Raw genomic sequence first — 288,358 nt, forward strand, 5'->3', positions numbered from 1 at the left:
CTCTTACTTCAATGTACTCATTAACTATAGCGCTGTGTGTGAAAAAATATTATATTGTACAGCTTTTCTTAAGAAGATTTGAAATATGTACATTTTGTTTGATTGGGGAAAGCAAGTATAAAACAAAATAATGCTATTAATAATAGTAAATAAGTAAATATTGGTCCTATTTTCTAAAGTATTGGAGTTCAAAATACAACTTCATCTTACTGCTCATAGGGGTAAATTTACTAAAGTGCAGGATGCCCATAGCAACTAATCAGATTCTATTTAGCATTTATCTAGCACCTTCTAGAAGTTTATAGCTAGAATCTGAATGGTTGCTATGGGCAACATCTCCACTTCTAAAAACCCACGCTATAGTAAATATTACCCATAGATTCCAAAAGGTCTGAATCACCAACAATCATAAGCTTTGTAAAGCCACTGCTTAGTAAATAAAGATATTGATCTGTGTTTGGAATTTAACTGTATAATGGGCTGTTGACCTAAAGCATGAATACAGCCCAAGGATCCAGAGTGTCTTAATTCACTAATGTTTAGGATATAATTTAGGAAATGGAATTCTGCTAAAATAAAGTTCAAAGTCCTCTTGAATTATGTCATGTACCTTGATTTAACTGGTAAAACTCGTTTTCATGTGTAGTGCACTCTTATGTTATAGTAATATTAAAATATAACTTTTATTAATGTCTTATTTAAAAATGAACTGTACTACAACACCACAAAGCTCATCTATAAAAAAGTTAAAAGTTGTTCTTTAAAGGATATAATTATCTTGAACAATGGTATGTACTATTCGTGAAAACTACAAATTATAGATATGTTAGCTCTTTTATCCAGACATGCCATAATGATATAGTTTCAAGGAGTAACTTGTGTTTCAAATGCAAATTTACAATAAATTGTGGTCAGAATACTGACCTATCCTGAAAGTACAAGGTAGTAAAAGGTACTGAATGAAAACAATCTATATATTTAAATATAGAATAAAACAAGAAATCTAAAAGTCTTACAGTAATTGCAAATAATATAGCAAATAATCATGAGTTGGAGCTTATTATGCTTATGAAAAAGGTATTCGGGAGCTGTATAAACCACAAGTGATCACTTGTATGAATAGTTCTCATAAGCATATGTAAAAGTATATATATTCAAATAGTATCCGAAAAAGGGAGAAAAATACACTTTTTTTGTTATCCTAACTGGTACAATATAACAATGACCAGACAATACACATGTTTATATGGATTCACTCATTTAAGAAACTCCATTGCACTGAGTTGAACATTTAATATATGAATATATGTACAGTACATACTTTTAAGTATCAGCATTCGTCAAAGTATTTATCTCTTATATATGGCTGATTAATTGCTGCTTCCTTACTAAAGATCCTTTAATGTCTCAATAATAGAGACATACATATCTCACTATGATTGGTAGTTTTCACAAATACTTCATACTAAAGTTCAGAAAAATTATATCCTATTTAATAACAAATGTTACCTTTTTTATATAGATGTATTGTGTTTTGTATGCTGTAGTACATTTACTTTTTAAATAAAACATTAATAATAGTTATTTTTAATATTTCAATTACATGATTACCCCAAAAGGAGTTTTGTCTGTTGTCCTGTTTTGCATTACACAATTTCTACTGACTGTCCTTATAAGACCACTATCTAAAGTTAAAACCTGTGCAGAATAATCTTTTGACCCTTAAAACTAGTTTTCTAACCAACCATGCAGGGCAAGAATGGTTGTGTTGAATGTAAACTTTTTTTTTTCATTATAATTAAAAAAAATGGTTTAAGGTTAGCCTTATACCCTTACAGTAGAACTAAAACTGGACAAATAAAACAGTTGACAGATTCAAAGTGTATAAAATACAACAAGGAAATACAAAATGATTAATAAATTCTGAACACACTGTTCAAATTGATCAGTGGTTTCATATATGCACAAAATCCAATAGAACAAGTTTTATTTGAAAATATTTTGTGTTCTTTACTATTTCTTACAAATAGAGCTTTAAAGCAAAACATAGTTTATTTATTCACTGTGTAAATCCTATTTCCGTATGCTAGAATCAAACAATATCACAGTGTTTTGTTATCTAATCACATACCTGATTACTTATTTTCAGCATTCGTCGATTTATGTAATGACTCAATCTCTTGGTTATGGGTGAATAACTGCTGCTCTCTTATTACAGATCCATTAATATACCAGAACAATTATCTAAGGTCTCTTTCCAACCAATATTAAAGTCTACATGTTTTTAATTATTTTTAATCGTTTAGTGCTCTATAAATGTTACAATGACAATGTCATTATTGTGTAGGAAAGTACTAAAGTATGTCTACTGTCCTTTTTTTAGCATATGTTCATTTCATATAATTTAGAGAAGATATATCAGTGACTTCATGTATAAAATTCAAAGATGTGAAATGCATCAACTAGAACTATTGTAATGGCATTGGCTATTAAAGAAGGTGGTTCATTTATAACAGTTTAGACAGACAAGGAGAAACTGCAGTGAAAATGACTTATTGGAAGAATATTCTGTGAAAGACATACTGTGCAAAGATTTCCATCACCTAATCCTTAAAATAATATACATTTGTAAAGTATATACATTTGTTGTAATTACATTTACTGAAGATTTTTACTATTCAAATTCTAAATTAAAAATTAATTATTTATAATGGGTCAAGTAGGTATTCATAGCAAAAATTGTTACCAGGCATAATCTTTATAAATAGCAAAACATCAGTTAAGTAATAGTAACCAAAATTATATTTCAAAACTATAGTTAATGGTTTAGATATCAGTAGATTCATTTTTATTTATATTTCTATGAGAAAGTTCAAGCAATCTGCTTATGTTATTATTATCATCATTATTATTATTATTATTATTATTATTATTATTATTATTATTATTATTATTATTATTATCCTTTATTTATATGGTGCCACAAGGGTACTGCAGCAACTTACAAAGTACAGAAACAAATGAGCACACAAAACAACAGCTATTAACAGTACAGACAATGCAGGACAAGTACATGATTTATAAACAATGCTGCATAACACCTAAATAAGCAGCAAGGTGTCAGTAACCATATTTTAGGTGCCATTGTAAATGAAAGTAAAAATAAGGTGAGAAGAAGCATGTGACAGAAGAGGGTCCTGCTCGCGAGAGCTTACATTCTAAAGGGGAGGGTCAGACAAACAGGAGTGACACAGATTGGTTAGATAGTGAGGAAGGAGCATAGAGTAGTGGGTCAGGATGAGCACTGGAAAGCATTGAGGAAGAAATGGGTCTTGAGAGCCCATTTGAAGATTAAGAGCCAGGAAGCCAAGTGATGGAGGAATTTTGAAAGAAGGCCAGGGATACAAAAAAAGGCAGCTACTCGAAGAAGTTGAAAGAGGCAAATGTCATGAGTGTCAAATGGAAAGAATGAGATGGAGGGTTCCGAAGGTAAGACTTGGTAGGAGTGACCCAAGGATAGCAGGACCCCAAGACCACCACCCTGGAAACCTCCAGGCCAGGGTGTGTGAGAGAATGTGAGGCCCCCAAAGAAGATAGCAGCAGGAGCAGTGGTGTCAGATAGGTAAATCTATGGTTTGGTGATGGCAAGGAGAATCAAGGCATTGCAGATGAAGTGCTCATGAATGGGGGCAAGTTTATTATAGACAAAACTGGCTTTCCAGTGGGAACAGGAGAGAGGGACAGAGTTAAGAGGCAAGAGGAGAATGAGATTATTAGGGTTGATGTAGTGTGGAGGTGATATTGATCTAGAGCAGGGAGATAAGGAGTGTGGGGGTATGTGGCTGGCTTCTGAATGAGGAAGGGTTGACAGCAGGTGGTGGGTAAGGTGGAGCTTTAGTGTAGTGTGTGGGGGGGAAGAGGACAGATAACTTGGAGAAAAGAGAGGGTGCATTATTAGTGGTGATGCAGCAGAACCATGGTGGAAGAGAAGTTAATAACACTGAAGTTATGGGAGATGCAATGGAGAGACTTATATGTGATGAAGAGAGACAGAGGAGGGGGAGAACATAGAGGGGACTATGGATGGAGAAAAGAGGTGAAAACTGGTGGTAGAGGAGAAAATAAAGTAGCAGCTGAGTGAAGGAGGAGTAGAAGAAAAGAGACAGTGTAGATGAGGCAGTTGGGGGGATGTCAGTAGTAGTAATGAGTGTGAGATACAGGAGCAGTACAGTTCAAATGTCAAGATCAGATAAAAGGAAGAACAGTGCTGGAAGATGTAATGGCACAACTACAAAAGTATATTATAAAACAAAAAAGGAGTTTAAAGCTGTTAAAGTTGCAAGACTTTAGAATTAGTATAAAGTATAATTATAATTTAAAAAAAGGTATAGGTGTGAAACAATGGTAGATACTACAGTGGTACAAAGATAAATAGACAGTGGTATTATGATGTTATTGAATCAGAATAGTTGCTACAATAAAAATGGACACAGGAAAAATTTTAGAAAATCAAACAAAATATTGTAATTTGCCTGGACCCATCTTACTTAACATCTACCGACATTTATTCAGAGTAGACAACTTTTGTGGTAAAATACCAAGTTAGAGCAAATCATTTAAGTGGACCAGTTAAGTCAATCTTGAACACCAATGTTTTTCAAAATGTACAGTACATTCCCTTTCAAAATGTTATTTTAGAGGTAGTTGTACAAAACAATAATATACAAAATAATTAATCCAGTGTTGTTGGAGATTTAAAAAAAAAGTCATTTTAGCAAAGCTGGACCAATTTGCTTGAGTTTGACATTTATCAGTTCTGAATACATTTCTGTGATTACATCATATGCATAAATATAGTTTTGGCAGCTTATCACTTAAATTAGCTATCTTATGGTTTTTGGGCGTGATTCAGAGTTGGGAAAAGAGTGAGATATCTCTCTTAACTGATCATCTTGGTGAAACCATGCTGCACTGCAGGTGGGCAGATTTAAAATGTGCAGAGAGATTTACATTTGGGAGGGAGGTGTCCAAACTGACAACTAAATTGTAGAGCAATAATAAAGCTTTGCAGTATTTGTGGGCTACATGCAAAAGCAGCCAGTATTTACACTACATGCAAAAAAAAATATGTATTTACACCCCTTGCATTGCAAAATGGTTTGTCCAGATTCACAGTTAAGTGCTATCTCTCTCTCTATTCCCAACTCTGAATCAGGCCCTTTGTCCAATATTTTCAACAAATTAAGTTGTTAGATCAAGAATGTATTATGGACTGTCCTCAGTATGTTAATAAAACATGTGTAAATGTCCCAAAATATGCACCAATATATTAGAAGGTGAAGCACTTGTCTCTACAATGAAAAAAATAATTGTTAACTTCTCTTTGGGGAATTCTTCCTCCATCCTTATTTCTTAATTATTGAGGTGAGTGTAAGGGTCTGGTATGTGTAAATAAAGTTCATCCACCACTGGACCCTGTAACTCCCTCTGCAGGATGGTAGGGGGTAGGGGAGAACATTGTATGTATCATTGAGTTTAAAGCAAACCCACTGTTACCGTGCAATGTTTGATTGTATTTTATATGGCTTTGTTATAGTCTCTACATGGGCTCTACAGTTATGGAGATAGTTCAGTCACATGTCCTGCAAATCAACTGGTAGACAGATTATTTGATTAAATAATGGAACAGCTTAAACTTGGAGTTGCTAAATTTCTTTCAGATCCAGCTTCTTATTTAACCTACGCTGGGTCTCATTGTTCCAGGTTGTGTGCAGGAAGACATTCCAGAGTAGTGACAACAATAGGCCTGGGGCTACAACCCTTTTTAACAGTTGGCAATCCATATTAGGCCCCTTATCTATGTCCAGTCTGGTCTGGCTCCATTAGCAAACAGGTGATAAAATATGCTGAGATGATAGAGGGGCCTGTTGGGAATAGTCTATTCTTTGAATATGAGGTTCTGCTGTTCTGGGTATCCTAATATTGCTAAATGAGCTCACTGAAACCATGCAAGGCCTCCCCAAATCCTGAGGTTCAGACAATGATCGAACAAGTATACAAAATATAGATTGTGAACCACATCTCCTACAGGTGTTAGTCATTTGAAGTTATAAAAATAACTTGTTAATGTTCCACACTTTAGCACACAGCAGGATGGAAACCAACTTCTGTTCACAGCATCTGGAGCTGGTACAATGTCACCACTGTGAGAGGCGAATAGATAAATGGGTATCCACACTTCAATAACCCAGTATCATTAAAAGATACACCCACCATCACTATCACAACTTTGCTGCCTCGGTCACAGAAAAAATTCTAGTTGCCTTGCTTATGGTGCACAAGTATAGAAAATGTCCTTGCTCTAGGCAAAGACAGAGGGAAAGACAAATTTTGTCTATACAGGGGCACTCTAAATGAAATATCGTAAATGTGATAATAAGAGAATAAAAATTAACTTTTATTAATGAACCTTAAAAATTGACGTACAACAAATAAATGACGTACACATATAACAACTAAACATACAAGACATCCAACCCGGAAGAGCATCCAAACCGGATTAATATGAGTCAGAAAATGGTGAAACCTGGCATGAACAGAGCTCCTTAATAAATATTATTTATAGCAAGTTTTAGTCACAGAAAAACATCTGTTATGACATACATATTGACTCTGTCACACAACATATATCAATGTACATCATATGGCGAAAATATCTATTACATGTGGCCCTCAAATAAATAGCACACACAAAACAAAAATACAGTGCAATAAATGCAAAATACAAATGTCATCCACTTAATATACAATAAATGACAATACCAGGTAAGAACGTGTCTTTCAAGAAGGCAATGAAACCCATACACAACATATAATTCTATGGATGCGTTATATTGACGATATCTTGCTGATTTGGGATGGCTCGCAGAAAGAACTGGATGATTTCAATTTACATCTCAACCATAACAATGTTAATCTTAAATTAACATACAACTGCAGCCTTAATAGCATTGCCTTCCTAGATCTCTGAATTTTTAGAGGGGCAAATAATGAAATTTTCACTGAGATATTAAGGAAAGAAACGTCAATAAATAGTTGATTATATAGGAACAGCTTCCATTTTCCCCCAACTCTGAAAAACATCCCCAAAGGAGAATTCATGAGATTAAGGCTTAACTGCTCAGGGGAAGAATCATTTGAAGTCCAGAGCAAAGAGCTAAATCTGAGATTGCAAGAACGAGGATATAGCAAGCACCTGATCAAAACAGCTAAGAATCAGGTTGTGAGAACTGATAGAGAGTCTCTCATTTTTGGTCAGAAACTTAAGACAACGATTACCAATAACATCAGATTTATTGGAGACTTCTATAACAACTGGAAGAACACTAGAGATATAAGTCAAAAACATTGGCATATCCTGCGGTCTGATGATGATCTGGCCAGAAGTCTGGAAGATAAAGTTAATATGAGCTGGAGTAGGGCACCCAATCTCAAAGATCAGCTAACTAAGAGCCACTTCATCCAGACTCTGAGAAAAGCCCCCTTCATCATTGGCACCCACCCTTGTGTGAAATGCAAAATATGTTCACATATACTCAATATCATGACTATTAAAGACAAGTTCGGTCAAGACATTTTAATTAAGGAGTTTTTCAACTGTAAAACCACAAATGTAATTTACTGTATTACCTGTCCCTGCAATATTAAATATATTGGGATGACCTTGAGAATGATGAAAATCCGATTTCTCGAACTTCTAGGCAATATATGTAATCCAGAAGCAGATTTACAACGAATGAAACAATTTATGACGGTGGCGAGACATTTCCATTAAAAATATTCCGGATGGGAAAAAGATCTCAAAGTGTCCTGCTTGGAAAGAATTAAACTCGGCCTAAGAGGGGGTGATCTTAATAGGGACCTCCAAAAGAAGGAAAGTGAGTGGATCTTTAAGATGGGTACACTCGTACCTGCAGGTCTGAATGAGAACATTAGCTACAGTGTTTTTATTACAGAGTGACTATAACTTTTCTGGATTATATTATAATATGTCCCCTATATACATACTTTTCTCATTTTTGCAATAATTTCTTTATTTTTATTTTTAACACATTTTTTTTAATATCTGTCCTCCTTATCATCCCTAGCTTTTTCATATATTTACTTCTTACTTCATTTTCTTTCTTTGTCATCGAACCCGGTAGATCACACTTCACATCTACCTCACGTCACCATACAGCACTCATGTTCCTATTAGGACTTATTTCACTCATCCAACAATGCTTCTGTTATTTTCCTTTAGATCACTTTGCAGTTTTTCTTAGCTTCACTATCTTCTCTTGATTTTCTCAATATTATTAATGTTTTTATTCCCTCTTTTTCTATTTTTCATTTATATTTATCTCACTCACATTTATTCTGTATTTATTACCATATTTAATAGTTATTTTTTATCATAACTCTTTGTTTTTCTTACACTTTTCTCAAATGTTCCCCTATTTTCTTTCCCTAAATTTTCCCTATTTTACCTTTTTCCCATGAATCTATCCCATTTTCTTTGTCTCCTTTTATTCATATATTTTTTTTTGGTCTATGTGCTTCTATTATATCATATTTACCACTCTTGACATTTATTAAAACATTTTTTGATTGATTTTATCTTATTTTTCATTATTGATATTTTTTTTAATATCAGTATTTCTAGTTATTAGCTATCTCATGGTCTATAGAATATACCATTAACTTTTTTACAATATATGGAATATAAATATATCTATTCTTTGTTTAAACATTTATCCTCTCTCACTGCCTATTTAATATACTTATTTTTCTTAAAGGAATATTAATATATTTATTTCTTTGCTTATACCTTTATCCTCCTGGCTCTCTATACAATCGTTTATTTAATAATGCCCCTTTTTTTTCCCCTGTTCAAAAGTGCAATTGTCCTTTATCCTAGCAGCTGTTTTAAAACAGCCCAATACAGGAAGTGCCTCTGTTTGTTTACATAAGGTAATTTCCCCACGCTGTTTAATTCCCCTCTTGCATCATCCCTACAGGATGACTAATCCACTCCTCTATGATTGGTTGCATGCGCTGTCACTCCCAACCAATCGCTAGCCGATTGGATACATGGGAGCTTAAGAATAGGAGACAGCAGAGTTCAGCGATCAGGTGACCAAGCCCAGCGGTGAAACGCATGTCCCCTCCTTGCTACTCCAGTAGCCTGCTTGCTGCCCTCCACACACATCCACCACGTGCTGTTCCTTTGGACCTCAGGTACTGCTCTCTCTCTCCACCATGCTCCTGCGCTGAGCACATCAGCAGGTGACTCTCCCTGCAATGCCATTTGGCAACAGTGCTGAGATACAGCTGACCTCTCAGCTTCCATCAGCATTACTTTCTTTTTTCCCCTGTGAACCACGCTGCCATTCCCCCCTGCATACCCAGTTTGATTTAGATGGGGTAGATTAGAGGGGAGATTCTGGTTTCTGTGGATTACAGGAATTAATTATTTCTCTCTTAATTTTACACCATTGACATTAAAGGTTTATTAATAATCTCTCTATACACCTGTGTACATTTATTTTACTAATAGTTTTGACTCCTACTCATATGTCATTATACATAGTTAATGTCTGAGCGCACTCAATCTTACATTATTTTGTATTCCTCTATCAAGCTCTCTCATCTGGGTCCCCTCTTTTCATCTCCACTGCAATATAATACATACCAGAGGGGAGTTATATTGGATATCGCAGAAAGCAGAAGTGTTGCCTTTCTCTTCACCTAGGACTAATGTATCACATACTCTCTCAGATCCTGAGGTACTCCTCTGGCGTAATATTTAGCAATTTATCATCCTTCCAATGGGTGTGGAAATGTTAGTCAAGAGTACTAGAGATGTTTAACCATAAATTAGGTAGAACAAAATAAGAATATGGTTTGCAATGCTCTGCCAGTCGTCATTGGGGTCCCATATATTCCTCTTGGCCTATGGCACCTGGTATTCCCTGGGGGTCTCCCGTCCAAGTACTAACCAGGCCTATCACCATTTGGCTTCCAAGATCAGACGAGATTGGGCATTTTAGTGATGTATGGCTCAAGTAGTAATTCTGTGAGGAAAGGTAGATTACCCCCACCTAGGTCAGAGCAAGAGCACAACCAATTAATAAATGTATGACTGTCACAATGAGAAGTCCATTTATTTAATATAAAAGATAGTGTTCCAAAGAAAGTTTATGCATGAGCATACTTTAATTGTTACACATATATTTTGTACACCAACGCTGCCAAAGAAAATTGTTCCAGCTAAAAAGTGAACTTATTACAGAGTTTATGTATGAACCAGTTCAGATGTAGAAAAATGGATTACAGTATATCTTATAGAAACCAAAGCATCTTCATGAACTTAAAAAATTAGCAATAGAGATGTTAATTGCTGTGTCATTCCATAAATAATATGTTCATATGTGTATAAATATCTGAAATTCCTGCTCCAGAATGTATTAGTAACCAGAGCAGCTTCCAATGATTATCAGCATAAAATAAGATATGCACACACTGCCTTCTAATTTATCCACAGTATTAGTGTTCATAGTAGCTAAAGTCTAGGTGTCTATTATTATATTGCAAAATTATAGACACTGTATCCACAGCTGTCCACTGTTATGCTCACCCTGCTTGATCACTGCTGGGGGTTACCACATCTGGAATGTGCCCCTTTCAATTGGGGTCCCTCAGTAACAGGTGGATAGAGTGGTGGCTGAAAGGAGTTCCTGGTGTTAGGAATGCTTAAAGGCTTTACTGCTTCCGGGTTGTATGCCAGCTTGTTCACTGTTGGGGCTGCTGTGTCTAGATTGTGATTGGACTGGGTATGATCCCTCAGTTAGTGGGTGGATAAGTATTGGCCAATTGGGCTCCTATTGTCTTGAACGTATGTAGACTGTGCTGTTGGTGGTCCTTTTGCTTCAGTAAAAGGGAAGATGGCAGATCCTGTGCTGACAGCCAGATAAATGGAAAATGCAGCTCCGTGCTGTAAAAGGGATATTGTCCCTCTGTTTTGGCATAATATGAATAGCTCAATCCACTTCTGTGTATTTAAACACCTTCCTCTGGAGCAATTAAAAATAAAATTGATAATTTTGCTATTTGCTTTGCTTTCTCTGGTTCTACATATGTCCAAAATCATGGTAGGGAGAAATTTAAGGAAATTAGTTAAGTAAGTTAGAGATAGATTGCAGTTTGAGGTATTTAGCCTTTATATCTAGTCATGACATTGTGGGGGGTGAGGCAAAGAAGGTTGTAATTTGGCTGAAGTGGACCACTGAGCATTATGGTTGACATTTGGGAAGCCTCTGCCTCTTTTGGTGTTAGTTTCTTAAACAGCATTAGGGAGTTTATATGTAGTTTGCCATTTCAAACAAACCTGTTGAATCATTTTTGGATGTTTATAAATTATGCGAAGGAAACATTATATAGTCTGAAAGAGCAAAGTGAGTTTTGGGAGGAAGTTCATTATTACTGTAATGATCCTGCCTACATAAGATTATTAAGAGCCTCCAGAAGATTTAAGATTTAGTCTTGAAGAACCTGGGGAAGCTTTCAGAGTACTGAGAGTCACAGGAGTATGTAATATAAATCTGAAGATATTTATGTATATTTTCTGCCAATCAAAGTCAGGGAAATTGATGTTTAGGAACATTGCCTCTAACTTTGAATAGTTAATTTTATAATCCAACATTTATTGAAAATGTTATAGTTTAATCTCCAGATCTCCTAACCTCAAACTTCACAACTTGTAAGTCTAGTGACTGCCACAAGTTCAATTATTAGGGCAATAACAAGCAATGCCTAAAAAAAGTAGTAATGTTGATCCATAGGTTCTGAGGGCATGACATTAATCTTGAATCTGGGAAAAGAGCAAGTATTGAGGGCTTTGATATTTGTTAAAAGACTAGGATAGATGAATAGGATTCTTAAGTCCTTTCCCAGGCAAACAACTAGGGCAGTCATTTTAGGATTAGTTTTTATTGTGACTATTATAATGTATTCAGATATGTATCCTTGGGAAATGCAAATAGAGATAAATGGTGGTGGTAATAAACTGGGGATACAAGGAAAGGATGATATTCTAAATACAAAGATATATAGAAACATCACTAAGAAAGTCATCAAAAATGCAGTATCAATAAAATCTATGAAAACTGATACAATGGACAAATGTTCATAACAATAATTTAAGAAAAAAACACAGATTCAAAATATACATATACAAATCTTACCAAACATTAAGTTCCTGAAGAAAACTAAACAAAAGCACAGGCCATCCACCTATGTGGCATTATCTGTATAGGATTTTCTTGGTGAGTGCATGATGTGTTAAAGGTACCCAAATGAGACAGGGAATGAGGAGGGTTAGACCCTATCCAAACAAATAACATAAAACTTTGAAGCTCAACACATGAAAAACAGTATAGAATATTGGAACAATTATTGTGTCTAATAGGTAAGAAGGTTAAAGAATTAGGGGTACATTTACCAAGATTCGAGTTTGTTCGAGAACAAACTCACTGAACATCGCTGGAACTTGGATGAGATTTCTAATCTTAAACTCTCAAATTTACTAACAGTCAAATATGACCAAATCGAGTTGTTCGATGGTGAACAAATTCAAAATTACTCAGGTGAGTTTGGTGCAAACTACAGTGAGAAATCTCTCTTTCGAGTGAGATTTTTCCTGCCCACCTGAGTCTTATTTCTCCCGCCTGCATGTGATAAAGTGTAATTAATCACCCGAGAACACAGTAATCATTGCACACACACCTTTCAAGGTGATTTTGATTGGCTGAAGAGGTGACGTGATGGAATGGCATGTAAATATGCCCTGAAACGGATGAACTTCGAGGTTTTGTGGCAGGAGTTTGGAGAGACAGGGTCAGTCAGGAGTTTGTTGGTAGTGGATAGAGATTATTTTGCGATTGTTGCTTAGTGTGTAAATTAAGTCTTGTGCATATTTGTAGTCTTGTCGGTTTTTGGTGAGTGTCTATTTTTTCTGTTTCTGGTGTAGTTTATTTGGCAATTTCAGTGTTTACTTGTGTGTTGTGTGTGTGTGTTGTGTGTCTTGCTAGTGGTGGGAGAGGAGGTTTGTGTTTGTCTTTATTTTTTTTGTTTTTTGTATTAGTGGGGAGAGGAGGATGTCTGGGGTAAAGGAGAGACAAGTACAGATTGAGGGAGAGGAGGTGGCTATAACTCAATCCCATGTCACTTCAAATGAGGAGAGTGAGGTGGAGGTCCCCAGTGGGGGAAAACCAAAACTGTCCAATTTACATACAGTATGGCCAGAACCTTGCACTGGTGAGGGGAAAACCAAAACTGTCCAATTTACATACAGTATGGCCAGAACGTTGCACTGGTGATTGAGGTCATGAAGCACCAGGACCTTTTTTTTATGAGGAAGGCTGCCACCACCATGGCTCGGTGCAAAAGTGCCATTTGGGCAGATGTTGTTGCTGCAGTTCATGTGGTGGGTCCTAACAATAGGACAGAGGATAACTGCAAAATAAATGTTTTGCATATCTCAAGAGGTGGGACAAACAGAAAATGGTGAATGATATGAAGGCAGCAGAGGTTACTGGTGCTGGTTCACAATATGAAGCCAGTTACCTGGAGTACGTGGAGCCATTCAAGCACATCCAGAAGTGGTGCGCCGCTGTTACGTGTGGGGCACAGATGCCCCCAGGCAGACTTGTAAGTATTTATATTTAGCCCAAATTAAACTTGCACTATATGTTTTCACTTGTTAGTTCCTGTATAATATTTAGGTAATAACTAATAAATGCTCTACCATGTTTTTTGTTAGTTCTAAATCTAGTCATATATTTCTATTAATTTTAATATTACCATGGTGGAACAGGTTTCACATTATTCCATATGTTTGCCTGTGTAGTCTGCACCATTGTTGTGTAAGCACATTGACCTTTTTTGGTTAAATGTTAAATTTTTCATTACCCATTATTTGATATCAGATTGTGGTTGCAATACTGTATATAGCTGTCTTATTGAATAGTTAGTAGATATGATGTGTGACAATATTTAGCATTGATGGTTTAGCATTGATGGTTTGCATTGATTTTTAAATGCAAACCATGGTTGGTCACTAAACTGATTGTCACATTCTAGGCTAGGGCCTAACACATGTCAGCATGGTTTGCTGTAGTGGTGATCTGACAGGCTGCACAAACGGTGTGTTGGTATGCATGGAGGTGTATCTAGACAAGCACATGGAGCGATGGAGGGACATTTACTCCATAATTCTTTTGCAAAATGTACTTTTACGTTTTATATTATATTCTGTTTTATTCTAATTGACCAAACACATTTAAATGGAGCATGTGTGCTACTGCAGGAACACATTGTTAGGCCCAGACTTAGTCAGGTAACAGTGCTTAAAAGTCCTAATTTTTTATATATTAATCTTAAAAATTGTACTAATTACTAAAAGTTTAATTAGCACCTTCTTGAAGATAAAAAGTTTTTTGGGGTCCTTTGCTATGGGTAACATATAAATCTTGAAAATATTTTTTTGTTTTATTATAGATACCCAATAGATATAATTACATACCTATGGCCACCTTAAGAATTATCCAGACAGATATTATAATAACAATTTTAATTTAGCTTCATTGTGATAAATAAAGGAAATACTTTTAATTTGCACATAAACAATGCTTCCCCAAATAACATATGTTTTCATACATTTTTGGTGATAATATTTACATGTGTAATATTTTCTCATTTTTGCACAGCAAAACACACAACAGTTTTCAGAAGCCAACAAAGGGAGCACCATGATGATGACTCTGAGGAGGCCGGTAAGTGAATGCACATAGTCTTTTTCATCAACACAATAATGTGAGTTTCCTAAGGACACTGTCAATATTTATTAGTAGGTCCATCCAACTTTCCTCCAAAATAATGGTGAATCACATCTCTGCCACCACCACCACAACAAACCACAACAAGAAGGGAGACTCTGGCTTCCAAAGCTGGACTGTCATCACCCCATCTGGATGGTGAGTCTGGGAAATAAAGACATAAACATTACTAAGAAACAAACATAAATTATTACATATAAAAGCAGAGTCACAAACTAACATTAAAATACACTGCCATAGCAATGCAGAAAGTGGTCGCTGTGTCACCCTGGGGTTGCTCAGGCAACTTGCAGCAATGTATTCGCTATTTTTTTCAGGTAACAATGTAATCAGTTCTGTTTTCATTCTGTATTTAAGACAGGCTTGTTTGCAGGAAAATTCATATGTGTACACAGAAGTGTAATGTTTACTTTTTATTCACGCCTACAACCAATTTTCTTCAAACATTTATAAAAAACATCATAATAATAAGCTGTGCTGAATCTGTAAGTCCCAACATGGGCTGCACAAGTTTTTTATTTGTCAAATGTTGTAAGTGTAGCAGTCCATGTTGGGACCACAGAAGAACATGCCTGGAGTACATTATCTTATGTAACAACTGCAGAGGTGAATCAGCTTAATGTTTAAATAAAAAGTATTTAGTTAAACGGCCCTACCAAAAAAATATAGTAGCGTGGTGTAGTTTAAAAATCTGAGTCTAATGTACTAAAATATTACATCATTGCCGAGTTTACCTCTGGTGTAATCAGACCTTGCTGGGATGTATAGTTCCACAAAGATAGATTGGGTTTTTTTTGTCCATACTTGCAGTTATCTAATGTATTTTGGGCTTCTAGTATCACTCAAATTACACCAAGATATTATACTTAAAAAATGTTTTTTGGAGTCGAAATGTTGCCCATAGCAACCAATCAGAATCTATGTAACATTTAACTAGCACCTTCTAAAAGATAATAGCTAGAATCAGATTGGTTGCTATGGGCAACATATCCACTTTTAAAAGCTCACACTTTAGTAAATATACCCCATAGTACATTTGTAATGTCCTAAAAATAGTAAAATAAAGGCTATAAATGGGAAACTTTAAATTCACAAAGTGTACAAAGGAAATGTATTTCAGACTGCACACTCTGTACATATATATATATATATATATAATTATATATATATATATATATATATATATATCATTGGAGGTGCTACCTGTAGCGACCATTGATATATACACAAAGAAGAAATACAGGTGCACAACTCCAAATTAACTGATTATATATAAATAAATAAATTTTGGAATAAATACAGTAGAGGTTTTTGGCATAACCTCTTGTCGGGCAGGTCCCTAACATACTAAGGATGCTCTTAACACTTCACTTTTCTTATTAGAGCGGTGCCTTGGGGTGGTTTAGCTGAGCTAGTTTGGTGGTGTCCTGCACTCTGGATTTGAGCCTTAGTATGTTAGGGACCTGCCCGACAAGAGGTTACCCGGATATGGTGGGCAGGCCCATAAACTTGACCAAGATTATGCCAAAAACCTCTACTGTATTTATTGCAAAATGTATTTATTTATATATAATCAGTTAATTTGGAGTTGTGCACCTGTATTTCTTCTTTGTGTATAATTCACAAAGTGTGTTAGTTTTTAAAAGAAAATACACAGAACAATACTTACCCACTTTCATCTTCTAGATTCTAAAGATCACCCTCATGATACACAGGCTGCATTCTCGGATGAGGAAGGACTAAAGGAAGTCGAGCATATGGTTACTCTAACTCTTATCCCGAAAACTCTGACTATGCCAACCACACCCACTGTGCCATCTTTTAGCACCTACCCCTCCACCACAACAGCCAGACACTTCCTACTGGCAAGAAATGGTAGCCTTGCAACAGCGACAAATAGAATTGCTAACCACACACAAAATAATACCATAAATAAAATAGGTCACAGGCACAATAAAAATTTGATATGTCAGATGGTGGAGCTAACACTTATTGCAAACACCAGTCACAGTTACACCAACAAGAATCTCAAAATAGGTACAATGACTATTTCCTAAGTTTATTAGACCAGCACATCCCAGGCCCCAATGCCAGTCGGTATACCACCCCGACAAACACCCCGTACGAGAGATGACACATAAGCAGGCCAGGGTGGCAGGGGTTGATCTAAATAACCTCTGAAACACAAAATAAGGATAAAAAGTTAATTCTAGATATTGTTAGACATGGTACTATGTACATTCCATGTTGATATTAACCTTTTTGGGAGTGTTCCCCAATATTTGTGTGTTAAAATATCACTTGAAACCAGCAACATAAACATTGCACTACTTTATTTTAGGCTAATGTGTTAATGCATTGTGCATTCTGTTTTTTCCTTTTCAAAGGATTATTCTGTTATATTGTTAGACATGGTACGGTACTATGTACATTTCATGTTGTTATTGACCTTTTTGGGAGTGTTCCCCAATATAGAGTATGTTTGAAAATATGACACTTGAATCCAGCAAATTAAAACATTGCACTACTTCTTTATACAATGTTACTGTGTTAATGCATTAAAATAGTTTTTAAAAAAAAATATGTATTGTCCAATTATTGCTGCAACATACGTTGGTTGACTTTTGTTTAGGCACTATACAGTAGGTATTCCTATCTAACAACAGAAAAATCACAATGTGTTTCTAAAGTTTATGGTGCTACTGGGTTTGGTGAGGTATCCCATGTGTACATAATACTTAAAGATAATATATTTTTATGTAGACAGAACACACTTTGCCATTTAATTATAAAAATATGAGTTATTAGTAATGTTAATGTCGTCCATACCAAACAATCATTGTACTTTACACATTTACTGCACATCTTATAGAAGATAATACCTAGGGGTAAATTTACTAAAGTGAGAATTTTAGAAGAATAGCAACCAATTAGATTCTACTTAACATTTAACTAGCACCTTCTAGAAGATAATAGCTAGAATCTGATTGGTTGCTATGGGCAACTTAACTTTTAAAAGTCACTTCTAAAAACTCTCACTTTAGCAAATTTACCCCCTACAATTTGCCTGGTTGCTATGGGCAACAGCTCCACTTTGTCAAAATGTCACTTTAAATAATAAACACCTTTGGCAATTACAGTCGTAGATCTTAATGTAATAACTGACAAGTCTGATCTTACAGATGTGTTATGGACATACAGCAACCCCTCCTCCCCCCAAAAATAGGCAAAAGATGGCAACGTAAGGGGTTGGGTGTAATTTATCCACATGTCTACTACATTTGGAACACTGAGAAACCAATTTGTGTGGATACAGGTTTAAAAATTAGGAAAAAGGGCAAAAAAAATACATTTTAAAGAGTGTTTCAGCAAATAAAAAACAACATTAATTCAGCATGCTTTTAACAACTTAATTAATTCTACTATGAACAATGTTAAACTTAAGAACATTTTTGAAGAAAAAAACATGGATAATGACAAATAAGGGTACACATATTTACATGCCACTTTGAACCTGTTTGATACTTGCACATTATTGAAATGATTAAGAGCTAAAGGACAGGCTAATATTGTGAAATATGACAAATGCTATATACTTACCCAGCAGCAAACCCTCCAGCATTTGTCCAGCCTCAAATTTATCATGTAGGATGGACAAAGGCAATGTGACATGAGCCAGGGTAGCCAACTACCACACTCATGATTTTGTGTTTTGCATCACAAACAATTTTCAAGTTTATGAAATAGGCATGATGCCGATTTAAATAGACATGAGCCCTCAGCCCAATGTGTGTGCAGTCTACAGCACCAAGGAATTTTTCACATGCCTGCATTGCCATAAAAAGCTACATTGACTGCATGCCAGTGTGATTACTGGCTAGGGAAGCAGGTTGAGGTGTTTAGCAGAGGCTCAAATGCAGCCATAACCTCAGCCAGGTATCTCAAAAAAGTTGATGGGGATATACCAACTACTATAACAGTAATAGACTGGAAGTTTCCAGTGGCAAAAAAGTGCAACAAACTCAAAAGCTTATGCACGTGAGTGTCCTGTCTCAGGGTCTAAGTCCAGTTTGACACGGTCATACATATGGAATATGTTGGAAATATTGATCCAGAACATCCGTATGACCTCACAATCGACCAATGCATACAGGTTCAAATGCCCTCTAAAAAAAGTGGCCTACGCAGCCTCTGCAGTACCTGCAAAAAGTTTCTTGCTCCTGGTAGCTTCCAGCCTGGTGGTAGAGCCTCTGGTATCCCAGCCATATGCAAGACACAGCAATACTCATCTGCCCTTATTGCTCTCACAACATAATGCATGTGAATTACGGCCTTTTATAGGCTTCCTGAGAGTGTGCTAATTATCCTTAATGTAAAATACATGCAAACTCGCAGAAAACACAAGTGTAATTTGAAGAGCGTTTTTGTTCTCTCCCCAGTTTTTTCTAGCTTCTGCAGAACATGCAGCTTCCAGGTAGGTCTATTTGTTTTGAGGATTCACATCAGAATTTGGTATTTCTCAGGAGAGTTTACAAAATCAATCTTGGTATATTTCCGAGTTGTATTTATTCCATGGAAAGTACTTACGAATTGGGTCAATGGTGTATTCAAACGAGTTTGCTTTCTCTCCCGAGATTTTGCAACCCGATCAAGGAATCTCCCTTGGGTTTGCCTTTAGTAAATTTGCGAGTTGGTGAAAATGCCTAAACTCACCCGAGATTGCAATCTCGACCACACTCGAAACTCGAGTCATACATAAATGGGCATGTGAGAAATCCATATATTCTACAATGAGACCTGTATTACAGAAAAAAGCTAATTCCTGGCTTCCTGTATAAATTAAGAAACATGCTTCCTTAGGATCCAAGCTGTGGTTATAAGGTAATTGTCTATGTTTACTGAAAACATTCATAGACACAGGAGGTCACACAGTAGTTATTTAAAGTTAGATCAGAATGAAAGTTATGTTCCTTGTTCCTTCAGGTGAGATTAATAAAAGTACTGTATGCAGAAATATTCAGACATTTTAGATGAGATCTTGAAAAAAGGGAAGTTGATATAAGGTTCATAAAAGGCCAGAAAGTAACTCTTTAAAATTTCATTAAACTTCATGTTAAAAACTTGAACAGGAGTGTTTAACCTTCTGTACTGTACATCTCAGGTCAAAAAGATGAAATAGAGAATCATATGGTAGAAGATGATAAATTACATGAGAGGCTAGGAAAATACTATATGAGAGCACAATGTTTTAGAATTGCTTAATCTATCAAAATGGTATACAGGTATTTATGGCTGGTTCTCAGGTTTACTAATATGATTCATAAATATTTTGATCACAGTGGGAATCATTTTGCTGAGTTCAATATAGTGTTATAGTAAGATGCTTGCCTTGCATTTGGTAAACGTTTTAAAAGTATATGCCAAGACACAGGATTAGGGTGAAAAGGTATTTATTATTATAACAGTATATGTACTAAGGAATTGTAAAGCCTAAGGATTTGCTTCTATGGGAAAACACACCAAAAAGGTATAGCTGACATACTCAATGAAGTGGTAGCCATAGAATACCCTGGGGTGTTTAACACTGTATGCAGGGCCATTGAGAGCCTGGCCAGGCACGTGTAATGGAGGGGCGTGTCCTAATTGCAGGAGGCTTGGCCATGCCCTCTTAAAAACCACATCACGTTTGCAGTGCCACGTAGCGGTGCTGCGCGCTGGGGAGGGGGATGCTGTAAGACCCCCAGCCCGGCACTAAGCAGGGGGGGGGGATTGCTCCCCCCACAGCCATAGGAGACTGCTTTGGCTGCTGCAGCAGCCATGAGCAGTTTCACACAGCAGCCCAGCACAAGCTGTGTGCTGAGCTGCTGTGAGGGAGGGGGGGTGGACACCAGGTCCCTCTAGCAAGCCCGGACTATTCCGTGCTAGGGGGAAATTATCTGTTGGGGAGGAGGGGGGGTTCTTCTGTACTAGAGAGAGATAATATGTATGATGGGGGGTTATTTAGTGCTAAGGGAGATGATGATCTATCTTGGGAGGGGGATATTTTCTGCTTGGGCAGGAGGATGGTACTGGGGAGATGCAGGATGATGGTGCTGGGGAGACACCAGATAATGGTTTCGGGGACAAGCAGGATGATAGCGCTTAGGAGATGCTGGATGATAGCACTGGGGAGACACAGAAGGATTATGCTGTAGAGAAGCATGTGGATGTTGCAGGATAGAAGCAAGAGGATGATGCTATAGAGAAGCAGATGAATAGCATTGGAGATGCACATGGGGGAATGGGCTGGAGACACACCGAGGTGACGGTGCTGGAGACACACAAATAGGATGGTTGGACCACTGGTATAATTAGAAGAAAAGACTGGGGGACATTATTCTTCAGTAAGACAACAGTTTTAATGATTCTAAATTACTGTTGCAAATGGTACCAAATTAGCAAATAAATTTTATTAATATAAATTTGTTTGAAAAGGGAAACTCACATTTTGTTCTGCCTCAAAACTGTTACTATGCATTATATGCTTGAACCTCTTTTGCATGATGATAACATTGGCTTTATTCTTGCGGAAAAAGCCAGCTTCCAGACCATGTGATTTTCTACATGAATAGTGAATACCGACTCTGAAACTGCCTGTCCGAGGAGGAGCAATTTCTTCAGAGCTTCCCCATTACAGAGAAATCATATAGGTAAGAGAATACTCTTTCACATGCTTGCTGTGCTTACTCACTGAAGAGAGGGACTGGGGGCATGCCCATCAGCTCCTGGAATAAATTGGGAAAGTTGCTTGTGGACATGGCATTTCACATGAGGCCACACCCCTTGTCACAAGGTCATGACCACTTTTTTGGGTGCGCATCTGCATTGCACACACATAGGGCCACTTTATAAATGTTTCCAGGGCCACTTTAAATTACCAATCCACCCCTGAACAAGATACATGTATGTGCTGGCACTGTAGGAACAGCACAAAGCATGCAATTAGAGGCACATATATTTTGTCACTTTGGTAACAGTGCATAGCATGCAATGAGAGACATGAATGTGTTTTGTCACTGTGGGAATGACATGTAGTGCGCAATGATATACATGGAGTATAGTGCAATAACCCAGGAGCTCAATTCAGATAACAAGTGTATCAGAGTACACATACCCACACAGATTATAAATACAAGCAGGTGGAATTGACACAACCAAATAACCTGGAGTCTTAGACCCTAACTGCACTCCACCGGGAATCTCCGCAAGAGGATATAAACTTTACTCAGTGAAGGTCCAGGTCATGGCCCAGTGTAGTTGGTTCCCACCGTAAAGGCAGCAAATTACTTAGCTGGCTGGGAACAGCACAGATGGAGGTGCACAAATGGATAAAAACAATAGTTTTCAGAGTATTCAGTGGTAACTTCTGTTACTTATCTGCAAAGAATATAACAGGATATATGGAAGGTTTGCTTAACTTCCTGAAGAATATATCTGCATTTGCACCTGTATTCATTATTTTATACAAATTGTTTAATAACTTGATTAAAGCTCTTTTGCTTATGTGCAAAGCTTAAAAACATAGCACACGAGTAAAGCATTCTCATTTTACTTATAACCTTGGACATCATATAATTACATAATCCATTTAGATTTATGCAAAATGCTTAAAAATCTAATAGAGCATGGAGGTAAATTACAAACAATACCAATGTAAAACAAGAAAAACTTAAAAACAATACTGCAAAATACCCTTCTTACTGTAGCTACTTTTCACATTAGTAACACCAGAACCAAGATGGTTATAGAGAAGGGTTGGACATTGACCATTGATGGTAAGCAACCAACAATTGTTTAAAACAATCAGTCAAAGGTTTTGCCATTCAGGTTAGAGCTATCAATGGTAACCTGGTGGTTCACAGTTAATTTTTATTGTGTGCTTCTGTCCACTGAACATGTGCTGTCAATAACCATCAATAGTTAAAAAAAACATTAACCATCAGTGAATGGAGTGTGCTTTGATGGACAACCCTAATTTAGAGATTAAGAGAAGCTTCCTCTAGCAATTCATATTTAACCATACAGTGACCTTTTCAAGTATGACGTTTGAAATGTTATGACTGAACTTAGTAATAACAGTTGATAAATTGTCTGATTTGCTCATCTGTTTATGCTAAAGCTGTGTATGGGATATGGTTTAGGTGGCAAGCTAGTTATGCAATGTGTGAGTAGTAATTTGTGACCAGGCTTGTTTGAGATGCATTGTAAATGGTGGCACTTGATTTGTGGGAATTCTAGCATAATAATTTATTAAATACTTTTGACATAAAACCTGAAATACACTGGTACTACAAGGATAGGTTAAAAGTGACTGTGTTCATAATGTTTTTGAACATAAGTATTATAGGTTTAATTAAAATGTGTGGCCACTGATTGATTGATTGATTGATTGATTGATTGATTGATTGATTGATTGATAAATCAATGTGTTGAAGACTGTTTTTTTAATATCTAAGAGGTAATAAAGGCATAGGGGGGTATCCAATTAGCCCCAAAGTCAGCCCGATGCCAGCACTTATTGGGGGGGAGGTTTCACAAAAAAAAAAGAGTGAAAACACATAGGTCTGCAAGCTTATCGTGACTCCTATGTGTTTTCAGGAGAACTATCCTATTATTTTAACCAAAATATTAGGATAGGGTAAAAAAAAACATTAGCGAAAATTGGGGATAATCGGTGAAAAATCCCCATTTTTCGCTGATCGTGGGAATCAATTAGAGCCTGAACAATATTCGGGGCTAATTGGATACTGCTCATAATATTTTAAAAACACTTGTGTACAGGTAACAGGAGGCTAATTCTTGTATGATAATTGTTTCATTTGTGTGATGAATAGACATGTAGCACTAGTGCTTACAGTGGAATAGCCAATGCCATTTTCAGTGACAGTCAATCTCCAAAATAAAAAAGATAGAAAATTATACCATGTTGACTTGACAAATACTAAATACAAACACTGATTTATTTATTTTTACCACGGAACAGCTAGACATAAAAATAGAGTAGTATTGTAAGACATTGTTATATAGTAAGGAATTTTAAATGTACAATTATTTTTAAACCATATAAACATTTCTAACAATGGTATAAATATAAAATATGCATTTAATTTATACATATATTCAATGCCCCTCTAAAATATGAAAAGGGTTTCTAGATTTGACAGATTACTAAGATTTTTGAATTCTACACAAAGAACCTAGAAGCCCAAACATAGCCAAACATAGAAATAGGGAGGAGGGAAAAATATAATAAAAGCACCTTTACCATTGCTAAAATATCAAAAACTGCCAGAAATTGTAAAGTTTGGAAACCACCATTAGACACATTACCCTCCCAAAATTATCATTAGTATAGAAGCCAGAAAGACAATTGTTGCATTACAACTGCAAATCTGTATTTTATCAAAGCATTTAAGCTTGCAGTCCAAATTCAGTCCATACACTAACGTATAACACTCCATTAAATTGCAGATAAAAGCATTTAACTTCCAGATACAGAGGCTGACATCCCAAAAATCAGCTGGTTTGCAAACCACACACAAATAGGCCTTATATACTGAAGTCTTAATTGACAACAGCCATGGCAATTCTTGAGATACGTGTGGATCCCATGTTTTTGTTTTGTTCTAAATCTTCATCGTGTTTTGGTTTTGGCAAAAACACCTTCAAATATTTTGGTTATAGATTTATTTAAAAATACTTAAAAACTGCTGAAATCATGTAATTTGGACCTATATTTGTTCCTACAATATTATTAACAAAAATAAATTAATGTTCAGTCATCTCCAGTCAATTGTGACCACCTTGCAGCTCACTATGTTGTTTCATCAATATTGGCTGAAGGCTGCAGTGAGCTGGAAGACTGAACTATGCATCAGAGCTGTGGCACAAACATATGGCAGTTTAAAAGTATATAATATCTATGAAAAATAGTGGCAAGCTGAAATGGCAGTATAATAAACTATATCACTCCATAGACCAGCACAGCAAAATGGAGGTGAAGTATTTGGTGGTAGCCAGGTAAAGCATTGATTCATTGATTACTAACAGTAATAACGATAAAGTAAAATAATCGAAGACTTGACAAACTATTAAAATACATGCATCAAAAATCCCAATGAGATTTTTAAAATGAAAACTGTAACCAAACAACAAATCACAGGCCTGAGGACAATACAAGACATTCAAAGCAGAGTAACTGTGATAATTATTAATGATATGATATTGTGAATTGATAATACTACTATTTATCAGTGGAGAAGCTACATAAAATATGGCATATATGCCTAGATGAGAAGCCGGTGATGGATGTGTTTTCAAGATACAGTAGAACATGAACACCCCAGTAAAGTACAGTAATATACACTGTCTGCCAAACACACACAATCTTGGCAAAGCCCATAATGAAAAAGTAATGCACAATGGAATTGTCCTAGGGCTTCCCCACCCACCCTTATATTATTGTACATGCACAGTTCAACAAACCACTTCAACGATAGGGACTGATCCTTTTGTGGCTGAAGAGCTTGGTTTGTCTGGGCCCCAACAAACCAAGCTACCAATGGGATTAAGGTGGCTAAGGTGTTAATCATTCTCATAGTTGAAATATATCATTACCAGCATCTTCAATACCCTCATCACTGCTGTTATTATCATCATCACACATTATTTGTTCATCCCCACTAAAACCATTACTAAAGTTTCTACTTTGTTGTAATTGGCAAAAGAGGTCTTCCTAATAGAAGTTGAAATTCATTTTATTGTCCATCATTTTTTCCATATTTTTTTTGTAATTTGCCTCCTATGCCCATCTCTCACAAGGTTCCTGGCTGTGCTAAATATTGTTTCTGAGTAGAAACTGGAAGGTAGACAGCTTAAGTAAACTAATTTTAGTTTTTTTTACAAGGGGCTCCAAATTGCTTTTTTTTCTCCCATTATTCAAAAAGACTGTGTGACAAGAAATTTTGTACATCATCATTAAATAAATTCTCTACTATTCAATTGTTGCTTACTGTATCATATTGAGTCATGATAGAGGAGTCAATAATTTGGGGGAATTCAATTAAGTCTGACCAGATGTCATAATGTTTCACTCTGGAGGGCTAGGTTGACTCATCTTCATCACATATAATGGGTTTGATTAAACTGGGTTACTACCTCTTGCTTCAGTTGGTGTCATGGCAAAAGGAATTATCGCAGCTGCTGCAATTTTCTACATACAGTTGTTGAATTCTGAAAAAGCCCAGAATTTTTAGGTGACAAACAGTATCTCCTGCATTCACTTTTCATTTTTTAAAGAAAATTGAATCATTAAGTTTTTTTGTGTGCAAAACATGGTATGTGTTGAAATTCACCCAATAATAATGCTTGCACAATGTTACTAGTGTTATCAGAAATGTCAAATCCTAAGGTGAGTCTTAGTTGGGTAAAACATTTTTGCTATCACATCCCTGAGTTTTTCCAGTAGATTGTCACGGTATGCCTCAAGTAGCCTGCCTGTGAATGAGCTGATGTTGTGTTAGATACTGCTGCTGCATAAGGTGATACACCACCCAGTGTGCTTTCACAGTCATGTAATTAGTTTGAATAGAACTACTAGTCCAATTATCTGTAGTTAAGTGGATAGTCAGCACAATGGCATTTTCTAGTCAAAGAATAACTTTTTAGTTTAATTTGCCAGTACAGGTGATGAATTGCTGTTCTGGTAAATGGAATCAAGTCTACTTGGTCTCATTCTGTGATGAAGATTCACCCCCAGCAGCAGCAACCTTAGAGTGCATGAATTCTTATAGGGAACCCTAGATAGGAGGAGTCAGTCTTTACAAATTGTGTGCAGGACTTCCTCCAATCATTAATAAGTAGGTTGATGATGAAGGTGTTGCCCTTGGTGATTGCATGTGCTGAGATCTTATCCATGCTGCGGGTAGCCGATTCTGGTCTGTGTTATTAGTTTACATGGTTTTCCAGATCTTGATAAATAACTTGCATGCACTTGTTGCGAATGATGGAACAGGAAGGAGGTGCCTAGATGATTAACTTTACTACTTTTTACTTTGGAATCACAAATGTAACATATGCCTTGAAACTGTTTTAAGGATTTGGTTAAAATGTGTCTGTAGGAAAGTGGTGGCAATTTTGGTCTTATGGCCAGGCATGACATTGTTATTTCTTCTCATCACTGGTAAGACAAAAGGTGGCTGACTTACTGCACTTTGACACAAACAACATTTCCTTATGACATTTATCATCTTATTCTTGACCAACACATTAAACAATGACACCCTCATTAGCATCATATACACAAATATCCCCCTTATCCTGGACCACTTCCACAGTGGCATCCTCAAATTTTGTCATCATCATTACTTTTAGTACACGATCATGCTCACATTTGCAGAGGGTTCGGAAATGTTGGAAGGAGGATTCTTTAGGATTAATGTGTTAGAAATGTCTGGCTCTTACATAGCACTTCTGGACACTCTTAGACTCTCCTGAGGGATCTGTGAAGTGTGTGAACCCACAGTTTGTTCTTCAGCCTTAGTGTTATTTTTCTTTTTGTGGACAGGTTTGCCAGTTTTAAAAGACACACATCCAATCTCAGAGCGAGATGGTGTTGCATGAGGGTTTATAGAAGATGCCTGACAGTGTTTTGCCCTGACTTTAGCAGTAGACATTCTAGTGCTTGAAAGAGCAGAAGCAGGATCACCACTCACATAGAAAGGACATGGTCTGAGCCTATCCTTACCACTGCGACTGATGTATGGCATTTTGCCAGATATTCATTTTTGGACAGTAACATTTCCCTTTATAGGTAGAAGTGATGTTTTCTTTAACATTTTTAAATCCTCTTTTGATTTGAGGTGCCCTTCCTTAAACCTTCTTTCCCTTTTACTTCCATTAGTAGCTCTTAAATAAGTGGTATCACTGCCAGCACTAGTATTTGGTTGCTCCTGATCTTCTATCAACTGACCCATGATGGATTTTAATTTTTACACTGCTTAACCACTACCACAACAAGTGAATGCACAATGAGATAAGGAAAGGAAGCACTGTTACCTTTACCATACAGTTTTATTAAAAAACTGGATATATTTGTTGACACCAAAAAATACACATCTAGACAGCCATAAAGTACAGAAATAATAAATGCAGCCTCTATGAAACTCACTCTTTAGCACTTTCATTTATTTATAATAAAAGACATAAAGGGGGCAAATTTACTAAAGTGAGAGTTTTTAGAAGTGAGTTTTAGAAGAGATGTTGCCCATAGCAACCAATCAGATTCTAGCTATTATCTTCTAGAAGGTGCTAGTTAAATGTTAAGTAGAATTCCTGCAATTTTAGGGAGAGTAAGCATGTATGATCGTAGCCAGTTTGTACTGCAATGCACTAGATTGCAGTTATTGAGAGCAAGTTTGTCTGACAAACACACATACACAATGACAAAGATCACCCTCCCTACCTAATCCCCATCTACCAACCCTATAACTCTCTCTGTCCTCCTAATGGCATTTTTTTTAAAGACCAACTAAAGTCCACGCCTTCTCCTTACACTCACTCAGGTGAAATAGTACCTTATCATGAAGGAAGGATTGCTATATGAAATCCAAAACATTTGACATCTGAGATTTAAGTGGAAATTATATTTTGCCTTGTTCTGAGAGTGTGGATGTGAGAAACAGATATTAAACAGAGCAGAAGGGCTCTCTCTCTCTCATTACTAGAAATGACAAAAAACTTCATTACAATAAATGTTAGACAAACATACAAAACATCAATAATAATATTATTAACAACACACACAAATGCAAACCTAGATAATTGTACCAAATTGATTAGATTTTTCTATGCAGCAGGTAATTATCTCACTATTGACTCATCATTTTCAAAAATTCCAAAAAGATCACCTCACCAATACAGTATATGCAGGTCAATACCAATAATCATAGACTTCAAGAATATAGAACAATCACACTATTAGGAAGGAACAGAATATCATATAAAACATCGATAATTTATGTTTTCATTCAACAATTTTGGGGCAATAGTGCTCAAATTAAAAATCCATGTTGCCTATCTTTGCAACAAAACCTTTGCACGGTCACCACCCCTCTCGAGCATTGGTACATGGTCAATTAGCATACTTTTTAACATAGATGTCTGATGTCCCATCTGCATAAAATGGTGGGCCACCAAGTTATCACTTCTACCATCTCTGATGGCCTGCCAGATCGATGTATGGTGATTGGCCATGTGCTCATGAAAACTTCTCACAGTTTTGCTCACATAGTATAGGCCGCATTGGCACATCAATATATAGATCACGAAGGTGGATGTACATGATAATCAATATTTAATACCAATCTTGACCCCTGTGTGGGGGTGGATAACTCCTTACCAGGGATCATACCACTGGAGGTTGTACAACCACGACACCAAAAAACATCCTAATTTATTTCTTTGCAGCCATGTATTATTCATCTTCTTATGGAAGTTTTTTGCTGGTTTCATTAAGAGTTGTTTCAGATTTGGACCCCTTCTAAATGCACTATTGGCTGGTTTGCTACACTCTTTAATGCTACATCGGTCCCAACAATTGGCCAATGTTTTTTCACTGCCTTAGCAAAGCTTGCGGCTCTGGTGTTATACTGGGGGGGTCACTATCATTCTTCCACTTGAGGTTTTCTCTCTCTATATATCTCTCTCCTGATAGATATGGCAGGCTCTCCTCAAACAACTCTTGATGACTTTCTTTGAATAACCCTGCACCAAAAATCTTTGTAGCATGTCACTTATCTGCATCTCTGCCAATTCCTTCTCTTTGTTATTGCGCAAGACTCTGACAAATTGTGAATCTGGAATGCCTTCCTTTAGGGCCTTGGGGTGGTGACTCGTTGCATATAAGATAGAAAAAGTGTGGTTCCCAATTTTTCATCATTCTTGAATTGAGAGATATCCAAATACTCTATTTTATCTGCCTGCATATTACTGGTAAATCTAATTTAGCCCTGAAGCAGATTCAGCTCCCTAACCATCTGATAAAAATGGTCATTAGTGCCATGCCAGAGAATCAATATGTCATCAATAAAATGAAAATAGTGCAGAATGCTTGGACCATATTTTGGGTATTTATATTAACACTCATATTGTGTCATATACAAATTAGCATACACAGGAGCTGAGTTAAAACTCATGGCAATCCCAGCATTCTGTACAAAAAAAGAACCACCATATGGGGGGGAAGGTGAGCCATATCTGTGAGCCATGCTGTGATGTTGGTGACATGTTAAATGGCCCTTTGAGGACCAAGGTCAATAGACAAATGAGAGTATTATGATGAATGCATGAACTGTCTTTATTTAACTTGATGGCTGAAATATACACAGCAGTGGTGTTTTATACTGGGTGGTGAATATTAAAAGGAATATCGCAAGAGAAATCAGAGTTAAGGAATAGTACTTTCATTTTATCTGGATATATTGATAGGAGTGCAATGCATCGGTACTCCAATTGAAGTGCACCCCTAGGATGATGATGAAAAAAGTACATGTTCAAGCTCAGGACTATATATATATTCCTTATGGCTTTCGAGTCAAAAACACTCCAACAATTGGCCAATTTAACCCTGAATTATGCCATAGGTGGATCGGTATCTTAAACAAGTGTGGCATGGACCTGATGCTTCTCGTCATAGAGGAGGCAGGCAGAGAGCTCAAAACTATTAGAGAGAAGTTAGTTTGAAACCATTAATAAACATATTTTTGAGCAGGAACCATCTAGTGATTTACAACAGAAAGTTAAGACACAATGTGAAACATACCGGAGAGAGCTATTTAGGTTCAAACAGTACAAATATCAAATGGTAAAAACTGACTATGAGGAGAATAAGGTCTATTGTTGGACCATGGGTAATGAACAGACGAGACAACCATTCTTTAGATCTAGACAATGCAACAGAAAAAGAGATAACATAACTAGTGATCCGTCAACATCTAACAGTGACAGTGAGTTTGCTGCACCAGATTCAGATAACCCTACTATGGAAGCATCTGTCCCTTTAGGGGTACTACCAACAAGCGCAGGCGAGCCAACAGGTCGGCCACCCGTAGGGGTGGGCAAACCGAAAGGATCCAGAGGCAGAGTAAGCAGAAAGAGAACCTAGTGGTTAACCTATCATCCAGAACATTCAGCGATACTGAAATGAGGGTGCTTAACAAAGGACTGTCATTTGTACCCACGACAAAACATAATGAATTCGCTTGGCACATGGATCTGCATAAATGCTCACGCAAACTGCTGCTGCATGAATATTACCAACACAGTGTCACAAACCATGCTAGAGACCTCCGGCTGAGACCCCTGCATCTCTCCACATGCTTATGTCATCGCCCCTTGCTGAGTAAATGCTTCACCCAATGCACCACACTCCATCCCGGAGCCCTATTCAAGTGCTCATCCCATCCAGTGAACTCTGTCTCAGAGTCTGACTCAAGTTCATATATCAATTCTGCATACTCCATCCAGAAGTTATATTCAACTACCCTCCAGTATTGGTATCATTATTCAAGTTCTACAGTATTCAATTCTACAGTTTCTCGCCACAGTACCCCCTGAACCTCAGAGACTTTTATCTTAGTTTACAGTGTCTTCAGTTAAGCATCTCTGCACCAAGGACTATAATTACCATCTTACGTTTAGTTCTCATTTTACTGTATGCAAAGGAATTACATTAAACCATCTAAATTCCAACTCTCTCCTGGTCCTGGTGTCTCTGTATCTCAACCCAGTTTCGGTCCACCCCTTCCAATATCTCAAGCCATGACAGTTTGTACTGGCCACATGGATTCATCTGGTACCCAGAGCCCTGGACCAGGATCTGTCCAGGATCTACTGAATCGCCTGGGTAGACAAGAGTCGGCTCAAGTGCAGTTGATGCAATATGTTCAGGATATATCTACTTGTCTGGATAATGTTCAAACTCTCCTCTCAGGAATATATAGAGCAGATCTCCAGTCCAGTAATCCTACTTCTGTAACCACTCCCGCTGTAGCCTCTGCTCCAGTGCCTCATCTTCAGCTACCTCTTCCCAATAAATTCGATGGGAATCTAAAGCTCTGTCATAGATTTTTAAATCAATGCGAGATTCATTTCGAGTTACAGGCAGCAAGCTTCCCTACTTCCACAATTCGAGTAGCATATGCCATATCACTACTGACCGGTCAAGCCTTGGACTGGGTCTCTCCTGTCTGGGAGAAAGCAGACCCAATTCTTTCCAACTATACTGAGTTCGTAACCACCTTCTGAAGAATCTTTGATGAACCAGGTAGAACAACCTCAGCCACAAATGATGTGTTGTGTCTCCATCAAGGAAGCAGGACTGTCAGCCAATATGTGAATCAGTTTCGCACCACAGCCTCAGAGCTGACCTGGAAAGAGGATGCCTTACCTGCAGCCTTTTGGAATGGGTTGTCATAGAGAATTAAGGATGACCTAGCTTCCCGTGAGCTGCCTTCATCTTTGGACGCCTTGATTTCTTTATGTAATAAAGTCGACCTGCGTCACAGAGAGCCAGCCATGGAAAGAAGTCAGTTTGACCGCCCTAAAAATCATTCTGTTCCTCAAGTTGCTTCGCCCTCTACTCCTCCTGATGAGCCTATGCAAGTGAATCATTCTCGACTCTCTGCTGAAGAACGTTAAAGGAGATGTCTAGAAAATCTTTGCCTGTACTGTGCTTCTTCACACCACTACCTCAAGTCTTGTCCTTGCTGTCCGGGAAATGCCCCCTCCTAACCTATGACAGGGGGGTTAGGTTAGGAGTATCCATGGAATCGCACAAGGAAACTGACCCAACTCTCATTGCCTTGTTGGAAGTGAACCAAGTCTTCCTAAGTGTTCTCGCCTTGCTTAACTCAGAGGCTGCCAGGAATTTCCTCACTTTGGACTTCGTTCACAGACATCGCATATCCACCAAGTGGCTACCACAACCAGTCTCTTTAACTGCTATAGATGTTAGTCGAATCATCGGTGGGAGCATTACAAATCACAACCAACCTTTGAAGCTCAAAGTTGGGGCACTTCACGTGGAAACCATGTCCTTCCTTTCATTCCTAAAGCCTCTCATGAAATGATTTTGGGCCTCCCATGGCTTCAAAGACATAACCCTAGTATCATTTGAATGTCCTTGCAAATTGTCTCCTGGAGTCCATTCTGTTTTCAGAACAGTCTTCCTCAAATTGTTACTATCCAAAATTCCTGTATGAAATTCTAGAAGGTCTTCCTGAAACCTATCAGGACTTCTCCAACATCTTCAGTAAACAAGGAGCTGACACTCTCCCTCCACATCATGAATGGTACTAACCCATTGACTTGGTGAATGGGAAAACTCCGCCGCGTGGACGAGTCTATCCCCTCTCGTTACCAGAGACTCAATCCATGTCGGAGTATATTACAGAGAACTTGGAGAAAGGGTTCATCCGTCCCTCCAGCTCGCCCGCGGGAGCAGGTTTCTTTTTCGTGAAGAAAAAAAGACTGTGGCCTTCATCCCTGCATCGACTATCGTGGACTCAACGATATAACCATCAAGAATCGTTATCCACTCCCACTCATTACAGAACTGTTCAGTAGAGTGAAGGGTGCTTCTGTATTTACCAAACTTGACCTAAGGGGTGCGTAAAATCTGATCAGTATACACGAAGGAGATGAATGGAAGACTGCGTTCAACACCAGGGATGGGCATTATGAATATCTAGTGATGCCCTTCAGCCTCAACAATGCAGTATTCCAACATTTAATTAATGATATTTTCTGAGACCTTTTGTACAAGTCAGTCGTAGTTTACTTGGATGATATTTTAGACTTCTCCTGCACCTTCGAGACCTCAACCATTCCCTTCCTAGGATATATTATATCTGGGACCGGTCTACAAATGGATCCACAGAAGTTGCAAGCCGTTCTCGACTGGTCTTTACCTACCACCTTGAAATCTATTCAGCGGTTCTTGGGATTCGCCAACTACTACCGCAAGTTCATGAAGGGCTTCTCTTTGATGGTGGCTCCTACTTCAGTTCTCACCCGGAAAGGTTCTAACCCCGATGTATGGTCTCCTGAGGCTATTTCGGCTTTCCACCAGCTGAAGCAAGCTTTCATCTCAGCGCCAGTTTTGAAACAGCCTGATGTGACCCATCCCTTCATCCTTGAAGTAGATGCCTCTTTGGAGAGGGTGGTTGCTGTTCTCTCACAATGATCCGATGATAAGTTACACCCCTGCTGCTTCTTCTCTTGAAGATTCCTACCTGCAGAGAGGAATTACCCCATTGGAGACCAAGAACTCCTGGCAATTAAGCTGGCGCTAGAGGAATGGCATTATTTGCTAGAAGGAGCCTCGTACCCCATTTCAGTCTTTACAGACCAAAAGAACCTTCTTTACCTACAGACAGCCTGGTGTCTAAATTCCAGAAAGGCCAGATGGGTGCTGTTTTTCTCCTGTTTTTATTTCAAGCTCTCCTACCATCCAGGTCCTCAGAATACTAAGGCCGATGCCTTATCTTGCTCCCTGGATTCTGAACAAGAGAAAATGTCGGAACCTCCTCCTCCAATTCTGGTTGCCACATCCTTTGCCTCTACCAGACTTATGTCTGATCGTCCACAGGAAAAGACCTTCGTGGCTCCAGATCTTCGTAAGAAGCTACTTCACTGGGCTCACACTTCCCGATTTTCTGGACATATAGCGGTAGAGAAGACTGTCAAGTTCATTCAATGCTCTTATTGGTGGCCTACGCTAAAAATCCGATGTCAAATATGTTGTTGCTTCCTGCACCAAGTGTGCTCAACACAAAATTTCTAGAAGAAAATCGCCTGGTCTTTTGCATCCATTGACTGTCCCTCGACAGCCCTGGTCCCATTTATCCATGGACTTTATTATGGACTTGTCTCCATCACAGGGCCACAATAACATATGGGTAGTCATCGACAGGTTCTCATTTTGTGCCTTTAACAGGTCTGCCTTCAGTGTCCCAGCTTGCACAGCTCTTCATTAAGGAGCTTTTCCATTTGCATGGCTTACCTCAAGATATTATCTCCGACAGAGGAGCCCAGTTCGTGGCCATGTACTGCAGATCCCTGTGTACAGCCCCACAAGTGAATCTTAAATTCTCCATGGCCCATCACCCTCAGACCAACGGGCAGACAGAGAGGGTGAACAAAGACCTTGAACAGTTCCTGCGTCTCTTCATTTCATCTTCACAAGATGACTGGTTGGAGCTACTTCCTTGGGCTGAGTTTGCTCATAATGATCGCTATCACTCCTCCACTGAGAACACACCCTTTTATACTGTGTATGGTCAACACACATTTAAATTACACATTCGGAACCTCTCACAGTCCTGTCGTTTCCATCTCAAGAATATTTCCAAGATCAGACCCTTTCTCACCCAGGATGCTACCAAAACCCTTGTACATTCACTGGTCATGTACAGACTGGACTACTGTAACCTTCTCCTAGCTGGCCTCCCCAAATCCCATCTCTCTCCTCTCCAGTCTGTGCTCAATGCTGCTGCTCGGCTCATCTTCCTATCCAAACGCTCTACATCTGCCTCCCCTCTTTTGCAAGCCCTCCACTGGCTCCCATTCCCTTTCAGAACCCAATTCAAGGCTCTTACACTCACTTACAAAGCCCTCACCCATTCCTCTCCCATTTACATCTCTGATCTAATTTCCCTTCACTCTTCTGTCCGCCCTCTTCGTTCACTTAATACACACCGCCTTTCATGCCAATTGATTACTTCCTCCCACTCCCGCCTCCAAGACTTTGCCCATGCTGCTCCTCACCTTTGGAACTCCCTCCCTCTCCCTATCAGACTCTGCACCTCTCTACCATCTTTCAAACGAGCTCTTAAGACCCACTACTTCATTAAAGCCTTCCAGCTCTCATCCTAACTTGCTGCTACATCTTCCTTTCTCCCGGCCCACCCCATTCTGTGTCACTCCTGTTTGTCTTCCCCTCCCTTAAAGAATGTAAGCTCTTTCGAGCAGGGCCCTCTACTCTCTTGTGCTTCTCCCTACTGTAATTTAATTTATCTCTTACTAGCCACTAGGGCAACTAACACTTGGCTGCTTATGCGGGCGTTAATGTCACTAAAATAGTAATGTTTATCCATGTCCTGTCCTGTATTGTATTGTAAGTCAATGGTTACTTTTTTGTCTATGTACTTTGTAAGGCACTGCGGAACACTTGTGGCGCCATATAAATAAATGATAATAATAATAACATCCTCACTTCCCTGAGTTTCCACTGGTTCCAACTATTGATGTACCATCTGTTAAAGACACCCTCCAGCATCTGACGTTGATGTTGATGGGTGTTTAGGCACAATGTACACTCGTCTTGTAATTATACTGATGATGTTTGGTTGCCTAGGTTACAGAGATGGGTGCACAGCAACCATGCCATCAGAATTGGATGCCACCTGCAATGTGCAGAAGTGTGCGCTACCCTTGGACGACATGATCACACCTGGGTGTCTATTTAAGGTAAGAAGTTAGTTTTATTCTTTGTATATGACCTTGACAAAAGAGCTGAAGCCCTGAAACATTGGCAACAACCAATTAAAACTTGAGAATTAACTCGTCCAGTGCCGCCTGTACTTGATGTTGCTATCACATTTTAAGGAGGGCACGGAGGACTGAGGAGTGCCGGACCTCTGCAGATATACAGTCAGGTCCATAAATATTGGGACATTGACATAATTTTCATATTTTGGCCTCTATTCACCACGACAATGGTTTTGAAATGAAACAAACAAGATGTGATTTACCTGCAGACTTTCAGATTTAATTTGAGGGTAATTACATCCAAATCGGGTGAGCGGTGTAGGAATTACAACAGTTTCTATATGTGCCTCCCACTTTTTAAGGGGCCAAAAGTAATAGGACAAATGAAACAATCCTAAATCTAACTTTCACTTTTTAATACTTTGTTGCAAATCCTTTGCAGGCAATTACAGCCTGAAGTCTGGAATGCATAGACATCACCAGACGCTGGGTTTCATCCCTGGTGATGCTCTGCCAGGCCTCTACTGCAAATGTCTTCAGTTCCTGCTTGTTCTTGGGGCATTTTCCCTTCAGTTTTGTCTTCATCAAGTGAAATGCATGCTCAATCGGATTCAGGTCAGGGGATTGACTTGGCCATTGCATAACATTCCACTTTTTAGCCTTAAAAAACTCTTTGGTTGCTTTTGCAGTATGCTTTGGGTCATTGTCCATCTGCACTGTGAAGCGCCGTCCAATGAGTTCTGAAGCATTTGACTGAATATGAGCATATAATATTGCCCGAAACACTTCAGAATTCATTCTGCTGCTTTTGTCAGCAGTCACATCATCAATAAATACAAGGGAACCAGTTCCATTGGCAGACAATACATGCCCATGCTTCACTGATGAGGTGGTATGTTTTGGATCATGAGCAATTCCTTTCCTTCCCTGTACTCTTCTCTTCCGATCACTCTGGTACAAGTTGATCTTTGTGTCATCTGTCCATAGGATGTTGTTCCAGAACTTTAATGGCTTTTTTAGATTTTATTTGGCAAACTCTAATCTGGTCTTCCTGTTTTTGTGGCTCACCAATGGTTTGCATCTTGTGGTGAACCCTCTATATTCACTCTTGTGAAGTCTTCTCTTGATTGTTGACTTTGACACATATACATCTACCTCCTGGAGAGTGTTCTTGATTTGGCCAACTGTTGTGAAGGGGTTTTTCTTCACCAGGGAAATAATTCTTCTTTCATCCACCACAGTTGTTTTCCATGGTCTTCTGGATCTTTTGGTGTTGCTGAGCTCTCCGGTGCATTCTTTCTTTTTAAGAATGTTCCAAAAAGTTGATTTGGCCACACCTAATGTTTTTGCTATCTCTCTGATTGGTTTGTTTTGATTTTTTAGCCTAATGATGGCTTGCTTCACTGACAGTGACAGCTCTTTGGATCTCATATTGAGAGTCAACATCAACTGATTCCAAATGCAAATGTCACACCTAGAATCAACTCCAGACCTTTTACCTTCTTAATTGATAATGAAATAATGAGGGATTAGCCCACACCAGTCCAGGAAATAGCTTTTGAGTTGATAGTCCCATTACTTTTGGCCCCTTAAAAAGTGGGAGGCACATATTGAAACCGTTGTAATTCCTACACCGTTCACCCGATTTGGATGTAATTACCCTCAGATTAAATCTGAAAGTCTGCAGTTAAAGCACATCTTGTTTGTTTCATTACAAAACCATTGTGGTGGTGAATAGAGGCCAAAATATGAAAATTCTGTCAATGTCCCAATATTGATGGACCTGACTGTATAAAAAATGAAGTCCCTGGTTTAGGGATCTGTCTGTTTGTTTGGACTAAACTCTTGAATATTTGGATGGATTTCACTATTCTATATAGCATAGTTCAAGGAAAGTTTGGGTGTATGAATCATTCATCTGTGACAAAATGGAGCTGAGCAGTGATGATTTTACTGCAGCAAGCCATAGCAAAAAAGTTGTGTTGTGTGGGTAAGTGGTGGCTGCTGTTGCAGTGGAGAGGGATATGCTCTGATTGGCTCTCAGAGATAGCAGTGTGCACTGCAGTTAGCAGCAGCGTAGAGAGGGCAGGTAGTCAGGGAATGAGCAGGGTTACATCTGAGTCAGACAGAGAGTGAGAGACAGCCTCCAATTAACCCATGTAGATGCCCTGATGCAGACAATGTAGCCAGGAAGTAACCAGGGGAGGCATTCCTATAAGAAATTAAAAAAACAAACATCCATTTAGACATTATCAAATGTGTTTTTTTATTCGATGGTGGCAAACATCAGGCTGCCACCGTCAAATGGTAAAAACACCACTACTATCAGAACAAAAACATTGATGGTTAGTAATTCTTGGATTCTGATATCCATCCCTATGCTGAACATGCAGGTGGAGTATGGACACAACTCCTCCACCGTGAATTGCTTCCTCTCCATTCTGATGTTTTTGTTCAGCCACATTCCCTTGGTGAACAAGAGGCACATCCTATGGAAGTCAGTGCTGTTCTTGGACAGGGGCACCACAGCAATGAAGCTCAACAGGAAGACTAGGAAACACAGGAGACATTGTGCAAAGGGAACATTGTCAACATGTTTGGCAGCCAGGGAATGGTGCACATGGAAGCTGCCAAAAATATGCACAGGTGCCTCAGCTATGGAGACATACTACTGATAATGCTTACAGAAGCTCCAAAATAAATCTCTCATTTATGTTCTTCCTGCCCCTCCCAGCACATCCCAGTGGCCAGGTCTCAGTCTGCTGCAGGGGGAAGGAGGTTTGGTGATACTGGTGAGATGCATGGGGCAGGAGTGAGAAGCAGGGGGTTGTGGTGAGATGCACAGGCCTGTGGTGAGATGCAGGGGGCTGTGTAAGAACCAGTGGCAGGAATGAGAAGTAGAGGCCTGTGGTAATGCAAGGGGCTGTGGTAATTTATACAATGCTGTGATGAAATGCAGGGGGCAGACTTGAGAAGCAGGAGGCTGGTGTGTGATGCAGGAGGCTGTGGTAAGGTGCAGGAGGTTGTGGTGACATGGCATAGGTTGTTATGAGATGCAGGGGGCTATGGTAAGATGAAAATGCTCCTGTGTGAAGTTGTGGCTGGTTGCTAGTTTGACAAACACAGAGATGTATGCTGGTGTAGTTTGGTTGATTTTTCTGTGCAAGCAGAAATATTATTAATTGAACTCAGTAAAATACTGGCAACCAATGTAAGTACTAACAGCAGAGCAGCAGTAGCAAAATATTTTTAGGGGAAGATCAGTCTAATGATGAAAATCTGTTTTAGGGGAAGACCAGTAAGGACTGTTTACAACTGTTAAAATAACACAGCCCAACAAAAAAGATTTTAGTTTCCAAGGATATGTGAATGAATTTAAGGTATTTTGCGGTTGCTGACTTCTAAAAAGTGGCTCTAGTTAAATTAATGTACCCTCAAGTAATAGAGAAGTTAGCCATAATGCATGCATACTTGGCCATAGCAAGCTAGGTTGTATACTTCATCAGATCAGATGGAGTGCCACTTGTTGTATGTCTCTATAGTATATTAATATCTTTTGAAATGGCCAATAATGTTCTTATTGCTGACTTTAGCTTTTCTTTAAATGTGGTACATTTAATTTCAATGCAATTCTTTGGAGAGCGGTAAAAAAAAAAGATTGTGTTTGTATTCTCTTCTAACTTTTCTTTTTCACCAGAGCAAACATCATCTTTGTGTTTAACACACAACGTGAAACATAAAATGTAAACTAATTAACAGTAACAAAATTATGATTTTCTTTTTCTTAATGCAACATGAATGCTTTCTAAACTAACCCCACCATGCTCTACATACCTACCTCGTGTATGTGCACCATGCCTACTGTAGGTGGGCTTAATAAGCCAGAAGTTGATGCTGAAGTTCAAGTACTTGGATGTCTCAGATAGAATGGGAATCCTTGCAAAAATTTGTGAGGCAACCAAAATTACATAAGAGATGAGATCATGGACAGACTTGTTCATCTTATCTATTGATGTGACCATGTGTACAAACTTGTTTAAATCCATTGCTGCAACGATCCTATTTTAGACAGCATTACTTCTGGCCTGAGTTTGATTATTGCACCTTATAAGGTGTATAGGACTTCAAATTGGCACATTTGGAATGCCATAAATTGAGCTAGTATCAAATGAAGTCCGATTATGAGGGATCAGTGGTGGTTGGGGCTTCCATGGGCATATTTGTCTCTTCAGGCTGCTATGTGGGACCTTGGGGAACATCAATTAAAGGTAGTGTAAACTAATTTCCCTCCCTTCCTCTGCAGATGGAGTGTCATCTTAAATTGCAGGAGGCTAGGACTGTGCTGCGTAAAAACATGCTATGATTTAACAAGGAAAAACTCGATGCTTATTAACTTATAGGGGTGATTCAACATGTTTTCAGGCAGCAATAGGTAATGAGCACCCAACAGAGAAATTCTGATCAGACAAAACTGCATTATTTATCATGCTTGTCGTGCCCAAATACACTGGGTTTAACCACATAAAGTGGTTAAACCCATGCAAAGTCCTGGTTAGCACACCCAAATTGGGATTTGGGCATCCAAAAAACAATTTTTTCATGGATTTCTACTTGCCATCTCAGGAGGGTGTGAGCAGAAATATTGGCACCTGTGAAACTTACGACCTATCAGAGCAACAATTGAATTGTTACGTTACGCGCTCATGATTAATAGGCCAGCAAAAAATAATTTATTTGCCCTCATAAATGTTATCTGAACATTTATTTTAATAGATAATTTTTAAAAAAATGCAGGTTATTTATGGCAAGCTATGTATTATTGACAAATTAATACAAGTTTAAATACAGTTATGTCAAAATACAATAATTTACTTGTGAAATCCAAAAGCTGTTTAAAGATCAAAGAATAAATTATTATTTTTTTACAAGTGGCGTTATCATAATTAATAGATTATGGATTATTACTTTCCTATGCTGTATGGATACATGGTCACACAGGCCTTATTATTACATAGAATTATATTCTCAAACATTTTGTGCTATGTGTGGCGTGTGAATGATTTTATTAATTTTAGCAACCACAACACTTGTGGTTCTTTTTAAATATAGAGGGGGGAAAAGCCCATGCTATTCCAATTATGTGTGCAACCTTATAATGTAGTTTGTCTTAATTTGGTAACAATGCCTTTTAACTATACTGTTTTGGAAATCTATTTATTGCAAAATTCCTTCAATATCAGAGTTTCATTTATCAGCTAATTCTGCTTGGTCTGCTGTGCTAGTAGAAAACTAAAAATTATTGTTTTGCTATAATTTTTTAAAAATATCTACAGTATAAATTGTTATTACATTTGCTAAAATAAACATAAGCATTATGTTATATTAAATGTAAAAGTTTAATATAACTTATCATCATGTGGCTGTGGGGAGGTACATCTCATGGAGTCATGACATGTCTGTAAGCTACGGAGTCACAATTACATGTTGCTCTGTTCAGTCCACATTGTTGTTTTGTGTTTTCTGACATTTTTTCTTTCACTCTGGACTTTATATATGAAAAGCTTTTACAAAATATAGTAATGCTGCCCACAGCTGTTGCATACTGCACAATTGTGTCATTAATGATTGGGAACCAAATACTAGGGCTAATTGAAAAGTAATGGGGCTCCCTCTATATTTCTGTCCCATAGGTAGATGTGGCAATGCTATGCTGTTTATTGTGAAGTTCATACATCGATGTGTCTAAACATGCGGTTGGACTGCCATAGTCGTCTTTGTTTGGTCACAGTGAGTGGAAGATATTCGTACATTTCATCATGGCAGATGAGGAAGATGTATCTGTGAGATTACATCAGAGATGTGTTATTGAATTTTGAGTTAAACTTGGAAAAAGCAGAAATGAAACTCATGAAATGTTCAGGCTAGCATACAGTGGAGAAACAATTGGCCATGTTGCAGTATTTCAGTGATGGAAGCACTTCAAAGAGTAAGACATGAGTGAGTGATGAAGCACATTCTGAGAGACCATCCAACACAGTTACAAATGTTAACATTGCAAAAGCTGTGGAGATGTTGCAAAATTACAGAAGGTTAACTTTACGGAAAGTTGCAACTTCACTTGGCATCTCATTCAAAAAAGAACAGCATATTGTGACAAAGGAACTGAGAATGCATCATCTGTGTGCCAGGTGGGTACCCAGAAATCGCACAGAAGAGCTGATGTGACGACGAATTGAATCGAGCAAAAACACTGTTTGAATGTCAGAGAGGATGACCAATTTCCTGACATTGATTGTGATATGTGACGAATTGTGGATTTGTTGATATGATCCAGAATCCAAACAACAGTCTAGTGTATGGAAACATTTCTGGTTTTTCCAAGTTTAACACAAAACTCAATCACACATCTCTGACACAATCTCACAGACAAGTCTTCCTCATCTGCTATGACAAAATGTATGAAGGTGTACCACTTGCTGTATTCAAACAAAGAAGACTAAGGCAGTCGAACTGCAGGTTCAGAAAAAGCAATGTATGAACTTCACAATTACCAGCTTAGCATTGCCACATCTACCTATGGGACAGAAAAATAGAGCCATTATCATTACTTTTCAATCAGCCTTAGTAAAACTTCATTGTAAGGCGTAGTTGCTTGCATACTGTAAGTGCACAGTTTTCTTCAAAGTTAAAGTGCACATTGCACCCAGATTTAGTCTTCTGAACCTGGGCATTCCTCCTTTACTCTCTATTGTCCCTTATTCTGCACATTCTCCTAATCTCTCCTCTTAGGAGACATCAAACAAATTTAATTTAAATTAAAGACACAAAAAAAATAACATTTATTAATAAAACAAAAATGCTAGGCCTGCAAGTGGTAGGCAACCTGAACAAGGGCCAGTGTGAAGATGGTATGTGATCTGTCCCAAAAACATGGATTCCAGAGAGACTGTGTTTAAGTTGTTGAACAGAGTAGCTGACTATAATAGAGAGTGACAACTAGTGTGGTAGTGTATTGAATAATGGCTAGGCCATACACACATGGGGGGATGTTAGTACCCAGAAATACCTGTAATGGACCAAGTTTGTTTTTCAGAGACAACCTTGGCTTCTTCTATGCACTGGCCATGGGCCACTTGTTGGCATGGAGGAACTGCCACAACACAGACAGAGAACTCTAATTGGCAACTGTGTCTGTGTGTAAGATGTGTATGCTGAGCATAGGTATGTTTATAAGTTATGAGTGTGTATGCTGTTTCTAAACATGCTTATGTGTTATATGTATATGTATTGTGTGTGTACTGTAAATATATAAGTATGGACCCTCCCCCTTAAAAATCTCATGGGAGGCTGTTTCTTTTCTACTTTTGCATTTAAAGTATCATTTGTTTTTAACATTATAATATATATATATATATATATATATATATATATATATATATCTCTGTGGATCGAAAATGTTTATTTCTAAATGACAAAATACTAATATTACATAAAATCAGCAAGTTAAATGTATGAATATGATTCACTTACAATGACAGCTAAGTATCTAAATTACACAAATAAGATTTTTTTTGTTTTACCACCTTAAGTTTCATTTGACCTCTTTTTACTTGACTGTTCCCTAAGCATCTTGAATCAGTCTGATTTTATTATTTACTGTGTTGCTTATGTATGAGGAGAATACAAACCTACTGATTCCAACACCAATATCCTCTACATCAATATCAAACTTTAAGAACAAGAACCTAATAATAATGCATATTATCACTGAGGTACAAATTTTGATTCTCAGCAAAGGATTGTCCTTTTCAACAACCCAGGATTTTAACAATTTAGATTGGTAAAAAGATCTTTGCCTATTGGTAGGACATTATTATTAACCAAAATGTATGCCAACAAAGCTAATTCCTTGGTAGACAGTGACAAATCTGTACCATAATCCTGAGATACAAATCCTCTTGAACTAGATATCTCAGAATATCCATCAAATAATACTCCTACTTTGACAGAGTTGGAAGCTGTGAATGCCCTTCATTATCTAAAATTGCAAGCGGAACACAAATACCATCTATAGGAGTTCCAACTTAAGTGTAAGAAAAAGTCTACATTCTTTCAACAGGATAACATTTGTCTGGAAGTAAAATATTTCTTGCAGATGATCTCCATAGAATTTGAAGACATTTAAAAAAGAGCTCAAGACCCTGATATCAAACCAACTTAACCTATCAGTACCATGCAGCCCTAAAGAAAATCCAAGAATGGCTGGATACTCTTATAAAGCCATCTGACAAAAGAGGCAATGTGGTGATCTGGCCAAGAGAGATCTATACTACAGAGACCAACAGACAATTAGAAGCAATTTGAAATGCTAATGGAGGATTCTTCTCAACCTAATCAACAATTATAAAACTTCTATCATGGCATTACTGATTGAGCCTATAACAACCAAGTCATTTCCTTAGAAGAATATGAGTATTTAAAAACTAAACATCCAAAATATTATACATTCCAACATATAGGTTACCAAAGTACATAAAAACAACGGCACTCCACTGGGGAGGTCAATAGTATCTGGGAAGGGACATTTTATGGAACAAGCAAGTATTTTCCTAGTTTTACACTTGAGGCACCATGTGCCTTGCTTGGATAAAGTTCTGTACTTGGTGACACTGAATGTGGAAGCTCTATATACAGTACAAGCACTTCCCATGACAAGGGAATTAAAGCAGTGAAGTATTTTATGATGATGGAAGCCTTAGGAGGTTTCCATAATTTTCTCTATGATTTACTACAGTGTGAGTTACATTAGAATCTCATAACCTTCAGTAACAAGTTTTACTTGCAAACCAGAGGCCCTTTGATGGGGTCTGCACATGTATGAAAATCTCTTTTTAGGGTATTTAAAGAGAGAAGAAGTCTTCCATGAAAGCAATGACATATTGTAAAATAGTTTAGGTATATTGATGATATACTCATGATCGTACAAATGCTGTTAATATGAAAAACTCAACAACAATGATCTTAATATTATACTCACCTATGAGATCAGCCAAGAGAAACTCCTGTTCCTGGACCTGATGATATATGCAAATAAGGAAAAAATGACTGCCACAGATATACAGAAAGAAACATCCACTAATAGCCTGCTTCATCAAACAACCTCCAACTTACCACCCATGGTTGAGAATATATCTAAGGGGGAAGTTCTTATGTCTATGAAGAAATTGCTTGGACATTACTCACTTTAAATAATAGAGCCTGGATCTCTCGCAGAGATTATGAGAATGAGGGTGCAGTACTACATTCATAAAAACACTAAAAGGAGTGCAACACATTGAGAAAAACAGCCTGATTTTTGGTGTTAAAATGAGTAATGTAAAAAAAAAGAAAATCAGATTTGTAGCTAACTATTGCAGAGAGTGGAGGTAACTCCAAAGTACAAAACAGAATCATTGGCCCATATAATTGGCAGATACAGATCTGTCTGCAGAACTTGATCAAAATAACTTCATGAGATGTAAGAATCTCAAATAGCAATTAGTATGTAGCCATTACCTAAGACCCTCATCTAAGAAGATCATTGCATCAGGAACCTTCCCCAGTGGCATGTGTAGGGCATGCAATCATCTTATCAAAACTAATACCATTAAAGACAGATTTGGCAACAACATCAAGATTAGAGATTACATCAACTGCAAAACAGAAGGGGTTGTTTATTGTATCATGTGCAGTTCTAACAAAAGATATGTTGGAATTACCACCAGATCACTAAAGCAATGCATATTAGAGCATACATGGACAGTAAGCAATGCAGCTACTAACTTGCAGAGAATTAAAAACTCACTAAAGTGACCAGACACTTCTACTGCAACTACCAAAATTCCTATAAAGATCTCAAAGCATGTGGGCTTGAAAAGATGAATCTAGGAATATGTGGTGTGGACATTACTAACAGATTGCTGAGAAGGGAAAGATAATGGTTGTTTAAATTAGGGACATTAGCACCTGATGTTATGATTGAATACATCAACTTCTGTGCTTTCTTTACACTTAATCAGACAATATGTGTTTTGGAATATACAGTCAGGTGCATAAATATTGGGACATTGACAGAATTTTCATATATTAGCCTCTATTCACCACCACAATGACTTTGAAATGAAACAAACAAGATGTGCTTTAACTGCAGACTTTCAGATTTAATTTGAGGGTAATTACATCCAAATCAGGTGAAGGGTGTAGGAATTACAACGGTTTCTATATGTGCCTCCCACTTTTTAAGGGGCCAAAAGTAATGGGACTATCAACTCAAAAGCTATTTCATGGACAGGTGTGGGCTATTCCCACATTATTTCATTATCAATTAAGCAGGTAAAAGGTCTGGAGTTGATTCTAGCTGTGACATTTGGAATCAATTAGTGTCGACTCTCAATATGAGATCCAAAGAGATGTCACTATCAGTGAAGCAAGCCATCATTAGGCTGAAAAATGAAAACAAACCCATCAGAGAGATAGCAAAAACATTAGGTGTGGCCAAATCAACTGTTTGGAATATTCTTAATAAGAAAGAATGCACCGGAGAGCTCAGCAACACCAAAAGACCCAGAAGACCACAGAAAACAACTATGTTGGATGACATAAGAATTATTTCCCTGGTGAAGAAAAACCCCTTCACAACAGTTGGCCAAATCAAGAACACTCTCCAGGAGGTAGGTGTATATGTGCCAAAGTCAACAATCAAGAGAAGACTTCACAAGAGTGAATATAGAGGGTTCACCACAAGATGTAAACCGTTGGTGAGCCACAAAAACAGGAAGACCAGATTAGAGTTTGCCAAACAACATCTAAAAAAGCCATTACAGTTCTGGAACAACATCCTATGGATAGATGAGACAAAGATCAACTTGTACCAGAGTGGTGAGAAGAGAAGAGTATGGAGAAGGAAAGGAACTGCTCATGATCCAAAACATACCACCTCATCAGTGAAGCATGGTGGTGGTAGTGTCATGGCATGGGCATGTATCGCTGCCAATTGAACTAGTTCCCTTGTATTTATTGATGATGTGACTGCTGACAAAAGCAAAAGCTTCACAGTGCAGATGGACAATGACCCGAAGCATACTGCAAAAGCAACCAAACAGTTTTTTAAGGCTAAAAAGTGAAATGTTATGCAATGGCCATGTCAATCCCCTGATCTGAATCCGATTGAGCATGCATTTCACTTGATAAAGACAAAACTGAAGGGAAAATGCCCCAAGATCAATCAGGAACTGAAGAAATTTGCAGTAGAGGCCTGGCAGAGCATTACCAGGGATGAAACCCAGCGTCTGGTGACGTCTATGCGTTCCAGACTTCAGGCTGTAATTGCCTGCAAAGGATTTGCAACAAAGTATTAAAAAGTGAAAATTAGATTTAGGATTGTTTAGTTTGTCCCATTACTTTTGGCCCCTTAAAAAGTGGGAGGCACATATAGAAACCGTAGTAATTCCTACACCGTTCACCTGATTTTTATGTAATTACCCTCAAATGAAATCTGAAAGTCTGCAGTTAAAGCACAGCTTGTTTGTTTCATTTCAAAGCCATTGTGGTGGTGAATAGAGAAATAAAATATGAAAATTCTGTCAATGTCCCAATATTTATGCACCTGACTGTATAAATGTAATGAAACTCCAAATGTTTAATACAAACCTTTCCTTTTTAGTCCCCCCTCTTACTTCTGCAACTCCTTTGTTTTTGTTCTGTGGATCTCCCATGTAGCTCTGCACAATTTATCAAAACTTTATACTACCAACATCCCAGCTGAATTGCATACAACTAAATAATTTTCTTTATAGTGTACAGTTTTATGTCAACATATTACATTTTATTATTATCATCACATTTTTGCTGTCATCATACTATAATTGACAAGCATTTCACATGTTCTTGCCTACACTCATTCACTGCATGTTTTCAAACACAGTATTTTGTATATATATCACGGTGTTGCAATTTTGTCAAGGTTGTCACTTTCTGCTTTTAATTGGTCATTCACACATGTCAATCATTGTTTGCACCTTGATAACAAATAGTTTACAAATAACACTCTAATAGAGAGTATAAAACACTCTATCATGGTTTCCCACTTTTTTGTTCACCTGCAATGCACTAGGAACATGACAGCTTCTTCTCACACATGAATGCATATACTGTAATTTGATAGGGAATCATTAACACTTGACTGCTTACTTGATTCTGTCTGGATCATACCATGTCATTTAAATTATCTGCTAATCTAACAGGTAGCTAATGGCTCTAAAAAAATCAATAATTTGTGTTTAATATTCTAGGTACAATTGTTTAGTACCTTATACCTTATGTTTTTAAAATGTATTTGGTATTTATATTTATAACACTATACACATCAACATCTTTATTCAGCACTAATGCATCGCAAATGCCAATAACTTTTTTATGACAAGAACATTAGAATTGAACAAGTTACAAACACTAATAAATTATGTTACTATAAATTCAACCTTTACAGCAGCCAATTTTGTAGCCCTCCTATTGGATATCAATATGTCTCTCCCACTATGGTAGAATCCCAATTGGTACTAGTATAAGCAGGTGTTAAAACAGACACCAAAACACTATCTTTATCTGTGCATTCTGACTTTACTACCTTCCTATTGGGCTACTATTAAGTCAATCTTGCTATGCAAGATTATCATTGGCTGTATATGCTAGAGAACTCTATTTGTGGAGAAAAATGCTTATCACTAATGAGAGATCTGATTGGTCTTCTACAGGTACAAGGGTACTACCATACAGACAAAGGCTGGAATGGTGACCAAGCCCCCTACAGCGAAATGCGTGTCAATGACACTTCCAGGTCATGTGGTGTGCACACTTAACCCTATCTCTCCAACTTCCTGCACCAGCTCATGTCTGACTACATAGACCTCATATCCTATTTCTTTCTCTGGACTGTATTAATGGACGAGGTGAGTAGCACTCACAATCTACACTACCTTGCGCATCAGGGCAGATGGCCACAAACACATACAGTTAGATACTTTCCTTTTTCTATCACATCCATCCACTACTGCCCCTCTGCTCTCTCATTTACAGTTTAAAAGCCACAAGCTTAACTGTGGAAAGCAGAAGTGGGGAAGCCATCAAGCTGTGGATACTTTATTCTTTCACTCTGCTACTATTTATTAATACATAAATGGTTATATGCTATGCTGGAGCCCTACAACAAGTACAATATATATTATGTATCATTTTTTTCTGAGGATTTTTGATCAGTTGGAATGAGATACAGTACTATGGATAACAGGCATCATGAGGTCTAATGACAATACATTATTTTGTTTTTTATGCAATTCCTCAATTTTCAGAGCATGTTACTGATTGTATAACAAGCACCAATTGTAGCAACTGGTTTATCTATGCTGAACTTTGCCTATCATTTGATTCTACCAATGTTTTTTGCATGCTGCAGATTTTGTATGTGTTCATAGTATCAAGACATAGGTAATTTTTCACCTTAAATTGGGTCTTATCTAGTGTAAGTTGTATGTCTATGTAAGGTTCAAACATTCTCAGAGGCAAACTGTGATCTCTTATTTTCCAGCAGGTGTATGGAACATAACATTATAGTTAAGTCGTTTGCTTACTTTTCCCATGATATTTTTTATTTCAGTGTTGCCATATTTTACTTTTTGGCTATATTATTGAACTAGATGTTTAATACCTAGGGCAATTATCTGTTTTCTTTTTAGAGCTGATATTAGACCAACCAATTTTGTGTTACAAAAACTACTTTATTCAACACTTACTGTCTCTTGCCCCAACTGTAATACACAAAGTGCATAGCACTTAGTACATTAGCCAGCACATTTTTGCATTATTTTTCTTAGCAACATGCTTACTAATTTATTTTAGTTATGTTGGAAATATTTTGCTGGCATTGCTAATAGACATTTGTGCAAACACACAAATGTCTTTGGATTTTATAAAATAAAAGCTATGTTTTCATTATTTATATTATGTAAAATCTCTATTTCTTTAGTGTGCCCCCAAAAAGAGTCTTTTTTTCTTTCATTTTGCTAGTGACTTATGTACAGTGCTCAAGAATGGATGATGTACAAGTCAACTCAGGCAAGTTGTAGATTTCAGGGACTTTGAATAAACAACACTGATTCAACTGGCTAATTTGTAAGTATATAAACAATTTTGGGAGCCAACAAACTAATATTACCAGTGAGCCCACAAAGTACTGTCAAGTTATACAAATTATACTGGTGACAGAGGAATCAAATAAAAAATTATACAGCTTGGCTTCAATCTTGAAAATGTTTTATTTCATCAGAAGGTGGTTTTCTTTTTCTTCTTTATAAAACTCATAGAAAGTGGAGGAGGATCTTAGCAAAAATTATTTAGCCGTCATACTGTTCAAAGAAAATTGCAAAAATTATTAATCTAAATCACTTTTCAGCCATCAGCAAATAATAAACTCAGAAGAAAAAAGCCATCTTTCTATAGACACATGCTTAGTTATTTTAACTGAAGAATAATGTCAAACATTGCTGCAGTAAATCTCTCCATTAAAACGTGTTGTGACAATTAGAATTTTGAGATCTAAGGCAAATTCATTTTCAAGTGTAGTGAAAATGTGAAATCTTGTATTTAAGAACTTAAAACTAGTAACAAAAGATTGTAAAAGAAAATCAATAAACGTCCAATGGTCTACTTCAAACAGTGCTAAATCATCTTGGTGTTAAGTTGCTTGCAACTAAACTTAGGAGTGAATGCAGTCCAGTTTAACAATAAGCTTTTCAAAGAAAATTAGAAGTTGCTACTGAAATGAATTACATTATTATCTCTTGAGTGCCAGGGGGCAGCCACTTAAATATATATTTTTTAATATAAAATGTGTTATATGTTGAGTTTAACTTGTAATACTAAACTCCAATATTTTTTACAATTCTGAATAAGTTTGCTATGTTAAAAAAGGACTTTATTTGTCAAAGGGTGAAAAGCTTTAATGTCAACAAAGACAGGAGTTATGAATAAATAGCCTATTTGTCAGGTACTGTATGGTGATGAAATCTGAAAATGGTTTTAACAAGTATAGAAGCTAAAAAAAATATTACTGCAATTTATTTTTTTTCACCTAAAACTTTGTAAAATAAATGGGACCTTTGCACACGTTCCAGAGGGATTGGATGGGAGATACAATTTTTTTTAATAACTTTTTAGTTTTACATCATAACAGAGGAAATAGAAGCTCAAACCAAGCTTACAATTGCATGCAGGCTCAGTGTAGCTGAATGGGTACCTACAAAGCTATAACTTAATCTAGTACCCTTGATATGTTTCCCATGACAGCAATTCATCACTAGAATAATGGTAAACTGCAAATATAAGCAAGCTTTTATTATTGTGGTAAATGGCAAAAAATTACACTTTTTCTACAATAAATGTTATGATAATAAACATTGCTTAAACTTTCATGTAGTAAAATTAGTCACATAGTAAAATAGTTATTATAGGTAGTTGACTAAGTATGTGTAATTTATTAAATAGAAAAATAGTTGATATAATAAACCACAAAATTATGTAATTTTCAAGAGACATATATATAAGTTTCCCACCTGATGTCACTGCTGGTTGAGACTGAGAGAGGAGGTGTGGCTTGATTATGAAATGATGGCGATGAGTGACTAATTTTTCAAGCCCCTACTACTCACAGTCACTACACAGATAACATTTTGAAGAGCATGCCCTCGCTACTAGCAAGTCAGGGATACTCTAGTTTGAGGGGATTTTTATCTATTTCATACTATATGCCCCCTTAGTAGTTAATCATTGCTGCTGGGTGTGATCACCATACAATAACCACCTACTGTACACTACTGAAATCTTCATGAAGTACAAGAATGGGGGAGTATCTCACAAATCTTGGCTTCACTAAAAACAAAGGCATCCTTATTTGAATGATTATAGTATGTACTGTTTTTAAGAGCAGATTTTATGTTGAAAAACTAGTTGTAGGATTCTGTTTTTTGCTATTTTGAGAAGTGGATTAATACAGAAGCATAATATTTCTTGGTGATGGTTAAAAAATACACACATCTGCTTTTAATTTACTTTCCTGCAGTTTAAAAAATAAATAACTTTTGGGTATATTTTATTAGGAGTGTCAGGTGTAATTTCTGAAATTTTAAAGTCCTCTGTAGATAGATAGATAAATAGATAGATTGCAGTTACACATCTCAGTACAGCTCAATTTTTTATTTAGAGAATAAATCAAAAACATAACAAACTTTCCCTTACTATAAGATGATATTTATTACATAAACAGTGCCATCCAGTGGTGAACAAAATATATATATATATATATATATATATATATATATATTCCAAAGAGGAGAGAGCACTCACCATTTACAGAGAAAATACAGCTATTTATTGCTCACATACCACCAGTGTAATAAGCTAAGTGTGACATTTTGGTCCCAATGTGGGGCCTTTGTCAAGGTAAATGCAATATCACGCACTGCTCAAGCCATCAAACAAAGTGCTTGAGCAGTGCGTGATATTGCATTTACCTTGACAAACGCCCCACATGGGAACCAAAATGTCGGACTTAGCCTTTTAAACTGGTGGTATGTTATCAATAAATAGCTGTTTTTTTCTGCAAATGGTGAGTGTCCTCTCCTCTTTGGAATTTTTTATATACATATGGACCTCAAGTTTTTGTGGGTCACATTGAGGTTGCACCCCAGAAGGATGGAATTGTTGCTGTGAGTGCAGACTTTATTGCAAAATTATATATATATATATATATATATATATAAAGTGCCTTGCAAAACTATTCAGATGCACATCATTTCATTCACAGAACATGCCTACAACTGTGAAGTTGTGTTTTTTTATATTGAGAATCAAACAACATTTAGGACAACATAACAGAAAACTTCAGCGTGCATAACTATTCACCACCCTAAAGTCAGTACTTTGTCTAGCCACCCTTTGCAGCACTTACAACTGCAAGTCACTTTGAAAAAGTCTCTATGAGCTTGCCACATCTTGCCCCTGATATTTTTGCCCATTCCTCTAGGCAAAACTGCTCCAGCTCCTTCATGTTGGATGGTTTCCACTTGTGAACAGCAATCTTCTAGTCTGACCACAGATTCTCAATCAGATTGAGATCTTGACTTTGACTAGGCCATTCCAACACATTTAAATGAGTATACAAATGGGAAGCCGGCTACCTTAATACCGGCAGCCAGCTTCCCGACTGTCATTTCCCGGCAAGGGTGAAATGCCGGGCGTCTATATCTAGACACCTGTTATTTCCCCAACACCGGGAGACAGGCGCCACCCATCCTGATTGAAGAGATGCTGGGCACCGTGAATGGACAGCCACGGGGGGAGGGTTAGGTTTAGGGCTCCTGGGGGGGACTTTGGGTTAGGCACCCCCAGGGGGACTTAGGTGTAAGAAGCGGGGAAGGGGGGTGGTTAGGGTTATGCACTTAGAGGGGGGATTAGGGTTAGGCACAAGGAGGGAGGTTAGGGTTAGGCACCCCTAAGGAGGGCTAGGGGGTTAGGTTAGGTTAGCAGATACTTACCTTAGGATGATCGGGACTTCCAGCACTGTCGGGCTTTGGCTGCCGGGCTCTGCTGGTTTGTCGGGCTGCCGCTGCTGGGATTCGGACTCCCAGCCATGCGGAAGCCGGGATATCATACTGATTCCTTTAAATGTTTCCCCTTAAACCACTTGAGTGTTGCTTTAGCAGTATGCTTTGGGTCATTGTCCTGCTGGAAGGTGAACCTCCATCCAAGTCTCAAATCACAGGCAGACTGAAACAGGATTTGCTCAAGAATATCCCTGTAATTAGCACCATCCATCTTTCCCTCAACTCAAATCAGTTTCCCAGTCCCTGCTGCTGAAAAACATCCCCACAGCATGATGCTGCCACCACCATATTTCACTGTGGGGATGGTGTTCTTGGGGTGATGGGATGTGTTTGGTTTGAGCCAGACATAGTGTTTTCCTTGGTGGATGAAAAGTTAAATTCTAGTCTCAACTGACCAGAGCACCTTCCTCCATACACTTGGGGAGTCTCCCACATGCCTTTTGGCAAACTCAAATCGTGTCTTCTTATTTTTATCACTAAGTAATGGCTTCTTTCTGGCCAGTCTTCCATAAAGCCCAGCTCTATGGAGTGTACGGCTTATTGTGGTAACATGCACAGATACACCAGTCTCTGCTGTGGAACTCTGCAGCACCTTCAGGGTTAACTTTGGTCTCTGTGCTGCCTCTCTGATTAATGCCCTCCTTGCCTGGTCTGTGAGTTTTTTGGTGGGTGGCCCTCTCTTGGCAGGTTGGTTGTGGTACCATGTTCTTTCCATTTAATGATGATGGATTGGATGGTGCTCCGGGGGATCATCAAAGATTTAGATATTTTTTTATAACCTATCCCAGAATTGCACTTCTCAACAACTTTGTACCTGACTTGTTTGGACAGCACCTTGGTCTTCATGGTGTGATGCCTCTTGCTTAGTGGTGTTACAGCCTCTGGGGTCTTTCAGAAAAGGTGTATTTATACTGACAAATCATGTGACACTTAGATTTCACACAGGTGGACTTCATTTCACTAATTATGGTAATGATTACATATACACATGCCAATTTTCAGAATTTTATTTATAAAGATTCTTTTTTATATATATTTTTTCTCATTTCACTTCACCAAATAAGACTATTTTGTGCAGATCCATCACATAAAACTCAGTTTATAAAAAATAAAATAAATTACAGGTTGTAATGTAACAAAAAAGGTAAAAATCCAAGGGGGTGAAAACTTTTGCAAGGCATTGATTATATATATATATATATATATATATATATATATATACACATGCACACACATACACACAAACAGTAATATAGACAAAATAAAAATAAATAAAAAGCTAATAAGAAAATACATAAGAATAAAGCTATATGTATATGAAAAACAACATATTATGTTGCACTCATTGATTAATTTTATAACTTTTTATAACTTTTATAACTTTTTATGTAAGATTCATGGGTGACATGTTCTTAAGTTGAACTGGAGGCCAGGCTAATGTACTAACTTTTTTGGATGATCTTAACAAAATAAGCTAGTAGATCAAGTTTACATTAAACTTCAGCGACAAGATGATAAAATACTTGAATGTTTCAATATGTGACCAAGTTATACCCCAAGCTAATTGATAAGAATGCCAAGTTGGCAGCAGACAGTTTCATCCAAGTACGCAAATGGGTTGCCATACTCAAAAATGATCCAGGTCACTAGTATAACATTTGATAAGAAATTTTTGCCACAATACCTTATGGTGATGGGCAAGAACATTTTATAACATGGATATGATGAAAGAGAAGTTAAAGATGCAATGGATAAATGCTTGGATTTGGTCTGCTCTGAGTTTTTAAGCAAAATGCCAAAAACTGATCCAGAACATACGATCTTCTCTAACACATTTTCAATAAGGTCACATATAGTCAAAAATGCATTTGATTCACACTGCCATACCTTACATGCAGACCCTATTCTGGGTAAATGGTGCAAAGATCTGCCACTCTTTGGTTTTAAATATAGACGCAAAATCAAGAATTAATATTATTTTTGTCAAATAACATAAAAATGATGGTTATTTCTAAAACCAGGAGACTTTTGCTGCAAGGGCTGTACAATTTGTCAATTTATACTTACTGGGGACAAATTTGAAAATCCTTTGTCTAAAATAATTTTAAACATCAATTTTTTTATTATATTTATTAATATATATATTAATATATATATTAATATGTTATATATGTTATATGTCCCTGGCTTTACACAGCTCATCCATCAAAAAAGCCTTGAACCCCAATACAATGAGCATTTTGTCGCAATGAAGTACAATAAACTTTATTTTTAGGTCATTCTCATTGACCCCATTCCACTCATTTGGAGAGATGGTAACCATGATAAAGAGATACCCCAACTTGAAACCACATGTATACATAATTTACGTACAGTATCACTGGCTGGGTTAAATGGAAACATTTTTTTTTTTGCTTTTTATAGAAATTTATCATTTGGATTCTTAATTCCCTATTGTGTCTACCTTTGCTCCATTGTTATACTGCTGTTAGTATAGTTTGATATGTTTTATTAATTTTTTATATTTATTTTTCTATAATATTGATTGTGTAAATATATATATTTTTCTTTTGTTATTATGTTAAACACATGGGTGGACGAATTAGCATTTATTTGCACATCCTTCATGAAGGATCTAATGATGAATGTTATAAGTTGCTTTTTGTAGTGAACTACTGTAGTTAATATGCTAAATGCCCCATGATGAAGATACAACCAAAAAATACTTAAATTTCACATTTAAAAGATAATCAGTACTACAGGAGGAACTTCTGTTAGAAGGAACCAATACAACATAAACACATAAAAGATTCCTAAGTACACTATATGCAATCAAATTAAGACAGTTTGAGTTAGCAAACTGCTTGAAACTGAAAGTCCATCCTCTAAACGTTTAAATAAGGTGTTCTCCTTTTGAACTGTTTGACATGTTTCTTACTTTGCTTATGTGAACCAGGACTTTTAAATGTTGAATTTTTTTATCAAAAATAAACATTTGGTATATTTCTTAATTGGCCTTTTTGGCCTTCTGTTGGGTGAATTTCTGGTGGAGGGTATACTCACAGGATCCCTTATGGTCTATTGTCAAACAGTTCAAAAGGAGAACACCTTATTTAAACATTTAGAGGACAAACTTTCACATTCAAGCAACCTGCTAACTCAAATTTTCTTAATTTGTGTTTATATATATATAATATATATATATATATATATATATATATATATCTTTATCCATCTGCCGTTGGTCCATTTAATTTGTTCTTACCTTTTATTTTGATTCATATGTTCCACGATTTCTCCAGTGTGACATTATGTTGTTGCATTATGATTATATAGGCTCATAATGAGGTTTATTTATCCTTATTTACATTGTTATTTACATTGACTGCCGGAGATATACTTTGGGCAACCAGCATACTATAGTGTGCCACATGTCAGGAGTTTTATTAGTTAGTCGGTGTTCGTCTATGTTTGTTTACTATGTGAAGTTGGTGATGGGTTAATCACCTTGGTTACATGATGCCGCCCGGTGTGTGAGAGCGTCATACGTGTCGTAAGTGAGACGCGGTCTGATGACATCATCTCCCCCGGAGTCGGCTTCAATTGGTGCTGCACATGGGTGAGTGTTTGTCTTATGTTATATAAATGTATTTTTTGTGACTTTGTTCTTGATCCCTGAGGAAAATCTCGAATAAATGAGATTGAAACATTGGAAAATTACTTAGAGAGTCCTGTGTATTAATTGAATTGGAAGACCTGTGAGTGCCACCATTTTTGTTCATATGTATCTGGTACGGAGGACATCAACCCCCCAGGGAGGGCACCCAGGCAAGGTATATAGCCAGTTTACACGGAGTGCCGGTTTCTTTCTATTGCATATATATATATATATATTGTCCAGCTCTCTCTTGTAGACATCTGTTGGATCACTGTGCAGAGACATATATACCAGGTCGTCCGATAGTTGGCATGTAATTTCAGCCTTGTAATCTGTAAGGCCTTGTATCATTATAGTACAACCTTTGTCGGCCGATCGGATGATGAGATCCTTATAATTACTCAGATCCTTGGGTGCCATTCTTTCTACTTTTGACAAAATTTAGTGTAACACTGGTTCTGCTTCACTGTATCTTCTGACCGCATCATCCATTAGACTTACAAATGTTTTGATGGAGGAATTGTTAGATTGCAGATTGAGCCTAGAGGTGGATTTTTTCTGAAGGAAATTGCAAAATTTGATCTGCGTCAATTGATTATCTGGTATGTTATAAAATAATTATTTAATTGTAGTTTATGTGAGAAGTGATGTCATTCCATTTTCCACTGGATCTCTTTATGTGGGTTCATTGGTACAAAAGACCGTCCTTTAATCAAGACTTATATCTTGTTCTCGCTAAAGTTTCTGGAGGAAAGATTGTAAATCAATTCTTCTTTTTGCCTCCTCGCCCTCTGGAGCCTCTGGTGTTGGCCACCCCTGTGGGAGGGCATTCCTTTGGTTCTGCTAAGGTGCTTGTGGTTTGCCTAAAGAGAGTGTGGATATCTGGACTATCTGGTTCAGGGGCTGTGAATTCATTGTCACTGTTGGAAGTTAAATAGTCACTTTTGCTTGCATCCCTTCTTCTCCAGTTTTGTTTGTATCCAAAAAACGGTTGTTTTCATTGTTCTCCACCGATTAGCCACTGATAGACTCTGTTTTCATCATAAACTGCTTTCACTATATTGTATTTATTTTGTTTGAATTTAGCAAGATCCTTGCGGTAATTTTCACATTGATTTTTAAGTTTTTGATAGAGTTCTTGGGCTGTTGTATGGCCAATGGTTTGCTTGTTTGTGTCCTCAAAGGTGACTTTTTCTTTCGTTAACTTAAGTTCCCTTCCAGCCTCCTCTATCATGAGGAGCATCAGGTCCATTCCACACTTATTGAGAATCCCTATCCAATATCGACAGAATTCTGGATTATATTATCCTATTGTTGGAGTATTTTTAACCCTAAAGCCCCGAGGTATAAGTTTCTCCCGATAGTAGTTGGATAATGAGATCCCATATAACTGGAAGTCTATTTCTCTTTTTGCAACTTTAATAACTGTCTAAATACATCTTCATTTGCACTTGATAAAGCTCCAAGTGAAGGTTGTTCTTTAAATAATATGTTCTCAGCCTCATCATCTGTAAAGCTAAAAAATTAATGCCTCTACACCTCCCTGTTTCACTGCAAGTGGAAGCCATACTATGTTGTTCCATAGCAGTGTTAGTACTGCACTTAACCTTGTTTGCTGCAATGCTGCTGGTATATAGAAAATGTAACATCAATAATGTAGTGTCCCCCAGTACACAGAAAATCCTAATGGTCCAGCACTACTCCTGTATAGACAGAAATGATGCCTTCATGCCCTCTTTAAAAGTGAAAGCTATACCCGGTAGTCAGTGGCACTGGAGGTCTTAATCAGTCAATCAGTAGTATATATATATATATATATATATATATATATATATATAATATTTATGTGTTTTTCATGTGCATTTTTTTGTGACTGGTCTGCACAGAGATGTTACCTCAACCCATTGAACACATTTGTTGAAAATTTAAATGCTGACTGCAAGCCTGTCCTAATCATCCATTGCCAATGATCAATTAATAATATTCTTGTAAGTTAATGGAGGCAGCTCCTCACTGACATTTTCCAATATCTAGTAGAAAGTCTTTCCAGAAGAATTGAAGCTGTTTTAGAAGCAAAGAGGGTCTAAACCCATGGTTTTGGAATGATGTTCATTAAACACATATGGATGTGAGGTTCAGGCGTCAACATACTTTGACCATCCTATTTGCAAATGAAATAAGTTTTTTGTATTTTGGACTACCTGCCCTTTACCACAACAGGCAGCTTCACTCGTAGACCATGATTATCCTAGCTATAGTGACCAACTTGGTAAATGGTGACTGATACATCACATAAAGTACCAAGATTTAGGGTCTGTATAAAACACTAAGTGACATAATATCACTCATTCAGTGTTATTATTTTGTAATTTGTAGAATGCATTGTTTGCATTATAACATATAAATGTTATATTTGAGGCTATTGGAGCACGTTGTTTTCTTTTGTATATAGCAATGATACAAGAAGTAAACTGTATACTATAATTTCAAAATTAAAAAAGGCACTTTTAAATATTTGCTGCAAAATTTCTTTTTGTTATAAAATACATATCGAAATTATAAAGCACACATACTACAATATTTATGTAAGGAAATAGGGAAAAGATATACAATTAAAAAGCAAAAAATGTTTAGCTATATCTATATGTACAGTATCTATTTTGATGTGCAATCATAACAAGAGTAATTAACTCTAAGCCAACATTTTAAAGTATCCTCACATTTTTGTCAGGATTTCAATAAAAAAATTGGCAAACACTAATCTTATATGTGCTCTCCATCACCATGCGTTCTCTGCAGCACCCAACGTGCACATGCTGCCATCACACAATCATGACACAATATTAACAATTTGCTGCTATTATAATCAGAAAATAGGCAGTATACTAGCACAAGGAAAATTAAAAAAATACAAGATACTGTACCAACAAAACTGATAATTAGGGAAAGAAAAACAGCACCTTAGTTATATGAAACTTTGTAAACCACAGGTTTCATTTAGTCCTTAAGGGCCACTGAATCCAGCCTGAAGAGCCACCTTGATTCATGTTGTAATAATAATTATTTAAATTTATCATCCCACATGTAAAAGATTGGATATGACCAATGATTTGATATCTGACCTCTACATGTGTATAAGAGAAGTTAAGGAAATCACAGGTCACCGTATGACCATGGAGACCAGAGAGTACAATAGAGGTTTAAAGGGAAAGGAGGTTTGCTTGCTCTTTTGGGACCCAACCTGACGACTCATTACAGATCTACAAGGGATGCTGACGGTGAACCTTTTCCTGATATCGTATACAGGACTTCGGTGTTTGAGATGCACGAAAAAGACCTGTTTCCTGCTATTTTTCTTCTATGATCTGGTAATTGTTGTCCTCCAGCTGTTTGGGGATCCTAAATAGTCTCATTTGTAGACCATTTTTGCACTCATCATCATTTTAATATTGTGTTTTTTATGTGAATTTTTTCTTTTGTGATTAAATGGTATTGCACTATATATCTTTCTCTTTTTTACATGAAATTTTGGCCTGTTGAAAAAGGACAAACGTTTAAAACTGTTGGATACTGCAGGACACAGCTCTTATTAATTACCATAAGTTTTTCATAGCGCTGGAACTGGGGTGTTTGTCTTTTCTTTACATGGTGACCAGAGAGGTTGCTAGCATGGATAGGAGATCTATGCATTCCAAATCTCTCTTTAAACTGACAACTCAGTTTTCCCAACATAGTATTTTCCACAAGGGCATATAAATACATTAATTACAAACTTGCTAGTGCAAGTGAGATGATGGGAGAGTTTATGGGCAGAATGTGGATGTTTAACCACTACACCAGTCAGCAAATAGCTGCAAATGACACCAACCAAAAACTGGAACGAACATATTTTGGTTGTACCCATAAAATGAGTAATATGGGATTTGTCTCAATTTGTTATATTTTAACCTCTCCGAAAACACAGCATTAATCGGTTACCAGTTGCATGGGTATGCATACATTAGCCAGTGCAATAGCATAAGCAGCTTGAGTACTTACTGCATGCAACAAGGTTAACAATTTCTAAGTAGGGTCAGGGCTGCTGTAATTCTGGCGTGAGGGGCTGATGGTACTCAATGTTACCAATGTTTATGGAGGTGTGCAAGGTATTACAGATGTGAGAAAACGGTAGTGGGAGACAGTGGGCGACTCTATGCTGGCAGTGCAAAGGCATTGTGACAGTATCCGTTAGCATATTTTCACAGAAGTCCTGCATGCGATTATGGAGCTGCGATCACAATAGTGATCCATAAATGAATCAGGCCCTAAATCTTTTAAACAGGACACTTAGCTATGGTTGGCCTAATCAGTAGATTAAATATTTAATACTACTTCATAGGCAATGGGGGGTTTATTTTTGTATATTTGTCTTAGGGTCTACAGCCTATGCCCCTGTGTGCGCTCCTAAAAGGATGGATGGTCTAGTGCTTGGGCTTCTTTTGTGAAAAGTTTCACTATCACTGGTTGAACTACCAGACTCAATTAATGTGTAGGTGAATGTTGTTTTTTTATGGTGACATCTGGGGTAAAAGTTTTTAGAAGTGAGCTTAAAAGTGATGTTGCCCATAACAACCAATCAGATTCTAGCTATTATATTTCAGAAGGTGCTAGTTACATGTTAAGTAGAAATTGATTTGTTTCTATGGGCAACATCACTTTTTAAACTCACTTCTAAAAACTCTCAATTTAGTAAATTTACCCCCTAGTGTTTTTAGGTCTAGTGCTTTGTCCACCAATAAAGCCAGGTATATACCTTGTAAGTCAAGGTATATACAAGTCAGTTTGTTTACTTTGTCCTCAAAAATGGTGCTTTTATGAGCTATCTCAAACTCTGCAATTTTTTTTGTGACAAGAATTCCCAGTGAACATTTATTTAATATTGCAACAAATTTCTTACAGAATTGCATATTGTGGCAGCCTTTGCTTGGTATATTTTTTATTCAAAATCCACAATTTTTTTTTTTTTAGAGAGTATAATATTCTGAAAGACTTAATGGAATTCCATGGAGATGGAAGTCTATATTTTGTTGTTTTACCCTGATCCAATAATGCTATAAATCCTCTTTAGATACAGTATAGAATCTGTATCAAAAGTGTTTTAATTGAAAAGGATATTGTCTGCTTCAGAGTCAGAATAACTGAATACTAACTGAATATATCCCTTATATAAAGGGTGATTCTGCTAGTTGCATCTACTGTATTATCAGAAGAACTTCTTGACATAATATAGGCAGGAAACAATGTACTATGATGGGAAAAGTGATGGAAAAAGTGAGCATCAGTTTAAAGAGAGCATGGCATTACATAGATCTTCTGTCTGTGAAGCCATCCCCTCTGGCCACAGTAACCAACCAGTGGCACATAAGTTCAAATATTATAATCATTTATAGATTTACAGTATATTGACATGTATATATTCACAGTGGTTTGCTTGATTATAGTTGCTGGATCCATGATGTCAGTACTACTGGACAATGGATGCCCAGCCCATGATGTCATGATTGAGGAACAGTGGATTGTGCATGTCAGATGCCACAGAGAATGCATGGTGTTAGGGAGTACATGTAAATTGTGTGTTTGCCATTTTTGTATTAAAATCCTGACACAAATGTGATAATTCATTGAAACATTTGTTCAAACTTACTTGTTTGTATTACGATTCCCTGATTGCTACTGCCTACTTTGTATTAAATATTATTTTAATTTAGTTTTTGTGTGTTTTGCTCTATGGTCAGAGGCTTGTGTTGCTTATTTTTGATCTATATGGACATTTTCTGCATGTGACACATGGATAAAATTGTAAACAATGAGCTATCACAAAATGATGATGATTATTCAAATTAATGGATTTTAAGAGGATTCTTCATTAGAGTACATTAGATCTATACCATAATATTTAATGTACTGTTCATATAATGAGCAGATTTTGAAACAATTGTCTGACCGAGGGACTTCAAGACTCTTGGACAGCGATCCAGTATAAATATTTAAGAGCAAACTTGATAAGTCTTTGGATTAAGCATCATCTAGTAACTAGATAACTAAACATGAGTATGGCTATTTAAACACATATTTTCTAAAATGTCCTATTTTATATACAGTAGCTTGCCAAAAGGCCATAAAGCACTGGCAATCACCCAGGCAAACCCATCATATAAACCCAGGGTTCATTGTTTCAACCTGTAACATTCTGTCAGACACATTCAAAGTTATATCAAAGATACAGGTGACATTATACAAAGTGTATGTAATCTTGATGTTACTCTTGATACACATCACGTAGTGACCTCATTAGATCCTGTTATCCCTCATAAGGCTGGTATGGATTTTGATAGAATTGCTCTTATAAAACATTATACAAGGAATCTACTGATTGACTTCCTTATAGATGTGCTTGAAATTACTCTAATGTGTAATTATTTTGTTTGGAGGTTGGTACAATTTCCAGACCTCTGGGACAGCTATGGGGAGCATTATTATCCTTACATATGCCAACATCTACATGGACACCTATGAACAAGAGTTTGCTATTCCAAAGTTTTGTTGATAGTATTGCCAACTAAAGTTGTTTTACTGATGACATTTTTATTCTTTGGTCTGGATCTTTGAATTTGCTTGGTAAGTTGCCTTTGAGTCACCTATCAGATTTATGATGAAATATGATCATAATCAAATTAAATTTTTAGACTGTATAGAAACATAATGGATAGGAACACTTTATTGAAATATGACAGCTATCACTCCAAACCCTTTAAATAGAGTCTTCTGGTCTCATAGTTTGTGAAAGTTACAGTATAAGAAATAATTTATGTGAGATAAATCAAGAAACACAGATCACAGTGATGTGATAGAGATTCCTAAGGCAATACAGTTTAGCAATTATTGATGAATTTTAAAAATGCTTAACACCTCCAAATGACTAACTACCATACTAAAACACATATGTCAGAGAATAATTTTGTTTTCTTGACCACATAAGACAGCAGCAGTTTTACCACTAGGAAAACCATCAAGGAGTCCTGGAGTATAGATTCTACAGATCTGATATTGAAAATATTTCTCTCCAAACACTAATTGTTTATAGAAGAAGTTTGAACATATGTGACATGTTGATGTGCACTGAGTGAAACATGATAAAACATGCAGTGCAGTAGTGAAACATAAGAGCTGGTTGGCACCTACTAAATTAAGGTGCTTTTATTTACTTAACTGCACTACATGCAGCATGATGTCAGTAGGTAGTATTTTCACCATCCACAATGACAAAAAAAATACTGACTCTTTGGTAGACACATTATCTTGTCCATGTTCACTGGTATACATTTGAAAGACAATCATACCATTTAGAGATCAGAAGGCTAACCATTATTCATATGACTTTAAACACTTAACTGATGAATTCTCTCTCCAAAAACCGCTCCAAAATTGTCAGGTTTTTTCTATGATTGAATTAGGTCAGGAATAGCTTTTTAAAACTTATCCAACACGATTTTCTAAAAAAAAAAAAAATTTAAGCGCTGTATACCATAAAAATGGCAATTTTTATCCTATATAGTACAGTTGGCCATCGATAGAAACATCAATTGTGACCACAGCTACCGATGTTTCCTTAACATCGGTTGGGGCTGCCATCTATATAATTGTATATATATATATATATATATATATACACATACATACACCCATGCATATATATATATATATATATATATATATATAGATATATACACACACAGATATATTATATATATATATATATATATATATATAATATAACAAGTGATCTTGGCAGGTGCTTACACTATATAATAGTGAAACTGGAACAAGCAATCCAGCTCACCCACAAAGTGCAACAAGTGCAGCGTGTGGAAGCACAAATGTCCAGAAATGAAGACTGCAGCTCCCTCTTGTATAGAATCTCGGATCCCTTGGAGTAAATTTCTAGTGGAAAAAACAAAACAAGGAGGGGTGCTCCATAGTGCTTAAAAGTATTTATTAAATTGCTAGCAGAGATAGAATAAAAGCGCAGTAAGAGATATACTCATACCAAGTGCAAAGACACTGTGGACTGATTACCACATGGCAGTATTGCGAGATAACCAGGCAAGCACCAACCATCAGCCAGAGGAATTCCAAGGACACACATCCCACGCTCCAAGCCGCTGAAAGAAGCAAGAATGTGCCGGTGCCACGGAGACCAAGGAGGCAGGAGGACATGCCGGGCAGTCTGTAAGTTGCATCACTAAGGCCACGCCCTAACGCGTTTCGTCAAATGACTTTGTCAGAGGGCTGGCCTTAGTGACACTAGGTATCTGTTTTAACTTGGCATGCAGCCAATCAAGCCGATAGTTGGGCGGTATTACTAATGTAAACAATACATGCCCCCAACAGCGCATACATTTACATGGTACACTCGTGTATATAAATCTCAGCCCATTAATAAACTCCATGATGCAGCACTATTGGATCACTTGGTCCAGTAGATTAGCACATCTAAGGAATAATGGTACAATAATAACAATGGCACAATAATAACCCATTTACAATGACTATAAATTTTACATATTCATATCAATTCAATATCATCCAATTCAATATACAGCAGGCTTGATAGAACATTCCAATCAGATAGTATGAAAATATACAACAGGATTACAATAATGTATACACATAGATACATAAGTACAAATGATATCATAAAAAATACATAAAATACATAATATAGGACATCTAATAGACCAAACATGAAGGAACAACAGAATGTATACAGCATATCTACGTAAATGAAAAGAATGAAAGTTTTACATATAAATATCATCCTATTCCATATACAGCAGGCTTGATGGTATATTCCAATCAAATGATATTTAGATTACATGAAAATACTCAACAGAATTACAATAGTGTATATAAATACATAAATAATAAATACATAAAATGCATAATATAGGACATCTAGTAAACCAAAAATGAAGGAACAACAGAATGTATACAGCATATCTATTTAGATGAAAGGAGTGATCTCATAGCCCTCATTGAGACCAACCGGTGCCAGAGAATTTAATGTTAAGATCCAAAAAGTTTCTCTTTTTAGTAATGTCTTCTCTCTATCACCCCCTCTCCTATTCGGGGGAACTAATTTGATACCCTTGATTTTCATACCGTGAGGATTACAGGCATGACACATTTTAAAATGTTTAGAAACACTATGATTAGTCACACCATTTTTAATATTACGCGTGGGTTGTGTGTCCTTGGAATTCCTCTGGCTGACGGTTGGTGCTTGCCTGGTTATCTCACAATACTGCCATGTGGTAATCAGTCCACAGTGCCTTTGCACTTGGTGCGAGTATATCTCTTACTGCATTTTTATTCTATCTCTGCTAGCAATTTAATAAATACTTTTAAGCACTATGGAGCGCCCCTCCTTGTTTTGTTTTTTCCACTAGAAATTTACTCTGAGGGATCCGGGATTCTATACAAGAGGGAGCTGCAGTCTTCATTTCTGGACATTTGTGCTTCCACATGCTTCACTTGTTGCACTTTGTGGGTGAGCTGGATTGCTTGTTCCAGTTTCACTATTATATAGTGTGAGCCTGCCAAAATCACTTGTTTTATTTGTGTGTTATTTGGATCCCAATTTGGTGTTGTGCTGCTGATACACTTTGTTTATATATATATATATATATATATATATATTATTTATATGATTTTAAGTTTGTTAAGTCCATGATGTTTAGAAATCCTGATTTCAAAATTAAAAGATCTCAGGAATGTTCTGGGATATTTAATTAGGACAATTGTCCTAATACTAATGTATCCCAAGTAAGGACAGATAATGAGAAATTGTTGTCATTTCAGAGACTTCTAATTAAAGAGACCAAGACCTGGTGGGATATTAAGGGTTTGGATAATTATATCAAATGTGGCTGCATTCCCAGGGGCCTTAGATTAAATAAAATTCCCACTTTAGGTCATGATAACGCTAAATTCATGAAGGAATGGAACAGAATATTAGATGAATGTTCAATGGAACTTATGCAATTATTGATTTATGAAAAAAAGAAAATTCTAAAGGATGTAGAGAAATAACTTATACAGTTGGAACTAGATATTGTGTCTGGACATAATTTAGAAAATCTAGATAATCTGAAAAAAGATATTGATATCAAAGTGTCCAAAATTATTGAAATAAAATAGAAAAATTTTTACAGGGATAAAATGGATTATATGAATGACCAAGTTAGAACATGGCATCTGCAGCATGGAGCATCATCTTCTAATAATAATAATTTTAAGAAAAATAATGCTATAAATAAAGAGGTATTTACTTTTGATAAACATATAGTAGATAAACAGCCTAATAGATGGAGATCTCCTCTTGTCAAAAAAACAGCATTTACTACTAAAAATGAATATGAATGGCATACTCAAAATAAACACCCAATACGACGGTTTAAATATCCAGAACCACGAGGTTTTGTCCATAATAACAGATTTGAGAGATTACGCTCAGATAATGGGGATGATTTTCCATCTGGTGTTTGTTTAGATCAAAGAAAGTCTGGCCTCGGTCAGAAGTCTGCCCCTTCCATCTACAGAACCCCGGTCAGTATAAAGAGATGACGGGGAGAAAAAGAAAGAGAGGAAAGAGGGCTACCAAGAAAACCCCCAAAAATAAGACATCTATGATAAAGACAGAGGCTAACGGAATTTTTTACATCTCTAAAGTTGATCTAAAATCCATAGAAATACAGGTTCTTAAGAAATGCCTTTCATTTGCTCCATCACGAGGACCGAATAAATTTGACCTCTATATTGATCTTAATCTTTTTGTTAGGAAACTTACCTTGAAGTGTCATTTTCTTAAAAAAGGTGATGCACCCTTTAGGAATTGGGAAAGTGAAAAAATTAATTCTCTTTCTGGGCTTAAACCAAAATCCACTTTCTTTCCAATAGAATCAAAGGGCCAATATGTGGAAATGTTTTCACAACTGGTAAAAACGGAAATTGAAAAAATGTCCTACTAATAATAATAAAAAATATAATAATTTAACAAAAAAAGAATTTGATGCCCTAAAAGGTTTAGCGGCTAATATGAATATAGTTATTAAAAATGCCGATAAAGGGGGTGGCATAGTAGTCATGGATCGGGACTACTATGAAAAAGAGGCATATAATTTGTTGTCTGATGAAAAATCTTATATTAAACTTGAGAAAGACCCCACAGGACTTTTTGTAGAAGAATTATATAAACTTCTTTAAAAAGGACTTGATAATAAGATATTAACAACGGAGGAATTTAAATATCTGTATAATACTACCCCCAACATTGCCACATTTTATCATCTGCTGAAATTACACAAACATCTCACCCAACCACCAGGCTGCCCTATAGTAGCTGGGATTGGGTCACTGACTTCTGGAGTATCAGAGTATGTGGAAGTCTTTATTAAGAAATATGTACCCAATATACCAACATATGTCAGAGACTCTACCCATATGCTTCAAATAATCAATAATGTAAAATGGGAACAAGAGTTTAAATGGGGTACCATCAACGTCCAATCTTTATATACGGCCATCCCCCATGCTCAAGGGATTAGTGCTATTCGGAAAACTCTTTCTAAGGACGTGAATATTTCAGATGATCTGATTAATTTTATATGTGACTGTTTGAATTTTGTACTCAAATTTAATTATTTTGAGTTTTTAGGGGAGTAGTTAAAACTTTAGGGGAGTTGTTCCTCCAAGTGGGGCAATGGGGATGATTTGTGCGCCAAGTCTGACAAACATATATATGGGGGAATGGGAAAATTGTACCCTGGTGGACGATATGATGGAACACATTGTAGTATTCAAACACTACATTGACAATATTATAATAATCTGGAAGGGGATTTAGGATGAGTTTAATGTATTTGTCGATAATCTAAACATTAACTCGTTTAATCTTAAATATACTCCCCATTTTAATCCAAGAAAAATTGAATTTCTCAATTTAGTGTTGGATGTTGAGAATTTTCCAAAAATAAAAACTGTTGAGTCTTATACTCACTTTCAAAAGGTAGATAGCAACAGCTATTTGGAATATTCTAGCTGTCATTTACCTAGATGGAAAGATAATATTCCTTTTTCTCAGTTCTCTCGGTTAAGAAGGAATTGTTCAGATCTAGACAAATTTGAAGAACAAGCTCAAGTATTTAAAATGAGATTTGAAGAAAGAGGGTACCCAGAGAAAGTGATTAGCTCATCTATTAAGAGAGCAAGGGCTATCACTAGAGATCAACTTTTAGAGAATAAACCATCAAATAAAGAAAGGGAAGAATAAGAATAGGGATTGTTGCTTTGTTACTCAATATCAGAATTCTGACAAAATTCTTAAGAAAATTTTGAATAACAATTGGCACATCCTGAAATTGGACCCTATTCTAGCTGATCATCTCCCAAGACATCCTAATATAATCTTTAAGAAGGCGAAAAATATAAAATCTATTATATCTAAGTTAGAACCACTAAAAATATCTAGTAATCAGACTTCTAAAAGTTTTTTGGAAATTTTAGGCTGCTTTCCCTGCAGCAAATGTAAAGTTTGTACTTTATAGAAAAATGCCCTCAAATTGTGGATAAAGTTGAGGGTTATCCAAACAGATTTGTTAAGAGTTTTATAAATTGTAATTTGACCTTTGTGATTTATCTTATCACCTGCCCTTGCGGGAAGAGGTATATTGGTAAAACCAAGCATATGCTCAAAATACGTATACTTGAGCATATGCGTAATATTAAGAATGGTGTGACTAATCATAGTGTTTCTAAACATTTTAAAATGTGTCATGCCTGTAATCCTCATGGTATGAAAATCAAGGGTATCGAATTAGTTCCCCCGAATAGGAGAGGGGGTGATAGAGAGAAGACATTACTAAAAAGAGAAACTTTTTGGATCTTAACATTAAATACTCTGGCACCGGTTGGTCTCAATGAGGGCTATGAGATCACTCCTTTCATCTAAATAGATATGCTGTATACATTCTGTTGTTCCTTCATTTTTGGTTTACTAGATGTCCTATATTATGCATTTTATGTATGTATTTATTTATGTATTTATAATATATACACTATTGTAATTCTGTTGAGTATTTGCATGTAATCTAAATACTATTTGAATGGAATATGCCATCAAGCCAGCTGTATATGGAATAGGATGATATCTATATGTAAAACTTTCATTCTTTTCATTTAAGTTGATATGCTGTATACATTCTGTTGTTCCTTCATGTTTGGTCTATTAGATGTCCTAAATTATGTATTTTATGTATTTTTTATGATATCATTTGTACTTATGTATCTATGTGTATACATTATTGTAATCCTGTTGTATATTTTCATGTAATCCAGTGATCGGCCCACGGGGAGGGGCAAAGTGTGCAGAGGGACCAGGAGGTCCCTCTGGAGGTTCCTCTGTGATTGGCGGCTGCTTGAAAATGATTTTCCAGCAGCCACCCATAGAGCTTTTCTGACTGGTCGTATCAGATACGACCATGTCAGGGAAAGCCCTGTCTGGTATGGTCGTATCTGATACAACCATGCCAGGCAAGTGGTTAAACACAGGGTTTTCACGTAAACCTGTTGCCCATCATTTATTGAATTTAAGACACCAACTCTTCAAATTATGGTGAATGCTTTTAGACTAGGTGGTACAACACAAAAGAGGGGGATACTGGGTCTAGCTTCTCCTGCAAAGGGAAGTGACATGGAATTGCAATTTTGGCAGAATCTTTCTGAGAGGTCTAAATGAACTGACACACCAGGTTATCTTTCAATAAGAGGTGAACTCAAAGAATATCTGTTCCTGAATGGCTAATTTGTGAATTTTTCATTTTATTCTTTTTTTTAGACTTTTTATATTTTGATGTTTATTATTTATTTTTTCCTGGTCCTACTCTATATGGTCTGTATCCAGTTAAGTATTAATTATTAGTAATTCATAATAATTATTAAAGTTGTCTATTTTACATATGTAATAATACTACATGGGATTCATGTGAGTAATACAGTCAGCTTTGTGGTCATAAATTTGTCCTTTCACACAGCACTAATATCAATTTTCAACCTATGACTTTGTTTTGTGCAATATTAATTGTATTGTTCATATTCGTATTGATGTTTAATATCTGTAATCTTTATGTGTATGTATAAACATTTTCTACAGTGTGTTTCCTACACACTGAGTGAGCGATCAAGTGACCTTTGTTTGCATTCTACTGCTGGAATGCATACTTCAGTGGCTACACCAATATTGTAAGGAGACTTTTGTAAATATTGGTTTGTGGGAGGTCACATTACGTGCACTTTCAGTGGTGTGCATTCCATATGTGTTTCAACTAGTAGTGTGCACCAATTCATGATGTCAGATTCAGTGTGTTTGATTCCTGGATATCTGTAAGGTATGGAAATTATAATCACTAATATTTAACTATCATTTTAATATATGTTAATGTGATATTATGAACCTATAAGTTAGGTCTCAGAGATAAAGTGATCCACTAAAGGTTTCGGGATAGGTGTGTTTATTGGTGGGTGAGCTATGGGTATTTAAGGCCTGTCATTGGTGTACATAAGTATGCCTTTATAATGGTCCCATAAGAGGAATTCAAATAGTGTAAACTGTCAGGGGTTGACTCACAATAACAAAAAACACTGATTCTGCATAAACAGCAGTAACAATGTGTTTCCCAGTGTGTTAAGCCCTCATGGTGCCTTTTTCTTGCAGACTTTTTCTTGCAAGAAAATAACGTGAAATAACGTGTGGCGTTAACCCCGCTAATTGAATTAGCAGCTGCAGGTAATTGAATTCACCCTCATAGAGGACTGGAAGTCTGGACCTTAATATATCCTCATGCTGACCTAATTAAGAGAAATACTGTATGTTGAAAATATTGTGAGTGCATCCTGATTTTCATTAGAAAATTTTCTTCTTAGCAAATTCTCCTCTACATCTATATTGTGCCACACCCCTGTAAGATGTTTATATACATTTTCGAAACAGAAGGGTTGGGACCCGCTATTAAAAAAAAATCTAAGTTGGCCAATCCCAAAAAGTGGTTGGCACTACATACTCAATATGAAAAATATTACAGTAGAGTATATTATATTATTATGTGTAGGAAAAACTTAACAAGATTCAAAGCAATAATGGTTTCTTCCTAATTTTTGGTTGGTGGTGCTCCCCTGAGTAAGAACAATAATCACTTAGGAGAAGGAAGAGAAAAGAAGACTCTTTGTTGGAGGCACTCTTAAAGTATCATGAATAAATTAAAACAAATTTTATTTTATAAGATTTTAGAATATAAGGGGAAAGAGGTTATTTTTCAACCTCCAATAATATTTACATACAGCCAATAATTACAAGCAAACATAGAAATCAATATAGTTCACTGGCAATTTTTGTTAATACAGGCAAAAGGCAATTATTGTAAGTGGTTAGATTCAACACATTATATTTATCTATTATTGATCATTCAAAAAACATCCCTTGTTATTGAAAAAAATATAACAAAGAAACCTTCTTTCTAATCTTGAAAAAATAACAGATAAATATATCTACATTGATTCTAGTATACTTGATTGAGTATTTTGTCAGATGGTTTATCCTGCATATATATTGTTATAGGAAAAATCATTGTATCCATTTTGTATCAATAGGTTACAACATGTTGCAGTGCAGTTGCTAGCAGAAAGACAATTAGTATCAATATGTTGCAATGCAGCAGCTCAAGAGCTGGCAGAGAGACAATTGTTGTTCATGTAACAAAAAACAGAAAAACAAATCCCTATAGTTTTTTTCACTCAGTGGATAGAACACAGTCTTGCTGAAAAAAACATATTGCATGAAATTAATCAGCAGTAGAGAGATATTTTAGTCTCAAAAACTGGTAATGCAGAGTGCATTGTAGTAACTACATTTAAAAGGTATGTACTAATTGCTCACGGTGGAGCTTCACCCTGCTTAGTGAGCAGGATGGTCAATATGTTTTACCCTTAGTAAATGTGTTGTAGAGCATACACATCAAGCACAATTGACACAAATTTGGGTTAATAGAGATTTGACTCACTGCAATGGATACACTATTTAAACTTTTAGTAGGTTGATAGAATCCAGGCAGGTGAATCCCCTTTCACTTCTGCTGTCTGATCAGCATACATGTAGTAGATGGTTATAGATGAGAGAGTGAAGAGGCCCTGCCTGGGGTGAAAGATAGTTGGAAATGCACTACTGCTGTCGTGACAGTAATTACCGTCTGTGCTGATGTCAGATGACAGTGCAGCACTAGATGGGGGAGGTCCCGATGAGAGAGCAAGAACAACGGGGTGTCTAGGAGTATGTGCATTGGTCTGTTTGTTTGTAATTATTGGCTGTATTTAAAGATTATTGGAGGTTGAAAAATAACCTATTCCCCTTATATTCTAAAATCTTATAAAATAAAAGTTGTTTTAATTTATCCATACTAATTTAAGAGTGCCTCCAACAAAGAGTCTTCTTTTCTCCTCCTTCTTCTAAATATATATATATATTTTGATAAGGTTATTTATATGAAGTTTGGTGCTTTTTCTCAACTTTTGGTGTTTTCATCATGAGTCCTATTCTGCACTTTTACTCTATCCAGCTTTGTATTTTTATCGCTATTTATATTTACTTCTGTTTTTCTCTTTTATGTGTGGGTTAGTCTTTCATATAACTTTGTTGCTTTATGCAGCATATTTACCTTTGGTTGCTTCTGATGTAATTTCTAGTTTGGACCACTTCTGGTAATGGGGGACGCTGGTGGGATACAGACATTTCTTCATTACATAAGGTGAGTGATGCTTTTTAGTTTTTAAGTCTTTTGTACCTTGCGAAAAGAGGAACTCTGAAGCATTGGTTTTATAATATACTGCACTTATTTATATAATCTCTTTGTATGAATAAAATTGCATCTACAATGTGGACAAATATGTGTAATGTGTAAACTGAGCCATGTGCAGTGCCATTAGAGTGTAGCAGTGACACTGTTTCAATGTGTAGTTGAGATGCAATATGGATGTTACTCAACTCAGATAATCTTATTATCTTTGGGAGATTTTTAATCCTTGAATCAGAAAGGAAATGGGGAATTCAACTAGCAGACCTCAAACTAGCACTCATGCCTGCTAGCAGTTTGAAAATAATTTTAGGGCCCAATTTATCAACAAGTTTTATCATTCAAAATGAGTGATAAAACTCATTGCGTATAATAAATGGTTCTCCATCTAGTCAGCTCCCAACTGTAATTTTTCAAACAAATGACAGACAGGAGCTGATTGGCTGGAGCACCATTATCATATGCAACAAGTTTTATCACTCTTTGTCAATGATAAAACTCTTTAATAAATGAGGCCCTCAGTCTCTTACAAAATGTTTTAGGTCTCAGTGCTTTTACATTTTTATATTTATTTACTTTTTAAAAAAGGGCATATACACACTGTTTGCTAAAGTAAATGCCTTTTTGTCCCCAGAAGCATTTACCATATAGTTTTAATAATACATATTTACCATCTAGTTTTAATAATAAATATTTTATTACATTATTATTATTATTATTATTATTATTATTATTATTACTATTACAATGCAGACAATTTTTGTAGCATATTACAGATAATATTTCAGTCATTCATGTCAGTCTCTGCCCCAATGAACCTTAAAATGTATATTCTCTATCATATGAACACACATACAAATTTTGTTTGATTAAGCCAATTAGGCTACTTGTATGTTTTTTTTCAAATGTTGGAGAAGACCAAAGCACCAGAAGAATTCCCAAGGAAATTTATTGAGAATATACCAACTCTACACAGATTAGGCCATATTCAATTGCCTGCTGGAGTTTTCGCCATCATCACTTGTTTTGCCTCTGGAAAAGTATCCACGATTTACCCTATTCAATTTCAAATGAAGCGAAAATGGATCCCGGCGAAACTCAAATCGGTGAAAAGTTCTGGCAGATTTGGGGAAATCACCTTGACACCCCCCAAAATAAGCACTTACATGGGGATCACTATTGATACCCCCAAATAGCCCTGGTGAAGGTATTTGGGGTGTTTAAATGGTCTCAATTGTTGCTATTTTGCATCTTTGCACAAATGGTGCAGAATAGCATTTTGAAGGGTTTTTTTGGCATAAATAAGTATTCCCAGCAAATTTGGGGTACATGAAAATGTATGTAAGCATGGTTAAAAATCGCTAAAGTGCATTTTAAAAATCTTAAAAACTGCACCTTCAGCAAGCACGGCAATCCAAAAAATAGGTTGGGCATACTTGGGGGAACACCTGGAGTTGATTTCGCTAGTTTTTAAGTTTGTCCTCCAACTTTGTTTTTTTTTTACCCCCAAATTGAAAGTAAGTTTTTGGGGTATTTTATTAACTTTTTTTGACACAGTTTACCTTTGGGGGACTGTACCAAGGTTTCAGCAGTGTTCCCGCAATGTTGCACCAAAAAAAAACAATTCTGCACTCTTTTCCACCTCCATTCACAGGCGTATCTTTACCTTTGGTTACAGGGCACAGACTTTTTTCACTGGCGGAAAGTCTTTGCAATTGAATACGGGGAAAAGTTCTCAACTGGCAAAATGACATCACCAGCGAGAACTTTACGCTGATTTTGGCTTTTCACCGGCAATTGAATATGGCCCGTTGTGTCTTGGTGAGGAATTAATATTTTATATAATTTAAAGTTGAGAATCATTGTATTGTTTCTGAAAAAAAAAAGTTAGAATTAAACAAGTCCAAGATCTAGATAAGAGCCAGCACCCCCTCCATAGCATTTGGTATCTTTTATGCTGTCCACTGGAAATTTAGCAACTCCACTTTGCACAATCACTGTTGCATTTTATTCCTCATGCTACCTTTCATCATGATGAATGGGGACATATTTCTCTACCTCCTGGGAACTGGGACAACTGTGATAACTTACAGTTCAGTCACCTCAAATCATATAACATTGTACAGTTTTGAGGTAAGACATTGTTCTAGCTCAGTGGTCAGGGAACAGGGGTAAATGATCCCATTTGGTGTAACACTGAAATTCCTGGAGGTAATGGATGGACAGCCGAGCATGCATATGAATCATTGCATGCCCGGCTGTCTGTCCATTTCCCCCAGGAATAGAGATCACTGGCACCGGGTGAAGCAGTGCACCAGCTACACCGGGCATCAGTGACCTCCAGCCCGGCACCGCAGGGAGGCTCTAAGCCAGACGCCCACTGAGATGTTATTACCAGAGGACACCCGGATCCTTCCCTGCAGCGCTGCGTTAGCCAGACGCTGGAGTTCTCTTCTGAACTCCAGCTTCTGGCTCTCTCCATGCGCACTATGGGAGAGACATCATGACATCTCTCCCATAGTTCAGAGGAGCAGCCTGTTGGACAGGATGGTGGTGCATGCAGGAGCAGGGATTAAGGTAAGTTTTTTTGTAGAAATGGCATTACAGGAGCATAACTATGGGGGCACTGCTACAGGGGCATAACTATGGGGTTACTGCTACAGGGGCATAACTATGAGGGCACTGCTACAGGGGCATAACTATGAGGGCACTGCTACAAGGGCATAACTATGAGGACACTACTACAGGGGCATAACTATGGCACTGCTACATGGGCATAACTATGGGGGCACTGCTACATGGGCATAACTATGAGGGCACTACTACATGGGCATAACTATGGGGGCACTGTTACAGGGGCATAGCTATGGGGGCACTGTTACAGGGGCATAGCTATGGGGGCACTACTACTGGAGAATTATATGGGGACACTACTATAGGATTTCCTTCCTTTCAATTAAAGGAGGTAATGTCGGCGTATCTAAATATATTTTTGGGGTAAAAGGTAAAATAGTTCCCTGACCCCTGTTCTAGTACATCAATATCTAAAATTTTACTGTGGTGGATTTCTGCTAAATAAAAAAATTAACTACAGTTTCTAATAGCAAATATTCATTTCATAGTATATAATGCCGATGTGTAAACAAACAATTATCATAAAATACATATTATGCAAAGCTCCTTACAAAGAGAAAATAAATATATTGAATTACATTAAGTCTATAAATTTATATTTACCATCCTGTTGCAATATACCAAAAACAAAGAGTGTCTTCTTCCTCTTATCACAAGACCCACAAGAGTCCATCTCTGCTCACAGATTTATCATGCCATCAGTCTCAAGAAAGTAAATAGCTGGAAAAGAAGAAAATGGATCATTAATATTCAAGTGCCCTGGAAGACTGAAAGCCCTCTTTTTCTAAAGAAAACCAGCAAAGCAGATAAACTTCATTCAAGCCACCTGTACACATTAAGCTTTCATCTCTCAGTATTTGACTATTATTATAGCAATGTAAGATAAGGTTTCATTTGGGTATTGCATGAAAAACAGCTAACATACCTGCCAATTTCTATTAGCTAGTTAAGTCTCAGCAGGGAATGAAAATGATATTCTTTAGTACAGCTGAAAGTAATTTTGTAATTGTTTTAAAGACAAACACAATAATTATTAGCTTCTATAATGCGTAAATCAGTTTTTACAGTGGAAAGTAATATTTTGCAGTAACGGAAAGTTCCTGCAATTAAATTCCTGCAAATAAGAAGCTAATTAATCAATAAATACACTTTGGCCATGCTAATTTTGTTATCAACTCACTGCCATTTACCTAAATAATTGACAGTATATGCTGTGACAGTGCTTCTAAAAAGTAGCTGTCACTGTGAAGCCTAACATGTACACTACATGCTGTCAAGTTCCATCCGACTAGGGTGACTGTGCATGTGCGACCTTAGGACTTGATTCAGAAATGTACTGTACCTAAACCTGATGGCTTAAGAACATTTCTAACGATGGAGTGCAGGTGCATCCGCAGGACCCATTCTGTGCATGTGCGGAATGAGTCCTGCGTGATCACATGCAGAGCGCCCAAATTTTCTGGGAGTACAGAGACCAGGGTCTGCGTTGGAGGCACAGATTTCCTGCTCTCACAAGTAATCAGGAGATGGCCAGTCTTATGGCGCATACACATGGTCAGATTTGCTAGGATATCGTTGAACAATAATGATGAACACTGAACGATTGAACAATTTTAACATCGATTTGAATGATTTATCAAAGATGAACGATGAACGATTTCTGACATTAATTAAAATTAATTAAATCATCCAAATCTTACTGCAAACACAGTCAATGTCAGATATCGTTATATGACATGCGGGAATGCATATCGTTGGTCGATGCATGCCCAACATGTCAGAGATATGAATGATTGAATGATTTTTACAATTGTTATTGTTCATTTATTTAAGAAAATCTGACCGTGTGCATGCAGCATTAGTAAGCTTCAGCTTACTGAGATTGCCAATGCTTGAAATATCATGACCAATGGTCCTGATGTTGATTAGATGCTACATATTTCAATGCAGCACTCAGATCAGTAATGCTGGCTGGAGGCATCTTTCTCCCACAGATGCCTCTTGCAGGTAATATTATTCTAGAATACGGTATTGCACAGCATCTTCATTGTGGCTGTGCAATACCATACATATCTGAGTCAGACCCTTAGCTCACACATATACACTTTGAGGCCTGGAAGAATTGGAAGGGTCCAAATGGATACCTCCTCACACTCCATATTCTATTTCTATAGGTAAGTGCACGCTAAAGCCATCTGAAAACGGTGTCTGTTATCACAATCAAGCTCTAAAAATCTCAAAACTCAAATTAACTTATTAACTCTATCACTGGGCACTCTTCTAATTAAAATAAAGGCAATCATAATAATGTACATGCATGTATAGTAAAAAATACTGCTCCCCAATGGATACTTCTGCAATGACCCAAATTGTAAATAGATTAAAGAAAATTAATGGAGTGAAAAGACACTCTGCTCAAGTGTACGCATTATTGTTGGTAAACCAGGACACAGATATAAACCAATTAATTATTTTATTCACACTAAAACAGAAGGAAGAATAACCTTCATTAAAATTGTATATGCATAAATACATTTAATATAAAACCATAATTTTGTAATCCTCTTCCTAAATTGCGGTATAAAAAAACAGGAATAAATATATAATGAATACTGTCATACATCTGTATTGTTTACTTAGTAGTATGTTTCACCATGTATTCATGTGTTTATACATAGCTCATCAGTAAGTCCTCCTTTCAATCAGAGATCTTATTCCATATTACTGTATAACTTGACACACTTGTAGCTAATGATATAAGCAGTCTTTAAATTGAAATAATGTATCAGCTACTTTATTCCCAAACAGAACCACCTTACCTTCTGAAACCATTATTATATTTAACGGAGAAACGCATCAAGGATAAGAATACTGGGACTTTTTTGGATTATCCCTAATCCTATATTCAGATATTGGATTGATGCAGACTAAAGCTTTACAGCCACCCCAAGCAATCTCCTTGTAGGACTGAGTGAGATCGAGACCGCTTGGATATACAGCAGTATTTTCACTCAGTTAATTTTCTTGAAGATCCAAAAATTTTGTTTTTAGTTCTTGATATATAGTACAACAGCCATGTCCCCATACAGAGTATGGGGAGTGCAGTGCCATTCTTTAGTTTGGGAATGCAGATGACATCTGAGATACTGTATCCCTTGCATTAGAGGTTTAATAATTACCCTTGGTGCTTAAATTAGTGGTTAACATGTGAAAACTATTACAGATAATTGTATGGTAACTGTTGTCAAAAAATACCATCATCAGGTGGGACTCACATGGCAGTGTCTACAGAGATTTTATGACCTGCATTAGGTTAATTTCAGGTTTAACTGCAGTAGCTAGATCAGAGATTCCTCAAGGCTCCCCAACAGTTCAGGTTTTAGAGCTATCCATGGTTAAGCACAGCTGATTAAATCAAATTGACTGAGGCACTTATTACAGTAAGTCACCTTTGCTCAACAATTGATATCTCTAAAACCTTAACTGTTCGGGAGCAGTGCAGGAATTAATACCAGTAGCTAGAAATCAATTGGAAAACAGACATGTAACCAAGGATAACACTAAAAAGTCTAAGCAAAATTACTTGTACACTCTAGGGAAATAAGGATAAGGATTGCTTTTTTTCAAAGCCATATGACTTGTTACACAAGTTGACCATCATAGAGAAAAACAGGAAAGCATGATAAAAGCATAAAAGGTACAATAAATAGTCAGTTTTCAGGAGATTGGTTATGGACAAGAAGTGGGTGGCTGACTGAATTGAGTATGCTCATGCATAGTGCCTAATTCAGAGATGCACTCTATTCCAATGTTCATGCAGTTGAGGAATTATTGTCCATCTGCATATACAGTTGTACTGTGCATGCATCAAGGTAAATTACTGAATTTGCAGTGACTTTTCATTTGCAAAGTGTTTGACAGTTAGGAGTCATTTGTTGGAGGTTATTGGGAGTGTTGGCAAAAAACTCAGGTGTGTCCCAAGTATTTTCAGTGCATATTATAGCCTGCAAATGCAGCCTCAAATGCAGATAAAGAGGTTTAGATGAACTTAGATTCAGTGGTGGCTTAACAAACAGCACCACATTCTAAGTTCAAACAATAAAGGATCAAGTCTAGCAAAGTCTAGCTGCTTTTTCTTTCCAGTGTTCATGTTACTCTGGTAAATGTCAATTAATTATGTTTCTTGCAATGCAGAATTATATACTGGTGTTAATAGCATAAAAAAATAACAGGTGCTTTAGAAACAGAGATCCAGGTTGTATGGTGGCAGCAGATTGAAACAGGTATCTAATTGGAAGATATAGTTTTGATTCCAGATATGAAAATTATTATTTGGGTAAGCAAAGGAGATGGGATGGGAGAAGAATGGGATTGACCAAATAAGTAGTTCATTGTTTAGACCTGTGTATTTAAAATTGTTAATTGTAATTATCCTTGACTATAGAGTAGAATAATGAAATGATAAATTAATGGGGTAGAATTAATAAAGCTTCTAAAAATGAATAATGGTGGTGTTGCCCATAGCAACCAATCATATTCTATCATTTTATAGGATGCAAAAGAAAAATGATAGCTAGAATCTGATTGGTTGCTATGAGGAACAGCACCCCTTTTAATTTTTAGAAACTTAAGTAAATCTATGGAATGGATATGAAGTCCTGGCAGCTGAATAGCCGCAGGTTCATATCCCAATGCCGGCAGCCCAAAGGGAGAAGATCCTGACAGGGCAGGTAAGTACCCTATCCCTACCCCTCTCCACCCACTAACCTTAACCCTCCCTTAGTGGTGCCTAACCCTAACCTCTCCCCTAGTGCCTAACCCTAATTTTCCCCATGGGTGCCTAGCCCCCCCTAACCACAGCCTAAACCTAACCATCCCGAGGGGTACCTAACCCTAACCTCACCCCGGGGGTGCCTAAACCTATCCTTCCCACCTAGGGGTGCCTAACCTCCCCCCCAAAAAACCTAACTCTAACCCCGCTACACTCCCTAAATCTAACCCTCCCCCCATGCGACTAACCTCATTTGGGCTAGTGACCTTTGGCATTTCGGCATCAGTATTTCGATGCCTATCTTAAATGCCTTGTCAGGATGTCCTTGTCAGTATTAAGACCAGTGGCATCATGGCCACTGCTGTCATAACCACATCCCAAATCTACCCCTATGAGTCAATGCTTTATAACTTTGAACAATCTAGTATCATCTGTATGTAGAAGACACTCAAATCTATCTATCCTCCCCAGAGTTTTCACAATCTGTACTGAGCCATGTAACTGAAAGTCTTCCTGTCATTTTATCTTGGATGTCATCTCACCAACTCAAACTTAATCTTTCCAATACAGAATTCAAATTTCCAACAGTCAATAGTACAGTAGGTATTATATACAAGAAACTGCACAAACAAGCTGTTTCTTATAAAGAATTACCCCTCCATTTCATGCACCTGAGTGAAATTACTCAAGTGTTTGAGCAGCTACCAACATGTAGTAAAGGTAGTTATCAAACTGTTATCTTTATCATTGTTGATAACCTAATAATCAACCCTACAAGCTCACTGCTTAGGTGTCATTCTTGACTCTGAACTCTACTTTGTTCCTCGCATTCAATCTTTTTCTAAATCCTGTTACGTGTATCTAAAAAACATATCAAGAATATATCCATATCTTACACCAGACACTACAAAACCTCTTAATCATGCACTCATTATCTCTCGCTTTGACTAATGCAATAGCCTCCTTGCCGGTCTTCCCCAAACAAACTTTCACCATTACAATCCATATAGAATGCAGCCGTGAGACTGATCTTTTTGCTAAATGTTCATCATATGCTACTTCACTCTGTCAGTTTCTTCATTGGTTACCTGTATTCTACCAAATGCAATTTAAAATACTTACTTATAAGGCTATAAACAAAACTACACCAACATCTGTATGCTTATCTCAAAATATCTACCAGCTCAACCTTTCTGATCAGCACAAGATCTATATTTCTTATCCTCAAACATTACCTGCTCATGTTAATGACATGCCTTCCTATGTACAATAAGACTTTCATCTAGTCTCCAAACCTTCAAAAGTTTCTTGAGCTTAGGCAAACCTATCAAATTCCAGAACTACCCACTTAACATCCATAAACTATACTATACAATCACATCCCCTCTATATGGTCCACACAAAACTATACATATTCTCTCTTTCTTTATTTTCACATCATGCCAAATGTATGGCAGGGCACTGAGAGGGAACAAGGAGCAGGAAAAAATTACCCGGGTCCAGGACCACTCCCCCCCTTTTACATCACAGCAGCTGCACTTGAAGACTGCTTGCGGCTGCTAAAAAGCAGCCACAGCAGTCTCCTATGCCTATGCCTGTGCCTAAGCCTGTGGGAGGAGCGATCAAGCTGATTGCACCCCCCCCACTGGTTATGTGCTGAGTTGAGGGGGATCACTGCGTCCCCCTTGCCAGCATGCAGCACCACAAAACTTTTTTTTTTTACCAGGGCCTGGCGGGTCTCTCGATGGGCCTGAATGTTGCCAACATTGCTGTGTGACTGGTTTATATCTGCAAACAGATTGGACCAATTTGCAAAATGTAGTACTTATCTTTGTGGATCAATGCTTATTTTTCTATAGATTGTAAGCTTATCTCTTTGTCTGTCTGTCTGTCTGTTATTACTCTTTTTTGGTACTATTAATAGTATTAGATTATGATAATTAATTTATTTTCTAAATTATATTTTGTTATTTGTTTTTTTTGTTCAGTGTAATGGTTTTCAATTTCTAGTAGTTTTACTGTATTTATTCAATGTGTAATCATGTTGTTCTGATTTAGTCATTTTAATGTATTCTCCAGTTCAAGAGAAGTGTTTCTACAGGTAAAATACAATTTTATTCTAAAATGGTTTATATTTGTTTTTGAATTTCCATCCAGAAATTTACAGAATAAATGTAATTATACAGTAATTTATAAAACTTTGCTTATTCATTTTTTGCACCATCAACCAATTATGTTCCGGGAACTGTTGGAGAAAGATTGTAAAAAAAAATCTGTAATTTATTGCTATCATTGATAACATTTGGGTGGGGTTTATTAACATTAATAATTGTTTATATATTTTACCAATTATGTTACTGTGCATACAGTATGTTGTATACCAATCAATTTCCATAAAGATCTTGTTATAATATGCTTTCTTTTATTGTGTTTCTTTTTTATAAAGACTTCAACTGGGCCTATTTGTCAAAATATGGTAATAAGTGTATGTGGACATATCTATTTTTTCAAACTAAAATTATATCACTATTTTTGGGTCAATTTTGTAAAATTTTGTAGCATACAGTTTACTATGGAAAAACTTAGAGTTTTAAATTCGGCTATCAAAAATCTTATTATTTCTAATAGAATTTATCCTAAATGAAATTAAAAAAACAAGCACTAAAGGAAATATAGTTAAAATATTTTGATCTTTACTGTATACAAATGAACTTCCAATATTTCATTAATTACAGTCTACTTTGTTTGTTTGCAATATGATTTCTTGAATATCTTGCATTGTGCAGACAGACCCGGTTTCCAAATTTCCAAAAAAGGTTAATTTGCTGTTTTTCTAACATGGTTGTTCACTCCTGGTTATTAGGGTACAGCAAATAGCTGTTCTTTAAAAAAGGTCATTAGGTGACCCTAAATAGATTATTGCTCTGTTTAGTGTGATGGTTAAGACAAATTGATATAACTATCTGTATGGAATATTTATTTTTGTGAGATCATTTATTAGTCATTATAGTCCATACATTTTCTCCAAATACAAATACCCTGAAATGTTTATATCTACCAATTTTACATTCAACATGACTGGTAGAAACAATGTAGTGTGCATAAAATATATTTAGGTTGTCTGCTGAAACCTCTCTTTAAATATCCAGTGGGTTGCCTATTTCAACATGTGTACCTTTTATGCATAATATGCTGTTATATAGAGTATATGAGTACTGATGCTTTACTCATTGACAACTTATCAAGGGATTATTTTCTCCTCCAATTGTATATTATCCATTTTTTCCACAACTTGTCCATATCAATACAACTTTATTGTTAGTAAACAAGACAGAACAAATTGTTAAATTAAATTACATTGTAAAATATCTCAATACATGAAATAAACAGCTAGCAAACAAAAAACAATTAATTTCTCTTGTAAACATAATTATATCTGTGCAACATTACAATTCAACATATTGACAGCAGAGGGCATTCAGTTTGTGCATGTCATCAATGTTCTAAACCATTTGTTTGATAATCATTTTTTTAATAAACTATGATAGGGATGGCTATGGGTAAAATACCCTGAGCTCTTTTAAACCCTTTTCTCATACAGCTCCTGGATACTAGGCAACTGCACACTAATAATTGTTCCTGCCGCCCCTAACCAGACATTCAAGACACTTCTCTTAGCTACAGTACAGTTGCCAAACCAAGTAATAATACCATAGGTCAGGACACTCTCAGTTTTACTTCCATAAATATAATTGGTTCTGTGTCTCTTCCTTCTTTTCTGCAATTTGCCTGATATCCACGCTGACTTGTGGCTTCTTTCTCTAAAGTACTGGTAAAAATACACACATTTGTTAGAACATTTTAATGGGTAATTTTTTATTTTACTCCATTGTCCTTTCTCTGAATGAATAAATATTATAGCAAATGCCTCTAGTTTTGTACGTACTTAGACAATGGCAACAACTTACTTTGCCCTGCTTAATTACCAGGAACAGTTTTACAATTTATTTTTTATTTGTATTTTTGTTAGCTTACCTTTAAGGATTGTCTTATAACCTGAAGGTTTGCTGCTTTTGTCTATTCCTCCTGGGTTGTCTATTCCTCCTGATTTACCAAAGCCATATATTCAATATGGCTTTGGTAAATCATTGGGCTTCAAGCAATACAGTGTTGAAAGATAACACACAACCTTTGTGGTACCCCAAATAAATGTATGGATTTGTTTGAATATAGTTACTACAGAACTGATGTTGCCGGGTTGCAGCAGGAGATGATAATTCAGTTCTTGCTCTGAAACAAACTGTCAACAATGCCCTTATAAATCCCTTCACCACACCACATCAGAGAGGCAATTAATCCCAGCCCAAATACAATAAAGACACATAGATTCATGTGCAGCACATTTATGGATGATAGAAAAAATACATATGAATAAGCTTTCAGTATAAATACAGTAGAAGTTTGACATAGTACATTGTATAGATAAATGCAATTCAAATAAATAAGCTTCTGCCACATGCACATAGAGGAACACTGAGTGGAACTCAACAAAGTTAGCAAAATCAAGTTTACAATTTTTGGCTTAATACTTAAAGATGCTAACTGAATGCAATGGTACAATAATTTTAATTATAATAGATTGCAGTAATTTTGGCAATCATAAGATGATAATAATATTGATATTAAAAAAAAAACAATAATTTTGATGATCAGTACACTTATTTGGATCTTACTAAACATGACTAGGATCCAACCATTCCCAACTAATCTTGCAGAGGCTATTCTTATCCTACAGAATAGCATACTGTGATTTACTGTACTTAGGAGTAGCAAATGTCCCAACTAATGATTAATATTAGCAACAGTAAACTACAGCCCTATCACACTGTCCATATAGTTAATGAGCACACTGTAACCTGTCTCTATGTTGCAGCAATGTTAATTAAGAAAAAGAGGCTATTAATTGATTGATACTTCCATATAGATTCATACTTCCGCCTCTTGAAAAAGCCCCCGATGTGTGGAGAAATTAGTTGAGGACACGGACCACATATGAGAGCTGAACACAATTGCTACCGCAGACTCATCCCTTGGGACTACTTCTATATATCTCTCCTGCTCACACATTATACACACAGCTGAAGCCCCGCATGAGCCACGCAGCCTCCTGTGAGAGAGACACTCGGATGATTGCAGACGGATTTCTCCAACAGGATAGACGGTGGTTTTGTGTGCAATATATATATTTTTTATGCTGCTGTAGTTGGAGCTACCATCATCTGCAAGCCACTGGGACTGCCAAGAGGGGAGTGAATACAGCAGAGAACCGATGGACTGATTCAGAGCCAAACGCTCTGACCAGAGCGCTCGCTCTGAATCAGGGCCCTCCTCCATGAAAATGGAGCGGCTTCTCGGACGCTCGCATAGCTGTGGGTGACCACCCACAGCTATAGCGAGTGTCCATGATGTCAGTGGCACTGGCTTCAGATGGTAGGCGTTCCCATGGGAATGCCTCCGTCTGGCAGCCATGCCCCCGGCACGCCCACCAAAGGGGGCATGCTGTCAATCAACATTGACAGCATGCCCCCTTTGGTGCGAGACCCGGAGCAACAGAGAGCCAGTCGCTATCTGGGTCTCACGCATGCGCACGACGGAGCTCCCTCTGTCGTGCGCATGCGCAGTGGGGCAACAAAGACCCGTTTGCGTGCATCCTGCACTTGCGAGTGGGTCTGAATGACCCCCTGAGTTCTCTCATTTCGCATTATTACATTGGAAGTGCATACTCACAGCGCATTGTGGAACATTGTCAGCTATTTAGTTTTATTGGGCCACTCACCTCTCAATTTACTGCTGTTTAGCAGCTTTTTTCTCAGTCATTGGACACACTGGCCCTGATTCAGAGCCGGATGCTCTGACAGAGCACTTGCTCTGAATCACGGCCATCCTTCTTGTTTTCCAGAGTGGCCTCCTGGTCGCTCGCATTGCTGTGGGTGACCACCCACAGCTATAGCGAGCAGCCAGGAAGATGGTCACGATGGTCAAGACCATCATGACCATCAGGCTTGTGATGAGACCCTTGTGGTAGGGTCTTGATGCCGCAAGCCCCAGAGTGCTTTTGGCTCTAACAGAGCCGAAAGCACTCCCACTGACATCACTTGTGATGTCAGTGGGGGCCGGCCCCAGACGGCAGGTGTTCCCATGTGAACGCCTCCGTCTGGGCAGCCAAACCCCTGGCCCACCCACCAAAAGGGGCATGCTGTTACTCAACATCGACAGCACACCCCCTTTGGTACGAGACCCAGAGCGATGGCTTGCCAATCGCTATCCGGGTCTTGCGCATGCGCACAACAGAGCCAGCTCCATCGTGCGCATGCGCACTGGGCCACCATCATCCCGCTTGCGAGCGCATAGCGCTCGCGAGCGGGTCTGAATCAGGCCCACTGTTTCTAATTGCTGTGGAACACTGGGCCTGATTCAGAGCCGAACGCTATTTGCGATCGTTCGTTCTGAAAAAAGGGGTGGCTATTCAAATGAACAGCTCGCTCTTTGCGGTCTGTTCATGCCTCTATGTCTGAATGAGCGAACAAAACTTGCAGTCGTTTTTTTGGAAACTACGCCCCCTGGCCGCTCGCATCCTACGTCATGTCCGCTATTTATTAGATTAATCGAGTACATTGACCAGCGTATGAACTGCTCGCTATTTTTGTGGTTGGTTTTTCCTACCGCAATCTTGCGAGCAGGTCTGACTATAAAATAACCCAGTGACGTGGTCAATGACGCTGCTGTATTAATTATGCACACCCATAAAACGTTTTGACCTTTAAGCACGCCTGCGTTCTGATCTCCACTCCCCGTTGGGTATTTTTGGATTGAGGGATACAGTTTTTATCTTGCAGCTTCACTGATATCTTTAGTGTTTTTATAGCAGTCTCTATAGTGGCTTGACAACTTTTCACCTAAACCTAGCTCTAATAAGCTTCCAACTCCAGCAGATCCCTCTGTGCAGACAGAAAAATTGCTCCACTTCCAGCAATCCACACTACTGCAAAGTCTCATCAGCCTCATACCAATAATGAAAGGCACACAGTAAAGGAAATGTGATGAGAAAATACCATTAAATATAGTACATATTTATATTTTCATGTGATCCTGGGACACAGATCCTACAGATATTCTTTGCACCATTCTACAACCAAAATCAGATTAAACAATGGGACAAGATGAAAAATTAATCGACAAATGATTTTCTTTGTAATGTTGTTCAGACATAAAAGGTAAAGTTAGGACAGAAATATGTTTTTTCTACTGAATTTAGTGATGCACCTAAATCATTTTAAACTTCTGCTGGGCAAACACTGTCCATATATTGCCCCAAAAAGCCAATAATCATCTGATCAAGCCAATAATTGAACAGTATATTGCCACAACCAATCAGTAATTATATTTGTCTGTAGACATGCAACCAGCATGTCCAATAAATCCAATAATTGCTTGGCTGCACCTGGCAGTGTATGCACTACTCAATTTGTAAACAAGAGAGAACAGAGGGCTTTTTGTCAGGGCATGCTTCAATGAGGGTAATGTATTTATTATAACAAAACATAACCTTTATTCAGTAATGTTATTTTTAAATTCATAAGTATCCTAATCCACATAAAGACATACAACATATATGCATAAAAATAACAAATCAATGAAAATATTATAGAATGTATCTTAATCCTCAACTCCTAAATTCATATAAATATATTATCTGTATACAATTAATACCCAATCTCATTTAGGAGGAATCAATACCATTCTACTCTTGGTATAATCATTATGGGGCCATATTCAATATAGGGCGAAAAGTCCATTGAAAGTCCATTTTTGCCTATTTCCAATATCCCTGTAATCTATTTAATTGACTTTTCGCCAGTGCAAAAAGTCAATGTAAAAAAATGTGGATAATTTTTCGCTTGCCTTTAGAAGGCGAAAAAAAGTGCAGAATTGGGGTTTAGGAGTGCAGGCTTAAAAAAATAGCCTGCACCCCTGGGAATGGTCCCAAAAAATAATCTGTGTAAGAAAAAAAAATAGGGACACTCCAAAAGATTAATTTTAATTTTTGGGTTTAAAAAAACAACAACAGGGAACACACTTCTAAATTAGGGGAATGGAGTCCAGAGGGGTTCCCTTATACGTGGCAAGTGTTTTCTTCATTGTAGGAGTAGTGGCAGGTGCAATTTTGCAGAATTTTTAAAAATCATTTAAGGGACTTAAAAATATGTTTGCTCCCATTTTCAAGTACCCCAAATTTGATGGGCATAGTTATTTTTCCAAAAAAACTTCTAAATGCTCTTCTGCTTCTCCTTCTTCAAAGCCGCATTTATGCACCTGCAGCGGATATTTAAAAACCTGACTTTCTTCTGCAGGCAAAAACGGGGTTACCCATAGTAATCCCTCATGTCTGGACATCTTTAGGGGGGTCCTAGGATGATTTCCCAAAAATTTTTCTTTTGCCGATCCAAGTTTCACCGGTTCCTGATTTCACCTACTTTGAAATTGAATACAGGGATTAGCAGGCATGCATGCAATACTTTTCCATCTGAAAAACACACGAAGTAGGCGAAAAGTCCAGCAGGCAAAAAGTCTGGACTTTTCGCCTCAAATTGAATACTGGCTATAGTCTGATATTCAACAACATACAAAAATGTAATTGCTATAACTTGAATGAAAAAAAGAGATAGAGTAATTATAGATGATCAAAGCTATATAATTACATCTCACTGCTTCTACTTCTCCCATGTGTGCATGACACAGTGAACAAGGGAGTGAGAGCACAGTGAAGTATAAATAGCTTGATGAAAATAAATAAGTGGTTGGATCTGCTGTTGCAGTGGTTCAATTTCCCTTCTTCTCTGTTAGATAACCAGTGCAAGGTTGGGTGTAGTCCCCCACTATGGGAATCAAATGGAAGATAAAGACACATTGCAAAATGATAGAAGGTGCTATAACATACTAGTAACACATATTCCTCTTATGCATATGTATCTGCAGGGGTCCCATCCGTAGAGGGCGCACCCCTCCCCAACATCCCGATTTCAGTGGGACATTAGTGTCCCACTGTTCCACCCATGGGCCAAAGTGGCCGCAGGTGGTAAAATTGGGAGGATGGCAGTGCTGGACCCCGGGGACTCTGAATAGATGCTGCGCACATGCACACGGCATCCATTCAGTGATGGGAGTGGGCTGGGGAAGCCCAGCTATTGAGGCTCCCTCCAGCCTGATGTTATTTGGAGACATACACGCCTCCTAATAACATCATGCAGGGGGTGTTGCCTAATTACCATAGACCATGCCCCCTGCATGACGTTATTAGGAGGCATGCTGGAGGGAGCCGGCACAGGGTGCTCCGACTCCTGGAGCCAGCCCTGCAGCAAATAAAGGGCCTGATTCAGCAGTGCATGTAAGTGCACTGCTGATCATAGATTCCTGATTATCGGGAATTTGCGTGTGCACAGAATCCATTCTACGAGTGTGCAGAATGGGTCCTGCATAGTCACACGCAGACCCTTGAATGTATCTGCCTGATTGACAGGCAGAGGCATTTAACGGGAGGTGCGGCTGGCATTCCCAGAAAGTGGTGTGTGCCTACCCTGTCTTCTGGGAGTGGCCAGCCCAGGATTGTCAGTGTCCTGGGCTCCCAAGCCAGCCAGTCTGAGTATTCTGAGGCTTACTCACCTATCCGGCAGCCTGGTGCCATCCAACTTCGTGACCTTCGACCACCGATGGATGGTGATCCCAGCATGTGACCACCGTTACAGTGCTGGAATAACATATGCACCTCCTGCTGAATTTTCATAACAACAAGGATTGCAATTGCAAAGTTGCCTCTGTGCTGCTTGCAATTGCGATCCTTGCTGAATCAAGCCCAAAGAGCAGTATAATCAGGATAATACTGGTATATAACTTGTGATTTACATATACCCTATTCAGTTTTTTCATTAGCACATAACATAAATTAACTGTTTACGCATTAGAACTGCTAGCAAGGCCTCTCCTTCACATAGACACACACTTGCACATTTTGTACTTGTTCACCAAATTGTGATTTTCTTCATGAGTTTACATTTTTTTAACACAATTACCTATTTTAAGCTTGGCTTTCTTTTCCTATCTAACACTGCACTTTCCCTTCTTTTTACACAAATCTCTGCACAAATATTATCTATTATCTCCTCCTTACCACTATAGTAAGATTGATTTAGGCTGTGGGAGCACCACCAACATAAACTTGTGATGTATAAATTATTCATGGATATAGGTGGTTGGTTATAGCAATTCTAGTAATGGTTCTGTGCGGAATCTTCCCTGTTCACTGTAGTAAGATATAATATTAATTACTAATAATAGTTCTGAGATTTATAGATCCTGGTAAAATAGACAAGGCAATACTTATAAAGTTCAACTAGAATGGATGTTTGTCCTAGTAGATTCATATGATTGTCCTTTCTTATTTGTGTGACTAATAAGTAATTGATGTTCCTAGCAATAGATCCTAGTAATTGATTGATACTAGATACTGGAGTAACAAATTTTGAATATATTAACCCCACACTGATGCAGATGGGTGGCAATCGATCTGTATACAGAGTGATGTGGTTTTGATCGACTGCCCAGTGTTAGGCTGTTGACAACCACTGATATACAATTGCAAACCATTCATTATCCATTGGATTCCATTTAATTCTACAATTGCTGATCCCAGATTGGTGTATCTTCTCAACAATGACCCATTTATAAATGTTACGGGTGATTGACTTGCTGCGGCTTTGCCGATTTATAAATTTTGTGTGTTATTGACATGTTGCGGCTCTGCCAATTCAGCCATGATAGTACTTATGGGGAATATAAGTGAAAATGCCTTGTCCGCAGTGAAGGGCTTTCATTAATACCAATAGGTGGTTTATCAGTTGTTCTGTCTAATAAGTGGATGGCAGATGCTGATGTGAATGACAAAATCTATATTGTGATGCCTGCGGTGACTATTTTGATGAAGTCTGTAAAGTATGACATCTACAATTTATGCTATGTATGTTGCCTGCACTTTGCTTTGCCCATTGTAGTAGACTGGAAAGAAAGACATTATGGGGCAAATTTACTAAAGTGAGAGTTTTTTAGAAGTGAGTTTTAGAAGAGATGTTGCCCATAGCAACCAAACTGATTCTTCTGAACATTTAACTTGAACCATCTAGAAGATACTAGCTAGAATCTGATTCATTGCTATTGGCAACATCTCTTCTAAAACTCACTTCTAAAAACTGTCACTTTAGTAAATTTACCCCTATGTATGACTTAAACGAAGTATGGTTGTCACAATGAAGTGATCTAGTTTCAGGATGTTGCAAACCCTCAAGTCCTGGTGAATCTAATAAAGAACTAGATCTACAAGTCCAACATACCTAGCAGAATTGCAACATTTCATCTCCTCCTCCAACTTCTCTAGGTACTTTTCTGAACTCACTTCATTTGTTATAATTTAAAATGGATTTAGTATTTTACATAATGCAGAGTTATTCTGTAGTGTGCTGGACTAAGGTACATTCCCCTATGTCATGGCTAGTTTTGTACATTTGGATGGCTTTGATGCTGTTCCTCCAGTTGCTAAAACATATAAGGGGTGGAACCCCACCTGGTTACTACCTCTTGCTTCATTTGGTGGCATGGCAAATTAAACTTGCAGCTGCTGCAATCTTCTTAATGCAGTTGCTGATTGCCAATAATGTCCAGAAATTTTGGAAATTTTTGTAAAGCTCATTCAAAGGGCCTGATTCAGAGTTGTACAGTATTTCACATCCACAGGGAAGCAGCTGTGCAATACAATACAACTCATATGCAAATACAACTGTAAAGAGACGACTCCTGACTGCATCACAGATCTGAGTGCTGCATCCTAAGATGCAGCTTTGGATCTTCTGTGATACCACTGGCAATCTGAAAAAACCCTGAGATTGGTCAGATTGTCTCTTGCAGCGCCGGTGCAGAAGCCAATAAGTCTGCATTGGAAGATGCAAACTGTGGCCTCGGCACTCCAAGAAAATGGTGGTGAAACATCTCAGTTTCTGGTAACAGAAACCAGCTCTGCCCACTCACCACCCACAAATGGCTGCAGTCTGTCTGTCAGGATGTTTGGAGAAATGTTTTGGGTTACCACCGCAAACGGGGCCTGATTCAGACCCGCTCGCGAGCACTAACCACTCGCAGGCGGGTTGATGGTGGCCCAGTGCGCATGTGCACAATGGAGCCGGCTCCGTCGTGTGCATGCTCGAGACCCGGATAGCGATATTGAGTACCACAAAGGCCTCATCGCAAGCCCGATGGTTGCAATGGTTTTGACCATCATGACCATCTTCCTGGCCGCTCGCTATAGCTGTGGGTGGTCACCCACAACTATACGAGTGGCCAGGAGGCCGCTCTAAAAATCAAGAAGGACGGCTCTGATCCAGAGCAAGCGCTCTGTCAGAGCATCCAGCTCTGAATCAGGGACACAGTAACTAACTTCTTTATACAAACACTGACAATATTTTTATGTACCAGCAACAAATCAGGTCTCCTTTGTGAAATTATCTGGGGTGCAGATGATGTGCGTCATGAACCTGTCTAGTTTTCACCCTTTGCCTGTTGACTTACTACTGCCAGCTGTCTCCATGGATCTGTATGTGTAGTTTGCCTGGAGGACCTGTTCTGATCATGCTGCTGCAGCACTTCTCTATGCATACCTTCCACAGTGATTATTTCACCTGGGTCCTTTTCTGTCTGTGAACACTGCTAACCCTGATTGGAATCTCAGGTGTAGTTCTGACTCAGTGCTGCAGAGATGAATACTCCCTCTGCATGTTGTGCCTTTCACCACTCAGAATGCTACTGCCAGACCACCTGTCCATATCCACCAATTGCAGCCAGACCCAGAGTATATATATCCTCCGCTGATAGCATTCTTTGCCTGAACATCTTGTTACTTCCGTGGTGTATGGTTCATGATGTTTCTGCATACAAATGTATCCCTAACTCCTGCTGACAGCAACCCTTGGCGCATCCAGAAAACCAGTTACAGCTATACCTGGCAATCCAGTAAACCTGCTGACAGCAACCCTTGGTGCATCCCGAAAACCTGCTACAGCAATACCTGGCATCCAGGTGCCATGTTACAGCAAAACCTGGCCTGTGCTCTGCTGCTAGCCTTACTCCTGGTTGGTCCCTGGCACCCTGTAAACCTGCATCATGTCACCCTGCCTTGCTTCCTGCTGTGGATCAACTCCTGCTCCTTTAACCTACCTACGCCTTCCCTGAACCTAAAATTCCCAAACCTACCCATTCCTTCCTGAACCCAATCCAGCCTGCACGTGAGTTCCAGCCTTGGTCACAGCATTTCTGGATTACCCTGTTTAGCCCTCAAAATCCCAAACCTACCCATTCCTTCCTGAACCTGTTATTCCCAATTACCCAATCCAGGCTGCACCTGAGTTCCAGCCTTTGTCACAGCATTTCCAGATTACCCTGTTTAGCCCTCATCTCATCATTACCTGATTTCCCTTCAGCCATTGTCATGTTATTCCAGTCCAGAGTCAAGTTCCAAGTTCATCAGTTGAATCCACGTTCTGAAAGTCCAGAGTCAAGTTGCAAGTTCACCAGTTCAACTCAACAAGTTTTCCTGCCGGTCCCAGTCCGGTTCCTCCAAGTTCCTGTCATTCATCATCAAAGGCAGTTCTCACTGCTACATAAATCTTGCAATAGAGCTATCTATTTAATCTGTGGTTCCAGTTATGCCAGTCTTCGTTGAATCCCACTCATCACCTGAGACAGGTAACTCACAGACACCATTTGTGACAATGTGGGATACCACCTCACACACAACAGTAATATATGCTGTGTCATCTCAACACACACTTCTTTAAATACACAATATTTTTCAATTGAATTAGAAAAGTCTGCATAGTATATTTTTAGACAACAGGGAAAGAATATTATTTTTGCAATTATTTTTTAAAAAAATCTCAAAATAAAGAGGCTTCTTGGGGTGTAGCTCAGACACAGCCAAGCATTTTTTTTGACAAATAATCAATATACTGCAGTGATTACTTTCCTTGAGAAAAAAGTGCAGGTTCACTTTATCAAACAATCAAGAGCACCACACAATAGCCTGTTTGTTGGCAGCATGTGAGTGTGCAGTGTGTATCATAAACAAACACACATACACTTCCCACACCCACTGCATCTACCTACTCCAACAACTACAACTCTTTCTGGCCTTATGTCCTCCTAATGATGTTTTGCACTTAGCCCACTGTCCCACACTCTCTCCCTCCACTTTCCTGTGTGAAATGGTGCCTGAGCATGAGGAAGGTGCTTTCATATGCAATTGAAAACATGTGAGATCCAATGCCATGAAATTTAAATTTTGCATCATTTTGGGATCCAAACTTGGCAGGAAGACCTGAACCGAGACCCGGATACACTTGGATTTCCTAATATCAGGTGTGTTTAGTTTCTGAGAAAGTTGAACCACTCATATCTATATTCCAAGCATACAAAAAAAAATATACACTGAATAAGAAACCCACCATACTGTACAGAAAGTGCTGGAAAGGCTACATAGGGCTTACAGTATGCATAGTCTAAGTTCTAATTTGTCAATACTATATTTATTAAAACCTATTTAAACCAGTCCACACAAACTATATAAAAGAAAACAAATAATTTAAATGGAACACTAAAAACAGTCCAATATCTTGTATATGGACCCATGTACAATTATTTGAATTAAAGGGACTATTGATTAATTGCATGCAAGCAGTACGTGACTAAAAACTCAACAGCATTCACATAAAAACACACAATTATACCTACAGTATATACAGAGTAAAATCACTTTTAGATCCCCTTTGAAAGATACAAGCGTAAATGGAGTAATTGCACAGAACATGAAGATACAATTGTAAAGTGCAATGGATATATGTAAATGTTAATAAATAATAAATGGTAAACTATCATTCTTCTGGCACATTAGTTTAAGTTTCTTTTTAATTTTCTACAAGGACGAACAATAAAAAATGTGAAATTTAATTTTATGTTTCTCATACTTTTTCATTTAATGGTATCCACTATCTTTACATTGTACAGCACCATACTTTTCCCTTTTGACATATTTTGGAACTAGAAATTTTTCCACAGAATCCTTGTTTTCATGCCTTGAATAGTATACTTACTAAAATTGGTGTCATTCTGCCTACTAATTACAGATGCAGACAGCTCTTAATAGGGAAACTTTAAGTGTTACACTTTGTATTACTTTAGTAAAAGTTAAAAAAAAATCTTACTTGAAATTTGGATCCCATTCAGCAGGTGGCCAAAGGCAATTGCCAGAAACACAAATTAATACCGCATTTATACCTAAATTCCGGGTCTGACCAATAGGTTGGAACAGGGTAGCAAATCGAATCAGACCTGGAATTTAGCCAGCGCCGACCCACGATGTTCCCAAGTCAGACCCGTTCACACCGGAGCCAGGTCTTCAGTGGCCCGGCTCTTCTGGCATGGAAGTGCACACTTAGAGATGATGTAATCTCCAAGTACCACTGAAGCCGTCCAAACGGTCGGCATGTGGCATGATCCAGGTTATTGTGACCCGGATCACGCCGTTTACACTGCAGGGTTTCATGGGTCATTCCCATGTTAATCCCTGCAAGTTACCTGGGTTGGATTTCCGGGTCACTCGACCTGGGAATCCAACCCTGTCTTTTTTTACACCAAGGAGATACCCAGGTTAACCCTGCAATAACCTGTATTTTAGCTCTGGTGTAAACGGGGTATTATTTTCATTGACAAGAATTGCAATAGTTTTTCCCCCTTCTGTGTGGTAACCAATAGCAACACTCCAACTTAACCTCCCATATCAATATACATGTATATTTATTAGATTGCAAATTTAACTGCAAAGTCAAACACTGTATTTTTATGAAATTAAAGATTTGTTTTGTTACTGTATGATTTAGACTGTTGGATTTTTTCCATTTTTACTGTCTCTTGCAAAGCAAACAAATGGACGTTTACTTGTAATGGGTAATTCAGTTGCATTGCTAAATATATATTAAACATTTATACTGTTAATTGTGTATACCGGAATGCATTGTTTAAAAGTAAAATTGCAAATTGGACAATACTTAAATTGACAAATGTGTACTTTCAAAAAAGACTTGAATATGTGTTATGCTACAATTATGTTATCCCTGGGGAGAATTAGATTATCTGCCTTAATCTAGTAATTAAAAATGCTAATTTAAATGTGAAGGACTTTTTTCAATGAGGTTATTCTTTTTAAATCATTGTGAATTATCTGCATGCTGTGATTTAAAATGAAATAGGCTATATTGGGGGTGTGATTTCTTGAATACAAGACATGCTCTCCAACAACATGCATGCAAGAAAACAAAGAGTGCATCTGCGATCTTCTAAGCCAAGTAATGTTAAATGCAATTTGTCAATTTTAGAGACAATGAACAATTGACTGTTGTGCCCAAAGCTCCAGCTGTTCCAAACTCCGAAGCAAAGGTTGCAGTTTGTGATTTCCATTTTAGGCCATCTTTGTGTAGAAAACTGCCCTGTAGCAATATGCGTTTCACACCTTGATGCTCCTTTTGTCAAACTGTCATATCTGATTAACCCCGCTGGTGCTGTTGTATACAGACAAAACTACAGGCCTCTAGCAGACAACATATTAAAGATGATTACATTATCATTTCAAGGTCAAATTTACTATAAGCAGAATAAATTATCTATTTACTGTTTATTGCATTTGTATGTACATTGAGTTTCTGACCATGTTTATATATATATATATATATATATATATATATAAATCCAATTAATTATATTTGGAAAACAATATTTTCAACTATATACCTAACAAGAGACTAAAGCAATAATAGTGCCACTAACAGAAAAGCAACCAATAATACTGTTAGATATATATGTGTGTGTACCTATGTTGCAATGGCATCCAATTTTTTGTTACTTGAAACCTGTAACTTGAAATAATTATTTTTTTTCAAAATTCACTCATGTTGTACAGTTTAACAGTAATAGAAGAAAATCTTGCCATTTTTTACTGTAAGTAGTGGTGGATGAGTGGTGCAAAGCCCTGGACACATGGCTTAAGGTACAGCAGAGATAGCAACAAATCTTGGGGCCCAGCAAACTCATTTTTGGGGGGCCCCCTATCCCCTCCCAGTAGGTACATGCAGATCAGCCATTGGTTCATCCCCAATTGGCACTTTTGCCTTATTCCCAACTGTCTCTTTCAACTTCATCCCCACATGTCTCTCCAGCCACATTTTTGCCTGTGTTGCACCACCCTCAACCCTAGTCTTTCCAGCATCATCCATGTGTCTCTAGCCTCTTCCCCTATGCCTCTACATCTCCAGCCATTCACTTATCTCCTCTGCCCCCACCTGTGTCTCTTAGCTTCATTTTCCTCCACTGTGTCTCTCAGCTTCATTCCCCAGCCACTGTGTCTCTCAGATTCAAACCCAGCCCATATCTCAGCCTCAAACCCAGCCTTTGTGTCTCTCAGTCTAAAATCCTCCCTGTATCTCAGCCCCAAACCCAACCCGTGTCTCACAACCACAAACCGAGCCAGTGTTTCACAATGCCAGCCCCTTTTTCTCACAACCCAAGCCCCTGTGTCTCAAAACCCAACCCACTGTGTCTCACAACCCTAGCCCTTGTGTCTCACAACCCCAGTCCCTGTGTCTCACAGCCACAAACTATGTCTCACAGCCCCTGACCATTTATCACAGCCCCAGCATCTTCCCAGCCTGTCTTCATCACCACCCCCTGCCACTTAATATCCAGCCCACCCAGCCACTGCCCACAATAAACATTTACTATCTTCATCAGATCTAGACTTTTAATTTTGAAATGGTTACATTTTCAGTTTCTCTTTATTTTACATTATTATACTCTTATTAATTGCTTACTTTCCTAGTGCCAGTTTAATTGTGTGTTCATATAGACTTGCACGAGTGAGATTTTCATGTGTCTTCTGCAAGTCCTTCTCTATAATTAAGACAGTTCTTTGTTCATTTTTAATGTCTGAAATCCTTTAATATATTGCAAAAAATTATTGGTCCACACTTGAAGACTTTGGATACTGTGACTATAATAATTATGCCAAACATAATATATAGTATTATTCCAGTTAAAAGGTTAGCAACACTTGATCCTAACCATCTAAAAGGGACTCACTTTTCTCCAGCACCTTTTTTCACATTTTTCTGTAATTCCTAAACCTTATTAAAATGTCCAATAATTTCTGAATTATTATAGTCTATATAATTACAACATTCTTGACCTAATACAGAACATGTACCACCATCAGCTGCCAACAACTTGCCCTGTGCCTTTCTTTTCTGTAAAATCAACTTATTCCACTGTCTGATTAATAGAGGCAACCAATCCTCCTATTATTTGATCCATTAGAGACAATATTTCTGAAATCACCTTTTCTACCATGAATATAGTGGATAATAGAAAATATCATCCAGCAATATGCTCACCATATTAGATTCTAAAGGATACGTCCCTTTTTTTCACTTCCCTCTTGCTATGATATTTTAGGTCAGCAGAAACCAAATAATTTTCTAAAGTAATATATCTTAGTTATTGATCTAAGCCAGGGGTGGGCAATAAGTGGCCCCCCAGCTATTAAACTACAAATCCCAGCATGCCTTGCAACAGTTTTAGCATGGCCAAATAAAAAAACTGGCAGGGCATGCTGGGATGTATAGTTCTACAACAGCTGGGGGGCCCTAATCAGTCAATAACTATCACAAATAGAAATACATAGCAGAGTACACATTATCCATTAGCTCTTGAGAGAATCCATGACACAGCCAAATATTCACTTACCCAATAAGTAATGGCATGCCTGCTACTTTAGTATAGACAAGTCCCATATATGCCATAAAAAACTGTATTGTTTCCTGCTGCATCTGTAAAAGTAGCATTGCTAAAAGTGCAACTATCCTTTTGAAGTTGAAACAAGGTATTATTCACAAACAAGAGCCTACAATAACTGTTGAATACCAATAGGAGCTCAGATAAGTAAATGAACAGGTACTAGACACCTTAGTTACAAAAGTTGCCCTTTACAAATAGTATAACCCAACTTTTATCCTTTATCATGTAATGTGCTAACTGTACCTTCTTTATCATTAGAATTAATTTCCTGTCCTATTCATTATTTATAATCTATATGCATTCCTCCATGTAGCAACTATCACTTGCAAAGCCAGGACATAAATTAAACTAGCTGCTGATACATAAAGGTAGCCGGAATCCATTTCAGACTGCATTTTAGCTGGCAATTGGCAAAGTTTTATTATGACTGGTCCAACCACTCACTTTGTTGGTAAGTGGCCCAGGAGGTGCCTGTAAGAACTGCTTACTCAATGTTTTTACTGGTGATACATCTATATCTTGATTAATGTTCTCTGATTGAGCTATCTCAATCAATAATTACACAGACTAGCAGCAGCGGCAGCTGTGGGGGTGGCTGGGATGGACACAGGCAGCCACAGTGAGGATATCCTTATGGATACCTTAGCTGTAGGGGGAAGTATCATCTTTTTCAACAAGCTGACTGCAAAAACAGAAGCTTTTTGGAATTGATACTTTTGTTAATGAGGCAGGATGAATGCCTCCAAACAGTTTTTTTAAACGTACAGCGAGTTTAAAGCATAATTATCACTAATAATAATAATAATAATAATAATAATAATAATGTGATAATGAATATGCCCCCATTTCCTTTCCTGTAAATACTAAGCATTTTTCATTTCAATTAATGTTGTTTACTAGGTGTACATATTTCATTAGTATACATTTTATATTATAATTGCTTTTCATACTGCTGCCTCTTCAACAATATCCACTCTACAATTCACATTAGTATCCTCATTATGTCTAAGCATATGGGCTTGGCATTGAATGGCAACAATCTTTGATGGTAATTGTATAGCTGCTAGCAACTCCATTACTGCTTCTGCATATGCATATTAGTTGTCCTATTGTAACATTTGACTTTTTCACTGAATTGTGGATGATATGTTGTATGTAGCTATTGTTTATTCTGAGAAGATAACATATCTTTTTAAAAACTAATCCATTAAAATGTGCACCTTTGTTAGATGTTATTACATAAGGTATACCATACCTACAAACAAATTCCTGTGTGAGTTTCTTAGCAGTAATTTATGCAGTTGCACTAGGCACAGCATATTTATTGACCCACACTGAAAACAGGTCTACACCTATCAAAACATACTGAAGCATTCTAACCTTTAAAAATGAAATTAAATAAAAAATTTTGATTTGAAAAGGAACTGATGTTTAGGGAGATATAAAGGTATTGTTTGCACAATATTCCTACATTTTCTGCCAATAGATAATACAGGAAGAACAGTATCTGGCTGATACTCATTAAAAGCTTGGAGCATACCAATAAGTCTGAATCAAACTAATCATTGCAATCTTACCTACATGAGTCAGTCCATGGGACATTAGTGCCAAGTCAGAAATAGGGAATTTGGGGTGACAGGCTTACCTTCAGTGCTTCACCATAAACATTAATTGTCTTATGAACACTGTGCATTTTCTCACTAAGTAGTCAATGGACTAATGGTAGATAAGGGGGCGAACAAAAAAGACAGAAAACCCCTGTACATATAGCTTCTTGATATGTACTAAAGGGTTTTCTGTGTCTTTTTCCTTCTAGTGCTAAGAGCAGGCTAGATGATATTTCTGCCATTGGCAGCTACATCAGCACTAAATGAACCAGGTGTTACTATAGAAAGAGTTCACTTTCCATAAGTTATATTTTCTAGATCTTCCTTTGTCACCTCTGACTGACATTATCTGCCTTTTCTCACTATTGAAGCAGGAAGTGACCTCTCTATCACTTTGGCTGCTTGTCAAAAAAGATTATTAAGAAATATCAAGGCTCATACATTCTAGGTGATATGCTGTATAAACAATATTGGTGAAAGATTTCCCTTGAACTTTCTGTAGTGCAGGAAAACAATATTGGGTGTACACACTAAAAGATATCTTTAAAGATATTTTTCAGAGAAGTCATCTTGCCACATCTATGAATAGACAACTCTTGACAATATCATCAGATTGGACTGCATGTTCCAGTGACAAAATACATTGTTAATGATGCACAGGGCCACGCATCAATGGTCGTTCACTGCATACACACTGAATGATATGAACAATATATCACTGAACAATATCTATATCATCCATACAAATCATCTAATGTGTATGTGGCTTCAGTTGCAGTCACTGCTGCAGTTTCACATAAAAGTGGGTGAGTCCACATACTCTGCTGCTTGCTTACATGGCAGAGGGGGTGACTTAATGTTCATTCTCCTTTTTGTTACTATTTTTAGTAAACAGAAGGTTAGCCAGATGTTGCTTCACAATAATAGCAGGAACAGCTTTTTTCCATGGTAAGTGGAGTCTTAAGAAATTAAGCCCTTAGTCCTTTCCTGTAAATCACAATCCTTTTGCATTTCTATTAATGTTTGTTCACTATGAATACATATATTATTAGTAATCATGTAAATATTTATTTTTACAATTTCTTTGTGCGGCTGTATTTGCAGCAATATTGACTCTATGGTTTCCAATTTAATCTCATCATGTCTAATCATATTGACTTGGTATTTAATGACTGCAATCTAGGATAGTAGTTAACTAACTTCTAGCAACTTATTTACTGATTCTGTATTTGCAATTTAAAACAAGACCTATATAAAAAAACTTGTTTCTCAAAGAGTTGTATTTTGTGTAATGAATCTCCACTGTATTTGTATAAATCCCCTAAAGTCACTTTAGGGGGTGCTTCTGTATACAACAATTGCCCATTTTTCTCAGCGTATGACAGTCACCAGTAGGATGCCACCAGGTCTTAACCACCACACAGTATGGGCTTATACTGTACAAACAGCAGTAGTTCACAAGTTAAAACTGGAGTAGTAGTACAAAAGTAATATTAACCATGGAGCAGCCTGCAGCCAAGGACAACAGCAAGATGGAATGCACACAAATAAACAGGTAGCGTGAACATCAGCAATACTAAGTAATAATATTGCAGGGTAAGTGCCACAGAGCAGTGTGCACTGAGGACAATAACAGAATATGACTGCATATAAACACAACTACCTAAAATAATGGCAGTCACAAACAAGTTGCTAGATCATTTGGGCATCTTGTACCATATAGGGGATCATTAGTAGGCAACCAAGTTTTGTTTTGAATAAAGTTTATTGATTTTCACAAAATAAAGTACAATGAAAAGAGAAAGTACCACCATAATGTAAGGAGGGACACAATAAAGGTGATCACATACAGTAATCAACAGTAAAAAAACTAGAGGATTGATTCATATCCCAGAGTCTACAACAAGAAAAACTACATCAATCAAACTCTTGCTAAAGTGTAGTAGTACTACACACATACAAAAAAATAACTGTTATACCTAGTATATCAAATGAAAAAAAGTTGTAGAAAGTGGGAAATGAAAAAGAAAACAGCATAGGTGGGACAACACAAGGGGAATGACACAAGAGGTAAGGAGAGGTAAGGGACATTGGAGAGGAACAAATTATCTTATCCTAGACCAGAACAACAACAGATTTATGGACAGCATAGATGTAAGAATACAGTAGGCATATATAAATGAATATAAAAAGACTGTAATCTCAGTTACTTATTTAGAAGATGAAAGTCATCTAAGGAGATACCAATCAGTATTTCAAAATGTTTAATTATGTGCTCTTGAGATGATAATTCTAAGGTGTTGATTAAGAGATCTCATTTCTGATAAAAGTTTTCCTCTCCTTTATTAATATCAGGCATGGTTGAGCGCCATTCATAGTAAAGGAGTTGTAACATTTTTTAACTTCAGAAAGGAATGGGGAGGATTTACTGGTCCAATGTAGAAGAATAACTTTCTTAGCAATAGTAATAAGAGCAGTGAGAAGACCGTAGTTTAGTTATTTTATCCAAGCCCAAGTCCCAACTTTTAAAGTTACCACAAATACTTGCTAATGGGTTAGGCATTAATTGAATGGAGAACATAGTGTTAACAAATTGAACTGCCTTACATCAAAATTTACCTTTTTGGAATATATATGAAGTTTTTATTCTACTGATTACCTCTTGGAGAGTGATTTGTCAGGTTTGATGTTAATTGGACAGAACTAGACAAATGATAAATTGTGTATTTCATTTACTTATGATTCAAGTTCTGTGTTTTTTTTTCATTTATGGGCATTAATGTAACATAAAGCAGCTTTGATTCTGATGTGTCAAAAATGATTTTAGTAAATTTATGAATATATTCATGTATGATACATCAAAATTAGGTGGGTATCCACTCTATTTCCCCATTAATAATGTATCCAATAGGAATTTACAATTCACTTAGTGGAACTAGTTTCAGAGAGAAATTTTTGCCAAAACTACAATTGATTCATTTTTTTATGTATTTTTATGAATGTGTGTCCTTTCTTTGATCCCATTAAGAAGTGTACCTATCATATACTTTTTCTAAAAAAATATTAAAGGTTAAGTATTCTTTTTTCTTAATTATTGTTTTCTGATTATTTTCTATATTTGACTAAGAGTGCACCAGTAAGACTATATTTGGCTTCCTGCTCTTTTGCAAACAAGTTGTAATTGTGATTTTCACAAATACTATCTGGTAGCACCACTAACAATAGTGTCTACAGTTGATTGTTCTAGTTAAGACCAGGATGTTGGTTTAGATTAATACTTATGTTTATTCTGTATAAATCTAACTGATTGACTAGTGTGGACTGTAGAAAAGTTATTTTTTACAGTAATTGTGATCTGGTCTAAGAGATGGATTGACCATTACTTGTTTTCATTATTAGTTTCCACTCTAAGGAGAGCTTGAAAACATGTAGTTTGATGTGCTTTCCTACTTCATATACTACTAGTTCAATGGATGATGTCTGTGTTAATCTTTGCATAATTTAGTCCCATTTTAGTACTATTCTCCTCTTTATGTGGTACTAATTAAATGTCCTCATTTCTTTGTAAGTGATGTTAAACTAAATTTTCATTATCATTATATGTGTCACATAAGTGTGGGTGAGAGTATTATAAGTATATGTTTTTTCATCTCTCTTCATGCCATACAGCAAAGAGTTCTAAGATCTGAAATGTAATTATAAATTCACATTTTGGTCTTATATGTGTTTATATAATTGGGTTTTAGGATTAACTAGTAATTCTCTTTTCCATATTCTGTTTTCTCTAGGTGTAGTTGGTTTCATTGTATTAGTTATTGTCATTATTGCTGGAAGAATAGGTTCCAATGCATCTGGGATCTCTGGGTCTATTTTCTTAACAGGTTTGGTCTGTGCTACCTGAACTTGAGGGAACATAGAGTAAATTGGAGCTTCTAACCATAATATATATGCCTTCCACTCATCTGGCTTTTTCCCTAATGCTTCTCTTAATTGTTTCCATTTATCTATATCAAAAGTGTCAATGGTATATCAGGATATTTGACATGCCAGTTCCTAAAATATTCACAGTCATACTTCCATTCTTTTTGTAACCCGCTCTTGCTGGACTGCCATGCAGGATCTCTAACATTGCATTCTTTTGCCACTTAGTATTTACCTTGTCTGTTAAACTAATCTTTATTTTATAGACCAGCCTTTAGTATTAAATGTAATTCTAATATGGTATCTCCCATATCCAATATCCTTCACAACACAAGTGTTGCATGCTCTGCTAAACTTGGCCTTATAGTGTCAAAAGTGGTTTGTCATAGTAGGAGGTATCCCTGACACTATCCAGTAAATGTGAGTTTAACTGTAACCTCTCCCATACCCAGTCCAGTCATTCACACACACAAGTTCTCACAGAAACACTCTCAATTTAGCAAGATTTGGCAGATAAAATATTAATAATAATAGAACATAAATCTTTAAGAAGACCTCAAAAAGTAATGAATGACACACATAGGCAGATAACCAGATACAAAGTAAGAAAGTTAAGCACTTACCATGTGGTTACAGTTAACCTAAGCACTCCGGCTCTAAGTCCTCCTTCCTTAACCATGTGTTAATTGTTGGTTGATCTCAGTGAGTCCTCCATAAAATTGTTACAGAAGAACAATGGTATACAATGAAGTCTCTCAAGATTTATTATTCAAGTTTGTACAGAGCAAGCAAAATCAGATAATCAAGTCATCAGACTTACAGTATGTAGCCGATTTGTTAAAAAAAATGCTAATCAAAGTTCATTATTTTCAAGCCTATTGGCAATTTCTTGATCTCATGATTGGAACTAAAATATAAAATATATTCCATAAGTGATAACTTCTCTATTTCTTTTAAAAATTCCAAACCACAAGCTGTCATATGACTTTTGATTCACCAGCACCTGAAAAAAATCTATTGATTTTTTTTTACATAACTGTATATTTATTATTATTTTTTTATTTTCAAGTACTTAAGATGGCCATGGGCATGAAGAATGAACCACATTTTGTGAACCTATAAATGGGGGCTTTGAGGGACATCCAGGTGTTTGGGAGTAATCTTTGCAGCAGACTTGTGCTTTATGATAATTACATCATTTATCTGTCTTTTATTTGGGATGGGGATGAACACTCTGTAGCACAAAGTATAGCACAACTTCATTCAAACACATTTATTTTATCTTTCACTAGTTTATTTGATAGGAATACTATTTATTTCCATGATATCACTCTGGCAGTTGAAGAAAATAGGATAGTTACCAGAACCTTTAGGCAAGAAGTGGATACCTATAATTTCTTGCATTTTGAGAGTTCACATTTTAAACCTTGGATCCATAATATTCCATATTCACAATAGTAATGTATTAAGCACAATTGTTCTAAAGTGCTTAGTTTTAATCATAAGCACATACATTAATAGAAGCAATAAAATATAGAAATTATCCTGAATCTCTGCTATCTGAAGCTCTGGATATATCTAAGTCGCTAAGGTGAGAGGCTCTTCTAATCCCTAAAGATCCTTATAAAGAGACATCTAACAGTATTGCTGATTGCCCTAAATTTATTTCCAAGTTAATCAAGTGTTCAAATAAGATTAAACACTTCAACAATTAAAATTTCCCCACCATTTTAATAGATGCTGATCTAAGGAAAAATATTTAATCAGCTCAATGCATAGTTTTTTTTCCTATTTTGAAAAAGCAGACAATCTGAAGAATCGTTTAGCCCCTAGTTTCTTACAAATTGAAAAGAAATTATTTTGTTCTTAACAAGTTTTGGATTCCATTAGGTGCATCTCCACAGTAATGGCTGCTTCAAATGTGTATGCACTGCCTGTATCACTTGTACCTATATAACTGAGAAAAGTAAAAATGTATCATTAGTAAGCACAGGATAAATTGCAACTCCTCTTATATGTATTATATATTTATTAGAATGTACATTCAAAAAAACAATATATTGGTAGTACTATGTCCATTAAGATATAGATTTATGGGGCATTGCAGGAACATTATTAAAGGGAATGTTTTACATTCCATTCCTATACAATTTTCTTTAGTGCAGCATACTGATACTAAAGAGATCAAATTAACTTTGATATAATTTTTCCCAAGAACAGTCACAGGAGATCATTTGCAGAGGCTCTGCATAAGAGAAAACAGTTAAATTTATATATTGAGAACACTCAGTCCTGAGGGACTATATGAATATATTGAAATTAATCTTTAAGTTTTAATTATTCTCTGGGTCTCTTTTATATGACCACCTTGAACCTACTCTTCTGATAGGTGTATCAATCTAAGTTGATTATGCTAACTGGAGATTTTCAGTTTAGCTAAACAAGATTTAGCATGACCAGTCTATGGAAAAAGATCATTGGATTGATTATGCCCCACTTTCTGAATCTCTATGATATCACCACAATGAGAGTCTTTTCGTGATAGTGTGATCAACATAGGCTGATACATTTATATGGAGACTTTTAGTATAGCTAATTGAGCACAGTCAACCTCTAGATGGGAGAGCTTTGGTTAATGCATACCCATCTAAATTCTCTGGAGCTTCATATATTTATGCTTTGTTATTTTGTATATACCAATTTTTTTTTATTATTTTTCAATTATTATTTAATATTATTACCACTATAATTATTAACAGTTATCATTTTGAAGGTTTTTAATACATTATAGTTCTAAAATAAAGTCAAATTTTTTGTGTGTTCCCTAAATTGGCTGATTCCAATTGTATGAATGTATGTATTTATGAATGTAATATATGGTAGCTTGTATTATATTGTATATATGTCCTTATTTTCAAATTATTAAAATCACACACATTTATTTATAATTTATATATACATCTTATATCCAGGAGTCACATAGTTTGTTAATGATTTCAATTGATTCATTTGACACTCATGTGATATCACTGAATAAAGCATTTTATGTGGTTACAGACTATGCCTTTGATAAGTGGCAAGTACTCATTCCTATAGCAGGGCCGAACCACCCATCTAGCACCTCTGGCAACTGCCAGAATGGCCAATGGCCAAATGGGCCAGTCCAGCATTAAACCTTGGCTGAGCACCTCCACCTCTCGGCACTCTGCATGCCAGGATACTGTGTTCCACAAGGCCAGGCCCCTGTGATTTGCAACATGCCCCCATGAGGCATAACCATATTCCTTTGAGGTGAAACCATATACCCCTTCTGCAGGCGCATGCAGGGAAGGACCTATAAGTGTAGTATCTCATATTTGTGAAGCTTCATCACTATTTGTGTGCAGCTTCTGTGTAGTACATTTAGAGACATTTGGAGACCTCAACCTTCTCCTTCAGCAGCACTCAGTCATAGCACCACTGACTTGGTAAAATAGTTATATTAAATACTACTTACAGGATTATTACATTAACCATTTAAGTTGTGTGCTCAACAGTGTCATTACTACAACTGAAAAGTTGGGATTGCCAACTGAAAAGCAGGTTGCCTGCATTTTATCTACAGCCCCTCATTATTCAATTGCAATTCCCTTAGTGCTCTTTATGTAATTCACTTAGGCTTACACTTTGCCCTCCAAATGAATAAATGAATTAAAACTAAACCAGTAATGTTCAGATTCAAAATTAAACACCATATTAAAGTTCAAAGATCCAGATTTTAGTTAACTGTCACTAACAACATTCAGAATTGGATTCTTATGTATGGCCTGCCAGTTCATTATGATGGCAACTGATCAGTTCTAAAATGTAAACTATGCACTTAGACAGCTTCTAGTTTCAATGAAAACAAATATTTTTCGAAAGAATAATGTCAATATAGAACACATTAAACAGGATTAATTCTACCATGCCTGGCCATTTATTCTATATAATTCTACTTTATAAAATATGTTACATAAGCATTTATTTATCCCCATAGTATTTACAGCACAGGGACAGCTCAGGGTATCATGCCTGGAGGTATTCAATTATTATGCATTTTCCTCTCATGGTAAATCTGCGGGTAAAGCATGGTAAACCATAGATACCACATTAAGTGCTGGAATCTATGGGTTTTCTTTCTCATTAAATTCCATAGATTTTGCCTTGAAGCTCTTGAGACTGCAAGGACAATTCCTTGTTATGCATGACAATACAGGATCTAATTGAATAGGTACAGGCTGACAAGGTTAAACCTCTTGGCTAATTAAATATGCTCCATGAGTCCTGATTCTGAGTTACATATACAGTATAGGGGTCATAATTTCAGCCATTACACCCATTAGAAATCAATGAAAACTGTGTATTCTGTGTTGGCCACATCTATGCAACTTCACCACCCCCAGCCTTCTATTTGCCAGAGCAGCTTTTATCACTACTATCTGCATTTGGACCAGCCCCAATTTAGGCTCAGGAGATCACACTCAATTCTGATTGATCCCTGCATACACTTATCTCTGAATAGCCTGCTAATCTGTCATCATACCCATGAAAAACCCATGATCTGATTTTTAAAAATGTATGAAAATGTGTTGGCCATCCAGTAACACCTATTAAGCCAAAAATCAAAGCAGTCAATTTGGAATTGAAGGTAAATGCTTTATGTGGCTTATGCATATACACATGCATAGTTTCCTAAATTGAGTGATCTGTCCACATTTGGAATAGTGTGCTTCTCTAAATCAAGGCCTTCAGAGTTGGGACTAAAGCAAAAAGAAAGCAGCACATTTTCACCTTGGAAAAACCATGTTGCACTGGCAGTGAGGCAGATTTAGTGATGGGAGGGGTAGTACAGCATTTGTGAGTTACATGCAAAACCAGGCAGTGTTTAACCTGCATAAAAAAATAAATGTAACTGTACCTCTTACATGTTTGTCAAGATGCAAAGGTGTTACATTTGCATCTGCTTTGGTTCCAAATACAGAATAGAGGTAAATGTACTAAATGTTGATTTTGATCAATGGTTTTTTCACTCAATTTTCTGTTAACTTTTGGAAGTCTGAGATTTTCTATAATTGGACCGAAAAAACTGATTAACTACAATTAAACATCAATGAAACATCAATAAATTTACATAGATGACTATAGAATGCCCAGATATACTAACAGTGGGTTTTAACCCTGCTTTTCTGTTGGTGTCTACAATACTGATGCGCTGTTTGGGTCAATATAACCCATATCATAACACTACTATTTTCATTAAATCAAGGAGCTATTCTGTAAACTTTTATTGGGTTAGATAAAGATATTATTCTTTAAAAAATATAAAACAAGATTAAAAATATGGTAGCACTTCTTATAATGTTTAAAAATAGGGTGTGCAGTCCAAGCCCACCCCCCAGATATATGCTTGATACTGTACATGTAATGTTTTTTTATTATAATTTTTTGATGGCCAAAATTTGCATCTGACATGTTTGCCTGCTCCAACTCTCCCTGCAGAAGTTCTTGGTTGAGGATTGTGAGAAGTTGAATGTATATTATCTACAATTAAACATGACCCTTCTGTCCATGATATATATTGTCTTGAGGATCTATGGAACTTACTGAGTGCTTTTCCAAGCTCTTCCAAAAATATTCTCCTCTTGGGAAAGTTCTTATAATTACAGTTGGGGTTTATAGAAGTCCACAGGACAAAGGCATTGTATGCAGTTACATCAATTATATTATACAATATTATCATTGGCTATCAGTTAATTTTTCATTTGCAAGTTGATCTAGGGTGTCCACTGTGCCTTTTGTAATGTTATAGTCCAAGTTATATTTGTCATTTATTAAGGTGTTCAAAGAATTACATTCTTTTTTTTTTTCAGAACACAAATTTACTATTATTGTTTTTTCAGTTAAATAAAAAGATAAACTATGCACCTTATTTGTGATTTGCTGGGTTATTTTTTCCTATATTGTAGTACCAAATAGGGTTATGTCTCATTTCAGCTGAAGTTGTGCCAGATTATGAGGTGAAAAAGGTGTCACACATAACATTGTGCCAGTTCAATTGTGAGGTCTCCCAGAACTCTAATCCCTTTGTTTTTTTCCCAGTCTTGCTTCTGGTTCTTTTTCCCTTTTTAAACATGCAACTTCAGAACATATGCTGTTTTAATATCACACAATGTCCAGATTTCCACACCACCCTTTGCTGACTTAGAAGGAATGCATTGTTTGAAAGGGCAGCACCATTGAAATCCAACTAATTATTAATCTATAGTATGGTCACATTTTCAAAACAGTTATATAATTTAAGAAGAACTTTGACCCATTTTTCAAGAATTTGTATAACAGCAACAAGTTTGTCTGTGGGCCTTCTTTTATGATGGCTAGATTTGTCTTAAAAACATATTACTCGCAAAATTTTACAAGTGTCAATTGACATGATCGCTCTAAAAATATTGATATCAGTTTCAATGTTCCACAATCTTTTTGTTGATACACCATAAAATGTATATACTACAGGCAATACTATTAGTCCAATGTGAACTCAAAATGTAACACTTTCCAAATGTTGCCACTTTTCGACATAAACATTATCTCCTTTACTATTTGTGTATTTTATTATATCATTTTCAATTAAACTAAAATAACATTAAATGCACTTTCCATATCATTTATTTGTGCTATTGAATATTTTTATTACACCAGGAGTATTCTAGATAACATTCACTTTAGAGATCCTGCCATGAGGATGTCAAGGATGATCAAGTTTGCATTTTATTTGAACATCCTTGGAAAGAATATATGGAGTAGTTGTAGCAACAGGTTGATCTACAATATCATCCATATTGTCAGAATTATCACCTTCACTTTCATCACCTGTATGATTTTTCTCCTTAGATACAACTTTGCTATCAGATGCTTCCACAGGCACAAAAATCTCTGCTTTGGTAAATGGATTTTGATTAGCCAAGTGAATATTGATTTTACACAGATCAATCTCAATCTAAATATATTAGTGAAAGAAGACCTGCATACCTCCCAACATTGGTTCACGTAGAGTTGTGGCCATGTGTACATGGCTTCTATTCACCAACTGCTCTGCTATGCTGAACAGTGGTTACAGTTCACCCTCAAACTCCCTCCCTGCAGGACACTGTGGTCTATAAGTGGTCTATATGTGAGAAAGCAGAATAGTTCCAGAAAACCAGGACTGTCCCATAGAAAGTTGGGACAGTTAGGAGGTCTTGAAGAGACTTGTAGAAACTTGCAGTTCAGTATAAATATCTGGCTCCAACATGTGGACTTGTTTAAAAATATGAATATGAGACATACAGTACTTTAACTGACATTGTATTCATAATTTTGGGATTTTTTTCCTACAGACAATTATTGCTTCCTTAAAATATTACTTGGACAGTATTACACAGTTGCAATACTTTCAATTTCTGAATCAGGCCCATAGTTCATGCCCAAGAAATGTATTTACATCAATATGTAGACTTGTCTACATCGCAATATACATCTAGCTCAGCAACATGTGCCAGGTTTGCATAAAGCATAAAAAAATGGCATACAGTATTTAAAACATTTCATATGGTCTTGTATTACCATTTGCCATTAGGTGTTAACATAAAAAAAAATCTCCACAATGCAATAGGTACAATTTTACTTTCCACGTACTAAAAAATAATGCAAACAAAACACTTAACAGCTTCAGCAGTAAAACCATATTTAGCCTATCATAAGAACTTAGTGCTGGCTACACCAGTATCTTAGCCTTGTAGATCCATCTACCTTCAAGCCCCACATTAAAAGTAGAGATGAGTAGTTTGGACTTGGAGAAATCTGCCAGAAACAAATTTATGGGTACTGAGTAGTACCAAATCATGACTCGAATCTTTGCACCAAAATCAGACCATTTTCCCAGAATTCCCAGATCACATGTGTTTTTGATCACATAGTCCAAACCCTAGGTGAAGCAGATTAAATGTCATTTTAACATAATTCTCAGTGCTCAAGTTTTTTTAATCACATTTAACCTTATAAGAACTTTGTGAGGATGCTCATCTGCCATTTGACACTTGTGCATGTAGGCAAAGCATCACTGTCAGTAATTGCAGACATCCGTAGGCTGGCTGCTCTGCAACTCTGACACTTGTGTCGGAATTAACATTATTTTAAACACTGCAGTGATTTTATTTTGTTTCCTCTTCAAGGTCATTACTCAAAAACAAAAGCAAATCCATCATATATGGTCTGTGTGTTGTCCCAACATTCTATATAGCATTGCCTGCAGCTATAGTATAGTAACTTGCTAGCCACTTCAACCAAATCTGTATTTAAATTATACTAGAGACTGAAGGGTAAATTTACTAAATTGAATGTTTTTAGAATTTGAGATGTTGCCCATAGCAATCAATCAGATTCTAGCTATTATCTTCTAGAAGGTGCTAGTTAAATGTCAAGTAGAATCTGATTGGTCGCTATGGGCAACATTTCCACTTCTGAAAACTCTCACTTTAGTAAACATACCCCTGAGAGTGACCTACAGAGTGAAAGGCAGGCTGAGAGTCTGGTAGATTCTAAGATTTTCCATCCTGCTGAAAAAAAGGGAAAGGGGAAGCAAGTACAGTATGACAGCTATCATCCTGTTGCACAGCGGATCACCAAAGCTATGACAGTCATGTTGGCATTTAATCTGCCTCCAATGTCTGCAATAAATGCAACAGGTTGCAGCCTACTAGTAAAGGTCTTGTGCCCACACTACCATATTGATTAAATTTCTCTCAAACAGCAATCCCACAGCTATACATTGAGGGTGGAACAGGCCATGAGATTTACAGTAAGCATCCAGCAGACAAACTTTATCCATGGAGTTTCATTATTTGTGTTATAGGATTGGTGGTCAGGATCAATAAAGTACATATGTTCAACCACCAGCAGCCCAGATGATATGAAGCAAACCAATTTAGCAGGCAACCATTCTAAGACATAAGGTTCTTCTGCTTAACTGATTCCAGAAGAACAAATAGCCTTAGCTTATTACACTGGTTGCAGTTTCTTTTCTTGCATGGTCAACAGTGGATTTGTGCATGCAGATTAAAGCTTGAGACTCAGCCAAATCATCTTTAAAATTAGAAATGCTCAGCTTTTGGTAAATGACTTACATGATCTTTAAGTTGCACCATAGCAGAGTTTATGGCTTCCTTTAACACTAGTTTTTAATCCAATAAAGGGGAAAGAAGTTCAGATATCTCTTGTGCCTTAAATTTGACAATGAACTGTATGTACAAGGATCAGAATAAACCCATTTTAGCAAATGAAGTGGAGCAGCTTACTTGTTCCTGTTCTTGGCAGAGGTCCCACTTCTAGGGCCATGTTGCTGCTTGGTAACACATTTTTCCATATCTGTCAATATACTCTAGAATAGCTAATAATCAGGTTATTTCCTTTACTATATGGTCCTTGGTTTATTGGAACATGCCAGGTTCCAATGGTCTTAGGGCCTGATTCAGAGCCGCTCGTTAGCGGCAGTACGCTCGTTCCCCGAACGAGCAAGAAAATGTTAATTCCTGTGCTCGCTCGAAAGTTCACTCGTAGCTATTCTTCCACCCCAAAGTCTTCAAACCCCTCCTCTAGCTAACGAGCGAGCAAAATTGCGACCGGCCATCTCCCAATTTGGTTGCAGGGAACGCTCGCACAAGTACAAACCGGAAGTGGGCATGTCAGATTTCGATTACCTGCTCGTTCACTCTGCATACATACTTTAATCGTATCATGCCAATCAATATATTAATTAGCTTAATTGCTCTTCACATGTTTTTAATCCATTTTTTTTCTTTTTTCAATCAACTTTATTGTTGTCCGTGTGTGTCATTTTTCCCGCAGAATAAGTACGGTTTCCCCAATGGTTTTTCAGAAAATTTTTTGTAACCAATTATCCTTTTGTTTTCGTGTGTTTAGGATATTCCTAATTTCTGATCCAAATGTATTTATTTAAATTAGCTTACGCATGTCACTGCGTGAAGCCTATCATAATTCACATTAGATTTTGGAGCCTGAAGGACACATGACTCATCCAAGAACCAATACAATGGTTCCTGTTAATTTCCAAAGTACATTAGCCAATCAAAAGTTTTCTCTGCCCTTTATTAAAACTGTTTTTTGCATAAAAAATCATTGCCATCATGAGAGCCTCCGCATTCTCAAGACAGGAGCTCTTGGTCCTCACAGAGGTCATGGACCAGAGGATCACCAGCCAGCCTCCCCCCATCACCAACCGGGACAAGCGATTGGCCTATGTGGAGGTTCGCCACCACCTGCGCTCCTTCGGCTCACACCGGAATATAGGCCAATTAGAGCGCAGGTGGTCGGATCTGCGGTGCCGCACCCCCACTTGCTTGCATGTTTTCGGCAGCGGATTGCTGCAAGTAAGTTTTATTGTTTGTTTTGTGGATTTGTTTTATGCCCTATCTGCGTGTGCTTGTTTACAGTATAGCCCTGTTTGTTTTTTGTGGCCCTATCTGCATGTGCATGTTTGTTTTCAGTATTGCCCTGTTTTAGCTTTTTTGACATGTCTGTGTGTGCATGTTTGCCTGTTTTATATTTTTTTTTGTTTTTTGGGGTGTGGGAAATTTGGCTTCCACACCCCCCCTTCCCTAAAAAAATTTTAAATTTTTTAATTAATCATTTAGTGGCTGAACGCAGAATCCTTGCTTGCTGCAGAATGCGGCGCCGGGCTCGGCCCCTGCCGCCGCCGACCAGCCCGAGCCCATCTCCCCAACCTTCCCCCAATTCCCCCTCCACCCATGGCTGGCCAATAGGTGAGGCCCCTCCCTCTCCCTATTTGCCCCACCCCCAAAATTCATCCTCCCCTCCAGCCCCCCCTCTCTTTTCTTCACCCTCCCCTCCACCACCCCCTCAATTTTCCTGACCCTCCACAATTTCAGCCCTCTCCCCTCCCTCAACCCACCAGGATGGACTTCAACCCAGACCATAAAGCCCAATGACCGTTAGGTTTACCTTTCTTTTGTTGTAATAAATCATTTTGAATTGTATATACAATGTCTGGGATATTTTCCACTGATACATCTCACCCATGTGCAAACACTCATTCTTTGTGTTTTGTGCTTTACCCTAACAAGGCTTCTGTGTCCTTTTTGTTTCGCATTTTTGTGTGTTCATTTCGAAATTATTATTGATACCATTTGCCTTGTTTTTTTTGGGTCACCAAACTGGATCTTGTTTGCAACTAGATTTATTTGTTTATTTTGTTGTTTACACTTATAAAGTAAGGTTTCATTTCCTTAAGGATCCCTTTTTTTATACCAACAGCGGACCAGAGGCGGATACATGCTATGTAGGAGGGCTTGGCCGCCTTGCGAGGCCACGTTATTTCAATGCTCATGGTCCTCGACCACATGTCGGCGCTCCTTCAGAGCTGATTTGTTTTTTGGGGTTTTTGGGATTGGGTTTGTTTTGCAAAATAAAATTGCATTGGATGTTAACGAGTCTCATTTCTTGTCTGAAAATATTTCATTGTTTAACCTTCCATAAGTCCACTATTTGTTCATGTTATTTAAAGTAAGGTAAATTAGATTGTACAAAGCGCTAGAAAGTATGTAAGCTGCCACATTAAACATCTCACCATACCAATAGGTTTGTGGCAAAACCAACAGTTTGTGGTTTTTCGTGTGGTGGGTAATGTAAATAGAAACAAAGCTGCTTAGGCCTCATTTTTAGCAAACTACTGATTCACCCTAAGACTGTTGTTGTTTTTTTTAAGCCACAAAGCATGTTCAAAGACTGTACAATTTCACACATTACAGGATACAGCATTCTGAAAGGTGGCATTTTGGGAGACAGGTTACACATGCTTGTTATGTGTAAATAAACAGTCTTTTGAATGGAAAAAAAAAACTTTAATACACAGCAAACACAAACAGAAAGTGAATTGTGACAACCAATTCACACAGTGAAAACACACGTCAAAAATCAACCTACACCAAACTCCCAAAAAACAAACAACACTCAAGAACTGTTGAAATAAGTAGCAGGTCAACAGGAATCCACAAATGAGGCGATGAAAAAATATGGCAACAAGTTAGATCCAATGTGGCCACATGTAGACAATTTAGTGGATCAGGTAGTAGGCATCGTTTTTACATGGTTGGAAAAGGAAGACAAGAACAAAAAAGGAAAACTAAGATTAAAAAGGCACATTCCAATCGTACATGTAGACATTGGGTCAATTAAGTAAAGGTTTGACAATAATTACCTGAAAAAACGGGCCACCACATCATCGCGTATGGTCCCCCCACATACTGACCTCCAACCAACCTTGGGGGGCCATCCTCAGGTAAGGCATCCTCTGGATGCATTGGGACACCACTCCTTATGGCGATGTTGTGAGATATCCCACACAGGACCACAATTTTCGAAACCATAGCCGGCAAATTTGAGTTCGCCACCAGATCGGTGGAGGCATCTGAATCGGCCTTTTGAAAGGCCAATACAGCACTCCACCACCTGTCTGGTGGCTGTAAGTGTGGAATTATACTCACTTTGTGGCCCTGGTGTGGGAGCCAAATAAGGAGTTAGCAGCCAGGGTGTGCAAGGGTAGCCACTGTCTCCTGTGAACACAAAAAAAAACAGTCAGGATCACTGTGTATCAATCTTGGCAATGGTTACAACTAAAGGTCTCCACTTACCCAGAAGCCATGCATCACCAGCTTGTAGGTTGATTAATTTCAATCCCTGATTGCCGGATGACGAATGAGTCATGTGCACTCCCAGGTAATTTTGCATTCAGGGACAGGATCTGGAGGGAGGCATCACATACCACCATTACATTAAGGGAGTGATAGTGCTTTCGGTTGCGAAAAATGGCCTCCAGCCGTGCTGGAGGCTGCAGTGGTATGTGAGTACCATCCACAACCCCTATGATGTGTGGGAAGCCAGCTATTTGGTAAAAATTGGCCTTCGCCACACTAAGGGAACCCATATCCAATGGCATGTTAATAAAATGATGGAGGTGCTTGAAAAGGGCCTCCATCACTGCCCTCAGGATCCTTGAAAATGAGGTTTGGAAGATTCCAGCCACTATTCCCACCGTCTTTTGAAAGGATCCTGAGGCACAGAAATGTAACACCGCCATTAATTGCGTAAGTGTTGGTATTGCTGTTGGACTGTCAATTTGCTGCTCAAGATCACTCTCTATTAATGAGAGAGTGTCTTTGATGATTTTTGGAGGAAGACGGTATCATCGTAAAACCTCATCAGCAGGCATTCCAAAAAGGGTGACACGTGTTCTAAATATCTTGGGCCTTGCATGCCTACGATGCCTATGCCTGGGACGAGATTGAGGTTGGTCGTGTTCTGGAAGCATGGCCAAAACAATACGACCAACATCAACCTGAAATGGGAAGCCAGGTAGTAATTATGGGATAAAAAGGTAAATTCAAAAATATACTTATCTTAGGTTAAAATTCCAAAGAAGCTTACATGCCGGGGTATGGTCATGAGTGCAACAACCTACATTTCCAAATTTGAAATTCCGGTTAGTATTTTTGGTGGACATATTTGATTCTTTAACCAAAAACAAAATGCGTAAAAAGATAAGGGGGAGCACACATTATTTCGATCAAACCTACTTTGAGCAGCCAAAAAAGAATGTGCAAATTTCTACCCAAAGAAGCATTAGTGCGCTAAATTGTTCGCATTTGGCAAAGGAGAATAAGGAAACATTAGTGCATTAAATAGTTCGCATTTGGCGAAGGAGAATAAGGAAACATTAGTGCGCTAAATAGTATGCATTTGGTGAAGGAGAATAAGGAAACATTAGTGGGCTAAATAGTTCACATTTGTCCCTTCAAAAATCCCCAAACAAAAATTGCAAATAACGGACGCTAGATTTAGTGTTAATACATGATATGCCAAAAAAAAAAAAATTATGAATGTGCCAAATATATGCGAAGATCCACACATCAAATTCATCAAATAATGTTAAAAACAAACTTACCAAAAGTCGATCAATAAGTCACAGTCCAAAAACTTCTCGGGGGCAAAGCCAAAATAACTGTCCAAAAAAAAAAAAAATTAAAATGCAGAAATTCGGATTGTTGAACCCTTATTTTTTAAAAGACATGAAAAATACTTACTCACAAAAAAACCAACAAAGAAAATCTCCGCTCTTCAAAAAAACGAACGCAAAATATCCAAAACCAAAAAAAAAACAACTCCACCTCCCAAAAAACGCCTCTCAACCACTAATCCTGCAAACAATCCACGACTACACATGATACCACCAACAATCAACACCCGCCACCTCGACTCGAGTTGCCCATATCCATAAATAGTTTTTTTTCCCGCTCAAATTAAGGAGGGATCATAGGAGCGCACAATCAATGATGCAAACCAAAAAAAAGGACGCATGTATAAATACGTCACGGAAAAGCCAAAACGGTCTGGTGTAGTTCAAGTGGTTTAGAAAAAAATGTCTACAGACCAGCAAAATGATGGCCAAGAGGCGCCCGGTAAGTACTTCTCTCTTTCTGTTTAAAGGATTTGTTAGTCCCCAAATGTATAGACAGTTGGACATGTAAAAGATATTTTTTTTTAAATTGAAAGGTGTGGAGGATGACATGGAAGAGACTGCTGGGCCGAGTATGCCAAACAAAGAAAGCAAAAAAAAAGGCAGCCACAATTCACAAGAAAGGAGATGGAGGTTTTGGTTCAAAGGTGTGTTGACACCCTGCCACAGGCCAATCAGAATATGGGTTCAAGCCAGAAGTGGAAAATGTTGGAGGAGATAGCCAGTGCTGTCAATTGGGTTGGTGAGTTTGAACGTCTAGCCCGGGATGTCAAACGGCGGTACGTAAAAACTACATTTTTAAGAAAAGTGGTTACAGGGTCAAATACTGCAGGAATAATGCTTTTGTTTGTTCCACAGATGGACCGATTACAAATATTGTCTAAAACAAAAACTGTCAGAGAGGGCTAGGCATGCAAGGGGGACAGGTGGGGGTCCCACCCCTGTGTCATTGGAGCTGAATGACTTGAAAGAGCTGGCACAGGGGTGTGTGCAGTATGAGGAGGTGTTTGGCGTGGATATGGACATGCCAGACTTTGCAGCTCCTCATGTTGTCCCAGGTAAATGTTGTTATGTTACCAACTCTGAAATGTGTTTGTGACAATATGTAGATTGTAATGGTCCTCTTTTCTCTTTTTTCTCACAGAGACACAGGTGGATGAGTCTGCTCCAGAGGGGAGCCATTACCGCAGAATTTCTGCTGGCTCTGCAGGGGAGGAAGCAGTAGTTCCAGCTGGGGACCCTGCAGAAGCCAGTCCAGGGCAATCCCCCTCGCAGGCAGTTGCCCTCCTCACGGATCTCAATTTTAAATCAGATCACCACACAGAGATTCTGCTGAGGATGGACGCCAGTCTGCAACGGGTGGCGGAGGCTATGGAGCAACATGCTGCGGCCAACGTGACCATTGGTCAGGCCCTGGTGGAAAATACCAGGGCCAACATCCGAATTGCCAATACCCTGGAGCAGCTCGTTCGCCAGCACATGGTGGAGCCGGCCTCCCTTCCTGCCGGAACATCAGGATCCTCCACCTCTGGCACAACAACAGCCATCCCTCCAAATGTGCCTAGCCCTCTGCCTAGTCCAGAGGCCACAACATCTGCCTCTGGAGAGGCCAGCCAAATGACATACCAGACCCGGTCAGGCTCCCACCCTACCCCAAACGGGGCAAAAATCGATGACAGCACTGGCGAATTTTCCCACAATCCTTCTGTGCTTGACCCATATTCCTTAAGGGCCAAAACTTCCCTCTCCTTTCTTGTGAATTGTTTTTAATGTGTGTTCTTTTAATTTGGCCAAATGCCATTCTTCTTTTTTATTTAATTTTGTCATTTTTTGTGATGTTATCCAGACCTGCAAAGTGGCCAATGGCCTGGAAAAACAAAAAATTATATTATAACAAATAAAACAATCAAATTATTCTGCATTGTATTGTGACATTATTCCAAAAATTTATTTTCTGTAATCCCGGCACCCCAAATATTTTAATTTGAAAACATTCCGAAAAAAAAGGGTTAAAAACCATTTGGGAGTTTAAAGGCACACTTTTCTATTTAAAAATGTTGGTGAAATTTCTGTGAACATTAAAAATGTAGCAAAATCACAAACATGATGACAATATTGTTGCAATAACAGAAACCCCTAAACACCAAAAAATAAATTTTTAAAACAACAAAAATGTTACGCTAATTGATTGTCTAATCCTGAAATTAGCAGCTGAGTATTTCACCTGCGTACGGTTTTGGGCTTCCACCCAAAAAATAGTGGCTAAACACATTACAAGCAAGTTTGGTAATCAAAGTTGATTGCTTGTCTGTTTAAATTTAAAACATCGATGAAACATCGTGGAGGCTCGGGGAGGGGGACGAGACCATCGCCATTGTGGTAGAGTATACCAGACCCCAAGCTGTGCAAGCAGTTTGAACGGAAAGTGGATCAGACAGTGACGTATGACTTGTTACGATCACATTTGACGTTCGCATGAGATAATTTAAGGACACCCACAAAATGCCTCGACACGCCTGCGTTTTCCCATCTCCACCCCCGTCACTGCCCAAAGACGGCCTGTTCTGTCACATTTGACAGGTCACTTCCTGTTCGCTATTTGACGAACGACTTAAAAAAAGATCGCAATCAGCCGTATGCACATGCTCTGTGTAACACCGGCGCATGCGTGGTTTCACAACATCGGGACGCTACGAGCGTACTGCTGCTTACGAGCGGCTCTGAATGAGGGCCTTAGTGCAGATTATTATAAACTCTTATCCCCACACAAACTTCTCACTTGACTTTCCTTCAAAATTCTTTCTTGTAAGTAAATGGAACCCCAGTACATTTAAATCAAGCCTGTAATACAGATTTACCAAAACCAGGTAAAGTTGGTTAAATCCTACAGCCCATAACTTTTTTAAAACTAGATTTCAAAAACTCTAAAATCATTGTTCAGAGGTTGCAAGCTGTGCTTCCGACTTTAATTCACCTCTCTCAAGCAGATTTTGTTAAGGGAAGGAATTCAGCTCACAATGGGTCTATTTAGAGATGATGCAACATGGATGTTTACATGGTTAAGTGATTATCAGTGATCTGTAGATACATCGGACAAGCACTGTGCATTTGTGAAGTGTCATTGCCATCAAAAATGCAGGCATCTCACAACCATTTTTGGGGCATGCCGCAGACTTCTATTTTGATATCATATACAGTAATAATGTTACTTAGGACTCTGCTTGTTGGCATCTCAATACAAATCCTGGTGCTGCAATATCTGCATATTTTTTTGTATTAAAACATACATATATCTGAGTCAAGCCCTATATGCATAATTTAATTGCTGTCATGGTATAACCATACTTTAATAGTGAGTTGTGGTACTGATAAGGCATTTGACAGTGTGGGTTTTTCACCTTCAACATTTTGGCTCTGATGTTTTAAACCTCTTTCAAACACAGTATAGGTTCCCAACTGCCTATCTCACCATTAATAGACATAATTCTGCTCCCTTTATACTACTTTAATACCAAAGTCCCGAGTCTGATCCGGGATTTGGAACTCGGATTAGACCCAGGACAGACCCCTTTTACACCACGGCGTGGACCTGGGCTATGCCTGGGATGGCACCGTTCACACCGAAGCTGGATCTGCAGTGATCTGGCTCTTCCAGCACAGGTAAGCAGAACTTCTTCCCCATCCCTCCCCCTCCCTCTTACATCACTCTTCACAGTGGTCCAGAGGCAAGGAGGGCAGGTGGGGAGAGCTGGTCAGGCTGGCCATGGTTGCAGTGGGCGCTTGGAGATTATGTCATCTCCAAGTACCTCTGAAGCCACCCTATTGAGTAGCATGCAGCACGATCTGTGTCATTGTGACCTGGATCACTCCGTTTACACTGCAGGACCCAGGTGTTTCCATTTACACTGACAAAATCCCAGGTTGATGTGCTTTTATGTGCATCAACCCGGGATTTTTAAGTCAGTGTAAAAGGGGTATAACTTTATACCATGGCACCAGACAGTGCCGCCCCCTGTCCCCTTTCTTTTTAATCCAAGAAGAGCCAGATCACCTTAGCCTTGGATCCCCTTCTCCAACTGTTTTATCTTTGTAAGCACTATTGATCATGAGTTAAAGTTGTCGACATATGCAGATGATCTTTTATTGTACTTTTGTAACCCTCATGCTGCATTACCTATTTTTCTTAAGTTATGTCAGGATTTCCTTAGATTTTCTGTCTTCCTCATGAATCAGACAAAAACAGAGGCACTGGCTAAACATGCTGCAAATGGTCGGGGTTGGCATAACACATTCCCAGTCTATATAAAAATATTTAGGGTTTAATATACCTGTTCAGTTTCCAGATCTTATTCATTGTACTTTAGAAGATTTTCATGCATGGTAACATTTGCCACGGTCATGCTTAGGTGGATACCACTTGATCAAAATGATCTCCTACCTGAGATTGCTATACCCACTTCTGTTGTTGTCCTGTCTATTGACTGATCATGATTTAAAGGCTCTGAACAAGGCCATTAGCAAATGGTTCCTTCTATTTGAACTGCTGTTGATGGTGAGCTAAGCAGTTGATTGCCACTGATAGGAGGAACAACACACCGGAGTGTGTACCACTTACTCTAAACCTTAGCAGATCCTGCTGCTTCACCAATTACTCTGCCGCTGACTGATTCCATTTGATCCCAGGTGATGGGGTTCATTGTTACACGCAGATTTGCCGCATTCCATCGTGAAACCAGCCCGCTGTTACGAGGAATAACACACTGGAGTGTGTATCTTTTATTACAGACCATAGTGGATCCTGCTGCCTTACTGACCACTCTGCCGCTGACTGATCCCATTTGATCTCAGGTGACGGGGTCTACTGCTACATGCAGCTTTGCTGCATCCCACCCTTGTATTCAGAGACTCTGTGAACGGAAAGGCTGTCACCCGTTGCCGGCTGTGCTCCGGCGATACATATCCCTGGCTGGGTTGATTGCCCACTTGCATCCCCACTTGCCGATCCCTGGCCTGCTCTGAATTCATCCACAACAGTGGTGAGTGGCAGTTCACTACAGAGGAGATACGAATATCCCTAGTAAGGGGAAAGAGCCATTTGCTATTCATTGAATTATCCTTGATTACCATCTTTTTTATGGAGCTATACCATTGATCAAGGAAATCACATATTTCCATCAGTGACTGTATTGTGTAGGTCATTTGGACTTTATATGGCTCCATGCCCTTATTAGTGTGCGGTTACATTCTGTTTTATGGTCCTTATTGTATGGGCTAATTATTGTATGAGAACTGCAGTTCTATAGGTACATTGTTGCTATTTTTACAAATGTATTATGTGATTAATTTTTTGGTTTGTTTTGTTAGAACAGTGATCCCCGGCGCAGACACATTTTTTCTTGTTTGTATAGGTTGATCTGGGGAATCTCAGGTAGTTATCCCCTTGTGTCAGCTGCCAACAATTCACTGTCAATCTCTGTTGCAATAACAGCGCTACACTATTTTCCTACCCATTAGCAAATGCATCTGGTTTGATTAAAAAAAAAACATGGATTTCTTTGTATAATCTTAGCCTCCTAATTTAGGTGAAGTTAACCCTCCTTATCTTTTGGCATATGCTGTAGCTGCCAATTACCATTATATGGTTGATTGGATTAGAGGCATGGATGAGCTTGTTAACAACATACTTGTATAAGCCTTTAGTTTGGATATACCATGTCCTAGCCTTCTTCGCTGATGCCTCATTCCGCTACACTTAACACAAAACTTACTATTATCTATTCGCTATTATAACCTTTTCTTTCTTCCTTTATGTCATAATTGAGGATTCAGTAGTAGTTTTGCTTCTACTATATTTACCGCTTAGTATCTCTGGGGTCTTTGTTTAATCTACCAATTTTTAAACCAGAATATACTACACATTCCAAGCTATAATTATATATTATGCTTAATTCCACAACTGTTTATTTTATTGTTTGTCTATTATCAATTACACAGTTATGTTACCACACTCGTCAAATTGGTCTGATCTAGATAAGTACTGTACTCTAGACGGTGTGCTGTGTATATACAATATAATTTGTCCTCCTGTGGTCAAATATAGGGACACTCAAAACCTCATGACCTTCACTCTTCCCCTGAACACCACATCACTAATCCACTTTATTAATATTCACTTCATCTGGGTAGCTCAATAACAATACTGCACAGGAAAAAAGTCTGAGAAAATATTTGGTACTTTATAAGAAAATGTGCTCCAATTCAGACATGAAGCCTGAAGATGAGAATGAGAAGAATACATGCATCAGGGAAAGGGCTGCAACTGGAGCTTTCAATGACACCTTCCTTTGGTTGAACTGTGGGTCTGATATAGATATATAAGAATGCTGATGTTTACACACTCAGAGATTATTAGCAATCTGCACATTCACCTTAGTCGCACTGCATTGCATTGGTCATAGTGAGGATTTATTTGCAAAGTGATTGAAAGGCAAGTAGTTTAATGGAGCTGCTTAGATAATGTGAATACTAATAAAGTGGATTGGTGATGTGGTATTCAGTGGAAAAGTGAAGGTTATGAGGTTTTAGTGAGGGATGGATCAGCACAGGATTGACTGATACATATTACATGACAACAGGTTGACTGGACTCTGGGGAGGGGCTATCCACAAGTTAACACTGAATAATGTTACTATCAGCCACTGATTGGACAGGGCTGGTGGCTGGTCCTGAATAGGCTGTCCCTGCTTCCAGTGTACCACTGCACTGCTGTTTTTGTGTTCAGAATACTGCATCCCATTTTTAATGGTGGCAGCATTATGATTGATTGATTGATTGATGCATACACATATGAGGTCACTTCCTGTACTCTTTGGCTGGGCAGATACATTCAATAGGGTTTGGCATGGGGACACATTCCCCCTAGCTCCCAGCCCTTCCTGCTCCTGGTATTAACCAGCACCAGAGTTACCAGCCGTAAGACAAATGCCATTCTCATACGACAAGTTTGGACTACTATTTATGGGTATGATTAATTTCATGTCCTAATTTATCCCTTATTACAGTGTGTTGATAGTGCATCTGCAGCAGTTACTGCATTGAGAAACAAGGCCTGATTAAGGCCACCACAGCTGTGAATTTGTACACAGCGGCTGTGAAGAAATATGCAATTGTTGCAGCTGCCTGGATTTATTTTGATATGTCAACAGGCGGCTTCACAAATACAGAGACACAGCATTGGTCACAGATCTATCAATTAATGGTCTAAGTAACCCTAAGGTCACACAGAATGGTCATGGGAACTGAAATGTTGGAGCCATTTTTACTGTGTATGGGATCTCAGTTGCAGGCTGAGATGCACCCTGAAAATGGTCATAACACATCTGGGTTTGAGTCACCACCCCCATTGCCATCCACAAATGGTACCTGTCTGTCATTCACTTTGCAAACAAATTCTCACTGAGCGATAACAAAATGAAACATGACACATGTGCAGTGTGACTCAGATGCATGTGCAAATTACCAATAATCTTTCAACTGCTAAAGCAATGGCATTGTGTCCATCTCTGAATCAGGACCATTTAATTGTGTTAGCAGGATAATTCAAAGAACAGTTAATAAACCCTCTTGGCATTTGATTCCAGGACAGAGTCTGAAAATGATCCAAGTATTCCCAGATAAAGATGGAATTGTAAGCACTTGTATTTGTCTGCAACAAATAATTATGACTTAAATTATGGTTGTCTGGTAAAATTTTGACAATGGTCATCAACGCTTCATCATTATGCTGTGTAAACCACTCCACATGGCCTCTTGTCACATACAGTATAGTTCAGAGAATGATGTTGACAGGGATGAAGTTAGGCTTTCCTTTGCTCTGCGGTGTCCCTCACTCCTCATATCTACTGTACCTAAACACATTTGTTCTTAAAAGGGAAAATAAAAGTTATATGTCTCCATCATGGGTTAATTGGGAAAGGTTAAGTTCAGACAAGGTTGATAAGTGAGAATACAGTATATTGTATACGCTTTTGTAAATCTACCCCTAAGACTCAGGTATATAGAAAATATCAAATTAACTGTCACTTGGTTAATTGGGGAGACAAATGTTATGGTGGCTACATGGAAGCCTTAATACATTTTATTTTTTGGTCTGATTACTAAAATTATATACTCATGAAAAACAAATTTAAAGATACTGTAAGTTGACGAAAATGAAGATGAGTGATGCAGCTGTTTTATAAAGGTAGGGATGCAGTCTAAGGTTCCTACAATATGTAAGAGTTATGGAGATAGAAAATACAGTTGGGAAAATATGGTAAAGTCAGTGTGCAATGTTGGAAATAAATTATGCAATCCATTAAAATAAATAAATTAATTAAAACTAGCAATAAAAATTAATTTGAAGAAAATGCAGTGAGGCCAAAATCAACTCTAAATGTATACTTAACAAATCTCTTGGAATGTTTCAGAGATTCACACATTTTCAGGAAGTTAATGTTTTTTCAGAAATGTTATATTCTATGCTACAAGGCTAGGAAAGTGTTTGATTTCTGTGTAGCTGTGAATTTTGTTTAAAACAATAGCTTCAATCTTATTGAGTATTTGTAGCAAATGTAGGAAGTTACAGCATGTTTTAATGCAGCAAGCTAGTAAAAGAGATGTATTACATCTGCATTCTATTTACAAATAAAATTATTTTTCAACTATGTATGTATATCAGTAGGGTTTTCAACTCTGGACAGAATCTTCCCCAAAACTTGTTTCATTTTTTTTCAGGCATTTTTAATAGTAGCTTGGTGCTTTTTTATATAAAGATTTTCCTGAATTTATTCAAAATCTGTTAATTTTGGGAGATTTAAACTAGGGATGAGCAGGTTTGGATTTCTGAAATCCAAATCCCCCCAATCCAAGCTGGGAACAGAGGGCCTGATTCAGACCCACTCACGAGCGCTGAGCGCTCACAAGCAAGTCGATGTTGGCCAAGTGCACATGCGCACGATGGAGGCGGCTCCGTCGTGCGCATGCATGAGACCCGAATTACGATGGCCAAGCAGTCATTATGGGTCTCGCACCAAAGGGGGCGTGCTGTCAATTATGATTGACAGCACGCCCCCTTTGGTGGGCGTGCCGGGGGCATGGCTGCCCAGACGGAGGCATTCCCATGGGAACGCCTACCATCTGGGGCCGGCCCCACTGACATCACTAGTGATAGAGCCAAAAGCACTCCAGGGCTTGCGGCAGATAAGACCCTACCACAAGGGTCTCGTCGCAAGCCCGATGGTCATGATGGTCTTGACCATCGCGACCATCATTTTGGCTGCCCGCTACAGCTGTGGGCGGTCACCCACAGCTATGCGAGCAGCCATGAGGCTGCTCATAAATTCAGAGGGACGGCCCTGATTCAGAATGAGCGCTCTGTGAGAGCGTCTGGCTCTAAACCAGGGTCAGAGTACGGTTCGGGTTTTTCCACCTGGCTCGGATCTGAAATCGAGGAAAAACGTCATCATCCCGCTGTCAGATTCTCGCTGGTTTTGGATTCTATAAAAGGTCCCCATGTTGGCACCATTTTTCTCTCTTGCTGTGGACAGAGAAGAGGTTTGGTGGGGGTATGCTGTGCTGGTGCTGCTGTTGTCCATAGGGGCTGTGTCCAAAGTCAATAGGGGCTGGCTAGGCTGTCTTGTGCAGTGCTGTTATCTCATAAAGGCTGTAGTCCTAAAGGTGTGCTGTAGTCTTGTCCAGGGGGTGCTCTGTCCATCATGGGTACTCCCCACAAGTGTAAAAAAAAAATTCTGTTTGTGTGCACCGTAACCGCACGTGCATCAACAAAGTAGCAGCACCAAGTGTGCACCTGTGTCATAAGTCAAGGACCGGCTGGCTTTTCTGTTGAAGTGTGGTGTAACCTCCATAGTGCCAGGAAAAATAAAAAAAAAATGTTTCTGTGTTTGTGACTTGTGTGTGCCTTAGCCGCACATGCAGCAACAAAGCAGCAGCGCCAAGTGTGCGCCTATGTCATAAGTCAAGGGCCTGCTGTCTCATCTGTTGAAGGGTGGTGTAACTCCCAAAGTGCAAAAAAAAAAAAAAAATTTTAATCTTTTTCTGTGTATGTGTGCTCCTTAGCTTCACATATCAATATCACATAAATGGAGGACAAAAATTTGTCTGATAAAAATAAAATAGGGAAAGATCAAGAACCACTTCCTCCTAGTGCTGAAGTTGCTGCCACTAGTCATGATATAGACGATGAAACACCATCAACGTTGTCTGCCAAGGCCGATTCCCAATGTCATAGTAGAGGGCATATAAAATCCCATATGCCAAAGTTTAGGAAACTGACCATAAAAATAAATTTAAATCATCTGAGGATAAAAGTAAACTTGCCAATATGCCATTTACGACATGGAATGGCAAGGAACGGATAAGGTCCTTCCTTATGTTCATTACTAGTGGTTCAGCTTCACATGATAATGGAAGCCCTCCTCCCGCTAGAAAAATTAAATGAGTTTAGCTGGCAAAAGCACAGCAAAGAACTGTGTGTTCTAAGAAGATATCACAGATCCCCAAGGAGAGTCCAAGTGTGGTGGCGGTTGTGACACTGGATGGGAAGAGTTGGCTCCTTCCACCATTTGCATGCCTTCTGCAAGTGCTGGAAGGAGCACCCACAGTCCAATTGCTGATATTCAAATTGAAGATGTCACTGATGAAGTACAATATTGGTGTAGCTGGCGCTGTGGAGGAAGTTGATGAAGAGGATTCTGATGGTGATGTGGTTTGTTTAAATCAGGCTCCCAGGAAGACAGTTGTTGTCTGTGGGATGAAAAAGCCCATTGTATTGCCTGGGCAGAAGACCAAACTTTCCACCTCTTTGGTCTGGAAATATTTCAGTTCAAATCTGGACAACAACTGTCTTGCCATATGTTGCATATGTAAAGGTGTAATAAGTAGGGGTAAGGACGTAAACCACCTAGGAACATTGGGCCTGATTCAGTGCTGAACGCTCTGACCAGAGCACTCACTCTGAATCAGGGCCCTCTTCCCTCAACTTGGAGCGGCCTCATGGACGCTTGCATAGCTGTGGGTTACCACCCACAGCTATAGCGAGTGTCCATGATGATGGTCGCGATGGTCAAGACCATCGCAACCATTGGGCTTGCGATGAGACCCTGCGGTAGGGTCTTGGAGACCGTAAGCCCTGGAGTGACTTTGGCTCTATCAGAGCCAAAATCGCTCCCACTGACATCACTACTGATGTCAGTGGGGCCGGACTCTCATGGTAGGTGTTCCCATGGGAATGTCTCCGTCTAGCAGCCACGCCCCCAGCACGCCCACCAAAGGGGGTGTGCTGTCCCTCACCATTGACAGCATGCCCCCTTTGGTGCGAGACCCATAACGATGGCTTGGCTGTCATTATTCGGGTCTCGCGCATGCGCACGATGGAGCTCCCTCCATCATGCACAATTCAGCACCATCGACCCACTTGCGAGCGTCCTGCGCTCGCGAGCGGGTCTGAATCAGCCCCATTCTCCCTTATACGTCACCTTTACCGCATTCATAAAGTGTTACTGCCAAGTTCAGAAACTATGGCTAAGACCATAAGCAGTCCAGGTACACCTAAATCCCTTTGTCCTGTTGTATCCAAGCGCCTGAAAACCACACAGTCAACTCCCTCCTAGTCAATTTCTTCCTCAGTCAGGATCAGAAGTAGTCCTGCAGACCATGTCACTAGCATGACTGACTCCTCTACTATCCAGGATTCCTCCGGAGGATCCTGCATTGCTACGCCTACTACTGTCGCTGTTGCTGCTGGGAGTGTTTCATCATCCTAGAGAGGAAGTTGGAACACCACTACTTCTTTTACTAAGCAATTGACCATCCAACAGTCCTTTGCAAGGAGGATGAAGTATGACAGCAGTCATCCTCTTGCAAAGCGGATAACTTGACAGCTATGTTGGTGTTAGACGTGCATCTGGTATCTGCCATTGTCAGTGGGAATTAGACAATTGATCCCTGGTACCAAATCCAATCTAGATTCCACTTCACTAGGCAGGAGATACCGAGAATGTACAGAGACATCAGAAAGTGTCCTCAGTGTCCTCAAAAATGTGGTTGTACCCAATGTCCTCTTAACCACGGACATGTGGACAAGTGGAACAGGGCAGACTAAGGACTATATCACTGTGACATCCCACTCGGTAGATGTATAGCCTTACACAGCAACAACAGCAGCATCACCAGTATCAGCATCTCACAACGCCAGCTCGTTCCAAGGCAGGCTACACTGTGTATCACTGGTTTCAGTAAGAAGCACACCACTGATAATCTCTTAGAGAAGCTGAGGGAAATAATCACCCAATGGCTTACCCCTCTTAGACTCTCCTGGGGATTTGTGATATCTGACAATGCCACCAATATTGTGCATCCATTACATCTGGGCAAATTCCACCACATCCCATGTTTTGCTCACACAATAAATTTGGTGGTGCAGAATTTTCTGAAAAATGACAGAAGCATGCAGGAGACGCTTTGGGTGGCCCAAAAATTTCTGGACACTTTCACCATTCAGCGACTGCGTTCTAAAGACTGGAGTACCAGCAAACACTCTTGAACCTGCCTTACCATCACCTGAAGCAAGAGGTTGTGATGCAGTGTAACTCAACCTTCTATATGCTTCAGCAGATGGAGGAGCAGCAAAATGCCATTCAAGCCTATATTTCCACCTATGACATAGACAAGGGAGGGGGTATGCACCTGACTCAAGAGCAGTGGAGAATGACTTCCGTGTTTTGCAAGGTTCTCCAGCCCTTCGAACTTGCCACACATGAAGTCAGTTCAGACACTGCCAGCTTGAGTCAGGTCATTCCCCTCATCAGGCTATTGCAGAAGTAGCTGGAGAAAATGAAGGAGGAGCTAAGACGGAGGTCAATCTGTTGAAATCAGACCACTACATTTTGGCAACCCTGCTCGATCCTAGGTTTAAAGCCTATGTGGTGTCTCTTTTTCCAGCAGACACAAGCCTGCAGAGGTGCAAAGAGCTGCTGGTGAAAACACTGTCAGCTGAAGCGGAATGTGACATGTCAACAGCTCCTTCATTTTCTTCAGCAACTGGGGCTACCAGGAAACATCTTAAGTATCATAAGCAAACCGCTGGCAGTGATTCAGGGCAGGCAGGACCAAGTTTGGACATCTGGTCTGGACTGAAGGACCTGGCAACAATTTATGACATGTCTACTGCCACTGCATATGAAACTGTCACCATTGACAGAATGGTGGTGGATTACATCAGTGACAGCATCCAAGTAAACATGTCAGACAGTCCATACCTGTACTGGCAAGAAAAAGAGGCAATTTGGAGGTGCCTGTACAAACTGGCTCTATTTTACCTAAGTTGTACCCCCTCCAGTCTGAAAGAGTTTTTGGTGCAGCCGGGAACCTTGTCAGCGAAAGGCATAGGTTGTTGCTTCCACAAAATATGGAGAGCCAGTTTGTGCAGGGACATATTAATTGCCAGCTTGTTTTGTGGGGGCCCAAATGAACCAATCATTTCAGCCACAGTCATGTGGCAGACCCTGGCGCTGAAATGATTGGTTTGTTAAAGTGTGCATGTCCTGTTTATACAACATAAGAATGGGTGGGAGGGCCCAAAGACAATTCCATCTTGCACCTCTTTTTTTTCTTTGCATTATGTACTGTTTGGGCCTAGTTTTTCAAACTGCCATCCTGTCTGCCACTACAGTGTCACTCCTTGATGGGCCCAGTGTTTGTGCCGCCCACTTGTGTCGCTTAGCATAGTCATCCAGCTACCTCTGTGCAACCTTTTGTCCTAAAAACAATATTGTGAGGTGTGAGGTGTTCAGAGTTCACTGGAAATGAGTGGAAATGAATGTTTTTGAGGTTAATAATAGCATAGGAGCAGAAAAACCCACAAATTCTGTGATTTTAGCTGTTTTTATGCTTTTTTACCCAAAAAATACAGATCCAAAACACAAAACCCTAAACACTGAATGGTGGTTTTGGCAAAACCAATCCAGATCCAAAACATGAAAAGTAGCCAGTGCACACCCCTAATTTAAACCCACATCACATTATGTTATAGCATAGTTTGTATGTATGCTTGTTAAAAATCAGTTTAGGGGTATATTTACTAAAGTACGGGTTTTTAGAAGTGGAGATGTTACCCATAGCAACCAATCAGATTCTACTTAACATGTATCTAGTAAAGATGAGCGGGTTTCGATTTTAGCGATCCGGACCCACCCGTATTTCAGGGATCCAGGGCGATCCGAGCCCTGGAACCCTCACCCGAGACAAAACCTTGCCAACCCTGCTGTCGGGTTGCGAGGTTTTGTTTTGATCTGGCTTAATGGTGATTGGCTGAGAGAGACGTCTGTCACGGATCTCAGCCAATCAGCGTTAAGCCCATTGAAAATACACTAGGAGAGAGAAAAAGATGGCTCCTGCCATCCCCCGCCACCTGACACCACCGTCACCCCATGCTGCGGACACCCCACTGACAGCATCCCCCACTGCCAACACCACAGCTGCTGACACTCCTGCCCCATGTACTAAGGACACCATCAGCGAACCCCACTCTGCCAACACTGCTGACACTCCCACACTGAGGACACCACCAGCACCCCTGCACTGCCGACACTGTCAGCACACATTCACTGAGGATACCGCTGGCACCCCCACTCTGTGGACACAGCCAGTAAACCTGCACTAAAGACACTGCTGGCACCCCTGTACTGCCATTCCATGTACTGAGGACACCGCCAGCAACCCCTGCACTGCCAAAACAGCCAGCAAACCTGCACAAAAGACACCACTGGCACCCCCACACTGCCGACACAGCCAGCAAACCTGCACTAAACCCACCGCTGGCACCCCCGCGCTGCTGACACAGCCAGCAAACATGCACTAAAGACACCGCTGGCAACCCCGCACTGCCGACATGCCTGGTACCCTTCACTGAGGACACTGTCAGCACCGCAGTACTGCCATTCCATGTATTTAGGACACCATCCGCAACCCTGCTCTGCTGGCACAGTAAGTGCACTATTGGTGTATCCAACCCACACTGTATAACACACTGTATCCATGTTGGAAATAAGAAGCTGAACTTCCACATGTTAGTGCCGCCTACTGTGTCACAGCGTAGTCAGCAAGCTAGCTGGTTGAAACCTTTTGGCCTTAACTAGATGAAACAAATAATATTGTGAGGTGGTCAGTTTGATTGGAAATTACTGGAAATAAATGTTATTGAGGTTAATTATACTGTAGGAACAAAAACAGACCCATTTTATGGGATTTTAGGTGTTTTTATGGCTTTTTAAGAAAAAAAATCCAGATCCAAAACAAGAAAATAAAACACCAAGGAAAAATTTCAAAACCAGATTCAGATCCAAATCCAAAACACGAGGATCAGTGCACATTTCTAGTATCTAGCACCTTCTTAAGCTGCATACACACGTAAAGATTTTCTGTCCATCCATCCAACTAGTTGATTGGTTGGAATGAAAATCTGGTAATGTATGAAAGCAAATCACAATCAGCAATTTGCTCCCAAATGCCGGAAAATGGACAAAAACTATTGTTTGTACAAATTGTTTAGATCAATCATTTAACAAACTTGTCTAACAACCATTTTCATCTGTTTTCTGGCATTTAGGAGCAAATTGCTGATCATCAATTACTCCCATATGTTAACATATTTTCATTCTAAACAATCAATTAGTTGGATGGTTGGACAGAAAATCTTTGTGTGTGTATGCAGCTTAATAGAGAATAGCTAGAATCTCATTGGTTTCTATCAGCAACATCTCCATTTCTAAAAACCTGCACTTTAGTAAATATACCCCTTAGGAATTGGTTGTAATACACAGTGTATAACAACTTAAGATATTTCAATATCTGGAATTATATATTTTTTAAATAAGATAATAGACATAAATACACAATAATGATTACCATATACATACATGCACACAAACAAATGTTAACAGGTAAATTGGAGAGAATATGCTGCTGTACATTAACCATAAGAAAATACATTCTGTTAAAAGAATAACAAGTCATACACAGAATGTTTATTCCCTAATCTGTTAAGAACAATCATGTGTTATTGTCCATCCTTAATTAGACAGTGGAGGTACCCAGAATACCAAGCCATCTGTTGTATTTCTATTAATATGTTGTGATTCACTTCAAGGTTACTGAAAATGCTCTACAGGATTTTATTTTTCTACTCCACAATTACACATTTGTTGACAAATGTAACTTTAGTGTCATTAGTGTCATTGATATGAAATAGCTTACTTTGAAGTAGCGGTAAATTACTGCACCACTGAAAAATTTTACAATTCTATTTATTTTCTATATTGTCCTTCAATTAATAACTGTGCATGTGCATATGTTTTGCCATTGGTAAAGAAAGCCATATATGGTAATTGTTATAATTTAAATTTATCTTGCTTGCATGTTTGACTGTGAGGGGTATTCAATATGATACATTAACCTCGCCAGCGAGGTTTTCGCCGCACATCGGAGGTTTTGCCAGCTCCCGCTTATCCCATATTCAATTTGAAATCGTCGAAAACGGGACCCGGCGATACTTGGATCGGCGAAAAAAAACTTGAATTTTCTGGAATTCATTGTAGGAGCCTCCTAAAGATGTTCAGACCTCGGAGATCACTATGAATACCCCCGTTTTTTTTTCGTTTTTTTAAGTGGTCTCATCAAATTTGGGGTACATGAAAATGGGTACTAGCATATTTTTAAGTCCCTAAAGGTAATTTTAAAAAATTCTGCAAAAATGTACCTGCCGCCACTTTGCGCAATGAAAAAAACACCAGCCCCATACTTGGGGACCCTACCAGAAATAATTTTTTTACTTTGTTTTTTTTTTACCTAATTTTTTTTTTTTTTTTTTAGGGTGTCCAGATTTTTTTAGGACATTTTTTTGAACATTTCCTTTTAAGGGTACATTCCCAAAACTACAGGCTATTTTTTTATATGCCTACACCCCCAAACCCCTATTCTGCATTTTTTTTCACTTGCTATAGTGCTTAGAAGGATTATCCCTGTTTTTTAAAAAATTACCCTTGACCCCATTAAGGAAAAAAACGGGAATTTTTGGGAAATATGCCTGGGACCCCCCTAAAGATGTCCAGACATGGGGCATCACTTTGGGTAACCCCATTTTGGCCTGCAAAAGAAAGTAGGGTTTTTAAATAGCTTTGCAAGGTGTTTTTTCCTGCCGTGGCTATTAGAAACCCCGACTTCCTTCAGTAGTTAAAAATGGGGGTACCCATAGTGATCCCCCATGTCTAAACATCTTTAGGGGGGTCCCTAAAATATTTCCCAAAAATTCACGTTTTAGTTAACCTGTAAAAAAAATTAGTAAAAAATTACAAACAAAAATGACATGAGGTTCCCCCCCCCAAAAGCCAAACAAGCCCCAGGCTTGCCAGCCAGTGGTTGTTTCTAAAAATATGGGGAACAAAATGTGTAGGGTTCCACCATATTTTAGAAACCAACACTAGGCTGCAGGGACTAGTGCTGGTTTTAAATATAGGGGGCAAAAACGATGTGGGGTACCCCCTATATTTAAGACCAGCACCAGACCCGACCGACGTGTAATGCCACAGCCCGGAGACCCAATCACCGGGGCTCCAGGTCCAAAGCATTACACCCCAAGTCGGTCAGCGCAAGCCGGTGATCTCAGGGGAGTTGGGGACCCCCCCAAAAAAGGGTCCCCCCTCTCCCGAGCACCACAGGCTTACGTGGGTGAGTCAGCCCATGTGGGAACTGTCAGTTGCCGGAGCCAATCAGCGGGCGCTCTACAGTCAGCGCTGCCGCTGATTGGCTTGCGGGACTGCAATGCCCCGCGAAGTGCCGGCTGCGTCCATTCGGGAGCTATCTGTATGTGTGACAACACACATACAGATAGCTGTGTTGCGTGGCTCGGGTAACTCATTTTTTTTTTAAATCCCATGGATTACTACGGAGACCAGTGCTGGATGTAGGTGAGTATGAAATCTTCCTTGCAGGGCCAAGTTGTAAGGATCTACAGGAGATGGGGACAGAAACTTCTGATATAGGTAAGTATGTGTGAATGGGTAGGTGTATGTAATAATCTTATACTGGGCACAGAGTGTGTGTTTTGTCTTTTTTTAATTATTTATTTTACAGTGAAATTACAGGTGCCGCATGTCTGCTGGCACTTGTAGTTCCATGAGTGCAAAATGGCAGGCATGCTGGCACTTGCAGTTCCACTGTAAAGTACAATAGTGTTACATTATTTGGCCCCCCTATTACCCCCACACCCACCACTCCAGGGGTATGGGGATGAGCCCCAGGCTTCAGCGTAAACCTGTGGTGCTTTGGAGAGGGGGGACACTTTTTTGGGCAGTCCCCAACTCCCCCGAGATCACCGGCTTGCGCTGACTGACTTGGGGTATAATGCTTTGGACCTGGAGCTCCAGTGATTGGGTCTCCGGGCTGTGGCATTACACGTCGGTCGGGTCTGGTGCTGGTCTAAAATATAGGGGGTACCCCACATCGTTTTTGCCCCCTATATTTAAAACCAGCACTAGTCCATGCAGCCTGGTGTTGGTTTCTAAAATACGATGGAACCGTACACATTTTTTTCCCCGTATTTTTAGAAACCACCACTGGCTGGCAAGCCTGGGGCTGGTTTGGCTTTTGGGGGGACCTTATGTCATTTTTTTTGTCAATTTTTACTAATTTTTTTTACAGGATAACAAAAACGGGAATTTTCGGAAAATATTCTAGGGACCCCCCTAATGATGTCTAGACATGGGGGATCACTATGGGTACCCCCATTTTTAACTCCTGAAGGAAGTCGGGGTTTCTAATAGCCGCGGCAAGTGCATAAATGCGACTTTGAAGAAAGTGGTGCAGAAGAGCATTTAAATTTTTTGGGGGGAAAAATAGCTATGCCCAGCAAATTTGGGGTACTTGAAAATGGGGGTCAGCTTATTTTAAAGTTGCTAAAGAGACTTGAAAAAATCATGAAAAACCCACCTGCCGCAAGGAGCTGCAATGAAAAAAATCACCTGCGGTATTTTTTAACTTTGTTCCCCAACATTTTTTTTTTGGCACCCAAAATTCAAAGTGCATTTTTGGGGTGTCCCGATTTTTTTTTTTTTACACAGATTGTTTCAAGGGGTCATTCTGAAGGGTGCAGGCTATTTTTTTTAAGCCTGCACCTCTAAACCCCAATTCTGCACTCTTTTTCGCCACCTATTCAGTGGTGAAAAGTTATCCCCGTTTTTTTTTCTAAGACTTTTAGAACCTGCTAAAAGACTTTGAAATTGAATACAGTGTAAAACTAAAACCTGCGATAATGACATCATAGGTGCGATATTAACACAAAAAACGGACTTATCGCTCCATATTGAATTCCCCTATGTGTGTCATATAAGGAAAAGTAGTGATTCTACCACTGGACCCTAAACGCACAACCTGTGGGTCTGATTCCAAGACTCTGCTTTTGGGTTTTTCTGGATATTCAATACAGAGCAAAATAACTGACTATTCCAAGGGTACAAGAATAAGCATCAGCTACCAGCTAGAAAATGCTGTGTTCACTTTGAGTGAGGTCTTAAGCAGTAAATATGCACCCATACTACTGATGCTGTCATCACAATATTGCTTATGGTCTCACCCATTATTATAAGTTGGTTGCAATGTTGTTAGCATTACTGCCTCATAGCACTGGGGTCATTGGTTTGAATACAACCAGGGTTATAACTGTGTAGAGTTTGTATGCTTTCCACATCTTTGCTTGTGTTTCCCCAGTGTCTTCCAGTAATCCAAAAACATACTAAGTTAATTGACATTTGACAAAAACCCTTTAAACTTTACAGTGTTTGTGTGTCCATGTTGACTGAAATATGATATGAATAAAAAAATGTATAATTTTGTGCTATATAATAACTTTTAGTAAATACAAATAATTAAACTGCATTAGGCAGTAAAATGGTATAAAACATCCTAACATAAGGTGCTATGTAAAACACAAAATATATTAGCACACCTTTTTGTCTTATAGCAATACTGTAAAATAAATCCTTAGTCATTTTACACCTTTATTGATAGTAAAGACATTTTTAGTGTTCTATTATTATTAATTTGGACCACCATTTCTGATCATTTCAGTGTCAATTAAAATTAAAGATTGAATTATTTATTCAAACTTATTTTTAGCTACTTTAAGTTGTCTAGAATCATTATATATTAAATTAATCTACAATATCTCGAAACATAATTCATCAAGTTCATAGAAAATGTTGTAATTTTTAGGAATGTAGTAACTCTTTAATTGTTACCAATTAACTCCATAAAAGAAGTGCAAAAAAAACTAATATTTATCTTTACTTACCTCAACTGAATTCATGTACAGTAGCTCCAGCATATTCCACAGCACTTTAGAATTAGAAACAAACACAGTAATAAAACAAGACTGGGGGGCTTAGGTAATAGGTTGTGACTTACAGCTGCTGCATGACCTCCTGCGAGTCATTCCAACTTTTTAAAGCTGCATGCATTTTAAAGGAAACAAACCAAGCTGGTTATGCCTTTAAAATGATTGCCGTTTTAAAAATACAGGAAGACTCACATGAGTTCCTGCAGCAGCTTCAAGTTGCAACCTATAACATAAGCCCCTGGATGTTAAACAGACAAGAATGTAGGAAGGTCCTGCTCCCGAGGTTTCAATATTTAGGAAAACCTTGAGTTTATTATTGAAGTAAAGTTTAAAATTTTGCATACTGGCCCCACTAAATTGCAGTGTGAAAAGGTGCTCCATGAGGGATATTTGAACAAGTCATACAGAAATGTCAGACCCTGCAACATGGCCCATTCCAATAGACTTCCCTCTAAATTTATGATTGCAGCCACCTGTAGTGAAACACCTGCCTCATCAATTACCTAGTTCAACACAGGTGACTGCAATCCAGGAGCAGAGCATTTTGTACCTAGTGGAAGGGGTCATGTTGGAGGCTAGGAAATGTTGGTATGGGGCAGATGCAGTGGTGGGCTGGGCCCGAGGGCAGGGTGCCATCTACCCCCCGGGCTGGTACAATTTGTCAGCACTAGGGCTGCTGCTGCGCTCTATGAGCATATACCAGTGACAGCCGGGGAGGTTCCTGTGCCTGCCTCCCGGCTATCACTGTCAGACTGCAGCAGTGCTACTAGAATGAGAAGGGGCCAGCAGACACAGACAGACACTGGGGAAACTACAGTACAGGGTGGTCCCCCGGAGGTATGTGCTGACCACATATATGTCAGCATATACACTAATAGCTCTGAATCTGCCGGAAAAAAGGAGGGTATGGGCAGGTGGGCAGGGCCTTAGGGGACCACCTGCTGTGCCTGAAATATTGAGAAATCAGTGCTTTCAGCAGTAGCGTAACTATAAATTTTGCTCCCCCATGCCAAAAAAGTTTCAGGCACCCCCCCCCCCCAAAAAAAAAATCAAACACCCAAAGATGACATTTAAGGTGTGTGGTTACATGATACAGTAATGTGCCTTACACATTATGACACACTAAGTAATGCCACTTATAATACAGTATGTCACACCGGAATGCCCCTTACAACATTATGCCACACAGCAATGCCCCTTACACATGCCACACAATAATGCCACGTATGACACATGACATACAGTAATGCCCATATAACAAATTATGCCATGCTGTAATGCCCCTATTTCACATTATGTCACACTGTAATGCCACATACTACACATTATGCCACACAGTAATCCCCTTAATAGCACATTGTGCACACAGTAATGCCAAATACACATTATGCCAAACAGTAATGCTCATTACATCCCACCCTGACAGATATACTTCACCAACCCTCCTCTCTGCTCCTGCCAGTCTGTCACCTCAGCTCAAGACAGGTTGCACAGTTTCTATGTCCACGTAGATCCAGATTATCGGGAACATAGTTTATAACCTGTAAACTGTATCAAGTTAGTGCCCCTTATACAGTTCCCCCTGTAGTTGTACCCCATATGCAATGACCCTGTGCTAGTGCCCATTATGCACAGCCACCTGATGTTGTGCCCATTAAAGTAGTGCCCCCTGTAGATGTGCCCATATGCAGTGCCTCCTGTAGCTGTGCAGTGTTCCTCTGTAGTGGTGCCCCTTCATGTAGTCCAATGTAGTTGTGCCCCCTCAAGTAGTGACCCCTGCAGTTGTGCTCCTTCAAGTAGTGCCTCCTGCAGTTGTGCTCCTTCAAGTTGTACCCCCTGTAGTTGTGCTCCTTCAAGTAGTGCCCCCTGTAGTTGTGCCCCTTCAAGTAGTGCCCCCTGTAGTTGTGGCCTCTCATGTAGTCCTGTTCCCCCCAAGCCTCTCCCGCCCCATACTTACCTGACTCCGTGTGGCTATCATCTGGGCTGTCTCTCCTGGTGCCATGTTGACTGGATCTAAATTGATCCAGCAGACGTGGCTACTCAGGTTCCTCAGTGTGCAGGTGACATTATGACATCACCCGCACACTGCATTACATCACATCAGAGGTCAGCGCTCACAGTTGCATTGGCAAAGCTACTGCTCTTGGCGCCCCCACTCCACCCGGCACCTCCAAGCCACCACGGGGGTTGCAGGGGCAGTCGTTAAAGCACTGGCTTTCAGACATGGGGTGTGGTGTGGGTGGAGCAGCACTAGCTCTAGCACTGATCCCTCAATATGAGGGGATTGAGAGATCAGTGCCTCCATACTGGGGATGTGGTGTGGGCATGGTGCCCACACCACAACCACAGTATGGAGGCACTAATCTCTCAATGTAATGCAGGCTCAGCAGGTGATCTCTCCCTGTGTGTTCTGTGCTGGGAGGGGGATCTATGTGTGGGTAAAGCACTGTATGAGCATGGTGGGGGTAGAACTGTGTGGGTACAGAGTGAGTGGGGAGACTGTTTGTGTGAAGGGGGATGTAAGTAAGGGGAAGATCTTTGTGAGGAGGGGGATCTGAGTGAGGGGGATCTGTAAGAGTGCAGCACTGTATGTGTGTGAGGAGGTGATCTCAGTGATTGAGAAGAGCTGTGTGTGGGGCAGGGTTGCTTACCCTCCCAATTTTAGCAGGAGTCTCCTGGTTTTTAACAAACCCTCCCACTCCCCTGCAAACATTACCTAAACTCCTGGTTTCTTAACCACCTTGGATTGCGCATGCGCAAACTGAACTCTCGAGAGGGTGGAGTCTGCAGAGGGGACATCATGATGTCACAACGTGTGATGCCATGATACTTAAAGCCGGGTGCCGCTACCCACAAGCCTGTGCCATCTGTGCACATGGAGTGTGCTTGGGTGCGGTGGCAGCGGCAACGGGCAGAGTGGAGCGGAGCTGAGCCAGCAGCTCTGCACTGTGTATGCAGAGACAGGTGTGGTGGCCTCAAATATAATTATAAGTGGCCAATGAGACCTGTGTCACCTGTGTCATGATATATGTACACTGATGGGGGCTGGATGCCGAGTGTCACAGGCATTAACTGCACATTGAAAGGACACTCACTGACAGCCATTAAATGGATGGCTGTCAGTGAGTGCCCTTTCAGAGTGCAGTTAATGCCTGTGACTGGAATCTGGATATATCACAATAAAGGGAACTAAAAATACAGCTGCCCCTAATCATTGGCAACTCTTGTCTGAGGACATTTTATGGCTAACAATAGTGAATACAGGTTGAGTCTCCAATATCCAAAATGCTTGGGACCAGGGGTATTTTGGATAACGGAATATTCTGTATTTTGGAATATTTGCATATCATAATGAAGTATCTTGGGTGTGGGAGCCCAATATACACACATAATGCATTTATGTTTTATAAACACTTCATATACAAAGCCTGCAGGTAATTTTATACAATATTTTCAATAATTTTGTGGTTCAAATAAAGTTTGTGTACAGAAATGAAATTCATTATGTTTCATATACAACCTATACACACAGCCTGTAGGTAATTTTATACATTATTTTTAATAATTTGTGCTTTATACAAAGTTTGTGTACATTGAACCATCAAAAATCAAAGGTTTAATTTTCTCAGTCATGACAAAAAAATTCCGTATTTTGGATATTTGGATATGGGAGACTCAACCTGTATATGATTTATATATTTTTTAAACAGGCAGCTGTACTTTCAGGACCCTCCTGCTAATATTGGGAGGGTAGGCAAGCCTGATATTAACCATAAAATGTCCTCATACAATAGTATCCAATGATTAGTGTGCTCAGAGGGGGAAGCATTTCCATGCCCTGCATACCACAGGCCATGTAGTGACCACACCCTGCACCCTCTCTAGTTTGTATGCAGATTGTTCGTGCTTTGGTTAAACAATTTATCAATGACTGCCAGGGCACTCAATGCACAAAGATTTTGCCAGTGAGTTATTAATGTATTGTGCATCATCTCATATATCGTTGCCTTCCATTTGCTTTAATGGAAAGGTAAATACTAATTAAAGATATAAATAAAAACAGATATCTTAGATACATTTACTATAGACAGATAAAGTTTATGACATTGCTAAATAAACAATAGGTATATATTATCCTTTATTTGCATGGTGTCACAAGGGTTCCATAGTGCGTAACAAATGGCCTGATTCACCATGTATTGCTATTTTGCTGATATACATGCAGCTCCACTGCAATAATCAGCGGTGATATGCAAATGAATGCAGCCGCTATGCAATCACAGCCAAACTTTCTTACTCACATTTGTATACCTTAGCAAAATAGTGAAACAATCAATATCACCATACCCATATGCACACTTGCACAAGCCCAGACCCTACTCAGAAATTGGTAATCCTCATGCACGCTGTTAGTGCTCGCTCTGTGTATGGCATCGCACTGGATACTTGTGCGCGCCCCTGCAATGGCATTCAAACGCACTGGCATGCCTATGTTCAGCAAATCACCCCCTCTTCATCACCCCCAAATGGCAGTTCCTGTCACTCACTCTACGATGGGTCTACTTAGTCTCTGTGATCGCAGTGAAAGTTCGACTTATACACATGTGCAGTACGCAACAATCGGGCGATTGAGTGCGTATTAGCAACTGCATTGCTGAAACAGGCCAAAGTACATAAACAAGTGAGCAGAATAAGAGAACAGTGACTTACACAATGCAGGACAAATACATTGGATATAAACATTGCTGCAACTGCCATCATAGCCCTCAAATAAGCAGCAGGGCAGTAGAAGTCAAGGGTTGGTTAAGTGCCAGAGAGTAATATTTAAGGAAGGAAAAGCACAAGGGGTAAGAGGGCCCTGCTCATGAGAGGAGCTTACATTCTATTTTCTATATTATTCCTATACCACATCTTGCATCCCTTATTAACAACAAAACGCTGAATATTCTATAAAAAGCAGCAGTATATTTATTTCACGCGCAGTTTATTTTTTCAGGGGGCAAAATATTTATATCCGGAGCAATATATTTTCAGGGGGCAATATATTTTCAGGGGGCAATATATTTATTTCTGGAGCAGTATGTTTGTATATATTATAAATAGATTGGGGTATGGATGCTGTTTCCTGGGGTAGATGAGTGCACTTATTTACAGCTGCCCAAATAGTGATACATCAATACAGTGTATTTGTTACAATTAGCCTCAGTCATTTTAATTTGAAGCAAGTAAAAATAAAACCTATAAACCCAAGCCTGTCAAAGTCTGACTATACATAAAATGTCCCTCTCTATGGGGGCGATTCAATTCAGATCGATGTTGCATGGGCCTGGGAAGGAGCCAACCAGAACCACTTAAGTCAGAGAATAACGGTTACCTCGCCTTAAGCTGGGTGTTTAGTTACTCCAAGCCAGAAAACAGCATCATGGTTTGCACATAACTTGGATTTCTGCTCGCACCTCTGGAATGTGCAAGTAGAAATCCTGTAAATTGAATATCTCTGGTTACTACTTCCCTGGGTTTTTCAACATCCTGCTGCATTGAATCGTCCCCTATTTGTGAGAAGGGCCTACTGTCCAACTCACCAAAACAGCAATTCAGTATAACAATCATTTCACGCAGTAATGGTGTCACTCTGCAAGCCAGCAGCTTGCTCTCCAGGTAAAGGGACACTTGCTGTCCAGACTGACAGCGTTTTTTTAAAACACCCATGCAGGTATAAGCACTCATTAGCCTATGAGGCTAAGGCCGTATAGACAGGATGTAGTTAAAAAACTGACAGCTGGGAAGCTGTCTGTCAAAATGCCGGCATCTAAATCCCAACTCGGGACTACAGACAGGTGTCAATATGCCAATGCCCATCTAGACGCCATAATCTCAACAGATGGGTTCCCAGATGAAGGTAAGCCAGCCACTGTTAGCTTGTAGCTGCAGGAGGAAAGGGTTAGGTTTAGGCACCCCCCTGGGGAGGGTTTGGGTTAGGCACCATCAGGTGGAGGGTTAGGCACCTCCTCAGGGAGGTTAGGGTTAGGCACCACCAAGTGAGGGCTAGGGGGGAAGAAGGGAAGGGTTATATACTTGCGTGCCCCTTCCGTAATCTCTAACCATCGGGCTTCAGTTGTTTGTATTTCACCCGGAGGGACATCATACCCATTCCCTAAAGACCCGTACTGGGTCTAATGGTTGGAGCTCTCCCTCACCCTTAAGAACCCTAAACTGCCTTTTGCCAAAGCCAAGCTGATGGTGCTAACAGTGAGTGTCCCAGCACTTGCACAGTCAGATGCACACTTGTAAACAAAGGGAAGGACTTTTAATAGAATTAGAATAAAGTGACAGATGTGACTGGCAAAAGCAGTCTCAGTAGAGGATGATGTAATCAATCTCACTGCAAGCTTACAATTTATCTTTCTCTAATCTGAAGCTTATTTTTTACACCTTTAGAAAATCATTTATAACCACATTTTACCAAAAATAAAAATTGGCGGCAGATAAGTGATGCTCTGCTCCCTGACAATTAGGTCAGCCAGCATAAAGGTCCAACTTACCACTTCACCAGCCAATCTGAATCCTTGTTCCATGCCTGAAATAGATTTGCTGTAAATGTGGTCAACCTAGTCCACATTTATTAATTAATACTAAAGATTAAAAACTAATAAAAATAAAAATACATTTAAATAAAATTTGTAAAATTCATATTGAAAAAAGCATAATGACTCTACCTAGTTATTGATATTATCATTTTGTCACCATTATGAGATGGTGTTAGCAATAATAGGATACTTCTGAAATAGGAAAAGAGTTTTTCTGGCAACCTTTCATCAATCTTATATCTGACCAAAACACCAGGTTTCAACATATTTGAGGCCTATCTCTTTAATAAATAGGTCATATTAACTATATTGGCAGCATATGTAAAGATAATTGTCAGTAAACTAGGAATTTGTTATAATGATTTTAAATGTTAGATGGTTTCTTATAGTATTATAGAGCCTGTTCCTTGTTCAAAATTTCTGCACTGCAACACAGCAACAACGAGAGGCATAGCCCTTAATAAGTAATTTTCTTTTTTTCAACTATGGAGGTTTATTTATGTGTGATTTTTATTCATCTTGCCGTATTACTCTTAGGGGTCTATTCAACAAGCACTGTCGCTTAGTAGTTATAATTTAGTTTCTTACTTGCTATGAGTAGCAATGGTGCATACTAAAACACGAACAATTCAACATTGCTCCAATGCCGAAACAGTGGATCCGAAAATCAGCTGTCTCCACAATGTCCTTCACTGCTGCTTCCTGTAGCAATGAAAATTAGCACTGGTGAATCTGACTGGGCTGCGCTAGTGCACCTGTGTGAACTGGGGTTCTCACATGTGCACAAAGAGCCTGATGCCCTCTTCACAACCCAGACCTCCTTCCCATAGAAGGTAGCAGGGTATGGAGAACGGACGCCATCTGAAGAATGGATGCTCTCCGTTCTCGCAATCAAATTCTAAAAATAATTTAATTTTGGAGTATGATGAATTGGGAAATAAGGTGGTCCAGTATTGGGGAGAACAAGATTAGCTTTGGGGATGACAGGTTAGCCGATTTCAGTGAAATCGCCTACATTACTTGTTTAATGAATGGGGCCAACACTTATGTTTTACAAAAGTAGGTGAAAATAGGCCCTCTAATAACTAACTAAAAACATATGTGAAGATGTATACACATGGACTGATTTGATTACCCGTGTTGGGATGGGTAGGCAAACCAGGCATGTCAGCGGTCAAAATCCCAGTAGCAGTTTTTATTTTTTAATTACTAAAAGAAGAATCCTTGATTGTACAGATACTACAGAAAGTTTTTCTAATATTTATAATGATCTTTGCATATGCTGGATATGAAAAACATAATTTGTTTCTTTCATTTGTTTTACAAGGGACTTAACAGTAGATGTACGGAAAACAAAAGCACTGTTGAGTTCCCTGTGAATATATAGCATTTATAAATTTGATATCCAAAAAAAACATACAATACGGATATCTGGATTTTTTTTGCAAAAAACAGTGACACACAGTCACAGCCCCCTGAACCCGAGACAAGTGAGGAAAGTGCATCTATGCCAAGAAGACTTGATTCTCCTGAATGCATCATAGACAGTAGTGATGACAGTGACTCATGTATTATAGACATTCAAAATCCAAGTACAAGTTCTCAAGAAGTTGGCTGTGATGAACAGGCAGATCCTTGCTCCAGTAATAGAGAGGAGCAGGATGAAACACAAACGATACCTCCTAAAATAAGAAATGCTACTGTGAATATACCCCCAAATTATCAAAATGTTATCCACTACTAAAGAAATCATCACATGGAAAACATTCTGCCTATTGTACAGTCTGTAACAGTGATTTTGAAATAAAACATGGTGGTGTGAATGACTGTAAATGCCACATTGACAGTTCAAAAGATAGAAAACAATCAGAAGCTCGTGAGTCAAGTCAAAAAAATTGTTAGCTTCTTAACTACTTTTCATGACAAGAATGCAGTCATTCATGCTGAAATTCTTTTCACTGGTTTTCTGATTGAACATAATATACCTATTACTGCCTCTGATCACGTAGGGAAATTGATGAGGGCTATTATGCCAAATTCAAATGAGGTTGCAGTCAGAAATATGGCTCTGGGAGAACAAATACCAGTGCAATTATTAATCATGCTCTTGCTCCACACTGCACAAAGCCGGTTATAGAGGCCTTGAAGTGCCAGCCATTTACTTTAGCACTGGATAGCGGCAATGAATCAGAGGAGAAATTATTTCCCATTTTAGTGTCCTATTTTGACACAGATGGAAAAGTTAAGCCAAAACTTTTAGATCTTGTTGTATGCAATATTACCACAAGTATTAATATAGTGAGTGCAGTTGATGAGGTTATTAAAAAAGAAGGAATTGCCAGGAAAAATTGCATTTGTCTTTGTTTAGATAATGCATCTGTAAACATGGGAAAACACCGGTCTGTAAAAACTTTGATTCAGCAGAAGAGTCCTTCCGTGTTTACAGAAGGGTGCCCATGTCATATTGTGCACCTTGCTGCAAGCAAGGGAAACAATGAGCTCTCCTTCAATGCTGATGCTTTTCTCCACAAACTTACAACCTACTTTAGGTTTAGTGCCAAAATAATTCAAGCACTTAAAGATATCAGTGAGTTTGTGGACATTGAATATGCTAAAATACTGCAACACAGGGCAACCAGGTGGCTCAGTATGCATTCCTGCATTGAGAGAGTGCTGAGAATGTTCCCAGCACTGAAGTCATCTTTCCAGTCAGAAGACTGTGAGAAAAATACCAGGAGTAGAGCTCTCTGTGACATGTTTGAGGATGCAGCTACTGAACTATGGCCCTCATTCAGAGCCGCTCGCTATTTGCGGTCGTTCATTCTAAAACAAGGGGTGGCTATTCAAATGAACCATTCGCTAATTGTGGTCTGTTCACGCCTCTAAGTCTGATTGAGCAAGCAAAACTTGCGGTTGTAATTTTGAAAAATACGCCCCCTTGCCGCTCGCACCATACGTCATGTCCGCTATTTATTAGATTAATCGAGTACATCAAACAGCGTATGAACTGCTAGCTATTCTTGTGGCTGGTTTTTTCAACCGCTTTTTTGCGAGCAGTTCTGAGTAAAAAAAAACCAAGTGACGTGGTCAATGACGCTGCTGTATTAATTATGCACTCCCTTAAAACGCCCGTTTTGACCTTTAAGCACGCCTGCGATCTAATTCCACACCCCCGTTTTCAAGCACCTTCCCCTGTTACCACCCACATACGCCTCCTTCTGTCACTCAAAATAGCAGGTATTCGCTGTATAGCGAACAAATGATTTTCGGCCGCACTGACTGGTTCACACATGCGTATTAAAAACAGTATGCATGCGCAGATGTGCGAACATCGGTCAGAATGAACGAGCGGCTGCTTATGAGCGGCTCTGAATCAGGCCCTATATGTTCTGTTCCTTCATGCATTGCTTTGCACATTCAATGAGACCAATACAGTACTCCAGTGCCGTTCCCCTTTTATCCACAAATTGCATGAGTGCCTAGTGGATTTATACAGGAGACTTCTGCTTAAGTTGGTGAAACCCACCATAATTAAAGCTGCTGATACTGTGGTAGCACTTCTGGCCATATATATTTGAGATCCAGAAATGCAATTGGGGGACAGAGAACTGTTTATTGGGTTTACAACTAGTAACTATGTAAGAACTTGCTCTTCACTAGAGCCAAGAGCAGCTGCAAAATTTGTTCGAGAAGTGAGAAACTTCTATTGTTCTTCTCTTGCATACAGAATATCAAAAACAAATGTACCTTAAATGATGATGTATTAAAAGCTATGAAAGTCTTTGATTACAAAAACCGTGTGGCAGCACAATTTGGAGACATTGAAATGCTTGCACAATGCTTTCCTAAAGCAAAGTCTGCAGGTTATCAGTTGTGGAAATCACATCAGTGTAATGCCTAAGATAATGTCTTGTTTTCTTTTGACATTTTGATTCCTGCTACAGTATTAAGGTTTACAGAATTGTCAAAATGAAAAAAAAATTGTCTAAAATAATTACAACCTGGACATCAAAATGTACCTGACACAAAAATGTGCCAGTCTGTAATGACACTGGATTATGTCAATTATGTACTGTTAGGTTTCTTTGATGATTGGAGTTGTGAAACACTGGTCTAAAATATGTCTTAAACCTTGCTTATTTCCATTGGGAAATGAGCCCAGCTAAACTTAGTAACTTGTCCCACTAAGACTGCACTTTATAAAACATTGTTTAATTTTATATGGTTTACATGCTAAGCTTAGTAATCAAACTTTGAATTTCTATTTAGTTAATTGATCACGTGTTTCGCTGTTTTGTTACCTTAAATATATGGTATAAGGTTATTTTAAGGAGAGAAAACAGGTTTAAAATATTTTCTTCAAGCCATATTTTTTATTAGATATTGAAGCCCTTATTGTTTGTTAGTTAAGTATTATACTTCTGTTATTATTTGCATTATTTATTTTATTTAAAACATGCTCATTTTAAAATAAATAAATTTGACATGTACTGCCTATTTTCTACTTTATATCTATAATGTGCAATCAGTAAGGTTAAGTTCTTGTGGCTGCCAGCACCTAAGAGCATTGATAAAAATCAAGTGTTCTAGATATTTATTGGGCCTGACCTCCATTTCGTTGAGCTCATTGAGAGCAGAAATTAGATTACCAGTGAGAAGATTTGTAGGCCTGGTTTAAAAACTAGTGGGTAGAGATTCAATCTGAATGATGGGGTTAGTAAAGGAAGACATGTGGTAGAAGGGTAGGCAATAAATTAATGCATTCAGGTTTTTATATGCAGTATTTATGTGCTATGATGTCTTTCTGTGTGCTAAGATTAAGTACAAAAACAAATGAGGGCCAGAATTTTTACTTTTTTATTATTTATAATTTTCAGCCTGATTGAAACCATGCTATAAAATTATATACAGATACGTCATAACCATCAATCAAATCGCAAGAAACACATGATATTTGATTGCCAGCTTTGACTACACAGCCTTTGGTAGTATGATACCCATAGAAAAACAAGCTCTGGTGGCATGCTGCTCTTAGTACTATTGTTTTCACCTGCCACTGCAGGAGACACCCCTAAATGAAAATAGATGCACCCATAGGTGTGTGCTAGACATGCCCCCTGGGGCGGAACATGACACGCCCCCTGCGCGGAACATTCTTCTACCACCTGCAATCTCCATGAAACTAGTTTTCAAAAGTAGGCAAGTATGGTGTGGGGGGATCTCTGAGAGGTGGAGGCTGTGTGTGTGTGAGCAGGGAGTTGAGTGACTGTGTAGAGAGCTGTATGGGGGGATATGAGTGAGTGGAGAGAGCTGCGTGGTGGGGGTTTGTGTGAATAAGGGAGAGCTATGAGAGGGTGGGATCTGTGTGAGGAGGAAAGAGCTATTTGAGGGGAAAGATCTGAGTGAGGGGGGCAAGAGCTGTGTGTGGGGTGGTAGAGCTGTGTAAGGGATATATAGAATGTTTGTATTTATATATATATTAATATGGAGCCCCATAATGGCATTTTTGTATCAGTTCCTAGTCCCAATAATTAGAATTTCTTGTTGCCAATATTGCACGTGTGTGTTTATATAAATAGATTTTTATGCACCATGCCAAACTCTAACTTGTCTCCAGGTGAATGGGATGAACTTATGCTGCTGGGTGTGGTGGTTGAATGTTGTATGATGCAATCACAGTTTGTCAGTGTAAAGAGGAGCAGAGAAGAAGCTGTGGAGCTGCAGCCAGTGACACACAGTGCAGCAGCCAGATGCTGGCAGTAACACTGTTGGAAGGACAGCTGGAAGAGAGGCAAGTGTGTTGTTGCTGGCTGCTACAGGGGCGGGCTGAGCATGTGAGTCCATGGCATTTACTAAGTCCTGACAGTGACAGTCGCACTGGCAGCCACAGTCATCTCTCATGTCTGTGTGTGTCTTCCCTATCTCCTGTCTCTCTAAATTCTATATGTACAGTATATATTATGTGTATAAAATAAAATATAGGTATGTATCCACAGTCTCCCTACCCCTCAAATGTTTTACCTGCTCCATTTCTACCTCGATGTCAGTGGTTCTCAAACTTGGTCCTCGGGACCCCACAGAGGTCATGTTTTCCAGGTCATCTAGCAGCTGCACAGGTATAGTCATTACTCACTAACACATTTTAAAAGATCCACAATTGGAGCTAACTATTTCACTTGTGATTCTGTGAGGAGACCTAGAAAACATGCACTGTTTGGGGTCCTGAGGACCGGGTTTGAGAACCTGTGCTCTATGTGCTCCCCAGATCCTATTTTCCTATTTGAGTTGAGGCCTTTGCTTGCCAATTAGGTGCAGCCTAACAGAGGAAGCAAGGTTGAAATAAATGTAGTGTAAGGGGATATACATGTGCAGTGTGGCCTTAACTAAACTGAATTCCGTAACCACATACAGTCCCACTGCTAAAGGAGCCATATAAAGAAAAACAATCTCAATTCAGGAGTGCTTTAATGCACAAGTAGTGTGACTGCATACTGGCCTAATAAGAACAACTTAGAGAGGGGGTCAGAGGAGTGTGCCTCTCCCCTTACTTTGGCTGTCCTGGTGCTGATAATCCATTTCAGCAGCTCTATATCAACAATGCCATAATGTCCCTTTAGTCCCTGCAGTCTCTCCCACTTCCCCCATCTCCCTTGCATTATCCCATGGGCCCCCTTTCCCTACAATTTATTGCCCTGTCCTCTTATCCCCTGCAGTCTCTCCTAATGTCCCCTTTTTCCCTGTAGTCTCTCCATCTGTCCCCACTCCCCTGCAGTCTCTCCCTTGGTTACCTATTCCCTGCAGTCTCTCCCACTATCCCCTTATGCCCTGCACTGCAGTCTATCCCTCTATATCCTTTTCCCCTGCAATCTCTCCCACTATCCCCTGCCCTTTAGTTTACCCCACTATCTCATTTTCCCCTGCAGTCTCTCCCACTATCTACTTTGCTCCTGCAGTATCTCCAACTGTCACCTTTCCCTTGCAGTCTCTCTCACTGCCTGAAAATTTTGAGATTAACCGCCCTCCCAAAATATGCATCTACCCCCTCCCCATCTGTGCCTCTGCCCCTTTTCCATCTGTACCTCTGCCCTCTCCCCATATGTGTCTATGACCCCTCCCAGCAAGTTTGCCTTAATGCGGATGTGAAAAAATATTTTACGCCCAAATTCACAAAGTGTAAATTAATATTTTCATGCAAATTTACTAAAATGTACTAAAATTACTCTTACCAGGAGACAGGCTCTGATAATATCCTATCCTGGTGAAGAGGTGGAAGCAGTGTGATAGTGTAATGCTATCATACTGCTTTCTGGTTTGGGTCCTCAGTGCACACTGTGCATGGATGGCTGTTGGTCGGCACATATGTCACTGGGGACTGATGGAGAAGGATTCCGGAGCACCCCTCTCTGGAAGAATATGCTAAATAGTAACCCATAGGCTACTATAGGATAATGTCACCTGGTGATGACATTACCCTATCTGGGCTAAGCTCCTAAATACTTCACAATATGCGGGTAGAAAAGCCGGGGCCGCTTGCTTGTGTTTGCCCCGCAGGCTGAAAGTTGCCAGCCAGCCCTTGGGCAGATGGATTAGTGTAGAAAGAGATTACATGTAAGTATTGTATGAATTGAGCAGAGGGGTGATAAAGTATTTGGTAGAACAGCCTACAGAGATTAAGATGGTTGTTCATTAAGTTGAGTTTTCAAGGACTAATTGAAGATTTGAAGAATAAATGAAAGTTTTGTTGTACATGGGAGAGAATTCCTCTGAGTGAATGCAGCATGAAAAAAAGTATTGTTACCGGAAATAGGAGAAAGTAATGACAGAGGGGATGATTTAGGAGATATTTAAATACTAGTGTAGATAAGTATTTTGATTAAATTTTGTTAATTTTAGTATTGTTGATGACTTGGACAGAGGTGTCTGAAATTCACAAAAACCAGGGATATGCAGATTAGGACATTGGCACTGTTCATTTTCAGTTTCAAAGAGTCGTAGTGTAAAGATAGTAATTTTTATCCTGGCGCTTTCTTTTTCTTATAGGTGTGTATAAATAATATTACTTCCTCCCAGTAATGTAGATATAAATTGAAAGAAAATACAACGAGATATGTATATACTGTTGTATAGTTGTGTCAGAGTATGGTATAATATAAAAATATAAAAATTCACCATATAAAGGAAAGATTGAAGCATTGGACAATCTTAACACTGTTATCCTCTACTGGTTACTCAGCAATGGAGTGTCTTCTTTACAACTGGGTTTTCATTGTCATGGTTTCAGTAATCAGGAGATGGGACAAAAGAAGAGAACCACTTTCAGCTGGAGTAGAACCCCAAACCTAAGGGATGGATTAGTCAGTATTCACTTTGTCGGAAAAGCATGCAGACAACTGAAAATTTGCTGCACTTTTACCTGTGGAAAATGCAAGGCCTGCAATTCCATTTTTAATAAGGATCAAGTCACTGATAGGTTTGGTAAAACACTACATGTACATCAATTTATCAACTGCTATACCATGGGGGTAATATATTGTCTAGAGTGCAGGATGACCACACAAACCCTGAATCAAAGTGTCTAACATACCAGCAACATCAGGAATGCAGCATCTGTCTCTTCCAAAATGAAAAAACTCACCTCAGTGGCCTGACAGTTCCTGAAATTCTATGAAAGGACAACTAGAGACTGAAAGGCTTATGGACTGGAACACATTAGAATGGGCATCAGAGGAGGCAATCTCACCAAAAATCTCCTTAGGAAGGAAAACAATTGGACATTTAAACTGAAAACCATAGCTCCACATGGTCTCAATCAGACGATAAACTATAGTTCCTTCCTTTGATTAATCAGCTTCCTATCTTTATTATATCAAGTTTTGCTTCTTCAAACTGGCATACTATGTTAGTATATTTGATATTGCTGGTCACTCATCTTTCATTTTAATATCCCTTATCCATGTAATTTTATCTGCATGTGTATATATGCTAGCCCATTTACATATTGGACATAAAAATTCTTAATATTGCACACTGGATACCTACTTCCTATTGTCTGGCAACAGTGGCATAACTAGGGTATTTGGAGCCCAGGGCAAATTTTAATATGGCACCCCCCCTGCCCAATATGCACGCGATGAAGGTGTGTGCGTCAAAAAAAATGGGCATAGTCACAAGGGGCGGGGTCACTTGACAATGGGGCATGTTAACAGGACACATAAACCCTTTCTCATCACTCTTAACATTCCTTTCCATATGCACCTTAACCCCTGTAGTGCTCCTTATACAGTCCACCCTATGCAGTGCCCCTAGTAGTGGTCCCTCTTATGCAGGCCCCCAGTAGTGGTGCCCCTTGTGCAGCTCCCCATTAGTTCCCCTTATACAGTACCCCCAGTATTAGTCCCCCTTAAGCAGCTCCCCATTAGTTCCTCTTATACAGTGCCCTCAGTAGTGACCCCCTTATGCAGGCCCCCAGTTGTGCCCCTTATACAGGTCCCCCAGTAGTAATCCCCTTTATGCAGCCCCCCAGTAGTGATCCCCACTATCCAGTGGCCCTTGTAGTGGTCCTCCCTATTTAGTGCCCCCAGTGCAGTGTCCCTTGTACCTCCAATAGTAAGCCCCTTATATAGTGCCCCCAGTAGTAGACCCCCCTTATGCAGTGCCTATTATATAGTCCCTCCAGTAGCAGTCCCCCATGCAGTGCCCCCAGTAGTAGTCTCCCCCTATGCAGTGCACTTTATATAGTGCCCAAAGTAGTAGTCTCCCCTGTAGTGGTCCCTGATGGAGTGCCACAGTAGTAGTTCCCCCAATTAGTGCCCCCAGTAGTGGTCCCCCCAGTGGTGCCCCCAATTACTGCCCCCAGTAGTAGTCCCCCTGATTAGTGCCCCCAGTAGATGTCCCCCCAATTAGTGCCCCCCAGTAGAGGCCCCCACAATTAGTGCCCCCAGCAGTATTCCCCCCAATTACTGCCCCCAGTAGTAGTCCCCCCAATTACTGCCCCCAATAGAGGTTCCCCCCAGTGGTGCCCCCAATTAGTGCCTCAGTAGAGGTTCCCCCCAGTGCTGCCCCCAATTACTGCCCCCAGTAGAGTTTCCCCCCAATTAGTGCCCCCAGTAGCGGTTCCCTTCAAAATGCTTGCATTACTGACTTTGGGTTCAATTATACAGTATAGAGGTATTGGTCTTATACCTCATAATATCTCAATGACCCATAGATATAATTCATCCAATGTCGGAAGCCGGGTCTTCTGCAGCAGGGTGAGTATGTCAGTGTATGTGATTGTTTGTTACTGTTTGTAAGTGTGTATAAGTGAGTGTGTTTTTGCATGACTGTTTTTGTGAACCCTGGTCTGTTTGGCAGCCCCAGTGTCTGTGTGCCCCCCCCGGAATGGGCTCTGGGAGAACTACATCTCCTCCCACCAGCCCCTGGAGCCTCCCAGCAGCCCCCGAGACTCCCTGAAGATAGAGGGAAGGCCACCGGGAGCCGAGGAGACCCCAGGGCAGGTAAGTGCAGAATTCTTTTTTTTTTATGCAGCGCAGGGTTTCAGAGCTGAAAACTCCATGACCACTTTTTTTAAATTTAACACTGCGGGCAATGGGAGTCTGCATACCCACGGTAATCCAAAATTGTGTGCGAGGGGCACAAGTTTTTTTCCTAACTAATTCTCGCGCCCAATTGAATATGTTGAATATGTAATATAAGTGGGCAGTTCTATACTATATTTAAGATTTTTATTTAGTGATTTCTATATGCTGTCACACTGATTTGTATGGATCTTCTCCAAATACATTACACGATTTACCTCAAACTGATCCAGTGGTACAAGCACAATACTAACCATTCAAGTACTTACATACCGCTATATATATCATATTTAAATTCATTATAAGTTGTGTAAACTAATTATTGAGCACAACAGTAAATATTCCTGCTGGTGGGACATACCTCCACAGACTTTTTCAAAGGAAGCATTCTCATTGTCTATCAGTCCAGCCTATTCCTAGCTCAGCATCCCATTGGATGAGCTCACTCATAGGGTGTGATCCTGCACTGATTAAATCAGGGTCTCCTGCAGAAGTATAATCTAATAGCAGATCCTTATTATACTCATTAACCCTTTAAGCAGACTACCAAAATATGCTCACTCTATTATCCACTGTAAAAGAGCACATAGTAGGCAGCAGCTGTCTGGTAGTCGGGATGCAATCGGGAAACCGGCTGACGTGATCCCGACAGCCGGCTTCCCGACTGCTTTATCCCGGCGGCGGTTAAATGACAGGCGTCTATATTTTGACACCTGTCATTTTCCCGATGCTGGGAGACAGGCGCCCGGCATCCCGATCGAAGGGATGCCGGGCGCCGCAAGCGGACAGCCATGGGGGGGTAGGGATAGGTTTAGTGCACCCAGGGAGGACTTAGGGTTAGGCTCCCCCCCGGGAGGGTTAGGGTTAGGCTAGGGGGAGGGAGGATTAGGGTTAGGCACCCCCGGGGGGAACTTAGGGTTAGGCATCCCCCTGGAGGACTTAGGTTTAGGCAGCGGGAAGGAGGGGGTTAGGGTTAGGTACTTAGAGGGGGGTTTAGGGTTAGGCACTTGGGGGGAGGTTAGGGTTAGGCACCCCTAAGGAGGGTTAGGGTTAGGTGGTTAGGTTAGTATATACTTACCTGAGGACGATCAGGATTTCCAGCGCTGTCGGGCTGCTGCTGTCAGGATCTGTCCATCTGTCGGGCTGCCGCTGCCGGGAATCGATCCATGCGGCCGGCAGTATTTCATACCGATTCCTGTTAGTCAGACTGTCTGAGGGTCTTTTTTACCTGCGGCACTGTCACCTGTCTTGATCGAAATGTCCCACTGCTTTTTTGCTCTTAAATACAAAACTTTTATTCTTTGAGGTAAAATATTTTTGTTGAATATACAACTATTACTGTTTTTAAGTATATTTGTGGACACATGGACTGTAATTGTGTGATTATTTCACCTTATAAAAACAGAAATATGTGAATAACCTACACAATTTACAATTATATCCATTTTGGTTTGATATTGTTGCTACTCTATTATCCACAATATTGTTGACCTCAGTGTGGTTTTAGACCTTTAGAATTTAGTACAGCCAATATTATTTAAATTGTAATACAACTCTTACTTTTTGGGTGCAGAATTATTTGTGACCCTATATTATATGTACCCCCTCATATTTCATATTTATGTTAACATTTTTTCCTCCCCTCCTTCTTCTCATCTCTGTTTTGTTTTTTCTAAAATGTTTTCTGAAGATATCCACTTGATAAATAAGCATTAAAAAAAAACATTTTGTTATTTTTTTATTATTGATGCTGTAGAGTACTTATAAAAATGGTTGCATTTCTCTTCTTTTTCCCCACCCCAAACCTTATAATTCCAGGGTTGTTATGCCTTATGATAGATTTACCATGCTTACTAACAATATGTATTTATGATATTTCATATATAAGATTTTTGCATTAACATATATATGCCACTTTTCATATGACTACTGTTAAATTATGTTCATGGACTGTTCAAGAGATTAATTCTCTAGCAAAATGTTGCAAAATCATCTCTTATTTAAATATCAAAATGGATGTTATCTCCTTTCTCCAGGAGATGTATTTGACTGATTTAGAACTTGCCAAATTATCCATGTTGCGAGAACAGATAGAGTTAGAGTTATAGGAGGAGAATGCTACTAAGTCCCGTGGAGTGGTTATCTTAATACAAAAAAGCCTTCCATTCATTGTAGAAAAACAGATATCTGACCCAAATGGTTGCTTTATTTCTGGGATTTCTGCCCAGTGCTCTGAATGTCAAAGTGAAGAAATTCAATGAAGCGCGGGTAAACGCCGGGAGTAACTATGACTCTCTTAAGGTAGCCAAATGCCTCGTCATCTAATTAGTGACGCGCATGAATGGATGAACGAGATTCCCACTGTCCCTACCTACTATCTAGCGAAACCACAGCCAAGGGAACGGGCTTGGCAGAATCAGCGGGGAAAGAAGACCCTGTTGAGCTTGACTCTAGTCTTGACTCCAAATTACGCTTTATGGTACCTTTACACATTATGTAATATTTATGCTCCCACAGTTTATGATGATTCTTTTATCAGATCATTGATCAATTGTTATATCAGTTTATGGATATGAACTTGGGGCTAGGGGGTGATTTCAATTGAATGGTTATGTAATCCCAGCAGTTGGGATGCCTGCTGTCAATATACCGACAGCAGCATCGCAATACTCAGGATCCCGACAAGGGTCAGGTAAGTATAATTACCGTCCCCCCTTCTCCCCCTAACTTTAAACCCCAGTTTGCACATCTTAAAACTAACCCTCCCCATTAGTGCCTAAACCAAAAACTCCCCCCTTGGTACCTAAACTTAACCCTCCCCCATTACTGCCCAAACCTCACCCCCCCAGTGGTGTCTAACCCTAACCCACCCCTATGCTCCACTAGCCTAATTCAACCCCCCATGACACCTAAAACTAACCCCCCCCCCGCAGCAAAGCCTTAACCAGCCCTGCTATCCTCACATTCGCCATCCCTGAATTCAGGATTCCAGCATCGGGATGTCACCTCCTTTTGGTATTCCGGCTCCGGTCTTCTTGCTGGGTAGTGGCATTCCAGCACCGGGATTTCTTCATCCGGAATGTCACACATTTGTATTCTAACTACATCCTGATTTCAACATAGTAGACTCTTTCTCGGAGCATCAATTCTCTTCTCACCATATAGGAACACAACATAAAATTGGTATGTCTTTTTTATTAACAACTACATCTCACAGATTTTTGGTGGCTCCACTACCCACTAGATATAGAATACATGTTTTTCTCAGCACCAAATGTATTCACAAATTGATTAAAAATTTACTCTCTTCTCCACTGGTTACAGCTGCTTTAGCCTCAATCATTGAGCCATTTAGCTTCATAGACTAAGCTTTAATCTGGATAGAACTCTCTCCCTCTATACCTGTTGGTAATGCTTATAATTGGCGTTATTACTTTTTCAAATTTACAAATTAACTTTTCATATGCATGGAGATAAGACTGGTAATCTCCTATTATTATTATTATTATTATTATTATTATTATTATTATTATTATTATTATTATTATTATCCTTTATTTATATGGTACCACAAGGGTTCCGCAGTGCCTTACAAATACATAAACAAAGTACAGAAACATTTGAACATAACAAGAGAACAGTGACATACATTACAAGACATTGCAAGACAAGTACATGGTATATAAACATTACTGCAACAGTAGCAAACATTACTGCAACAGTAGCAGGATGACAAAAGTCATGGGTTAGGTCCTGGTGTAAGAAGTATAGAGTAGATAACATAAGTAAAGGAAGGAAAAGCACATGAGGGAAGAGGGCCCTGCTCGCGAGAGCTTACATTCTAAAGGGGAGGGGCAGACAGACAAGGGTGACACAGATGGGGTAGACAGTGAGCATGGGACAGAGGGTTAGGTCGATAGATGGATGGATTCCTATTTTACAGTATGCGAGGAAGCCATTTGGATTAAGAGTTATGCCACTGACATTCTACTTTATGTGACAGTTTTTGTAGGCATCTGTGGAAAGCAATGGATGTTATTTCAGTTTATGTGAAGTTTGATGGGTAGCTGAAGCTACTTCATCAAGGGTTATTTTAAGAGTTTGGTTAAAGTAGTTGTTGCAAAGAGAAGCTCAGATTTAAAATAATGATGAGTGTAGATTCCATAAGGCACATTTAATGATTTGGAGGGTGATGGGGGACATGTGAGGTTTGCAGGATATTTATTCCATAGTAAATCTGCTGTATGTGTGTGGGGCCTGGATTTGGTGATATGTCACCAGCAAATTAAAGCAGGAGGAGAGAGAAATAGATATCATTGTAGGATGTGTGTACAAGTTTTTTATAGTGACACAATGAGGTTGTAATAGCCAATGTATGATCAATAGAAAACTCATTCGTTTTTAGAGGAAGTGAGTGAATTAATGCTGCTTCAATAAGCACAGAGAGGTCAGATGCAGGGAGAGGTAATAATGTTATATCCTTAGAGAAAATACAAAGTAGTGTTTTAATGAAAAGAAATCTGTAGTACATGGTGAGTTTTAGGTTAACTACTGAGGTACTACATTAATTTTAATCTACTTTATATTCATAAGACCCAATTGATACTGCTGCTAAGGATTAATTTGGGCAAACACTTATCTTACCACAACTCTCGGCAGATCAAGCTGAAATTTTATACCAGCCAATTACCAAGGAAGAGGTCACTTTTACTGTTAAAAACCTCCCCCATTGCAAATCGCTGGGACCTGATGGCTTCAATGGTGAATTTTACAAGCTCCTTCAGTCAACGATTACTACTCTCTGGACTAGTTTATTTAACTCTAACTCTATTCTCCCCACTTGTTCTCTTCCACCACATTTTAATGAAGCCTTTATTACAGTCTTACCTAAACCTGGTAAGGACCCTACTATACCAACTTCATACTGCCCAATATCGTTATAAAATGTAGACTATAAGATATTCACCAAAATTATAGCTAACAGATTTAAACAGGTACTTCTTTCTTTGATTCATGAGGATCAGACAGGATTTATTTAGGGGCAAACTCTATCTCCAATATTCGAAAGGTGTTGGCAGTATTGCAGCAAATGGAGGACTTTCTCAAAAACCATCTCAGCCTCTTACTATCTTTAAATGCCGAGAAGGCATTTGACTTAGTGGTCTGGGATCATCTTTATGAAGTACTCGGGAGGTTTTGGTTTGCCCAAAGGGGCACACACAAAGTTTGCCCACTCTCTCCTCTGTTGTTTGCAGTAATGTTAGAACCTTTGGCGACATCTTAAGAAATAATTCCCTATACACTAGTATATATAGTGGAGATAGTCAACTGATGCTGTCTTTATTTGCGGATGACATGCTTTTATTTATATCATGCCCTCCTTCCTCGACACAGGCTATTTTGGAGGAGACACAGCGCTACAGTTTATTTGCTGGATACAAAATTAAATTTCAGAAATCAGAAGTTGTACACCTCACATGTCCCGACTTGCTGCACCAATATCCTATACTTTATTCTTCCTTTCATATTGCTGAAAAGAATAATAAATATCTTTTGTATCTATGTTACACCATCCATCAAAAATATTTATTTTTTTCCGATTTGTTATTACTAAAATCACTCAATTGGTTAAACAATGGATGACATTACCTTTATCCCTTTTGGGATGTATAGTGGTAATAAAAAGTGTGCTATTTCCAAAACTAGCTTATCCACTTCAACTGCTCCCCATTTTTCTTTCCCCATCTGATACCAAGATATGCACAAACATTTTTCAATTGTTTTTCTGGAAAGGTAAAAAAACCTAGAATTGCCAGAGCTAGATTAATTTTACCAAAAGCTAAGGAAAGATTAGGTTTGCCAGATATAAAGACTTATTGTCAGGTGGCAGCATTTCATTGCATATCTAATTGGTGTTTGGCACTTGCACATTTTACGAATCCACAAATAGAAAATGCTTTGTTTTATCCCTACTCTATGGTAGCAATCCCACATATGCCTAACCCTAAAATACCGATTGCCATTCTGCATAATTTCCTGTTCAAAGATACTTATAAGGCATGGCTAGCTATTCATAAAATTGGAATCTGACCCTACATTTAATAATAACTTTACATTATGGGGTAATCCTGCTTTCCTACCATCTCTGACCATTTCCCATTATACCACTTAGAGGCAGAAATTTATAGTGAAGATTAGGGATGAATTTGACCCAGGGGGATGGTTTTATTAAATTTCAGAGCTTCTGAAAAATCATAATGTACCACATTCACAATTTTTTCTATATTTACAAGTCAGGCATTTTATTTTTAGTAGGTTGGCCCATGGTGCCAAATCTGTGCCTGATTGTGCATTTTGCTCTCTACTTGCACTTTGCTTTTTACATGAGGTTAATTTTAATTTTATGAACAGAGCTTATATATTGCACACACAGAGACACTCTATCTTACATGAAATCTATGGCAATTGCCCAAAAAGTCACTTCTCCTCTGCAACATTTATCCACAAAGTATGGCAATGCTCTAAGATTAAAAAAAATTTGGCATAAACGTCATAATTTTATTATAGATATGACTAAGGGCCTGATTCACATCCACTCGCGAGCGGCTGTCCGCTCACAAGTGGGTCGATGTTCTGCACTGAGCATGCGCACGACGGAGGGAGCTCTGTCGTGCGCATGCGCCAGATGCGACAAGCGAAGGACTTTCCTTTGCTCATTGTGTCTGATCAAAGGGGGCGTGCTGTCGATGTTGATTGACAGCACGCCCCCTTTGGTGGGCGTGCCGGGGGTGTGCCTCCCTGACGGGGGCGTTCCTAAGGGAACGCCTACCGTCAGAAGCTGGCCCACTGACATCACTAGTGATGTCAGTGGGAGTGATTTTGGCTCTGATAGAGCCAAAATCACTCCGGGCCTTGCGGTTGAAAACCTCAACCGCAGGCTCCGGCTCGCAGTTTCGATGGTCGCGATGGTCACGACCATCGCGGCTATCAAACTGCACGCTCAGATAGGCTGTGGGTGGTGACCCACAGCTATACGAGTGTCCAGGAGGACGCTCCATAGTTATGGAGGACGGCCCTCATTCAGAGCGTGCGCTCTGCTCAGAGGGTACGGCTCTGAATGAGGGCCTAAGTTCACTCTACCTTTCTCTTGGGCCCCATTGTGTCTAGTGGATTTTACAACATGGATTCAGGCATCCCTACCTAAATCATATATCCCGATTCTTTCCCTACTAATTACAATAGCCAGAAACGCATTTTTACAAAACTGGCTATCTCCGAATCAACCATCAATCACTATGGTGAGAACTGAATTACTTTCTGTATTATATGGAGAGCTTTAATTGATATAGAAAAGGGGGTTATCCACTTCCACAACAAATGGGAATTATATTTAGACTATCTTCCTCTGGAAACTTTAACACAAATAATGAATATATTTGAAAATACCTCATGGTCATTGATGCACAATCTTACTTAAAGTAAATATAATATATTATGGTTTTTGAACTCTTTAAATTTCTATAAATTTTTTGATTTATGCTCACAAATATGTATTGTACTGTGAATGAAAAAAAATAACTTTGCCCTTTTTTCCCTATTTTATGTTTTCTTTTACACATATATGTTAACCTTTACTGTTATATTTTGTTGTTATATAATTAAAAATGATGGTATTGGAATTTAGTTTTTTAAACAAATGTATAATTTGTTATACTTATACAGTAATCGCTCTGTATACTGTATCATAATATTTTTTTTCTTATCTCTTTTTATATTGAGATTGTTTGTATTTTATTACACAGAGTGTAATAAAAGTTTTTATTATTCCGTTTGCCTTCACAATACCAATAAAAATAATTAAAAAAATGTTTGAGAAACAAATGCTACATTCTGAAAATAATAGTATAATTATAGGGCTACAAAGTAAGCAGTTTAATACTCCTCAGGGACTCTCGTTTTTGCACACACTTCATCCTGAAGGCAATTACTAGACTCAAGATACAAATGTCTGAAAGTAAAACATATTAAATCTCTCCTGGTGAAAGTATTGAGGAATAAAGCATATCAAACTGTATATAGGGCCTGATTCACAATGGATCGCTATTGCAGCTGCGATTATGCATGTAGTTCGGCTGCAAAAATATGCTAATCTCTGCAACTGCTTACACAGCAAAGAGGCGCCCACTACTGCTTTTGCACATCCGTAAGACCTCTCAATCCTGCGTATACATCGGTAACATCGATTAACATCAGAGCCTCACGCAGAATTATAGCAGGTCTAACCAGACTCGGTAATTGCAACTGTCATAGCACGAAGTATGTGCTCAAGCAGTGAATGCCGTTGCAGTGGCTAATTTATGCTCGCCGAGGAAACAGCATTCAAATTGACAGGCACACCTGCGTTTCTTCAATCACTCCCCCATCCCCACCTTTAAATGCTGATGTCCTGTCACTCACTCTGAAATGGTTTTGTATCTGCATAAGTGATCACAGTGTGATTGCAATGCTAATCCACATGTACTGTAATGCATATGCATGTGCAGTACGCACCATTGGCCAATCTGCATACGCTGTTGCAATCCGTGATGAATCAGGCCCATAATACGGAATGGTGAGGTCAAATGCCTGATGTCTTACCCTGGGTACTCTGTCTAACTGTTATGTTTATTGATGGCCTGTTGCTGATGATTTTGACAGTCTTGTAGGTAAAAAAGGTTGGTACAGTAGGAAATGGATGTTATAGTGTTAAGGATAATTCAGTGGAAGGATAGTAATTAAAACAATATGTTAAACATTGTAAAAATCATGCGTAAGGGACATTTGGCTAGTGCAATATAATAGTTTATCACTTTCTAATTTTACATTACGAGCACATGAAAAAGAAGGAAAGTTATGATGTTAACATTATTCTTCTTAGAGGTTAGCATGTGCAGCTAATTAAGATATTTGTCAAAACGTCTCAAGATATTTTTCAAAAAATAAGATGTAAAAACTTGTTGTTTACAGCAAACATGTTCATTTTTCAGAAATAAAAGTTGTCCTGTATGTACAATATGTGAACAAATTCTAAATGCATATATAAAATCTGCAAATACAAACATTTGAAAATTAACAGAATTAAAAAAGAGAATTTTTTTTTTATATAGGAATAATTAAGAGAGCAAGCACATTCACCTAAGCCATGCAATATATATATGCAAATGTCCCCATACATTGGACTGAACATATTTCTATCATGTGGTCTGCATTTCTCATGTAATTAATGCAAGAAGTGTTCGGTTATCAATCATTTTCTCCAAAAAAAGGTTAAGAACATATTAGCAGTGTCCTTTAATTAGTTAACAGACAAGAAGTATGGTATTTATAGGTGTGTCCTCATGCAACTATGCCTTTTGCTCTAAATGGTATGAGACATCTGGCACAAATCCCACACTGCATACTATCTCCTCAACTTTGCTATTTTTTCCTCCATTGTGCTGATTTTTGCATCTCAGTAGGCAAATAGGATGCCAGGCACCTAGGGTTATTTTTTTGTCAAAAAAGGGCCGAATTCAATCCAGTGCCATGATGAATAGCTACAGAAGAGACCTCTCGCAGCTATTCAAAATACTGCGCTGTTTGCCTTGTTGGGAATATGTTAAATCAGAGAATGTCAGTTCTCCCTACTTAACCTGGGTGTTAAGGCGCGGTAACCGGCATTCTCTGACTAAAGTGCTGGGTGTGTGGCTGATAGCGCTGCACTAAACCAGCAAACAGCTGCGCACCCGGCACTTTTGTCGGATTTTTCCTCACATCCCCAGGGGGGTGTGAGAAGAAATCCTTTAGCCGCACAAACAGCGCGGTGTATTGAACAGCTGTGGGAGCTCCCTCCAGTGGCTATTCATCATTGCACTGATTTGAATGCGGCCCAAAGGAATTGTTACAAAGTCGCAGATAAAACATCACAAAGGTCACTTGTATCAGACATGTATACTTTTTCACAACTTTACTACTTTTCCCTCAAGCTTGCTACTTTTTCCTCCAAAGTGCTACTTTTTTAATCAATTATGCATCTTATATGCAATTATGCATTGCATATAGTGTACTAGGTATTTTGGATGAATGTTTTGGTGCAGCTAAATGGCAAAGTTCATGGGGCCTCATTCAGTGATGTATGCAAACCTGGTGGTTTGAGTACATATCTGATGGTGGGGCACCTGTACATGTGCAAGACCCATTCTGTGCATGTGCAAAACAGGTCCTGCATCGTCGCATGCAGTGGTCTCTTAGCCACAGCCTGATTGACATGTGACCATTTGGGGGTGGGGGAGAGGGCAGTGCTGGCATCTGTTTCCAAAAATAGCGGAGTGTCACCCTGATTTTCTGGGAGTGCTGAGGTTAGGGTCTTCATCTTCTGATGCAGACTTCCTGGCCTTTACTACTGAGCTGCAAGGACCAATATGAGTAACCTCAGGGGTACTCAGGTGACTGATGGTCTCGCAGAATATCCAATTGTGCATCTTCGGATACAGCACTTAGATCTGCAATGCTGTCAGCAGACATATTTTCTCCTTAGACACCTCTTGCTGCATTGGCATATTTTAGCATTGCTGATGTATCTTTGGATGCAGCAGTGATGCTAACAGTATCCTTTTCCTTTCACATTCACAACTTTATCTAGCTCCTTCACATACTATGACCTGTATTTGAGAATTAATGGTCATATAAAGGTCCTTTTGTGATGCCAGAAGACTCCTGGCTCATCTCAATTTTAAACAGATATAACTGCACTTGAGTAGGAAGTTTGATAGAAGCAGTAGAAAGTACTCTAACAAATAATTCAATTATGCATTTTACTGAGTACAAATGTAAAGTATAACAGGTTTCACAGTAAACAGTTTTTTTTATTTTCTTAAAAGTGTTAATTAACAAATAATGTACATATAACATAGACAGATAACTATAAGATACCACATTTGTCTATAGACAGAGGTGGACATGCCAAACATTTCACATGATGTGTTAAAGTCTTAAGCCCCGTACACAATGGATGATCTATTTGAACAATATGAATGACATCTTTCAAAGCTATATTGTTCAAATTGTCCAGTGTGTATGCACCTACCAACAAACTATACATGCTTCCACAGGTCATTAACGATATCCCCAGTCATCTGTTCATTCAGTCCAATCTGGGGATATCATTTATGAGGGCATGCTGTCTAAAGCAGCATGGCCCCACCCCCTCCCCCTCCATCATTCATTGCTGGTGGCATCAGCAACTGTGTATGCACTTGACAATGCCAGCACGCTTGCCGGGCCCGCAGCATGCGACATTGCTCTCTGAGTACACACATTGCCCAGTGTACCCAGCTTAAGGCAGTGTGGACATGGTTTGGTGAGCTCCTGAGACTTCCAGCACTTTTATATCTCCCAGTGATCAACTAGGTTCCTCTTCAGGGAGGGTTGAACCTCTTGGGGGTGAGAAGCATGGAAACCCCCAGGCTTTGTGGTAAAGACGAGGCCTAGATGCATCTGGGCCTGGGGTAGCTGTGGTGGTGTTAGCCCTGTTGTGGTGTTGGGGTCTGGTCAGGCCAAAGAGATGGTTGTTGTGACAGCAGGGAGAGAGGATACAATGGTGGAGCAACAGGGTCCCTATGAGGTTGATGCTTCCCCAAAACAGGTTATAGATACTCCCCTATGTGAAGTAACCCAGGATCAGGAAATGCAGAGACTTTCTGTTCTGATGAAAGCAGGTTAGAAACTACAAGTGAGTCCAGAGACCAGGATAGAGAAGATCTCAGCATAGAGCAGCAGTCAGATTTAATAAAAAAGCTGCAAACAAGCATTGTGGGAAAACAAGGAAGAAACACTGCCTATAAGTTTGAAAAAACAATAATACATGGAAAACTTATGTAAAATGGGAAAAGATTTGCAAACAACAAAACTTAAACTGGCATGGATGGAAAAAGCACTGTTAGAAAAAGAAAATTCTACAGTCTTACTGTACCTGATGAGACTGATCCATTAAATCCTAAGTGACAGTAGAAATGTGTGAAGTAATATAGGCAGCCATCCACTGTACATGGCCATCCATGTGCAGGAGGGTGCAGCTTCCCAAGATATGTCAAACTTGTCTGGTGATGTTGCAGTGCAGGCGGGAGTGGTGACTCTCCAGAGCCCAGTAAATGTGTTTGTAGGCTAGTCTATCTGCTGCAGAGGGAGAATCAGCCCTTCAGAGAGCAGAAAACCTGCTGGGCAGTGACCGGATGGGGAGTGGAGCAGGTCTGTTTTTTGCAATAAAGGCCTTGGCTGGTTGACCTTTGTTGGCTCTTCAGGGATCTATCTTATCAGCAAGGGCATCATGTGTTATGGTAGGTAGGCTTACATAGGTTGGTGATTTGCTTTTGTGGGTGCTGCTACAGAGGTTGAGGGTGTGGAAGTAAATGCAGAGTCAAGGCTGTTCCCAGATGAGTCACCAGTGGTTGTTGTTAAGTCAGCACTTGTGGGGACTTGGAGGAGTTGAGCACAAGATGCAATTTTGGTTGTGATGCAACTCATGGTTCCAATGGTGCTCGTGTGTCCCAGGAAACCAGTAAACTAAGCAAAGGGCCTGCCAGCACTGAATAAATAACTAGCAGGAGAAAATGAAATAGTGTAATACATATTTGATCAATTGGAGGATCCAGCAATAACAAAAAAAGCTATAACTGGAATTTGTGGGAATTAAGCACAAATTGTTTTAGCAACAAGTTACTCTATAAATGATAATGTTATGGGAAAGTGTAGTGCAACCTTGCATTCGGGTATACATTTATAGAAGTTATTATTTTACTGGTTTTTACACATCATTGATTGTTTTGGCAATTAATTACATAACTTCCAGCAACCATTGGATTGGTTAGCAGTTAGATAAATAGAAATTCACTCACACTTCCTGCATGCTTAGAGAAAAGATTCTTGGTGAACCAAAACGCATTAGTAGAGGAAGTGTGAGCAGTGATTTGTTATCAACACTGGAGGTATGTAGTCATTTACACCATTTTTATTGTCATTTTCACTTTTTTATCAAAAGAAAGAACATTTATTTAAACAAAAAAGTTCTTACAGAGAAACATTTGTTTGTGTCTCATTTTAATCCTTTTAAAGGATTATATTACAGTGAGAGGATTTATTGATTCAGTGTTTTCACTTTGATGCTATTTTTATGTTTGTCTAGTATTCATTAAAAACACTTGTAATTTTTAGTAATAGATTGTTTGTTTAAATATTATTTTAAACATTTTACTTTAGCGCTAATAATCATCTTCTTTATATTGTAATTTATACCCTTTTTATTGCAAATTTGGAGTTAAAATGCTTATTGGATTTACTGTAAATACCTCCATGAAAATACTTTTATCCTTCATGTTTTTGTTTTTATTTTTTATTATTTTTACTGTTGTGATATTTGGTGCATGATGGTTTTGCTTTACTAAACACTTTTTTATCCACAAAGTGCTGGGTTCATTTTATTTTGTAGCATCTATTGTCCATGGTTCTATATGAGATTATTGTTTGGAGAGTGAAAACAGGAACATCAAAGAGGAGAAACATTTATCTAAAACAAACCATTATATGAATTTCACTAACAAGACTGCTTTGAGCAAGGGTACCCCTATATCCTTGAAAGAAACCTTTAGGTATGAAATACAGCTTCTAATTCAGTGAGTAGGGTACATATCTATGATCTCTTCTGGTGACTTTTTTATTCTCTGTGAAGGAATTGGTTTCTACAGAAGTGAAACATACCTTTTTATAGACTACACAAGTGTGAGTGGGGTATGCCCTGTTTTCTTTTTATTGGACTGAAACGAGTGATGGGTTCACCTATCCCGAACACCAACTGATACTACTTGGTCACACAGGGTGAAACCTCTACAATTTTGAAGTTCCAAACATACTACACATTGTGGTTTACTTTATTTTTTCCATATGCCCATGAGGAAATTAATAAAGATACAGTATCTCCATCAAAAAAGACTGAAATAGAGAGATCATCATTGGGACATTGGGTCTGATTCTGCAAGGACTACAGATGCTAGTACGCAATCAGCTGATCTTTATTCTATGCGCATATGTATGCATCGCAGTGCGTGTTCGCAGACCAGCAATTGGAATGTGAACTGTGATTGCTGAGGCTACGCAGACTCAGAGCACAGTTATTGACAAGAAGTGCCGTTTTTGGGTGGTGATGGGTTGTGGTCGGGCGAATGCAGGTGTGCCAGTGCGTTTCAATGCTATTGCACAGGCATGTATAAATTAGCCACTGTGTGGCTATAAGCAGCCAAAGCACTGATAGCTTGCGTGGCTGGTAACAATATCTGAGTAAGGTCTGATATTGTGCAAGTGTGCAAATGGGTCAGATGTTACTGATTGTTTTGCTATGTTCCCCTAGTATACAGATGTGAGTAAGGGGAAGTGAGCATCCTTATGTCAGGATAGGACATTAGCAGAATAGCGATCCATTGTGAATCAGGCCCACTGTTCAGTGAGAGTTATTGATTTTTTACTGAATGATGTTTGATGAGAGCACCTTTGAGTTACTCCCATTTTTGTACTTTTGTAGTCTTGCAGATGTTTGCTAGTATTGTTTAAAATGCAACAGTGGTGAAAGGGTTCAACCCTTCAATGGCCCCCAAGCCAAAGGCCTGATACACTAGTGCACTACTGAGAGATGGCATTGGCCTTTGTTTCAGGAAATGGAGGCATGTCACCACCATTGGGGGGGAAGGAGGCCAGGATCTTTGTTGGCTGGCAGAGATTTCCTACCCTCTTTATCTCATCTGCAGCAGCCGGCTTGTATGATCCCAAGGGATACTTAGCCAGCCAATGTTGTTGCAGATTATTCAATGCTGCCATTTATAATGCAGCTCGGATAAGTAATGCATGCAGGAGGCGTGATGCCTCATGCTGCATTACCATAATTGCAAGGATGGAATTGCAAAGCTGCTAGCGTGCAGCTTTGCAATTCCATCCTAAGCTGAATCAGGTCCTAAATGTGTTGATTTATACACCTGCCTTATCTGGGGCAAATAGCACTACTAATGTTGTTTATTAGACAAGGGTGGGAGGCAGAAAAGTTGGGAACCGGATAAATGTTGTCCAAGTTATTAAGCCAGTGGCTGGGGAAGTGCCTTCAAAAGCAGATTTCTTGGTAATGATTTTCTCATTGGGGTTTAAGGTGAGTGACCTATTTTCCTGTATACATCCGGTCAAGTCACAAGAGTTTGACAAAAGCTTTGTTTCTTAAAATGGCCATCAGGCCTTTTGGAGCAAGTGACAACATAATAATACATACAAAACATCACTATACTATAATTATTAAAAGACAGTTGCAGTCACAAAACAAGGTAACAATCCTAGTAATGAACAAGTCTTTGCTCCACATCAATATTTCCTTTTAGCTATCAAGGTGCTGTTATTTAATAACCAGCCTAGGAAAAAATATTTTACTAGGGTGGGTGTGGGTGGGACATTTATTTAACCTTGGTTTGGTGACTAACCATATCCCCATGGCAGCATATATAGGTCAGGACAAAATTCAATGCTTATACCCATGGCAGCCCTGCATGTGTCACAAGTGCAGTTATTTTAGGCACTTGAGCGGGAACTGTTTGGTGGAAAGAGTTGGCACCTATGTGTTCTAGAGGGTCACCTCTATAGGTACTGTCCCCAGATCTCTCATAATGGGGATAACGTGGAGGAGCCAGTAAATGAAGTTGTGAGCCTGAACAAGAGAAGTCAATTATTTAGGTATCAGTCCCCTCTCATACCAGGTAATTTGATTCAGGAAAGTGAGGAGGTGAGGGTAGCACCTTTTCAGAAGGTGCAAACAAAAAACAAGAAGAAAAGGAAAGTTTGCATATTTGGGGTTGGTGTGTTTTAAAAAGGTTTGATGTCCTTACATCTGAGGAAGGTAAAATAATGTTCATAGTTAGTGAATAGGTTATTGTGCCAAATATAAACAAGTGGAGGAAGTAAAAAAAATCTGAGATGGTATAGTTTGTGGATGTAGTCTCCTTTATAAAACCCTGGGATAAAGGGAGATAAGAATCAAAAGGATGAAGTGAAGAAAGGAAGGATTGGGGAGGCTAATGAACCTTCAGTTGAATTGGAAGAATAGCCTAAAGGTCCAAAGGTAGATGAGGACTTGAGCTCACTTGTGTTTAAGACAGCAAAGGTACAAGATCCCAATATACAGTAGATTCTACTCTACCTGTAGCCCTTCTGTTATTATTTCTTGAGTCTCTCTTTCTTTCCTCTTTTTCATTCTTGCCCTTCTTTTTCTGGCCCTTTTTCTCTGATTTCCAAGCCCCAATGCTTCGCACTAATGAACTCCCTGATCCCATTTGATTTTGGTATAGGTCAAAGAGTAGTTTCTGGTGTGTCTTCCTGCCTACAAGTGGTGGAGATGGTCAGGGTGATGAAAGCATATGTTCATCTGGTAGTTGTGGTGGTGATCATAGGTGAAGTAAGCATGTTGGCAGAGAATGATGAGGAAGTCATTATTGGTGGTCATCTCTGCTGGATTCAGGATAATATGTATAGGTCCCCAGATGATGAGCCAGAGAAAACATAAAGAAAACGTGAATAATATTCTATTTCTATAACCCAAGGTTTTCCACCATTAATCAGGCTTCCATATTGTCCAAATTACCTCACTATTTAGATTTCATTTTTTTAGCACACTTGAGGCTGATTTTTTTATTTTTGAAAGAGACCAGGATAAGTGAGTTGGCAACTCTCCACAAATCAGAATGCAAGTGGAGGCATGTGTCTTCTTACTGGTTTCTTATAACTTATATGGTAACTGTTCACAGGGTTATCAAGTTACAGGTAGGTACAGTAGGTACAATACATTGTATGTAAATCTATGTGGATATAACCTGATGCTTTTAAATATATAAGGATCTAAGTCATGTTGAAATAGGAAATGTCTCTTTTTGGATTTAAAACTGTTAATTTTCACAGCCCAGAAGTTTGCCTTTGGGGGTGATTTTAACACCCTAATTAGGTCTAAAAACAGAAGAGGTTCAAAGGCACCCCTAGGCTACTATTCTAATTTTTTAGTTAGCATGGCTAAAGAGGCTGGTAGTGTTGATATGCACAGGCACCATTTTAAAGTCCTCATGGGTTTCACTTATTATTCTGGTAGCTCGAGTTCCAGGATAGATACAGTAGATTCTTTGTTAAAGAGTCCTCAAAAACGTGGTCTCAAACCACAAAAATTCTCTGATCACAATATTCTGTCAAATAGAATACTTTAAAGACTCCTCAAAGTATGTGGCCTATGGCATTTTAATTCGAATTTTCTAAGAGATGAGGTGGTTAGACAGATTTTTAAGGATTTTCATTCAATTGCAGGAGGCTCTTTTTTAGGCGGGTACTGAGTGGTGGGAGGAACGCAAAAAGAGGTCTCAGAGTCTTTTTCATTGGCTAGTAGCAAAAAGGAGCTTAATAAAATCAGAATATCTACCATATTTTGTGAATGAAACTTGGTTTATTGATTTCTGGGCATGGAGATAGTGGCTGAGTTCACAGATGCTGCAGAGAAAAGTAATTTGGGAATACGGTAAAATTTCATAGTCCGCATAGCTATTAGCTGTGTTTTAGTTAACTATTTGCCTTATAATTATGTCTTATAGATAGTAGGCTCTTAATGCCCTGAATGCTGTTACTTGTGGTTCTCCAAGAACCCGCATGCAGGGGAGGTTTGCTGGGACAATATAACTTTCAATCTATTATTTTACACCAACATCCCTGCACTCACTGCCCAGGGGTGTGGGGGATAAAGCATGGGGTACATTAGGGAGTGGGGACCTCCTTATTGGGGGGGTCCCCAGCTCTCCAGTAATCCCTGACCTAGTTGGGCCGGTGAATGCTTTGGCCAGAGGATCCTGTCAAATGGGTCCCCTGGCTGTGGCATTACCCCCCATTACTAGTGCAGCACAATGCTTGTTCTAAAACTATAGGAGAGACCACTAAACAAGTTTTTCCCTGTACTTTTAGGACCAGGGCCAGATCCAAAAGCCAAGTGCTCATTCCTTAAATATGGGGGACCCTACACATGTTCCCCTCTGTAATTTTTATGAATGTTGTACATTTTCCTGCAGAAGTAGGCATACATATTGCACTGCAATTTCATGTACAAAAATATATATGATTTCGCAAAGTGATTTCGGATCAGCTAGTAGCAAAATTGATTTCTTGATTTTTGAGCATGGAGATAGTGGGAGTATTTCTGGAGTGAAGGGTCAGATGAAGGAAATAAGTATAGCTGATTAATTTCATTTGTTCTGGGGAGGGATTATGGTAAGTACCACTTGTCTGATATCTACAGCAAATCAGTTGATGCAAAGAAGATTAGGTGGTCTGTACAATGACCAGGGAATTCTCTATGAGGATAAGGGTGGCATTATTTTTCTTGATATTTTGATTCCTTACCTTCTGGGGTATTTATTGAGGGGATGCTCCCTTCCTCCATGAGGTTATCTGCCCTCATATTGATATTTAAGAGTAAGGACCCATTCTTGAGAATTTGTGCCCCATAGTTCTTCTCAATGTGGACAGTAAGATTTTAGCAAAGGTGCTATTTATTAGGCTGATGGAAGTTACCGGGCTGTTGTTTTCTTCTTCTCAGCATTGTACCATGCAGAGCCGTAGCATCTTGTTAAAGTTAAACAAAATTCAATGAAGTACAATAATAAACAACTTTCTGAATGTTTAAATATTGTATTTCATTTCTATATACTTAAAGACTACTACACTATATTAGTATTTGTTTTCTTTATGAATGTTGTACAATTTCCTATATACCACTGTGTAAATTTCACACTGCAATTTCATGTCTAAAAACATATTTAATTTTGCAATTGATCACAGATTTGTGAACATTTGCATTAATCAAGACTGCTTGTATGTGTGGCTTGTTTGTTTAATGCATATTCTTCCAACAAGAATTTTTTTTTTAACTGTAAAATGTTATACCTGCCACTTTGCAACTCTGAGTGGTGATCACCTGAGGACATAAGCACACATGGATACATCAACAATGAAAAGCAAGAGGTTACCATGAGATTCAAGATGGCAGTTGCAAGCTTAACCAAATGCATTGTTTTTACCTGTAACCTATTGTGTAGTGACCAGTTTATCAAAACTGAACTGTGTGTTCTAAGTGTACTCCTATATCGTTTATGGTGTATAAATTGTATCTTATTGGAGGTACTCTTAGTATTTTTTTTTGCAAATAAATCTTTTGTACTTTGGATTCCAAGTAAGCTGATCAGACTTTAAAGTTGTTTTACTTTAATAACATTTAGTGTTGTTCTTAACATTGGGGAGTCTGTGGAATGCTACCCTGCTGAAAAGTGAAGTAAATATTCAGTGGCATTAGATAGGTCTCACATTTTTGACATAGTGAACCATGACTACCTGTGGGTCTTATTGGAAAGCTATGCTTTCCCAGTGTGTTTGGTGCATTGCCTGTGTTTTGTTTATATTAAGGCTGAGAGCTTTTCCCTTGTAAATTGTTGGGGGGGTCCTACCCTTGTGGTCAATTCAGGGTTCCTTTAGGTTTGCCCCTTGAGCCCCCTTCTATATGTATTAACAATTGATCCTTTCATAAGTAGGGTTGAAAACAGTGTTACATAGGGAGTGAAGCTGGGCCCAGAGTTTCTGTAAAATAACGCTCCCTGTTTTCTTTTTCTGTTTCACATATCCAGGATTAGCCTTTCCTTTTGATAAGCAGCTTTTGGATTATATTCACTAATTATCTGGAGAGCCTTATTTTGTGTTTTATTTTTCCGTAAAAGGTAGTGGCCTACTCAGATGATGTCACAATTGTCTTGTCATTGGTAGCAGAGGCATGTGACATACAGTAGAACCACTCTTTTGTGATTACTGTGAGGCCTCATGCTCCAGAGTAAACCAAGGCTAGTGAGAAGCATTCTGGATTGGCATGGAAGTTGATAAGTTTAATCTTCCAGGCATCCTTCCCCAGGCCACTCTAAAGATTAAAATATTAGGTATCCAATAGGCTGTGGTTATTATCCATATACATTTGGAGTAAAGGCTTGTGAATGCAACCCTAAAAGTTCAATGTTGGAGGAGATGTAGATTTTCACTGTGGGAAAGAGTTGCCAGTATTTTTCTGCTTTTAGCTTTAAACTCTGTGGTCTAGGGTAAATTCTTCATTTATCCAGTTGCTCTGGGTAAATAGAATGAATCCAATCAAAAGGAGTGTGACCTACAATTTGAGGGAGGAGGGGATGAGTAGGGTCAACCCTGTTGAGTTCATTTTATTATAGCTCCTCTCAGAGGGTAGATGGTCTTTAAACTGGAGTGTCTCTCTTCCTTAATTCATGGTGGCAAGTAAAAAGTCTTCAGATTCTTCAGGTGTGTAATTTATACCTCCAAATCTATGCCATCTTGTGCTTGTTGATATCAAGGCATTGTGGTCTGGAGGTGGGTGAAGTCAAAAACTTCTCTACAAGGAAGCTTGGAAGGAGAGTTTTGCAGACTCACTTCTTTGAAATGCTATCTCATAAGGATATTTCATGTGGTATTAATATGTTGTTAATTTTCTTTGACCACATTTATGTAAGTGGTCTGATTTTATTGTATTTTATGTATTGTTGACATATGTATAATTTGAAGATGTGTTGATATATAACATTTAGGTACGGGTTTAGCAACAATATATATATTCTCAGAGACACTTTTCTAAAATTACATTAGGGTGTTTACATCTTAATTAAGGAACATCTAGGAAATATTACATACAGTATAACATTTATAAAGCCTACAGGACTGAACATTAGAAATGACCCCCCTATTTTGTTCCTAGGACCATGAAGCGCATTACCGTAGGTCCACCTTAGGAGCAGTTTGCCAGTTCATTAGATTTAATTGGACTAAGGGCTTTATTCAGAGTTGAGAATAGAGAGAGATATCTCTCTCAACTGATCATCTTGGTGAAACCATGCTGCACTGCAGGTGGGACAGATTTAAAATGTGCAGAGAGATTTAGATTTGGGAGGAGTGTTTTCAAACTGACATCTAAATTGTAGAGTAATAATAAAGCTGTGCAGTATTTGTGAGCTACACGTAAAAGCAGCCAGTATTTACCCTACATGCAAATTTTTTTAAATATATTTACACCCCTTGCATTGCAACATGGTTTGTCCAGGTGCACAGTTAACTGCTATCTCTCTTTCTATTCCCAAATCTGAATCATGCCCTAAGACACACCATAATGTATAGTCAAAACTAGCATGTCAATTGGTTACTCATGGAATAATTGCCCTGGGCCACAATTGGTTGGAATGGTACATTAAATGTAATCAAATGGGCCCCAAACATAATAGTAGCTAAATAAATTTTTGTTTGATAAAAACTTTAATGGTCTTATCTAAATATTCTGTGCTGTTATTCCTCTGCAAGTATACATGAGAAGAAATTGTCTTTCATAACAAAAGCATAATGAACAAAATGTAATTTAACTGGATCAAATTTATGGAAAGCACAGAACTTGCTGCCAAACCATGTTTATGTAGATATGCCTTATTGCAAGTCTAAATATTCCAAAGCAGCTGGGGCAACAGATTTCCAGAATACCATGACAAAAAAAACACACGTCAGGTGCAAAATAAAGAATTATTTCTATGCTAAGCTAAATATAATAAACTTGTTTTGAAGCTTTTTTATTAACTGCACACAATGACCCCAGATCAAAACACAAAAAACAATATTTTTCTAAAACAACTTATATTTCAAGTTAACAAAACTACGCAAATAGTTTAAAAAAATAAAAGACAAAGATAGATTGTAAATGTAGTAAAAGTTATATTTGCAACTGCACTACCCTTCATTTAACACATAATAGTATAAGGAAATTCATTGCATCACTTTGCCAGTCTTTCGCAATGTTATTTCTCAAACAACTATTTTAAAAGCATTTTCTACCACCAGATTTCCATATTATCCATTGACACATTGTTATATTACTACAGTATATAAATATAAATTAAATGGGAAGCATACCACCCAATCTCACTTCCCATTTAAATTAATTTCCAAACCCAGTGCTGGGTTGGTTACTACGAAAGCAATGTACATGCCATCCTTTAGCAAAATCACAGAAACCATGTGCATGTCTCCCTTCCTCCGGTAAAAACATAACACACACAAAGTTTTGCTAGATTGGTCCTGTCACATAGTAGTGAGGGAGATTTGCAGCATGAGATTCCTCTATCATGATTAGAGAGGAGCGGGTCCGGTTCTCAGAGAACCAGACCCACCCGAATTTCCAGATCCGAGGTGAGAACCGAGCTAGGCTCAGGTTTTTCCATGTGACTTGGACCTCAAAACGATGCAAAACATCATCCTCCTGCTGTCGGATTCTCGCGGGTTTTGGATTCTATAAAGGTCTCGGTGATCGGCGCCATTTCAATGAATGGTGACCTGAACATACTATACATGTTGCTGTCATGTGTCTGTGCAGTGTCTTGACCAACTTGTTCTGTCAGGGTCTGGGGCTGAAGGCTGCTGCTGTGTTGTCCAAAAAGGGGCAGGGGCTGCAGTACATAAAGGGGGGCTTCAGTTGGTGCTGCAGCTGTGTCACTTGTCTTGTCAATCAAGAGGCTGCTGCTGTGTCATTATACATAAGGGCTGCTGTTGTTGTTCTGTCCATCAAAATGCTAGGGCTGCAGTCCATAAAGGGGTGCTGTGTTGTCCAGGGGGGTGCTCTGTCAATCAGGGATACTCTTGACCTGTGTAAAAAAAAATAAAAGTGCTTTTTTTTTAGCGTTAGCAACTTAGCTGCACTATTATTGTTTGGTGGTACTGCCGGCCAGACCGCAGTTTATCGTCCACATATTTGTGACACTGTAGGCAGTCTGTCCGCGCTCAACATGGGTGATTTGTTGTCCATAAAGAAGGGGTGCTGTCTGTCTTGTTCATCAAGGGGCTGCTGTTTCATTCAGGGGTGCTAATCCCCAGTGTAAAAAAAATAAAAGTGCGTCAGCAATTTAGCTGCACTATTATTGTTTTGTGAAACACTTGCCAGGCCGCATTTTTTTGTCCACGCATTTGTGACTCTGCACTGCAGGTGGTCTGTTTGCACTTGGCAGGGGTGTGTTGTTGTCCATAAAAAAGGGGTGCTGTCTGTGTTGTTCATCAAGGGGCTGCTGCCTCATTCACCGTCATTACTGTTGCTAACATCATCATCATGCAATAATAGCTCATCCATACTGGAATCCAACTTTAAAGAAGTCTCTTCTTTGTTGTAATTGATGGCAAATAACTTCCAGTTGAATATGTAGTTCATTTGTATGTTCATCAGTTTTCCACATTTTTTTGGAAGAAGCCCCTAACAATGATCATTAACAAGGTTCCTGGGTGTGCTAAATACTGTTTTCAAGTACACACTGGTGGGTGGGCAGCTTAAGTAAAGGAAAGCTCATTTGTACAAGGGGCTACAAATTGCATTTTTTCCTCCCAGTATTAAAATGGACTGTGTGAGATGCCAATTTGTGCATTGTCATTAAAATAATCTTCCACAATTCTGTTGATGCTTACTGCATCAAATTGAGTCACAGTAAAGGTGAGGGCAATTCTTTTAAGCCTGACCAGGTGTTATAATGTTTCACTCTAGAGTGCTGAGTTGACTCATCATCATTACCCAGGTCTCTATTGAAAAAGGTCAGTTTTATCCTGACAGCAGCATTTGTAAGAGAAACTGAAGAGGGAGACTTTGTTATGTTATGTGCCAGTTGAGCTGACAACTTTGTCACCAGGAGCTCTTTGCATCTCCTAAGATCTGTGTCCGTTTTAAAGAAAGACATTTCATATGACATAAACCTAGCATCCTGCATGGTTGCCAAAATGTTATTATCCAATTGCAAGATGTTGCAAACCTTTTGGACCTGGAAAAGTGTTAAAATAAACTGATCAACAAGTCCAACACACTTTGTGGAATATCTTGTTTCATCTGCTCCTTCAGCATCTCTAGATGTTTTTCCAGACTCAAGCTGACAAAGTTTAAACTCATTTATTGGGTACAATTTCTAATGGTTTCAGTAGCTTGCATAAAATGGAGAGTATTCACCACTGTTTTGGACAAACATTCCCCATGACTCCCTATCTCATTGTTTGATATGTACGCTTGGATGGCTTGTTGCTGTTCCTCCAGTTGCTGAAGTATATAAAGGGTGGAATACACCTGGTTACTACCTCTTGCTTTTGTCAGTGGCTTGGCAAATATTACTGTTGTTGCTACCACTGAAATATTTTACATGTAGCTTCTGAATGCTGAAAATGTTTTTGGGAAAATCTGAACCATCAAGTAAATTGTGTGTGCAAAACTTTGTACATGTTCAAAATCACCCAGTTGTAATGCTCATACAAGTTACTTGAATGATATTGGAAAAGTACAGTCTTCGTGGGGTAAGCCATTTTGCTAATACATCAATGAGTTTTTGAACATATTAAACTGGTATGTATCTTAGTGAAGCCAGGGATACAGAGGGTGGCCTGCCTTGTGATTAAGCTGTTATTGTTGTGTTAGACACTGTTGCTGTTGAAAGTGATATGTCCACCCAGTGGGCTGTCACAGTCATGTAATCCTTAGTTTGACCAGTACTGCAAGTCCACATATCTGTAGTTAAGTGAATATTATGTACAATGGAATATTTAAGGCCAATAATAACTTTTTTAAATGTACAGGTATACTGAGGAATTGCTGTTCTGGTAAAATGGAATTGAGATGTAATTTGGTAGTGGGGAATTATAACATCAGCTTATTGTCTAAAACCAGAGGCATTTGACACAGATCTAATGCTAGCATAGCCATCATGGCTTCTGTGATCTGCAAATCAACAGGGTGGTGGCTGTCTAGGTTCCTCTTCCAAATTCTTGTTTCACAATCAAATTATGTTTGTAACTACATGTCTTCTTGGTCTACGTCTGTTATGAAGAATCACCCCTTAAAAGCAGCAACCCTAGCACAAAAGTATTCTTCCTGGGAATACTGCATAGGTGAAGAGTTAGTTTGCCTCTTCAACTTTGATGCAGAAAGACTACCCTTGATTATTAACATGGCAATTGATAATGAAGGTGTTGGCAGTGGAGACTGCTTGTGCTGGGATTTATCCATGCTGCTAGTAACTGATGCTGGACTGCTTTTTATTATTTTACATGATTTTTCAGATTTTGATTAATAATTTGTATTAACTTGCGGCAAATGAGGTAACAGGAAAGAGGTGCCTAGATGGATAACATCCCTACCTCTACTTATTTTGGCCTCACAAGTGGTACAGATGCCTTTACAAATTTTAGGATTTGGGGAAAAAATAATTCCACAGTGAAAAGTTGGCTGTTTGTTCTTATGCCCAGGCATGACAATATCCTTTTTCTTTATCACTGGGAAGAACTTTGACACAAAAAAAGTCCTCCTCCTGAATTTTTTCAACTTCTTTTCCAACACAATTATCATCAACATCCTAATGTCAGATACACAAATATCCACCTCATCCTGTTGCACTTCATAGTAACATCCTCAATTTCTATGTCATCGTCATTACTTTTACTACTACTACTACTACTCATTTTCACATTTGCAGAATGTTCAGAAATGTCAGACACACATAGCATTCGTGGAAAACCCTTAGACTCTAATCAGGGATCTGTAAAATTTGCGAACACACAATTTATTATTCAGCTTTACGGGTAAATTTACTAAAGTGAGAGTTTTTAGAAGTGAGTTTTAGAAGAGATGTTGCCCACTGCAACCAACCAGATTCTACTTAACATTTAACTAGCACCTTCTAGAAGATAATAGCTAGAATCTGATTGCATGGTACATGTATTCAGTAGGCTGCGCACTGAAGGGGGGCACGTCTGTACCGGGTCTGCAGCTAGTATGAGAGATTGTCTAACTCTCTAAGGATACTATAATGAAGGATTACAGTGCTCTACCCTTAACAGTAGTAAATAAATCAATGATATAGGTTTGGTGTTGGAAAGAGAAAGAATGTTGCACTAGTATATGGTCAAATCATCAAAGTTTTCTTGAGGAATAAGTGGCTACATAAAGGTGATCTTTACACAATAGAATCAAATACAACACATTGAATATTAATAGGAGCAAATTAAAAAAAGAAAAAAACAACAAAACAAAAAATCATATAAAAGACAATGGTTGTCTAAGTATATGACAAACCATGCAGTAGTACATCTGTGTACTAACTGGTGTAGTTGATGCACTTAGATGTGAATAAGTACATGTGCATCAATGGTGATGCAAACAAATGTCCTCTGGGATGGGGGCTAGTAGCGGCATCCCGTTAATATCCCCTTGGATAGTCCGTGATAGCAGGGTGTGTAGATGGGAATAACGGTGCCCGGGCTACCTTCAGGGTGGGAGTATACGGTTGCGGGGCAGTGTGGCAGGGGTCCCTGACTGAGGTGGCTGATCGGCTTTGGGGCCAGCGCTATGCTTGATGGGACACAGCTCTTAGTCCTGACCGCACAGGAGTCTACCTCTGCCTAGGGAGGGGATGAGAATGGTTTTGATCTTTCGATCTCTGCTGGACACCCTCTCTCCAAAAATGGATCTCACCTGACTCTTGCCACGCTGCTGCTTTCTCCCTCTTCGGCCCTCTATGGCTGTTAGCTCGGCTCATGGATGTGGATGGCATCTCCGCTCCATGGGTGACTTTAGGGTCACATAACCCCTGCTTGGGAACTATCTTCCTCAAACTGGAATGGCAATAGATCAGGTATAGCTAGTGGTCAAAGTGGACATGGTGTGTAAGCTCCAATGTGTTTTGGCCACCGTGGGCCTTCCTCTAGGGGTTCTGATTGGTTGCTATGGGCAACATCTCTTCTAAAACTCACTTCTAAAAACTCTCACTTTAGTAAATTTACCCCTATGTGTTCTTTTTTGTGCACTGATATGCCTATTTTAAAGGTGACACATCTAGACAGAGCAAGAAGGTATGGATGCAAGGCTACATAAGATGACTGAAGGTGGGTACACACCTAAATGACCGGCAATTGTGCCGATGTTCACGGCGATTTGCCTTCACCTTGGACATCGCATGATTACCAGAACACACTGCAAAATTTCATGAACGATGGAATAATTACTTGTTCCATCCTTCAATAATATGTATGGTGCTGCATGCGATATCGTGTGATTGGCTGTGCAGCACAAAATGGGGCATACACACTGCACAATATTGCTGATTTGTGATTGCAATTTGTCCAAATCAGGCAGACATCGTGCAGATCTGTACCCAACCTAACTGTGTTTGGCCCCAGCATTTGCAATAGGCATTCTAGTGTATGACAAAGCAGTAGCAGGACCACTGTGTATGGTATATGGCATATTGGCAATTTTAAATGTTTTGGCAATAAATTCTCCCTTCATAGTTAGAGGTGATGTTTTCTTTGCAAATTTAAAATACTTTTCAAATTTGAGGTACCCTTTACATTTTCCTTTCGCTTGACCTCCTTTAGTAGATGTTGAAGTACTATGAATGGCAGCACTAGTACTGGGTTGCTCCTGCTCTTATATCAATGGATCCATGATTGGTTTTAATTTTTTAAACCTGGGCAGGAGTAAAGCTTCTGTTTTTGAACTTAGCTGCCACCACACCAAGTAAACGTACAATGAGATAAGTAAAAGTGGGACTCTAAACTTTACTCTGTGAGTGTGACTGAGGGAGTAAATGAGTGAGTGTACTGTATGTGTAAAATATAATACAACCTATGGTGTGTGTGTGTGTGCGCTGTCATTATTTTAATATTTCTTTTGAAGGGGGACTAGAGGTACCAGTGGGCCCTTAATTCCCACACAGGCTGATACTTGTGGTTCCACAGTACTGGCATCTGGGGAAGGCTTGCTGGGACCTTTAGTCACCTGTTAAAAAACAATATTAGCTTATCTAATTATCTAATCTTTAACTCTATGAACCCCACATCCACGGACCAGAGATGCGGGGGATAGCCCTATGCTTTAGACTGAGCTGGGGTACACTGGAGAGGGGGAACCCTTTTATTTTGGGGGTCACCACCACCCCAGGAATACCCAGCCTGGGTTGACTAATTGGGAGAGTGAATGCTTTGGGCAGGTGAGCCCTTGAAGAATGTCCTCTGGCTGTGGCAATATCACCCCACTAGTAAGAGCCCAGTGATGGATGATGGAAATGCAGGGGTACCCTACCTTATTTTACACTATAGACACGCAAGCCTGCATGGATCTCACTGATCTCAGGTTGCATATTTGGGCATGTTTAGCTGCAGTTAGACACAGGGAACATGGGGAGAAAACACAATCTCATACACCATTGGAAAACACGATTATTGGTGCATTTGAGTGTTTCAACAAAACTCTTCCATGTCCCTGTGATTCTGAGCGTGTTTAAACTCTGGGCAAACACAATTCTTAGTAAATTTAAGTTCCCAGAGTGTATGTCAACAAAATTTGCAGGCTGTCTGTGGTACAACTATTTTCAGTCAGATATTTTGCATGAAGTGTGCACTGAGAATGATAATGGTTATGAAACAAAGCATATGGATTTGGACAGGTTTGCAACAGGTATTTGAGTGAATATCAGATTTTTTTTCTCCTCTGCATGAAATGTGGAAGCAATTTCAGCAAACTTGCATCCAACTCTGCAAAGTGTTCAAAGAGAAAATTGAACTGTGTAGCTCTGAGCTCACATTTATAAAACAATGTCTCTCCTGTGGCTATTGCCATTTGACAATGGGAAATGTGTTTAACACTACTGAAAAAATAATCATATAGGCCCCTTCCTTAGGCTTCCTTAATCATCAAATGCTTTATGTATTATTTTACCATGAAGACTTGTGATTTGCTGCAGGTGTAAAATAGTTACACAGTGGCCTATGTAATACATGTTTGCCTAAGAGCTATAGCTGTAGCATACTGTGTTCTCATGTCTTACCTGGAGCAAACAAATTATTTTACTTCCTCTCACCTCATTAAATGGGACTTTGCAATACTGGTTATCAGTAACATTAAATGACAGAAATGTGATAATACTAGAACCCACTACACTGATGCATATTAATGACACTGGGCAATGTCAGTGAGAGGAGAGGTAAGAAGGCAGCCCACCACATCATTGCTTCATAGAAGCTGAGCTAAAGTTTTCAGCATGTGCAATCTCACAGAGATCACTTTGTCAAAAGCCAAACTGACAATATATGTAGAAGGTAGAAGCCACAGAGATACTGAAGATGGTACTCTTCCTTAAGTTTATGCAATACTCTCAGATCATGATATTGTAAATGCAGAAGCATATGCATTCACACATGCAGTGGAAATGGCTGAACCTATTGCTTTGACACAAGCATGAAGCAAATATAGAGTACATTTACCCAGATTCCTCATACACCTTTGGGATAGTGCATGGCTTTGTAGCTTTATAGAAGTTACAAAATGTCTTCATGTCAAATAGAATCCCGAATACATATGGAACAACAGTTAAATGTCTTTTAGCAGCTTTACTGTTGCCTAAATAAATATCTGTAATTTAATATCAATCATAGACTTTAAGGCATGATTTGGGACCTTATTGAAAGGTCCCAAAGAAAAGGGAACTGCAGAGAAGATGCAACTGCAAAATGAGCAGCAGAAAGTGACTCTATGGCTAATGGAAATGTAAATGTTGTTATTGTACTTGATGGACATAGTTTAGTATTTGTGGTCAGCTGTTTCTCAATAAGAGGTTTCCAGATGGAAGGGTGGACAATGTATTAGAAATGGCTGTGGATTGTGGCACAATAAAGAATGTAAACCAGTGGCACCTACTGTATGGACCCACTACCTGTACTGGGTAAAACAAATCACATGTATTAATCCTTGTCTGCATGATGATGAATGCCTACTGTTATTCCATTACTTTTCGTTTTCCTGCTACAAATTGTGAGAGATGCCATGTCATCCAATGAAGTAGTAATCCAGACAGGAAAGTGCACAAATACTCTTCTCCTCCTCCACTTAATGAAGAATCATTTAAATAACAGTACAATAGATTTATTTAATCCAGCTCCTCAAAGTGAGAATGTTATACTATGTACAGGCATTTGTTTATTTGCTGTCAGGATGGATAGAGACATCACATGGCCTCACTGCTAGCATAACAGCTGTTAAATGAATGCAGTCACTTGTATGGGAAACTGCAAGTAATCTATTCTGATGTAGTAAGCCATGTTGCTGGACTTATTTTTAACAAACTGTGTGATTTATTTAAGGATCAAAAAACAGCTAAACACCTCTAATAACCAGCAAACCAGTGGAGAGGTTGAGCGATACAATAGAACTTTTGAAATATATTTGGTTAACATCACACAGAAGACTGTTTTGCAATGGTCTAAAGCAGAGGTTCCCAAATGTAGTCCTCACGGCACACCAACAGTTAATGTTTTAGAGATATCCATGGTTGAGCACAGGTAGTTAAATCAAATTGACTGAGGTACTAATTAAGCCACCTGTAGTCAAACAAGGATATCCTTAAAACCTGGACTGTTAGGGTGCCTTGAGGACTGAGTTTAGGAACCTCTTGCCTTAGGTCTTATTTCTAATATGCCCAAAATGTGACAGTGAAATATCTAATAAAAATGACTAAGCAGTTGAGTGATTGCTATGTGCTTATGGCCTGGTGCAAATTTGTGAATACAGTAAGATATAGCAAGTAACTGTGCACCTTGGTAATGCTGCCTGCCATATGTCATTACATAAAAGCAGAGCCATGATAATGATAAGAAATACATTACATTCTGGAAAGCTTGTTCAATTGTACAGCCACAAAAGAAATATCAGTATTATATCATTGACAATATAGTGGACCATTGATACTAAATGTGGATTTATTATTTTGATTATTTAAAAAAATACACATAGGTATATGCTAACAATACATTTATAATAAAATTATTTCTGGTTTACCATACCTTATTGACACTTCAATGAGCAGAGAGGATGTAATAATCTGAATCAACAATACAGCACTTTCTATAATCTATAGCAGTGGTTGCCAAACTGTTTGCAGTGGCACCCTGGGGTTATTAGCAGTTAGTTCGCTCCATTTTAATTTTGTATGTGTCATTTTTTTTTACTCTACACTGTTTATATTATTTTTGTACCACTGTCACTTTCTCTCTATACCACTAGAGTATCTACCATTGTTTAACACCTGTACATCTTTAAGATTTATCCTTAATTTAAAGTCCTTCAACTTTAACAGCTCCAATCACATTTTGTTTATTATATACTATTGTAGTTGTGCCTTTTCTTCTACCAGCACTGTTCTTCCTTTTCTGATTTTTTTAACATCTTAACTGTACTGTTCTTCACTAATCACTACTACTGCTGTTTCTCTCCCAATACCCTCATATACACTATGTCTTTCTTTTTGTCTGCTCCCCCCATCACTCAGAAGCTACATAATACTTTCCTTTACCACCAGGTCCCATCTTTTTTCTCCCTCCATAGTCTACTCCACCTTCTCCTCTCCCTCCTTCCTTGCCTCTGTCTCCCTTCATCCCATCTATTACTCTCCAGCTCCCATAACTCTTAAGCACTACACCCTCCCTTTTCTTCAAGTTACACCTCTTCTTAACTCACACCACACTAAACCTCCACCTTGCCCACCACCTGCTGTCACCCTTCCTCATTTAGAAGCCCATCACATACCCGAAATCTCCTTATCCCCCTGCTCTAAATCAATCTCAACCCCATACTACAGCAACCCTAACAGTCTCCTTATTTCTCCTCCCTACACTGTCCCTCTTTCCTGTCTCTTCTGGAAAGCCAGTTCTGTCTATAATCAACTGGTACCCATCCATGACGGTTTTATCTCCAACTCCTTGAATCTCCTAGCTATCACCAAATCCTGGATTTACCCATCTGACACCACCTCTGCTGCCGCTATCTCCTTTGGGGGCCTCACATTATTTCATGCTCCATGGACTGGAGGTTGCCACAGTGTTGGGGTGCTTGTATTGTTTGGTCACTCCCACCTACTCCTACCTTCTAAACTGCCCATTTCATTATTTCCATTCAATGCACATATCGGTCGCTTCTTCCAACTTCCTCTAGTAGCTGCCTTTTTTCATCCCCCTGGACTTGGGTCAAAATTCTCTGATAACTTTGCTTCTTGGTGCCTAATCTTCAAATGGACTCTCAAGACACCTTGCTTCCTCAAAGCTTTCCAGCGCTCATCCTAACCCACTACTTCATGTTCCTTCCTTACAATCCAGCCCATCTGTGTTACACTGTTTGTCTGCCCCCTCCCATTTAAAATATAAACTCTCATGAGCAGGGCCCTCTTACCTCATGTGCTTCTCCTTCCCGTACTTCTATTTTAATTTACAACGGCATCTTACACTTGGTTGCTGACACCATGCTGCTTATTTTAGTGTAATGCTGCAATGTTTTTAAATCAAGTATTTGTCCTGTATTGTTTGTACTGGTAATAACTATTTTCTGTTTGCTCATTTGTTTATGTACTTTGTAAGGCGCTGCAAAACCCTTGTGGTGCCATATAAATAAAGGATAATAAAAATAATAATTAATAATAATAATAGGCAAAAACAGTGCTAATGGCTGACAATCAAAAAATATGTTGACAAAAAAATTGCAGCCCTTTCAACCACCACATAACTGAACCTAAGGTTGACATATAAAATTGCAGCCCTTTCAACCACCACATAACTGAACCTAAGGTTGACATATAAGCACAATTTACTTCATTTTATTTTTTTTCTTAATTTCTCAATAAGAAACTTTTGGCTCAGGGGTGCCATGGAAAAAATGTTGATACTCTATGGTGCCATGATTCAAAAAAGTTTAGGAACCACTGATCTATAGTATCCACTCTAGTTTACCATTAGAGAGGTCAGTGACACCTGGAAGACTCCCTGTCTGTGTCTTGAACTAATTGTCACAAGCCACCACATTGCGAAGTGGGATGAGGCAAACACTTGGCTATCATTCGCTGAACTCTTCCTACCATCTGATCATCATCCCTGGTCCTATCTGGATTGGCTCCTGTGGCTATTTCCTGCTGATGCAGGTGATAGCGTTTCATGTGTTTCCGGTTCTGGCTTAGTTTCCCGTTTTCTGATGAGTACCCAGTTCTCCTCTCAGCTTGTTATTCCTGCCGTTTGTGTCATCCAGGTGGCATGGTCTGCATACCAACCTCCTGCTACTTGTGTCAACCCGGCAGCACAGGCCACATTCCAGCATCCAGAGACCGCAACCAATCGCATTGCCACTTGTGTCAACCTGGCGGCACAGGCCACACTCCAGTGTCCAGAGTACGCAATCCAGCCTACCACTGCTTGTGTCAACCTGGTGGCACAGGCCACACTCCAGTGTTCAGAGTATGCAATCCAGCGTACCGCCACTTGTGTCAACCCGGCGGCACAAGCCCCACAGGTCACAACTAACCAAAGCTTGCCATCCCTCAGGGCCGCTACACAGCCCAAAGGCCACAACTAACCAAGGATTTCCAGCCCTCAAGGCTGCTACATGACCCAAAGGCCGCATCTTGCTCTATGGTTCAAAGGCCACAACTAGCCAAGGCTTTACAGCCCTCAAGGCTGCTACATGGCCACAGCTTGCCAAGTATTCCAGCCTTCAAGACTGTCATGGCTGCTGACACTTGAGACTCCTGGAGGGAGGCAGGCCTACTAGGCACAATAAACTGGGGTGGTCTTAGGAATGACCTTTCCATGAAACTCAGTAGCACAGGATAAAAGTAAAATAGAATTTATTCACATAAGAATTATAAACAGCAAGGTCTCAAATAAAGTCTCAAAGAGCACAGAGGTTCACATATGCAATAATATGTATAGGAGAGAATCCCCAAATATATATATAAGCAGTCTTTAGCATATAGGAACTAAAGTGGTAGGGAACCCCGAGTCCAGAATGAGGCTAAAACCTCAGGATGACATTAAGGACCTTTGCCAGTGTGGAGACCTGTAGTAATGGAAATTCAGAGCAGAACAGGCCCTGCAGAATAATATATACAGCTGCTCCAGAATCTAGCAATGCAGAAAACTCTTGACGTGAAGAACCAAAGTCAGGAATGCTCACAGAAATTAAACAATCTTTTTTGGGGGAAAGTTTAGAGAGTACCCCTAGTTTGACTTCCTCTCCATCAACTAGGGACGACCATTTCCCAGCCTTGTTGGACATTTAGCCAAAAAATTTTCTGAGGATGCACAATACAAGCACAGATTAGAACGCCTTCTACGTTGCTTCTCCACTTCAGACAATTTGGCTTTATTAATATGCATAGGCTCATCAGATGTACCATGAACAGCGCGAGACTTGGGAATAGAATTTTTAGAACACTCAGTGTGATTCCTCTGAATCCATCATTCCCACATACGCAGATCAATTTTAATAGTCAATGAAATTAACTCATCCAAACTCTCAGGAAGATCCCGAGTCACCAACTCACCTTTAATTCTCTCAGAGAGACCATTCCAATATGCTGCTCTTAATGCCTCCTTGTTCCACTTAAGTTCTGCGGCTATAGTTTGAAAATGAACCACATACTGACCAACTGGAGCTGCTCCCTGCATTACTCATAGAATGTCCACAGACGCAGCCACTGATCATCCAGGTTCATCAAATATCCTTTTAAAAGTAGAAACAAAAGCTTGGTAATTAGACATTAAGGCATCATTTCTCTCCCATAAAGGAGAGGCCCACTCAAGAGCAGTACCAGACAATAATGACATAATATAAGCCACTTTGACATGAGGGGTGGTAAAACTCTGAGGTAACAATTCAAAATGAATCTCACATTGGTTGAGAAATCCTCTACATGTTTTTGGATTACCATCATAAGAGGTGGGAGTTGGTAGGTGTAAATGAGAAGAAGAATCCGCCGATGTACTCGTAACAGGAATTTTAAGTTTATCAAGATGTGTGGAAATATCCTGTAGACACTGTAAAACTTGAACTTGAGTATTTTCCTGTACTTCCAAATGGGCGGTCAAACCCTGAAGCACCTGAACCCCAGTAGACTGTTCCAGATCCGGATTCATTTTTAGTTCTGTGCAAACTGTCACGGCTGCCGACACTTGAGACTCCTGGAGGGAGGCAGGCATACTAGGCACAATAAACTGGGATGGCCTTAGCAATGACCTTTCCATTAAACTCAGTAGCACATGATAAAAGTAAAATAGAATTTATTCACATAAGAATAATAAACAGCAAGGTCTCAAATAAAGACACAAACAGCACAGAGGTTCACATATGCAATAATATGTATAGGAGAAAATCCCAAAATATATATAAGCAGTGTTTAGCATATAGGAACTAAAGTGGTAGGGAAACCCGAGTCCAGAATGAGGCTAACACCACAGGATGACATTAAGGACCTTTGCCAGGGTAGAACCCTGTAATGGAAATCCGGAGCAGAGCAGGCCCTGCAGAATAATATAGTTCTGGGACAGGACCAAGCCCTGCGGTGCAGTGAGAGATTAAGCAAACTTGAGCCTTGTGGAGTAGTGAAGTCAGAGCAGGGTTAAGCCTTGTCAGACAATGAGATTCCAGGACAGGGTTGAGCCCTGCGGCATGGCAAGAGTTCGGAGTGAGGTTGAGCCCTGTGATGCAGAGAGGATTGTGGCAGGGTTGAGCCCCATGGCATGGCTAGAGTTTGGAGCAGGGTTGAGCCCCGTGATGCAGAGAGGATTGTAGCGGGGTTTAGCCCCGTGAAGCTGAGAAGATTTTAGCGAGGTTGAGTCCCGTGATGCGGAGAAGATTGTCATGGGGTTGAGCCCTGTTATGCAGAGAAGATTGTAGCAGGGTTGAGCTCTGGGATGCAGAGAAGATTGTAGCAGGGTTGGGCCCTGTAGTGTGGCTAGGGTTTGGAGTGGGGTTGAGCACCGTGATGTAGAGATGACACTGTAACTGTGCAGTTGACAACTGTACCAAGGATGAGTTCAATATCCACAGGAATAGAAAGACAACAGGCAAAGTAAATAGTACAGCAAAATGATGAAAGTGCAGTGATGGAGCAATCAGCAATACATAAGCAATAGGAATGCTGGGCCCTGTAGTGCAGCGGGTGACTGACATCAGAAGTTCATCTGGAATACAACAAAGTCCACAGCAATCCACAGGCACAGTGGGGAACTGGCAGGAGTCCAAGAAAAGACCTGAAAGCAATGTTGCACAGACACTGAGACACAGTTAGTAACAGGTTTTAAAGTAGAGGTCTGTGATCCATAGGAAGTTTCAGAACATGTGACCCAAATGGAATCAGGTTTGAAATAATGAGCAATCTAGGAATCCCACAACCTGACAACACCTGGGAAACAGATGATCACTTTAACACCATATCCCCTGAATGAGAAGCATGCCAGCAAGCAGGATAGCTCCTCCAATGACCACAATGGAACTTTGGCAAAAGTAGTCTATCTTTATGTACTGAAATAGTTGCAGCCCTGACAGTACCCCCCTCTTTTTGGGTGGTCTCCGAACACCCACCAGGTTTAAAAGGGAATTCAGCATGAAAATTACATATCAATTTAGGAGCATGGACATTAGAGTCTTTAATCCAAGATTTCTCCTCTGGGCCATAACCCTTACAGTCCACAAGATATTGCAATTGATTTTGATGCTTACGTGAATCCAGAATCTTATTGATCTCAAATTCCACACCTCGAGCAGTTGTTATGGGAGGTACTTTAGGCAAGCTGTCATGAAATCGATTAAGAATCAATCAAAAGTAGTCTATCTTTATGTACTGAAATAGTCGCAGTCCTGACAAAGACTGTTGCAGGACTTATCCATTGAGGTACCTCTATCCATAACATTATCATACGTCAATAGGGGTATTCTTCATTACTTTTGTTCTTTTCTGTCAAGGAGCCCGCTCAGAATGGTGCACAATTACTAGCAGCTCAGATTCAGGTTCTGACCCAAAAGGTGCAAGACCTATCTCTTTGGGTTGAGGAGACTCTGGATGATCCTGCTCATTCTATGGTGTCGGAGCCTAAATTGAATATGCCCGACCAGTTTTCAGGAAACCCCAAGGACTTCCTAAACTTCAAGCAGAGTTGTAAACTATAGTTTAAACTCTGACCCATATCCTCGGGCTTGGAGATTCAACAAGTTGGTATTGTAATTTCCGTCTTACAGGGAGACCCTCAAACTTGGGCCTTGGGCCTTCCTTCCACCTCTGATGTGCTACTAACCATGGACTCCTTCACAGCTCTGGGTGTGCTTTATGATGATCTGGATAAAGCAGCCATGGTTGACACTAGTCTCCAGTCTCTGAAGTAGGAGAACAGGGCTACCGAGGATTACTGTATGGAGTTATGTAAGTGGGCCGTCAACTTAGCTATCTGGAGTCAGTTTTGATGGGGACTTTCTGATCAGATAAAGGACATCTTGGTTCAATATCCTTCTCCAGAGAGCCTGGATGATTTGATGAGCCTAGCCATTCTCATCGAGCGGCGGCTCCCGGAATGCAGGGTAGAAAAGAACTTGTCCTCTCTGGCTCCATGATCTCCTGTTTGGATGTCTCTGGCTGAACAAGAGGAGCCAATGCAATTGGGAGCTTTTCATTTTCCAACAGAGGAGAACCAAAGGAAACTCACATTAGGCCTTTGTCTTTACTGTGGTGCTAAAGGACATATAGCTCGACTTTGTCCTGTTAAGTAGGGAAAAGGCAAGGTCTTCGTGTAATTGGTTAATTATATCTAGGCCTTGCATCCATCTCTCCTGAAAATTGAGTCCCCACAGTAATCAAGTCATCATGTGTTCAAGTTTCTGCCTTCATGGATAGTGTAGCTGCAGATAACTTATTGGAACTGTCATTTTTTTTTAAACATTGGGTCTCACTACTGAACCCTTACCTAATCCAGTCACAGTTATTGGTCTGGATGGCAGAGACCTCTTCAAGGTTTCGATTGGTTTCTGGACTCCTCCATTACAATTGGCTATTGGAGCTCTGCATCTTAATGAATTGTCATTTCTTTTACTTCAATGTCCACTGGCTCCTGTGGTACTGGGATTACCCTGGTTTAAAAGACATAACATGGTGATCCAGTGGCAAACTGGCAATATACTTCAGTGGGGGCCATCTTGTGTTTTGCATTGTCTTTCTCAAACCATTTGTTTAGCAGCGGCTATCCCATCAGAGAACTCATCAATCCCCGCTCCCTATTGTGATCTAGCTGAGGTATTTTTTAAGAAAAATTCTGACATCCTGCCTTTTCATTGACCCTTTGATTGTGCTATCGATCTATATTATAGGTTATATTTTTTGTCTGTCCCTGAGAGTAAAGCTATGCAAGAGTATATCCAAGAGGCTCTGGGTAAGGGTTTTATTCAACCCTCAATGTCTCCGGAAGGAGCATGCTTCTTTTTAGTCTAGATAAAAGGTGGGTCTCTCAAACACTCCATAGATTTCTGTGGACTAAACAAATCACCGTCAAGAATGCGTATCCCCTGCTGCTCATCTCTGTACTCTTCAATCAATTGTGGGAAGCTTCTATATTTTCAAAGATCGACCTCCAGGGACCATATAATATTATCCGCATCAGAGATGGAGATGAGTGGAAGATGGCATTCAGGGAATTTTGAATACCTTGTCATGCCATTTGGTCTGTCCAACACCCCAGTCTTCTTCCAAGACTTTATCACTAAGGTCTAAAGAGATTTTCTTGGAGTCTTTTCAGTAGTCTACTTAGATGATATCCTCATTTATTCCAAGTCCTTGAAACAGCATCGACAGCATGTGAGACTGGTGTTACAGAGACTTCTAGACAATGATTTATATGTCAAATTGGAGAAATGTGAATTTGAGGTGGAAGAGGTCTCCTTCTTGGGTTACATCATTTCCTCTCATGGGTTCTCCATGGATCCAAACAAGGTGAAGGCTATCTTGGATTTGGAACAACCCACTTTGCTGAAGGCTATCTAGCGATTTCTTGAGTTTGCAAATTATTATCACAGGTTTAATAAATCCTTCTCCTCAATTGTCTCATCCATTGTAGAATTAATGAAGAAGGGGGCTGATGTTTCTAATTGGTCCACCAGCGCCACTCAAGCTTTCAACCTACTCAAAATGCTTTCGTGTCTGCTCCTGTCCTTCAACATCCCAAGCCATATCTTCCATTGTGGTTGAGGTGGACGCTTCTGAGATCGGAGTTGGTGCTATTCTTTTTATAAGGGATATGCAAGATGGCAAACTGTATCCATGCGCCTTCTTTTCTCGAAAATTTGATTCAGCAGAGCGGAATTCTGATGTGTGCAACCGAGAGCTTTTGGCCATCAAATGGGCATTTGAAGACTTGAGACACTGGTTAGAGGGGGCTAATCATGTGGTTACTGTTCTGATAGACCATAAGAATGTGTCCTATATCAAAGCTGCCAAGAGTCTGACTGTTAGGCAAGCACGATGGGCCCTGTTCTTCACCCGCTTCAACTTTATCATTTCCTTTCGACCTGGTTCCAAGAATCTGAAGGCAGATGCCCTATCACATATTTTTTCTATTGTTCATTCTCCTATTTTTTCAGAAAAAAACATCATTCCGGCTTTGCAGATTCATCTAGCCTTGGCTATTTCTCTCAGGCAATGCCAGTCCAATGCTCTCTCTGAAATGCCAGCATGGTTGCTGTTTGTTCCTGAGAAGTCTCACAATGCAGTCCTGAATGACTTCTACTTGTCCAAAGCTTGGACATCCAGGCAATTCTAGGACTCTTGAACTACTCTCCCATTCAGTTTGGTGGCATTCCATGTCTCGTGATGTTTGTGAGTTTGTAGTGGCTTGTGACATCTGTTCCAGGAATAAGACTCTCCAGACTACTCCTTTGGGTCTGTTTTGTCCACTGCCTACTCCCTTAAAACCTTGGGCCCATATTGCTATAGATTTCGTAATAGGTCTCCCATCATCTTCCCGCTGTTTGGTCATCTGGAACACTGTTGACTGATTCTCCAAGATGGCTCATTTTGTTCCTCTCACCAAAATACCTTCAGCTAAAGAGTTGGTAGTACTCTTTATTCAACATGTTTTTAGACTTTATGAGCTTCCATCAGATATTGTCTCGGATCGAGGGACTCAAGTTGTAAGTTATCATCCACAGACCAATGGATAGATGAAGCAGGCCAAACAGTCCTTGGATCAGTACCTCCGCTGTTTCGACTCCAAGTGTCAAAACAGCTGAATTTGCATTCAACACCTCCTGCCATTCTGCTTCTTCCATTTCTCCTTTTTCTGCAATTTTGGGACTCATCCTAGAAGTAATTCCTTTGAGACCACATCAACCAGAACTCCTTCATCTTCATCTGTTTCAAGGTTACAGTCAGTCTGGAGGAAAGTACACCACTCTCACAGGTTTGGGCTGACAATTGTCGTAGGCCTTGCAACTTCAAAGTGGGAGACTTGGTTTGGCTGTCCTCCAGGAACATTAACCTTCAGCAGAGATCACAGAAGTTGGGTCCCAAATTCATTGGCTCATTTAGAATAATTTCACAAATCTATCCTGTGGCCTTTTGGCTGAAATTACCCAGTACTCTCAGAATTAACAACACATTCCATTGATCACTCCTAAAGCTGTTTTTCTTTTCCTCCAGGTGTACTCCTAGGCATTCAGTCAGGCCTCCATTGGTGCTTCTCCAGGGTTGCCTGGAGTTTGTTGTGGAAAAATTCCTTGACTCCAGAATTTCACAAGGTAGCTTTCAGTTATTAGTCCACTGGAAGGGGTATGGACCGGAGGAGCGCTCCTGGGATCCTGAAAGATCTCTGCATGCTCCTACTATGAAGAAAAGATTTTTTGAGAACTTTTTTGGCCAACCAGGGTCTAGGAGTTCCTTAACCCCTCATCAAGGGGGGTACTGTCACAAGCCGCCGCATTGTGAAGGCGGTACAAGGTGTATGCTGGGCGATAAGTCACTTAACTCTTCCTACCAGCTGGTCATCATCCCTGGTCCAATCTGGACTGGCTCCTGTGGCTATTTCCTGCTGGTGTGAAGGCTGCTCTGATACTGGTGATAGCGTTTCATGTGTTTCTGGTTCTGGCTTAGTCTCCTGTTTTCAGTCAATTACCCAGTTCTCCTGTCTGCTTGTTATTCCTGTTGTTTGTATTATCCAGACAGCATGGTCTGCATACAAACCTCCTGCTGCTTTTGTAAACCCAGTGGCATAGGCTGCACTCCAGCATCCAGAGTATGCAACCAAGCATATTGCCACTTATGTCAACCCAGCGGCACAGGCCACACTCCAGCATCCAGAGTACACAATCCAGCAGACAACCACTATTGTCAACCTGGTGGCACAGGCTGCACTCCAGCGTTCAGAGTATGCAATCCAGTGTACCACCGCTTGTGTCAACCTGGCAGCACAGGCTGCACTCCAGCGTCCAGAGTATGCAATCCAGTGTATTTTCACTTGTGTCAACCCTGCAGCACAAGCCCCAATGGTCACAATTATCCAAGGCTTTCCAGCCCTCAAGGCTGCTAAATGACACAGTGACCACTTCTTGTTCTACTGCCCAAAGACCACAACTAGCCAAGGCTTTTCAGCCCTCAAGGCTGCTGCACAGCCCAAATGCCACATCTTGGTCTATGGCCCAAAGGCCACAACTAGCCAAGGCTGTCCAGCACTCAAATCTGCTACACGGCTGCAGCTTTCCAAGTATTCCAGCCCCCAAGGGGCTGTTGCGGGACTTATCCATGTTGGTACCTCTATCGATAACACTAATTGAGTGGAACTCAACCCCTTTCCCTTAATACCGGGATGAGGGGAAAGCACCAGTGTTTGAGAACTCAGGGAACAGAGCAATAAGAAATACAGGTAATAGGTAGCCCATTTGGAATCTGCTGATGTGCTTCAAAATGATTTCCAGAACTTGGTCACTGGAGCCTAGAACCTCAAAGAGGAATCTAGATCTAGCACTCAGACACCAGCAACCGCAGTGAATGCTTGAGCAGAAAATCACAACAAATGCTTACACTCTAAGATAGGATGCCCAGGGCAACTACCACCATTGATAGAGGTACCAATGGTATAGTGAGTAGAGACACTCAGAGTAGGTCATGAGCTGTATGCTGAAAGGAAGCAATGTAATTTACAGAGCAGAAAGATAATTTTAAATCCAGTGAAAGTTTAGTCTACTTGAACCCTCAATGAGTAGAATTGCTGCACTAAGAGGACTTGTATGTAGTCATAATAACTGTAGGCAGTAGACCTGGCACTTGGAAGCACTAGAAAAGGCTTTAGAATGCGAAGGAAACTTCAGAATACAATGCAGGCTGAAAATAGGATTAAATCACAGGCTTGAACCTTATTTGAACTGGACTGGGACCAGATGTAGTAGACATGGAAGCAGATTGGATCCAGAGATTTGAACTGGACTAGGACCAGAGGTAACAGCTGCTGAGCCAGAGTGGAACCAAAAGCTTGAACTGGCATGGAACCGGAAAATATAGCAGCCAGCCAGAGTGAAACTACAGGCCTGAACCAGAATGGGACTAGAGAGGATAGCAGCCTGCCAGAGTGGAACTGCAGGCTTTGACCAGAAAGGGACTGGAGGTAACTGCAGCTTAGCTGGAGTGGATGTTAGCCAGCCAGAGTGAAATTGCAGGCTTGTACTGAAATGGGACTGGAGAGAGCAACAGCCAGCCTTAGTGCAATAACAGACATGTACCAGAATAGGGCCTGAGAGGAAAGCAGCCAGCTGAAGTGGAATTTCAGGCTTTAACCAGATTGGGACCAGATGTAACAGTAGCTAAACTGGACTTGGACAGTGCTTGAATACAGCCTGGTAGGTACAGGCTGGAAGCAGGATACAGCACAGTGCTGCAGAGTGATTGGAGCATACTCAGAGGCAGCAGCTTGCAGGAATTCAGTAGCACAGGTTCAAGCAGTGTATAAGAGGTAGTACTAAGTAGTACTGTAAGGTAAAGAACAACACAGTAGTATTGAACTTTACATTGTTCTGACAAGGTACAATTGTCAGGTGCAGGCTTAAATAGAGAGCCATTGTCAAGGATAATATGAGGTGGTCAGCACAGGATATAAGTCAAGACTGGATACTGGTGCTCACCTGAACAGAGTCAACATGGCTGTTCCCATGACTCTCTGGGAGAGAGTGACCCACCTTGATGACATACCTTTGGACAGGGTAAAAGGGATTAAGTTTTGTGACAAATTGGTTTCATGATATACTAACTTACTTGCCCATGTGGGTGTATGTATGTAGGTAAATCCATAAGAACTTTGAGAGAACAGATGACACAGCATTGTTCCTCAATCCTTTTTGCATATAATACAGAGACAAATGACAAGCATGTAGTGACACATTTCTTTAAAGAGAGGCATCGGATTTCCACATTTAGATACATGATAATAGACTGGGTCATCACACCACTTCCTGGATACCTGCAGTTTGATTAGGTGAGAACCACTTGTGACAGTCCAATCCATTGTGTGTCTTTATTTTAACACATTTTCCAGTCCTTGAATAAAAGTGTTGTGCTTCCATGACTATATTTCCTGGAACACCATATATAACATCCACCATTGAGGTCAAATAGTTCTCTCTTTCCTTCTGGCTATTTAATTTTACTATGAATGAGTGAAATACATATGAAAGAAATAATAAAAAAGTATTAAAATATTGTAATAATTGCTAGATATCATTTATTTACCCAGACATTTTTTTTTCCTATTACCTCCTAACATAGGTATATATTATTCCTTAAAGGCAAAATGTGACCTGGTTGATAGTGTCACACCTACTGATTCCAACACTGGTAAGAAAGTGAGCAAGGCATCCAGGCAAAATTAACGTCTTCCTCTGATTCACTCCGGGACCCGCCGGTACTGGAACCAGCCCTTTAGACACGGCAATATTTCCATCAGATGGTGATATGCATCCATTTATCTAAAGTACAATGTTCCTGTACTACACCTGCTAATGACTACCGATATAGCCACACTTAAAATTTGTGATCTCTGACCCTCATTCATTAAGACACTTGTCAGTATGCACTGCACTGAGGGTTTAACTACCCAAAGAGCAGAAGTGTCTTTACTGTGGGAATATTTTTGATTCTTTTTGTGTTTTCTTTGATGTTTGCATTACACTATATAGCTACAACACATGTAGAGGCAGCAACTTTATGATTCTAACATCACCAGCTTTGTATAGCTGTATTAGAATTTTTCAAGTCCCAGCATTCCAAGGGACGAATCGCGTTGACTTTGTGAGGAACTTTCTCACCCCTCAGCTCCAACCTGGCTTCGGTCATTGCTGTGATTTACCGTGGAAGCATACTGCCTTAGAGAGAGAAGGAATAACCCATGATGGCACTGCCAGCACCTTCAGCCTTTCAGTTCTACACTCAACCTTGGTAACTGCTGTGACACACTGTGATAGCCTGCTGCTCCCGAGAGAGAAGACTAAACTGGCGGCGGCAGCTGAATTCCATCATGCACACTGACAGCATCTCCACCCTCTACTCTCTGCAGCAACTACAATATCCATAATATGGCTCCTTGCAGTGCGACTTCATTACTGTAGCAGGACCCACTACCAACAAAGGTATAACAGTTTTGGGCTATGTTAATTAAGAGGTTCAATCAGATTGCATTATACCTCTCTGAATTATCATATATACTGGGATGCCAGTATCATATGGACTCTGGGCCTGACTCAGACCCGGTAGCAAGCACTGAGCGCTTGCAACCGGGTTGATGGTGGCCCACAGCGCATGCACACGACGGAGCTGGCTCCATCGTGCGCATGCGCGAGACCCGGCTAGCGATGGGCACTCTGTCTCTCCGGGTCTCGCACCAAAGGGGGTGAGCTGTCAATGTTGAGTGACAGCTCGCCCCCTTTGGTGGGCGGCTGCTCAAATGCATTACAGACTTGCTAATCTATAAAGTGGATGTAACATTTGATCTCTGAAAGCACAGTTTTTTCAAGCTTTATTCTAATATGCATGTGATATATTTTATATGGTTTTTGTGTATCGCATGAGATGATTGTTTCTACATTTATATCTTTTTAAAAGTGGATACATACTAATGTTAATAAAACTTATATAATACCACTAACCAAGCCTCCTGTTCAATTAATGGAGAGTAAAACTTCTCACTAAACAGGTTTATATACCATTATTAGTACCAGCGCAGTAATTATTGTTTCATTGTTTTTAGAGGCTCTGTGCCATTTGGGTCCTAACAAGACCACATTTACTTGCAGCAGATACTAATTAATTGTAAAATATATACTAAAAGTGTATTTATTATAAAAACTAGTGAGACTAGCGCCAGGAACTGTAGTTTTTCTTAGTACATTGTGGCCTTTATACTATTACTGTGTATTTTGGTTCTGTGACAATTTTTTTGTATCATATTTTGTTACTTACAGAATTTAACTTTTCAACATTGCTTTTGCAACTGATAAGTATCAGCTTATACCTTATATTTGCAGCATTTAAAAAATTAGAGAAGTTATAAAACTTGTGAGTGCTAATACTGAAGCCTTGGTGAAACAAAATTGTTGCTATGTGTTCAGAATACTCATATGCTAAATGATGAGAACCATATTTACATATTTTATTGTTTGCAATATCTAATGGTGCTTTGCTCGAGAGATCGATGGAGATTTTCTGATTGGAGGTAAATATAACATTGACTATTTGTGGGTGTTGTGAAATGAAATTTACAAATTCCACTCATGCTTGCATAACCAACTTGTATGTTGGATGATCAGTAGGTATGATGCTATCAACCAGTTCACTTTTTGCCTCTAAGGAATAATATACAGCAGTGGAAATAATTCTTTAGACTTTTAATAAAAATATGTTTTATTTGATTTTTATGCAGAAAATTCATATTCTGCTATACCAAATCAATACTTTAATGTTTTTATTTTAATTTGTGATCTTTCTACTTAATATTTTAACTTGACTTGATAGAGAAAGAGAGGAAACAGAGAGAAGGGGATGGAGAGATAGAGTGGGAGAAAGAAAAGAGAGAGAGAGTGGTTTTGAAATACACTTACCAGTCACTGTCAGTGGTGAAGATGCAGGCTGTCACCAGTCACAGCAGGCAGCATGCTGACAGGATCCCGGAGCAGGTCCCACACAGCATCCATGCAGGCTCATGTGCTTTGTTCAGCACTCAATTCATCCAGACTATGGCAGCCTTTAAAATCAGTCCTCAAAGCTAGTTGCAGCTCTGGTCAAAGTGTGAATAATGACTAAGATGGCTCTGAATACCTCAAAATGTGTTGAATGATTGCCTTGGTAGAGAGGCCATGATGCTTGGTAAGGAAGGGTATACCTATGAAGAAATTGCTAAGAGGTTGGGCGGTGGGGCAACAAAGTCAGGTGTAAGGAAACTCTGCATAAGGGTTGCGAGCAGTTGATCGACATAATCGGCCGCTAAAACTGGGAGAAAGCCCATGCTTACAATAAAAGATGAGCGCAGAATCTGTTGCCTGGCCCTGAAGGACCATTGAAGGTCTGCAAAAGCCATAAACAACATAATGAAAATATCTGGTGTCCAAGTTTGTGACCAAACCATACAAAAAAAACTTTGTGACAGTGGTTTATGAGCTAGGATCCCAAGAAAGAAGCCATATCTAAACCAGAAACAGAGGCAGAAACATTGGGCTCTGGCACACAATTTGTGGACAGAAGACGACTAGGACAAGATTATTTGGAGCAACGAGACCAAAATCAGCATCTTCGGGAGTGATGGAGTGAAATTTGTTTGGCGTCAGCCAGGGGAAGATCTTTTGCCCGAGTGCACCACGGAAACTATAAAGCACCCAGTGAGTGTGTTGGTGTGGGACAGCATGGCCAGCCATTGTTCGGGATGTTTGGCTGTCATTGATGGCAATATCAATGGCAAAAAGTATCAAGAAGCAGTGCTGGAGGTGAAACTGTTGCCCACAATCAAGGATTTGTTTCTAAATTGACCCCACAGAGGGGTATCTTTCAGCAGGATGGAGCACCATTCCACACCGCCAACTGTTCCATGAAGTGGTCTGGTGATCACGAAATCACTGTCTTGCCTTGGCCAGGAAATAGTCCAGATTTAAATCCGATAGAAAATCTTTAGTCAAGGCTTAAAGTGACGGTATCACCAAAAAATCCAAGTAACAAGCGAGAGCTGATCGAAGCCATAATCCAGGCCTGATACCATGTGATTTCATCTGCAGATCTGGGACATCTGTTCACTCAATGCCTCAACGAATCTAAGCTGTTCTTAAAAACAGGGGATATCCAATGAAATATGAATTTTGTGTATTGCTGAAATTGCATATTTTTTTCCATAATAAAAGCAAACCTGTAAAACTGTGGTTTTAATGAATTTTTCACTGGAAATTTGAATAATGACAAATTAAAAATAAATAGTAATGATTATACTCACATATACTTTAATTGGAATATAAATTCTAAGTGATTATAGTGTAAAAATAATGACTAAATGCAAAATTTTTAAAATTTCCTAAAAGTGTTCAGAATTAATTCCACTAGTGTATACCTATGTTAGGAGGTAATTGAAAAAAATGTGTCTGGTAAATAATTGATATCTAGCAATTATTAGGATATTTTAATATTTTTTTTTACAGATATATTTGACTCATTAATTTTAAGATATACTACAGTATTAAAAGTTATATTTTAGGTAAATCATTTAAACCATAAGAGTGCCCCACAAAAAGAGTCTGCTTTTTTCTCTCTCTGTTATATGAATCTTGGTAATTCTGACTCTGGGTAGCACCACCAACAAAAACTATTGTTGCAAGTTTCCTGCCTTTGTACTGCTTGTAGTTGGTGATTCATAAATCAATATATTTGTGCCTAATACTTGGCTTATTTGTACTACATAAGGTCTTTAATATCTAGTCCGGATTCAACCTTTTGTTTTTGTTGGAATTATTTAATTGTACTGTAGGTTTAAAGCATTTATTAGGCATATCAATTGATTTCTGAACAAATGTAGTTTTCAGTTGTCATTTTCACTTTATTAAATCATATTTTAGCTTTCTAATTCATTATTTATAAGGACTCACTCAGTAAAGCAGTGTATTTAATGACAGCACACACTGCACTTTAGCAAACATAGGCTTAGGCCTGGACACACAGGCACATTACATAAATAAACTAATAAAAGTAAACATCCCTGCACTCCGAGTGCTAAATGGTTATTCTGCTGCAATAGCCTGCATAGCCAAATCATCAGTCCTTGGCACTACAGAACTTTGGCCTGCTAACTGGCCACTTGCTGGCATCAGTGCACAGAGCACTGGGTGTATATCCTCCAGTGATGATTCCAACTGGCTTTGTGCAAGGCAGAAAACCCACACACACTTCCACTGCTACTACAGAATGCACAGGCTTCACTCTAGCCTCCCTTGGATGGAGCTTATCCCACAGGAATGTGGGCAATTCAGGTGAGAGACAACCCCTCTTGCCACACTACTTATTACATTATACATATGTAGTTGGTATATTTTTAACAATTCTCTATTTTTTCAGCAGTACATATATATTATATTCTTGTATTGCTCTGTTCTCGTAGATACCTTCTAGCTGTCTTTAGCTCATGATTACAAAAAAGTTGTTAAAACTTTTCAATACAGAAAAGGCTTAATGATTCAGTTTCTCCTGATTTTCAGTATTCTCTCATCCAGTACCTCTAAATAATTAATTGGCCTGACACCACTATAGCCTTTATTGCTTTCAATGCTCTATTTAATGTCAATTTTTCAGTAATTAGACACATTAATGATGGAAATGATTCAATGTTGTAACATATGCCAAAGAGGTAACACAGTTTAGAAAATGTGTGCCTCCTTTGTCAAACATCTTTTTATTGGTACATTCATGATATCAATATTGCAAGAAAGCTACAAAAATCTGTTTTATTAGTAACCTTCTATTAATTTTTTTTCTATTGCAGTTGACCGTTAAATATGTTAACTTTAATTTTGTTTAAATTATATAGATCTCCTATTTCTGAGGTTTAATCACCCAATGTTATATCCTATTTTTCTTTCAGCAGGTGTAAGAGAAACAAAAGTGCACTAGGGATCACTAATCCTTAATTGCTACCCGTGCACAGGGGCATATGGCAAATCACAATATAGATGTCAAAGAAAAAACATGTGCATTTTATTTGCATTAACATAATTTTTTACCATTTTAGATCCACATCATTAATGTGAAAAACTACTTAACACACCTATGTTTTCTCTCAGATATAACTAATGATATCCAGGGTATAAATGTATCAAGGAAAAAATGGAGTACAGCAGAGTTGCTTAACATTGCTTATATATACTAGCTATACATAAATACAGATTTATTTATCTCCATGAAATGTTGTCACACAGGTTGAGTTTGCCCTATACCACACCATTTAATAGGTATATACTAGCAGAATAAACCAACTATAACACACACAAAAAACAGTAATAATATGCTATTTAAAACCACCCATATTTATGTTCAGCGCACTTCAGTCTTACATTGCAAACTCACAAACATATAAAATTAGATTGATTGCCCTAAAACCAGTTATTTTAAAAACATATTTATAAAAGATGAAAGACATATTGTAAGCAATATTTTGTCACAACATAGTAAACTAGCTTTGTCTTTTTATTGCTGTTACAGAAGACATATTTTGTACAATGATTTGACCTTTTATAAATAAAAAGTAAAAGCAGCACATTAAAGAGAGAACAAATTATTATTTTTTTGTTCTCAAGCTTCCAGGTTGTTTTTATTGGCAAAAATTCTTCATCATAGTCTAAGAAAATATCATTAATCTGAGGTCATTTCAGTCTTAAAATGATACATTTACTATAAGAATTAGATCAACATTTTCAATGGAAAATATAAAAATGCCATTTTATGAATATTCATGTCAACATATTGTAATATCTAATCAATACAGTAATTGATGTCTTAAAACTTAATATTGTAAAGAGACACTAGTATTTGGTATTTGCATAAAGCCAATTTTGATGTAAATGTAACTCTCTTGTCCTTTTTGTTTACCCATTGAACCATTTTCCTTAAAACCTTTAGACTAGAAATGACAACAAAAAAAGGAAGCTATCATGGACATTGATTATTAAATTTCACATTTGGCTGTTGCATTTTAGTATTATAAGAATAAATTTGAAGGCAGTTTTGTGCCATTACTTTTCACAATATTAGTGTTTTATGTGACTGTGAGGTCTGCCAAATCCAGTAGGAAATCTAAGGTCCAAAATAACACTATCAATCTCTGACTATACCTAGAAAAAAAACATATTGTTATATAAAGATGCATGATTTGCACCAATGCCAGGGGTATAGAGAGCCATGTCAGGCCCGGGGGAAGGGGGCATGGCCTAATAGAGGGAGGCATGACCATGCCCCTTAGGATGAAAAAAAACATTTTGCAGCTCCGCTGCATGCTGGGGATGGGGGTGCTGTGAGCCCCTCGGCCCGGTGCAAATCCAGTGGGGGCACAATCAGTGTAATCGCTCCCCTTCACAGGCATAGTAGACTGTTGTGTATGCTTCTCAGCAGCGGTGAGCAGTCTCCCAATGCAGTCCACACACAGCAGCATGTGCTGGGCTGCTGTGATGGTAAGAGGGAGGGAGGGCAGCACCAGATCTGGGCCTCCTCTGGGCCCCTCCTGCAAGCCCACGCCCTGGTAATTAGTACCAATTCTCCCCCCTTTTGGCGCCTCTGACCAATCCCATAATCCCACAGCAATACAGCCCCGTGGTGGCCATGCCTATGGTGGAAACTACATGAGCTCCTTTCAATATAGGATTGCAGATATCAGATAACTGCCTTTCCAATAGCAGGAAAGGTGACACATGATACATACATGTTTTCTATAGCAAAGTTTTACTATATTATATTTCCAGGGCATATTTCTGAACTGTGTATACTGTGACTATATGATGTTTTTCATTGGGGGAATTTCACTACACAGGATTAAAGTGTAATAATACAACTACTTCCATTAAGCCAGAGTTTCCCAAACTTTGCTATTACAGTCCTGGTTTTTAGGATATCCATGCTTGAGTCCAGATGGTTAAATCAAATTGACTGAGGCACAAATTAAGTCACCTGTGCTCAAGCATGGATCCTGGACTGTAATGCTAGAGTTTGGGAAACTCTGCAATTAAGCTATATAACAAGGGGAAAATATCTAAAAATATTACACTTTTAATGGTCTCAGCTTCTAGAATATAAAAGCAGTACCCTATTGGTGCACAGGAATTAGGAATCAGGCTGCCCAAGACATATAAATAAGGGGAAACCTCACCTCTTAAACAGATACTTGAAATAGAATATAATTATACATCTTGGAGGGTGCCACAATCCCAATTAGATGCGAATACAGAGAATGGTAAAATTTAAAATGTATTCACCAATAAATCACATAGAGAACATTAGAAAATCACATTCGAAACAAATTACTTCCCAAAGCAATGGAAGATACATACTGTTTACAATGGAGAACAACTATAATGAAGAACAAATATTCCAAGGACTACAATGTCTCTCACCCTCTGAAGTAATTGCGTTGGGCTCATGCACAAGCAACGCTGGTCCTGGGTGAAGCACCTCGGTACCACTGCAATAGGCTTAGATGGAAATAGGTGAGGATACAGGTTTCAAATAGCATCCTTTCCAGATGAAATCATGCCATCCAAACAACGAGTTTCATTTAGTCAGGTGCAGTCATCACTTAAATAAGCCTCCCTTCCAGCTCCACCACAATGGCTGAGAGGATGTTGAACTCACTCCTGCAGACAGCAAAGGACAACCTGCTGCCTGCTTCCAGATGCTATGTCCTCAGTCCTCCCTGAGATTCGTCCGCAAACACACAATGCTCTCAGCTTCTGAATATAGGGGTTCAACCCTCTGGTCACCAATTCAATTTAAAAAATGTTTAATATTGCTTGACATTAATTGTGTTAAATGTATTTATTATATCCACGGTACAATTCTGATAAGCTGATAGGTGGGGTTGCACATACTGTACTAATACTATGTAGGCAGCAAGCATCCCACTAGTTGCAGACAAATTGGAGCCACACATCAGGGTGAACTCAAGTGAGCTGATGACTGGTGAAAGCCTCTGTTAAAATTAAATTATGAGAGATTTACAAAGAGGCAGATATGAGGCATTGTGATGTAGGTTTACATCTATGGCTCAGACTTTATAACTATCTGTACCAACTAAAATCATCAAGATTTTGAGCTCAGTAGCCAACACCTGTGTAAATGAGTGAAGTACATTGCTTATCAGCTGATATTGTGCACCAAAGTGGTTGGGACAAATTGCTTATGAGGTATAGGAATGTGTCAATTTCAATGTGGCGAACACCATGGCATTGTCATATTTTTGCTGTGATTGCATGCTGTATGTATTTTTATATAGTAAATTGATTCTACTTTCACCAACTATATGCCTAGATGATTTCTAAAATGTATATTAGGCCCAAAGAATGCCACAAGCTATTTATTGTACTTTACAAATAAATACTTTGGTCTTTTATGTGCTGTATCATTTTGTCACCATACAAGCTAATTTTCTGGTATAACCTTTCAGCAATAAAGTGCCTTTTAAATGGTTACTGTACAACTTGCAGCCTAGCTGTGATGTATTTTATCTAGGACATAGAGGACCTGATTCAGAACTGCTCGCAAAAAGCGAGCGCTCATTCTGAATCAGGACGGCCGATTTTTTTTTTACACCAGCCTCCTGGCCACTTGCTAAGCTGTGGGTGACCACCCACAGCTTTTGCGAGCGGCCAGTTGATGGTCACGATGGTCGCGACCATCAGGCTTGCGATGAGACCCCTATGGTAGGGTCTCGTCTGCCACAAGCCCCAGTGAACTTCCTGCTCTAATAGAGCCGGAAGCTCACTACTGACATCACTGGTGATGTCAGTAGGGCCGCCCACAAATGCCAGGCGTTCCTTCAGGAAAGCCTCCGTTTGTCCAGCCACCCCCCCACCCCGCCTACAAAATGGGGCAAACTGTCGATCAACATCGACAGCCACCATGTTTTGCTGCAAGCCCTGGAACAAGGGTTGTCTCGCTCACTCCGGGGCTCAAGCATGTGCACTGCCCGGCCATTGACCCACTTGCGAGCGGTCTGAATCAGGCACAGAGTGTGAAAAATTAGGCAACATGCTGTATGTCATTTTGTAGTTTCAAAAGATCCAACACACATCTAAAGACCAGATGGGAGATACATCAAGCAGTGGAGAGAGATAAAGCAGGGATGTTACAATTGGTCACATAGAAAGTGAAATAGTTCATTGCCCTGAAGCTAATAACTTTGCAATAAGGCAGTGGGTCTACAATACATGGCCAATTTAAAATAATCCTCCCTTGTTAAGAAAAAAAGTGCTTGTGCATTTAGCTACAGTTGTTTTTTTGTTTCTTTTGAGGTCCTTCACTTTTGCATTCAGCATCTAATTCTACAGGTTAAACTTAAAAAAGTATTAATGTGTTAATGAATAGACTATCTAATCTGTATATCAAACATTTTCCAGACAACCAAAGGGACAACTGTATCCCTATTGGTATGGAAACATTCCTCCCAGAGAGATTGGAAGTTAGCCAAACTAGAAATAAAGGTTTTCCAGAAGGGACTCTGCTTCCACCATTAATGGGGAATCCAAATCCCAAATCTACACATGAAAAACCTGATGAATTATATAATGCTTTTTGGATTAAATATGTAAATATGCATCACTGAGCTGGTTTAAAAAAGGTCAACCAATAAAATTAAATACATTTTAGATAAAGAATGAATACAGTTAATAAAAAAAAACATTTGGATATAATCCCCCCAATCATCAACCATGGGAATTTCTAAAAATAAAATGAGGCTGTAGAGATGCAAGGTATTTTACTGGAATTAAAAATTGATGACGGTGTTTAATATTATAGTACTTTAAAATTTTTAGTTTTGAAGTGATTTTATACTTGTAAATGAATCCTTATTCTCCCAGTGTCCCATTATTGTTTGGGAATATGTAAAATAATATCAGGAAAATTGGTTTTCTGTTCAGAAAAATGGAATGACCCTGATAATATCTATGTTCGAATCTAGGAGGACACACTTGGTATATTTATTGATGAAGAACATGGGAGTTCTGACCCATCCAATGATACCTAGGGGTACATTTAATAAAGTGAGAGTTTTTAGAAATGGAGATGTTGCCCACAGCAACCAATAAGATTCTAGCTATTATCTTCTAAAAGGTGCTAATTAGAATTGTATTGGTTGCTATGGGTACCATCTCTACTTCTAAAAACGCTAATTTTAGTAAATTTACCACTTAACATAAATCTGTCACCTACACGGGAGGGATAGCTATCATTTGGGTTGAAGAAGAATGTATGAGCACAAAGCTTATCAATTTTATAGGAATCAGTAACTCATTACCTCATTATTAGTTTAGGTATTAAGAATATTAATAAGATTGTGCCAGATTGTGCCTTGGAAATGCCAATGGTTACTAGCAAATTGTTATACTGGCTACAGACTAGTTCATCACACAAGTTGTATGCAACCATTGTACAGTATATTATAGTAAGATGAGTGGTCCATTATAAAGACTTATACTGGCACAGGTATTTAACAATATTAAAAATGAATGTACATTATTTTATCAGTTAAACCTGGCATCCCATGTTATACAATTCATGATAACATGATAATATTGATGTTTTCATATGGGCACATCTAGTGCCTATATATCAATGGAGATATTACCTAAATCTAATTAAAATGGCCAAATTTGATGGAATAAGAGACTCTCCGTATTTATCAATAGCCATTGTTGGATATAGATATTGCTAGATTTTACCTTTACTGGGGCTCTAGTGTGATAACATTCTCATGCAAAGCATAAGGAAGTTAGCTACAAGATATCTACTGCTATTGCCATCTCTGGATGGTAATAGTAGTAGCACTGCAGAGAAAAATACATTATTAGGCAAATATTGCATTTGTTCTAGTATTTTCTCTCTGTTATTAAATATATGGTAATTTACTGCTTAGAGCTGCTGGCTAGTATGCCCATGGTTCCCAGCATCACTTAGCTGCCCCAACAATTTCTGTTTTTCTTAATAAATATATCTGGGATCTACCTTGTAAAGGACAAGATAGAAGAAAGAAAAATCTTGTTTGGGGGGCTCTCTTAATTCAAAAATGTTTTAGTACTTAAAACATAACATTTATTAGTATATATGGATAAAGATACAAAAATACTTCAATATTTAATGATAGAGTATTACAAGCAAAAAAGATAAAATAAGAATTAAATAGTAGTGTATATAGGTAATCATTCTATGTAATTTGTATGGTAAGTAGAATGGTGAAATATCGATGTATGTTTGAGAGAGTATTGATTAATAGATCATGTTGGGATAATCCCAGTATACTCTACTCAAGTCACATGATGTGGCATATCATAGTGTTAGTAATGATTGGACAAAAAAAGAAGTGAGTTTTAGAAGAGATGTTGCCCATAGCAACTAATCAGATTCTAGCTATTATCTTCTAGAAGGTCATAGTTAAATGTTAAGTAGAATCTAATTGGTTGCTATGGGCAACAGCTCTTCTAAAACTTTCTTCTAAAAATGTTCACTTTAGTAAATTTACCCCACAATCTCTGATGTTTGTGTCTGCACCTCACTCACCTGCTTGTAGTACCTCTGGTATGTGTGAATAAGGAATTAAAACCTACAATGACAATAATACAACTATACAATCTAAACATCAATTGCATTCATAATTACACTTATTAGAGGTTTCACAAAACACACGTGTGAAATCCCTGTAGTACTGAACATTAAGTACCTGGATCAAATGATAAAGGAAATCAGTCAATAAGCATAATACATCATATAGGACTGCAGCGACTGTGCTTCATATTTCTAAAAGTCATTTGGGGCTCTATTCATTATCACTTAATTTCTACAAAAGCAGGTGAAAACTAACATTTTCACTTGCTTTTGTAGAAATTACATTTTCGGGCCATTCATCAAAAAGATAATGCAGGAGATAGCACACATATCTCCTGCTTACCTTTCTCTACCGAAATGACCCGCTGTTACCATATACTAATATAGGGATGAAAATTCATCAAGCTCCGAAAATAGAATATTTTTCAGATGGCGTTTGCTCCTGCAACCTGCTCCTTTCCCATGGGAAGGAGTCCCAGGTTGTGAAGAGGGATCCCTCCATTCCCGTCTGGGACCTTCCGCCAGACACCGGGGCTTTGGTGCGCCTGCGTGAACTATGCAACTATTTCACTGCAAAAGGAGGGGGAGTTAGCTGATTTTCAGATCAGTTCTCTCCGTGCCAGAGCTTTGATGATACTTTCAATACTTACAAATTAAGTACATCTTTCAAAAACTATAGCTGTACATGTCCACATACCCCTATTTTTTATCTGATCTATCTACATATCCAAGTCTGTTTTACCTGATTTATGGTAGTGTTTTCTGCATTTCTGTTAGTTGTGCTGTTTATGGATTATTTCTATACACCATACAGACAAAACATATTATGAAACTATTTAAATTAAAACACTCAACAGATTTGGTGCTGAATCTGAATCATGGATGTTTATGCCATAGACCTGCTCAGGTGATATATCCTCCGCATCTGATCCTCATAGCCTAGATATGGTAATACAAGGACAGAGGCCCCACCACCTGTCCTAACAGTTGCCTTGCACTCCTCTGCAATCTTGTCCTTGACATAGTGCTTAATTTCCAACAATGTGTCACAGAGCACTTTAATTGACAGCTTACACAACTGCAGACCAGATCTGCTGCTTTCTCCTACCTGAAGTCTTAAGCCAGGTACAAACAGAACGATATGCTCTATGTGTGATATCATTCAGTTGTGTCCCATCACCTACAGGGTTCAATGTCATCCCCGACATTGAGCATACACACTAAATGATATCGTTAACGATATCGTTCAGTGACATCACCGGCCACAGTCCCCGAACATGCAGGGCCTGGTGATATTTTCAGGCAGGCCTGCATGTTTGGGTGACGGCAGACATAATTAATGATCTGGGGGAGCGTGCATCATTAATGATGTCTTGCATACACATGGAATGATATTGAATGATATGAACGATAATGATATTGTTATTCACATCGTTCACAGTATCATACCACGTGTACGCACCTTTAGCTGCATAACACCCAAGTATGATTTCATAATTCGCAATAGCACAGTCCAGGAACATATTTTCATTATATGATAATCTTATATTTCAGTCTGATTTAGTTTTGGATGGCTGGCTTTCATCCTGCTCACCTCCAACGCATCCTCTCCTACCTCAGGCTCCCTATACTTTACTCCTTCTCCACACTACATAATAACACAAAACAAAAAAGACAGACAAGAGAAACAAACACTTATAAATAAAACCTGCTGTAATACTAACACTACAGTCCTGGCAAGCATGCCACAGTCATGCACAAATAAATGGAGTAGACTGAAATAATTTATTTATAACAGACAAAAAAATGACAGACTTTAAATTTACACAAAAACACAATAAATCAAGTATAAACTCCCAACAACAATATGCTACTACCACCAGCAACTGCACTAGACTCATATAAATAGTATGTGGTAGGTAAAATCCTATAAACAAGCATCAGAAAGTGGTTGTTGGTTTTCAGGTGGTTTCCGTCAGTTTTGTGAGTGCATTTGCCAGCAGTTTCTTTCTGAATATTGTGAACCGATGGGACTTTTAGACTACAAAAAATTACATTTGAAAAATTAGACCCTAGTGTAAAGATAAATCAATTGGGAAGTTCATTAAATGATAATGCCACAATGTTACCCTAGCATTGGGCTGGGCTGTCTGTACTGATAAAGCATTACACTAGTGTGTACATAACTGCCATACCATCACACATGTACACACATATTACCAACATTTAAAAACAACATTGTGGGTCATACGTATTCACTTATTACTCTTGACTTGGACCTAGTATATACTGTATGCAATTGTTTTATAGCAGGATGTGAGATGTTTCTAATTAAATATATGCATGTACATGTGCATTTCCTTGCTTTCATCTTTTGCTGCTGAAGGTAAGGGCACAAATTTGTCCCATATTTCCATGAACCTCTATATACAAGTTCAAAGATGCTGAATTTGGAATAAGTTCTAATATTAAACTCAGTATCAACAACTTAACGAAGAGCTCACAAAATATATAAAGTTCAGATCATGAGATAGTATAATCATGATCCCCAATAACCATTTTTCTAGCACTGCATGATATAAGAGGAACAAAATGGAAATCATAAAAAAGTCATATTGCTCCGAGTTTGAAACTGAACTTTAAAACAGCAAGTGAAAATACTGTACATTTATACAGCAACACCTGTGGGAGAGCTGAATTTCAGACTTACTAAAGAGAGGAAAGAGTACAATGCCTGTCTTGTAAAATATTGCATGGTACAGAAAAACAAAAAATGTTAAGAAAAAAGTGAACTTTAGTTTTTAAAATCTGCAAGCCAGTTTCCAAATCTTGCTGTATCATCATCATCTAAATAAATCAGACTGATGGGTATCTTATAGAGATGTACGTAATTATGACAAGCATATCGATTTACCAGAAATTTCATTAGATATGTAAGTTACTTATTGAGAACATTTTTAAACTAAACAAAACAATAACATTAATGCAGTGACATAATGCAGTGTTAATATAATTTTCTATAATAATAAGGTAATAAAATTAACAAGTTTCTAAATAGAAAACACAATTGTAATTGTTTAAAACTTTCAAGTCATGTGACCTTTTGTCATAATCCCGACAGTCAGAATCCTGACCCAATTATGCAAGTAGCAGCCTAATACTAACCCTCCCACCCACTGCCTAACCCTAACCCTCCCCTCACATCCTAACCCTAACCCTCCCCTTAGGTGCCTAACCCCTAACCCTAAACCTAACCCTCCCCCTAACTTTAATACTTACCAGCGGAATGCCGGCATTGGGATTCTTGCGCCAGGATTCTGACTGCTTTCAGGATTCCGGCACCAGTATTCTGAGCACCATCATGCTGACCACCCATATGTTAACTACATCCTGTGTGCCACAATTACAACCAAATTGCATTCACTTGAAAAAAAGCTTTAATTGTGTACATACTGCATATACAAAGTTGCAACTGTAGTTCTGCATCAGTAACCTGTGCTCCAAGTTTATGTTAGGCAATAGTCACATATTGGCCATGTTGCATTTCTGGGAGGCTTTGTCTTGAAAGACCACAGTGACTGTTGCTCAGGAGTGTCACATACTGCTTTAAGTTTGGTACTCAAGCATGTACTGCAAGCAATATTGGTGTTCATTTTCTAGTTCAATCATCAAACTTTGTTAGCCCATTGGTGGCTGCTACCCTCTTGGATGAGGGGGCCTGCCTTTTCTGCAGTCCACAGTCCTGGCACCTGTGCAATTGATCTGGCAGGTTCAAGGACTGGCACATGTGCAATAACAGAGTCAACAGACCCAGCGCCTGTGCAATGTATCTGGCATACTCCAGTACTGTCACACAAGCAGCAATGGAACCAGCATATGTACACAAACCCTGGCTTCAAGGGACTTGCATCATCTGTAGCCACTAGAAGACAGGTAGGGATCTCATAAAAACATAGGAGTAGGTTCCTACTGGAAGAGCTCTCGCTCTGTTAATCATGGCCCAGACTGGCTGCCCCAGAAGGAGAAGACACCACCCCCTTGGTCTGCCCATCCTGTATGTGATTGGCAGGTAGCACTTCCAATGGGAAGCTACTGCCAATGAGGCCAATGCATGGGCTCACTGGCTCAATGGAGGTGGTGGAATTTGCTGCACCCCTTAGGTAAAATCCATTTACATTACACGAAGAGAGGATTGCACTCATGTCCCGCTGTAAGAGATTAATAGCTTTTTTAAAATAGGTTTACAATTTAATTGTATCAATATCCAGTCTATGGGAGAAATGTAATAGATTTTGTTGTGTGAGTTTGCAGTTGCATAACTCGGTTCAAGTTTGGTGCAAGTTTCTTCTGAAACTTGCTGGCTGTAATAGGCTGCTAGTTTCAAGGTGTCTACATAACTCGAATGCAATGATATATGAGTTTGCTGTTGAGAAAACCCATGAAAATCCCACAAAAAACAAAGCGAGTTTCATTATATGTGGCCTCTTGACTTTGATAAATAAATAACATTTAATGTATTCTATACTACATAATTCTGAATGTTTTATATTATTTTATCATGAATTGTCTAAACTTTGACTGTAACTATACTGCACAATCATAAAGCAACACCCTGATGAATGTGACCAAACACAGAAGAGGAAGATCCAAGTGCAAATGTGTTTTATGTATTTATAAAATGCAGCTTTTTGTTTTTTTAGTGAAGTCAAAGTAATCAACAATTAAGGTTGCCTGTTTCTTTAGGGAAATTAGATGTATTTTGGAAGAGATGTTCTATTTTAAAGAAAGAAAGGGCATTTTAACTATTTCTTTTCTTTTCTTCCTCAGCTGCTGCACACTGTAAAAAGGTACCTTCCAAAAGGGTACACACCCAAGCTGCTGCTGCTGATGACGCTGGAGAGTGTTTTCAAAAAAGGTATAGTATATAAAAAAAATCAACTCATTGTTCAGCAGGCATGTCCAATTCTGCAACATTGTCACATAATAGTTCACACATTAACAGCATGATATTTTTCAGAGCAGACATTGTTCAATGTAAAGATTTTGCAGTCACCTAAACCCCCCAAAAATATATTAAAAATAAATTGATTCATGTAAACGCACTTTTCAGGACCATCACACGCAAATCCACCAACAACATCACCAATTCTGAGTGGTGAACAATCATGAAGGTGTAAATCACCCAACTAAGCAGCATTAAATCACATATACATAAATTGTACACAAAAATATAGTTGCCCAAGGTACTTGAACCAGAGTAGCAGCTAATTTACAGTAGATCACAGTATGATAGACATGACCCAGGCAATTAGGCTCAAACAGATGCTATACTCCAAATAGAAATATGGCCCTAACATAATCATTGGCTGCTCCTACCACATCCACTGCTAGCAGCCAAACCACCACTGCACCAAACTCTACTCCCAACACTCACCCTAGGGCCAGTGTATGTTCACATGGTGGTCCTACTAAAGGCCAAGGAAGAGGCAAACATACTGTACAAGCCAGGCCTAAGATTTTTTTTTGTGTGAATGTTACATTTTGTTAATCACAATTGTCAGTTTAGTTATTCTTTTGCTAAAGTACATTTTGTCTGTTTTTATTTTCAACATTAACTAGCACATTTGTCTAAATATTTTGAAAAATAATTAATGATTACTAAAACATGGGCTATATTTTATATAATGTCCACATGACAAAATAGGTATGTTTTTTGTGTAAAATTACAGTACAGCATTTCCATCAGATTTTTTTTCAAGTGTACATTTTAACAAAATTTACCATATGCATTTCTATAACAAATATAAGCCAGCACATCACATGGAAAGATGTAGGTATCCTATGTAATGACAACAAATACAAAAATATATAATACAAGCATAACTGGGTGCCATCATTATTTACAGATTTCTAACATCACAAACTCACATGTGAAGAAATGGTATATGATCATTTCATGAATCGTATTCCCCCTTGTGTATTTACAACATCCTGAGATGGTGATGGATCAGAAGTCTCCTTGCTGTATGCCTCTATGTCCCCAAGATCATACCTATCTTATCCAAGGGCAATGTTGTGTAGCATACAATAGGCAGTAATAATTTAACCATATTTCTCTAGGGCATTTAGAAGAATTCTCCATGACCTATCCAAACAGTGGAACTTGCTCTTCAAATGTCCAAAGGTGTGCTCTATAAAGTTGTGTGTAGCAATGTGAGCATCATTATATTTATATTGTGCCACACCACATAGATTAGTAACAGGTGCCATGTTATTCAGGTTTGACACCCATATCGAAAATCACCTGGTGGATTTAAAGAGGGTAAAACATTACAAAATTAACTATGTAGCCTTTACATTAAATGCATAAAACATCAGCCAAGTTTAAGGTTGCACTTCAACACACAACAAATGGTTAACTTGTAATATATTTCAAGACAATTTGCAGGAGGGGTATTTAAATGGGCAAACATTAAGCCCAACACACATGCAGCAAATATAAACAAAGTATATGTGAAGTAGATTGTCTGTTTCACTACTCGTAAGGGGCTATGTAGTTACAAACTTTCATACAACTGTTACAGCAGAATAAAATAACATTATGAAAAGCAAGTAATACATACTGACTAGCCATCCCTCTGGCATGTCTCCACCTTCAAACTTCTCCAATAGGGATGACCAGTGGAGGATATACTGTAGGCATCATAACAATATCCTGGATAATCTGAAACCATGCTGAGAATTTGCAGGTGAACATTACAGACCACCTGCACATTCAAGGAGTGGCAGTGATGCCTACTCACATACACTTCCCCCCTCAAGTATGGTGCTTGGAGCCCAATGTTGGTACAATCTATGGTTCCAAGGACATTAGGGATCCTGCAAGCCTTAAGAAGTTGATCTTCAGGTCCTGCCATGCTGACTTGTGAATGAGATATGTGTACACCATATTTTCTTCAAGGAACATCATACTTGAGTTAAATGCCTGGAAAAAGTGGCCAGTGTAATCCCCAACACCATACAGTTTACAGAGCTGAAAGGAGCCTACTGTATTGCAAAGGGGCACACAATAATTTATGAAGGCCAGACACTGCATAGATACTGCCAGACAAAGTTTCTAAAACATCACTCACCTGCTCATATAAGTTCAGGAGGTTTGTGCGGTTCAGCCTGAATAGAGACAACAAAGAAAAAGTTGAGTATTTAATATGGTGCACTTAGATTTGCTCACACAGACCCCATATACTGTGGCCCTGATTCAGATCCGGATGATCTGACAGAGCGCTCGCTCTGAATCAGGGCCGTCCATTCTCCTTTTTGGAGTGGCCTCCTGGCTGTTCGCATAGCTGTGGGTGACCACCCACAGCTATAGCGAGCGGCCAAAATGATGGTCGCGATGGTCAAGACCATCGCCACCATCAGGCTTGCGACGAGACCCTGCGGTAAAGCCAAAAGCACTCCCACTGACATCACTAGTCAGAACTCCCACTGACATCACTTACTAGTGATGTCAGTGGGGCCGGCCCCAGACGGTAGGCATTCCCATGGGAAAGACTCCATCTGGGCTGCCACACCCCCGGCATGCCCACCAAAGGGGGCGTGCTGTCAATCACCATCGACAGCATGCCCCCTCTGGTGCAAGACCCATAATGATGGCTTGGCCGTCATTATTCGGGTCTCGCGCATGCGCACAACAGAGCCACCTCCGTCGTGCGCAAGCACACTTGGGCACCAGCGACCCGCTTGCGAGCGCTCAGCGCTCGCGAGCGGGTCTAAATCAGGCCCTGTATATGGTACAAAGAGCACAAAAATGCTGTTAAAAACTTCTGTAATCTATATTGCTTTTATTTTAAAAATAAATTATTTAGGGTTTCCAATTATTAGGTGAAATATTTAAAATTCAACTAAAAAAAAATATACAAAGATAAAAGTATAGAATAAAAAATAGTGTATTAAAACTGTATCTTAATCCCGCTGGTTTAGTATATATATTTTTCATACGAGTTGGCTTACAATATCCTATGGTTCACAATATTATTGTAAAATCACCTGCATGTCACATGCAAGCTTTTTGATCAGTTTCTAGTTTATTAAAGAACCAGTTTTCATCTACAGAAAGTTAGCTCTCCTGCAGTTACAATTATGTAACAGATTATATCTCAATTAATGAATCATAATATATTTTGCTGCAGGTAGTGATCTTATCATGTTACAAAGTAAAATTCACATCTACTGCTGTGAGGCAGTTATATGCTGTTCCTTTTATCAGTGAGCTAAAATGCTCCGTGTGATGTCTTTCACTTTCAAGAAAGGGCAGTAAATTTATTAACCATACCACAAAGACACTGTGGACGATTATCAACATGGACACAAGTATCAACGCTTTAAACAAAGCAAATATCATGATGTGCCATAAAAGACTGGTTAGTGCATAATGACATATCACAATCATCATCTTCCAATCCAGAAATACATTTTTTGTCCTGGAAACCAGGTTGCCACAAGTGCACTGGATGCACAACATGCAGCTACATGGAATAAAGCAGGTATATTGTACATCCACATTCTGGAAAACAATTTCCTATTAAACATATTCTGACCTGCACAATCAAATATGTAGTCTACATTATAAGATGCCCCTGCAGCCTAGTATACATAGGCAAAACCACACGGACATTTAGGGAAAGGATGGCACACCATCGCACGGCCATCAGACAAGCTTTATCTGGCAAAGAAATAGACCAATCTGTTGCCCGTCATTTTAAAGAAAACAGACATTCTTTCATTCCTTGGCTACCCTATCATATAAGATCATCGACCATGTACCAATTTCCAAGAGAGGCGGAGATTGTGAGAAGCAGTTATTACTACTGGAAGCACAGTGGATTCATAAATTGAACACCATTACTCCCTTTGAACTTAACGAGACTTTGCCTTTTGCGTGCTACTTATGAATATGTCTGTAATTTTGGAGCTAATGTTGTAGACCAAATTTTCTTTGAGATATACTATTTTTGCCATCTCTGGAACTTAACCATACTGGCTATGCCCAATCTCGGCCGACCTTGGAAGCCAAGCAGTGTTGGGCATGATCAGTACTAGCATGGGAGACCGCCTAGGCAGATTAGGTTCTGTAATATAGACCTCTACCTATTTCTTTGGAAAGACTGGTTGGATTGGGTATAAGATTGCTATGTATGGGTTGCCCTGTTCATGTATGCCAGTATATACATATATATTTCTATCATTTTTTTATTATTCGGTCTGTGATTAGATGTATTCATAGCTCCTTATTATACAGATATATCCTACTGCATCTACTTTTTTGGATAGTACTTTTTTGATTAATACTTTTTTTAACAATATTTTGATTCTGTTTTCCTCTATTTTTGTAGTAATTTTTCAATTTTCCGATTTTCTTCAATATTTGATTTTTTTTACAGTTTCATATCTCAATGTATTTTATTTTGCATTACACATTTATCACATAAATATGCACAACACCCTCGTACCTACATTTGTATGTACACATGTACATTAATGTGTTTTTTATAGACTTTATACATACAGATTTGTCCATACATTTTTTTCTCTCATATTTTTCACACATTTTTCCTGTTTAATACACACACATTTTTCCTACAACTTTTCCACATTCTTTATTTACATGGCATTTAGGTCATACATCTATTTGCACCCAACACATACACTCATTGTTTTATTGACACTAGGATGTGGAGTTTACATGTTCTCCATAGAGATCATGGTGACTGTGGGACTGCAGTACATTATATTTATTATGCACTTATTTTCCCATGCTGTATTTCCCCACCAGAGATCTCCTATACCTTACACTTAGGTGCTTTACACATGTATTCAACACTTTGACACTTTGTACAATGCACTTTACTTAACTGTGAGTGCATTTATTTATTGTCTATTCAATTGTAATTAATCCTCCCGGCCACTGGTGTGCTAGACTTGACTGCCCTGCGTGTGGCCCATTGTACCTGGCTCAGTGCGTGACATCACCACGTTGATGACGTAATTGCGCAAGTCCCAGGCTACATCATGGGTGCATGCGGATGACGTCACACTCGGAGCACCTGGCAGCCAGCACACGGAGGCAGCACCTATCACATTAGACACACTGTTTTATAGGTATGTATGTTTATTACTTCTTTTGTGTTCTTGATAAAAATCTCTTTGACTGAAACATCGAACAAGAGTGACACAGTCATCAGAATGATTCTTACCTTACAAGACCCGTGAGTGCAGCCATTCATCTTTACCATATATATATATATATATATATATATATATATATATATTAATAATAGCACCATTCTACATATAACTTGATAATGCACATCAGGGGAGGGGATTTTTATAAAAAGGCAGTAAATTGGTTGTTGTCATTTAATACGTAGGGTTCAACACTGTTCATCAGAAATATCATTCTTGATTCTCTCTTTAACAGTTCTTTATTAATGCCTCCTCCTCTAATTCTCATGTTTGGCCACACTTGTGAGAGTCTTGAAATTTTTATTGATCTGATTTGGCATCTTTAATATTTCTGACATGTTCAAGAATTCTCTGCCTTAGCTGCCTACTTGTCATTCCTATTCATTTAAGGCCACATGTACAGTATAGGAAGTATATAACTCCAATTATATTACAATTTATATATTCCTTGATTTTGATCTTATTGCCATATCTGTCAGTCATCTCTTTCCTTTGATCAATATATCTACATGCTTTGAAATAAAGGATATTACCTTTGGGATGTGCTTCCCTTGCTTCTGAAAGTCTAACTGCACTGCAAATTTACATGCACATGAACACACCTTATCCGCCTCTCCAAGAGAAAAGATCCATAAGTGCAAGATACTATATGTGCAATTTTAAATATGGTTGCAAGTTGCGCACAAGCTCAGTGTAACAGTTTCAGAACAAAATTAATTTTTACATTGTGCAAATGCACTTATGTGTAACTCTAAATTATGTTTTTTTTACTTTGACAAATTAGGTATTTAGTATTGAGGCCATCATTTTAATGGTTTATTCTGCATGATTTCACTTATTACTAAATAATATTGGCTTTGTTCACTTATTGGCCGGTAAAAGGTCTGGGAGGATAGCAAAAAGCAGTTGCCAAACTGTGCTGTGTCCTGCTGCTCAAAGCCACAGTAAAGCCAATAACTTTGGTCACCATGCCAAGGTAATATCAAATACAATATACTAAAGGCCACATGCAAAATGTGAAGCTTGGATGCTGGTATTTAGAAGCTAATTATAAAATGACAACACATTGACCTTAATAACAATTGGTTCACAAAGAATATGGAATTAAAAAGAAAAATTGCTGGTAGCAAGCAATCTCTCTAAAGAAATCTAAACTGATACACAGAGACAAGTTAATTCAAGACTGAAATGCTGAACTTTTTGCTATGAAAGCGTATGCTATGGTTTGTGACATGCAGCAAAAATGTATTGTAGTATGCTAAAAATCATAAACACATTTTGAAATTAATAAAATAGAAAATTTGTACCTAATTATGCACCATCAATGAAAGGTCACAAACAGTGGCATTTAAAAATATATTTAAATTGCTGACAAACCATTCAAATATATTTTATATATGCCATCAAATCAGAGATAAAAAACATTTTTGACATTTGTATCCAATCAGCCTATCTTTAATTTAATAAAGCTAAACATGGTCCCAGAGATGAGGAACTTACCCTGTTGAAGTCCTGTTTGAGGAAAAGGGATGAGTTCTACATTGCCCTCCTTGATATCCTCTAGTAGCATTAGAGATATAGGGTATTGAGATTTACAGTGGCTGGCCTGCTAATCCCATTATGCTGACCTCTGGGAGGTCTTAAAAAGGATGCTCATATAAAAACCCACTGTTACAACCACTCTGCAAAGTTCTCTTCAGAAACATCAACAACTAAATTTAACACCACTTTACATGGGTCTTCTGGGTCATAGTGTGTTTTTAAAAATATTCACTTCTAATGCTTCCCACCTTGTGTTTCGCTTAGCTTTATTACCTCCACATGAATCTTGACACCAATTTCTCTTCTAAAGAGTGTTCAGGCTCAGGAATACCGGGGAAGGTTCAGGGAACCTCCTGCCCAACACATACTCAGACCACAAACACCACAGGAATATGTCCCACAAATATGTTGCAAAAGCCACCTTTGGCACATTTATTAAAGGGTTTTATAAAGCTACTGTCTTTGTGTTTATTTAAAAAAATTTTAACTTTGTAAGATGAATACAGGAAAACATATACAAAATAGCTATAAAGAGATAAAGTGAACAGTCTGTAATTTACACAAAACCTTTAAAGGACAGGTAACAGAGTAAATAGCAAAAAAATATAAAACATGAACCAGCTCTCTTCCTATCTAGATCTTCCCTTCTAAGTACAAATAACATACATGCATTTGTAATTGCTGGCTGAGTAATTGCAACACAAACATGAGTATTACAAATGGCTTACACACACACACCACACTCAGCATTAGTAAACACTTTCAGCACTATCTATTGTGCACCGGTGGGTTGAAGCTCATAAGTTATCTTCTGCAAGCTTTTACTTAGAAAAAGCTGTACTTAAAAGATTTCCACTTGAATGTCATACACTGTGTCACATACCTGGTTCCAAGATACTACAATCTTTGCCCATAGCTTCACCAAGATCAGCACTCACTTGAGTCAGCATGATGTGGGTCTGGCAAAGACTTCATCAAAAGATAACCACCTAGTTTGTCTACAAAAATGATTCCAATTCCCATTATCTCTCCCACTCTATTAATTTCCAGATAACACCACCACAAAAGTTTGTTCAGGAGCAACACACTCCAAGCAGCAAGTTTCCGGTCTTTCTAAGAAATTACTATTTATTCTGAAAAGGAAATCTCAATTAATCCAATAATTATCATGTTTGCTAAATAATGTTTAAATTGCATTAGAAAAGGAATTTTATTTCAAGATATCTGATTGAATCATCATGCAGCATGAGGACAGTTCTAGAATGAAGAAATTAACCCCACTGTTGTTTATACACTCATTCTCATACTTAATCAGTTATCAGGCAGATTTAACTGAACCAGTGAATCACATCACACTATATCATATACACATTAAGATACATAATACAGGGAATATGGTCAAAAGCCCATGGCCTGAGAAAGAAGAGGTGACTCAAAGTCTGAGCCATTCTGACTCTATCAACAGGCAACACCTTTAATTTTATCCTGGAAGATTTTAGTACATTCTGTATATATGCTAAAATCAAAATGATAAAGACCAGCAGATATATTGGTTTAAGATTATATAAATATTTAAAATCACAGTTTCTAATAAATTACTATAATACTACTTACATTATACTGAAGTGAGACCATTTTGTCACAAATATACTTTTACTTACCTATACCTTAACCACTCCACTGAACTGCTATTTTGCTTCCACATCAAGTCTCAGATTTAATTTCCAAAATAATAACCTATAGTAGAGAAATGTAATATGGATCAATTTGAATATGTAAAATGATCTGATTTGAATCACAAAGACCAATCCTATTAAATGAAGTTTAATAAGAGAACAAAACTCAGAATGCTTAAAGTATATTCAAAACTAATTAATAAGAATGACATACAAAGATAATCTTAGGCAAAAAAAAATCTTAGAAAAAAAGGAAACAAAATAACAGAGCAGTCTCACTTAAATGAACTTGTGTTCTGGAGCAATTCCCAATGTCAGATTGGCTCCCAAATAATGTAGTATTACATGTTGGATTTGGTATTTATCTGTATCTGTGGATCAAGTGTGCCCCAGCCACCAACCAGCTTTCAGTGCCAATGAAAATTAGCAATGATTTTGCTTGTACCCACAAACATTCCTTAGGGGGATGACCATGCTTTCATTAAAGTGGACAGGTGTAACACTTCCCAGGCCAACCTCATGTTGAAGAGAGGGGCAAGCCTAAATTGTGTAAAATCCCATAATATCACCATTGTTGTACTGAAGAGTAATTTGCTGGCAGTCCAAATAGATTATACATAAATCTGCCAGTCTTTAACTCACATGGCAGTTTCTAAGACAATTTATTAACCCAGCAGCTAGACATAGACATAAATGCTAATTTGCAAGTCACCATGCTGGTAATTAAAAGTAATACAATTAATAAACATACAGGGTTCCATGTTTGCTAATATCTCATTATCCATAACATAATTATAACACACTGGTAAGTCATGAACAAATATATTCACAAAGTCTCCACAACTGGATCTCTTATCATTTCCAACAAAACTAGGACTGACTTGTGATGAAATCACACACTTTTATTTATACCCCTTTTCCACTGGCCAAAACTCCAGGTTATTGCTTTGTCAACACGGGTAGTGGCTCAGTGGGAAAAGCTCCTAGAAAAAAATCCTGTGTTGATTGACCCAGCATTTCTTCCCAGATCTCAAGCAGGGTTTTACGTGTGTCAGGCTCAGTGGAAATGGGTAACCCGGGTCTTCCAACCTGAGACCTGTTTACTGCATGGTGATTGGCTGGTATTCAGAAGCTGTCTGTGACTGCAGTCAGCGGGGAGGAAGAAATTACAGCCACCCCATATGGTCCAGACCATTCTGGTTTTTACCCCATCCCCACTCACTTCATATGGGGAGGCTGTAATCTCTCCCTCCCTTGTGACAGCTGTCACAGAGAGCCTCCCGAATGACACCCCCTCTGGAAAGGATCCGCTCCCCTGATCACCGGTCTGCTATGGTTTGCATTTAGGGGAGAGCTGGAGTTTCCAGCACTTAGTGATGACATAATCTCCAAGCACTAGCACTGCACCCATGTGAAGTGTGAACTGCACTGGCCCGGGATATACCGTGTTCAAACTCCTGGGTCAGACCCGGGATTTTGATGCAAAAGGGGTATTAGTGAATGACTCTCAGTCATCAGTGCTAAATACATGCACAGAATACAATATTCCTTTAGTGCTAGTTCTCAAATTTCCCTAGTCTACCCTCTAACAGCAATCTCCATATTTGTCTGGAACTTTAAAATCATAAATGGTTGCCACAAAGGTTACTTATCTCACATGTCTCCAAAATGTTTCTTTTGAGACAATTTCTCCTTTCAGCTCTGCAGTCACCCAGACTGTATTCCTTTCCTTCAGCTGGATTAACACTTTATTTTCTCCCCTCTTCTCTGGAGACTTCCTTGTGGGTATTTGGCCTGCAGTCAGAATGTTACACTCAAAACCCATTTGCACCTATTATTAACATAATAGCAAATTTGCTTTACATTTATCTTATTTAGTATGTATTTTCATTTGTATCCATTAGAAGTTACTATATTGCTAAGAGTATGCTTTTTTAATAAATGTGTTATTGGACACTTGAGACAGTAACATATATATTTTTATAATCTCTTTGTTGATCTTTTAATATGGATTTGGTATGTTTCAAAAACAGGTTCAATAGAATATAGATGTTTATTGATAAAAACCCGAATCCAATAGAAATTACAAATCCACCAAAATAAATCATCTCAAGAGAGCAAGATATGTTTAAACAATTTTCAAATTAGAAAATATAGTGAAGAACAAAACTAAATACTGGTGGGACCAGATATCCAATATTTGTAACTGAACTATATTCCATGAGGTCTAAATAAACATAAAACTCTGTCTTTTATGAATGATCCTCCATTTACGCACAATGGACTAACACTTTGGACAACACTTTGGGCAAGTGAATTAATGGGATTTCTGGTTAAATATAGGCAGATATTAGTGGAAGAGCTTGAAAATGAGATAGAAAAACCTCAGAAACCTTGAACAGTGCATGCATTTTCCTATATTAAAGAAAGAAAAGAGTTTGTTAGTAAAATGGTTTTGAACAGGGAATAATGTAAAACACAAAAAAAATTAAGAAATAAATCAGATTATGAAAAATATATGGCACATACATATGATAAAATGAGTGAAAAGTTTAAGAAAAAGATAACTACTTACTATGCTCAGCCTTCCTGATAATAATCAGAAATAAATAGTATGGATTATTACATCACAGAACCCATAGATTGGGGGTCAGTTAAAAAAAAATATTATTACTCTGGACAATGACCCTCCAGAAAACATGTGAGAGAAGACAGATATAGCATGTATATAAATCAGTGAACTACATTTCTCCCCCCAAAAAAATATAATATAACCCAAAATACTTAGGTCATGTTCTCCCAAATCTCCTCAGAATCACCAGACCAGACACAATCTAGTAGAGATCCTTATAAATTGTGAAACAGATTTGAGGCCCTAAGATCCTCAACACTTTTTTGTAGATTTAAACAGTTACACATGATTTACATAGGAAATGCTATTTAACTCTAAAAAACTTAAATGTTTAATGAATGATGAAGATATCCTACCAATTGTATTAGACTCAGATGATCAGGAAAGTCTACATATATTAATGGGCCTAGAAGTAAATAACAGCCGTTCCTCTTTGTAAATTACATTTAGATTTTCAATATTAATAAAATCCTCCATTTTCAGTTACATATCAAGAAAAATTCAGAGATTGGCTGTTTTTATAAAACCACTTTGGAAGATTTTAGGATTATGTGTGAACATTCCTCCACAACAGGGTATCAGTATAATAACCTTATGGACAGTGAGAGACAAGCTTTAAAACAGCTACAATCTGACTAATCTCTTATAATTAAGCAGGCCATTAAAGGCAGTAGCCTGATCATTCAGGACAAAAAGACTTTTTAATAGAGGCCTATAGATTACTGAATGATGGAACATTTTATAAGGCTATAGACACAGATCCTACAGTTAGATTTCAGAAAGAGCTCAAATCCTTATTGGTCCAGGCATTCTAGAGTGATTGATATTCAGGGACCCTTATAACTTTCTCTTTCCTTCATATCCCATAATTTCCACATATTATCCCCTCCCCAAAATCCATAAATCACTAACTAACCCCCGGATTGCCCTATAATTTGCAGTATTGAGTCCCTCACTTCCAATCTTTCCATACTTGTTGACTCCCATCTCCAACTATGCACTACTGGCCTTAGATCTCACATCCAAGACACCACCCAATTTTTACAAATATTTGGTCCCATTGCGTGGCATTCTGGCTACCTATTCCTAATATGTGATGTACAGGCTCTTTATACAACATTCTCCATGAATTGGATATAGAAGCATTTCAAAATGATCAGAGTAAGGATTATTGGACCCTAGAGAATGTAAAAGAGTTTAATAAATTGTGTATTTCTTTAATCTATCCCATAACTATTTTTTGTTTAATCATCAATTTTATCTCCATACTCAAGATACTGCCATGGAGACCAGGTTTGCATTGAGCTTCTCCAACCTCTTTATGGGCATCCTTGAGGAGAGGCTCATTTGGGTAGAAAAGTTTTCTGTGAATCTTTTCTTCTATGGCAGATACAAAAAATACCTTTTTCTGCAAAGAAGATGTGGAGTCAGCTACACAATTTGTTAATTATCTATATGATCAAAATCTCAATCATTATCACCTTACTTTCACAAGCACTGTTAGTCTTAGTTCCTTCAAATTTCAATTGTCCCTTTGTTTGTTTCTATGCAGTTTGGCTGGTAATTTAAAACAAATATAAATCAAAGTGGTTTTTCACACAATTAGACAAATTATTAATGAAGAAATGATTTACTGTATGATAACACTACCTTTATAAAAGTTTCCATAGGAAATACTACCTATGCTACTGAGAAACATACCGCTGGTACAGAAACAATTTGAACAAATTCCTTTACCTTATCAGACTCCAGAACCATGGGGCTCTGGTCACTGCATCAATTAGCAATTCACTACTGAAGCTCACAGTTCCATTTATTATCTGGGTGTCATACAGAGTGAACCAGCTAGCTACTGAGAATGCCGTCTCCAGTATCTGCTATCTCAAAGTGGTCTGGGATTGCAGCCAGAAGCCTGAAGCATGCAACGTATAGGAGACCTGCATAAGCCACTAATACAAGCACCTGTCATCACAAGACATGGCCAGGCTTGGTTGCTCCAACAACTTCCCCACCAGTGGCTGCATCCATACTGCAAGGTGACAGCCTACAGGTGATTCCTCCTGGCACCTGTTACTGTGCAATATGAACCGGTCCGATAACCCACACACAGAATTTGCCAACAGCCTATTATGAACACCCATAGTGTGATAGGATCAAAACTCTCCTACACAGCTATATACAAAGGAATACAGGCTACAATACAACAAACTACAGTGTATCTTTGAAGAAACCACAGAGACAATTTATCCATTAAGGTATTATATTGACTTTTGTTAATGACATATCATACCCAGTCTGCAGCTGAGTAGTAGCATTTGGTATACTAAAAAATAATTTGTACCTATTACTAACATAGCCAGGTCTTGTGAGACTCTGCAAGTGCCAGGCTTCTTTTCCTTTCAAAAATGTGTCTAAGTTGTAATATTACAACTAGGAGGCACCAGCAGTCTGTGATGACTAATTTCATATGCGACACTTGTATATCTGTGTGTAACTGAAGCTGGCTACACATCTAAAGATTATCTGTCCAACCAGCCAACTAGTTGATTGGTTGGAATGAAAATCTGGTAAGGTATGAAAGCAAATGACAATCAGTAATATGCTCCCAAATGCCGGAAAATGGACAACAACTGTTGTTTGAACAAATTGTTTATATCAAGCATTTAACAAACTTGTCTGAATGACCATTTTCATCTGTTTTCTGGCATTTGGGAGCAAATTGCTGATCATCATTTACCCCCATACCTTACCAGATTTTCATTCCAACCAATCAACTAGTTGGCTGGTTGGACAGATAATCTTTAGATGTTTAGCAAGCTTTAGAAACTGAATCTGTACATGAAGTGCTACAATGTAGCAGCCACAACTTTTTTAATTCAAAGTTCTGCTTCTTATACAGACTCAGATTCACACAGAAATATGTGTCACATAACAAATTAATCAGCACAGTGTGCTAGTGAGTCCTAGTTACATTTTTGCCCAAAAGTAGGTGAGTTGCACTTGATCTGGTGGCTCACTCAAATCAGGGAAGTCATGCTGCATGGAGTAATGAGGCTATATATATGAGGACACATCTGTAATAAAAAAACAGCCACCAGATTTGTTTATAGAATTGAGTACACTCTCTCAGCATCTCTGCCAAAAATGCATCTCAGTCTCATAGTGATGTGACTAGAATGCAGCAGCACACTGCTGATTAATTTCATATATGGTACAACACTTATAATTAATCAGCACAGTCTGCTGGGGCATCCTAGTTGCAGCGCATTGCAACTTATAGATGTGTCCACATACATCTAGCCTCCTTGTGTGTTAAACAGCCCTCCTAGTCGCTCCATGATGTGGTGTGACTCGTAGTACCGAGAGACTTTTTGTGCAACTTTTTTCCTTAAAATGCATCTTATTTGCATGTGACATGCCTATAATCTATGAGCAATTGTGGCTGTATCTGAATGCAAAATGCCACGTTACAGTGTCACAGCCGATGACACTGTAATGTAGCATTTTGCATGGCAATAAAACTGTAGTCACATACAGTATATAGGCATGCTGCTTATTAAGGGAAAAAGTCACATAAAATGATGCTCAGTGCTATAGAGTCATAAGGCTCTCATGAGTTATGTGTAACACGACCTGTAGCACATGGAAGATAGATGTATGTATGGATTTTCAGCAAATAAAGATGCCAAACACTAGAAAGGAATACGGGTCTTGGCAGCTCACTCATGCCAGGTAAGTTGCACTGCATGGCTTATTGAGGCTAGATGTATGAGGACATATTAGTATATAAAAACAATTAAAATTAATGACATACAAAGATAGTCTTAGGAAAATACATTTCTTATAAAGGAACAATGAATAGAACAGTCTCACTTACATGAATCTGTTTGCTGGAGACATACGAAGATGGATCAATTTTCAATGTATTATTAGTTTCCAAGAATTGTAATAAAGTTTTAGAGTTATACATGCTATTTTATATTTGGTTTTATGGCCCTTTGTCCAGATGTCACTCAGATATGGAAGAGTGACACTCCCAGGCCAGCATCATGTTGGTGAGAAGGGCAAGCCTCAAATGTAAAAGCCTCCATAATTTTGCCATTATCTGTTAGAGTCTTTTTCTGGGATTCCTAATTGGCTAGACCTAAATCTGACAGCCTCTCCCTCAACTAGCATATTCTTAGACAAATAATTAACTCTGCATCTGTAAATTACACAAGGGTCAACTGCAGGTCACCATGCTGGCAGTTAAAATAAATACACAAAATAAACACAAATGATATGTTGCCTAAAATCTAATGATCCGTAACATAATCATGACAGTGTCTTCTCTACTTATTTTGTCACAAATCAGCATTGTATGTCAACTTTACTGGTCTGTGCATCACTTGCTGGCTGCTTCATCTGGCTCCCCTGTTTTGAACATGATTTTAATGTTATGCTGGAGTTATGGAGCAGATGGTGGCACCCCAAAAGCAGTGTAAGATAGGATTCCACAGTTTGAGTAGTTATGGTAGAGAGGCAAGGATTTGTTCAGTAGCATGGAAGTAAAACAATCTACATACAGTAGGGCTAAGACTGCTTAAATTTGTGGGTTTATTTTCTTTGCATGTAGCATTAAATTTTAACCCCATAGCAGATTAATAGTAGTATTATGATATAGCTATAACACAATATTTCTAATATGCAAATGCTAACAGATAGCAAATAACAGTTCAGTATCATCGATCTCAGTAATAGGTTATTAATATGCAAAATATTACAATAATAATTTCTGATGCACAGGAAAATGACTTGGAATATACTGTAGTGTACACAAACTCCAATAAGAGTTTTATTCAATGGATCAAACAGCTCTCCCTAAGCAAATGTAGGATTAGGCAACTTGCAATATTTTCCTCTGCAGATGCTCAATTGCCAAGAAGGATCACTACACTTGCTAAATAGACAGTCTCTTGTGGTAAAAAAAATATTATTTTTATAGACCCAGCACACTGCACCACCCTTCAGGTAATCATTAACTCCATAGAATTTGGTTAGTTTCAACTTTTCTTGTAAAACAGCACAATAACCTCTCAATGTCCATTGCAGTATCCCATTCAGAGACATTCACTGCACTTAAATGGCTTCTGATTACATTATCACTTGATTCCCTTTAATCACTTAAATATAAGGCAAAATAAACCGTGAACTTTTCTCTCTTCATATGAGTTCTGTTGACATCTGATGGCAGTGTGTGAGCTGGGTGTTGTCTGTAACTCCATGGCTGTTTCCTCTAGAACCTTAGCTGCACCAATGGCAAACACAGAATTTCTAGAGGGGGGTTTCCAAATGCTTGATTTTAGAGTGAATGTGGCCTGTCCATGAAGAGGGCATAATTAGCACTTATCCAGCTTTAATGTGTTACATATAAAGTATATTGTGTTGCATAATTCCAGCATATACAGAACCAGCAATCAAAGTATGCCATTAGATATGGCAGCAGGTCCATCCTGACTGAGCAGAATGTTTTTATTCAGATGTGGGCACCATTCCTGAGCATTGGAGCAAGTCCGGGAGTCTGAGGGAGTAGCAGAAGAACTTATCTCTGCCCTGGACATATATGTACATATCGGCCATCCCTTGACACTGCCAGCATAAATTCTTGTTTAACTGTATCCACTTTGGCTTGAATGTGACCCCTGCTATCAGATTGTTCTGTACAATAGTCCAGTAAGAGATCCCTGCAGTTTTCTCATGAATTCTGATTCATTATATCTTGCAACTGGTGTCTTTAACAAAGCAGAAAATATCAATATAAAGTATAAAAACTTCAGTTGCGAGTCAAAATATGTGGGTGCAAGGGACTCTTTTATGTCTCCATTTTTTGATTTTCAAATCCATATCAAAAGTATCATATTTATGAGCAGAAGAATTTATATAGAAGATTACTAGAGTTTGCATGAGTGATTTAAAAACCACATAACTTTTATGAGCATTCACAAAGGACTTCCTGTCTTTGCATATTCTTACACAAATGTTGGATCATTTTAAAGTTTTAGAAATTTCCTATGCATTAGCTTGAGCCCATCTTTATTATTATTACATTTTATTTATAGGGCGCCACAAGAGGTCCGCAGCGCCATACATACAGTAAAGGGTACACAGAACATTACAATACAATACAGTAACCAACTAATAAACAGAGCACAAGTAACAATTAGCACATGATTCTGCATACACAATACAGCTGGGAAGGTGAAGGCTGTCATAGAAATGCTAGAGAAGAAGGCTGTGAGACAGTGGGGTGGAGGACCCTGCTTCTAGCAGTTTACAATCTAGGGGAGTGGGGAGACAGACAGAAGATATGAGACATGAGTGTGTAGAGGGGGACCTGAATGCAGGAAGTAAGCGAGTTAGAGATGGATGAGGCAGGAGGGACAGAGACTTGGTGACGGTTATGTGGTGCAAGGGTATGCTTTGATGAACAGGTGGGTTTTCAGGACATGTTTGAAGCTCAGCAAGGTCAGGGAGAGCCTGATTGAGCAAGGGAGCTCATTCCAGTGAAGGGGGGCTGCACAGGCAAAATCTTGAATACGAACATGAGATGAAGTAACTAGGGTGGAGGAGAGGTAACAGTCATTGGCAGACCGAAGTGAGCAGGAGGGAGTATGTAAGGAGATGAGGTTGGAGATGTAGGGAGCAGTAGAGTTAGAGAGGGCCTTGTATGTGAAGGTGAGGAGTTTGAAGAGGATTCAGTAGGGGAATGGGAGCCAGATTTTTATAAATCTTAAAGTATATTAATGAGGTGATAAGATGAAATTCCATAATTAAATATACTACGCTTGTTTACATGTTTTGTTGGAATTACAGGTTCTCCCTATAGGAGTAAAGAAAGGAAAATAAATCATCCCATAGGGGGAACAAACATCTTCATTTTGGACATGATATCATAAATTACTGTTGGTTTGTCACACATATTGTATTGTGTATTCGACTGAAAGGCCTCCTGTAGATATGAATTCTCAGAATATATTAAAGCACTTCAAATTCAAACAATTTATATGAAATCTCTGAATCAAAAGTGTTGAGTTTTGGATTGCATATGCTGCTCTGTGTCTGTACATTGCAGATCTATGTCTAATTTGCCCAATCCATTAATTTAGCTGCAAACTAACATTATATTATATTTTTCAACTCTTCATAACAAAAAAAAGTTTAATGTGCTTCATTATAGTGGCCAATAATTATATTATAATGTAGCATCATTGTTTTCTCCATTCAAGTTTACTTGTGATTGAAAAGGTAAGAGAGAAAGATATGAGATTGTCATTAGGAACCATCCCCGGCAGATCTGTATTCACAGGAACATATGAATAATTATATGAATAATATGATTAATCCTAACATACTATAAGTAACAGCATACGTGTGCAGAAGTCTTGTCTTTTGATTTAAGAACATGTATTGTGACCAAGTTGAGAAGAGACATCCATTGAGATCCTAATCTTGCCAACTAACCACCAAAATTAACATAATATAGCCTATTTTGTACACTTTGAAAAATATGGCTGCCATGACAAAACATTATTGTACACACATACAAGTTCAAGCAACACTATCAAACATGCGCAGTCATTGAAGTTCATCATAGATGTTCAGATACTTCACTATTTATGGATTTGAAATGTACCTTAGCAGAGATTTATCAAGCCTTGAGAGAGATAAATTAAAGAAGTTGTGCAAAGCAACCAATCCGCTTCTGTCCTTTATCTAGCACAGTCTTTGAAATGACAGTTAAACACTGATTGGTTTCTTTGAACAACTACTCCACTTTATCTCTTTACAAGACTTGAAACTGTACATTTTCCCTTAACCGAGAGATACATAAAAACAAACAAACTGGGGGACATATATAAATACTGTTACAAATAATAAATGGTAATACAATTTTTTTATTTTACCAGTACAGTTTAAACACTGTAATCTCTTATTGGTTATTTAGGGTTTCTTCAACAATACTGTTGTGTAATTAATTTCATATATTTCACCAATTGCTTTTAAAAGCCATTAAATAATTTTGCTATTATTTTAAATTAATATATTGCTTTTCTTTGCAAATGTTACACCGTTTTATCACAGCAGAATGTATGACTGTTGTGACTCATATCAAATGCAGATATCTTCACATAAGGTCTAATTAATTAACTTAATTGAAATTGCATGTATTACTGAGAGTTCATATTTTTAATTATTTAATAATGTAACTCTGAAAGCTGAGAATATTTGATACAATTCAGGATTGAGCAATGAAATATATTGCAAAACAAATGATGTCATAATTAAAAGAAAGTCCAATTTTCAGTTTGCTTGTATTGAAAAACCTTTTCTGCCAGTAAAAATTATATGGCACTTCAAGTGAACAATGCAGACTGTGGGTGATCAATTTTTTCTTTCACTTTAAATTTAGATCCATTCCTTTCTACCTCAATTTAAGAAAACCCAACCCAATATAGTTTATACAATGGGTACAAATTGCTGGAAATAATATTAATTTGCCTTTCTAAACACCATTCTGTGAATAAAAGCCATTCTTTGCCTACCTGATATATTGTATTTTGGAACAGTTTTTTGTATATCAATGCACATATACCCTTAGAAATACATTATTGTGCTACAATAATGGCAGCAGTAGGGGTTCAGGCTTACTGTTCTTTTCATATGCACTCTTAGGGAAACAAAAAAGACAGTTATTAGACAATGTGACATCAATTAAAAATAACCTATCAAACTTTTGTAATGTATAACCTGAAGATACCTCATACAATCCTTTGTTATGTAGATGTTAACTAATTAGACATGAACAAAAGGGATACAATAGAGATCAATCCATTAATCACACCAGTTACTAAAATACAGTAGAAATTACTGTACTGTAGAGGATAAATTTACTAATGTGATAGTTTTTAGAAGTGAGTTTTAGAGCACACGGCAACCAACCAGATTCTAGCTATTAACTTCTAGAAGGTGCTAGATAAATGTTAAGTAGAATCTGATTGGTTGCTATGGGCAACATCTCTTCTAAAACTCACTTCTAAAAACTCTAAATTTAGTAAATTTACCCCTAGGTCTTTAATCCAAGTTTATTTTATTTTTGTATATCCTAAAATAGTAAAGATAATTTATAAGCAAGTATTGCTTTGAGAATAATTATTAACAATTCTATGTCTGACACCCCTATATTAAGTTTATCTGTACAAATGCCTAGCACAATCATTTTCCGCATTATTTGCATATATTAGCAAAAGAGCAAAAACATTAAAAAATCTGGCCTACTACCACTTCAAAACACTTCTTGTGAAATTGCTCTTAAAATGTAGCAAAGCATCATTTATTTCATTAAATATATCAAGAGAAAAAAGGTATTATTATATAATGTAGTTTCCCTTTGACTTAGTATCATTAGGCAGGTATGGAGTAAGAGAGAATGGTGTCCATGTATAGTCTCCATGCGGCCCTCCTTCTCTCAGTAAAAGTTTCTTACCTACTGTATACCAATGACTGTCCATAGTTTTAGAAAGTTTAAATGAAGACTTGCTGTATTTAATACCTAGGAGTAAGAGTTTTATGTAATAACATGCAAATCACCGAAAAAATTGCTGAACAAAGTTCAGTTTTTAAAAGTGCCTTGTAACATTTCACTTTTATTTTTAATAAAGTAAGAAACCAAAGAGTGAAATTTGTTAAGCTTCATATTTATAATCTTCAGAGAAACACGCCAAAAAAATGCCAGAAAAGAATAGCAGTTGGGAGAAATGAGAGAGCTCAAACAACAAGCACTTTCAGTTATTTTCCTGTCAGCAAGTGTATAGAAAAAATAAAGGATTGTAGAAAAACATTCACTCACTCCCACTTAAAGGACCACATGTAAAAATGCAGAACTGCACTCTAGTTGTCCCTGGCATACTGAAGAGTACTCAAACAATGTGAATTGCTAGTATTTTACTGAAAATAAAATAAATATGACTGTGTACAGTTTTGCCCATACTGGGCCTGATTCAGAGTTGGGAATAGAATAAGAAATAGCAAGTATCTGTGTACCTGGACAAACCATGTTGCAATGCAAGGGGTACATATACATACAGTACTTTTTTTTGCAAGTGGAGTTTATACTAGCTGCTTTTGCATGTAACTCACAAAGGCTGGAAAGCGTTATTTTTACACTGCACGTTAGAATAACGTTAGGACGCACCCCTTCTAAATCTAAATCTCTCTGCACATTTTAAATCTGACCCAACTGTAATGCAGAATGGTTTTGACCATGGTGCACAGTTATTTGCTCTTTCTTACTCTATTCCCAACTCTTAATCAGGCTCATTGTACATAATAGCAGCTGCATGGCAGTATTAATGCCATACAGTATATGTATATGATAACACTGATCTTAATAGACTCTTTATCGTCCACAGCTCAGATACAGTGGTCAGCCACCAGTTAACACAATGCATTTTACAGCCGGAGAATGATGGGAAACAACAAGAACTGTGTGTTTCCAAAACCACTCTGTCTTTATTTTGGGCAGATAGATTATTTTTTAGCACGGAAATTAACATAGAGCCAAAGAAATCTAGTCTGCACATGCTCAATAACTTTGCCTATCTGATCTAATTATAATATATATGAATATATTTCAAGCATTAGATGCATCATCAGTAGATGGCAGTATTGCCTAACTTATCAATAAATGAATATTATTATCTATAGATAAAAATTTAAATGACTTCTCCTTGACAGATTTATTAGCTATGTCTAGTCTTGGAGAATATAAATCCTAGATCATAGACAGTGTCTGACATTTTACACCACTGTTTTGAATAGAACCATAGAATCTCTTATCTTTCCTGTCATATAAATCAGAATTGAATACAAAGGATGAATACAGTCTATTATAGCCTTAATTGGCTAACATAAGTAATTCTATATGATTACATTCTTAAGAGCTAGAATAGATAAGGAATGAGGCCCTTCTCAAGCATAATGTCTCACACAGAATATAATTTCTTCTTAACATTTTAACACAAAATGGAGTCATGCGTCTACTTGATTCTTCACTTTAACATAAACAAAAGAGAGACTTTTTCTATCAGTGCTAACAATATTATACTGATATACTGTGTATCTACTGTAGCAAAGAAAAGCATGGGCTAGTACTTAACTTTATGTAGAAGTTGAAGGTAAAGGAATTACTTGATCCAGGGGGTATATTTACAAAAGTTCAAGTTTGGATTTGTGGTGATTTTGCATTCGATTTTCATTTGATTTTGATCATCAGAGATTTGATAAAGTCAAAATTGAATGTAACATAAAAGATAAAACCAAATCCCAGTCAAAATTGAATATTGTCAAAACATCTGTTCTTTTACATAGATGAAAATAGGATCCCCTAATTTACTAATATTTAATCAGGATCCCCTAATTTACTAATATTTAAATCAAATGCAAAATTAACACAACATCCTGAAAATAACAGACTAATGTCTGACAGGCATTTTAACCTTTTAAATGGCATTCAATGTCCTAAACCTTCATTATGATGCCTATAACGTTATAGATTATAAATGCTATGCCAATGTTTTTGCAATTGAGCAATTATTGGTATTGCGAATTCATATTATTCGCACTGCGCATGTGCCAAAGTATAATAGGGATGCCACTCCCAGTGCTTACTTTTACACAGAGTGATTGACAGTCAGGCACCGTTTCTGGCCATTGACAAGTGAGTGGTAGCAAAAATGCAGACAAATCGTGGATTTTGCATATATATACTCAAGCAGTGTGCCTCTGGTGTTTCTGTTCAGGCTGCCATGCTGCATGGCCAGTGATTTAATTGAGCTGACAATTATCAAAGGATGTGCATGTGCACTGTGAATGTGTACATAGTTGCTGTGCTTTTGCATTTGCTCTGCTGGGTGTCTCTGTAATTTTCAGGGTTGCTGTTTTTTTATAATTTTGAACATCATCAACATGCACAATTGCAGCTGCAATCGCCATAGTGTCTGTCAATAAATTGGGTCAGATATTAATAATGTAGTAAGGCTGTATGTGACAGGTACAAATTACATGACTGTAGATGTTTTTAACAATTTGAAAAGAAATAAAGAAACATTTGTGGATGTGCACACATCTCTAATAAAGAAGGACCCAAATGTGGTTCACTGTGACTGTAGGAATTATGGGCCTCATTCAGAGATGGATACAGTGTACATTGCTGCTGCGTCTTTGGGTTCTCTGCCCCCAAATGATGACAAGCTGTAGCTTAAGAGGCATTGTGTGTGCACCCCACCATTGGAGGGATTGGTTTGAATGACCGGTGGACGTGATTCTGGCAGTCAGAAACTGACAACAGCATCCCAATGTGCAAATACTGACACTGCCGGTGAGTAGATTAACCTTACCCCTCTCACCCCCTAACCCTCCCCCGGAAGTGCCTAACCCTTACCCCCTTTTTCTGCACCCTAAACCTAACCCTCCCAGGGTGGTGCCAAACCCTAACCTCCCCCTGTGGTGCCTAACCCTAAACTGCATACTTACCTTTGGGATGACGATGTTGGTATCTTGAACTCTTCGAGATATCAGCATTGGCATTCTGACAGGCATTGGGATTCCGGTGTCATTATCCTGACATCTGCCATCACGTCCACAGGCATCTTATCTGGATCTCCCATTGGAGATGTATACAAACCTGAATTAGAGGAACCACAGCAGCTTCTTGCAGGTGATATGTTATGTCCAAAAGGAATACATAAGGAAGTGTTTATACATTTTTAACTCAATTTAAATCGATTTTATATTCAATTCTATAGGTGTTTTTTATTCAGTTTTGAAATGGACATTTAGAGCTAAAAAAGAAAATCGACTAACATCAAATTTGATTTTGAAATCGATATCAAAATCAAAATTTTAGTAAATGTGGAATTTGACATTGAAAACTAATGTCAGTTTGATTCAATTTCAGGTGAGTTGATTTGAACATAAAATCGAATGCAAAATCTTTCAAAAATACACCCCTAAATGTCCAATAAAATATACTTTATTAAAACATGATAAAAATATACAAAAAACCTACCATAATATCTATTAAAACATTTCTAGAGCAGCCACATGCAGTAGAAATCCAGCATATACCTAACAAAGTAAATAAAAAAAAATATATAAACATATACATTACTGAAATATTAGAGCACAAAAAGGGGGCACCACATCGTGCTTCAAATATAAACAAAGAATTTATTACATAAAAAACAGAAACTCCAGGTCAGCGTGCATACCAAAGTCTAGAACCACCGCAAGTATAAATAATGATGTAAATAACAATAAGGCTGGTGTCTCCAGTATCTAATCCGGCCAGTCAAGCAGTTGAACAGTAACAGAGGGTCACGCCAGGCAATACCACAATATGTTTTGTCATTAGACTTCGTCAGGAGGCTGGCTGGTGTTGTTCAGAAGAGGGTTTAAATAGCAATTCTTGTTCCCATTAAGCAGGTGTATCTTCTTATACAAATTGAATTACTGCTTGTCACATATTGCAACAGTGTTCATTTGAAAAGTAACAAACTTCTACAGCGCATATATTTACAATACATCATTACAAGATATATGATTACAAATATACAATGAAAAATATAATAGACTATCTAAAAATAACAGATCCTACAATCAATGGGTTTAAATAACAGTTCGCTTCCCATTAAGCAGGTGTATCTTATTACACAATTTAAATTACTGCTTGTCACAGATTACAAGTGTTCATTTAAAATGTAACACATTTCTACAGTGAATATGTTTACAACAATACAGCATTACAAGTTATATGACTACAAATATACAATGAAAATATAATAAATTAAAAATATATTATCTAAAAATAACAGATCCTACAATCAATGTATCTGAAAGATAATAAACATGTTAAAACTGCATACACCAGTATATAAACCCCTAAAAAATACATCAAATGAGGAACAATCAATCCCATTATGAATTAGTGGTCAAAGGTAAAACAATGAATTCTCTTAAAAATGGGGTAATATCATACCCCTCATTTAACCCATTGGGGTGCAGAGTATTTAATTTGGTAATGCAAAAAGTTTCCCTTTTGGCTAATACGTTTCCCTATTATCACTCTTCATGTCTAATAAAACATGTTCCAGTCACATAAATTTCAATGCTGTTGGATTATTACTTTCGCAATCTTAAAATGCCTGGGTACACTATGGTTCTTTACACAATTTTTTATATTCCTAAAATGTTCTATAATCCTAATTTTTAACACTCTCTTTGTTTTACCTACATTAAATTTTCCACACCCACATATTAGTAAATCAGTTACAAGGGTGGTATTACAAGTAATTAAATGTTTGACCTTAAATTATTTTCTTGCATTACTCCTGAATGTTTTTTTGTATATTCAAACAATGAGGAAATACTTTGCAGTTGCCACAGGTAAAAAAATCCCTCAGTTTTCATAAAGGAACCAGATGCATTTGTTCCCCCATCAACAAGCATTGGAAGGTAGCTAGGGGATAAAAAAAGATTTCAAAGTGCAAGGTCTCCTAAAAATAATGTCAGGTTTTTCTGGCATAATAGTAGATAAAATTGGGTCGTATAATGTGCCAGAATTTATTAAAATTTTTATACACCTTCTTACTGGAAAACTAAATTCAGTGATGAACGAACATTTAGTATTTTCTGTGTCCTTCTATACTCATATTATTTTTATAATTCAATAAATTTTTTCTTTCTAAAGTCCTGACTTTTTCAATGGTAGCATTAATTAAAGCAGCAGGATACCCCTTTTCTAAAAATCTCTGCCTGTAGACTGCAGCAAGTTCATTAAATTTATTGAGGGAACTACAATTGCGTCTCAACCATACTAGCTGTGAGAAAGGTAAATTTTTCATCCATCTATTATGATGGCAGCTATGATAGTCTAAATAACTGTTGCAGTCTACTTTTATAAAAGATATGTGTGTCTGTAACTCATTAATACCCTTAGAATAGGTTTCAATTGTTACAACCAAAACTAAAAATTAAATGTCTTTCTTATTAAAATTCGATGTAAAATGTAGATTATAATCATTAATATTCAAACACCTCACAAAATCATCAAAGCTATCTTTATCACCTCTCCAGATGACTAAGATATCATCGATATAGCATTTAAATAATATAATATTATCATGATAGGGGTTATTTATCAATATATGTTGTTTTTCCAACTCCTCAATGTATAAATTTGCCAGAGTGGGTGCGTAGATCATCCCCATCGCACAATCACAGGTCTGGAGATAAAACGCGGCTAGAAAGGTAAAATAATTGTGTTTGAGTACAAATTCAAGACACGCTCATATAAAAGTCATTTTCACTAAAGTCATCTTGGGATCCAATTTTAACACATTAAAAATACTGATCAAGCATTTCTCATGGAGGATAGAGGTATATAGTGATTCCACATCAATTGTCCCCCAACAAAATCATCTTTCCAATTAACTCTATCTAATATTTGTAGGACATGTGTCGAGTCTTTAATATAGGTATCTAATTGGACTACATATGGTTGTAAAAAAATATCCACGTATTTTGAAATTCTAATTGAAACACTGGCCTTATTGTTATTTACATCATAATTTATGCTTGTGGTGGTTCTAGACCACCTACTTTGGTATGCACGCTGACCTGGAGTTTCTGTTTTTTATTTAATAAATTCTTTGTTTATATTTGAAGCACAATGTGGCGCCCCCTTTTTTGTGCTCTAATATTTCAGATTTCAACTCATTTGGATCTGGTTCTGTGTTAGGGGAAGCCGCTGGCTGATTTGCTAAGGCTGCTGGCCTGTGCACTGTTAAAGTTTCAATTGAGACCAAAAAGACACAGTTGAATATGTCTATGTGAAATCATTTCAGGACTGTGGTATCCTGCATTATTTGATTGATTATTTTGTACTAGCGCACTGACTTTCTTTGTTGTTTTGTTTATACATACATATTATGTGATAGAAGCACTGGAGAAGTTAGGGATGGCATGTATTTGTGTCCCAGTTTCCTGTAATATGTGTTTTAACCTCCAGGAAGAGTCTGTTTTACAAACAGATCTGAGTGTCGGCTTTTGGTAAAAGCCGGATAATGGGTCCTGGGGGTGTGGATGTGAGAGAGAAGGGAGGGCTCCATTCACAGGGCCATTTCAGGTGTTAGGCCTGTCATCCTGTGAGCAGGCTAATTAAGGATTACACCTGATAGTGGCTCAATATAGCTGTGTAAGAGTTTTGATGCAGTGTCTCATACCTGGGAGAGCAGGCCCGCAGGTTAGCTTGCTTTGAGACACTGTGTGCTACAATCCAGAAGGTACTATGGACATTAGTTTATTTAGTGTTCAGTTAGTGAGAGAATTTACTGTCTAGTTAGAGCCCAGATGGAATAGGATTTATTTTATGTTTTGTTTATTTGATTGTTGGTGTTGCACAATAAAACCTGGTGCTGACCAGCTTGCACAAAAACCCACGACTGGAGTGTTGTTTCCTGGCTGCTGTGTGTAAGGAGGTGTCCATCTACCCCAGGAGAGGGACCCCTACCCCAATCATATCACAATTGGTGGAGAATGTGGGCATTGCACACTGGAAATTGCAGCAAGATGAAAAATTCTACATTTAAAATTTAAAGTGACAGACATCAATTTGTTGTATTGGATTTCAACTCATGTTCTGTGAAGTCCATGAAGGTGGTGTCAATAGATGCTTAGAGAAGCCAGGTTTTGCTTCAATCCTACACCTAAAGACAATATGGAGGACAATGTTAAGGCCTTGCTCCAATCTAACAAAACTCTGCAAGAAGCTATCAGAGCTCAGCAGAAAACTAACAAAGCTAAGCAAGAAGCTACCAGAACTCAGCAAGTCACCATAGAAGAAACCAACCAGGCCTTAAAAGATGTGGTACAACAGCTAGTAGTCTGGTCTGGAGATGCTTCCACTGGACTTCCAAACAACATATGCTCCATACGGGCCAGTCACTTTCTGCAAAAGACTGAGAGTGATAATGTGGAAGTGTATCTTACAGCCTTTGAGAAAACAGCAGAAAAGAGAGTTGGCCCAAGGAACAGTGGGCTAGTCTTGAGGCACCCTTCCTGTCTGGAAAACCACAAAAGGCCTACTATGACTTGTGCCTGGCTGATGCCAAGGACTATGCAAAGCTAAAGCGGGAGATCCTAACTCATTTGGGAGTCACCTCATTTGTCCGGGCCCAATGAGTCCACCGCTGGAAATTCCAAATGGAAAAGATTCCACGCTCACAGATGCATGACCTTGTCCATCTAATCACAAAATGGCTACAGCCCGAGACACTGACAGGACCGCAGATCATGGAAAGAGTTGTTATGGACCAGTGTCTGCGATTGCTACCTGCATCTCTGCACAAGTTGGTGAGCCATGCAGACCCTGAGTCTGCAGACCAGTTAGTCAAACTGGTGGAGAGGTATGTGGCAGCTGAGGAACTGTTGAGTGTGTCCCACAAGGCCCCGATTCCTCAACGGCAATCTTCCATAACTACTGGTAAGATTGTTCCAGGGGAGAAGGGTACTGGGTGGTGGAATGAACTTAAGACCGTGGGTTTGGAACCTGGGGATAGGCCAGCCAGGCCAGGAAGGTTCTTACCCTATAAAAGACTTGATAATAATATGATACAATGAATCCGATGTAGTGAATTGGGCCATATTGCTGCTAATTGTACACTCACCTCTGAACCTATGCAATGTGATACTGCTTATGTCAGTCGCAGAATGTCTTAATTTGCACAGCCTGCCTGTACTGCTGACTGACAGGCTGAGACAGATAAGCAAATGTGTAAGGTTACTGTAGAATGCAATCAAGTAGCGGCTCTGCTAGATTCTGGCAGCCTGGTTACACTTATGAGAGCTGAACTGGTGAAGCCCTTAAAGTGCAAGAGAAAAGCTGTTGGTGTGACCTGCATACATGGGGATACTCGGTATTATGTTACTGCAGAAGTGATCATAGAAACACAGTGTGGTTCCGCTATAGTCTCTGTGGGTTTGGTGCATGGCTTGAGGTATGATATAATGTTGGGGAGAGACTTCGCTCACTTCTGGAAATTATGGAAAATGGAGGCGTGTTGCTGCCATTGGAGGGGAGGAAAGAGGCCAGGATCTCCGTCAGCTGAGGGAGATTTCTTGGCCTCTTTTTCTCATCTTTGGTGGCCAGCTTGATGATTCCATGGGTCATGTTAGCTGGCCGATGTTACACAGATTATATGGTGCTGCGTTAGATAACGCAGCTCGGATAAGTAATGCATAGGAGGCGGGATGCATCCTGCTGCATTACCATATCAGCAAGGTTTGCAATTGCAAAGCTGCCTGCATGCAGCTTTGCAATTACCATCCTTGCTGAACCAGGCCCACATAGGGGTAAATTTACTAAGAATCATGTTTGGGCAAAATTGCATTCTCATGTGAGTTTAGCCTGTATTTCCTACTCGCAAATTTACTAAGGCAAACATGTGTAAACTTGCAGGAAACGAATAACAAAATGCACACAAGTTTACAAAACATACCAAATACACTATCGGACAAACTCGCAAGTACTTTCCTTAGGAAACAATATAACACACAAATTACCAAGAATCCAGTTTTGAAACTCACACAGGAAATATCTAACCTCTCACCAAAATAGACTGTTCAAATAGACTACCTCCTGAGGTGAGTGTTTGAATGTGTTCACAGTGTTTCCAGTGGCAATTAGTGGGAACACAATGATAATGCCTATAGAAGGGGCTAAATCAGCTGCATTGATTTGTGTGAAGCAAAAATGTCAGAATTTACTACCAGTGTTATTCATGTGGCTGGGATTTCACAGGCTCTACTACCAGTCTGAAAGGACTCAGGAGCAAGAAACTGGGCTCATGAGGTAATAAGGGTATCACAAAGGCTGCACATGCCACAGTTTTTAAGGAGGCATTTGAACATGAACGCATTTGCCGATGGCGAGGTCATACAGATTTTCTGGCTGAACTGTAACAACATATTCAATCTGTATAACCAAGTCAAACTGGACATAGACCCTTACACAGCAAGTTCCCATTCTGCCCAGGCCTGCATAAGCTTCTGGCTGTGTTGCACATTCTGGCTACTGGTAATTTTCAGTCTGTGACTGGTAGAGTTTTCAGGATATCCCAGTCAACATTCTCATGGTACCTAACCCCCGTAATGGGGGCATTTCAGCTACTAATGGATACCTTCATCTGCTTCCATAGTCAGGAGTCACATTGACATGCAGTCAGGGTAGCTTTTAATAGCATTGCGGGCATGCCTAATGTCCTGGGTGATATTGAGTGCACTCACAACTGCCACCCAGATGGCATTCTTTCAGTGGGTCGATGTACTGGCAGCCTTTCATCCAAACAGCATGTGATGGGATTTCATGACCTCCTGCACAAGGGCCATGTTCTCCTCTATAGAGAATTTCACATTGAACCCCATCTTGGTCTTGCCTCTCTGCCTGGGTGCTTCATCACTGCTACCTGTACTGCTCAATAGGGCCTTTTCAGCAAAAACCTCCTCCACCTCACTCTCTCCCTGCCTCTCCTCTGCCCTGAACATATCCTGTCCTCTGCTCTATACAAACACACACACACAAAAAGGAAAAACAAACAAAGACCATCTCTCCTACTACCCACATACACATGAAAAACACTGACAGGACAAAAGATAAAAACACAATCAAGAAAAAAGAAAAATTAGATAAACAAAAAAATGATAAATAAGCACAAAACAACTTTCACACACCAATAAATTCCACTAGCCAAAAACTCTCATATACCACTGAACACACTCCTCACTGTACCTCTGCAAACTCCAACCAACAAAACCCTTAAAGGTCGGACTGTTTGTGGAATTTTTATATGCTTGGGCAGTGAGTACATGACATGACTGCTTCAACCAATCAGAACATGTTTCTAGGATGATGCATACATTCTCATGCATGTTTTAACAACACATCCATTCTCTCATGTGTTTTTCCAAAAACTCGCATGACAAAGCATGTTTGCTTTCAGCATCGAAAAACACGATTTTTAAAAACTCACTTCTTGATAAATTTGAGAGTTTGCTCTGGAAAAATGCACACGTGTTCGTGGGATCCTGTTCGAGTTTAATCTCCCACAAAATCGATTCTTAGTACATTTACTCCAGAGAATGCAGAAAGTCCCATATTGGGACCTCACAGCAACAACCCTTAATTAAACATTTAAATAAATTACAATAAGACTAATTAGCATCAAAGCATTATATACATTTAAACATATAGACAGCGCTGGATTAAAGGCCACATAATCATGGGGCTGAAAAGATCAGGGGCCTGTTGTAAGAGGGGGTGGAGTTGTGACCAGTGCTGTGTGGGTGTGACCAGTGATGTGTGGGTGTGGCCAGTGCTATGTGGGCGCCAACACTATCTGCCCCAAAGTTTCTCGAAGTATGAAATAATAGGACATTTTACATAATTTTGGGAATAAAATAGAAATACAATTTTTATACTTATGAGTTATGGCTGGCAGTGTGTCCAGTTGGGTGGCCGGACATCATCATACTTTCATGGGAATGTATAGGACTGGAGCTGTAGTCCCATCTGCCCCATTGTTTATCTGGCCCTGCATAAAGATCATATTACCATATTAATAATTAATATTACAACACCTGATCAGACAGTCCCTCAGGTGAATATCACATTATACAATACTGTATATACATAAATTAGTAAAATATTACCAGCCAAAAAATAATAAATACAAAAATAAAAAATATATTTAAAAAATACAAATTCCACTACATATTATTGTAAAGAAATACTTATAGGGTTCTACTTGTTCAATCCCATATGAGATACAGTGTCCAGTTCAAATTTCCACTTAGACTTATGCCTTTTTAATGCCAGTTCAATATCTCCTCCCCTATTTAAGGAGGGTTGCCAATTTATAAACATACATCACAGTGCTGTGAGTGCCCTTTTTCCAGAAAATAATTGGCTACTGGCTTGTACAGAGCAGCAATGGTTGTACATACTTTGCAAAAGTTACCATACTTTTTTATTAGTTTTTTTATTTAGAAATTTTGAATTTGCACTTTATTTTGCACTGTCACTTTAAGTGGTTATGTTGGTAATGTGATGTTACAAATGTTTCCTGCTGCTGTTATATATTTGGATATGTCTGATCATTTAATTATACAGAGTGCTTTGGTTTTATATTGTTCGTGTTATTGTGTCATTTACCTTTATGCACATTTTGAATTAGTATATGTCGACATAGTTCTGGAAGTTGTTTAAATCTTTAATATGTCACAACCAGTGAATAAACTTTTTGATGAGGATATTTTAAAGGAGGCTGAATGTGCCTTTATAAGCTTAACTGATGATAATGCTGAGAAAGTTCTTTTTTGGCCAGTTAGAGTTTGCAGATTTACCAGCAGAGACTTTGCTTGACATTTAGCATAAATTGCTGAGAAGAGTTTGAGCTTACTTTGCATGGCCAATTTGTGTCTGAATATTTTCATACTAAAAAAAACCTAGAAGTTTTAGAATTAACAACATTCCAACCATCGGTTAGAGTAACCCTGTTTTTTGTAGCTGATGGTGAAGGCTGAGAAGTGGTATCATAAGCTTGGATATTTACAATTAAAATTTTGTGGTGTTTTTGTACTACAGTATGATGGATGACTTAAATACTTTATCATCCCTGGGGAGATTTGCATACCACATCAGTGCAGATCATGTGAACTTTTTAGATGTCATTTAAGAAAGGTACGTCTTTGGCAACTACCCTATAGAGAAAGGACACTGACCAAAATACCTTACTTTTGGCTTTAAGTTACCATCCACATTTAAAATCCAGTCTCCCTATCCTTCAATTTGTGAGGGTTGTGAGAAACAACTGAATTAGCTAATGTACAGTTGAAAGAGATGTAACTTAATTTTACACAAAGTGAGTATTCATATAAAATTATTGAATTGTGTTTGTGGAAAACAAGGAAGATATTTTGCTTATTAAACACAGATGGACGCTAAAGTAAGGATGTCAAACTGTGAAATGACATCATGTTTACTAGTCAATATGATACTCATGTCACCAATGGAAAAAAAGCCATTAGAAAAAAATTGGCACAATGTAAGTTCTGACAAGTCACTACCAATTCAGAATAAAAAGCCATTGGTGCTGCTCCAAAAGGGTCCTAATCTCAGACAGTTACTGGTGAAAACTATGGAAAACACCTACCAAGGCCAAAGAAACACATATTGGATGCTTCAGATGAGTGAATTGTACTACATGTTGTACAATTGTGTGAGTGAATTGTACTACATATTGTAGCATGAATCTTGTGAACACATTTAGAAACCCGGCCAATCAATTAAAATGAAGTATTTGTATTGTACAAGTGACTTTTCTATGCTTACCTGTCCTTGCGCGATGTATAGATAGGCCTCACAACGAGATTGTTTCACAAAAGAATGGCCAACCATAGCTGCTCTGTTGACAAGCATTTGAAACTAGGTCTTCTAACTAGCCAGTAGCCAAAAATTTTCTGGAAAAATGGCACTCATTTGCAGCACTGCGATATATGCTTACTGATTGGCAAGCCCCATTAACTAGGGGAGGAAATAATGAACTGACATTAAAAAAGCATGTTTTGGCTACATATGGATACTGAAATCTTCTTTGGAGTCTCCTTTAACATGTTTTTATGGTTATTTCTGGTTTATCAGAAAAGTACTCTAGCTTTGGGTCCCTCTTGGTACTCCTGGCCATTCTGTAGCTAGGAAATAAAAAAAGAATAGTAAGTCCTGTGTGTTTAATTATAAAGAATAGTCCCCTCATACATTTAATAATAATAACATTTAATAATAAAGAATAACAACCCTGTATGTTTAATACTTAATTAAGAGATCCACCTCACAAATGAGTCCATATTTGGTGAGGCCACTGGGTGGTCAGACATGCAGGAGTAGTCTCACATCCATTACAAATAGGACATCAACTGAAAGCAATGAGATATTGCTTTTTATTCTACATATTGAGATATTTAGCAGTAATTTAGTTGCTAGTCCATAATGTGCAAGTACACAATGACACATTTCATATTTATATATATTTATATATATATATATATATATAAATATACTGTATATATGAAAAAAGGTTTAGAAAAAACATGCGCTGTGTAGTAATTAGAATTAAAGTGCAAGTGCTCAAAATCAAGATGTGCATACCAGATAAAAAATCTTTAAGGCTTATCTGAATTTCAACAAAGAGGCTCCGAAAGATGAGTTGAATGCATGATTCCATTGACTGGAGATCTTAGAGGAGGGGCTCAAATTGAGCCAGATAAGATAAATAAATAATATAGTGTAGTACTTTTCATGTTGAATGTGTGGAAATAAGAATAAAATTTGCGTACTAGAATACAACCAGTAAACAGCATGTAATCATAAATTCCTGATAATTTCTCCAATGTCCTATGACATCGGGCAGACTGTGGGAGTGGAGTATGGCAAAATCATGGGAACCATCACAAGCCACAAGAACAGCAACATGAGCAATCACATACAGTAAAATATCCAAAGCCAAGCCAAAGAAAAGAGCATATCACCACCTTACCTATACATCCTTAAGTAGCCACAGTCATGCTGGCTTCCCCGTGCCACTGCCAAAAACCAGAAGTGCCGTATGTTCCAGCAGGCTATGGACTGGAAGATCTGTGCATTCCACCATATAATAAGTGGAATACAGTATTCTGTACACCTAACCATGCAGTAACCTAGTAGGGGGTGGACTTATTATGGCCACTACACCCTCAACCATTAACTCAAGCATTCAGCATATAACCAATCACCTGACTTCAGCTTTCCACAATTATACATGTGATGTGGAAGGTCAGAAATGTTCTATTCAAATATAATAAAAACTCCTCCTATAAGTATACTAGTCCAGGAGAGGCTCAAAATAAAGAGTACATCAAAGTACATAAATATCAAGTGTATAAATACACAAATAAGTAAGAAAGAATCTGTCAGGACACAGCCAGGGATCAGTCACTACTCACCATTGTGACGGCTTCCCCTGAACTTCCAGATGGTCAGGCGCCAGGTTCAGCAGTGGGTGGCACACTGAGTATTCTCCCCAGGGTCTGCTAGGACACCCAAGTGTTGCTGCATGATTTGGTTCCTGTAGTTACCCTCATGGAGACAGCCATGACCGTTTACATCGCCTGATTAGCCCTTTGCCTAATGGTAGCATTGGTTGCTGTCAGCTAACACTTTCTTCCAATGGACTGCTACCTTAGGGTATTTAGTCTGACTCCAGGAACAGGAAGCTGCTGTTCAACTTCACTTTCCCAGTGACTGTGATTCTGTTACATGGCTCCAGGCTTATGCTATTTATTTCCAGTGACTCCTTCCAGTGCTAATCAGCGTCTGACTTCTCTAGAGATTTCTTCAGTACTAGGGGTATATTTACTAAGGTGAGAGGTTTTAGAAGTGGAGATATTGCCCATAGCAACCAATCAGATTCTAGCTATTATCTTATTAGAAGGTGCTAGATAAATGTTAGGTAAAATCTGATTGGTTGCTATGGGCAGCATCTCCATTTCTAAAAACTCCAACTTAAGTAAATATACCCCCTAGTCTGTGTGCTAAACTCCAGGGAAACAACTTCAGCACTAATCAGTGTCTGACTTCTCTAGTGATTTCTTCATTACTTGTCTGTGTGCTAAACACCAGTGAAACAACTTCAGCAGTAGTCAGCATCTGACTTCTACAGTCATCACTTCAGCACCTGTCTGTGTTCTGAGACTCTATTTATTAATTTCAGTGCTATCAGTGTCTGGATCACCAGAGTGTGTTCCCAGTACAATATCTGTGTACTGACTCCTAGTGACATTCTCTTGTACCAGTCCTGCATCTGAATCACCAGCATGTGTACTCAGTACAGTTTCTGTGTACTGAATCCTAGTGTCACTCTCCTGTACCAGTCCTGTGTCTGGATCACCAGCGTGTGTACTTAGTAAAGCATCTGTGTTCTGACTCCAAGTGCCACTCACCTGTACCAGTTCCACACCCAGATCTCCGGAGATGCTCCCTAGTGCAACCCATCCTGGAATTCCCAGTTTTCTTACGATATGAATTCTCTACAGTGTACAACTTTCAGTATTCTTGCATTCATTATTCTGTGTACTCATCTCTACTTCATATCATTACACAGAGTATGCAGTTTCTCAGTTATCCCACTCTTATCTCCCGGCCCTTGTCACTCCCAGGCACCTGACCAGAGGGCCGCAACCTGCTCACTTGGTGCAGCAAAACCCAAATCACAATAGGAGGAGTCACTGGTGAAGACCACCAAGTGGGTTAGACTCTGCGGCTCTGGTTAGGTCTAGCCAACACCTGGGTTTGACTATAAAGGAAGACCTAAGTACAGTTACTTCTACAGTTGCTTCCTTGCCACCCTATTCCCCTGGCTCCCAGTCCTCCAACTGAGGAATTCCCCATGATGGATCATGACAGCATTTTCTAATGGGCATATAAAGTACTTTTTATATCAATCCAAAATTACCTCTAACCTAAATTGCAATTATCCCATGGTGTATTGTAAATAATCCCAGGAATGTCATGCATAACATTATATATTATAATAAATACACAACCAAATTATACACAAAGTGGAAAGATAAAAATAAAAAATAAATTTATAAGTGAAAAAAATACATAAACAAGGAAAACAAAAACTGGGAGGGAAATATTTTTGTCTGGCTGAAAAAACAATTAACTCAAAAATACATTCAATGGGTGGTATTCAATTGTTTTACCATCTAAAGTAACTGGAGATCATAGGGTGCTATTCAATTTATGGCGATTATCGAGCTGATCATGCCCATTGAGGTCGGGTTTAGCCACGTAAAATGGCTAACCCTGAACAAATGCTGGGCACGATCATGAAAAGTGTCATTTTGGTGCCCAAATGGGTTACTTCTCACCCTTTTCAGCTTGGAACCCCTGGAGTATGCTGGCAGCTGATTGCATCCGACAGAAGCATCAATTGAACAGCTTCATCGGGCACGAAGGGGGTAGAAACAATTGAATACAGCCCAATGGATTATGTTCATTTAAACCCTTGGGTGATATCGTATCCAGAAGGTAAATTCATCGGGATTCCAACCATTGCAACATCATCACTCGATCACCACCCCTGGGAGGTTTTGGTACCAAGTCTATGATGCAACATTTCAAGGAAGAAATAGCCACTGCAAAAATGTTGATGCATCGTAGAAACCAGATAAGTGAGATTTATTACTAACTAGATGATGGTCCCAGTGCAACCTGTTTTCTCTTTTCTAGGAGTGTCTGTGTTTTCATCATGAGATAGTTTGTGATGGAGACTGTACTGTATGTGTATGGTGTGCCTGAACAAAAGGGAAGATTCATAGTTCCCACCAACTGTCAATACATGCCAAAATGATTACTTAATTTTTATCACTGTTCAGCTATTATGTAATTGTTGTTAACATGTGTACACAATATGCGACTATTATTAACTTTTTCAAATTCTAAATTCTCTGAAAATACATTAAGACTTTATTTTCTCCCAAACCCACCTCCCCCATTAAAAGACTGAAATTATTATGACAATAAAATGTATTTGGACAGTAAAGCTCAATTTAATCATACTTTTTGTTATGCATACATCTGGTTCTTTTTCACTTTTCAAAGATTTACTAAAATAATACAATGAATGCACTTAAACTAATCTCCTTGACCTGATGAATCATCTTGTATTTCAAAGGACAGCAGATGCATAAATGCGATTGGAAGTTTTTTACTTTCATATTGTTCAAGTTTATTCTGTTTTATATTTTTACATGATTTATTTTATGTTTCACAAAGTATCTTGATAATAAATATATATATATATATATATATATAAGGCTGGCGGCACTCAGAGTCTTAATAAAAGGTATAATTCTTTATTCCAATGGCATTTCGGGCCAGTGCCCGTTATCAAGGATATATACAGTCAGGTCCATAAATATTGGGACATTGACAGAATTTTCAGATTTTGGCCTCTATTCACCACAATGGTTTTGAAATGAAACAATCAAGATGTGCTTTAACGGCAGACTTTCAGATTTAATTTGAGGGTAATTGCATCCAAATTGGGTGACCAGTGTAGGAATTACAACAGTTTCAATATGTGCCTCCCACTTTTTAAGGGACCAAAAGTAATGGGACTATCAACTCAAAAGCTATTTCATGGACAGGTGTGAGCTATTCCCTCGTTATTTCATTATCAATTAAGCAGGTAAAAGGTCTGGAGTTGATTCTAGGTGTGACATTTGCATTTGGAATCAGTTGCTATCAACTCTCAATATGAGATCCAAAGAGCTGTCACTATCAGTGAAGCAAGCCATCATTATGCTGAAAAATCAAAACAAACCCATCAGAGAGATAGCAAAAACATTAGTTGTGGCCAAATCAACTGTTTGGAACATTCTTAAAAAGAAAGAATGCACTGGAGAGCTCAGCAACACCAAACGACCCGGAAGACCACGGAAAACAACTGTGGTGGATGACAAAAGAATTATTTCCTTGGTGAAGAAAAACCCCTTCGCAACAGTTGGCCAAATCAAGAACACTCTCCAGGAGGTAGGTGTATATGTGTCAAAGTCAACAATCAAGAGAAGACTTCACAAGAGTGAATATAGAGGGTTCACCACAAGATGCAAACCATTGGTGAGCCACAAAAACAGGAAGACTAGACTAGAGTTTGCCAAACAACATGTAAAAAAGCAATTACAGTTCTGGAACAACATCCTATGGACAGATAAGACAAATATCAACTTGTACCAGAGTGATTGGCAGAGAAGAGAAGAAAAAGAACTGCTCATGATCCTCATCAGTGAAGCATGGTGGTGATAGTGTCATGGCGTGGGCATGTATGGCTGCCAAAGGAAATGCTTCCCTTGTATTTATTGATGATGTGACTGCTGACAAAAGCAGCAGAATGAATTCTGAAGTGTTTCGGGCAATATTATATGCTCATATTCAGTCAAATACTTCAGAACTCATTGGACGGCACTTCACAGTGCAGATGGACAATGACCCAAAGCATACTGCATAAGCAACCAAGGAGTTTTTTAAGGCTAAAAAGTGGAATGTAATGCAATGGCCAAGTTAATCCTCTGACCTGAATCTGATTGAGCATGCATTTCACTTGATGAAGACAAAACTGAAGGGAAAATGCCCCAAGAACAAGCAGGAACTGAAGACATTTGCAGTAGAGGCCTGGCAGAGCATCACTAGGTATGAAACCCAACATCTGGTGATGTCTATGCGTTCCAGACTTCAGGCTGTAATTGCCTGCAAAGGATTTGCAACAAAGTATTAAAAAGTGAAAGTTAGATTTAGGATTGTTTAGTTTGTCCCATTATTTTTGGCCCCCTAAAAAGTGGGAGGCACATATAGAAACCGTTGTAATTTCTACACCGTTCACCTGATTTGGATGTAATTACCCTCAAATTAAATCTGAAAGTCTTCAGTTAAATCACATCTTGTTTGTTTCATTTCAAAGCCATTGTGGTGGTGAATAGAGGCCAAAATATAAAAATTCTGTCAATGTCACAATATTTATGGACCTGACTGTATGTGTGTATATGTGTATATATATATATATATATATATATATAAACCACTAACACTTCCTGATGCAGCAAAGTGTAAAAATCCAGCACTCACATTTAGTAGGTAGAAATGTTCCTTTATTCACATAGTGATAAGCAGCAGCGCTGCAACAGCCCGATGTCCATTTCAGCTTTTAAGTCAGTTTTCCTCAGGGACTGAACACACACTGCCCAGAGCTCCCCCTTATAGCAGAAATAGGCACTAGCTGATAACAATCTCAATAAATGCTGACATAGACCTGGCCGAGCCTCCTCTGTGCTCATTGGATGTCAGGCATCATGTGAGTAGGTGGGGCCTCAAATGTAAACAAACCCCAGAGCACATTTAAGCTCTAGCTGTCAGTGTGTGTGTGTGACAGCACTGCTGCAGAGAAGTGATATCAGACAGGGTGACATACCACCGGCTCAGTCTAGCTAATCCCAAACAAAGGGGAAACAGCAGCTGATAAAGCAGTACCAAATATAGTTACAAAATCTGCTGCAACAAAGCTAACTGTAGCTCAATCAGGTAAACCAGATAAACATGGTGAGTCATGTTGCTATGGAGACTATAGGCAATATACATGCCTGACACTTCCTCATGTCAGTGCACAAACCTAACAACTCATAATTATAATCAGGAAGGTCCCCACTAAAGTGCTCAAGTTACATCTTGCCATTATGGGGTACAGCGCCATACCTCCAAGGCACTGGATGTGACCTGATACTAAACACAAATATATAAACATATAACATATGTGTCTTGCAGTGTATTGCAACTGGTAAGTTGCTCAAATCTATTGCTTGGTCTCCCACAATGCTCACTTAGTCTCTCTTTCAGCATTTGGCTTGTCTTCCCTACATAAAGTAGATTGCATGGACTTCAAAGTACATACACCACAAACTTACTGTTGCAGTCCAAGTGGTGTTTAAAGGGAAACCTCTACCCATCCTTGGGGTTCACGAAATGGTTTCCCACACTGATAAATTGGTAGTTGGAGCACCCTAAACACCTAAAAGTCTCTGGTTTGCTGCTCAGCAAAAGGGACAGTGGCTTGTTTTCTCTGAGAGAAATCAGTAAGCACTAGTAGATCCTTCAGGTTTGGACCTCTTCTGTATGCAAATCTTGCCCATTTATTGATTGTTGTAGATAGGATAAGATTATTTGCAATCAGCTTCCAGTTTTCCAACACTTTTTCCTTAAAAAATTAGGTACTACACAGGTTTGTTTGACCCTAGTTCATTTTCCTTGGTCCTCTCCTTCAGTAGATCATCCCTGTTGAGTTTGCTGATCCTCACTAAGGCTTCATCAATTTCTTCCTCCTTGTATCCTCTTTCTACAAACCGTTGCCCCTCAAAAAAGGTAATCTATGTATCTCACCTGCTATTACTCATTAGCATTATATTGAACAAAAATTACTTCCTGGTTGAGAACAGGTTCTATCTTCAAAAACAGGGCATGACTATGGGGTCCAATATGGCCACTGTATATGGCAACTTCTTTATGGCGGCCTATGGAAAGACACACATTTGTGAAAACTGGGGCTTCAATAATGGGATTCTATTTTACGTGAGATACCTAGATTACCTTTTTTTGATTTGGCAAGGGGAAGAAGAAAAACTTCTACAATTCATATACCATTTAAATACCCTACCAAGGTCAATATGTTTTAGCCTCACATTCAGCAAGGAACACATCAACTTTTTGGGTGTGTCTATCTCATTCAGGAACAACCAGCTCTCCACTAAAATTTATAGCATGGAATCAAATAAGAATACCTTGCTCTATGCAAATTGTTTCCACCTGGCACCTCTTAAAAGGGGATTGCCATTTTCCCAGCAGCTTAGGGTTCAGAGAATCACATCAGATGTCACTGAAATAACAGCTGCCCTGGCAACTATGGGGCAATGGTTTCTAGAAATAGGATACAAGGAGGAAGAAACTGAGGAAGCCTTAGTGAGGATCAGCAAACTCAACAGAGATAATCTACTGAAGGAGGGGGCATGTATATTGACTATAGTCTCCATAGCAACATGTCTCACCATGTTTATCTGGTTTACCTGATTGGGGCTAATGGGAGCTTTGTTGCAGCAGGTTTTGTTACTATATTTGGTACTGCTTTATCAGCTGTTGTTTACCCTTTGTTTGGGATTAGCTAGGCTGAGCTGGTGGTATATCACTCTCGCTGATATCACTTCTCTGCAGCAGTGCTGTCACACACACACTGACAGCTAGAGCTTAACTGTGCTCTGGGATTTGTTTATATTTGCCCCACCTACTCACATGATGCCTGGTATCCAATGAGCACAGAGGAGGCTTGGTCGGGTCTCTGTCAGCATTTATTGAGATTGTTGTCAGCTGGTGCCTATTTCTGCTATAAGACAGAGCTCTGGGCAGTGTGTGTTTAGTCCCTGAGGAAAACTGACATTACAGCTGAAATGGACGTCGGCCATTGCAGCACTGCTGCTTATCAATATGTGAATAAAGGAACATTTCTACTTACTAAAATATCCAGTGCTGTTTTTTACACTTTGCTGCTTCAGGAAGTGTTAGTGTTATATGTTTTGTTTAGGACCGTGCATTCCCTTGCCTATTATGAATGAGTGCTACCTTTTCTGATCTACAATACACAATATACATCCATTAGCAGTGGCACTCATCATATTTCCAGAAATGAATCAAATCACACACAGTATATTCATACTGTGTGTGATTTGATTCATTTTTGGAAATCCAATGAGTGCCACTGCTAATGGATGTATATTATTAAAATTTCGTTGCTGGCACCGCAGTCTTTTTTCTTCAAATGGAGGAAGTGCCATCCCAATGGGACTTGTGTATATAATTACAGAGACGGCGGCACTCAAGTAGAAAATAGCAGAAAGACACAGGTATATTCCAACATTTTGGAGAACTCTTTATTCTTCCATTATCAGGGTATAAAATGTTACATATAAAACACTTATTTGCTTACACCCTAACATGATGTCATCAACCCATCCCCTGTAGCCATGGAGCCATGGAGACCACGTAAACATAAACAAAAAATATGGCTGCAGACACAATGAAACTAACCATACTCATAACATAACAAGGATCATCAGCACAATATTCATAGATACACAAAGCCGAATATGATCTGGTACATGAACCACATAGTGAGTTGACATCATACATATATGTTATACCCAACAGAAATAATATTTAGACATAAAAGCAATTGCATGTACAGGGGAATACTATGCGGATCCCACACATGTGGAACCCAAATCATAGATAATAATCTCCATTTCAGACAGATAATTATCAAGTAGTTGAAGCAATCAATAACCTCTCTGGATAAACACAATAAGAGACAATTGTAAAAAACAATGTAGTCCTAAACTTTCATAAAGGCCCCTATGTGCCATAGTATCTAGGCAATAGATCCATCGTGCCTCACAGCGTAATTAATAATTTCAAGGATCTGTCTCTACCTCGCATCAATTTAGGAATGTGATCACTGATGATATACCTCATTGCAGCCAGATTGTGGCTCTTTTGTAAATAGTGGTGTGCCACCAGCTGGTCACTGCTACCAGATGAAATGGCAGCACGAATGGCTTACTGGTGTAATGCCATTCATTCTTTAAGCGTCCAGTCAGTCTTTCTCACGTAACCAAGGCCACAGGGTCAGGTAATGAGGTAATCAACAAACCAAGTGGTGTATAATTACAGTATATATTTTTACCACTATGTGGGTGACAAAAACTATCACTTGTAGTTAAATACTGACAGGTAAGGCAGTTCAAACAGTGGTAACAGACATTCTTTGGTTGCAAAAAATGGTTAGTCGTATCATCATCTAAGCCTGTGATGTCAGTCTTTACCAATAAGTCACTAACATTGCGGCCCCTAAGGTAGAAGGGCATGATTCTGGTGTTTTGCAATTTCAACTCTTGGTCAGATGTAATGATAGACCAGTGTTTTCTTGTAGATTTATTAATTACATTACTGTGTGTATTAAAATGCTTAACCCAGGGCCTCCTCACATCATTTTCAGTAGTATTATCATCATGAGATGCTAATAGTTTTGCTCTTGGAATAACCAATGCTCTCTTCATGGCTGCTTCCAAATTAATAAGATTATAAACCCTTGCCATAAATTTTAACTTCATGGCCTCCATGTGAGCCTTAGCTGTCGACTCATCACTGCACACGAGTTTGTCACATGATAAAACTAAAAAGGTATAAGACATACAAGACAATAAATAACATATTTATTTTTTGTTTGTCCTTTTCCAACCAATTAGATATTCACTGACTTAATGTGTCCACAACTAAAATAAATGGGAAGCTATATACTAATATTTATGCATAGTATATCACCATATTGTCTAATAAATATAATCTTTAGACAATATATATAGTCTATAAATATATAGAAGCATACCAGAAAAAAAATTATGATAATAATAAAGATGATGAGACACAGTATTTTGTTATGTAGAGGCCACCTACTTAGCAAACTAATCTAAACACTTAAGACCTAGACATTTTTAAACTTGGATCAGACATATACTGGTGCCATCTACACATGCAATACATTGAGATATATTTAAACTCAGAAATATAGCTGTGCAGTTGGCACCAAATAGGGTCTTCAAACAAAGGAGAGCAACCAAATATAAGGTTCATATTGTCATTACTACACTTCAGATATTTTTAAGCTCCACCATACCATTTAGACCTTGTGGTATGAGAGTCTTTAAGCTATAGATCAAATATGCTTCTCATTTACATAGTAAGCTATACCTATCTCCTCCCCTCTTAGTTACTCTAATAATGGCTATCACTATAATATTAATGTTGTCAAGTACACAAAAACTTCTGTTACTGTGTATTATATGGTTAAACATCTGTTATGTGATGATGATGATGATGATGATGATGGTTATATTCATGCACAAACAAGCATCTTCCAGATCATATTATCTCCTACAGTATGTGAATAGTGAAAACCGACTGAAGTCACCATTTGCCCAAGGAGGAACAATTTTTTCAGAGGGTCCCTGTTGCAGAGAAACCACATAAAGTTAATGAAGACTCTGAGATGACCTGTACCGACGGGGACCCTGGGATTAATCTTATATTATCAAAATACCAAAAGCTGCTGTGGGTCTGTGGTGGCCCCAAAACCACTGAAATATTTTCAAATTTCCATACCACCACTTCTAAATTCCCACTTCAAATACTGGGAATGTTTCAGAGTTGGGAATAGAGTAAGATAGAGAAAGTAACTGTGTACCTGGACATACCATGTAGCAATGCAAGGGGTGCAAATACATTCAGTACATTATTTGCAAGTGGGGTAAATATTGGCTGTCTTTGCAAGTAGCCCAAAAAATGCTGGACAGCTTAATTTCTACACTGCAGTTTAGATTTCAGTTTGGATTTATTTCAGTGTAGACTTACCCCTTACAAATCTAAATCTCTGTAAACATTTTAAATCTGCCCACCTGCTGTGCAGTATGGTTTTGACCAATAAATATATATATATATATATATATATATATACATATATATATATATATATAAATAACATCCATGTTGTCCGGCACTCACACCAAAAAACCAGTACTTGCCCAGGTGCCCTCCACACACAGCATATGTGTCCAAATAGATCCCCAGATACAGCGGCACTCACAGGACTTCTCAACTCCAATAATTATTCACTGCCAATCACCGGCTTGAATTCCAACGTTTCAGATTATTTTAATCTTTTTTCAAGGATACAGCACAATGACATACAGACACATCTTACCTTATATAGAACCACCACACGTGCACAATCTCTGTCCGGCTCCAGCAACTCGTCAGCCCCTGGTGACGTCACGCATGTGCGTCCAACCTGACGAACCACGTCAGCGAAGCCATCTGAGCGCGGGCACCAAAAACCAAAACATAAAGTGAACCTACACCAACACCATTAAAATAGCAAATGCATCTGTGAATATTCTTATTAAATACTTTGTTCTTTACATAGTTGAATGTGATGACACCAAAATCACACAAAAATTAAGATTGGAAATCAAATTTATTAACTCATGGAGGTCTTGTTTTGGAGCCACACACAAAATTAAAGTGGAAAAACACACTACAGGCTGCTCCAGCTTTGATGTAATGTCCTTAAAACAAGTCAAACTGAGGCTCAGTAATGTGTGTGGCCTCCCCGTGCCTGTATGACCTCCCTACAATGCCTGGGCATGCTCCTGATGAGGTGGCAGATGGACTCTTGAGGGATCTCCTCCCAGACCTGGACTAAAGCATCTGCCAACTCCTGGACAGTCTGTGGTGCAATGTGGCGTTCATGGATGGAGCGAGACATGACATTCCAGATGTGATCAATTGGATTCAGGTCTGGGGAATGGGCAGGCCAGTCAATAGCATCAATGCCTTCATCTTGCAGGAACTGCTCACACACTCGAGCCACATGTGGTTTCGCATTGTCTTGCTTTAGGAGGAACCCAGGGCCAACCGCACCAGCATATAGTCTCACAAGAGGTCTGAGGATCTCATCTCGGTACCAAATGGCAGTCAGGCTAAGGAGGGCTGTGCGGCCCCCCAAAGAAATGCCACCCCAAACCATTACTGACCCACTGCCAAACCGGTCATGCTGGAGGATGTTGCAGGCAGCAGTATGTTCTCCTTGATGTCTCCAGACTCTGTCACATCTGTCACATGTGCTCAGAGTGAACCTGCTTTTATCTGTGAAGAGCACAGGGTGCCAGTGTTTAATTTGCCTATCTTGGTGTTCTCTTGCAAATGCCAAACGTCCTGCATGGTGTTGGGCTGTAAGCACAACCCCCACCTGTGGATGTCGGGCCCTCATACCACCCTCATGGAGTCTGTTTCTGACTGTTTTAGCAGACACATGCACATTTGTAGCCTGTGGAGGTCATTTTGCAGGGCTCTGATAGTGCTCCTCCTGTTCCTCCTTGCACAAAGGTGGAGGTAGCGGTCCTGCTGCTGGGTTGTTGCCCTCCTATGGCCTCCTCCACATCTCCTGATGTACTTGCCTGTTTCTTGGTAGCGCCTCCATGCTCTGGACACTACGCTGACAGACACAGCAAACCTTATTGCCACAGCTCCCATTGATATGCCATCCTGGATGAGTTGCACTAACTGAGCCACTTGTGTGGGTTGTAGACTCTGTCTCATGCTACCACTAGAGTGAAAGCACCGCCAGCATTCAAAGGTGACCAAAACATCAGCCAAAAAGCATAGGAACTGAGAAGTGGTCTGTGGTCTGTGGTCACCACCTGCAGAACCACTCCTTTATTGGGGGTGTCTTGCTAAATGCCTATAATTTCCACCTGTTGTCTATTCCATTTGCACAACAGCATGTGAAATTGATTGTCAATCAATGTTGCTTCCTAAGTGGACAGTTTGATTTCACAGAAGTGTGAATGACTTGGAGTTACATTGTGTTGTTTAAGTGTTCCCTGTATTTTTTTGAGCAGTGTATATATATTCCATAGACAAAAAACCTTACTGCTTCACATGTCTCATTAAAGCTTCTTAGACATGATCTGAAATTTCACAAAACCTACTGAATTTCTGACACTCGAACTTTAAAAAGCAATGAAATTACGATCATTAAGGCTGATGCCTTAATGGACGTGTTCCTTGCCCAATACAGATATGGTATGCCATACCATCACACCCTGTGATTAACTGCAGATTCATCACTCTCACAGAGTGAGATTGCTGTCACTCGCAAAATGGTGGAGCTGCTAATTCACAGAATTGTGTGCTGATTGGAATATACACATGCAGGTCTGAGCAGTTTTGTGTCAAAAACATCCCACTCAGTGCCCACAATCTTCCAATTCAGTCACCACAACAATCCCACTGGGTTCCAACATCCTCTTCACTCCATACATCTATCTCATTCAGAATACACATTCAGCTCCCTAATTACTAAAAATATTATACTCTGTATATGCATGTACACTTTCTTCTATATGCCTCCATGCTGCTCTATCTTCCCCAATTCCTACTGCTGTGTGGCCTCCCAACTGTGCTAGTCTGTATTCTTTCTTTCTTCCACAGCAATCTGTCTTTCCCTATCTGCATCACCCTGTCTTTCTGCATCCGTGCCACTCTGTTTTCTTCCATCTGCACCGCTGCCTTCCCCAAAGCCACACCGTTCTATCTTCCCTCCATCTGTGCCACTTTTTCTTCCTCAATCTGCAACACTATTTCTCCCTCAACTGTGCCACTCTGTCTCTCCCCCTACTGCACCAAATTTTCTTCCCCAATCCCTACTGTTGTGTTCCTGCTACCTCAACATTTAATTTGCACAATGTTTTGTATGTCCTGAGGAAGGGGACTCAATCCTTAAAATATAGACTATATTAAAGCACCCTGTATGGGTTTTTTTGTTCATGGATTAATATATAGTAAATTGGGTTAAGCATAGTGTGAAAAGTACAGTTTTATATTGTCTCTTAATTGTATGCATTATGTCACCACTATTGATCTTATTATGGTTTGGAGGAAATTTCTCAGTGTGCTGTCATCTTTGGATTGATTTTTTTTTCTTGCCTCAAATAATATAAAAATATTCATATAATTACTGCTATCAGTGTTTTTTATAGTCTCTTCTGACAGTACTGATCCACACTGAGAATAATAAACAGTTTCTACCTTGCCTTTGTATGTCACATTCTTTACCAAGGCATTTAATGACAAATTTATAACCATGTGTAAGTAAGAATTGGTCCCAGCAGTCTATTGGTTTTACGTTAATTCCACATACTGTATTGTTATTGACTGTTTACTAATCTGGAGTGTATGCTATCCAAAACTGCACATATGGTGACTGATGAACACAAATTTTCCATACAGTAATTACTTCTGCATTGCATGCATGGAAATAGATGCATATAGTCATCAACATACAGATTTACATACATTTTTGAATGCATCCATTTTATTTCTTTATGCTTATTATTATTATTATTATTATCATCTTCAGGGTACATTTGCACCATCAAATTCTTGGTTGATAATATTAAGCCTTTAAAAAAGCATACGAAACATGAGTCCCCATTTATGCATTGCAAGGTTTTTGTTTAGTGAATGTGTCTTGTGTTTTCATGGGCCTCTCCTGTATGAAGCAAAAGTGTAATTGGTGGGAATTACCATTATCGGTTTGAAGAACAAGGTAGGGGGTGATCAGGGCATTTAACATCTCATGCATGTTATCCATCATGGGTGAAAGTCAGCCTCATCCGGACCCCACTTATATACTCCAAAAGGAACTGTGTCACATTAGGCCAAGGTGGTCCCCTGTAGAAGGATTAGAAGACGTGGACCCTGGTTGAGAAAGGAATCTGAGGCGAGGGGCCTGTATATACACCTTCCTTATCCACAAGTACCGGATGTTGGCTAGACCTGACAAAAGGCACAGAGTCTAACTTGCTGAGAGGTGTTCACCAGTGACCCCTCCAAGTGGGATTTGGGCTTAAGCTGCACCCAGAAAATGGTCAAAGCCCTTTGGTCAGGTATCCAGCACAAGTGAGAAATGGAAGAACACTATGACAGGGAAAGCACAGGAGTATGATAATGAAAGTTTTGCACTTGGGTAATGTACTGGGTACAAACCCTGTCGATCCAGACGCAGGGCTGACACAGGAGAATAGCACTAGGAGATTGTACTTGGATGATGTACTAAGTACACACACTGTGGTTCCAGATGCAGAACCGGCACAGGATGATGACACTTCGGAGATAGTACTCGGATGACGTACTAAGTTCACACACACACCATTGGTAACACTAGGAGAGTATCATTGGAAGAAAGGAGCTTGGAACCTGGAACACTGCAACAGCAAGTATACACTGGAATTAACAATGTTGTACAGGAAACTTCCTGTTGTATGAAGCCCAGCTAAATACCCTAAGGTGGCAGTCCATTGGAGGATAGTGTCAGCTGACAGCAACCAATGTTACCATTGAGTAAAGGGCATTCAGGTGATGTAGACTGTCATGGCTTTGCCCATGATGGTAACTGCAGGAACCAAATCATGGAGCGAGCACATGGATGTCCTAGCAGACCCCAGGTATAATCCTCAGCACATCACTCACCACAGCACCTGGCATCTGACCGCTTGAGAGGTCAGGGGAAGCCGATGCTGAGGTGAGTAATGGCCAATCCTAGGCCGCAACCTGACAAACTGTGAATCTTATTACATTATATTAAAAATGGTTATATTTTACTTGCTATTTTCTTTTCAGGTGCCTCCGACATTTTTATCGCTCATTTATTTTTATATTATACTCAATCATATTGATCTGCTTAACTCTTTTCACTAGTATGGTAATACTTTATATTTTTACCATTATACATAGAGGAAAATATGTTGTGGCTTCTTGGCAAAGAAACCAATGAGGATGAGTAGAGCGCAAACTGTAATATAACATCCACCTGCTCACCTTAAATACACTATGACTCTGATTAGTAATGTAAGTATAGACAAAGCAGTTCATACGCTGGTCGATATACTCGATTAATCTAATAAATAGTGGACATGACGTAGGATGCGAGCGGCCAGGGGGCGTAGTTATCCAAAAAACGACCGCAAGTTTTGTTCGCTCGTTCAGACATAGAGGCGTGAACAGACCGCAAACAGCGAACGGTTCATTTGAATAGCCGCCCCTTTTTTCTGAACGAACGACCGCAATTAGCGTCCGGCTCTGAATGAGGTCCACTGTTACTTTGCTAGATTGCTCTGCTTTGTTTTTGGTTTGCCTTAACAAAGCATGTCTACTTTCTCTTGTTATGGATCCCTTTTGCTATCAAGTGATGACAGCATATTCTGGTTTTGTGCTGCTAGCTGATAAAGAGAGGCCTCAGAATTGGAGTAAGACTTACTCATGTTGGAAGAAGGATTGGCTGCTGCAGGGGATTCTCTCTCTCACATGCCATTGCTTATGGAGATTCACGAGAAAAGCTTTCTGTGAATGCATGATATCACCTTCCCAAAGTTGCTGAGGCTGTGATGCCCTACATCTGGAGGTAGGATACCAGACTGCTAAGGGCCAAACCTATCAAGAAGAGGCTTATCGCTACCTTGTGCTTCCTGGAGACTGGCAGATCCCTGCAAGTCCTCAAGTTTGGCACCCTCATATCACCTCAAGCTTTGGACCTCATCATTACGGAGACCTGCAAAGCTATCTTTACTGTCCTCAAGCAGCAGTACTTTCAGATAAGACAATTTTTGATGCCCCACAATGCAATATGCTGCTGGCACCACAGTATGCCCCCAAAGTGTAAATTACTGCTCCCCTTATGGTATACGCTGCTGGACAGAACTATAAGCTCCGCAAGTGTTATTTGCTGCTCACATAATGGAATATGTTGTTGGACAGAACTGTATGCTCCCAAGTGTTATTTGCTGCTCCCCGTATGGTATATTTGCTTCTGGCCACCACTGTATGCCCCAAGTGTTATTTGCTGCTCCCCTTATGGTATATGTTGCTGGACAGAACTGTATGCCCCCAAGTGTTATTTGCTGCTCCCCTTATGGTATATATTGCTGGACAGAACTGTATGCCCCCAAGTGTTATTTGCTGCTCCCCTTATGGTATATTTGCTTCTGTCCACCACTGTATGGCCTCCAGGTGTTAATTACTGCTTCCCTTATGCCTGACAGAACTGTATTTTAATCTAATAACCATGTATTAATAATTTTTCTCTTTTTTTTCATTCTAGTTCACTTCATCCATAGAGGAATGGCAAAGTATTGCTCATGAGTTTGAGTCATGGTGGAACTTTCCAAACTGTGGAGGAGCCATTGATGGAAAGCATGTGAAGATACCTCCACCTGGCAACAGTGGATCCATGTTCTTGAATTATAAAGGATTCTTTAGTATTGTCATGATGACCATTGTGAACTCTAACAATGAATTTATGTTTGTGGATATTGGGAAGAATGGCTGTGCATCAGATGGTGGGTCCTTTAGGGAGATTGTTTTTGTTTTTTTTAAAAGGCTCATGCCTAAAAGCCATAATGTACATCCAAGCTTTACAATGCAAGTATGGACTCAATTTCATAATTGTTGCTGATGAGGCTTTTGCATTGCATGAGCACATTATGAAGCCATTGCCACAGAGGGGATTGACCAAGGAGAGGAAGATTAATAACTATCGACCAACTAGAGCTTGGCGTACTGTGGAAAATGCTTTTGGCATGCTGAGCAGTCGCTTCAGGATTTTCCACACAGCCATCAACTTACATATAGACAAATAGAGTGGGTTTTATTGGCCTGCTGTGCCCTGCATAATTTCCTGAGGCATAAGAAGATGCAACAATGGGCAACAAGTACATCACTGCCAGAACCTACAGACCACACAGAGGACATTGATAGGTGGACTTTTGTGGCTAGAGCACAGTTTCCAGAAGTGGACTCTGGACATGCTAAACAGGTCAGGGAGGAGTACCTGGCCTTTTTAATGGAGAGGGGGCAGTGTCATGGAAGGAAGAATGCATAAACTAAATGTATTTTTTAAAAATGGCATACTGCAAAAATTATAAACCTTAACATTTCACAAATGCTGTATACTAATGTTTTTGTGTGCAAAATGTTTTTTTATTTTATTTAAAAAAATAAAATGTTCCAGTAATGTTAAATATATTATAATGAAGGAAGTGGGAGGCATGCATAATTGGTGCCTGGGAGTGCTATGTGCCATATACTTGGTTGCATGAGTTCACTTTACATTTGTTTAAATTATAGGTTTAAAAATTAAATTACCTTTCTGTGGCCCCTATACCCCCCTATACACACCTATAGGTGTCCCATAATATGTTGCTGCCCATGGTGCAAATAACAACACAACACAGGTTATTTTTCTAACAAATTTTATCTAGAGAAAAGAACAAGAATTCTGGACTGGATTCATTGATTTATACCAGGTCACTGAGTGCCTCTAGAGCAAATACTACTCCAACAACTTGAATTAAATCAGGCACTTAAACAATTGGTCATGTACAGTACAGACCAAAATAGTGATGCTGACATAACTAGGGTCAAGAATAAGATCAATAATTTGCAAACTCTTCATTAAAGAGCACAAGAAACAAAATGAGACACAACGTTCAGTAACAGGGGAAATTGAAGTCCAATAACCATCGCTATGGTACTCTGACAAACTCCTGATCAACCTGGAGCAAGTCCTAAAAGGCCTGAGGATTTTTTGAAATACAATAAAAATAAAAGACAAAAATCGCAAATTATAAAAATGTTGCTCACCATGCAGAGTGGACTGTGCACTCAGCCATGCTGAGTGCATGCCACTTGAATAGGTGCTGGGAAAGTTGGATGGTGGTGCAGGGCTTTGCAGCGCAGGTGTGTGGTTGAGGAGTAGGAATTGGCATTGCAGGATACAACAGTGGGATGGGGAAAATGCTAGAGGCCAGTGGAGTGGGCTGCTGTCTGGTATTTGATGCTAGGACAGTTTTTTCATCCAATTGGCCATGAAGCCCATGTATCATAGCATAATTTACTGTTCCAGATGCTGAAATGCAGTTGCTGGGTTGGCTGCATCTCCTGCATTTCATTGGCGAGATTTAATCCAAAAATCCTACATTTGTCTGGGGGGATTCTAAAGAAACTCCTCCACGTGTTTCAAAAATTCCTCAGACGTAGATAACGGTCCCGAACTGGGAGCCTTGGATGCCATTGTCCGCTTCTTGGTGGGTGCCTTATGTGGGGGCGCCTCTAAATCAGTCTCCTCAAGTTCTGTGGACTCAGTGGTGGGAGGGTCAAGATTGATTTCCGAAGTCACGAACTGGAAAAAAAAATGTTTAGACCATATAATTGATTAATAAAAGATAATTCGAGTTTCCTTTAATTGTGGAAGAAAGGAAAAGCAAAACCAGTGCCAAGAGTGGAGAAGTGAGCCTGTGGAGAAGTTGTTAATGTTAACCAATCAGCTTAGAGGTAACGTATATCAAGTGTATTATAGAAAACTAAATGTATCAGCTGAATGGTTAACATGGACAAATTATCCACTCACACACTTCTCCACTCTTGTCACGGCTTTTCAGATTTACTAGTGTGAACTTTAAAATAAAATAAAGTAAAAAACCAGGGTGTGTTTGCACTGTGGATGTGCTTACCAGATCCTGACTCTTCAATTTCCACCTCTTCCAAGTCATCAGGCTTGTCTGTATCCAGTGAGCACCTTGACCATCTCTTGGGCTCTTTCTCCAGGGTAAACAGGAGTAGGTCATAATACCATAACATTGATTTACGGACTTCTTCGGCCCCAGCTCCTGAACATTGTGCATCAGTATATTTCTTGTGCTCCTTCATGAAGACCGTTTGGAAATTCTGCATCTTAGCCTTGACCCAGCATCACTCTTCTAGCCTCTACTGAACAAGACAAATATCACAAGTACCTGATTTTTATTCTTTCTGTTGGAGTAGTCTTTGCTCTTGACTCTCCAGAGGCACTCGTTGGCCTGGTACAAGGCAATGAATCCTGTCCTGAATTCTCTGTTCTTTGTTCAAGCCATTCCTGTAAGAAAATTGACCATTATCTGAGTTTGTCACTATTAAATACATTTGTATAGTGTTATAACTCTATTTATTAAATATCATTATAAAAAATATTAAATTAAGATATTTTTTTTCAAGGCAGTATGGAAACATTGGTGGGCAGTAATGACATTGGTGGCCAGAGGTTACAGGTGGCCTTACAGTGGTGGCCAGTGGGGACATTGGTGGACAGTGGTGTTGGTACATTGCTAGCAGCACTGTACTTACTATTTTTTAAAGATAGATGCACTCCTCTAGCTAGCAAATGCTGCTTCTTGCTCCGCAGATAGAGTACAAAATGGAGGGTGGGGCGTGTCCAGGGAGTTACTTAAGACTTCCATATCGTTCATTGTTGATCATTCATCCCATACATACTGAACGATATGCACTATATTGTCAATGACATAGTAAAAATTGAGCTGCATGTACAGATGACAAAAGCCATCTTCAACAACCCACGGGAGCATGCATCGTTTGTCATTCACTTCATACAGTACACACTGGATAATTTGAATGATATATCATTGAGCAATATTGTTCATATCATTCATCAAAATCATCCAGTGTGTACACCCCTTTAGTATTTTGCTTGCAGATACAGCCATAGTTGCAGACAGAATATAGGCATGCCACAAAGCATTTTAATCAACAGAAACTGCTTGTGCATCCTATTTGCCTCACTTTGCGAAAAAGATACATCTTAATGGATTGTATTTCACAAAAAGGAGATTGGTTCTCTCAAGTCGTGCCATAGCATGGCCCGACCAGAAGGGCTGTTTAACTCGCAAGCAGGCTTGATGAATATGGACATATCCATAGTACGTAGGCTACTGAGGCGGTACTAAAAAGTGGAACAGATGCATCTGAATCAGATCCAGCCCCATTATATTAACTTTTTATCTTACAGTGAAACCATAAAATATGTATCATAGTGAAAGCACATATGAACTCATTTATTATGCACATGTCCAAAGCTCATTGCAAAAGTCTCTTTGGTGATGACACCAAAGCTACTAATACCCTTTTTACACTTCTGCTATTACCCAGGTTATTGCTGAGTCTACCTGGGTCACAGCTCAGTGTTAAAGGGTCCCTGAAAAAAAAACCCTGGTCAAGTGACCCAGCAATCCAACCCAGGTAGCTACAAGGGTTGGACCCAGGATGGACCAGGGTAATGGTGCAGTGTAACTGGTGCAACCCAGGTTATCTGACCTGGGACATGCCTAAAATGAGCTGATTGGTGGCTGTGGAGCAGTCACCTCCCACTTTTTATGACCTCACAAGTTTAGGCTGGGAAGACCCAGGTTCAGTGTGAATGAGGATGACCTAAGAATAACCCAGATCGATGGTGCTGTGTAAAAGGTGTCTGACCTGGGTTGGAACCATGTCTGAAAACCCAGGTTGGACCCGGGTTTTTGGTGGAAAAGAGGTATTAGTTATTGAAGTTACTTAATGATGTTGCATGATTGGAGAAAGGGCACACAGACATTTCCACTCCAAAAATGATTAAAGGTGCTTGTAGAGATCAGGTTTCATCCTATATTTTTAATTAGTTGTATATTGCACTCTCTACATAACTGCACTTCAACATGGAAGCACAATTATTAGTATTTGCTTTTACTTGTAAAGTGCAAAAATGCTGCAAACATAGGGGCAACAGAGAATAAATTTAAAATGACTAAACAATGCAGAAACAACAATAAAAAATATTTAATTACAGAATACAAAAATATACAATGGCCAATCATGAAAACATTGACAAAGTATACAATTAACACAGATTTGCAACTCCAGCTAAGTAGACAAGTGACCAGGAGCATGGGCTCAAGAACTAGGGCTTGTGAGATAAGGAGACATCCAAGTGGTAAGAGGAAGACACAAATAGGTTGACCTTAAGTGGTTGATTCATACCCATTTCACACTGCCAGCAAGAACATGAATGTGCAGCAACCCAGGTCATTGTGCAGTGTGAAAAGACCCAGTTGAAATAACCTGGGTCGAGTGATTATGGAGGCAGAGACGTGAGTTGTCACTCATGTCTCTGCTCTGCAAAGGCCCGTGGGAGAGTGGCCGTGGCTGGGTATGCCCTCCTGCGGCCATCTTGTCTCCTACTCTAGCCAGAATGAGCTTCTGTGCAGAAGCTCATTCTGACCTGGCTCACTGTCACTCACCTGACAGCTGTCTGATCTGAGCTCTGCTCCAATTACAGCAGTGGTGGGGGAACAGGCAGCAACTGGTGAGTGGGGCAGCAGTAGAGCTCTGGAATGCCCCCTAGGCATTCCAGTTGCCCTTGACAATTGCTTATGATGCCTATGCCTAGTGATGACTCTGGCACCTGGGATGGATCTGTGTACAAAATCCAAGGTGTGACCTGGGCTGGCAGTGTGAAAGGAGTATCAAAGATGTATGCAGTTGCAGTAGCAGCTGTAAACTGCAGTGATATCAAAATGTTTGCAGAACTTAACAAAATGTACAGTATATGACTAGGTTTCTACAAAAGGCTATACTATTAATTTATAACAAGAAAATTTAGAGAGAAAGACTAGAATTAAAAAATGCTGATTTATTATACAAAAGAATGGGAAATTAATATATTATGTCCTTTTAAAATCTTGAAAGCAATATTATACAGATTTTCTCTAAATACTGGTCATTTTTAAGTTTGACCTACAGTAATTATAATTGAAGTATGTAGGAAAGATTTCTGGACTGCACACCCTGAATATATATAATGGGAGGTGCTACCTGAAGAGACTAATTGTAGGCACAGAAACAGACAAATCTCAGGTGCACAACTCCAAATTACTGATAATATATAAATGCAATAAAATTTTGCAATCAATAGAGGATTTTAGCATAATCATGGCCAAGGTTATGGGCCTACCCACCACATTCAGGTAACCTCTTTAGGGTAGGTCCCTAACATACTAAGGTTCAATTCCAGAGGGCAGTACCCCCAAATCAGCACAGCCTAGCCACCCCAGGGCATTGCAATTGTGAGAAAAGTGAAGTAAAAAAAGTAAGAGCAGCTATGCCTGCATAGAAAGGTGAGAATACAAATATAATGAAACAAACAAAGTATTAAAATTGTGCAGAAAAGAAAGAATGTTTTATGATGCAATGCCCTGGAGCAGACCAACCAAAGCAATCCAGGGGACCCACAACCCAAAAATCAACCCAAAATTGCACTACAGTATACAAACTTGTAGGACTTACCTAAAATTGTGCCTATTAATAGTGTGCATATACTATACCAGACTCCATGCTTTTAAACCAATAAAAGAGGGTTGCTAATCCAGACTGAAGGCGTCTCCTTTCCCTCAAGTGTGTAATTATAATTGTACTTTTTCCCTAACAATGGGAAGTGGTCTTCAAAAAGGACAAGACCTTAATAAATGGATTGTCAGCAAGTAATTGAATTACTACACAAATTTGCAATAGGCTAATTTGTAAGGTATGCAAATAAATCTAATAAAATGTTTGGAGAATATGATAGTAGAATATAACTAAATTGAAACAGAGTTTTATGAATTGTAAAACATTCTATGGAATTTACACCTTAGAGCAGTTTTTCCCAAACTCATTCCTTTGGTAGCACTAACAGTGCATGGTCACTGCAGACCCAGCTCCAGTGTGAACGGCACCGACTCGGGAATATCCTGGGTCGGCGCCAGATAAATTCTTGGTCTGATCAGGTTTGGAACCCTTTTCCAACAACCGGGTCACACCAGGAATTTTGGTGTAAAAGCGGTATTAGAGTGTTTTGATGGGAAAATTATGTAGACAATTATTGGATACTGTACTTTTACACTTGTTAGATCAGAGCTGGCAATATGGGCCTTTTTCACTGGTGACTATGTGTGCACATACCATGACCTTAAACATCACCATGGTATCCCTCTCACTCAGAGAAAGACTTTTGAGGGCGATGGAGTCTGACCTTTCACATAATATGTGGCTTTTAAATATTAACTAAAGAATGTTCTGTGTGCTTTTTTGTAAGGCTCTAGATGATGGAACTAAAAGCAATGTGACTGCCTGATATTGCATGATTGGTTTACCTGAGCTTATGATAAAATACTATATAAGGCACTGCAGACTCCTTGTGGCTGCATACAAATAAAGAACAACAATAATAATCACACTTTTATTCACAGCATAATGGTTTTATTAGGATGGGCTGATGATGTGCTCATCAGGTTATGTTGGTTGCGAAAAAACTATTTTATAGTGATTATGTGCTAGTGAATGGCTGCTACATCTAATTGCATACATTTCTCTGTTAGGCCATCCATGTTGAGAAAATATTTTATTTTCTTAATTCCAATACAATGATTAATGCTGATATAAATGTTATGTGTACAATTGCCTTAATACATTTGGAGTGTCTTTTACAAATGACTATTTAACATGAACCATCTAAATGATTATTAGCAAGGGATATTTAAAATAAACAGATGAATACTGTTACCACTCCTTAGAATACACATCGTCAATCCCAGTAATAGGACCTAACTGCATTATATGTAAACTGTTCCATTCATACATTTCTTACTATCACTCACTATTTTATACAGTATTTTTTAGTAATTTTGTAATAATTAGGAGGATCAACATTTAATATAACAAAAACAAATAATAAGGTTTTAATAAATAAGTGACCTACATAAGTGCCCCATGAGAGAATACTCATTAATTAGAATAAATAAAGATTCAAGAAAACTTGGGATGCAAGGATGGCAACCATGAAAAAATATCTTTAGTGTTTGAAAAATTTAATCAGAAAGAAAATTAACTTGCAAAAGTACAAGCAAGCCAACCAACTACACAGACATTATTGTACCCCTTTTACACCAGAGCTAACACCCAGGTTATTTCAGGGTTAACCCAGGTAGCTTCTGGGTGTAAAAGGGGAAAAGATTGGATTGCCAGGTCGAGTGACCCGGCAATCCAACCCAGGTAACTTGCAGGGTTTAACATGGGAATGACCTGTGGAACCCTGCAGTGTAAAGCGCGATCAGGGTCACGATGACCTGGAGCGCGCCCCATGCCGGCAAATTGGCCGGCTCCAGTGATGCTTGGAGATGACATCATCTCCAAGTGTCCACTTCCATGCCGGAAGAGCCGGGTCACTGCAGACTCGACTCTGGTGTGAACGGCGCCGACTCAGGAATCTCCTGAGTTGGTGGAGGCTAAATTCCAAGTCTGATCCAGTTTGGAACCCTGTTCCAACCTCCGGTTCAGACCCAGAAATTAGATATAAAAGCAGTATTATAAGGTTTCACTTACATTTTCAAAAATGCACCTACAAAAGTGTCCACATACACCTATTCTCAAATTATGTTTCCGGTGCCATGGGCTTTGCGACTAAGACACACCATGCGTCACGCCACACAATTTTTCATAAAATGTGCATTTTATTTGCATCACTAATTAGAGATGTGCGGTTTTGGTTTTCCTTGGAAACTGAACACATCCAAAATTATACAAAACACCATCTTCCCAGAATCATAACTCATGTGTTTTGGATTGCATATAAAATTATCTCCCTAATTATTGGGTGCCATTTCACACAAGAGACTGGAGGGAGATGGTGTGAGGCTGTTGGTTTGAGCAGTGAGGCACTGTATTAAAAGAAAAATACTTTTGCAAGCCATCAGGACACCATTAGAGTACCAATAGAAGCAGTGGCGTAAGTTCATCCAAGACGCCCGGAGGCAAGTTATAATTTGGTGCTTCCCCCATCTCAGCTGCTGACACTGTAATGTAGCAATTTGCATGTAGACAGGCTATAGATAGATGAAGGTAGCAGCTGATGGTCTGACATGGAGCTCTTTACTAGTGTATAGTGGCTTCTCAGGTGCCGGGAAGGGGTGCCATGTATTGGGCGGCCATGACAGTACACTTCGGGTATATAGTTACAGCTCTAAGAGGGGTGAATATGTTGTGGACAATGGAGGAGGTGCCCCTTTAGAGCTGGAGCCCAGTGGCAGGTGCCTCCATTGTCTCCCATAGTTCTGCCCCTGAATAGAAGATTTAGGTTAGGAGGAGTTAGGTTTAGGTTGTAGGAGTTTAATAGATCTGGAGAGTGGAGACAGGAGTAAGTGTTTATGTGAAGTTTGACTGCAAGCATCATTGTCGCCTGTCATTGTTGTCAATATAGTATGTGTGTTTGTCACAATCACTGCACACTAGCACACTGCAGTGCAAACAAACAGGCTAGCTACAGTCTGTGTTGCTCATTGCTGTTGAGATTGTTTTTTGTTCTTAAAGTAATCCAGCACCTTTTTTACCTGCAAATACTTATTGTTTATCTGTCCAAAAAGACTCTACCTTGTTCAAGGCTGCTACACCCCAAGAAGACCCTGTTGTTTTGAGTTATTTTTTCCCAGTAATTTATTAAACAAATGAAAAAAATTTTTTTTCCTGTTTAAACCAAAAAAATACTGCTGTTTTCTATTTGAAATAGTGTGTTATCCTTCAGTGTAAGTGAGGTGTGTGCAGTGATGTCACACCCTTAATCTGCACCCCAAAACATTTCTCACAAAGACCAAGTGAATGCAAACAATTTCCAGTGTTTTCTTTTAAAAAAAGCCAGTATTTAATGCAAAACATTAGCATAGTGGGTTATTCTTCCAGGATAAGTGAGGGTGTGTGCAGTGTTGACCCATCCTTAATCATCACCCCAAAATAATTCTCACAAAGTTCTGTTCCTCGAAACAAAAAAGGAGGAGATTTCACACAGAAATTAATATAATATATACCAACCATATTGCATCTTTTTTTTTTATCACAATGTGTCATATGCCGTCATTGGTGGTGCTCCCAAAGCCAAAAATATTCTGTAGAACACCAAACAGAAGAAAGAAGAGCTTGTTGCTGGGGCACTCTTAACAATTTTTCACATAGAAGCCATATAAAATATAACGTTTAATATATACATTTAAAATAAGAGGGCACCCACATTACACATACCGTAAATATCAGACAGGCAGTAATCAATGAATATAATTATCTAAATATTACATCTTCCAGGTGTTGAAATGTACCACCTGTGGGAGGATGATTGGGACAGAGTGGTACACAGCCTTGCATTTGTACAATTTGCCTCCATGCATTTATCGAAGAAGATTACCAGCACATTACTTTAATAGTGTTTTACAGGATTACTAGGTTACCAATCCTCATGTATTGTTGATGTTATGATACATAGATAGATGACATTATAGGAGGAACGTAAACCTAATGAAATATTTTCGCCATACTCCCCACAGGTGGTAAATTTCAACACCCAGAAGATGTAATATTTAAATAATTATATTCATTTATTACTGTCTGTCTGATATTTATGTGTAATGTGGGTGCCCCCCAATTTTAACCATTTATATTAAAAGTTATATTTTATATGGATTCTATGTGAATATTTGTTAATAGCACCCCAGCAACAAACCCTTCTTTCTTCTGTTTGGTGTTCTAAAGATCTATTCCCCCAAGTGCATGCGCTGCAAACAATTTCCAGTGTTTTTTGTGCAAAAAAACAAAGCCATTATTTACTTACTGTAAAACATTTGCATAGTGTGTTATCCTTCCAGCGTTAGCAATGGTGTGTGCAGTGGTGTCCCACCCTTAATCTGCACCCCATAACAATTTTCACAAAGACCTATTCCTCCAAGTGCGTGCAAACACTTGCCAATGTTTTTTTTTTTTTAAATAAAACAAAGCCATTATTTAGTGCAAAACATAGGCATAGTGAGATATTCATTTGCATAGTGAGTTATTCATCCAGTGTGAGGTGTGTGTGGTGGTGTCCCATCCTTAGTCTCTACAACAAAACAAATGTCCAAGTGCCTGCACTGCAAACAATTACCAGTGTTTTTTTTTTTTTTTTTTTTAAACAAAGCCACTATTTAGTGAAAACATTTGCATAGTGTTTTATTCTTCCAGTGAAAGCAAATATGTGTGTGGTGGTGTCCCATCCTTAATCTGCACCCTAAAACAACTCTCACAAAGACTTGTTCCTCCAAGTGCATGACCTTCAAACAATTGCCAGTGTTTTTTGTGTAAAACAAGAAAGCCATTATTTACACACTGCAAAATATATGCATAGTGTGTTAACCTTCCAGGTTACGTGAGGGTGTGTGCGGTGGTATCCCACCTTTAATCTATACCTTAACAGATGGAGCAGCAACCCAGTACTATTTCTGTGGCTGGTGAAAGTCATGATAGTACTTCAACATCTACTGAAGGTGGTCAAAGGGAAAGAAGTTTTAAGAAAGGCACCTAGGAATATATTTTTTGGTCGATTTTGTATTTTAGTGTTTAAGTCAAACATTTAATAATATGATGTTTTTAACAATTGCAGAAATAATCTGTTAGTAAATGTCTATTTTGGTTGATTTATGTTCGATCTTTTTGTCGATGTTGGATCAATTTTTGGTCGATATTTGGTCTAAATCACACATTCACTTAGAGATGATTAATTTAAAAAAAAAGATGTAAAAATCAATTGTTAGTAAATGTGTGTTTTAGACCCTGAAACATAAAATCGACCCAACATCGATCAAAAATCAACCAAAATCAACTTTTTGTTAATATACCCCTGAAATCGAAACAATATTTTACAATGTTAAAGAAAAACCCATCACTTCTAACAATAGCAGGAAAATTTACTGCCAAAAAAATTAAAATTGCCAGCATATCTTACACCACTCACAGTGGCAAAGAAAGGCTCAGACCCTGTCTATATTTGTGAAGATAATTCTGCTACTGCTGTTCCATTAAACTAGAATGCCTATTTCTGAAGCCAGGGCCAAACAGTCGGGCATATTTTGTAACCTCACATGAAACACTTTCTCACTCTAAGTCTAGATGTCTCACCTTTAATATAGGCAAATTAATGCACAAAAATCACTAGGTGGTAAATGTTATAGAATCTGAGTTTTTCTGTGACTATGGACTCGCATCATATCGCGAGTATGATATGAGTTTGTTCTTAATAGCTTGCGAATTATAGTGTGCAAGTGTCAAAGAAATACAATTTCATTAAAGTTTTTTAGTTGAAAACTTGCAACTTGTAATGCAAGTTACATTACAAGATGCAGTTTAGCAGAAGCCTGCACAGATCAGTGAGATCCGTGCATGCTTCTCTGTGTCAAAAGTGTATGAAAGTGTTAAAAAAATAGAAAAAAATAACATGCCCCCATGCCCCAGCCTAAAAGCACAACCAGCACCAGACTGTGTGAGCAGTATGTGGTTCTGAATATATAGAAAGGAAGATGTATGGGTCCCCCATATTTTCAACAACCAGCAACGGGCTAATTAGCCAGTCCTTGCGCAGGAAACATGGTGAAAAAATGTGTAGAGTTCCCCTGTATTTCGTTGGACCAGCAACGGCCTGTGCTGACTAGTGTGGGGTTGTGAATGCTCTGGTAGGGAGACCCCATCAAGTGTGGCTCCTTGCTGTGGCATTACATCCCTGCTAGTTAGAGCCTGCTGCTGGTTGTGTATAATATAGGGGAGCCCTGCTCATTTTGTCCCTCATATTTCCTGACTTGCAAACAGAGTCTGGTGCTGTTTATGTTTTTGGGGGGTACCTCACATCATATTGATCTTTTATTTTAACACTTTCCCTTTTTACACACAAAAGCCTACATGGATCTCACAGATCTGTGAAGGCTTCTGCTGTACATGTTGCTGCTCAAGCTAACCTCACTAGCATAAAGCATTACTATTATTTTTCTTTTTTTTACTAGTTTTGTGCGAGTTTTAAACTTGCACCCAATTACATTGCGCGAGTTGTATGTTTTATATGGGAAAACATCTTTTACGAGATGATAAGGCTTGATGTGACTTTCATGTGACTTTGCACATTCTTGCACTCTATTACATCTGATGAATGCAAAGTTGAGGGGGTTTTTTGCCAAAAACTCACATGTTTTTAAAAGTTGCACACTATTGCATTTTCTCTAAGGCTGAAGAACAAAATGTGTGTTCACAAAACCCTGAGGAGAGTCTAAGGGTGTCCATGAACGTAATGTGTGAGCCTACATTTCTGATGCTGTAATCCTAGAGAAGCCTCCTTCCATGATTTCTGAACCCTATGCAAATGTGAGGATAAAATTAAGCAAAAGTAAATATGCAGACATAGAAATTTAAAATGCTTCTGTGAAAGTGCAACAGGATGATATTTGTGTATCCAATGCAACTGAGGATGTTAATGATAATTGTGTTGGAGAAGAAAAAGATTATCAAATTCAGGAGGAGGATGTTATTTGTATCAAAGTAAAAAGAAAATTGCCCCCCAGCACACTACAGATAAATCAAAAATACTTGAATCCTACATGATAATAGAAATTCAGAGGTATTGGTTTACATACATTTGCAAATATATATTTACAAGCACCTGTAGTATATCATTAAGCTGATTGAGCAACTACCATATTTTTTGCTTGCATCAAAATAAGTCAGCCACCAGTGGCAGCACTTCCTGCCCATGATGCAAATAAATAAAATGATAAATAGCGCCTTTAACCCTGCTCTGAAAAATACAAAATAGATTATTCAGTCCAGCTGCTCTGATGCTGTAGGGACTCACTGATAGATATCAATAAATAATTTCCAACTCATATAGCACAACATAAACATTAATTATAGAGTAGAATGTCAAAATCTATCAAGTATAAAATTGTCACAAGTCACCGGCAGGCTTGGTTACATACCCATGCCCCAGCTCTCACCCCTCTTCCGGGTCTTCCTGTCCTGCATCCTCATGTCTGGACTGTTCCCTCGGTTGATGTGCAACATAAATGCCATACTGGTATGACGCACACAGTTGCTGAGAGTCTGGGATGCTGAACTGTGGTACATGATGCTGGGAATACTGGTTGATGTGTTCTCTCTCACCTGTGGATTATCCTCAATCACCTTCTTTGCAAGTTCATTGATTCTTTATCCTTTTTTAAGCCTGTTGGTTCAACGCTGACTTGATGACTATAGCATATCTGTAGTATCCTTCCGGTTCCTGCCAGTCGTATCCCTCACCGTCTGTGCCTGTGTCTACCTCCACATCATTGAATCTCTACCTGCACTCTCAACCTTCCATCTACAGTTTTTTTGGGCTACAAACAAAGGGGTTCTCTGATTTGATCTGTCTTTGCGGCCTCACCACTCATGCAGCTACAGCATGAGTACACATTGGCCATCAAGGTACACTTCAGCCCTCATGGACACACCTTGCAGCAAGAGTACACATTGGCCCTCAAGGCTGCACCTTGCAGCCAGTGTACACATCTGCCCTCAGGACCGCATCTTAGCTCTCCCAAAGTTGCACCTCTGCTTCCAAAGCCACACTTCGCCTCTTTAGCCATATCTTTAAAAACTTTTCACCTTGAATATCTCACCTTATACTTGTCAGTGGTACCTCAGTTGCTTAACATTCAGTGGCCTTAGAATAACCATATAAGCCCCTACAATGCTGAGTTTAGTACCAGGCAGCTGCCTAAGTACAGGTAAACATGTACAGTTCTAAGGGAACAGTGGTGAGTTGTTATTGGCAGACGACCTCTCCAGAGTGGATCCAAGGGTCTTACATGACAGTTCCTAAGACACTGTAACATTATAGCCAGCCAACACAGTCGCATCTGACATGGATCCAGGTCTCAATCCTGCACAGGTTCTTGCCACGCATAATCAAGCTCTTACCCAGAAAGTTCAGGAATTGTCCTTATAGTTGAGGATTTTTGCTTGTCATCTGCACAAGTCACTAGTTAAGGAGCCTAAAGCAAATCTCCCAGATCAGTTCTCAGGGAATTGTAAGGCTTTCCTGAATTTAAGGGAAAGTTTCATATTGCACTTTAGACCATGGCCTCTCTCATTGGATACCAAAGCCCAGCATGTAGACTTAGTCATCTTCCTGCTTCAAGGTGATCCTCAGACCTGGGCCTTCAGTTTGACTTTGACCCACTCAGCCGGCAATCAGTCAATGCCTTCTTTAAAGCTTTAGGACTCCTCTATGATGAACTGGATAAATAAGCTTCTGCTGAGGCTAATTTACTATCCCTAAAGCAAAGCCAGAAGTGGCAGAGGACTTTTGCACCAAATTCCGTAAATGGGCTGCAGATAGCTATTGGAATTTCCAGCTCTAATCAGTTTCATTTTGGTATTTCTGATCAAATTAAGGATATTTTGGTCCAACATCCAATGCTTAAGACCCTAGATGATCTGATGCATCTTACTATTTGCATTGACCACCACATAAGATTACGTAGAGTGGAAAAACACCTCCCGACCTTTCCACCTTGGTCGGCAGGATGGGATTCCTATGCAGAACAAGGTGAGTCTATGCAGGTTGGGGCTTTCCATTTATCTGCAGAAGAGAATCTCAGGAGATGGACCCCGGGTCTCTGTCTTTATTGTGGAGGAAAAGGACACACTGCTAATTTCTGTCCATCTAAGTTGGGTAAAGGCAAGGTCTAGATCTGCTGGGAAAACTGCATCTAGGCCTTGCATCTGTTTCTCCTGAAAACTCCTTCTTAAAATCTATGATTATTCAGGTATCTGGAAGGGAAATTGCAACTACTTTTTTTTGGATTATGGAGCAGCTGAGAATTTTATGGACTATTCCTTCTTTGAGACTTTAGATATTTCATCAGAAGTATGCACCCAATTTCTGTCTGCAAGTTTGATGGAAGACCACTATTTAATGGATCAGTTAGGCTCCAAACACCATGCATCTAACTGTAGGAGTCCTACATTCTGAATTAGTCATCTATTAGCTGCTGCATTGTCCTTTGGTTTCAATTGCTCTTGGTCTGTCATGGCTCAGAACCCACAATCCAGTTTTAGATTGGAAATTGGGTGAGATTCGCCAATTAATTTTGGACTGCAAGTCAAGGTGCCTTTCCCTTCCAGGGCTGTCCAACTTCCTCCACCAACCACTCCTCTGGAATTGCCTGTCCCATATCATGATTTCCTCTACATTTTCTCCCCCAAAAAAACTGATACACTTCCCCACAGGCCTTTTGACTGCACCATTGATCTGGTACCTGGTGCCAGACTACATAAAGGTAGAATGTATGCTCTATATATTCTGGAGAGTAAGGCTGTGGATGAATAAATCCTGGAAACATTAGCCAAGGGCTTCATTCACCCATCTAATTCACCAGTTGGCGCAGGTTTTTTTTTGTCAAGAAAGAAGGGTCGCTTTGACCTTGTATTGGTATCTGGGGCCTCAACAAACTCACCATCAAGAATTATTATCCTTTAAAGTTAATTTAAGTTCTCTTTGATAAGTTAAAGGAAGTAACCATTTTTCCAAAATTGACCTCTGTAGAGCTTACAATCTGATCCAAATCAGAAAGGGTGATGAATGAAAACAGCATTCAATACCCACTCAGGACATTATGAGTATTTGGTAATGCCACTTGGACTCACCAGTGCCCCAGCAGTCTTCCAGAACCATATAAACTATGTCCTCTGTAAGTTTTTGCCAAGTTTGCTGTAGTCTACCTTGATGATACTGTATACTGATCTACTCCCAGTCACTGGATCAACACCACCATCACATCAGATTGGTATTACAGAAACTTTGTAAGAACCATATTTATGCAAAACTTGAGAAATATAAATTGGAGGCAAAAAAAAAAGTTTCCTTTCTGGTATATATTATCACCTTCCCGGATTTTCCATGGATCCCAGCAAAGTGAAGGTCATTTTAGATTATATTTATCAAACGATTCTAAAGGCAATCTAACATTTTCTCGGATTCACTGATTACTATCAGAGGTTCATCAAATCCTTCTCCACTATCATGGCCCCAATAGTGGAGTTAACCAAGATGGGAGCCTGACGCGTTTTAGCCAGCATTGGGACTTTTTCAAGGGTATTATTTTATACTTGATATAGTTTAACATGCTCAAAAACACAGAAAAACTGTGCTTAACCACCCTTGCTGGGACATTTAAACCAAAAATAAATAGATATTTAATCACAATGCTTCATCAATAAAAAACAACAATGTACAATAATGTTACAAGTTGTACCAAGTATCACATACAACAAGTCTTTATACAGGGAAACATATAAACATTCCTTAGAATAAATAGTATTAGTCATCATAAAAGGAGTTGTCCAGACTCCAATTATTTTATAAAAACATAAAACTCAGTGCAAAAATAAATGTCGAGCAGAAATGTTTCAAATAAGCCAGAGGAGGACACAAAATGTATTCTCAATTGTCTTGATTGTCAATCTGGAATTTAGAAAACAGTAACTTATGTTTGTTGTAATTTATATAGCAAAAAACATTTTCTTAGGAGATCCAAGAAGACACAGCAGTTGTTATCAATTGTTCTAATTGGCAAGTCTCCAATACATTGGATACAAATAGCTTGTTGCAGGTTTTCCAACAAAAGAAAAACAGTTCACTTGGGGATTCATTTTAAACTATCCACATAATATAATATATTTGATTGGATTAGCTACTGGTTGTAGTGGCTACACTAGGAAAGATGTAAAATTCAGCATATAGAGCCCGTCAGGTAGCTTATAATAGTGTATCAGCGGAGTGACTTAATTAGTAAATTCACCTTAAGGCCCCCATACATCAGAGATTGATTGCAGCAATCATGCAATTTGCAATCGATTGTGTAT

The 288,358-nt window shown here is 38.7% G+C and overlaps 1 long non-coding RNA gene across 1 annotated transcript; it reads right to left on the reverse strand.

Annotated features, from left to right (window-relative positions):
- Nucleotides 1–14,795: 14,795 nt before the first annotated feature.
- On the reverse strand, nt 14,796–141,356 carry LOC148524186 (uncharacterized). The gene is made up of 3 exons (XR_015878388.1): nt 141,247–141,356; nt 78,050–78,166; nt 14,796–15,080 (listed from the first exon to the last, which is right to left on the reverse strand). It is a non-coding gene; the product is annotated as an uncharacterized LOC148524186 (long non-coding RNA).
- Between the last annotated feature and the right edge of the window lie 147,002 nt (nt 141,357–288,358).

The sequence above is a fragment of the Taudactylus pleione genome, unplaced genomic scaffold (assembly GCF_031769625.1).
Source record: "Taudactylus pleione unplaced genomic scaffold, aTauple2 ptg000121l, whole genome shotgun sequence".
NCBI lineage: Eukaryota > Metazoa > Chordata > Amphibia > Anura > Myobatrachidae > Taudactylus > Taudactylus pleione.